At 32.5% G+C, this 288,358-nt stretch overlaps 11 protein-coding genes and 2 long non-coding RNA genes across 25 annotated transcripts; 6 read left to right on the top strand and 7 right to left on the bottom strand.

The window, feature by feature from the left end:
- Positions 1-2,511: 2,511 nt before the first annotated feature.
- LOC115887178 lies at positions 2,512-4,373 on the bottom strand. The gene is made up of 2 exons (XR_004051027.1): positions 4,147-4,373; positions 2,512-2,991 (listed from the first exon to the last, which is right to left on the bottom strand). It is a non-coding gene; the product is annotated as an uncharacterized LOC115887178 (long non-coding RNA).
- Positions 4,374-10,219: 5,846 nt separating this feature from the next.
- On the top strand, positions 10,220-24,699 carry LOC115887117 (aspartyl/asparaginyl beta-hydroxylase). Of its 3 annotated transcripts, XM_030906444.1 has the most exons (12): positions 10,220-10,435; positions 10,553-10,720; positions 11,757-12,220; positions 12,277-12,349; positions 12,479-12,553; positions 13,573-13,704; positions 13,765-14,067; positions 20,136-20,254; positions 20,564-20,798; positions 20,853-21,193; positions 22,182-22,669; positions 24,458-24,699. In XM_030906444.1, the coding sequence occupies exons 1-12, from the start codon at positions 10,390-10,392 to the stop codon at positions 24,606-24,608; spliced, it is 2,595 nt and encodes an 864-aa protein (XP_030762304.1). In that variant the 5' UTR covers positions 10,220-10,389; the 3' UTR covers positions 24,609-24,699. The 3 variants fall into 3 exon arrangements, with proteins under 3 accessions (XP_030762304.1, XP_030762305.1, XP_030762306.1); XM_030906445.1 differs by lacking the exon at positions 12,479-12,553; XM_030906446.1 differs by lacking the exons at positions 12,479-12,553; positions 13,573-13,704; positions 13,765-14,067.
- Positions 24,700-25,198: 499 nt separating this feature from the next.
- On the bottom strand, positions 25,199-25,854 carry LOC115887141 (cathepsin L-like proteinase). Its single transcript, XM_030906480.1, has 2 exons — positions 25,585-25,854; positions 25,199-25,508 (listed from the first exon to the last, which is right to left on the bottom strand). The coding sequence occupies exons 1-2, from the start codon at positions 25,690-25,692 to the stop codon at positions 25,299-25,301; spliced, it is 318 nt and encodes a 105-aa protein (XP_030762340.1). The 5' UTR covers positions 25,693-25,854; the 3' UTR covers positions 25,199-25,298.
- A 380-nt stretch (positions 25,855-26,234) lies between these two features.
- On the top strand, positions 26,235-27,826 carry LOC115887140 (transmembrane protein 199). Its single transcript, XM_030906479.1, has 5 exons — positions 26,235-26,258; positions 26,317-26,399; positions 26,460-26,648; positions 26,707-27,434; positions 27,489-27,826. Exons 4-5 carry the CDS (start codon positions 26,870-26,872, stop codon positions 27,734-27,736), a joined length of 813 nt encoding a protein of 270 aa, XP_030762339.1. The 5' UTR covers positions 26,235-26,258; positions 26,317-26,399; positions 26,460-26,648; positions 26,707-26,869; the 3' UTR covers positions 27,737-27,826.
- LOC115887171 (biogenesis of lysosome-related organelles complex 1 subunit 5-like) lies at positions 26,304-26,859 on the top strand. Its single transcript, XM_030906516.1, has 3 exons — positions 26,304-26,399; positions 26,460-26,648; positions 26,707-26,859. The coding sequence occupies exons 1-3, from the start codon at positions 26,304-26,306 to the stop codon at positions 26,857-26,859; spliced, it is 438 nt and encodes a 145-aa protein (XP_030762376.1).
- Positions 27,827-29,700: 1,874 nt separating the features above from the next.
- Positions 29,701-93,968, bottom strand: LOC115887144 (twitchin). Of its 8 annotated transcripts, XM_030906489.1 has the most exons (62): positions 93,741-93,968; positions 93,204-93,561; positions 93,113-93,134; positions 92,892-93,054; positions 91,326-91,467; positions 89,249-89,387; positions 88,503-88,706; positions 82,587-82,888; positions 82,152-82,375; positions 80,230-80,808; positions 79,992-80,171; positions 79,660-79,938; positions 79,471-79,548; positions 79,180-79,314; positions 79,048-79,104; positions 78,932-78,982; positions 78,668-78,874; positions 78,217-78,558; positions 77,969-78,004; positions 77,755-77,898; positions 77,107-77,280; positions 76,755-76,997; positions 76,494-76,538; positions 72,491-72,641; positions 68,833-68,897; positions 68,604-68,775; positions 68,399-68,535; positions 66,629-66,754; positions 65,514-66,564; positions 65,100-65,447; positions 64,879-65,046; positions 63,592-64,791; positions 62,643-63,251; positions 61,816-62,118; positions 61,479-61,760; positions 60,945-61,417; positions 58,669-58,804; positions 57,725-58,612; positions 57,087-57,668; positions 56,729-57,031; positions 54,902-56,671; positions 54,561-54,842; positions 54,199-54,504; positions 53,838-54,140; positions 53,312-53,770; positions 51,943-53,256; positions 51,158-51,875; positions 50,350-51,095; positions 49,981-50,283; positions 49,643-49,921; positions 49,487-49,592; positions 49,227-49,432; positions 48,866-49,168; positions 48,649-48,806; positions 45,196-48,592; positions 43,965-45,134; positions 42,434-43,907; positions 42,147-42,373; positions 41,798-42,088; positions 41,072-41,737; positions 34,613-34,912; positions 29,701-30,853 (listed from the first exon to the last, which is right to left on the bottom strand). In XM_030906489.1, exons 2-62 carry the CDS (start codon positions 93,514-93,516, stop codon positions 30,219-30,221), a joined length of 26,466 nt encoding a protein of 8,821 aa, XP_030762349.1. In that variant the 5' UTR covers positions 93,517-93,561; positions 93,741-93,968; the 3' UTR covers positions 29,701-30,218. The 8 variants fall into 8 exon arrangements, 7 of the variants coding, with proteins under 7 accessions (XP_030762349.1, XP_030762342.1, XP_030762345.1 ...); XR_004051015.1 differs by lacking the exons at positions 82,587-82,888; positions 88,503-88,706; positions 89,249-89,387 and adding an exon at positions 34,415-34,487 and having other exon boundaries at positions 30,722-30,853; XM_030906482.1 differs by lacking the exons at positions 82,587-82,888; positions 88,503-88,706; positions 89,249-89,387.
- Positions 93,969-110,433: 16,465 nt separating this feature from the next.
- LOC115887164 (small glutamine-rich tetratricopeptide repeat-containing protein alpha-like) lies at positions 110,434-113,964 on the bottom strand. Its single transcript, XM_030906507.1, has 5 exons — positions 113,509-113,964; positions 113,173-113,456; positions 112,994-113,111; positions 111,296-111,385; positions 110,434-111,241 (listed from the first exon to the last, which is right to left on the bottom strand). The coding sequence occupies exons 1-5, from the start codon at positions 113,811-113,813 to the stop codon at positions 111,064-111,066; spliced, it is 975 nt and encodes a 324-aa protein (XP_030762367.1). The 5' UTR covers positions 113,814-113,964; the 3' UTR covers positions 110,434-111,063.
- A 213-nt stretch (positions 113,965-114,177) lies between these two features.
- On the top strand, positions 114,178-138,362 carry LOC115887162 (plastin-2). The gene is made up of 5 exons (XM_030906505.1): positions 114,178-114,419; positions 122,538-122,968; positions 129,954-130,636; positions 135,340-135,875; positions 137,734-138,362. The coding sequence occupies exons 1-5, from the start codon at positions 114,348-114,350 to the stop codon at positions 137,905-137,907; spliced, it is 1,896 nt and encodes a 631-aa protein (XP_030762365.1). The 5' UTR covers positions 114,178-114,347; the 3' UTR covers positions 137,908-138,362.
- Positions 138,363-138,484: 122 nt separating this feature from the next.
- LOC115887166 (bifunctional arginine demethylase and lysyl-hydroxylase JMJD6-B) lies at positions 138,485-140,294 on the top strand. The gene is made up of 4 exons (XM_030906508.1): positions 138,485-139,382; positions 139,430-139,933; positions 139,984-140,113; positions 140,167-140,294. The coding sequence occupies exons 1-4, from the start codon at positions 139,179-139,181 to the stop codon at positions 140,250-140,252; spliced, it is 924 nt and encodes a 307-aa protein (XP_030762368.1). The 5' UTR covers positions 138,485-139,178; the 3' UTR covers positions 140,253-140,294.
- Positions 140,295-140,621: 327 nt separating this feature from the next.
- Positions 140,622-142,043, bottom strand: LOC115887163. Its single transcript, XM_030906506.1, has 2 exons — positions 141,923-142,043; positions 140,622-141,873 (listed from the first exon to the last, which is right to left on the bottom strand). The coding sequence occupies exon 2, from the start codon at positions 141,869-141,871 to the stop codon at positions 140,837-140,839; it is 1,035 nt and encodes a 344-aa protein (XP_030762366.1). The 5' UTR covers positions 141,872-141,873; positions 141,923-142,043; the 3' UTR covers positions 140,622-140,836.
- A 574-nt stretch (positions 142,044-142,617) lies between these two features.
- Positions 142,618-200,761, top strand: LOC115887169. Its single transcript, XR_004051026.1, has 4 exons — positions 142,618-142,784; positions 142,845-143,009; positions 187,119-187,251; positions 200,641-200,761. It is a non-coding gene; the product is annotated as an uncharacterized LOC115887169 (long non-coding RNA).
- LOC115887167 (fibulin-1-like) lies at positions 143,467-173,400 on the bottom strand. Its single transcript, XM_030906509.1, has 16 exons — positions 173,065-173,400; positions 168,804-168,978; positions 162,397-162,469; positions 160,541-160,757; positions 159,657-159,810; positions 159,471-159,580; positions 158,733-158,903; positions 158,538-158,672; positions 158,303-158,455; positions 157,806-157,994; positions 156,952-157,650; positions 155,709-155,843; positions 153,036-153,190; positions 149,957-150,302; positions 149,705-149,831; positions 143,467-144,189 (listed from the first exon to the last, which is right to left on the bottom strand). Exons 1-16 carry the CDS (start codon positions 173,150-173,152, stop codon positions 143,784-143,786), a joined length of 3,333 nt encoding a protein of 1,110 aa, XP_030762369.1. The 5' UTR covers positions 173,153-173,400; the 3' UTR covers positions 143,467-143,783.
- On the bottom strand, positions 184,033-273,073 carry LOC115887168 (neuronal acetylcholine receptor subunit alpha-7-like). 4 transcript variants are annotated; one of them, XM_030906514.1, is made up of 11 exons: positions 272,790-273,073; positions 244,170-244,309; positions 240,005-240,049; positions 228,252-228,361; positions 220,850-221,030; positions 212,837-212,912; positions 204,481-204,675; positions 203,961-204,047; positions 197,825-197,911; positions 187,150-187,259; positions 184,033-185,275 (listed from the first exon to the last, which is right to left on the bottom strand). In XM_030906514.1, the coding sequence occupies exons 1-11, from the start codon at positions 272,854-272,856 to the stop codon at positions 184,784-184,786; spliced, it is 1,590 nt and encodes a 529-aa protein (XP_030762374.1). In that variant the 5' UTR covers positions 272,857-273,073; the 3' UTR covers positions 184,033-184,783. The 4 variants fall into 4 exon arrangements, with proteins under 4 accessions (XP_030762374.1, XP_030762371.1, XP_030762370.1 ...); XM_030906511.1 differs by lacking the exon at positions 197,825-197,911; XM_030906510.1 differs by lacking the exon at positions 203,961-204,047.
- Between the last annotated feature and the right edge of the window lie 15,285 nt (positions 273,074-288,358).

Here is a 288,358-nt window from a genome sequence, read left to right as displayed (position 1 = left end):
CCTTACAGCTCCTGGACCGCCTACAAAATGCATGTTTAAGGCAAGCTCTTGGAGCTTTTTACACAAGCCCCGCAACTAGCCTATGTGCTGAAGCGGAAATAGAGCCCTTAAATATAGAAGGGGAGGAAGCTAGCGCAATCCTACCTCATTTCGGCATTGGCAAATCCTAGCCATATAGTGAGAGAAACCTGCCTATGATAATCAATGAAATCCATTACGAAAATCCTCCATGGCTAATACCTGAAACTGAAGTAATATTAGACCTGAACAAACTAAAACGTCAAGACACATCGCCTGAAATATATCAACAAAAGTTCCAGAAAATACAAGATCAGTACAACGAAAAAATTGTTATTTATACTGATGGCTCCAAAACACAAACAACCTGGTGCTGGATGTGCAATTATTACCAACGGGTCAGCTTTCCAACGGACTTTAAGACATGAAGCATCCACTTTCCTCACAGAACATTTTGCGATCTGGAAAGCCTTATCCTATGTCATTGAGGAATATAATCAATCTAGAGTTTTAATTAATGTTCCTGACTCTTTAGAGGTCGTGTCTAAAATAAATGACATATTTGTCCATGTTCCTCTGAAACAAAAAATTCAGAGGCTTATTCGAGAATGCAGCGAAAAGAGAAACAAACTCACGTTTGTATGGGTCCCAAGCCACACTAGTATACTTGGCAACACAATGGCAGATGAAGCTGCTCAGCAAGCTGCTAGAATTGATTTCCCTTGTATTAGTAAATATGATCGTAAAGTACTACTGCATAAAAGAACAGAAAGGGAATGGCAGGATGAGTGGGCAGGTAAACCTTCAAAGCTTTGCGTAATAAAACAAGATCCGTCAACCCCAGCCTTACGTCTTTTTCTAGAACGAGCTGATGGATCCAAAGTGCGTCTGCTTCGTATTGGGCATACTACGGTGACTCATGCATATCAGACTATGCACATTGGAGAAATACCTCCTATCTGCATAGTATGTGATGTAGAGTTGGCAGTAACTCACATTATATATGCATGTCCTCAATATACGGTAGAAAGAAACAGATTCGATATACGTGGTGAAATTCGTGAAAATTTAACTGAGGTGGAAAAAATTAAAATTATTTTGAAATTATGAAAGATATTAATATATACCACCAACTGTGATGCTCGCCTGTGATACTCTAATCCAACTGTGATACTGTGATGTAAATAATTACCTATTTTTCTTGTGTTGTTTTTTTTGTTTTCTCTATTTTTTGTGTTTAGTTATTTTGATCTTTTTGTCACTCAACTTGAAATGTTTATGTCAATGTAGATTTTTAAATTTTAATTGTCCTTGTAAGGGTGAACCCCTTAAGGATATTGAGATAGATCCCTGTAATTGCATCATTAACAACAACGAGTTGTATATGGCTAATGATCCTGGTGATCGATGCCTAGGAAAAAAAAAGAGCGCAGAGTGCATGTCATGCGTTGTATGCCATCATAAGGAAAAATCCTTTGGTCTGATGAACTTAATGAATGCAGAAACTAGCACGCATGTAAGAATTAAGTCCTTTTTACTTTTCTCTATACTATTTTTATTTTGTATAGAACCCTAATTTACTTTTAGCTCCATCTATGGTTACGTAAGTAAGGCAAGTTTGTTGGTTCCAGTAGGCCGCTAGTTTTATTTGGTGGTAAGATTCGTACGGTGTGTACGCCTGCCGCTAGATGGCGAGATTGTGTAGACTTTGCCATTGTGGTAGTACCTTTGGTACTCAAATGCGATTATTGCATTTTGTTTATCAGATCGAAGGATCCAGCAAAGTCAGCCTGATGATGGGGATATATCTCCGAAACCGGTCGTCGGATGGCTTTTTCCGTCGATCTGATGAACTTATTGCAGAATTTGGCACATATGTAGGAGTAAAGGCCTTTTTAATTTTCTCTAAGTATACTATTTTTATTTTATATAGAACCCTACTTTGCTTTTAGCTCCATCTATACGGTTACGTAGGTGAAGCAAGCTTGTTAAAGGTTGATTCTCACTATACCTTCCGTATCAGCTCACTTCCGTTTCCCTTCCGTTTACATAAAATATTATATCACCTAAATGAATAGGACAATGCATACTATCCGTTCCGTTTCCCTTCCGTTCCATATCCTTTCCTTTCATACATTTTCTTGGCGGACGGACTGAAGCGTATCGGAAACAGCGTTGTTAAGTTCGTACATTTGTACCAGTTCTGTTAACATTTTGCTGATATTTACTGATTCTTTTAGCTCTTAATTAAATCTATTACCTTTTTCAAAAGATACAAATTTTTAAAATAAAACTTTTTTAATAAATTGTGTAATAAATTGTACAGTAAAAAGTATGGAACTGATACGTAGCGGAAGCTTACTTATAGCGTCAATACAATAAAAAATATGGAACGGATATGGAATGGAAACGGAAGGTATAGTGAGAATCAACCTTTATACTATTTTGCTCACGATTGTTTGCTTCACAATGTAGAAAAGAATAAAACAAAGAAACGTTAAAAAATTGTCAATTTTATTTGGGTACTTGGGTACTATTATATACTAGATACGTACTACATATTTACAAATATATAGCGACCGCTAAAAAGTTTGCAACAATATGGGTATGAATAGACTGTGGTTTGTATCAAACTTTTTAAAGGTTACTGTATATGGACTACTGGTTTGTTACTATATCTACTAATTGAGAATATGGAATTATTTCATATGACTTTGACAGTTTAATATTAACATTCCTTGTCCAATTTTAAACAACACAATACTATAGAGGGTGTTAATTTATTGAACATATCTTGCATTGAAATTATAATTAATTTTAATAAATATATCACAGCGTATTTTTGAAGTTGTCCTACTGAGTTTTGAAGCCCCAATCTTGTTTGATCATGTCGGATCCCTTTTCTGCTATTAGGAATGTGGGAGCATTAGTGTGTGCGGCTGGTATTTCTGGTATCACAGATGCGTCCATTACCTATTTTATGAAATAAATTATACACATTTAATAAAATTGAAACAACTTTAATTTATTATTATATATAATTAGTTTTTATTTTTTATCTAATTTATGATTTAATGATTAGTTTTTATGTTATATTTTTCTTTCTACATTAAACGTCTGATTAGTTTTAATAGTAGGCTTATTCCCCTGTTTGATTTTTTTTAATTTTGAAAAATCGATTTTGCGTATATTTTAGAGTATATTGTCGACCTAAACGCGTCACTTTTCATCTGCATCACAGGAGCAATGAAAATCTGCCCCATAGCAGCAATGGAAGTCTTTCTAGACCCAAGACCGTCGCACATTGTCATTGGGAGATATGCCAATGCGACAAATTTAGAATGGTCATTGACGGAAACAGTACTGTGGTATAGTATAACACACACCTCACTGTAGTATTGAGCACCAAAAAGAAACGTTTGCTCTGAAGTTAAAAGACCATACCATAACCATCGGTATACTATAACGTGGTATATCAATGCTTCCAAAACTAGCAGGTACAGGGATAGTAGTATTTGGGCCGAAAACTAAATACTCCGAACCAATGGGCACCTACTCCAGCATCCAGCATCCTTCAAACAGAAATCTCGCTATCGGAAGATGCGTACAGCTTATCTTAGGAACTGTTGGAAACATGAAATAGCTATCTTATCCGAGAATGAAGTAGCCTTAAGAGCGATCAAGTCAGTAACCATCAATTCGAAGTTGGTCAAAGAATGCCTAGAGAACAAATAAGGCAAAGAAAATAAAATCCTCCTACTCTAGGTCTATGATCTAGCCACACTCTACAAATCGACCAAAACCTTTTTTTTTCTGAAGTGGAAACAAACTTAAAGCAGAACTCAAGAACCTGGAAGACTCTATCCGTAACCTGGAATGGGAATCTTCCAACGGTCTAAGACGGTTTACACCAGACACCGGAACACCTCATCACTGAGTGTGCCGAAACGATAACCATTCGTGTCGTTAACTTTGGTACAACTGATATCGGAGATGGAGAACTAACCTCTGTAAAACCGTTTCAAATACTCGCTTTTGTCAAAGCCCTGAGACTGTATGATTTCATGACACGCATGTTTAGGCATAGAAAATTATTGTTTACGTTTAGTTACTTAATTGTTTACGTACTCTAAGTCCCTGTATTCCATATACTTTTAGTCGTGGATTTACAACGGCACGTTTGTCAGTTTTCGGGCCCATTTTGCAAGTCCCACTTTGATGGTATATCGTGAAGGTAAAGTGTCTGGCCATACATTCAAAATATGCATCGCTTCCAAAAGGTCTATCAGCACACTGTGGTATTGGAATGTTGTGCAGTTTAGCGCCTGAAAATGCATTTTATGTTATATCTAGGAAAAAGGCACACAGTAAATACAAAATAACAGTTCAATACTCCGTAGCGTCTGAAAGCTTATTGCTATTTTTTGAGGTTAAGTATAAAAGAAAATATTTTAATTTTGCTGTTTCTGTTTTGTTTTCTTTTTTTTTGTAATTTTCAAATGAGGGAATCAGCGTAAATAAGGAGGTGATTCAATTTTTAAAATATAATTCCTTTTTCTAACAACTTTTAATAAATGTTACCCTCGTTAGTTATTAACAATTTCTAGTAAAAGTTGATGACAGTTCTTCTTTACAATACGCCCAATCTATATACCGGGTGCGTCTCAAAAGTGGCTCACCCCTATAACTTTTTAATTTTTTCAGATAAAAAATCGAGACTTGCTATGTTAGTTTATGATATAAATTAGGATTAATTGATTAGTTCAACAGCTTCGGTCACTTCCTGTTTCACCGGAAACAACTGCAACTTTAAACGGCACCCTCGGTGTTTTGTTACTTTATTTTATAGAAATGACATTCTTAATAGAATATCATGCTGATATATTGACAAGACATATGTCAACTTATAACATTTTCGAATATATTTCATTTTGAAAGAAATACGCAATTCATAACGACACTTGAATCATCGCTCAAAAAATGCTTTTCCATGCTAATGAGCCACCTCGTTCCATTTGAAAAATGAGATATATCAAAAATACGATTTAAAGGCTATTTTTAACCCTGTTGTATCATGGCAGACCTAAAACATTAGACGATCAAACGATCAAATCTATTTTGGCTCCTTGATTAAAAAAATAATGACAAAAAAAAAAAAAAAAAAAAAATTTGAAAATTTAGAATACACTATTTTGAACCGAAAATGTCAAGAGTTGGTATATAATTTTAATCGTCATATCTGTGAATGTCATTTATCGAATAAAGTTAAAAATAATGAGAGTGCCATTTAAAAATCAAAAGTTTGAACTATTTCCGGTGAAACAGGAAGTGGCCGAAAAGAGCAACTGAATCCAGCCACTGAGNNNNCCCGTATCAGTATGGCACCAGTAGTTCATTTATTGTTAGAAACGAAATTCACTGGAACGATGGTAAACAGCGCAATCTTTTCTTGGCACCAGTTGTTGATGCTTTTGACTCTGGCCCTTTTCCTACGGAACGGGGCATGAATATAAAATGCCATCAAAGTGCTCTAACGCAGGCAAACTTTAATAAACATTGCAATTTTTTTTCTCTGTTAATTTTCAAGAAACAGCGGTTTTTTTGAACTTGGCCCTTTCTCTACGGACCGGCAAATGGTTTTGAATATGGGGTGTCCTTGTCATCTGTACATCGTTTCAGGTGGTCTCGTTGCGGCACAACCATTAATAAATGAGCTACAATTTTTCTTCTGTTAATTTTCAAGAAAACAGCGGTTTTTGGAGCTGGCCCTTTTCCACGGACCTAAGTGATTTTGAATACGGGGTAGTGTACCCTTGTCATCTGTACATCGTTTCCAGATGGACTCGTTGCGGCACAACCCCTAATAAATGAGCTACAATTTTTTTCTGTTAATTTTCAAGAGAAACAGCGGTTTTTGAACTTGGCCCCTTTTCCTACGGACCGGCAAATGGTTTTGAAAACGGGGTGGTGTACCCTTGTTATCTGTACATCGTTTCTAGGTGGACTCGTTGCGGCACAACCCCTAATAAATGAGCTACAATTTTTTTTCTGTTAATTCTTTCAAGAAAACAGCGGTTTTTTGAACTTGGCCCTTTCCTACGGACCGGCAAATGATTTTGAATACGGGTGGTGTACCCTTGTCAACTGTATATCGTTTCCAGGTGGTCTCGTTGTGGCACAACTCTTAACAAATTGGCGGCGATTTTTTTTTTCTCTGTTCTACTTAGGTAAAATGACAGTTTTTTGATTCTGGCCTTTCCCTACGGACCGGCAAATGGGTTTGAATATGGGGTGGTGTACCCTTGTCATCTGTACATCGTTTCCAGGTGGTCTCATTGCGGCACAACCCTTAATAAATGAGCTACAATTCTTTTTCGGTTAATTTTCAAGAGAAACAGCGGTTTTGAACTTGGCCCTTCCCCTACGGACCGGCAAACGATTTTGAATACGGGTGGTAAAAAATCTTGTCATCTGTACATCGTTTCCAGATGGTCTCGCTGCGGCACAACCCTTTTTAATAAAATGAGCCAATTTTTTCTGTTAATCTTCAAGAAAAACAGCGGATTTTTTAACTTGGCCCTTTTCCTCCGGACCGGCAAATGGTTTTGAATACGGGTTGGTATACCCTTGTCATCTGTACATCGTTTCCAGATGGACCCGTTGCGGCACAACCCTTTATAAATGAGCTACAATTTTTTCTCTTAATTTTGATGGAGACCAGCGGTTTTGTACTTCATTCCTTTCCTACGGACCGCTAAACATTTTTGAATACGGGGTGGTATTCCCTTGTCATCTGTACATCGTTTCCAGATGGCCCCGTTGTGGCACAACCCTTAACAAATTGACGGCGATTTTTTGCTGTCTAATTTATGTAAAAATATCGGTTTTTGAATCTGGCCCTTCCTAAAGACCGGCAAAATGGTTTTGAGTATAGGGTAGTGTACCCTAGTCACCTATACATCTTTTCCAAAGGGTTTCGCTGTGGCACAACCTTTAATAAATTAGTATCGAATTTTGCTAAGAACTAGATAGAATTTAAATTTTTAAGAGGATTTTTAAAGCAATCTATATCTCATAAAATAATTATTCATTTTATATAAATATTAAACTCGACCATTTCTATTAACTTATTATATAATTCTTTTCTAAATCTTATTAATAATAAACAACAGAAAAGTGTCGCTGTAGATATATTTTAAATGAGGCGTTTCGACACCGAAAACCGTGGATGTGGCTGAAATCGGACGAAAAGCGTCGTTGCCATATGTTTACTATGGTTGGGATTTTTCTGAAACCGTGGATGGAAAACCGTGGCTATCTTCACGCCGGTAAAGGTTCATACTTTCATAGTTGTCGATTTTCGAAAGAAATCAGTACATATATATTATTTCGTATATTTTTAATTTTATTGATTTTATCTATGTTATAGGGCTATCCCTATAACATAGATAAAAAATATATATATTTTATATATATCCCTATAGGGCTATATATAAAAAGTCTAGGGACTGTTTTAAATACAGTTAGGTCCTGTTTGATAGATAAAAACGAAGGTTCTGAAAAGGGTTTTACTACTATTTTACGGTAAATTGTTTTTTATCGTCCTTCAGATGAAACGGAATGTTGTATCAGGTTCTCTAACTGTACCATCGAGATAGGTGCACAGATTCACCCTCTATTCTACCTGGTTTTTCGGCTGGAATCTTCTCAAATTGCTTCCGTATCATTTTTTAATACGAATTAATGATTTTTTTATTAAAAGAATATTTTTATCTGTGAAGGTAGAATAGTTTTTCGATTTTATTAGAGTTAGATTTAAGAAAATAAAGAGGACTGTATTCTTTTTATGATAAATGTCCAGTTTCGTCGAACACCTTGAGTTTGTGCTGCTGGACATTGGTGACAATCGAAACCATTATAGTTTTTACAGGGCCAGGGGTGCAGGGGGGCGGTAGGTAGCGCTAGGGCAAAGCGGAGGGCCTTATTCGAAGGGTAGAATCGTGGGAAAGGAGTATTCCAGCCCGTCACACCGCCGCCACGCGACTAAGGGCATTATATCCTTAGGCCTGTCCGTGGATTTTAATTTCGAGGAAAGACGACTAATCTTTTTTTTTCAATGAAAACTAAAGCCACGCGTCTTAGTTTTAACTTTAGCATATTTATTAACATCCCAACACCTGAAATTAATTTAATACAATTTATAGAAATTCTTTTATACGAGGTATAAAAGCAGGGTTGGCATGATTTAAATCAAGTGATTTTTTTAATTTTATCATGTGATTTAAATCAAAAAAAATAATTTTATTGAAACTTTATTATAAATCATAAAGTTATAAAAATGTGTCCTAGAAAAGAAAACTATAAAAAATATTTCTATAAAAGATATAACAGATAAATAAATCGAAAAGTAATTGCAAATGTTATAAAACTATATAAAAATATCTATTCGTCAATTTAAATGTTTTTACCGATTTTTGAAGTACAGTACGTCTGTCCGTTCTGTGGCTACGGGGTATCCGTGAGAGGGGAAACGATATTCTCTCGATGTTTTTCGTAAAAAATTAGACGACGCGTCCCATCAACAAAAATTCGACAAATTTGCAAGTAGCCAATAAAATGAGTGGGCGGAGCGATTTGCGGTGACGTACTCATCAAGTCGACGTATAAAATATATTACTGTTTATTTAAATGTTTTTTGTCCGCATTCCTTTCATAGACACAGATCCAACAGACGAACTGTAATTTCGTGTGAATCCATTAGACCGCTAAACGCAGGGATTTATTTTAAAATTTATGTATAAATGACAAAAATTTGCTGTTCGAATACATATCATTCGCAGTCTAGTGCAGAACTAGGTTCTTCTGATATAGACACTATATCTTCATTCCCGAGAATTTATAATCGTTGTCAGGAAATATGTTGTTTTATATTTTTTTGAAACGGTTGTATTTTTCCAAATTCTTACCGACATTTTGATCTGCAGTTTTTAATCAACAAAAATTAATTTTAGTTCCAACAAATCATTTTTTAATCAATTTCAAACATTGCAATTAATATAAACAGCAATCGAGCAACAATCTGTACACTCGTTAAATTTGACACTTAATATCAGTTTAATAATATATTTTTGTACTTTTGTGCTTAGGCTTTACTTTTATGCTTAGGCGTTAAAATGACAAAAATTAATACTTTTGAGACGTTTGCGAAAAAAATTTTTCCCCTATCTGCTAAAATAAAGTGGTGGAGGAAGGTTAGATCTATCTTTATTTAAGTGTTAATAACTCCAGACTGGATGATCAGAATCCAACAAACGAGGGCTCGTTTAAAAGAGCGTTTCTTACTCTATATTATAACATAAGAATAATAATAATAAGGTTTTGAACGTAGGCGCTAGGGGGCGCTTTCTTACAATTTAACAAACATAGCGAGTTTTTTCAAAAAAATTAAATATAATAGTATGTGTAATTTTAGCTGATAGTAAAGAGTAGTAAAAGCTTAAAAAGTCAGCGAAAACCGCATCTTGATATCTTCTTTCAAACCGAAGATATTAGCAAAATTATAATAAATACCAAAAAATAAGCCTGTAATTACCTTATTTTTACAACACAGTATCAGTAATGCCCATTGTAAAAAAATAAAATAAAAACAGATAGTTTATTTTAAAATCGACGAATACCATAATACCAGATGTATTAATATCTAATAATTAAGATATTAATAACAGTGAACAAGAAACGATGATTCAGTGAAGTCATGGTAGGCTTTGGAAAAAAGTTGCTTTTGACGTAATAGTATGAACGTCAAATTGTTATTAGATCAACATTTTGATAGTCTTTTATCTTTTAATTGCTTTTTCAAAATGCTAACAACTTCAACTACTTCAAATAATAAAGGCATTCTGAAAAAGCAATTAAAACATAAAAAACGCTGCTAAGACTATCAAAATGTTGATCTAATAACAATTTGACGTTTAAACTATTACGTCAAAAGCAACTTTTTTCCAAAGCCTACCATGACTTGTACCATGACACTGAATCATCGTTTCTTGTTCATTATTATTAATATCTTAATTATTAGATATTAATACATCTGCTATTATGGTATTTTGGTATTTCGTCGATTTTAAAATGAACTAACTATTTCTATCTTATTTTTTTGTTAGAATGGGCATAATCAAACATAGAAAAACATTTTTTTTAGTATTTTCCGAACACCCTGTAGAACTAAGCTACTGAAACAAATGAGCTTCGTGGAAAGTCGGCAGTGCTCGTCGAGCCGCCATTATTAAGTAACGAGCGGTGATCCGGGGCGAAAATCAAAATTGGCTTTGTTTTGATGGTGGTGTGGCACTTTTAAAAATCTTTCCCAAAATGTCGGGGGAGGTGCGAAAACGCAAAGACAAAAAGAAACGCAAAGGTGAGTCCCGTCCGATTAATATTCCACGATTTATTTTTAGTATTTTCGGCTGCGAGTTATTTTTAAGCCCCCGGCGCACATTTTCATTGTTACTTATGCCGATTTCGTTTTTTCTAGACGAGGATTTGAGTCTCGGGGCTTCGAACGAAGACCTCAATATACACGTTTATAAGGAAGGAAGTACCGGAGGGAATATCTGCGCCAAAATCGTCTTCGTCTTACTTTTTTCCGCTCTAATTGTCTTAATAGGGCTGATAGTCAAAGAAAATCAAGGCCTAAACGAACGTAAGTATACTTCAAGTTCCAAAAAAAACCTTTAGCACACGGCCACACAGAAAGCGATATTTGCGTGAAGCGTCTTTTGCCACTAAAACAAAATAACAGGATTATACAGGGTTAGTGTTAAATAAGTGGAAATAATTTTAACCTCAGGTAGTACATTTTGATCCCAGAAACACGATTATGAGGCTTTTTTCGCGAAAATTTTTTTTGGAAAATTTTTTTTGGAAAATTTGGAATTTTTTGAAAAAAAAAACCGGGAGGCACATATAGCCGCCCATACTAAAATCAACATATATAAAATGCTAATGTTTATCTGTGTCGTCTCTACTGAAGTAACGACTTGCTTTAGAAAGTTGCTTTTTTACTAAAAGATTTGCTCTTCTAAAAACTGTAGGATGCGCCAGGCTTCAACTAGTATGTTAATAAAAAGTTGGTAGGCAGTTCTTTTAGTTTCAAAGTAAAGGAATTTTTCCATTTTTTTTTATCTCAAAAACTGCAACTTTGACTGATTTTGATGTTATTAAAAGTTTTGTTGCAAATATTATTCCTAATCTTAAATTGAAAACCGCGTTTCGCTAGCTACTGTAATTTTGGAGTTACGATTTTTTAAAATTTTTATCCCCCTCCCATAACCCCTTACCTAATTAAAATTGCTAAAACAAATGGCAAACAATATTAATTATTTTTACACACGCCACTGGCACTAGCAGTAGATTGCCTTCGTCGTCGAATGTCCAACCCGTTCAACGTTCGATCCAAGCATATCTTTCATCTTCGTCTTTTTAACGCTAACCGCCCCGATCTCGCCTGTCTCTTTCTCAAAGGATTGATTGTTGAACTGGCCGGAAATTTCAAGAGCTTTTTCATTACTAATTGACAGCTTGATAGAAACTGGAGACCTGCCGCCTCTTTTGCCTAATTTTAATGGACACATATCGAGATAAAAGCTTCAAACGGTAAAATCGCAAAAGCGTTTCACACGCAAAAAACGCTTTCTGTGTGGCCGTGGCCTTAGTTATCTTATTTAACACATTTCCAGTCGAACACGTTCCAGTAGAATCTCGTTTCTCTCAAATATTCGAAGGATGGGTCGAGAAAAATTCTGGTGAACACGACGAAGACCATCAAGATTCCCATCAACTATCACACGAACACGATGACGATGATGAAGATGACCACAACGAATCCGAAGAACACCCAGCAGAAGTTTCGGAGGAAGAACAGTCTCAGGAGTACGAAGATGAATCAGTTCCTCAATCCGAAGAACGGACTGAAGAAACCGAAGAAGAACCTCAAAGCGAAGTTGAAGAAGATGATGATAATACTGTTGAGGAGGAAAATGAATCAGAAGAAAAGTCCAACAGTGTAGAGGAAGAAGAGGATGAATCTAAAAATGCCCCAGATGAAAGTACAGAGGATAATGATCAAGCTGACGCTGAAGAAGAAGAAGTTAATGAAGAGACCGCTGCAGCGGATGAAGAACCTGATTCAAGTACAGAAAAAGTGCGACGTTTGTTTTTTTAAATAAATTTCCTGCTAAATTCTATGCTTTTTTTTAGATAGAAGTAGAACAAGAAGAAGTGCCAGTAATTGAAAAAGTCGAAGATGTCAAGCCCAAAGAGAGCTCTGGCCGTAAGTGTTTTTTTTAGTTTTTTTTTACGAAATTGCGGTATATATTTAAGGCAGTCTAAACGTAAAAAAATATAATTAAGTAGTTCAAGTCAGGAAATGCAGTATTAATAAACAACTATGTTTTTACAGTGGCTACAAAAATTGGCGTAGGAGTAGCTCTCCTGACTGTAGCATACAACGTCTTCCTTAGAAAAAGACGACCCGGTCAGTAAACGCATGGCCCATATAATATAACACCAATTAATGGTTTTGCTCTGCTTTAACCTTAGAATAAGTATACTAAAAGATACAGCACACCACTACAATAACTATGCACTATTCAAGTTAGGATTGGTTTCTCATGTGTATCTTGAGGATATATTAAGCTGTATCTTTTCTATATTTAATCTAAGAATTTAACTAGCCACTAACAGTGCATTTCCTGATACCTATGATAGTCCAGGAGGCAGTGAATTTTTTTTTGTACTTGTTTTCCCAGTTGCTGAATTGAATATATTTGTACTGCCTAACACATTTTCCGCCTCAACCAAATGCAAATATTTTTAGGGCTAGTATATTTCAACCTCAGAAACACGATTATGATTTTTTTCCGCGAAAAAAATTTTTTGAATTTCGAATTTTTTGAAAGTTTGTTAAGTTTTTAGTTAAAAAACATAATATCTTGTGCACGTTGCAATATAGGTAGTAGATTAAATTTACAAGAATGAAAATTCAAAAAAGATTCAGTGGTTCTCAAAATTTAAGCAAAAACCTTTTTTTTGGAAATTTTCAAAGGAAAATAACTCTGTTATTTTGGACTTATTTGAAAAACGGTAAAGAGAAAATATGTTTCTTTTATCGAGAGCTACCAGCCCTGAAAATATTTGCACTTATTCAAGACTCACCCTGTATATCTGAAATTTGCGTAGAATGTCGTACCGAATAAAGCTATCGGTGTTTGCTGACTGGGAAAATAAGTACCGAAAATCTTCATTGCCTCCTGGACTACAAGCGTTTTTTCTTATATATAATAATATATATACGTCTGCTATTGTAACTGTATTCTCGATGTTACTCCACACTTTTGTATTTATTAGTGCTTTTATAGTTCACATAATCAGGACGCTTTTATAGCTGAAAGTTTTAAAGAAAAAAATGAAGATGTATTTTTTAGCTTCTGGTCTAATACAGTTTTATCAAGGCCAGACATTTCATCACATCGTGTTTTTTTTTATTTAATTAAGATCCTCTAGAGATAAAACCAAGCCAAGACAACGAACCCACCCCTAACATATCGCGGAGAAACACAATAATACCACCACCGACTCTTCAAGAAGTCGAGGCAGATTTGCCCGACTTAGAGTACGAGGAAGAAGGTACATAAAATTTGTTTGAGCGTTTTCGGATACTTAATTTTAACGTGCTAAATGAACTAGCCTATTCGGAACAAGAAGACGATTATAGCGATGAAGATAGTCATAGTGAGCACAGATCAGCTAGAGAAGAATACGAGGATCTTAGAGAAACGTACACCAGCTCGATGACACCGGAGGGAGAGTTTGACGCGAAGTTGAAAAAGTTCGAAAACGACGTCCTGAAGGACGAAGAAGATTTGTTGGAGGAAGAAGACTTGGAGGAAGATATAAATAATGAGGAGATTGAGTCCGAAGAAGACTATGATGATGAGGACGAGGAATTGCTGAAACGGCTTGAGGCTAAATACGGAAAATTAGGAAGAGGTAAAATTATTCGAGCGGAAGCATTGTTAGCTTTTGTGATAGTTTAGACGTTTAGACTGCTTTAGTTAGTTATAAATTACAAAGTTAATTTTCTGCTTAGTACGGTGGGTCAAAAAAATCGACTATTTTTTTTAACTTTATACTAGTAGTGGGAACTATCGAATGAATACTATCGAAACATTCGATAGTTGCAATTCATTCGAATAATTCGATAGCTAGTAAGAAAACATTCGTTGAAAACTATTCGAATAAAAATTATCGAATAGATCCGTCATCTGCCTTGAAATATTGTATTCTAGTAATTCGGCAGCAAAAACCATTCATTTATAAAATTCATTCATTTATGAAATTCATTCATTCGTCAGGATCGATTATAATAAAATATTAACTGAATTTTAGTTCTCGCCTGGCGACGTAGGTTTCTTTCCGAGAAACCCGACAGCGGTCGATGGCAATGCTGTGGCAATGCTATGAAAGAAGCCGGCATCTTTGATTTTTTGCGGAGTCAGATATAGATAAGGACACATTATTTTTTTATTGAGGTGCGAGTATTTATACAGAAAATACATTATGAAAGGCGCTGTTGCCATATTTTGGTATTAGTTGATATTAGCAAAGAATATTATTGTTTGGCTTTAGTTAATTAGGGATAGTATGTCTATATATTCTGCATTTTTTTTTATTAATATTCTGTTGTTACACTGCAATAATACTAGTTATTTTGGATGTAGGAAAATTATTTTTAATGTTTTTTAGCAAAAACTGGTTTAATAAATAATAATAACAGTAATAATTTGTTATACCTATTAACAACAAAATTTAAAATCATTTAATATAAATATTTTCTTTTAAGTAGTAGCAAAATATAAACAACAAATTAGATGTCAAAATTATTTATATTAGATCCCATTTAAAAATAATATAGTCTCTAAATTTTTGTGGCAACGTTGGTTTATTAAATAATAATAATTACAGAACTAATTTGTTATATTAACAACAAATTTTAAAATCATGAAATATAAACATTTATTAATTTTCTAAGCGTGCAGTGTAATGCAAGGAAAATATAAATAAAAATTAGAAATCAAAATTATTTATATTCGGTACTTTATATTACTATTTAATAATAATAATATTTACTTTTACTGGTATTTACTTACTAAAAAATAAATGAAATATTTCTTCGCAAAAAACTACATGTAAGAGAATTAGCATAAACAAAATACAAACATCGTTAACTTTTTTTTAAATTGGCACGTGTAAAACTTTTAATTTAATTTTCTCACCCCATAGTCTGAGTTCGATAACCATTTACTTAACCACATTAATTAATATAATTATTAAGTTCAACTAATTCATATTATTAAAACATCTAAAATACAAATATGTATTTTTAAAATTAATTGTAAGTTCATCTCATCTCTCTTAAAAATTGCTACTTCTCAAAATTTCCCATTAAAAAATAGACCATATACCATATAAAATTAAATAATTGAAAGATCGGGCTACGGAAAATCACACAAACTTTCGGAAAAATTTTGACCACCTGCACACGCACACAATCGTCAATTAAAAAAACTACTATTTTAGTATTTTAAATATTTTAATAAACGCAAAAATAGCACAGTATTTATAAGGCGAAGTTATAAAAATTTGGAAGAACTAATAATGCACTGACGCACACAAAAATCAAACGAATACTAAATTTCATTTATCAAAAACATTCGATAGTCGTGGCTCAACGATAACCATTTAGTCGCACGGCGAGGTTGTCACATATGCTTTAGTATACAAATGAATGAATGATTTTATTCGAATAAAACCATTCGATAGTTGAAATCATTCATTCATTAACCATTCGATAGTCTAATTCATTCGATAGTTCCCATCGCTACTTTATACTCTTGAAAAACACACCTCAAAAATATTCTCTCCAAGTATTAGCTCTTAAATTTAATAGGAAGGTCTTCCGCCTTTCAGTTTTCTATTTTTACCTTACTATTAGCACAGAATATAGCTAGAAAGCTAGCTAGAATAGCTAGAATATAGCTAGCTACGCAACAGAAAAATACTCGAAATGAAAGAGCTAAAATTGCACAAATAAAATACTAGATGGCGCGACAATATCATAATCAGAATATAATTGGAAATTTTCAACTTTCGGTTGTGGATCGATGTAAATCGACGGGACGTCGACGGCATTGAAGCTCGGTTAAATATGCACAGTTGCCGATTCAAAAAGACTTTAATTGGCATCCCATTCTTTTTCTGGTGTATAATAATTTCTTTCTAGTCTTCGTTTCTTGTCAGATCCACTTATATTAATTATTCGTTTGGCTTTTAAAATAGTTTTAATTTTAAGTATATTATTAGAAAAAATAATATGCTCTCAAAATACATTTTTAATATACACAACTTTATTATATTAACTAAGAAAATAACTTTAACTACCTTTAAAATTAATAATACACAGGGCGATTGATAGTGATATTTATTAATGCTGAAACGTTAGTAATGAAATATACGTTTAATAATAATGGAAATGATTTATTAAAATGCAGTACAAAAAATGTCAATTGACTAATAAAAATACTATAATAACAATTTTTTTTTGTTTGCCACGTTATTTATATAGACCTAGGTAGATTTTAAAAAGGACACAGGTACAATTAATAATAAATTAGTTCAAGCATAAACATTCAGTTTCGAAAAAAAAGTTTCGGGGAAATTTTACAAATTTTGAGTTTCTGTCGTGATTAGTGTTATAAATGCAAATATTTCCGTTGGAAATATTTCCATGGAAATGGAAATATTGGAAATTTCCAAACGTGTCTCGGAAATATTGGGAATATTGGAAATATTTTAAAAATACTTAAATCTTAAGTATTCGTCATTAACGATTCAAACCCGATGTTTAATAATATATCTTTCTATATTTTGTAACCCTATAAACATTAAACTTACTATAGAACAGTTTTTACAAACATATAATATGGTGAATATATCGAGTTTGAGGATTCATTGACGGAACGCAGTTTTAGCGTTTATAGTCATATTCATTCAAAAAATTGGGCGCTGCACAGTGTAACGAAATCCGGAAATGCAGGACATTAGCCCAAAAACAAAAAAAATAATTCATCAAGTTTTTTATATAGATGGATAAAGGACATCCCAGAGCCCCATCATGTGAGCTATTTCTTGAGTTGACCTCTCTTAGTCGGGGAGTTATGGCGAGTTAAAATTATGGTTTCCTTAATTTACCAAATTTTGTACAAAATTTCATATAATGAAATTTATTATTTTCAGAAGTTTCCCTTGTGTTGTTCAATTCCAACAATTTGTTCCGTAAAGAGAGGTCTTTTTACTAACAACAAACCCTGAAAAAATGTTCCAATTTTTTTTTCAAGTCTAGTTTCTACATGTTTATTATGACTTTCAAAAAACGCTTGTTCAGCGCAAGGTTATATACAAAATATCATAGGAGTGAACCTTCTAGTATACTCATTTTACAAGAAATTTCATCCACCTAGATCCGAACCTGGAGAAAAAAAAATTTCTTTCACGGCATAATTACGTTTTCCATTGATTCGACCGTAGTTTTATCCGTAAAGTTTTTGTGCTATAATTTCTTTATTGAAAAGCTATACGCTTGCTATGAACATACTGAATGCTATTTTTAGGGCGAGGAACCATCCTCACATTGGGGTGGGGGACAGTTTACAACAATTCAGAAAATCTCAACATTGGAGAAAAATTACTCAAGAGAATATTTTTTCAAACCGGCAAAATTTTCTTCGATGTATTTAACACTCCACCCTCAATGCTGCATCATTGTTGGAGCCAAACTATTGAAGATCTTTTGCACAACTTATTGATATATTCAGATCTTCTACTTTCACATCTGCGACCAAAGCACTCTAAAAATAAAAAAGTAGACTTGTTTCCGGAAGCGAAAGAGCTCCTGTATATGGATGGAGAAGAAATTGAGAATTATTTTTAAGCATGTTTTATGTAAGTGCCTTACATATTATGTTATTTTGAAATAATATACACCCCACATAAATTATCGCATCACTTATTAATTTGGAAAACTGCAAAGTATTCTTAAATTCTCTTGGTTAACAATAATCTGAAAAGTTATTTGCATTAATAGCAACTTGTTAAGGAATGGAAAGTATACCATAACTCAGGCAGACCTTAGATTTAAGTTTTTCACATAAAAATGTTTGAAGTGTTTCAAGAATAAATCTACGAAAAATATAAGTGTTGCGAAATTTTTTGTGAGGTGTGTATTATGGTTTCCTTTGTTGAAGTTGAATACGTTTTTTTCGCATATTATCATATTATTTAATACTGTTAAATGATATTTGCCACTTGTGTCGTTCTCTTTGAGTTTTGCAGTCTTATCTAATTTATCCCTTATTATTTGAATATTTAGGAATGTTGATTGGTTTTAATATATTAGCGGGAGATAAATGATTGTTCGACAGTAATTTGATAACGTTTTTGGTCCATAAGACTATAAACTCTTCGTAAATAAAAAATATACCTGTAAAGTCCTTTTTTATAAAACTTCGTATTTTTTGACCTTCCATTACGCCTTTTTTCTTTTAAATTTTGTTTGTAGAAAACTGTTTTCTTTTAAATTTATCGCCCTCTATTATGTAGTAGCGAAACTACCGCATCAAAATATCTGATTTGGAGACAGGCTTTAAAAGCCTGTCTCCTTTTGAGACCTACGATTTTATACATGTAACGAGGCTTCTGTTGCGTAGCTAGATATTCTGTGCTATTAGAAAGAAAAATTCATATATCGGTATCTACTATTTGGAAAAAATATCTCGTCTCATATATTTGTAGGAAATTGAATTCTCTACAAAAAAAGTCTCTTACAATTTTTTCGGAAACCTCACCGTTCGACAGTTTTTAAAGGTTGAAATTTGATTATTTTACGACGATTTTTAAAAATTTTTAACCTTCTTCCATAAATTGCTGAAAAAAATAGGAAACGGCAATTGATCAATTTTTATTTCCGATACTATTAAAGATTTTGACGAAGTAGACTGGCAAGAAGATGTTATTGAGTGTGATGCTGATGACAGAGATAAAGACATGCCTGATGCTAATGACAGCGATGAAGATATGCCTCTTGCTCGACTAGTGTGTCAAAAATATTTTTTTTTCTACAAATTTAACCTTAATTTATTTTTTTAATTTGAAGAATAACTCTTTATTTGTGTTTATGTATAAGCATTTTGTGTTCTGCGATGTTTTGTTATGATTTTTATAAATAAATATTTCAGTTTTTCTTATAAAATATTTCATATATTTCCAATATTTCCATATATTTCCAATTAAGTATTTTATCGTGAGTTTAAATTAGTGGACCCACGGAATCCGTAACAATATTATAAAAATAATAAATTTTCGAACAGAGAACTTCGATAGTAGTTACTTTCAAGACAGAAACTTAAATTTGTAAAAAATTTCCAGAAATTCATAAAATAAATTGGAATTGTTTGAATTATTAATCAAAAACTGTTAAAATTATTGTGCATTAGAGTTTGACGATGAATATCTTTTAAACGGTTAATGTATTCGACTAATCATAAGAAACCATTTTTGTAGAACAGTGAATTTCCTACAAAAGCACGAATTGCGCATATCAAAATGATTTTTTGTTAACGAGTTCACAAGAAAAAAAAAATCTGCCTTAGAATAATCAAATTTCAACCTTTAGTAACTTTCGAATGGTGAGGTTTACAAAAAAATAGTAAGAGACCTTTTTTGTAGAGAATCCAATTTCCTACAAATATATGAGACGAGATATTTTTTTCAAATAGTAGACACCGAGATACGAATTTTTTTTTAAATAATGAAAAAAACAGAAAACTGAAAGGCGGAGGAACTTCCTATTAAAATTAAGAGCTCATACTTGAAGGGAATTTTTTTGAGGTGTCTACCAACCTTTTTGTCAGAGTATAAAATGAAAAAAAAGTCGATTTTTTTGACACTCCCTAATGCTTTGTGTTTTGTATGTCCAAATTCTTTTAAAAGCATGTTTTTAGATGTGAATGTTGGCGATGAATCTGAGTCGGAAGGCGAATATGAACATTCCGACATTACAAATGTACGAGATTATGAAATAAAGAGCGATTTAGATGCAGCACAGGAGCATCTAAAGAAGGTATATTCCCTCTTTATTTATATTAAATTTTATTTTAATATTTCGCGTTTATTTCTTTTTTTAGGAGATTTAAAAAACCCTTTTTGTTGTTTTGTTTTAATTTATAGACCGCATTGCTAATTTGTTTGTTACTTTTTTTGTTTGAATGGAATGTTAATTTACTGTGACTGTAACGCATCTGAAAATATTTTGGTACAATATTTTTGCGGCTTTTTCTCGTCAATCAATTTTTATTAATATTCCGCACCTCTATTAATAAAAATTGAGTGTTTTTTACTAACACTGATTTTTTTTTTCTTATTTAAATAGAATGTTGCTTATGCTAATAAACTGTTTGAAGCCCTCCTGCAAAAATACCCTAATTCTCCGCGTTCATTGTTTGGAAAAGCCCAAGCTTTGGATATAATGGCTGAGCAACAGCAAAGGAATGACCTGCTACAGCAAGCTTTACACTATTATTCGAGAGCTCTTAAAGTCAGTGATATTCCTGATCAGTTGTTTGTAATCGCAGCCGAAAGGTACATAGATAGAGCTAGATTTCTAGGTAAGTTGAAGCTAAAAGTGAACATTGAAACAATATTTCCTTACGATTTTTTAGGACAGTATAGTAAGGCTGTTAATGTTCATTGGAAATTGATTGAAAGGTTTCCTGATAACGCTACATATTTGAATAATTTAGCTGTGACATATTTAACGGTCAATTCGGTTGATGAAGCAAGAACTGTGTTGAAAAGAGTTCTAGGAAAATGGCCGAATGATGGGTTTGCTCTAGTCCACTACGGGTTTATTTTAAAGACGACCGATAACTTGTTACAAGAATCAATTGACTATATGTCCAGAGGTTTGAAGACTAAAGCCCAAGGTGTAGTTGATGGACGATTCTACTTCCATCTTGGTGACGCCCTTTCTAGACTTAACAAGCCTGATGAGGCCATGAAAGTAAATAAATCCTTATACTGAGTGTTTCATAAACCACGTGACATCTCTCGTGGGAAGATTTCTCTAGGAAAAATAAGATTTATTTTTCATATTATTATAGGTCCGATTCGACTTTGTGTCGTAGCTACAGGGAGTTATTTTTTCGACTTATTATAGTTTTCTTCCAAGTATTTTAGCGATTCCAACGAAATTTGGAGGGTAAAAATTACTATGAGTTCGACATATTTTAATGCTAAAAAAATGTCGACATAATCACCAGGGACGTGCATATGGAATATTTTTCTAAAAAAAAATATGTGCGCCACTGACTTTTTTTCTTTTGTTTGTGTAGACCGTTAAATGCTAATTAAAAGTTGTCTCTTGGTATTTTGTCGATTTCGGGCTCCTTGATGAGATAAACTCAATTTAATTAATTTATATCTTAATCCAATAAATTTTTAATAGTAACCTTTAAAAATTTTTAATGTCATTAACTTGTCAAAATGTTAAATAAGTACTCATTGATTACTCATCAAAAATTATAAAAAAAGTTCTTTTTAACATGAGTGCATACATATAAAAAATAGAACTTTTGTATTTATCTTAAATACCATTATCTTTTTATGAATTTGCTGTAGGTAGCACTGAATATCAGTGTAATAAATTTAATACTAAATTAGATTAAATAAATAATTTATTAATAATAATTTTTTTATTATAATAAAATTGCAGTTATCTCATCGTGGAGATCACACTTTTGCGAATAAGAGGAAAAAAAGTCAGTGGCGCACATATTTTTTTTAGAAAAATATTCCAGTGATAACCCATATGCACGTCCCTGGTTAATCTGTCGACACTTTTTTAGCCTTAAAATATGTAGCACTCATAGGAACTCCTACCTAAAAATAAATCTTATTTTTACGTGAGGAATCTCCCTACGAGAGATGGCACATGTTTTTTGAAACGCCCTGTACATTTGTTTATGGAATATATTAATATTTTTTTAAAGGTATATGAAGAAGGCGTAAAAGAAAAAGTGTTTATGTCAAAATACCAAAGATCCCTGTACAACGTCCCAAGGCTTACCGCAAAACCATGGTGGAGCCTGGAGGACCTACCTTCATACAAAAACCTGTTTTCCATGTTAAAAGACAACTGGAAAAAAATCAGAGAGGAAGGACTGTCTGCTTTGAACAGCCAAGGGTATTTTGAGGACGAGGCTGAGAATCTTAAAGACACCGGGACTTGGAAACAGTTTGAACTTTTTGCCAGGAGCAGAAAACACAAGAAAAATTGTGAAAAAAGTCCTGTTACTTGCGGAATTATCCAGAGCTTTCCAGATGCAAGCAACTGCAAACGGGGCCAGACCAAATTTAGTGTCATGCATCCAAACACCCACGTTTGGCCACATTGTGGACCAACCAATTGTAGACTTAGGATTCATTTAGGATTAAAAGTTCCACCAAATACTTTCATTAGGGTTGCTGAACAAATAAGGTATAGTAATAAATAATTTTGGCTAATTTTATTCTGTTTTCCAATTAACTATAATATGCGTCAGTGTCTGTTATTATTGCATGATTGTGCCGTAGAATTATCAGAGTCTTTACAGCAAGATAGATTTTAACCAAATACTTTCATTAGGGTTGCTGAACAAATAAAGTATAGTAATCACTAATAAATAATTTTGGCTAATTTTATTCTGTTTTCCAATTAACTATAATATATGTGTCAGTGTTTGTTATTATTGCATGATTGTGCCGTGGTGTAGAATTATCAGAGTCTTTACAGCTAGATAGATTTTAACCAAATACTTTCCACCAAATACTTTCATTAGGGTTGCTGAACAAATAAAGTATAGTATTCACTAATAAATAATTTTGGCTAATTTTATTCTGTTTTCCAATTAACTATAATATGCGTCAGTGTCTGTTATTATTGCATGATTGTGCCGTAGAATTATCAGAGTCTTTACAGCAAGATAGATTTTAACCAAATACTTTCATTAGGGTTGCTGAACAAATAAAGTATAGTAATCACTAATAAATAATTTTGGCTAATTTTATTCTGTTTTCCAATTAACTATAATATATGTGTCAGTGTTTGTTATTATTGCATGATTGTGCCGTGGTGTAGAATTATCAGAGTCTTTACAGCAAGATAGATTTTAACCAAATACTTTCCACCAAATACTTTCATTAGGGTTGCTGAACAAATAAAGTATAGTAATCACAAATAAATAATTTTGGCTAATTTTATTCTGTTTTCCAATTAACTAATATATGTGTCAGTGTTTGTTATTATTGCATGATTGTGCCGTGGTGTAGAATTATCAGAGTCTTTACAGCAAGATAGATTTTAACCAAATACTTTCCACCAAATACTTTCATTAGGGTTGCTGAACAAATAAAGTATAGTAATCACTAATAAATAATTTTGGCTAATTTTATTCTGTTTTCCAATTAACTATAATATATGTGTCAGTGTCTGTTATTATTGCATGATTGTGCCGGTGTAGAATTATCAGAGTCTTTACAGCAAGATAGATTTTAACCAAATACTTTCCACCAAATACTTTCATTAGGGTTGCTGAACAAATAAAGTATAGTAATCACTAATAAATAATTTTGGCTAATTTTATTCTGTTTTCCAATTAACTATAATATATATGTCAGTGTTTGTTATTATTGCATGATTGTGCTGTGGTGTAGAATTATCAGAGTCTTTACAGCTAGATAGATTTTAACCAAATACTTTCCACCAAATACTTTCATTAGGGTTGCTGAACAAATAAAGTATAGTATTCACTAATAAATAATTTTGGCTAATTTTATTCTGTTTTCCAATTAACTATAATATGCGTCAGTGTCTGTTATTATTGCATGATTGTGCCGTAGAATTATCAGAGTCTTTACCAGTGTCTGTTATTATTGCATGATTGTGCCGTAGAATTATCAGAGTCTTTACAGCAAGATAGATTTTAACCAAATACTTTCATTAGGGTTGCTGAACAAATAAAGTATAGTAATCACTAATAAATAATTTTGGCTAATTTTATTCTGTTTTCCAATTAACTATAATATATGTGTCAGTGTCTGTTATTATTGCATGATTGTGCTGTGGTGTAGAGTTATCAAAGTCTTTACAGCAAGATAGATTTTAAAAATATTTTTTGGTTCAAAAAATGAGATAGATAAGTAAAATTATGTATTGTTATATTTCTATTTTTTTTTTAAATTCAAATAAGAGTTATTTTAGGTGCTACTATGTTTTTAACTGTTTTAGATCATGGAAAGAAGGAGATGTAATAATTTTCGACGACAGTTTTGAACACGAAGTGTGGCATAATGGGACAGATTTAAGACTTGTGTTGATTATAGACGTTTGGCACCCAGAACTAACGTCATCTGAAAAAAACAGACTCTCATATATCTAGAATGGATAATATCGTTTATTACTCTATTCCAAATATATCATTTTTACTTGTTGTTGTACATATTGTCAATATATATGTATATGAGAACGATTATTATGGTTTCTATTAATTAACTTACCCTTGTAAGCCAATCATTATCTTGTTATTAAAATGTATTATTATTAGTATATTGAGATTTTATTTATTGCGCCACTTTTACCCTACCTCCCCTAAAGTCCATTACTATTAATATATTTTAAACAAATTATTCGTTTTTAATATTAAATACAAAGCAAGATATTGTAAGCATGATGTTACTGTGTAATTATTATAATTAATATTCCTATTCTAAAGGAAAAACTGCATAAAAAATGCCAATTTACTATATAATCTTTCATCAGTAATAATAGTAAAGGATTTAATGATTACGTCGTAGGACGTAACCTTGCAAGATGTAAATAATATTCAATGCATTTTATTGATTAACTTATTCGTTTTACGGGAATTCTTTAATTTTAATATATGTAATTATTTTTGTTTACCCAAGGCTCCTCATTATGCAACCAAACATACATCAATTTTGTTTTTTCTTAAATAACTTTCTAAAGCCAGCAATTTTAACAAGTTTATTTAATTTTAGACATTCATTTAATTAGTTCTTTACTATAAAATCAGCGGTAATAAAATGTTTAACGTTAATATTAACAAAACTTAATGTCTTGGCCTTTTGAAACCTCCAGAAAACTGTTTTTTGAATTCCTCGTGAGTTAAATCCGCATATTTGTTTATTCCCAGGACAAAACTGACTTCTCCTTTTTCGTACTTCTTATTATGGTTTCTGATGAATTTCAAATTGTCTTGGAATATCTGAAATCGAAATGCCTCTTCTTCAGGTGACTGATATTCTTTGCTATGTACCAGCTAAAAAAATATATAAATAATATCATACATTTGATCATTGATTTTGTAAAACTTGTATTATATTTTAAATATATACCTTAAATTTTTCAAATTCTTCCTCGTCAGATAATAGCTCTGGAACCTTCAGTGGTGCACTCTCAAGAAGAACACAGAGTACACTGAAAATCAGTAGTTTTATAAACATTTTTAATCGGCTACTTGTAAAACAACTAAAACGAAGGATCGATGCGCTCTTAATGACAATGTTTGCCAAGAAATCTTTTTATAAATTCAATAAATAATTTGCTATTCATCTTAGTCTACCGTAGGTTACCAAAAAGTTCAAGGTGATAGCCTTCTTTCCTTTCATTTTATTCTTATAATTGAATACGTCGAATTCCAGTTTATTTTTTATTTAATTTTTTTTGTTACATTAATTTATTATTAATAGTTTGTTAGAAATATATTTTGTATTGCTTGTTGTAAATTAAATGATTCTACAAATCAACAAATAAGATTTGTAAGAAGTGTAATTAAGTTATCATATGTTTCGAATTCATGTTATATCTTATTTTTTAATTCATTATAAAAGCACAGGAACAGATACAAATTTGTATCTGTTCTGTGATAAAAGTACTGGACAGGTATGTATGGTATATTTATTTTTTTGATCAGCTCTGTATATTCCAAGATCTTCTGTGGTGGAGATGTCAAATGAAATAAATATTTTAGGTTAGAATTTTTTTAAAGCAATGTCAGATGTTTTGAAGGGTGCGGTTTTTTTAGATATTTCTTATTTAAACAATTAACCAATTAATGATTATTTTAGATATTAGTAATATTGGGAGCAGGCTCTTCGACCACAACGGCTTTTTATCAGGCGAGATCAATTTTCTGTTGAAAGAATTCGAGGTATAATTTTTGTAGGTTACACAAACAACTTCAAAAAGTGTTCAAAATTCCTGTTTTTAGGAGAAAAGAGGGGACGCAGAAGTTGATAATTTGTTTAATACTATCGAAAACATAACGGATATTAAGGATACTCACATTGATCAACTAAAAGAAACGATAAATGAGAGTCTTATTGAATCGAACCGACAATTAAGTGAAGCATTACAGTTGTGTGACCAATTTTCTACGTTACAGGAGAAAATTAGCAAGGTTTGCTTTTGATATATGTTTCAAAGTTATAATATATATAGTCAGATAATTATTTTAGGAATCGGATAAGAATTTTGAGAAGTGGAAAGAAGCCAGGACAAAATTTATGGATGAAATTCTTCCAAAATATTACGACATTAATAGAGACATAGCAGAAAAGCAGGAAGAGCTGAAGATATTTTATGGAAATTTAGAGAGAAAGTTGAATTGAAGTTCACAAAATGAGTTCCAATGTAGGTCAAATTGGAAATCCACAAATTTTTGTGATACCTTCAAACAAACTGAGAAATTATATATCTAATATCAGAGTGGGAGGTGATATGCCTGCTGGTATTAAAAATGTTGTTTTCAAAAATAAAACTAATCAGAAACCAACACAAAAACATTTTAAAATTGAGTATCTTGTAACTGAAGAAGATAAGAGATTTATAAAGGCTCTAACTGAAAATAGAGTGTTAGATTCAGTTAAAAGTAGTCAACCTGAGTTAAAAGTACAATCTGATGTTATTGATACAAATTCTAAATTGAGCCTGGAGGATCTCCACTGGCTCTATAAATATATAGCGGCCCAAAATAGGAGTAATGAGGAGAAAGTATACCTTCATGAATTGATCGAAAGCTCTGAAATACTGCTTCCTAAAAATGTAGAAATTCCAAGGAATGAAGAGCTAGAGAAACGATGTCAGAAACTTAAAGAAGAACAACAAAATCAAGAATATAAAAATATGATACGAAATGTGGACAATAACAGGAGAACATTACCTGAAGATACTATTGGATATCAGTGTAAGCTTATTATTTTTTAATGAGAGATATAAATAATAACATGCTTCTTTTTAGTACGTATGATGAACCAGCATCTCATAGCTATATTTCAGTTTATTATATCAGTTGCTGCTGCATTTGCCTTTGGTTTTGTTGGAATAGAATTGCTGACAGGCAGCTTAGACTTTGGATTTAGACTTCTGCTGGGCATAATATGCGGTCTCATTGTTGCAATAGCTGAGCTCTACTTCTTAGCAAAAAAATTAAACGAAGACTTGGAGTTTGAATATGCTTCCAAAAAAACAGATAAAAAAGTTAATTGAGTATTGTTTTTATGAGTTAGACTTTTTTTTTAGATAAGTTAGATATATGTTATTGAAAAAAAAATCAACAATAAAATTATGTTTTTGTTTCTTGTTGTTTGTTCTATTTTATTGTAAGTTTTATGTATTTAAAAAATACAAGGCGAAGTATTAGAAGGATAAAAATATTTTTGATACATGTGATGTCTTCAATTGGTAAGAAGTGGTTTAAATTTAATTAATCACATTTGGCATGCTTTAATTTATATGTTTTTACTGGAATATGTAATAAAACAATAAAAAATATGACTAATGTCTTTTATAGTACTCCTTCTAAGCCCCATTCTTTTTTCCTTCTACCATATAAACTGTTATTGATATTTTTATTAAGTACTTGATAGGTGACATAGGTATGTGATTTTTTCTACTGTTTGTTTATCTGTTTTTTGTCTATATAAGTACATTGAAAAATTATAATAGACAGAAAGTTATTTTGGTCAAGCCGCTGATCTTAATAAAATTTCAGGTATTAAGATTTTAAGATCATAAATCATTTCAAAACAAGGGTTTGAAAAATCAGATTTTTAACAAAATCAAGGCTCTTAAAAAATTTCAGCTTAATATATTTTAAATCTACATAAAATTTCCTACAAATACTGTAATTTTTAAAATTTTACCTTCGCTTTTACTCTTTTTCTAAGATCTCTGAAAATATATCAGGAATGGCCATAAATCATTTCAAAACAAGGGTTTGAAAAATCAAGTTTTTAACAAACTCGCAGCTCTTAAAAATTTTCAACTTAATATATTTTAAATCTATATAAAATTTTCTACAAATACTGTTATTTTCAAAATTTTACCTTCACTTTTACTATTTTTCTAAGATCTCTGAAAATATAGAAATGGCCATCATCTTAAATCATTTCAAAACAAAGGTTTGAAAAATCAGATTTTTAACAAAATCAAGGCTCTTAAAAAATTTCAGCTTAATATATTTTAAATCTACATAAAATTTCCTACAAATACTGTAATTTTTAAAATTTTACCTTCAATTTTACTCTTTTTCTAAGATCTCTGAAAATATATCAGGAATGGCCATCATCATAAATCATTTCAAAACAAGGGTTTGAAAAATCAAGTTTTTAACAAAATCACAGCTCTTAAAAAATTTCAGCTTAATATATTTTAAATCTACATAAAATTTCCTACAAATACTGTAATTTTTAAAATTTTACCTTCAATTTTACTCTTTTTCTAAGATCTCTGAAAATATATCAGGAATGGCCATCATCATAAATCATTTCAAAACAAGGGTTTTAAAAATCAAGTTTTTAACAAAATCAAAATGCTTAAAAAATTCCAGCTTAATATATTTTAAATCTACATAAAATTTCCTACAAATACTGTAATTTTCAAAATTTTACCTTCAATCTGACTATTTTTTTAAGATCTCTCAAATATGTCACAAATGGCCATCATCATAAATCATTTTAAAACAACGGTTTGGAAAATCAAGTTTTTAACAAAATCAAAACGCTTAAAAAATTCCAGCTTAATATATTTTAAATCTACATAAAACTTCCTACAAATACTGTAATTTTCAAAATTTTACCTTCACTTTTACTATTTTTTTAAGATCTCTGAAGATAGGTATGTCTAGGTAGTATATAGTAAGATAAGTATAGGTGAAAGTAGGTATGTATAGGTTGAATTCAAGGCGCAGAAGGCATCGAATGGAACTATGAATCTACTTTCGACCCTCAGCAACCCCTACTTAGGGGTAGTTTTTGTTCCGTTCTATAGTAAAGAACGGATTGTATTATCGATTCAGTAGAGATGTCTTATATCTAGAGGGGCAGAATGCATCGAATTGCAGTAGTTTCGATCCTTTGCAACTTCTAATTAGAGTTAGTTTTTGTTTTTAGTTAAATCAGAGAACACCAAAATAGATCTGATAGGAGTTATAATGAAATAAAACTCGATGGAAAAATAAAAATTATAGATTTATTTCTTTACAATAATATGATACAGTTTTGGTACGGCTTTGCACAAGCGACAATGCGTTTTCGTGTGATAATTTAAATACTGAACAATGATGGCTGAATGAAAATAATGGCTCAAGCACTTTCACGCTAAAATAAAGAAATCTCTTTTCATACCATTTAAACTAAATTATCGGCGATGGTTGCTCCACGTTCGAAACATGTAAATGTGCAATTTTGGCTCGGTTCCGGGAAAAATGACTCTTCAATCGAAGCAGCGCCAACGGCATCGTGATGGTATTAAAGTTGAGGATGCTGGAGATGCCACAAGCGCTTCTTCGTCAAAGAACCATCTTCCCACGGTGCTTAACGCTTTTATACAAAATCCTTACAAATAAATAAACGTTATTTATACAGTAATAATATACACAATGAATAAATGGAGCAAGTCGTTCATTAATGCGCGTCTTAAGGAAGCGCGGATCGAATCAGTAGCGTCAGTAAGTCAGAGAGAGAAAGCTTCAAAGCTGACCGGTTGGAACAACGTTGAGCGAGAATGCAGCGAATGTTTCGCCCTTTTTGCCGATGGCTTTGGCTTGGTATTGACCGATATCGTTCGAGTCGCACGAGACAATCTGCAGCGTGTATCTCTTTCCGTCTGCGGTGAATTTGTATTTTGCGCTGCTCTCCTTGATCTGTTTGCCGTCCTTCAGCCAGCTGATCTGTAAAGGTTCGTCTTCGGTTTCCGCTACGAAGGTGGCTGTTTCGCTGTCCGAAACCGTGGCGGAAATCGGGAATGTTTTGAACACAGGACTCTTGGGCTGGTCGCCCGGAACTACTACGTTCAACGTACAGCTGCTGAAGCTTTCGCCGGCGTCGTTGAAGGCCTCGCAGGTGTACACTCCCGAGTCTTCGGGGAAGATCTCTGCTATCACCAGCTTGTAGATGTTGGCTTCGTTCACGTACTGGAAGTCTTTGCTGGGCTTGATCTCTTTGTTGTTGTGCAGCCAGATCACGTCGAATTTGTCTGCTCCGATGATGCGGCAGGACACCGTCACCGGTTCACCGTCTTTCACGAAAGCCGACTCGAGATGGCTCACTATCGTTGGAGGCTTGTCTTCCGTCTTCTTTTTGCCGTTGGTTTGGTTGGTTAATACTGCAACAACAATATATTTTATTCTACAATGAAGTATACTAGATTATGCTAAATATTTACAAGACTGTGCAAGTGTTTGTCATACTAAGTCTACTTTATTTAAAATTATCTACGTCTGTATTTTAGTACTGTTATATTAGTAGCTAACTTAGAAGGCTGAATCTAAAGACACTAACTGAAATAGTTCCACACGTAAAATAACAGTCATGAGCTACATTAGGCTTAAGGTACGTCCATAGTGCACCGTCTTCCCGCTTCTCGCTTTATCTATATATAAAAAAAAAACGAAATTTGGTACGTTAGTACAGTACGTCTGTCCGTTCTGTAGCTACGGGGTATCCGTGAGAGGGGAAACGATATTCTCTCGATGTTTTTCGTAAAAAATTAGACGACCCAAGCAGCATTTGGACGTCGGGACAACGTTGTGTGACGCGACCAAACGTCGGGGCGCAACGTCGGTACAACCTCGTGCCAACCCTAGTCTGCACTAGTTTGGAGAATAATTTTTGGGTCGAAACGACGTTGGATACCGACGTTGGCTAGAAGCCTAATTTAGTACAATCTGCAACGTTGTTTAAAATCCTAATTCACAGAAATACAAAACTAATATGGCGTCTAAGTCGCGTTTTATCCCAAATTGGGATAATTATAGTAAAAATATTATTTTTATGGTTTAGTTAGAGACATATGTCAGATGGCAGTGAAGGAAAACAAAACAAAAGTATTTAAGTGTGGAGGATGTTTGAAGATCATAATTATTGAAACACTTTAACCGACTCTGTAACTCGTTACCCAAGGTAAAAAGTTAAACGCAAACAACTTTATTGATAAATGTATTGTTTCTACTTTAAAAAATACTAATGGGCCTTGAAATTAAAGAAGTTTTAAAAATTTTCTTGAATTTTTTTTTTAGTAAAATGAGAATAATTTATTCGCATTCGAAAAAATTGTTTCCGCGTATTTTTTAGGGTCAAATATTTCAAGTTAATGTATTCAAAAAGCAGGAATTGCTATTTTAAGAACGAAACATTTTCTTATTTAACAACATGGCGGCTTTAACTTTGTTGTTTTGGAGATTAAGATGGAGTAGTTCGAGTAGTCGCATACTGGACTAATAAAGTCGCAGTTCGGCCTTAACAGGTAGTATACTAGTCGCAAGATTGCCTAATTTAGTCATTCTAGAGTCTAGCTTGTGCCGCCCTCTATAATCTAAATAAACGAGGAAGTGTCGGTAATATATGTCGATGTATATTTAAATTTAGTTTTATATGTACCTTTCTTATGTCCCATTTTAATTAAGTTTTTTTTTTATAAAAACAAAAACAGCACTGAACTGTCTGACTGAACAGAACAATGAATTGAAAATTTAAGATTTAAGGTTATGGTTCAATACAGTTGCAAAAAGGTAGTGACTCGACGTCCTACCAACGTAAGAATAAGGAAATCTAAACAACGTTGGAATTAGTAAAACTGACGACGTTTGCATAACGTTGGAATAGGTCCTGAAACTGACGTCGGAAAATTCTATATTGTCCAACGTTGTAACTATGTTGTCCGAATCACCTAAAGATCACTTAAGCAAAAAAGGTTACAAGACAACGTTTATTCGACGTCGCAGAAGCTTCTACTTTGCTGTAGTACAAGTCCAACGTCGGCACAACGTTATAAAAACGTTTAAATTTATTTTAATACCTAAGGTAGGGAGCTAACTATTTTTTGTAACTAATCCAACGTTGTGTTTAGTAAACATGTGGTCGCAAGTCGTGAAAATGCTACTTGGGGACGCATCAATAAAAATTCGAGAAATTTGCAAGTAGCCAATAAAATGAGTGGGCGGAGCGATTTGCGGTGACGTACTCGACAAGTCGACGTATAAAATATATTGCTGTTTATTTAAATGTTTTTTGTCCGCATTCCTTTCGTAGACACAGATCCAGCAGACGCACTTTATATGACATTAATTATTAGGATTGATTGACGTATTCGATTGTTTTTCGTCACTTCCTGTTTCACCGGAAATTACTACAACTTTCGATTTTTAAATGGCACCCTCAGTATTTTTTACTTTATTCGATAGAAAATGACACTCTCAATAGAATGACATATCACATGTCAACTTTTGACAATTTCGCTTAAAAATAATTTGATACCACACACTTGGTATTTTGGGCCAAATTGTCGTTATGAACCGCATGTTACAATTTCAAATAAACCATATGCGAAAATGTCAAAAGTTGACATATGATGTGTCATTCTATTTGGAATGTCATTTTCTATGAAATAAAGTAAAATTATACCGAGGGTGCTATTTAAAAATCAAAAGTTGTAGTCCTTCCCGGTGAAACAAGAAGTGACGAAAAACAATCGAATACGTAAATCAATCTTAATTAATGTCATATACTAACATACCAAATGTCGTTTTTTTATCTGAAAAAATAAAAAAGTTATAGGGGGTGAGCCACTTTTGAGACGCATCCGGTATGCGGAAATATTCGTAATTTTTTTGAGGGTGAGCTATGAGTTGTGGATATATCGTAATATCAAATTGAGACCTATTAATTTCATAAACTTGGGTATTTATTTCTTGTTTCAGTTTAATATAAATACGATCACTAGCTAATAAAAGACATAATAGACTTTCAAGAAATAGTTCTATGCTGCGAAATGAGATATTCCAGCTTCTTGCAAGCGGTTGTTAATGGCTACTACCTGCTTCAATTGAGCAGGTTCGTAAAGCCGGTGCACTCTGGACATACCTTTAGACAAATATAAGTTCGTTAAGCACTATTTAAAGAGATACAACAGGCGATTGAGTCCGAAACCCCTCTAAAATATCTATTACAAAATTTCTAAATAAATATTTACTTGAAATACGTAAATTATTTTTAAATAGTGATGAGCGATCAAGTAACACAAATTGTTTTGAATGGTTCTAAGAACTGCTATATCACCAATATATGGTGATATAGCAGTTTATAAAACTCTTAAAAAACAATTTGTGTTACTTTGAAAATTAAAATATTCTTTTTAAAGTTTCTAGAGAGAATTCTGAATTATATTCTCTTAATTTTGTAATTTATATTTAAATAAGTTTTAGTGCCTTTTTTGAATAAAACAGGGTTACATGACGTAAATATCATCAATACAAACCAAAGTTTTCGTTACTTTTCAGAGAGTACACGCTATAAGGCAAGAAAGGTTTGGAAACCTGAAAAGCCGATCAAGTCGCGAACCCTTATAAAAAATATTAGCTTAACTAGTAGATTTATATTTTTTTATTTTATTCTAAGAATATATGCTAAGAAGTTTGTGAAGATCAGTATTAGTTTTCTTACTCAATATGATCTCTGTTACTTTTACTGTTTTTCACTAGTTGTTTGAAATGTCAATCCACACTTCAAATGAACCTGATGATGCTTAATCATTGTGTGATTTGACACAAAACCATTAGTGATGGGCATAATCGGATGATATTAATAATTAAAGAAAAAATAACTACGTTTGAATTGCTGAAACGACAACTAAAATAGATATCTAATTCGTGTAAATTTCTAGACTTACATTGACGCTCATTTTATAAATCCAAGGTACTTTAAAAGGGTTAAAGTTTCTTATCATTCCAATGAACCCATCACTGGCAAAAATAGAGAAAATATAATTAAAAATACGTTCGGATAGCATCGTTTTATTATATGTTGAGGGATTTTGAATTTTGTTTTAGTTTTTTCTGCTTATTCAAATACTCTCGAAGATTCTTACTTTTAATTTTCAGGTTACAAGTGGTATCAGCTGTTCCCATCGAATTTGTAGCCTTGCACACATATGCTCCCTCATCTTCAGGGTAAACTTCGTTTATGTGTAATTTGGCGATGCCATTTTTATATTTGAGATCGATTACTTCAGATGAGCTCAGTTGTTTTCCGTTCTTTGTCCATACGACTTGCGGTTCTGGATCACCCTGTACATGAGCTGTTAGGGTGAGACTATCTCCGTCATTTACAGTCAAGTCGTTCAATCCTTTCGTGAATTGAGGGGGTCCCATGGTGGAATCTGGAGGAACTACATAGAAAAATAATTTTATATTTTGATATTACAATTTTATTATAAACACCTGTTTTATTAAATTTATTAATATTTACTAGTAGTGGGAACTATCGAATGAATACTATCGAAACATTCGATAGTTGCAATTCATTCGAATAATTCGATAGTTAGTAAGAAAACATTCGTTGAAAACTATTCGAATAAAAATTATCGAATAGATCCGTCATCTGCCTTGAAATATTGTATTCTAGTAATTCGGCAGCAAAAACCATTCATTTATAAAATTCATTCATTTATGAAATTCATTTATTCGTCAGGATCGATTATAATAAAATATTAACTGAATTTTAGTTGTCGCCCGGCGATGTAGGTTTCTTTCCGAGAAACCCGACAGCGGACGGTGGCAATGCTATGAAAGAAGCCGGCATCTTTGATTTTTTGCGGAGTCAGACATAGATAAGGACACATTATTTTTTTCATTGAGGTGCTAGTATTTACACAAAAAATACATTATGAAGGGCGCTGTTGCCATATTTTGGTATTAGTTGATATTAGCGAAGAATATTATTGTTTGGCTTTAGTTAGTTAGGGATAGTATGTCTATACATATATTCTGCATTTTTTTTATTAATATTCTGTTGTTACACTGCAATAATACTTGTTATTTTGGATGTAAGAAAATGATGTTTAATGTTTTTAAGCAAAGACTGGTTTAATAAATAATAATAACAGTAATAATTTGTTATACCTATTAACAACAAAATTTAAAATGATTTAATATAAATATTTTTTTAAGTAGTAGCAAAATATAAACAACAAATTAGATGTCAAAATTATTTATATTAGATCCTATTTAAAAATAATATAGTCTCTAAATTTTTTGGCAACGTTGGTTTATTAAATAATAATAATTACAGAACTAATTTGTTATATTAACAACAAATTTTAAAATCATGAAATATAAAACATTTATTAATTTTCTAAGCATGCAGTGTAATGGAACGAAAATATAAATAAAAAATTAGAAATCAAAATTATTTATATTAGGTGCTTTATGTTACTATTTAAAAATTATATTTACTTTTACTGGCATTTACTTTAAAAAATAAATGAAATATTTCTTCGCAAAAAACTACATGTAAGAGAATTAGCATAAACAAAATACAAACATCGTTAACTTTTTTTTTAAATTGGCACGTGTAAAAGTTTCATTTTAATTTTCTCACCCCATAGTTTGAGTTCGATAACCATTTACTTAACCACATTAATTAAATATGATTATAGTTCAACTAATTCATATTATTAAAACATCTAAAATACAAATATGTATTTTTAAAATTAATTGTAAGAAGTTCATCTCATCTCTCTTAAAAATTGCTACTTCTCAAAATTTCCCATTAAAAAATAGACCATATACCATATAAAATTAAATAATTGAAAGATCGGACTACGGAAAACCACACAAATTTTCGGAAAAATTTTGACCACCTCCACATGCACACAATCGTCAATAAATAAAATTAAAAAATAACTACTATTTTAGTATTTTAACTATTTTAATAAACGCAAAAATAGCACAGTATTTATACGGCAAAGTTATAAAAATTTGGAAGAACTAATAATGCACTGACGCATACAAAAATCAAACGAATACTAAATTTCATTTATCAAAAGCATTCGATAGTCGTGGCGCAACGATAACCATTTGGTCGCACGGCGAGGTTGTCACATATGCTTTAGTATACAAATGAATGAATGATTTTATTCGAATAAAACCATTCGATAGTTGAAATCATTCATTCATTAACCATTCGATAGTCTAATTCATTCGATAGTTCCCATCGCTAATATTTACTAACGATTTGTGAATTTACAAAAGTAATTGTAATAGACTATTACAAATAGTTTGTATAAATTTACTGTAATAAAATGTTTTTATTTGTTGGTACTGTACAGGTTGTCCCAGAAATAAGTGCAAGTATTTAAGATCTCGATAAAAGAAACATATTGTCTCTTTATAGTTTTTCAAATAAGTCCAAAACTACTTTGAAAATTTCCAAAAAAATGATTTTTTGCTCAAATTTTGATAACCACTGGCCCTTTTCTGGATTTTCTTTCTTGAAAATTTAATCTACTACCTATGTTGCCATATTATCAAGAAATTATGTTTTTTAACTAGAAACTAAAAAAAATCCAAAATCCAGAATTTCCACAATTTTTTTTCACGAAAAAAAACACATATATGCGTGTTTCTGGGGTTGAACTATATACCAGTTAAAATACTTGCACCTATTTCTGGGACACCTTGTATAGTAATAGTACAAGAAGTTGGCAATTTTAAATTATAAATTTACAATGAATAAATAAATTTACTACGAGATATTTTAACCCATTTTCTAAATAAATTCACAAAGAATATTGGTCAATATAAAGATATATTATAACATATTTATATACATGCCACACAAATTAGCCATATAGCGATTTTACCACAGACTATACAGATTATAATCTTTGTTTTTTCTTTATTGTTTTTCGTGGTTCCAATTTTCGGAATCGGGCACTAGTTAGGTGACTAGTTTGCGCACATAGCACGCCCACTTATGGCCTCTAAAATTGTGCACAGCGCCTGACCGGCACAGTTATTAGAGAGATATCGGAAAACCGAATAGCGTCATGCAGTATTTACGCGTACCTTATCATGGTTACGATATGCGCGAGTCAATTTTTAACGCAAAACCCGCTAATAACGGTAAACCGCCTGACGTTATTTGCGGATCAATTACACCAAGCGCTATTTCTAAATAACGTTTAAAAATTGCTTAAATGGGCATTTTATGTTATGTTTGATTTTTTTAGGTTATGTTTGAGTTGTTTTGAATTATTACTTTAGTTTTATTAGGTAATTTGATATTTAAGTAGCTGGGATTAGTTTTAATTAAATAAATATGGCCCAAAATATGGATTCAATCTCTTCCAATATTAAAGAACCTCTAAAGAGGCTTAGGTTTACAGCAGAGGACGACTTAGCCCTTCTAAGAGAATTTGTTGCTTGTTGCCCTAAACCCACTGGCAGACGTTGAACAATAAAGCACTGGAAATAAGCACTTTAGCCCTTTAGTTATAAAATACCTAGTAAACAAAACAATTTCAAAGTTAGGTTAAGTTTAAATAGCGGACGCGACGCGAACAAAATCCTTTCCGATCCGATAACTATAAATGAAGAGAATTAATACAGGTGAATACCACCTCACGTAAAGGAAATAACACCTGGCCTTATTAACCTCCATGCACGCTATTCGGTTTAGCGATATCTCTCTATTTTTTTTGTTATTTTACGCGAGTTTATTTTTGCGCACAGGAAATTTTACTCGTTTGCACATCATCATAAAAAACAATTTTCGTACCACGAATTAGGGACAAGATTTTTATCTGTATACTTAGAGGATACCTAATCTGTGATTTTACAAACGAGTTGTAAAACTAAAAAACGGATGGTAAATCTACTACAATTATCTATGGCAAGAAATGACCCTCAATATTGTTATTAAATTCACAAATTATATATATATATATTATTATAGCAGGCGACTTGAATGGGAGAGTAGGCAGAAAAGAAAATGATAGCGTAATAGGAAGATTTGGAGAAGAAATAACCAACGATAACGGTGAAAGAGTCATAGAAATATGCGAACTAAACGACCTCAAAGTAACAAATGGGTTCTTCAGACATAAGGATATCCACAGATACACCTGGACACAAGAAACGAGAGAACTCAAATCTATAATAGATTACATTATCATACGAAGAAGATCTACAATTAAAATAAGGGACGTCCGAGTACAGCGAGGGGCAGAATGCGGAAGCGACCACAGATTATTACTAGCTAAAATGGAATTCCCTTGGATGAATAGAAAAACGAACAACATTGAAGGAACACCGATAGAAATACAAAAAAGAAAACCACTAAAAATACAATTATTACAGGATGAATCCACACGACATCTATACCAAACAAGACTTGACCAGAAACTCATAGAATTTAGATACGATGATAACATGGAAGACACATACCAGCACATCAAAGAAAGTATGCTACAGGCAGGGATGGAAGCCCTCGGAGAAGTAGAAGGAAAACAACGACCTTTCGAATACAATCTTAGTGAAACGACGATTAACGAAATTAAATGTAAAAAACAACTGTACAATAAATGGCTGAGTACCAGGAATGAAGATGACTACAAAAAATATAGAGAAAAAAACAGAGACGTTAAAGGGATGGTAAACAGAGAGAAAAACGAAAATTGGGAAAAAACCTGCCAGAACTTGGACCAATATATCGGTGGAGCTAGAAGATCAGAAGCATGGAGAGTGATTAAGGAATTGAGATCCGATAGGAAAGAAAGATCATACATATCATACATTGAACCTGAGAAGTGGAAAGATCACTACAAAGATTTACTCACGGAAACAAGACAAAAGTTTATAGAGGAAAGACAAGAAGAAGAGGGACAACCTAGAGCACAACATATACCTATAACAATAGAAGATATACGAAAGGCAATTAAAACAATAAAAAACAAAAAAGCAGGAGGACCAGGGGACATCGCACCAGAGCTCATAAAATGCGGCACAGAAAAATTATTCAGAATCATACATGGAATGTTTGGGAAAGCAATAAATGGACATAACATACCAGACGAATGGAAGGAAGCACAGCTAACATCGATTTTCAAAAAAGGAGATAGAAGACAGTGCGATAACTATCGAGGGATCAGTGTCATAGCAACCATGGGGAGGCTATATGGTAGAGTACTGAGAGACAAATTAGAACAGAACATACAAGGAAAAATCGGAGAAGAACAAGCAGGTTTTACAGCAGGGAGATCATGCATAGATCATATTTACACGATCCAACAATTATTGGAGAAAAAAAAAGCAAAGAACAAACCAGTACACTTAGCATTCATCGATTTAAAGAAGGCCTATGACACTGTACCCAGGAAAGAACTATGGAAAGCGATGGAAAGACTGGACATACCGATAACACTCACAAATGCAATGAAGACTTTATATAGGAACAACAAAATACACATAAAAGTAGGGAACAAGATAGTAAACAGCTTAACAACATCGAAGGGGCTGCTCCAGGGATGTCCAACATCGCCAACATTATTTAAAATATTTCTGGAACATGCACTGACAACCTGGAAACGCAAATGTGAAGGTATGGGAATCCCTCTAAGAAATGAACATCTTTACACGCTCTGCTTTGCAGATGACCAGGTGGTGATGGCCCAGGATGAGGAAGATCTAAGTTATATGCTCAGGAAGCTAAATGAAGAGTATGAAAAAGTAGGACTAGAAATAAACCTGAAGAAAACCATGTACATGACAACAGAGGAAGATACAGCTGATTTACAAATAGAAGACCACCTGGAAATAAAGGGAACCAATAACTTTAAATACCTGGGATTTACACTATCGAAAAACGCAACTACGGAAGAAGATATAAATGTCAGACTTGGACAGACAAGATCCTGTATACAACAACTGCACTCCGTTATCTGGGATAGAAATATCAGGAAAAAGACTAAAACATTGATATATGAAACAATTATTCAGAGTATCATGACATATGCAGCAGAAGTATGGGTCATAAACAAAAACAACCAAAGAAAAATTCTGGCCACCGAAATGATGTATTGGAGAAGATGCTGTGGACTAACCAGAAGAGACCGAGTCACGAATGAGGAAATAAGAAGAAGAATGGGGAGAAAGACCGACGTCTTAAAGTACATAGAAACGAAAAGATTGGTATGGTACGGTCATGTTAGAAGGGCGGAAAATAGATGGATTAACAGAGTGACAGAGTGGAGCCCGATTGGAAGAAGAAAGCGAGGGCGGCCAAGAAGATCATGGCGAGATGAAGTGGACGAGTCTATGCATCGGAGAGGACTACGAGAGGGAACATGGGATGATCGAGACGAATGGAGGACCCGGTTGATGGAAGGAAGGCAGCCAGAGCTGTAGAATCCTTTATATATATATTATATATATATATATATATATATATATATATATATATATATATATATATATATATATATATATATATAAATTCACAAATTAAATTTTTCAGTGAAGGATAGTATTTTTAAAATTCTACTTACGGGCAAGCTCCTTGGTAGCACTTCGAGATCTATTGGGGCTACCGGTTGAATCTAACCTACCATATTTCCTAGGACGTCTCTCACCATCACCCACGCTAAGCGTGGACGACGAGTGTGCCAAACTATTCGTGCTAGCGTTTGCCGATCTCGGTTGAATAGGATTAGGTTGCGTCACTTGTTTTTTGATCGTCACTGGAATCGGTGCAGGTTTAATCGGGTTCTCGATGTACTTCCTGTCTCCAGAATGTAATATTCTTTCCGCCATTTTCGTTTGTTCTTCAGTACTGGTCGCTCCTTCGACGATAACCACGCAAGAAGTCTCGTCTTGTCCGTGCTTGTTCGTAGCCACGCAAGTATATTTTCCAGAGTCTGACGGTCTGCAACCTTGGATCTCCATTGTAACCACACCATCGGAACTTGACATGGAGTATTCGTATTTACTGAGCTCGCGTTTGTCTTTGTACCATTTGACTGTAGGGAAGGGTTTACCGCTCAGGCAACATAAAAGCTTGCAGGTGTCTCGCTCTTGCATGACACGGGGTCTGAGTAAGAACGTGAAGCTGGGAGCGCACTCTTGTTCTTCTTGCCAGAAGGTGTACGGTAAAGGTTCTCGTCTTCGGATTACTGGGGCTTCAGGTTTGTATTCTGGGACAACTGTTGGCAGTGCTGTAATTATAGAAATATATATTAATTGTAATATGGATATAAAATAAATACTAAGCGTACGTTGAACGTTAAGGAACACAACTTCTTCTCTAGCTCCGTAGTGATTTTCTGCCCTAATAATATATTCTCCCCGGTCTGATAATTTAGCTCTGTTAATTACAAAGTAATAATCGTCACCAGCATATCGTTTCATATATTTGACACTCTGTCTTAGTTCGACATTATTGTGGTACCAACTGACTGTAGGTGCAGCAACACCAATAACTCTGCAGTAGAACTTGACGCTTTGGCCTTCGTAGCAGAATGCACTTTGAGGTTTAATAACAAATCGAGGTGCAGCTTGTCTGCGATCTGCAAGTAAAAATAGTAAAATAAAAACTGAATATTTAAAAAATTAGATTGTTCTAACCGAAATATGTGTCGTGGATTTTGTATTTTTCAATAAGCAGTTTACGCAATGAAGAGTATTCTGATAAGCGTCCAATTGGAAGGGCAAATGAGTCCCATGCATCATATTTGGCGCGGATTCTGTCTCTAAGACTCAAATATTTCGATTGGTCAATTGAACTGGTCCTGTCGCTATGGTCACCGGAAAGCCAGGCGTGTAAAAGACACTCTTGAGCTGTCATACGTTTCCTACAATAAAAATTAGTTTAAGTTTTATTTAAGAGATTGAAATAATTCATATGAACGTACTCTTTATTCTTAAGGAGTAGTCTACGAATGAAATCTTTTCCTTCCTCCGAGACATTGGAAAATGCTTCTTCATCAAAGTCCCAATCGCAAGCCTTGACGTTCTTAAGCGTTTCGATGTCGTTTTCACCAGCGAATGGTGATAAGCCACTAAGCAAAACGTAAGCCAGGACACCTACCGCCCACATGTCAGTATAGAATCCAACTGGTTCCCTTTCAACAATTTCTGGAGCAGCAAATTCAGCTGTGCCAGTTGAGATCTTAACCACTTCGTTGGGATCTAATTTCGTAGCCAGTCCAAAATCGATAAGTTTAATATTTGTGCCTTTACGTGTTTGACACATGATGTTCTCTGGCTTAATATCTAAATGAATAATATTCTTTTCGTGCATATGTTTGATGCCTTCGCAAATCTGTCTCATGTAATTAATAACTTCAGCCTCCGACATAGTGTAGCCTTCGGCAGTAATGCGTTCAAAGAGTTCACCGCCAGATAGGAATTCGTAAATAAGAACCATCTCGTCGTCATCCTCAAAGGCGTCGTGAAGATTGATCAGTTTAGGGTGATGAAGCTGGTTCATGATGTCAATTTCCTTGCGGATCAGTTCTTTTTCCATTGCGTGCGACACGGGAATGAATTTAGCGGCAAATATGTTGCCAGTCTTACGTTCACGACATCTGTGAACCACTCCGAATGCGCCTGTGCCAATTTCTTCTAAAATATCGTAATCGTCGTATACGCTGCGAGTTTTGATTTCAACGGGCTGAGGAACGAATTTAGAGTATATATCAAAGACGTAGTTGTCATAGTCTTTGATAGGTTCCTTATGAGATTCTCTAATCTTTTTGCCGGTTTCGTCCACTTCATATTTCCTTTTCTCCACCTTCTTCTTGGCAGTGTCTTTCATGGTAATCAGCGTACTAACTTCGGATGGATCAGACCGCCCGTAAATGTTTTCTGCGTAAACTCTGAATTCATATTGGTGTCCTGGAGTTAATCCGCTAACAGCCATGGTGGTTAATCGAGTATTACCGACGCGAATCCAAGTAGAAAGAGGGTGTTCCCGTCTCTCCACCATGTAATTAGTGATGTTACTACCTCCATCCCAAACAGGAGCCTTCCATGATAATGCCAGAGAATCAGTACCAATATTATCGACAGCTGGGAACCTTGGAGGGTCAGGACGATCGGCGATTTGAATTTTAATAATAGCAGTATCTTGGCCAAGCTCATTTTCCGCTGTAATTCTGTATGGCCCGCTGTCTAACTTGCTTGCGTCACGAATAGTAAGGATTGCATGCCTGTCTTTAACTTCAACGTGATAGTGACCTCCGGATTCGATAACTTCACCTTCTCTAACCCAGGTAATTTTAGGCCTGGGGAAACCAGTAAACGGAATCTTAATAATGACGTTCTCGCCTTTATCAAAGTATGCAGTGTCACGGAATCGTGGTGGAATGTTCAGTTTGGGCGCAGCTGTAAAAGAAATATCAATTTAGACAATTTGAATCATTAAAATTTTAGTAAACTTACTCATTATTAATAATTCAGCTCTAGTAGATTTAACTCCAGCCTTGTTAGCAGCTCTGCACACGTATTCGTCGGCGTCTTCTCCGAATACGTCATGGATGACAAGATGATGGACCTCTCCTTCGCTGTAGATGTGATAACGTGAACCATTAGTAATTTCTCTGGCTCCCTTGTACCACGTAATTGTAGGGGCAGGTACACCAGTTATAGTACACTCGAATTTGGCATTGTGATTTTGGATGCACTGAGCGTTCTTCAATGGTCTGATGATTTCTGGAGGCGTTGGAGCTAGTGGGTCTTTAATAACAACCGATGTCGAAGCTGATGATGGTTCAGAAAGACCAGCAATGTTCTGGGCGAAAACCCTGAATTCATATTGACGACCTTCGATAAGATTGGATATGTTGATTTGTGTAGGTAGGCAAAGCGATACGTTAACTCGTTGCCAAGCAAGTTGACCAACTTCTCGCTTGTCTATCCAGTATCCTTGTACACGAGCTCCTCCATCGTTTTCGGGTTTAGTCCATTCAAGGTTGACGAAATCTCCTCCGACTTGTGTAACGACAGGTATGCCAGGTGGTGACGGTGGGTCGAATGGTGCTTTAGCCCGAACAGGGTTAACTCCTTCTAATGGTGGTCCCATTCCATTATCGTTAACAGCCATGACTCTGAAGAGATATTCCTGTCCTTCAGTTAGACCTTGGACAGTAAATGATGTGTCTCTACATGAACTGGAAACGGTTATCCAGTGTGTGCCAGTAATGTCTTTCCTTTCTACAACGTAGTGTGTTACACGAAGTCCTCCGTCATAGCTTGGTGGTTTCCAGCTAAGCGTGCAAGTGTGTTTAGTAATATCTGTAGTTTCAAGAGGTCCATTCGGTGGTCCGGGTAAACCAGTGATGTATACAGGGAAGCTTCCAGATGCGCTTCCACTGTCATTCTTAACAGTAAGATTGTAGCTTCCAGCGTCAGATTTCTTAATGTCCTTTATAAAGATTATGATGTAATCGTCAAACACCGTAAAGCGGATGTGAGAATCATCATCAATCTTCTGGCCGTTCTTTGACAAGCTGACGTCCAAAGGCTGGTCTCCAGAATAATATATCTTGATCTTTGTATTATCACCTTCGGCCAAGTACAAATCTCCAGGTAGTCTTTCAATTCTTGGCGGATCTAAAAATAAAGTAAAATAATAATATATAATTTTTTAAAAATTAAATGAAGTTAAACTTACTTCCAATCTTAAGACGAGCTGTGGTGGTAACAGCGCCTAAGGAGTTACTTGCTTCACAAGTATAATCTCCATCATCAACGTCCAATAAATCAGATATGTGCAGCCATGCCGTTCCATTTTTACTTTCCATTCTAAATCGTCCACCTAATTGAATTTCGCGGCCATTCTTCAACCAACGGAAGGTTGGTTCAGGTTTGCCAGTAGCTTCGCACTCTAAGCTAACAGATTTGCCAAGAGGCGCCGAGGTATTTTGTAGTCTACGCACCCAATCAGGCTTCTCTCCTCCAAGAACTTCGCATACTTTAACAGGAGCAGTACATGTACTGGGTTCACCTTTACCAGCAGCGTTCACAGCTGATATCCTGAATTCATATTCGGACTGGTCGTGTAAATTAAGCACAGTGTAATTTGTATCTGTAACGTTATAGTCATTACACTTCGTCCACAATGGACTTCCAATTTCGCGTTTTTCAATGATATAGCCAGTAATTCGGGATCCCCCGTCTGAACTTGGTGGTTCCCAAGTAAGATCGACGTAGCCTTTACCGACATTGACAACCTTCGGATTGCGTGGAGGAGATGGTACGTTAAATTTACCCTTGAGTTTAAATCTGGATGATGAAGCTGAAGGTTTGCTAAAACCTGCAGCGTTTTTAGCACGAACTCTGAATTCATACTCTTGTCCGGTAACCATGTTGTACAAGTCAAAGTGAGTGTCTTTGATGAGGTAATCGCTAGCGCTCACCCAGTGCGTGTCACGAACGTCTCTGAATTCAAGTTTATATCCTTGAATACGAGATCCACCATCGTGGCTTGGACGGTCCCATACAAGATTGATGGTATTGCTATCCCAGTCGACAACACGAGGTGGTCCTGGAGGTTCGGGTATAGTGAACGGATATTTAGCAATAACAGGCTCAGCACTCTCCAATGGATCACTGATGCCATACTGATTTTCTGCTCGGATTCTAAAGCTGTATTTCTTATTCGGTTCTAGACTCATAACATCGTAATGCGTGTTGCGTACAAAACTGCTCACTTTAACCCATATGCCGTTTGTATCTAGTTTTTCAACAATGTAATTTGTTATAGGTGAACCGCCGTCATCTAGAGGAGGTCTCCATGCTAGTGAACAGTTATCAGGTGTCACATCGGAAATGTCAAGAGGACCTTGAGGTGGCTGTGGTCTGTCTACAACAAGTACTCTACAAGAAGCAGAGTCGGAACCCATTGAATTGGTAAGTTTAATTGTATAGCTTCCTGTATCAGAACGTTTGGCGGATTTGTTATAAAATATCGAAGCGATATCGGTAGTTTCCAATTTGATTCTATCATCGCCAGAAACCTCATTACCGTTAATAGTCCAGGATTCTTTCGGTTTTGGTGTTGCAACGTAAGGAACAGTGATTCTCAGTTCTTCACCCGCGATAACAATTATGTCTCTGATACTTAAATCTGATGTTATTTTTGGTGCGGATGGTGGAGCTCTAGCACAAATGGCATCTGACGCAGAACTCCATGGGCCTTGACCAGCGGCATTAACAGCCGCTACTCTGAATTCATATTCGTGATTTTCAATTAAGTTGATTACTTTAAGATCTAAATCAGGTACAAGAGCATGGGAAGCTTTAGTCCATTTGTCTTCCGTTATTAGACGTTTCTCAATAACATATCCAGTGATTGGTGAGCCGCCATCATGTCGCGGCTTCGTCCATTGAATGGTAATTGAATCTTCGCTCGAGTCAATTCCTCTAGGCGTTCCTGGGGCACCTGGTGGATCAAATGGATGTCTTGCACGAATTGGTTCTGAAGTGACAGCCGGTTCGGATTGGCCGTATTGATTTTCAGCAATGACTCTGAAGTCGTATTCCTTTCCTAGTGTCAAGTTTCTGATCCTAACAAATGGAACAGTAACGTAACTGCTAACTTTAGTCCATGTGGATGACTTAGCTTCTTTCTTTTCAACGATGTAATTGGTGATATCAGCACCACCGTTATCTTTAGGTGGTTGCCAGTATAGAGTAAGTGCATCACCGGCAAATTCATCAGCTCGTAGGTTTTCAGGTTTGCCGGGTCTGTCAAGAACTCTGACGTTAATAGTTGCAGTGTCAAATCCAGATGGATTCTTGAGTTGTAACCTGTACTGCCCAGTGTCAGAGCGTTTAGAGTTCTTCACAATGATGCTAGCGTAATCATCAGCTAATTGCGGGAATATACGATTGTCTGATTCGTCAAGAAGTTTGTCATTTGCAAACCACGCCGCGGTTGGTTTGGGGAATCCAATGTACGGAACGTGTATACTGAAATCTTCCCCAGCGCGTACTGTAATATCTCGGACACCACCCAAATCCATGCAAGGTTTGTTTGGTTGTTCTTCGATAAGGATTGGATTACTTGGTCTACTAGGTTCAGAGTTTCCTACATCGTTAACAGCAATAACCCTAAATTGGTATTCTTCTCCTTCCTTAAGCCGTGGAACGGTATAGACAGTGTCATTGATAGGTAAAGCGTTCACATCTGTCCAGTCATTAGAGCCTTTAGGACGTTGTTGTAATATGTATCCCTTAAGTCTTGAACCTCCATCGCTCTTTGGTGGTCTCCATGACAAGGTGACACTATCTTTAGTAATGCGATCGGCTTTTGGTGGTTCTGGAGCCGAAGGTTTGAATCTTTGATGTTGAGCAATTATCGGTTCAGTTGGCTTACTTGGTTCTCCAGGGCCTGCTTCATTAACAGCAGTTACACGGAATTCATACTTGTTTCCTTCACGCAAATCCTGGACAGTGTACTGTGCGTTTGGAGTTGGGTAGTTGTTAACTTTAATCCAATCACCACCACGTTCACGTTTTTCAACGATATATCCACTAATAGGCTTTCCACCGGTAGATACCGGAGGATTCCATCTGAGTGAACAGGAGTTAGGTGTGTAACCAGTAACTTCTGGCTGGCTTGGTGGGCCTGGTGGATCAAACGGACTCTTAGCTACAACTGGTTTTCCTTCGAGAGGCTCTGAAACTCCATAAATATTTTCGGCGCGCACTCTGAATACATATTTCTTGCCTTCGGTTAGACCTCTAGCGGTGAACGATGGTCTGGGACAGAACCCAGGACAGGGTCGCCATAAATCAGTGCCGTATTCAGAAATTTCTACGATGTAACCGGTGATATCTCCACCACCGTCATCTTCTGGTGGGTTCCAAGATAGAGAAACAGAGTCTTGGGTCGTTGCAGTGTACTGAAGCGGGCCTTTCGGTATTCCTGGCTTATCAACGACAATAACTTCGATATCGGCTTCGTCAGAGCCAAATTCGTTTTTAGCTCGGACCGTGTAGGTTCCTGAATCAGCCCTGTTAGATGCCTCAACACGGAATCTGGTGTGTTCACTATTAGTTTCAGTCTGTAAAATATAGTAAATTAGTCCTGGTAGAAAGAGGTTGTTGTAACTGATCTTACATATACTCTGCTGCTTTCGGGAACTTGCAATTTATTTTTAATCCATTCCACTTTTGGAGCTGGTGCACCTGAAAGTGGGATATCAATATTGATCGGTTCTCCAGCCCGGACTTTAATTTTTCTTCCAATAATTCCATCGAGCCACAACTTCGGTTTTTCTGAAAAATAAACTCATAGTTATTAACTTGAATATATCTTGGGAAATAATATAATATACCCTTCATTGGTTTAGCAATAAATGCGTTGGACGCGTCACTAGGCTTGCCGTTTCCTGCGGCATTTACTGCCGATACTCTATATTCGTACTGATGACCTTCTTGTACACGATCATCGTAATATTCTTGACTTCTTACGGGTTCTTTGTTAAGTTTCACCCATCTGCCGGTAGCTCTATCACGGCGTTCGATATCATAGCCTAGAATAGGTGAGCCACCGTTGCTTATCGGCGCAGTCCATTTAATCTTGATATGATCTTTGTCACTGTCAACCAGTTCAGGCTTGCCTGGTTTTCCGGGTACATCTGAAAAATGTTTTGATGATGAATTGCACATAATTTTTGTTGAAAGTTAATAAGATACCGTATTGATTTTTGGCTACTACTGGTTTTTCAGTTTCAAGAGGTTCTGATCTTCCTTGTAAGTTTTCAGCGAAAACTCTAAATTCATATTTAGTTCCTTCCAGTAGTCTCGGTACAATAGCGTGGTTGTATTTGGGATTAACGTAGTTAACAGCTGGTACCCAACCTCCTCCATGAGTCAAATCACGTTTTTCAATTACATATCCCCTACGATAGAGCGAAATATATTATTCAAAATATTAGAATATTATAGAAACTTACGTAATTTCACTTCCACCGTTATCTTTAGGTGGTTTCCACGAAAGAGTAACACTTTGAGCTGTTACTTCTTCATATTCCAAAGGTCCTTGAGGTGGTCCCGGCCGATCTAAACGAATTTATTAAAACCAAAACTTACCATCGTCAGCTGTAACTTACCCAGAACAGTCACTTGGAATGAACCTTCATCTATACCTGAATTATTCTTGAGCAAAATATGATACAAACCGCTATTCGATCTTTTAGCGTTTACCGTATGTATTACGGTATGATATCCAATTGAGGTTACCGTTGTGCGGTCGTCAGCAACAAGAGGATTTCCTCCAACGGTCCATGTGACTTCAGGGCATGGTTCTCCAATGAAGTCGATGTCAATGTGTAAGATAAGTCCAGCCTTAATACGGATATCGTTGAGCGGTGTTTTGATTTTCGGTGCCACTGAAATAAAATAATTGAATAGATTCGTTCTAATATGTATATGTCATTTTAAGACTCACAAAATCTGGCTTTAGCTGTTACAAGATCAGAGGGTTCAGATGGTTCACTCTGGCCAGCAGTATTTGTTGCTATAACTCTAAATTCGTATTCTTGGCCTTCTGTTAGATCAGGGACAGTGCAACCAGTCTTCCTTGCTGGCACATGGACGGCATTTGTCCAATATGGACTTCCCTTCTCTTTCTTTTGTACGATATAACCAGTGATGGGAGAACCACCGTCGTTCTTTGGTGGTGTCCATTCTAAGTCTACGTGATCTTTATCCCAGTCAGTAACTGCCGGTTTTCCAGGAGCACTAGGTTCATCTGTAACAGAAAAATGTGATATTGTAAAGACGGAATAACAAGTAATCTTAATGCTTTAAATCTTACCAAATTCGTTTTTGGCAATGATGCTTCTAGGTGTTTCGAGTGGTTCAGATTCGCCTACTGCATTTACAGCCTTAACACGGAAGTAGTATTCTTTCTTGTGAATTAATCGGGTGATATCATGGGAAGTGATTGTAGCCATTCCAGCATCAGACCAAGTTCCACGAGAAACGTCCATTTTCTCCACGATGTAATGAAGAATCGGTGAACCACCGTCGTCAAGTGGTGGTTTCCAGGAAATTCTTGCGCTGTCTTTAGTAACGCTACCCACATCTAATGGTGGTTGCGGTGGGCCTGGTTTATCTAATACTGTGACTTGTGCAGAAGCACTAAAGCTTCCCAAGTCGTTGCTGAGAGTTAACGTATATCTACCGGCATCAGCTCTCACTGCAGACGAAACGTCAAATGAGACTTTGTTGTTGTAAACAGCATGATCTACTCTATCAGAAACAGGTATTTCTTTGCCATTTACAGTCCACTTAGCTGTTGGTTTTGGAGCAGCTTCGATTGGAATCGTCCAGCCAAATCGTTGACCAACTTTGATGGTAATGTCTTCCAATAAACTCTTATTAAAGGACGGAGCCAAAAATCTGGGCTTGGCAATAACTGGAATTGAGGCCTCACTGGGTTCACTGTGACCTCCTTTGTTTACCGCTATTATCCTGAATTCATATTCTTCTCCTTCAGTTAGATTAGGAACAGTTCCCTTAGTACTGTTTCCGGGAACTCTAGCTGCTTCTTCCCATGTCCTAAAATTAAAAAAGATCAATAATATATTTACTAATAAAACTAAAAAGGTCATAGAGCTTACCCGTGTTTAGGTCTCTTTTCGATAATATACTCTGTAATAGGTGCACCGCCATCTTTTCTTGGCGGAGTCCATTCAAGATCCACATGATCTTTGTCCCAGTCTGTGGGTTTAGGAGCACCAGGTCTGTCAGGTTTACTAAATGGATCTTTTGCTGTAATACTTTCAGTGGTGGTGAGTGGAGCTGATTCCCCCTGTTTATTTACTGCTCGAACTCTGAACTGGTAATCATGTCCTTCAGTCAGATTTGGAACTCTCATTGTTGTTCCAACCGAATCACCTACAGGTACCCATCTCATGTTTTCAGTATCAAGTTTTTCAACTTGGTAATGGGAAATTTCGGAACCTCCGTCATCTTTTGGTGGTTTCCAGCTCAGAGTTAACGATGACTTAGTAACGTTATCAGCTCTAAGAGGACCTTCTGGTGGTGTAGGAACATCCAGAACTGTTACCTTTACAGTGGCTGTATCTTTTCCGTTGATATTTTTAACGGTTAAGGTGTATGGACCACTGTCTGCTCTTTGGGCATCTGTAATCTTAATGTGGGTCTTGTAATCTTCGTTAGTTATTTTAACACGGTCTGTGTTGAATAATACATTATCTTTATGTAACCATTCTTTGCTTGGTGGTGGTTCACCGATAACAGGGACGTTAAATTCGATTGACTGTCCCACTTTAACTTTAAGATCAAATAAGGCATTTCTGTCGATTTTAGGTGGAACTGAAAAGTAAGAAAGCACATATTAATTATGTAAAGTTTTTTCGACTTGTTTAATAAATAAACTTACGGTTCTTGGGTCTAGCGACATGGATCTTGGATGCGTCGCTAGGTTCGCCAGGTCCGGCTTTATTTACAGCTCTGATCCTGAATTCATATGGAGTACCTTCGATAAGGTCCTTGACCTTACCCTTGGGCACGTCTCCTTCGACTTCTGCGCATTTTTCCCAACTCGGATTAAACTTATCTCGTTTTTCGATAATATAGCCAGTGATTGGAGAGCCACCATCGTTTTCTGGCTTATCCCATTTCAGTTCGACGAAATCGCTGTCATAGTCAGTAATCTCCGGTGCGCTGGTCTTACCAGGTTCGTCGAATGGATTTTTAGCTTCGATTGCTTGGGACGTCGTCAAGGGTTCGGATTTTCCTTGACGGTTTTGGGCGCGAACTCTAAATTTGTACTTGTGGCCCGGTGTTAGACCATCGACATTTATTGATGTTTGCGGTCCCTCAGTTTCACCCACTGGAACCCACCTTCCACTAGCTTCGTCCATTTTTTCTACTACGTAATTTTCAACGGGCTGACCACCATCATCTGCTGGTGGTCTCCAACTAAGTTTACAACCTTTAGCGTGAACATCAGATACTTTTAGAGGGCCACCTGGTGGGCTAGGGACGTCGAGAACGGTAACTTCAACTTCAGCAATGTCTTTTCCGTTGGCATTTTCAGCTGTTACCGTGTACGTACCAGAATCAGCTCTGGTAGCATTACGTATAGATAGTTTTGTGTTGTAGTCTAAATGCTGAACTTTGCAGTTGGGGCCAGATTTAATTTCTTTACCCTTTAATAGCCATTTAGTAGCTGGCATTGGCTCGCCAGAAACTTTAACGTCGTACGCAAAGTTTTGACCGGCGCGAATTTTTACTTCGATTAAGTTCGTCCTGTCAATCTTCGGTGCCAAATTGCGCGCCTTAGCAATAATTGTAGGCGTTTCGTTGCTTGGGTCTCCAGGACCAGCAGCGTTGACAGCACGGACTCTGAATTGATAGGGTTGGCCTTCAATTAGATCCGGTACTGTTGCTTTAAACTTATCCGCAGGAACTTCAAGAGCTTTTTCCCAATCTCCAAATTTGTCTTTCTTTTCAATGATATATCCAGTAACTGGAGACCCACCGTCATCTTTTGGAGGTGTCCATTCTAGATCTACATGATCTTTGTCCCAATCGGTAGCTTTAAGATGTCCTGGCGGTCCAGGTTCATCGAATGGATTCTTTGCAATGATCGTTTCTTCTGCTTCTAGTGGTTTTGATTCACCTTCAGCATTCACTGCCGCTACTCTGAATTTGTATTCGTGGTTTGGAGTGAGACCGGTAACTTCAAAGTCTAAAAATTAAATACAGAGTGAGAATGGAACTATGTAAATTTAAAAAAAACTTACTAGGTTCTGTAGCTCTGCCACAGGGAACCCAACAACCAGTTTCGGGGTCCATTTTGTCGATTTGGTAATATTCTACTGGAGTGCCACCATCATCCTTTGGTCTTTTCCATTTAAGTTTGCACCCGTTCTTGTTAACGTCAGAAATTTGTAACGGTCCTTGTGGTGGTGTTGGTTTGTCAGTAACAGTGACATTAATTGTGTGACTATCCTTTCCAGAGCTATTTGTTGCTGTAACAGTATACTGACCGGTATCATCCCGGCCTACTGGACGAATAGCAATTTTAGTGTTGTAATCAACGTTGTCAATTGTCGTTCGTTTGTCATTTCTTAAAGTACTACCATTAAAACGCCATTCAACTGTTGGTGGAGGTTCACCAATAATATTAGCCTCGAATTTAAGTGGAGATCCTGCTGATATGGTAACGTCATGTAAATAGCGTCTGTCAATCTTTGGAGCCACTATAAAAATAAAAAAAATATGAGTAATATTAATCTTGAAGTTTAATAGTCAAATTATTAAACTTACAAAATCTAGGTTTGGCTACGAAGATCTTGCTAGCGTCTGAAGCAGGACTTTGGCCTGCAGCATTAACGGCGATGACTCTAAACTGATATTCATTGCCTTCAATTAAACCAGTGACTGTGGCTTTTGGTGAGGGGCTAGTAGTTTCAACTGCTTTTTCCCATAGGGGACTGTATTTGTCTTTCATTTCTATGATATATCCGGTAATAGGAGAGCCACCATCTGACACAGGCTCAGTCCATTTCAGGTCAACGTGATTTGCCGACCAGTCTTCAGGTTCTGGAGTACCGGGTTTAGCAGCGGTAGCTAAAAATAATTTATTAAATAAATTGTGGTAAGGCTATAAATCAGTGCATCAACTTACTGTATGGATCTTTAGCAGTGATCGTCCCAATAGTTTCCAGAGGTTCTGATTCACCTTCTTTGTTAACAGCTTTAACTCTGAATTTATAATCGTGTCCGGGAACTAATCCATCTACCTTCATCTCGGGTATGGCTCCATTAGTTTTACCTACAGGCAACCAAATTCCAGTTTCTGGGTCTAACTTTTCTACTACATAATTTTCTACTGGTTCACCACCGTCGTCCTTTGGTCGCTTCCACTTCAATGTACATCCATCTTTATGGATATCTGATACCTCTAAGGGTCCTTCAGGTTGTCCTGGTTTTGCTGAAATCGAACAAATTTTTGAAATGTGGAAGAATATTTTTTTATAATTAACTTACAAACTACTGTAATATCAATCTCTACTTGATCTTGACCATATTTGTTGACAGCGACGATTTTGTAAACTCCACTATCCTTGCGCTCGGGTTTATCGTTGAAGAATTTGGAGTTGTAAGGAACGTTGTCAACACGCTTGTGTGTGGAATCCGTGATAGTACGTCCTTCTTGGTACCATGTGACATCAGGAGCAGGTTCACCGCTAACTTTTACGTCTATATAAATAGGTTCTCCTTCTTTGACCGTCAGATTATGGAGATTACGACGATCAATTTTAGGAGCCACTGCAAAAAAATATTTAGAACATTAAATATAGTAAATTAAAAAGTACGAAGTAGCTTACGTCTTCTTGGTTTGGTAGTAACGGACTTAGAGGCTTGACTAGGTTCTCCTGGTCCTGCAGCATTAACAGCTCTGACCCTAAATTCATATTCGACGCCTTCGTCTAAATTGTCAGCTGTTCCTTTGGTCTCGAATGGACCGGTTTCACCAGCCTTTGTCCATTTTGGCGATCCCTTCTCCCTTTTTTCGATAATGTATCCGGTGATTGGAGATCCACCATCATTTGCTGGTGGAGTCCATCTTAAGTCAACATGATCTTTGTCCCAGTCTACTACTTCAGGAGTTCCAGGAGCTCCAGGTTCATCGAAGGGATTTTTAGCGACAATTGTTTGTTCTGCTTCGAGAGGCTCAGACTCGCCCTCGGCGTTAACTGCAGATACTCGGAATTTGTATTCTTGGCCAGGTTCTAAATTGTCAAGAGCAATTTTGGGTTCTTTGGCTCGTCCGGCAGGTACCCAGCGGCCAGTAGCTGTATCTAATTTCTCTACTTGGTAATAATCAATTGGTACACCACCATCATCTAGAGGGGCGTTCCATTTGAGAGAACATCCTTCTTTATGCACGTCACTAATTCGCAAAGGTCCTTCTGGTTTTCCAGGTTTGTCTAATACTTTAATTTCGATACTAGCTTCATCTCTTCCGGAACTATTTTCAGCTTTCAATACTAAAGTTCCTGTATGTTCTCTCTTAGCTACTCCAATAACTAATTTTGTTCTGTAATCCTCGACATCCACGTTAATATCGTCTCTGTTTTCAATACGTGCTTTATTCAAGAACCATGTTTTTGATGGTGGAGGTTCTCCAGAAACTTTAACATCCAGACGTATATGTTGTCCGGCTTTAACAGTCAGGTCTCTTAGTGTACTACGATCAATCTTGGGTGGAACAAATCTGTCTTTGGCAGTAATTGTGTCGGAAGCTTCAGAAGGTTTACTCTCACCTCCTTTGTTAACTGCCTTAACTCTAAATGAATATTTCTGTCCTTCCTGCAAGTCAGGTACCCTTGCTTCGGTTTTGTTTCCGGGTACTTCGACGGCTTTGTGCCATTTTCCTGTGATCGGATCTTTCTTTTCAATAATATATTTTTCTACAGGCGCTCCGCCGTCGTTCTTCGGTGGAGTCCATTTGAGATCTGCATGGTCTTTGGTCCAGTCTTTAAGTTCAGGTTTTCCAGGGGCGTCAGGCTCGGTGTAAGGATTTTTCGCTGTTGTAGGTTCATCAGTTACTAGTGGTTCAGATTCACCTTCAGAGTTAACAGCTTTCACGCGGAATTGATAGTCCTTGCCTTCGTTCAGGCCGGTTACGTCTGCCTCTGGAGTTTTTGTAGTAGTTACAGGAACCCATCTTCCGGTTTCAACGTCCATTCTTTCAACTACATAGCCGGTCACTGGCTCACCACCGTCGTCTTCTGGAGCTTCCCATTTAAGTTTGCAGCCTTCCGCAGATACATCTGATACTTTGAGTGGTCCTTTGGGCTTGGAAGGCTTAGTGACTACTTGTAGTTCCACTTCTACTGTATCTACTCCAGAGTCGTTCCTAGCAGTAACTACGTATGTACCAGTATCACTTCTTTGGACTTTTTGTAGCACAAAACTAGTGTGATAATCTTCATTGTCGATTTTGAGCCGGTCATTGTTTCTTAAAGTTTGTTCCTTCAAAGTCCAGGTAACTGTTGGTGGAGGTTCACCTTTAACATCAGCTTCCAGACGAAGTAGCTGACCAGGACGGAGCACTTTCTTTGTGAGATTCTTACGATCAATTTTGGGTGCCACTAAAAATTACCAAAAATTAGTATATAACAATTGATACGACTAGATATACTCATTACAGAATCGGGGTTTGGCAATAACAGGTTTCGATGGATCGCTAGGTTCGCTTGGTCCTGCTTTATTTACAGCAACAATTCTGAATTCGTATTCGTGTCCTTCTTCTACCGTGTCTACACGTCCAGCAGTTTTATCTCCAGGTACAGTAGCAGCATCAACCCAGCCTCGGCCAGCTTTGTCGTGCATTTGGATGATGTACTTCTGAATTGGAGCACCTCCATCGCTGACGGGTGCTTTCCATGCCAGTTCAACAAAGTCTTTATCCCAGTTTTTAAGATCGGGACGGCCAGGTTTACTAGGTTCATCTAAAATTTAGAATTAGTATTAATTAACGATAATTAAAAAGTTGCTAGAACTTACCAAAGGGATTTTTAGCTATTATAGACTTTTCTGTTTCAAGAGGTTCTGATTCGCCCTCTTTATTTACAGCCTTAACTCTGAATTTGTAAGGTTTGCCCTCTTGTAAGCCAGTTATATTTGCTTCTGGTTCAGTACTTCTTCCACAGGGTATCCATTGACCAGTTGTTGGATCGAGCTTTTCGATTGCGTAATGATCAATTGGAGTACCACCATCATCATCAGGTTTCTTCCATTTGAGCTTGCAACCATGTTTAGTTACATCGGTTACATCTAAAGGTCCTTTAGGAGCAGATGGCTTTCCAAGAATAGAAATTTCGATTTCAGCTTGGTCTTCGCCAACTTCATTCTTTGCAATGATAGTGTATTTTCCAGATTGGGATCTCTTGGATTTGAGAACGAAGAATTTGGTGTTATAATCGACGTTGTCGATGCGGAGTTCTTCAGTGGATTCAATTTCCTTGCCATCGTATAACCATGTTACCTTTGGTGGAGGTTCACCTTGAATATTCACGTCCAAGCTGATAGAAAGACCTGCCTTAACAGTTAATGGTTTCAGGTTGGTGCGATCGATTAAGGGCTTAACTGAAATAAATAAAACAAGATTAAAATTTCAACAAACAAACTAAAATAATGCTTACGGAATCTGGCTTTAGCTGTATGCCAGTTAGTCTGTTCTGAAGGTTCTGACGGTCCAGCCTTATTTATAGCTCGTACCCTAAATTTGTATTGATTTCCTTCCTCCAGTTTGCCAACTGTGCCTTGGCATTGTGGTCCAACTTCAGCAACTTTAACGAATTGACCGGTGAATTTATCCATGGCCTCAATAACATATCCAGTAATAGGAGTACCTCCATCTCTGACGGGTTTATCCCACTTAAGTTTTACTGAATGCTCATCCCAGTCGACGATTTCTGGTAAGCCAGGAGGTGCAGATATGTCATAAGGATTTTTGGCCAACGTAGCAGTGTCGGTTTCTAAAGGCTCTGATTCCCCTTCTTCGTTAACAGCCTTCACTCTAAAGTTGTACTTCTTGTTTGGTTCCAAGCCAGTGATTTCATGGTCAGTTTTGTCCGCATCTACAAATCCAGCGGGAACCCATCTTCCGGTTTGAGTATCTTGTTTTTCAACAACGTATCCGGTAATAGGGAGGCCACCGTCATCTTTGGGCTTGTCCCATTTTAGTTTGCAGCCTTCCTTGTGCACGTCGCTTACTTCTAGAGGCCCTTCTGGTTTACCAGGTTTGTCTAAGATTATTACTTCTACAGTAGCTTCGTCAAATCCGGAATCGTTTTCAGCCTTTAGAGTGTATGTTCCTGTATCTTTTCTCTTGGTGTCGGAGAGAGTAAGTTTAGTGTTATAGTCCTCATTTTCGATTTTAACGGTAGGGCTATTTTCTAAAGGTTTGTGGGCAAAGCTCCATGTGCATGTCGGTGGTGGTTCACCTTTGACGTCTACGTCAAACCTCACTAATTGTCCTGCACGAACTTTTACAGTATGTAGTTTTTCTCTGTTAATCATTGGGCGTACTAGAATTTAAAAAAAATGTGAGTATATGAGTGTTTAATTGTAATTTATTTCTTACAGTGCCTGGCTTTCGCAACGTGTTGACCAGTTGCATCGGATGGTTCACCAGGTCCGGCTTTGTTTACAGCTCGTACCCTGAATTGGTAAGTATTACCGTCTTTTAGTCCAGGAACTCTAGCTTCACAAGTCGGAGACTATAATGTATATAATATTAAGATCGTTATTTAAGTTATTTAAAAACAAGAAATTAGAGGTGGGAAAAGATTGAACGAGTCGTTCATTTGAACGAGTATTAAAAATGAATTATGAGATTAGATTCACTGCTTAGAATACGGTTCGTTCAATTGAATAGTGGCCAGCACGGATCCATAAATTTGAACGATGAGCCGTAGAAAAGAATCGTGAGAATTGAATCGGATCACAATGAGATCGTTCGATCAAAGAGTCGTGAGAATTGATTCATTGGTTACAATACGGTTCGTTCAATTAAATCGTGGCCAGCACGGATCCATAAGATTTGAACGATGAGCCGTAAAAAAGAATCGTGAGAATTGAATCGGATCACAATGAGATCGTTCGATCAAAGAGTCGTGAGAATTGATTCATTGGTTACAATACGGTTCGTTCAATTAAATCGTGGCCAGCACGGATCCATAAGATTTGAACGATGAGCCGTAGAAAAGAATCGTGAGAATTGAATCGGATCACAATGAGACCGTTCGATCAATGAGTCGTGAGAATTGATTCATTGGTTTACAATACGGTTCGTTCAATTAAATCGTGGCCAGCACGGATCCATAAGATTTGAACGATGAGCCGTAGAAAGAATCGTGAGAATTGAATCGGATCACAATGAGACCGTTCGATCAATGAGTCGTGAGAATTGATTCATTGGTTACAATACGGTTTCGTTCAATTAAATCGTGGCCAGCACGGATCCATAAGATTTGAACGATGAGCCGTAAAAAAGAATCGTGAGAATTGAATCGGATCACAATGAGATCGTTCGATCAAAGAGTCGTGAGAATTGATTCATTGGTTTCAATACGGTTCGTTCAATTAAATCGTGGCCAGCACGGATCCATAAGATTTGAACGATGAGCCGTAGAAAAGATTCGTGAGAATTGAATCGGATCACAATGAGATCGTTCGATCAAAGAGTCGTGAGAATTGATTCATTGGTTACAATACGGTTCGTTCAATTAAATCGTGGCCAGCACGGATCCATAAGATTTGAACGATGAGCCGTAAAAAAGAATCGTGAGAATTGAATCGGATCACAATGAGATCGTTCGATCAAAGAGTCGTGAGAATTGATTCATTGGTTTCAATACGGTTCGTTCAATTAAATCGTGGCCAGCACGGATCCATAAGATTTGAACGATGAGCCGTAAAAAAGAATCGTTAGAATTGAATCGGATCACAATGAGATCGTTCGATCAAAGAGTCGTGAGAATTGATTCATTGGTTTCAATACGGTTCGTTCAATTAAATCGTGGCCAGCACGGATCCATAAGATTTGAACGATGAGCCGTGAAAAGATTCGTGAGAATTGAATCGGATCACAATGAGATCGTTCGATCAAAGAGTCGTGAGAAATTGATTCATTGGTTACAATACGGTTCGTTCAATTAAATCGTGGCCAGCACGGATCCATAAGATTTTAACGATGAGCCGTAAAAGATTCGTGAGAATTGAATCGGATCACAATGAGATCGTTCGATCAAAGAGTCGTGAGAATTGATTCATTGGTTACAATACGGTTCGTTCAATTAAATCGTGGCCAGCGCGGATCCATAAGATTTGAACGATGAGCCGTAGAAAAGATTCGTGAGAATTGAATCGGATCACAATGAGATCGTTCGATCAAAGAGTCGTGAGAATTGATTCATTGGTTACAATACGGTTCGTTCAATTAAATCGTGGCCAGCACGGATCCATAAGATTTGAACGATGAGCCGTAAGAAAGAATCGTGAGAATTGTATCGGATCACAATGCGATCGTTCGTTTCTACGGTGCTGTAATAATATAGATTGGTAAAATAATCAATCCAATTACGCCAGTGCCATAAAGTGTTGTGAAAAACAAATGAAAGAATCGTATATTTATTTTTCTGGTCACTTAAGCAATTGTCTGACCAAATTATCGCCGGTAGTGCCAGTTACGATTCTTGTTTTTATGAAAGGTAAGTTGTGAAGGTAAAATGTGGTTCGTTCAAATGAACGAATCGTAGGACTCGATTCAATAGGAGAAATTGAATCGTGTGATTCGATTCACTAAAAAGAATCGTAATACCCATCACTATAAGAAATAATAATAATCCATTTACTTACGTCGGTGCTGAGAATCTCGTCCCACGAAGTGGAGAATTTTTCTTTTTTCTCAATAACATAGCCGGTAATCGGCGCACCTCCTGAACTTTTCGGAGCAGTCCATTTGAGATCAACCCTATCTGCATCCCAGTCTGTAATTTCTGGTGTGCCTGGTTTTCCAGGAATGTCATACGGGTTCTTAGCGATAATGGAACTGTCCGTTTCCAAAGGCTCAGATTCGCCTTCGTCATTAATGGCCTTCACTCTGAAATCGTACTCGTGGCCTTCAGTCAAACCTTTAACATCCAGTTCGGTGTCGTTAGGACCTGTACGTCCTACAGGCACCCATCTGCCGGTAGCTTTATCTAATTTCTCCACTTGGTAACCGGTTACTGGTTTGCCACCATCGTCCTCTGGCTTCTCCCACTTCAATTTGCATCCACCCTTTGTGACGTCAGACACTTTAAGTGGGCCCTTTGGTTTCCCTGGTGCCGCTGCAATAAGAACATTTTTAGTTTTCTTTTGTAAAGCTTTCTAAATGTTTTTAAAACTTACAAAGTACGGTAACTTCGACTTCAGCTTCGTCCGAACCATGTTCGTTTACTGCTTTAATTTTATAAAGACCTGTATTTTTACGGACGGCGTTAGTAATATTAAGTTTAGTATTATAGTCTACGTTAATGATTTCGATGTTGCCTTCGGATTTCAGTTCGGTATCTACTTGGAACCACGTGCAAGTTGGTGGAGGTTCGCCTCTGACATCAATGTCATATTTAATTGGTTTTCCGGCACGTACTATGATTGGTTTTAGATTGGTTCTATCGATTCTAGGTTTAACTATAACGAAGTATATTGAAGAAAAGAAAAAAAAATACCGATTTGAATTACTTACGTGATCTATGTTTGATTATTTGCATTTGGGAAGCATCAGATGGTGTGCCTGGTCCAGCTTTGTTCACGGCTATTACTCGAAATTGATACTCTCCTCGTTCTTTAAGGTCTTCAACTCTGGCTTGCAATTGATCACCGGGCACTTCAATAGCCTTTTCCCAATCAGGCTTGTAACGATCTTTCTTTTCGATAATGTATTTTTCTATTGGAGCACCTCCATCATTTGATGGGGCGGTCCATTTGAGATCGACACCCTTGTTGTCGTAATCGACGATTTCAGGCAACCCTGGTTTGCCGGGTGTGTCTGGAAAATTGCGTGAGTATATAAGCTGATATTTTTTTTAAGTGGTATAAGTTCATTTTTCCGCGTATCAAGATATTTAAGGTTTGCATTTGAGTTATTTTAAAAATATTCATAAACCTTAATCTATTCGATTGATGTTATTAACACTATATACTACTTTTTAAATTTTATGTTATGAAATAATAACTATTACAATTTTTGCAAAAAATAAAATACTTTTTTTAACTCCGAATGGACTTATACCACTTTCAAAAATAACATATTACAAGAAATAAAAACAGGAGTAACTTTAAGAAAATTGTTTTAGTTATAATTTTCAAAAATTGTGATAACATTTTATAGTCAAAATTATTTTGTTGACTTTATAAAAAATCGTACTCCATTGAATGTATGATTATAAATAGGGAAAGAATGTGTCTATATCTTACTGAAATTAGTATTAACTTATTTGTTTAAAAATTGGATTCACACCACTTTCAAAAATAACAACTCATAATGAAAACGGTCTTGTGAAGTTAACTTACCAAATGGATTCTTAGCTAAAGTCGGTCGTTCGGAAACAAGAGGCTCAGAGTCACCTTCGTTGTTAACGGCTGTGACTCTGAACTTGTACTCTGAGCCCGGGTTCAGTCCGGTAACTTCGAATTCTCCTTTTCCGTCAGGAGATAATTTATCACCCGGTACACGACCACAGCGGACCCACTTCCCTGTGGCGACGTCCATCTTTTCGATTTCGTATTCCTTGATTGGACTGCCACCATCGTCCTCTGGTTTCTTCCAGCTAATCTTGGCCTTTTCGGCAGTGACGTCGCTGACCTGGAGCGGTCCTTCTGGAGCTCCCGGTTTGCTCAGAACCGTCAATTCGACGGTTTCTTGGTCCTTTCCATTGCAATTTTCAATGATAAGCGTATATTTTCCCGTGTCTTTTCGTACTGCGTTATGTAGCGTGAAGTCTGTATGGTAATCGGAATTTTCGATTTTGATGCGTTCGGTGTTCGTAAGTGGAATGTTGTCTCTCCATACCCACTTGACTTCCGGTGGAGGCTCACCCATAAAGTCTACGGCCCATTTGTGGGTACGGCCAGCCTTAATCGTGACTGATTTGAAGGTTTCTCGGTCAATTCTTGGTTTTACTGTAAAATACAACTTGGTAAGTAAAAGTGTCTAAGACAATAATGACTGTACATGGAGTCTACGTACACAAATCTGTAGGATATGTTCGAAACGTCACAATTCCAAAAAAACAATATAGACTATATATTCAAAACTAACAATAATAAAATAAGTTATATAAGTCGGCAACTAACCAAAACCAAAAATAAAAACTTCCACACGAAAAATAGCGAAAAATAATTATATACGAAAATAAATTTCGAACCATTTCGATTGTAGTAATAAAACACCAATTAGGTAACAAAAATACTAAATAAAAAAAACTGTTAATTCTGGTTAAATCAAACAAAAAAGTCTTACAGTTCTTATGCTTGCAGAGATGGTTATCGGTAGGTTCAGAGGGAACACTAGGTCCGGCCTTATTGTGTGCTCTCACTCTAAACTGATACACCTGATTTTCTTTAAGTCCTTCTACCTTTGCTTCTGGGTTACTGTCTGAGGTTGTGGCCACTTCCTTCCAATCAGGAGAGAACTTGTCTTTCATTTCGACGGTGTAGTGAGTGATGGGCCTTCCTCCGTCGTTTTCGGGTTTGGCCCACTTCAAAGTGACGCTCTTGTTATCATAGTCGATGATTTCAGGTTTTCCCGGCGCTCCCGGTTCATCGTAAGGATTTTTCGCAAGAATAAAATCGGAAGTTTCCAGTGGTTCCGATTCGCCCTCCTTGTTCTTAGCCCTAACCCTGAACTTGTATTTCTTTTTAGGAGTGAGACCTTTGAAAGTGAATTTTGTATCTCCAGGACCAACTTCTCCCGCGGATACCCATCTTCCGGTATCCATGTCCATTTTTTCCAGGACATAACCAGTTAGCTCGGTGCCTCCGGCGTCCTCTGGTCTTTGCCACTTCACTGTTACGTGATCAGCTCTAATTTCCTCTGGTTCTAAAGGTCCCTTGGGAGCCGTTGGTTTATCCAGAACAATTACTTCGGCTTTTCCTTCGCAAGTACCGGAACTGTTAGTGAGGACAAGGCGGTATTTGCCACTGTCAGCTCGTGTAGCTCTTCTTACTGTGATGATGGTGTTCTTTTCATAGGCGTCGATTGTAACGCGTTCTTCACTATCTGGTTTAATTTCTTTTTGGTCGAGGAACCATTGAACTGTAGGCTCGGGTTCTCCACCATATTTAATATCATATTTGACGATTTGTCCTTTTTTGATAATAATACTCTTCAAGTCGTCACCGATGATAAATGGTTTAACAAATCTACATTTGGCAATAATAGGTTTTGTTGTGTCGCTAGGTTCACCAGGTCCGGCTTTATTCACTGCCCTAACTCGGAATTCGTACTGATTGTTTTCTTTTAAACCAGGGACGGTTCCAGAGAGCTGATCTCCTTCCACTTCAAGCCCTTTGGTCCATTCTTTTCCAAATTTATCTTTAACTTCGATTATATATCCAGTAATAGGCGCACCACCGTCACTTTCAGGTGCCTTCCATGTGAGATCGGCATGATCCTTGTCCCAGTCAACAACTTCGACGTTTTGGGGCTTGCTAGGCTCATCTGAAAAAAAAAAATCGTAGGATTATATATTTGTACTGGTATAAACTAAAAATTTGACATAGCGCGTAGTTATAGCATCAATCTTACCCCATGGATCTTTAGCAAGAACTGGCTTGGCAAAGAGGCCTGGCTCACTGGAGCCTAGTTTGTTTACTGCCCTTATTCTGAACTTATATTGTTTTTTAGGTATTAACCCTTCGACTTTAAAAGTCGTCGGTTGGCCTTGTTTGACTTCACCAACGCTCTCCCATTGGGCTGCAAGAGAATAACTGTTATTTGTCTCTTAACCTAAATGAGTTATTTGCTACCTTTCAAGCTCAGATCTTGGCGTTCGATAACGTAATGTAGAATAGGCGCTCCACCATCATCACTAGGAGCTTTCCAAGCAACTTTGCAGTTATCTTGGAAAACGTCAGTAACGTTGACATCTTGAGGAGGCTGAGGAACGTCCTGCATTATGATCTTGACGTCTTTCACATCTTCTCCTTGGGCATTAGATAATTTCACTTGGTACGGACCGGATTGATCTCTAGTTGGTTTCTTGATTTTGAACGTAACTTTATCGTCGGTTATGGAGACATCTACGTCTTTGATGGGAAGAACTTTTCCGTCTTTGATTAGTTTAGCTTCTAACTGACTTTGACGGGTTCCTTCGACTATGAGGGAGAAAATAAGGTGAATTATATATGTACTGAGTTAAAATCAAATACGAGATGCGTTACCTTTGTAAGGGACTTCCATTAAGATAGGCTTGCTAATAGGTGCTTCAAAGACAGATGGAAAATCAATTTTAGGGATGCTTTCACCCTTTTTCACTGATAATTTCATGGAAGATTCTAATTTTCCTGACTCTACTCTGATTTCACCGTCATCCTCCATGTCTAGTTTGTTGAAGATTAGTTGATGTTTACCTCCTCCGAGATTCTTAATTTCGATCCTGTCTGAAGGTTCAATTGGTTTTCCATTGAAGAACCACTCGGCTGGGGCAGTTTGATCTTCAAGTTCGATATCAAGGACCAGTTTTTCTCTTTCAACGGCAACTGTGTCTTTTAGTTTTTTGTTGAATCTGTTGAGATAGTTTACTACTAATTCAGCTTCGGTTTTGTCAGCATTACTGACACAGGAATACATTCCAGCATCGGTGACTTTAGCGTCTTTGATAACCAACTTGCGCTTCCTGCCATCTTTACTGATGACCAGTCTTTTGTCAGCAACGATTTCTTGGTCGCCTTTGAACCATTTGACTTCACCTCCAGCATCGTTTAATTCACACAGGAACGTGATATTTTCCTTTTCTACATGTTGCTGATGTTTTAAAACTTTTACAAACTTGTATGGATAATCAACAATGTTTACTTTAGCAGTTGTTTTATCTGTTTGCTTTTCTAATTTACAGCTGTATTCTGCGATGTCGTCGAAGGTACAGTCTTTTATAGTAAGTCGGCATACTCCGCTTAAATCCTTCGAAATTTGGTATTTAGGTCCATCATCTAGTTTGACGTCGCCTTTGTACCAACCAACAATAGCCAAGCTGTTGCTCACTGTACAAGAGAGTTCTACTTCGTGCTCAGTGTATCCATCGTACTTCTTCTTAAGGGGTTTAGTGAAAGTGTAGGATGGATCTGGTTCTTCAACGTTTAAGAAAGCTGTGCAACTGACTCCACCAATTTCAATCGAGTATTTTCCAGAGTCCTCAACCTTGGGGTTCATGATGATCAGTTGGTACATGTCGTTTTCGTTTTTGAATTTGTATTTTGCGCCTTGGAAAAGCTCCTGTAACGATTATTTACCACTGAAAATTAGTATTTTACTGAAATAAATGTTATAAAGAGCTTACATCTTTCCTAACGAGCCACTTTGGCTTGCAGTTTGGTTTGGAGAACCCTGCTTCAAACACGACTTTCTTATCTTTACCTTCCTTGGCATACTGGTCAACGAGAGGTCTCAAGAAGCTTTCTTGTTTCTGAGAAAAAGAGATAGTTTAAGTTATGACGAGAAATACATTTTGTAAGGTCAAAAATGTCAGCTGTAAAAAATAGAACACCCACAAAAATCGGCCGCTGAAAAAAAATCACTGGAGAAAAGACAATATATGTACATTTATAAAAAAAATATATATACAGGACGTGCTTTCGAGGATAACGCAGATACAACATCAAATTTTGGATGTATTAGAAGCGGCTTAGAGTGTATTAAACTGGAGTTTGAGGATGGGGACGTAGCATTGCCATGCCGTCGTGCAGTGACATCGATCATCACATTCATAGTTGAGATCTGCCTGTGTCAAACCTCCTTGCGTTCGAAATGATGCAGAGTCGGCCAATCTGGAATAAGTTCGGCTAGCGAAGGCCTTCTCGCTGACATAGGAGGCTAGAAAGAAAACTGCAACTCAGATTTTACACTAGCAAGGTAAAGCTTTCGCTTCCCGAGGGGGGTTACAAGATTCGTCGGTCAACAAACACGTCTTCAGTTTGCTAGCAAAAGGGATTTAAAGAAGGATGACAATTTAATTCATGGAAATATATTTTTATTTTTCTTCTTTGTTATGGAGATAATATAATAAATATACAGGGTGGACCATTAGTGCGAGGAAGTCCAATATTGTCGGTGTTAGGTTAGGTCAAAGATATGAAAAAAAGTTTTATACAGATGTTGCATGGCTGTAAAAGGGGCATATCCTAAAAATATTTTGTTTTATACAGGGTGTCGCAAAAAAAAAGTTATGACGAAATTTTAAGTTTTTTTAAATTGCACCCCCCGTTTTTCTGTAGATAATTGGATTCGGCATAAAATTCTGCATATAGTAGACTATTTATATTTGAAGCACTATGCGGTGTTGCCGTTCTATTTCCAAAATTTATATCCAAAAAGTGGTTTAAAACTTTAGTAAATTTAATTGGTAATTGACCTAAATACCAAGGATAACAGAATAAAGCAATATTATATCTTTGAAAACAACGACGATATTGGACTTCCTCGCTCTGACGGGCCACCCTGTATATAATAAATTTATACTGTGCGGTGGATTGACAGAAATAGTGATTATTTTTGGCAAATGCCCAACAATTCCTTACGAACTCTCTTTTACTTTAAAAGTTATGTAAATAAAATTTGCGTAGGTTTATATACGTTTTTCAGCACAGTGATTAATGACATAGGAATTCAAGCAACTAGACAGAGTTTTCTGTATATAGAGCTAATTTTAGTTTTCCCGTGTAACAATTAAAATTTTCACGGAATAGTAATAACTATAACTCTAAAAGTATTCTCTAATAACGATTATAGTATCAAATCAGTAAGTAACAAAATTCAAAATACTTAAAAACTCAAAAACTTTTGGTGAATTAGGACATTGAAGGGATATCACATGGGCAAAAAGGAGTTAAAAACTGATTTTGGAAAAGAATGCTTGTCAAAAACACATGTCAAAAAACAAAAATCATGCTGCGAGCAAACATGTAAAATGCCAATCAAATCTATCATCTAAAAAACTTTTGTATCAAACTTTTCAAAAATCAAACGCTTGTGCATCTCGTAAGATTATTGGAGATTGTCGTTTATTATTATACAGTTTCTTAACGTTTCTGTGAAATAGTATTTTTATTACCTTTTCTACTTTCTTAAGCGCTGGAACTGGTTTTTCAACTTCCTTCAAATCACCCCAATCAGGGTCACCCTTATCCTTGTCCCATTTGGCGTATTTCCTCTTCATCAACATTGATCGGAAATCAACACCAGCAGCACCTTTAAAAACAACAAAAAGATGGATCATTATTTATATCAATAATAGGAAATTAAGGTTTTTTGCATACCGGCTACGTAAAGCATCATCTCGGCAGTATCTTCGCCATGAACGTTGGAAACAACAACTTTGTACTGCCCCTCATCGTTAGGCTTGACTTTTCTGATACATAAAGTAATAGTATTCGTCTCTCCATCTGTCAGAAATTTAAATCTACCACCTTCTATGATTTCGGTTACGCCCTAAAAAATATTTTTTTGAATTAAGCGATCGGGTGGAGAAAACATCACATGTTTTACCTTGTAAAATTTGAATGTCGGGACAGGGTCACCTTCTACTTGCAGACTGATATAAGCCACTTGATCTGTAAATATTTATTTTTGATTGAATGAAAAGTACAAACTCATATAGATTGAGAAATATTCTTAAATATTTGATCGAATGATATACAGGGTTGTTCACCACATACGACACGGAGTATTGTAGCTAAACGATGAGATTTTTACAAATTGTAAGTTTGTGGTTCGTTGAAGGACTATTAGAGCTACAATTTAAAAATATTTTTACAAGATACAGAGTGTCCCAAATAAATAAAAAATATCAAAGTTGTATTTTTTTAAATGGAACACCCTGTATATTATTACATTTTTAGTTTCTACGATTAAAATAAAGGTAAATTTGATTAAGGTTTATTATACTTAAACCTTACCGTTTTGAAAATATTTTAATTTTGTGAAATTGCAGTAAAAATTTTTAAAGCTTCATTTCCTCCAAGGGTATCAATGCTTTAATACTAAATATTTAACGAAGTTTATTTATTGATCATCATTATGTTGCAATAAGAAAAATAATACACCTTTATACAGAGTGTCTAAAAATTTATTTTAAATAATTATTAGCTTCAAACGGCAATAACTTCTTTAATTTAAACGGAATGCCCTGTATATTTTAGGAGAATCAGATGCACAATTAAATTGTCTATCAAATTGTATTATGCCATTTTTTATCTATCCCTTCAAGTTTTCGTAGAAAATGCATTTTCTTATAATTTAGACTTCATTTATCAATATATCCATGGAATATTGACATTTTAGATTGTTTTTAAAGCAGCAAATGTACAAAATGTACAGACTAGTAATATTATCGTTTTTAGCAAAACGATAATATTACTAGCCCATTTGTATGCAAAAAGAAAACTATTTAAATCTTTATCAAAGAGTATACCATTAATTAAATATAACACCATTATTTCCGCCCATATACTAATTAATTACATACTTAATTGTGTTCGTTAATAAATTATTATAAATAAATGTGGATTTGAGTCAGAAATCAATATAATAATAAGTTATCAAATTAAAGTCTCTGTTGTTATAAATAAGCATTTATTAAAAAATGAAATATCATTTTTAAGGTGTTAGTTTTTATCACACTGTCTAATGCCCATACAAAATTCAGTTTTTTAGTATTTGGAGCAATTATTATTAATCAACGCAAACAGTCAGTTAATGTGGTTTGAATACTGGAATCATATTAATTGGTCCTCTTTAACAAATATTTAAACAGTTTTTTTATTTTTTAAAGAAATAAACGAATTATATCGACAATATTAGTATCTGTACTCTTTAAAAATTTGGTACATCTTTAAAAATAATCTAAAATGTCAATAGTCCATGGGTATATTGATAAATAAGTTCTAAATTACAAGAAAATGCATTTTCTACGGAAACTTAAAGAGATAGGTAAAAAATGGTATAATATTATTTGATAGACAATTAAATTGTGCATCTGATTCTCGTAAAATATACAGGGCGTTCCATTTAAATTAAACAAGTTATTGCCATTTGAAGCTAATAATTATTTAAAATAAATTTTTAGACACTCTGTATAAGGTAGTATTATTTTTATTATTGCAACACAATAACTGATCAATAAATAAACTTCAGTAATTATTTAGCATTAAAAACTTTGATACCTTTGAAGAAATGAAGCCTTAAAATTTTTACTGCAATTTCACAAAATTGAAAATATTTCAAAAACGGTAAGGTTTAAGTATCATAAACCTTAATCAAATTTACCTTTATTTTAATCGTGGAAACTAAAAATGTAATAATATACGGGTGTTCCATTAAAAAAATACAACTTTGATATTTTTTACTTATTTGGGACACTCTGTATCTTGTAAAATTATTTTTAAATTGTACCTCTAATAGTCCTTCATCGAACCCAAAACTTACAATTTGTAAAAATCTCATCGTTTAGCTACAATACTCCGTGTCGTATGTGGTGAGCAACCCTGTATAAAATAACCCCAGAGTTCCCAACTGGCAAAGGGAGACATCCCCATAGCTGTTTACAGCAACACTAGAAGAAATCTTCCGTCAACTGGACTGGACCAACAAAGGATTAAAAATATCCCGGACAAAATTATCGCACCACGGCTTATTTCTTTAAGAAAATAATACATATCAATTAAGACATTTTAATTTTGCTGATGCGAAAAACAGAACTGGACAAAAACAATGTTTAGTGCCTCTACCTAGACCTGCCCTTAATGCACGCAGATATGTGTTGGAGATCCTTGAAGAACATGTAGTTCCATTTGCGCCGTTCATAGGAGCGGATTTCTTACTAATGCATGAAAATGCTCGGCCTCATGGGGCTTTAGATGTTATTCAATACCTTAATGACGTGGGAATTACAACTTTAGACTGGGCCCGACGCAGCCCCGACATGAATCCAATAGAACATGTCTGGGACATGTCAAAAAGGCGTATTCGGCAAAGAAATCCTCCAAACTGGAACAGGCTGCGCATGAGAAGTGGGAAAACATTCCACAGGAAACTTTTCAAAATTTGATAAGAGGAATGCCACGAAGACTTCAAGCGGTTATTGCAGTTAGAGGTGGCAACACACGATACTAATAATGCATTACGGTTGTTCTTGGGGCTATTGTTTTATTTTTGTATTGAATTTGAATTTTTAATTATTAAAAATCTATTTTTTTTCCTAAAAATGCATTTAGTTAGTTAAATCTCGTTTTGTTGAATAGAATATGATTCTTTTTTGCTAATAAATAATGCACAGTTAACAATGTTAATTATTCCATTTTTTTATTTCTCTTAAAAAAGTAAATCTCTAAAAGCTAATAGTAATTACAATTGAAATCGATACAATCAACAATGAACAAAACTAAAAAACGTATGTTTAGAGCGACGAATATAGTTTTCTAAAAAAACATCAATTTTTGGATGTATTAGGTTCTTCCCTTATTATATAAGGTCTTTTAATTTCCCCCATAAAAATTCGAAAGGGGTTAAATCACAGGACCTAGCAGGCCAAGATATGGGACCCCTTTTTCCAATCCAATTCTCTCTAAATTCTTCATTTAAAAGTGCTGTTGTAACCCTGGTTTTTTAATTGTAAATGGTAATATTAATATAGAATGACCTTTTCCAAAGTCTTTAATTATGCAGATAAATAAAAATATAGAATATTCAATTGTGACAAAAAATAATTAAGCAACTAGGTCAACACAAAATTAAAGCCCGCTTCGATACCAAAATAAAAACCCTAATATTTCTCTCATTCTTAGAAACAAATACACATAACTTTATATCGTTGGAAAGGGTTAAACGCCAGCATTTTTTTAAGTCCATAGCCTACTATGTGAGGGAGGCTACACCAGAATTGAAAATAGTTGAATAAGCGGAACATGATGATTATGATATTATTCCCAATCAGCTGACTGAAAAATTTTGGCAGAACATTGCCATCAGTGTTAAAAATAAAATTTTACGTTTGTTTGTAGTTGAGCTCATAGGTATTTCGTCAAATTTTACTGGAAGTTAATTATATCTCTCAATTTTATAAATAGACGTATTCTCGTAAAATATCGTAGCGATATAATTTACACAATTGGTTGATGTTATTATCAAAATTTTCAGGTAATTTTACCTTCAACTGATGAATAATTCTCTTGGACGTCTATTATACTGGGTGGTGATCCTTTAGGTCCTGAAGGTTTAAGTGGTGTTGACGGTTTATTAATTTTATCCTCTAATTCAGCAACACTTGGTCTCCTCACTTCTGAGCTGGGTCTCCGACGCTATGTAATGTTTTAAGTAAGTTTGGTGCCACAGGAAAACAACACAGTGGAAATATACAAAGCAGAGTTTACTAAAACACTCTGTGTATATTTTTTTCTCGAGTTTATGTGATGAAACAATATTGATTTGGTTTGATTTTACTCTCGAAAATTGTTTAATCACATTGAATTTGTTAAAACATCAAAAGCGTTAAAAGCATTAAGTAGCTGTATAGTTGTTAATAAAATATTATTTTCTATTATTCAGTGTTAGTTCTAGCGAGTATATACACTATATAAAATAACATATAAAAAAAAATCTTGCCAATCAAGAAAAAAAAACAAATATTGTTGAAACTGGAAGTATTCTAGTTTGTTTCAACAAATAATTTTTTATAACTCTAAAAAAAAAATAAAACAAATAAGTTAACAAGGGGGGGGGCTAGTATTAGATACGAATCTATTCTTCTATATACAAAAAAAAATATAATTATATTATTTACATTTTAAAATATCCACATATAATGTTACAACAATTCTCAGAACTGTCTACACTAAGATATTTGTTGAATCTAGTTAGACACAGAACATATAGATATTATTGACGTGTTTTTTTTTCCTCTAAGAAAATCAACATTTAAATTTCGCGCTAACCTGTTTCTCCGAAGGAGATAATTCGCCTGGGCGCTTTGATTTCGGCTTGAAAAAGAAAATAAAAGGGAGAAATAAATAAGCAAATAAAAATCCAACCAAAAAAAATCATCAACTGTTAGGTGTAAAAATAAATAAATAATAATAGGTAACAAAATATGGCAAAACACCGAAAGGCTAGTTTTGTGTTCAATGGACACAAATCTCACCTTTGGATCTAGTACTTCTCCTGGACGCAGTTTGCCTCCCTGCGAAAATATTTTAGATACCATAAATAAAAAAAGAATGGACAGAATAATTGAAAAAGTGGACAATCACAAATCCAAAATTTCCTAAAGTAATTCTTATTTGTTAAGTTAACTAAAGATGACAGTTAATTTTGACATTTTATATATGTTGACAGGAGCCTGCTATGTTTCTATATACAAAATTTAAAAAACAACTCAATCTTTCAATGCTTGAGTAGATAAACGTGTCTAAAATTTTGTTGAGATATAAATTTACGTATGTGTTTTTTACAAATTACTTTTAGGACTTTTGGGAACTTGATATTCGAATTTTCCTTAAACCGTTGAGTGCTATACTCGATTTTATCTGCTGCAGTTTATTTTTAATTGTGCTTCTGGCTGCTAGTGCGAGGTGTGGTGTGGTTCATGCATTTCGCGTGCATGAAGTATGTGCAAAAATTCAAACAAGAAACGCCTATTCGAAAAATATTTATACGGTATAAATATCCAGAGCAGACTAACAAACGATATGTTTATTTTGGAAGCTATTTTCGGAAAATACGCGTTTCTTGTTAAAGAAATTTTTATGTTGATAGTACGATAAATAGAACGTTCTTGAAATACTCCAGAGCCTTGTAGAAAGACGTTCTGCCTTGCTTTACCTATGTCGTATTTATACAGGATGTCCCTGGATTGTCTTTGCAAGAGAAAACAACTTTTTTTATTATTGACATTTTTGCTTCTTCTAAAATGGTTTATCCAGTTTATAATTTTCTAAATTTTCATACAGTTTCAGAGAACCATTAATATTGCGAATTATATTTTATCGTCTCATAGTATATGTCTATTTAATTTTTTGATTATGTAACGATCACTTTGTTTACTCACTTGTTTCATCGAACTGCTTGAATTTATTTTTGCTTTTGATCAAATCGGTGTGAGAAACTATGAAGCAATAAAATGTTGTTTCGGGAGGGTTGAATATCCGGGAAAGTTGATTTATTGAACGTTATTGCACCCAATAACGCCCTAATTACGCTCTTCTTTACGTGTTAACATTTTTTCGGCAATTTTATTAACATTAGAAATTGTCACAACACAACACGACACCTAGTTGGAATTCTTTTTCACTTATTTTTTACTACCCGAAACAGCGTTACATCACACAATCCTCGTACCTGAGTGTTTTATAGTTTCAATAACTGCACTAGCAAAAAAACAAAATACTTAAATATTATGGCAAAACCAGGATTTCAATATTATTTTAATGCGATCAACATGATGCACAGTGCTTCGAACATATGGCTCTAGAGGACAAAAATCCAAAACTTCTCTTTTATTGTAAACAATTTATTCAAACTAGGTTTATTTGACACAAATGATGAGTACTCTCATTGTACTAAATGATGATGTTCTTAGTCCCACGTTTATGAAAAAAAAATCTTATAAATAATAATAATGTTGGAGCTGTGTTCCATCTAAGAAAATAATAAGTTATAGTATGAAAACGGTGTAAGTATTAAATAAATTCCTGTGATAAAAAAGAATTGAAATAACATTAGAACATGATTCCTACAATATAAGCCTAATATAAGATAAAAATGTTTTTCTTTAATGAAAAAGAAACATTAATGTTATATTTAATTAAAAAAAAAATTAAGATGCTATAAATTTACTTTAGGACAACAAAATGCATAGATCGTAACTACTCTGATTCAGGAGAATCACTGCTGACAGAATCTTCTAAATTTATAGTATCTAAATCACAGGTAGATGAAGTATCCTCACATATAAGATATTTCTGTACATCATTTTCTAATATGTTACTTTTTCGCGTTGTTACTGTTCATTTTGTCGGTATGAGGGGTTCGGATGTTAATAGTTACCTCTTTAATAGACCATATGCATATATTATTTTTTCCTTTTCTTGGGTATGAGATTTTATAATAAACTGAAAGATGGACACTTTTTTTATTCGACGTTTCGCTCCAACATAGTGGACTTTTTCAGGCACAAGTGGTGTCTCATTTGACTGGAAGGTTCATCAATATCTAATAAGAACATATTTTTTGAAATACTAATAATTTTGAGTTCTTGTCCTTATGATCAAGCCAAGTATTAGCCAGATCGGCATTGCTTATCAATCTTACTCCATCTGAAAAGTATTATAAAATAAAGTTCGTCGCAAGCAGACGCAGGTGAACTATACAAAAATTAAAGTGTATGAATATGGCAACAAAATATTCAATAAATACGATATGTTTTGATATGTTTTTTTTTAATGCCTTTTTGAAGTTTGAAAACGTAAAATTTTATACCCATTTAAGAATCATCTTAAAAATGAATAAAAACTAAACAATCACGAACTTGTTTAGAAATAAATTTAAAGTACATACCTTGTGTTTAACAATATCCATAGTGGCTTTCAATTAAGTACGTACCCGTTTAACTCCATAATATACAGAACTACTATGAATGTTATTCTTTTTCACTGATGAGATAATGATCGCAAAATTTATTTTTAGTGAAAATATTTGCTAACAAAAAACGCTGTTTATGAAAAATAATATACGGGATGGTTGAACATTGCTATAAGTATAAAATTACATATTCAGATATTAGTAAATTTTAACTTTTTTTTCGATTTTTGTCCATAGGACGAAGCACTGTGTGGCGGCGTAAACTATATATTAATAATTTCAGATTTTTTCCGCTGAAGCGCTGCGGTCGGAATTTGTTTAAATCAACTGAAATGCACCAAGCCTTTCTAGGAGAAGCAATTTTTTTATGAAGAATGCATTTTTTTCAAAATGTCGATAATAAAAAGTTTTCCTCTGGTAAAAACAATCCGGGCGCATACTGTAGGTACGAATAGAAAATAAAAGGAAACTTTCTATAGGACTCTAGGAGTACAGGAAATAAATATTTGTTATAAGTTAACGAATTTTAGACGCATATCCAGGTAGAATTGCAGACACCACGTCGCTGGGTTTACCTTTTTCTCTTCTAACACCTCGCCTGGCCTCAGTTTTCTATGTTCCTAAAGATATAAAAGTTAGGAATTGAAACGATATGACATGACGTACAAGAACACCACCCACAGTGAACATCACGTGGACAAAGACAGCTACAGTGTACAATATAAACAATAATAGTGGTTTTGGGTTAAAATATACTTCAATTCAAATATGCATTGTGGATGTTTCCTTTTCCAATAACGCATATTTTGAACCAGTATGATTTTTCGATACCTTACCTCGTCAGAGATGATCAAACTAGCCCTTCGGCCCATAGCTTCGGGAGGTATTAAGGAACCTCTTCTGCTACCACTGCCCTGTTGGGGTTCCAACGACTTCTTCCTCGGTTCTGGAGTTCGTTCTTTGATAACCTCGATTTTAGGTGCCTCGGGAGTTTTGATTTGAGGAACCGTCGGTACAGCCTTCTGTTCGGCTGCTAAAGTAGGCTTTTCTTTGGCTTCCGTAGCCAAGAGTGGTTTTTCCTGTTAATTTCCTCGAGTTATTTCGCGGTATAATATATTTTAGCAAGCCAATAGCGAAAAGAAGCATTTATTTCGTAGAAATTGCCAAAGCGGAAACCAGAAAGTTTACCTTGGAAAGTTTGGTTTTTTCTCTACCGGCATAGTCGACTTTCTCGTGAGGCTCGAACTTTTCTAAAACGGGCCTGTCGTAATCAGGAATATTTTCCCATGCGTTGTAGTCAAATTTTTCGTCTTTTTTGCCTTTAGACACGGCAGCCTTTTCTGATTTTTTCACTTCAGTGGACTAATCAAAGAAAAAAGATTTATTTATCCCATCTAAAGAAACTGTACCTCAATATTACTGTTAGTTATATTCAGAGAATATATTAATATTTAACTCCAACATATACTACCAAAAAATTGCCAAAAATAGTCAGTTCAATGGTACAAAAAATAAACAGTACCAAAAAAACTAAAATATATATAGGGTAATCAAAAAGTATACTCCTGGTTGTGGAGAGACTCAAAAAGGTATACGGTAATAAAAAAAAGTCCCCTATTCGTCAAAATACAAAATGATTATTTACCATAAATTGCGTGTGATTGAAAAGAAACTGTGTTGACAGATAGATATTAGGTTGTAAGTAGATTGAGAGAAAGATATAGATAAAGAGAAGATGTAGAGAGTGGAAAGAGAAGTAGAAGATAGAGAAGAAATAGAGTACACAGAAGAGACACATAGATACAGGACATTGTTTCGTACATCCTGTTGAGTTACCTTCAGGTCGGTTTCTATTTGAACATTTTCGACAGTTTTGGCTTCTTTTTTCACCGGCTTTAATTGAATGCCTAAGAAACTGCCTTTCTGAACCGGATTTTTTGGAGGAAGTTTGGGTTTGGGTTTTTGCGGTTCAGTTTCGGTCTATATAGCAATTAATCCATTTAAACTTTTGCGCGTACTTTATAAATAATCGTAACAAAAGTTTCCTTACCTTCAGTTTCGTGGCTTCTGCAGTTTTCTCCTCAACCTAACATGTACACATGACAAGGAAATTGGAGAAGGAATCCAACGAAGACATAGAAAATATGAGAATAAAGTGATTAGATGCGGAATGACTAAAAACAGTAAAAACAACTTTATTTTGTAATGTATTTAATACACAGATACAAAAAAACGCAGAGTTTTTTTTTGCATCTGAGGGTATATTGTATAGAATTTTATGTAGATGTAAGTAAGTACCTTCTTAAGACCTGTACGTGTTTTGCTTAGATTGGGAGCGGGTTCTTCGGATTTAGGTGGTTCAGCCTTCTTTTCTAAAGGAGTTTTAGCTTTTGGTTCAACCTTAGCTGGTTCGGGTTCTTTGGGTTTGGGTGTTTCCGCTGGTGGGGGTGACTTAATTTTTGATGCGGGTGTAGTAGGCTTTGGTGTTTCTTTTGTTTCAGCCGGAGGGGGTGATTTCACTTTGGAGGCTGCTTTCGGTTTAGCAGCGTCTTTTGGTGGAGGTGATTTGAGTTTTTCAGGTTCGGTTTTTTTGGCGGCGAATATGTCGTCTACATTGTTTATAGGTGTGGTTGGTGTTTTCTACATCGGATTTGTTAGAATTTAGAATATCAATATTATTGTGGCGGAACATAGGTAGGTTGTTAGGGGTTTGGAATTTTACCATATATGGATTGATGAATATACTTACCGCTTCAGGGGTGGGTTCTAATTTTTTAGCGCCCGCAGAGACTTTTTTGGTTTTGTCTTCAGCCACTGATGTGCGTCTAGTTTCAGTCTTTGATTCTTCTTCCTTGGTTACTATTGAAGATTTACGACTGGCCGATTTCTTTTCGCCGTCTTTAATTATTTTTTCTTCGGTGACTATGGAACTTCTGCGCGATTCAGTCTTTTCAACCTGATATTTGTTATTAGTTAACGAGACGACTTTAAAATTACGCATAGTATACGTTACCTTTTGAACGGAAGAACGTCTCACTGCTTTTTTCTCCTCGGTTTTTGTTTCCTACATTAAACAATACAACGAACGTTATACATAGACAGGACACCTACAATTAACAGACTACCTACCTCCTCTTTTTTCGTATCCTTTTTAGCGATATCATTTACCTTCTTTTCTTCCTCCTTCTGCATGAAATACAATGAATCAGATTAGGAATAAACGGCACAATGAAACAAAAAATGATGAGAATTTAATGTTACCTTTTGCACTACTTTGGTTTCTTCCTTTTTTTCTTCTGCCTTTTTCTCAACTTTCTTTTCTACCTTTTTCTCTTCTTTCTTTTCCTCTTTCTTTTCCTCTTTCTTTTCTACTGTCTTTTTTACTTCCTCTTCCTCCTAAAAATATTTATATAATGTAAATTACAAAAAAGTAAAAGAAAATTATATAAGAAGGTGTATATTGTAACAGAGAGGAATAGAAACAGAGTGCTCAAGAAAATAAAAACACACTCAGAGGTGAAGAAAGAAAACAAACTCTCATAGGCTTTATACCTCTGATTCCTCTACCTCTTCTTCATCCGATTCCATCTTTTTTTCTTTGATTTCTGATATTTCTTCCTCGCTTTCCTCCTTGAGTGTTTGTATGTGTATAGGTAGAGTAAAAAATTACAATATGTATTAAAAATAGTGTCTTGTTGTGCAAATATGTAAATTATTTTAATAAACCAACAGAAAAGTTACCTCTTCTTCCTCCTCCTCTTCGTCTTTCCTCTTTTTGACCGTCAATACTGCCGTGGCTTCATCCTCACCAAATTCGTTTTTAGCAATGACTCTGTATGTGGAAGAATGGGTGACTTTGCATTTGCTGATGGTAAGCCGTGTTACAGTGCCATCGAATGATATTTTTATGTCGCTAGATTCCTTTATAACTGTACTTTCCTTGTACCAAGTGATAGTGACGCTTTTGTCAGCTACTTTGAGGGAGGAAATGAAATCAGCTGTTTTTCCTTCTTCAATTGTCTGCAAAATTATTATTATGAGTTGGATTAGTTTAAATAGCTTTTGGTACTTACGATGTTAGTGAGTTTTGTAAGTTTTGGCTTCTCGCCTTTGGGCTTCTCATCGGGTGGGAGTTCGGTTACTTCGACAGTTTGTGAAGTAGCTTCTCCCTTCTCGTTTTTGGCTACTAATTTATATAAACCTTTGTCGGTTTTTTGGACGTCGGAAATTTCAAGTTTTACGGCAAATTCACCCTAAAATAAGTTATGTTGAATTTTTGTTTTAATAGAAAAAAAAATAAAGGAATCATACGTCTTTGACTTGCTCCACTTGTACTTGATGTCTGTTGTCTTCCCTAACCGCGTTATCTTCTTTAAACCAAGTGCACTCAGGTGCAAACTTGCTGAGTACTTTGCACTCGACAATAACTGTTTTCTTTTTAATTATCTTGATAACCTTCGGTTTTTCTTTAATAACTGGTATAATTTCGATGTTCAGAGTAAGGTTAGCGTTAAGCTCTCCGAAAGTGTTCTTAATGTTACATTTATAGAGACCGGAATCTTCTAGTCCGGGGTCTTTTAGTTCTAGTTTGATGTAATATACATCTTCTTCGACTTTTTCGAAACTCATCGTGATCTTGGAGGATTCGGTAACCTTGTTTCCTTCCCGGTACCAAACTATCGTCGGCGTCGGGTTAGAACGTACCTTACACTCCATAACGACCAATTTGCCTCCTTGGTGGGAGGTGATCCTTGGTTTTTCGACAAATGTGGGACCGTCACCTTCAGGCTCCGGTTCAGCCTCGATGTTCAGGTTCAGATTGGCGTTGCTTTCTCCAAATTCGTTTTTCACATGGCACCGGTAAGTACCTCCATCAGAACCCGCAGGATCCTAAAAATCAGTTTGAATTAAATGTTTGCAGTAGAGGTGGGCAAAGATTGAACGAGTCGTTCATTTGAACGACTATTTAAAATGAATCGTGAGATTCGATACACTGCTTAGAATACGGTTCGTTCAATTGAATCGTAGCCAGCACGGATTCATAACATTTGAACGATGAGCCGTAAAAAAGAATCGTGAAAATTGAATCGGATCACAATGCGATCGTTCGATCAAAGAGTCGTGAGAATTGATTCATTGGTTACAATATGGTTCGTTCAATTGAATCGTAGTCAGCACGGATCCATAACATTTAAACGATGAGCAGTAAAAAAGAGTCGTGAGAATTGAATCGGATCACAATGCGAAGGTTCGTTTAAAGAGTCGTGAGAATTGATTCATTGCTTACAACACGGTTCGTTCAATTGAATCGTGGCCAACACGGATCCATAACATTTAAACGATGACCCGTAGAAAAGAATCGTGAGAATTGAATCGGATCACAATGGGATCGTTCGACCAAATAGTCGAGAGAATTTATTCATTGGTTACAATACGGTTCGTTCAATTTAATCGTGGCCAGCACGGATCTATAAGATTGGAACGATGAGCCGTAAAAAAGAATCGTGAGAATTGAATCGGATCACAATGCGATCGTTCGTTTCTACGGCGTGGCCGTGATATAGGCATAGAGTCAGGCACCAATATTTAGAGTTGAACAAAAGCCCTAAACAAACATCATGGGTATAAAATGCAAACGATAAGAAAGTTATTTACAAGAAAAAAACTTATTTATACTGTGCTTAGTACGGGAGTATATGTAAGGCAACTCTAAATAAATATTGTTGACCTCTGCTCAATAGGGTAAAAAAACGGCGTCAGCGATGGTTATAAAATGAAGATCGCTGTCATTTTATATGTAAAATTATATGGAGAATGTCATCGATGTTCATTTCCAAGGCAACTGGACGCCATTTTTTTTTAGATCACGCGGTATTATATACTATTTATTATTAAATTGGTATTAAGAAGTTTTTAATAAATAGTATATATGAATTGGATTGATAATTTAATATTATTGGTAAAATAATCAATCCAATTACGCCAGTGTCAGAAAGTGTTGAAAAACAAATGAAAGAACTGTTTATTTCTTTTTCTGGTCCTTAAGTAATTGTCCGGCCAAATTATCGCCGGTACGATTCTTGTTTTTAGGAAACGTTAATTGTGCATGTGGTTCGTTCAAATGAACGAATCGTAGCAGTCGATTCAATATGAGAAATTGAATCGTGTGATTCGATTCACTAAAAAGAATCGTAATGCCCATCACTAGTTTGCAGTGCTTGGCTATTACATACTTTGATCTCTAGAACGAGTTCGTAAACGTCTTCTTGTACATCGACGACTCGTATGGTGATTTTGGACGATTCCTGGACGGCTGTGGTTCCCCGGAACCAAGTGACTTCAGGCTTGGGCTTGGCCTTGCACTTGCATTTCATGGTAATGAGCGTTCCGCTCTCGTTGGGTATGATTTTGGGTTTCTCGATGAAGGAGGGCGCGAAACCTGCCGCATCATCTCCGCCTGTAACACGTATCAAAACAACGTTACGAACTAAACTAGAGCGATGTTAAATCAAAAGGCCATGCTCATGCAAAATGACAATACAGAGGTTGGAGACAGAGTCGACGTCACTGGAACAAATTGGACAAGATAAGTAAACGGAATTGAGACGTTTCACAAACATATGAACTACAGATACGTGGTACGACAAGACTGCTCTGGGGCAGCCTACCTTGGAAGTTGAGCGCAATATTGGCGTTACTTTCGCCGTACACATTGAAAGCGTTACAGCGGTAGTTGCCGCCGTCGAGGCGTGTCGGGTTCGCTATCTCAAGAGTGAGAAGGTACGTGTCTTTGGTGGTGGTTTTGCGCAGCATTCGCACGCGTGGGCTGTCCGCAATGCTTTTCTCGCTTTGGAACCAGGTGATATCTGGATCCGGGTTCGCCTCTAAGAAGCACTCCATGATCAGCACGTCGCCTTCCTGGCGAATGGTCGGTTTCTTAGGGAATCTAGGTGCTTTGCCATCGGGAATTCTGAAAGAAAGATTCTGCGAGTGAACGTACGCCATACCTTAAACCATCACGATTTGACAGTGTTGAACTGGAGTAGGGTTATCAGACGTCATGTCCGGATTTTTACTACATCCGGGCGGTTTTTTCATAAGCGTCCGGATTTTAATGTTCCATTAAGAAATGTAGGAATAATGCAAAATAATATACCGATTTGGTCACTTTAGAAGTGTGGTCTGGATTTTAACGTGTAAGACAGAGAATAATATAAATGACCGGTTGACAGACAGAGAGACGAAATCAAACGCGGCATACAGTGTTGCCGGTTTTTATGCTTGTAGGAAAATTTGTGTAGAAAAAAATAAACTATTTTAAAAACTTTCATGTATACCACTGGAATGAAGATAATTATCTCTTTTTAATACATTTCATTTTTCATTAAGCTACCTGCATGTCTTACACGTTAAAATCCAGACTACACTTCTAAAATGACCAAATCGATATATTAGTAAATTCATTGTTTTACTTCTAAAGTTTTAGGTTTTAAAAGTTATAAATGTATTTTTTTTTCAACTGATTGACAACATAAAAAGTCATTTTGAACACCTCGACATAAAGCCCTTTTACGCACGAAAGTAGATTAATATATTATTAAACTGACATGAAGTGTCAAATTCAACGAGCGTAACCATAGTTTCTCGATATATAATTACTTACAAGATATTACTTTTAAATATTTTTATATTATTTGCAACGTTTGAAATTGTTTAAAAAATTATTTGTGGCGTTTAAAAAAAATAGCATGTTCTGTTCGGAGAAAAAATGATTTTTTGTGCATCGCCTTTATGTGAAACGTACCGTCTCGCAACAAAAGCATCATTTTTACTCCTAATAAAACAATATACTATTTTTGCTGTTATATCGCTAAAAAACTATGACGTCTGGATTTTGTCCAGATTTTGTTTTATATCTCGTTTTTCTAGAAATGAAAATTAATATTTAATTTTTAAAGAGAAAAAACACAAAAATAATTCGGATAAGGCGGGGTTTGTTGCAGTATGATGCAGATATTTGCATCCTAATTTGGAATGATTAGGTATGCTAATTTATTAAAATTAGGTAATTATTTGAAATGGGCAAGACGTCAGTAGCCTATGAAAAAAATGGATTTGCGGGATTCGCAACAATAATGAGAATAAAAAGCAAATATAAGTTGATAAGACGGATTTTGCTACAGTAACGTAATTTTTAGTGAATTTTATATAGAATAATCAATTTTTGCTGCAGTTTGAAACTAGGTTTATGTAGATTTTAGAGTCCACTATTGATATATGTGATTAGGCCATTTTTTTAAAAAAATGGATAAGTCGGGTTTTGCAACTTGACGCCTCATATTTTTTAATACTCTATAATTCTACTTTTAATGATCTGCTATGTTTATTTCTATATTTTCATTGAATATATATATATATACATACTTCTTCTTAATCATTTTATAAATGCAAGTTTTAATTTTAATGAATTTGTTTCAAAAAGCTCAACTGAAAATCGGCAAAGGATTCAACTTCTACCAGTGCAATTACATATTATATTGCAAGAGGGAAGTTTATTGTTAGATTTTTTTATTTATAATAACTGATAATCATTCAACCGCTTTAGTAAATATCTATTTACTCATTAAACTCTTCGTGAAGTCAAACTGAATAATCCAGTGTAAGAACTTTACCGTCCAACATACTCTGTGTGTACTTGAGTTAAAAATAGAAAATCAATGAAATAGTTATCCGTGAAATTTTTAAAAATAGATCTTTGACAGATTATTTTTGAAGCAATAAAGACGCGTGGATTTTCGTTAATCGAAAAGTATCGAATTTTCCAAAGGTCTAAATATAGAGAAGTAAAAATGAGAAAATATACATGTATTCGGGGAAGGTTATTTGCTTTTTGGCTGGAAATTTATATTAAACAGCAGTATTTTTTATACAGTTCAGTTTAGATAGACATAAAGTATGTAATACGATCGAGCCTAGTGTGCCAAGAAACCAGTTGTGTATAGGTAAAAATAGTTTCACGAACATCACAAATATTTTATTACACTGGTTCAAGCTGAATTCTTTCGAAGTTTTCCAATTTTTTAGAGAGAATAATTCAGTTATAATTACTGATTATATTAAGGCCTTATCCTATGGAAACTGTTAATAAAAGTTTCCTATTTTTGTTGGTACGAACTCGAAAGTAAACAAAAATATTTGTTTCCTTCCAGATATAAACAAAAATTGTTTACGGATTTTAAAATTGTTAACTTCCGTTTATCGTAATTTTAAATTTTCAAAATATATCTATATACAGGGTGGCACTTCGAAAAGTAGCGGAACATCAAAATACGTTTTTGAGACACTTTATAACAAAATTTTTGTCTCTAAAGGGTAAGTCAAAAAGTCTCCGTATAAAGGACATTCAATTGCTTTATACAGGGTGGGTCTTAAAAATGTGCAACTATTTTTAGAGGTAGGTAACTATGTGTCAACCCCAGAAACACGAATATGAGTTTTTTTTGGGAAAAATAAATTTGGAATTCCTTTTATATACTTTTTAGTTAAAACCCATAATTTCTTGATAATATGGTAAAAAGACCGTATTGAGGCGAGCCTCAAATGTAAATTTGAACCTTAAAAGCCGTTCGTTAAAAATATGTATCACTTCCCGATCAGCCCGAGAGATTGTAGGAGCCAGGCTGAAAATGCAGAATTGCATTATTTGGGAATTTGGCTTAGTTTGAATCACAGTTTGAATTAATTCTGCCGGTAATTACACTGTTTTGTCTCTAATTGATTAATATCTACGTTTTTTAATGTGAATTGCGTGTTTAATTGCTCTTTTTACTGATTATTGTACATATTAAGTAAATATCTAAAAAGTGGACAGTGACTTATTGTTGATAGATATGATGATTTAGAGTTTTTCGAATCATTTCTAGATAAACTGTGTATAGTCAAAAAGTAAAGTGACCTGTTACAGATTTCGTTTTGTTTTATTTTTATAGGACGGGTAGAAAAAACAAAATTTTACCATACAGAGTAAAATATAAGAGAAAATATCCTGAGGTCGCTTTGATAAAAATTTACTGTTGCAATAGCCCTATGTAATTGGTATAATACTGCGAATTATATTACATAAGGCTATTTCCGCAACTGCTAAAAATTTAGAAATATTTTAAATACAAAAATGTGCGCTTTTTAAGTCTGTAGGGTATCTAAAATACTAAAAATAATATACAGTGTGTATTGCGTTTAAAAAAAACTGAGATATAGCATTATAATATTGCAATGTTGGCTTCGCCATAAAAAAATCCCTGTGAATGTGAATTTTTCTGAGATTTCTTTCTTTATCCTACATACCTCGCTATATTATACGTACTTAAGCAATAAAATATCAATAAGTTAAATTCTCTCCAGGTTTTTACCACTTTTTAAAAGATGAAATTTTTCAAATATGAATTATCATGGAAATCCCGCATATATAGTGCTTCAAATAAATCAATAGTGTGATGTATGCTGAATTTTATGCTGAACCCAATTCTGTACAGAAAAATAGTAATGCGATTGCAATTTTAAAGAAAATATTTTTTTAGGATATGTACTTTTTAGCCGATCATACCAATAGGTATGGTAGACTATTAGGATCGGCAAAAATTGGGTCATAAATGACCTAAATACAAAGTATTTTCGTGGTGTCTGTCTGTCTGTCTGTCCGTCCGTCTGTCCGTCTGTAACACGATAACTGAAAAACCGCTGAACCGATTTTAACCAAATTTGGCACAAAAATACTATGCCACCCGAGAATCTTGCCGTTTTTTTTATTGGGATCGGGCGTTGGTATAGGGAGGGGTTAAAAATTTAAAAAATAGTAACTCCAAAGTTACAGTAGCTAGCGAAACGCGGTTTTCAATTTAAGATTAGGAATAATATTTGCAACAAAATTTGTAATAACATCAAAATCAGTCAAAGTCACAGTTTTCGAGATATTAACATATTTTAGTATGGGCGGTTATACGCGCCTCCCGGCGCCAATTTTTTTTATATAGAACTTTCTCGTACTAATGGCATGTGTCTGCATACAGGTGCCATGAGAACATGTCCAACAGCAGCAATGGAGGTCATTCTAGACCTAACACCACTGCACATTGTCGTCGGTAGTTATGCCAATGCGACAATGATTAGAATGGTTACTGACGGAAACAGTACTGGGAGAATATTCAGGTCAGGGGCTTGGAACACCCTCAAAAAGAAAATTCCACTTCTCCAACTCCCAGTGGATGACATACCAATAATTTACAACTTTGAGAAACACCTCACTGTAGTATTGAGTAATAAAAAGGATTGGAAGAAAGAAACGCTTACTCAGCATATAAAAGACCATACCATTACGTGGTATACTGATGCCTCCAAAACCAAAGCAGGGACAGGGATAGGAGTATTTGGGCCGAAAACTGAATACTCCGAACCAATGGGCACCTACCCCAGTATCCTTCAGGCTGAAATTTGCGCTATCGAAAGATGCGTACAATTTATCTTAGATAGGAACTATCGAAAACAGGAAATTGCCATCCTATCCGATAGTCAAGCAGCACTTAACGCGATCAACTCAGTAACCATCAATTCGATGTTGGTCAAAGAATGCCTAGAGAAGCTCAACAAATTAGGTAAAGAAAATAAAGTCCTCTTACTCTGGGTGCCTGCTCACCAAGGGATAGAAGGCAATGAAAAAGCAAATGATCTAGCTAGAAAAGGAGCGAACACTCCACTAACTGGACCAGAACCGTTCTGTTTTCCAAACGGGAACCAACTGAAAGCGGAACTGAAGAATTTGGAAGACTCCATCCGTAACTTGGAATGGGTGTCCTCCAACGGTCTAAGACACTCGAAAAAGTTCCTTAGAACTTATGACCGAGAAAAAATCAAAGGTTTTCCTTGATTTAAGTAAAATACAATATTTCAAGGCAGATGACGGATCTATTCGATAATTTTTATTCGAATAGTTTTCAACGAATGTTTTCTTACTAACTATCGAATTATTCGAATGAATTGCAACTATCGAATGTTTCGATAGTATTCATTCGATAGTTCCCACTACTAGATATTAACATATTTTAGTATGGGCGGTTATACGTGCCTCCCGGCGCCAATTTTTTTTTTATATAGAACTTTCTCGTACTAATGGCCACCCTATATACATACTAATAAAAATTCTCTTCTAATGTGCCTCACCATCTTCCAGTGCTCCGAGCCGCCCCTGCCTGAGACTGTATGATGAGTTATAACTCAAGAAAGGGGAACACACAATAGATCTGTAGGGTCGCGGTGATTAACTCCCCTCCTAAACATTCTACATTCTACATTTATCGAGATCTACCAGCTCGGAAAATATTTGCACTTATTTAAGATTCACCCTGTATATTTAATAAAATTAACACAGACAGACTTTATTTATGTGTTTGAAATTCAACAAAACGAACAAAAATAGTGGTTTCACGTCGGAAAATTCAGTTCAAGCCAACTTGTTTTTTTAGTCCTCTTAGCCTCATATAAATTAGGCCAATGCTTTTGGTTCCAGTCCAACACTGTCACACTTGTCTTACTTGGGTTTTTCTGGACTCTCGAAGCTCAGGTTGATGGTAGCCACGGCCGTACCGTGCCTGTTGCGTGCTACGGCCCGGTATTCACCTGAATCGTTCTTTTGTACGGCTGCGATCTCCAGTCTAGCCAGGTAGTACAGTTTCTGGTCCAGCTCCATGGACAGGACGTACCTTCCATCTTCTCGGACCTCTTCCTTGCCGTGGTACCTGTACAACGCACTCAATATCCAGGAGCATCCTCATAGAGAATGACAAACTACAGAAGGTGGCCCAATCAGTTTGATTTATTGGTTATTTCATAAATTTGCTCATTTCTGAAGAAGTTTCTTTAAAGAAGAAAATTAAGTATGGCATTGATATACTAGTAAACTTAAATAATAAACGCTGATGCAATTCGCGTTATGTTGGCATCTGGATACTTGCCATTTTTTGAAAGTGGTGATTATATTACGAATAACAATTTATTTGTCACCGGCAATTTTTAAAACGACTGTGACATCATTAGAAGTTTTCGTAATTACATATATGAATGACTATATTTTTTCTGGAATGTGAGTATTGACCTTTGATTTATCGATATCTTATTTCTGAAAATCTGAGTGACTAATAAATAAAAAATGGATTGTTATGTTGAGGGGGAGAAATTCCTATTTTAGAATTGACGAATTTTATGGTCGGACGAGAAAAGGGAGAGCTTTACGGGTGGATTGAGCCAACTTCTGCGCATAGGGTATTGTGCGCATACGTACCATTGCACTTCGGGCTTGGGAACGCCCACGCAGCGGCACTCGAAGGTGATGGTTGCGCCGTCGTCTGTCTGGCGGATGACTGGGCGCTCGGTGAAGGTCGGCTTGATGCCCTCCTGCTCGGGCACCGGTGCTTCGTCGCCTACGCAGAAACTGCCCTAAACTGGCTATCGCGACACGGACAGCCAGCAACTCGCGCAACTTACAATGCTCACCGAAAGGAAAAGCTCAGCTTTTAATCGCTACTGCTACTTTTATGTTAAAGTGAACGTCGCTAAATCAAAATATGGTGTACGACTCTGAAATACAAGTGTCACATTTTGCAAGAACATGGCCTTCGATTCGATAGGTTGTTGTTATGTTAATCAATAAAATAGTGTCGTGTGGACATCTCTGCCTCAACTGGGCAGCCTAGCTTCGTCACTCATCTAATCTAAGCGGAACTCACACAAACGAATTGGAACCTAATGTACACTGATTAGAAAATGGGATGTTAAATAACTGCAAATTAAAAGCTGAGCTTAGATTAAGCGTCGGTTAGTCCATTGTACTGTGCACGAGTGCTGACTTACTTGTCCGTCCGAGAGAAGGGACAGGGGTGCGGGGGCGGATATCGCTGTTAGAAGCAGTGTTGCCAGTTCGTTTTCGGCCGGAATGGCTCGAGGCAACGAGGTTTTAAAAAGCCGGGAATTTGCGGGTAAAGTTACTGCTTTATACACGGCAATTCAACAACAAACACAATCTTTATTTCTCTCAAGTAACAAACAGAAAATACTCTTATCTCCATGCTTCCCTATACACAAAGACCATAAACAAATACAATCATGCCTTTAACTGGTATGTAGATTAAAAAAAATGTTTTGTATTAGTTTCAAGGTCTGATGTTTTGCAGAAATCCACGAATGAGGACAAAATTAAAATCAGAATTTTTATGCAATTTTGTTTCTCTCTAATCAGATCACTTAACAAAGTATTGGAAATATACAGGGTGAGTCTTAAATAAGTATTTTCTTGATTTTTTTCTTCTCTTTATTTTAGTGGTAGATCTTTCGATAAAAGAAACATATTTTTTTCTGTACCATTTTTAAGTCCCAAATAATCGAGTTATTTAAAATAAAAAAAAATCTTTTCTAGGGTTTCCTTCTTGTAAATTTAATCAACTACCTATATTGCCATATTATAATTTTTTTTCAGAATATACCAAAATTTTTTTCAAAAAATTCCAAATTTTCAAAAAAAAATTTTCGCGAAAAAAACCTCATTGGGGTCGAATTATACTACCCCTCAAAATATTTTTACTTATTTAAGACTCACCCTGTATATAAAAATTTGTTCTAAAATTAAAGCTTCCCTCTTTGGGTAGAGTAATTTTACAAACTATGACTTTATTGGTTCTCTTCCTACATTTTATTTCAAGCAGGATCTTAATTTTTTCTAAATATTTAACTTACACAGGGAGTTAAAATATTCCTTAATAAAAAATGAGTTTTTCAGTGATTTATTCTCATTACAATTACAAATTCTCAAGGTATATTTTTTTGCTTAAATTATGACCAGGAATACTCAACGTGTTTATTTCTTTAAAGCTTTAAACGTATTCGCCTGATTATATTATTTTGTAATTACATCCGGATTTTATTCTAACAATTTCCTACGTGTTTTGAAAAGGGATTTCAGTATTTCAGAAGCATGGTCAATCTGAGTTCTTTTCTGTTCTGCAATTGAAGTAGTTTATTATTGAATTACTCTCTGCATACATCATTTGTTCCAGGTTTGAGTGAGTTTGAAAATATTTGCCAGACTTGATTAATACGTTGCAACGACATTGAGTTGCACAAAGCGTACGATCAAAAGCGCCGTTTTCAATTATTTTTGGTGGTTAATGACAACAAACATAACAAAACCATGACCGAGTGAGAACGTTCGATTATCGTGACTTTACGTTGGCAACACTGAATCGAAACAGCCCCCGCAATAGTGATCTGTTATGCGATTCGCGAGCTGGATGGAGATTAAGAATAGTGGAAGATAACGGCACTGAGGACACACAAAGCAAGGAGACACACCACATTTAACTTACTGTCAAAGTTGAGACTGATCGTCGCGTTACTCTCTCCAAGCTCGTTCTTTGCAGTCACCTTGTATTTGCCAGCATCCTCAACTGTGACATTTATTATTTCAAGGGTCGCAAAGTACGAGTGTCCATCCTTGTCTATCCTCAACTGAAAGTAAGGACGAAAACTCAGTCAAGGTCTTGGCGCACACATTTTCGTAACACTTGAAGAAATCAAACTCCAGCAAACTATAGAGAAGCTCAAAACACAGGAATAGGTCTTGGAAAGGAGGATCTATTAAACAATCACTGACACAAGGGTATCGCTTGTATACTTCTGAATGTCCCTCTCTATTTAAAAAAATATACACATCTTTTTTCTATTCTACACCAAAACACAATCATTTATTAACATTATCACCAGCAGAAGAACACTAAAGGTTGATTCTCGCTATACCTTCCATGTCAGCTCCCTTCCGTTTACATAAAATATTATATCATGTAAATGAATAGGACAGTGCACACTATCTGTTCCGTTTCCTTTCCGTTCAATATTCTTTCCTTCCATACGTCTTTTTGACGAACGGGCTGAAGCGTATCGGAAACAGCGTTGTCAAGTTTTTACATTTTGTACCAGCTCTGTTAATATTTTGCTGATATTTATTTATTCTTTTACCTCTTAATTAAATCTATTACCTTTTGCAAAAGATACAAATTTTTAAAATAAAACTTTTGTAATGATTTAAGTTGTACAATAAAAAGTATGGAACTGATACGGAACGGAAGCTTACGTATAGCGTCAATACAATTAAAAATACGGAACGGATATGGAATGGAAACGGAAAGTTAGTGAGAATCAACAAACGACAAGTCGAATATTATCAAATTCATCAGTAATCGATAATGATAACGTGGTTATAATCATCTTGGTGTATTCTAGAAAGAAAATGTTTTGTAATAAAGCATTTATCTTCTTTAATTTGCAAGTCTTACGAAAATGTATATACAAAAACCTTAACTGGGTACCGACGGGAATTTTCAAATAATTTTTACAGTGCAAGCGAATTTCTACAAAATATATTTTATACGATCCATGGTATAAATCAATATTTATCCTATTCCATGAAAAATAAGCCTCTGTTTTCACCTCCAAAAATGACCACTCTGTGGTAAAGTATGGGTTACAATCAGAATCACCTTGCGCCAAGTGAACTTGGCACTTCTATTATTAAATTGATTCATAGTTGAGTTACTAATGGAATTTTTATAAATAGTAATAAATAAACAATAAGTTGGTACCGATTCATAGGATTTATTAAGATCACCAACAAGATAGAGTAAACAAAATGGGTGAATTATTTGAGTTGTAGAGAAAGAAGGTGTGACTTAGATGCTTCTTAGTATTCTCCTAGAAGTGTCGAAGGTATTTTATAGTTTATTCAATTTGTATGACCAACTCGCTTGCACGGAATATCTTATATGTTATTGTCAATGTTTTGTTTCTCCACTGCCAGGTATATATTTAGTGGATATTAAAACAATGAGCGTTAAAAAAACTGGGAAACTAAATTTAACTGTAACTTTGTTAAGTACCTTATGACGGGGACTTTCTTTAACGGAATTGTTATTGTGGAACCAACTGACGACTGGACGAGGATCCGCTTGAATCCGACATTCGAAAAGAAGCTTTTTGCCGTCTTCTTCTTGCCGAATGGCAGGTTTCTTCGCAAAAGTTGGTGCTAGACCATCGATTTGTCTAGAAACATTAATGGAGACGTTTAGAAGTACGCCGATGGAGAAATAAGGATACTTACTTTTCTTTTGGCTCGTCCATTGCTAAAAATAGAAGGAGATTAGTTTTTTTATAAAGATATATGGAATTAGGAAGAGAAAGTTGTTACTTACGGCTGAAGTTGAGGTTGATCGACGCTGCAACTTCCCCCATGGTGTTCTTCGCTTTGACCTTGTACAGGCCTGCATCTGTCTCGATCACATCGTCTAGTTCCAACACCACCAAGTACTTGTTGGTACCGATGGGCTGGATTTTGAAATTGGTCCTTGTGTCTTCCTGAAGAAGTGTGTCGCTACGGAACCATTGTATTTCGGGCTGGGGTGATGCGAGCAGCTGGCATTCGAAGACGAGCTTGTTGCCGTCGTCCTCCTGCCTCAGCTGCGGCTTCTGGGTGAAGCTGGGAGCGAAATCCTCCGCCACTCCCATGCTAACTCTGTTCTGTTACCCTGCTATCGTGAACATGAACCCTGCCTGAAAGTCGAACGAGTCTTATGAGTGTTTGGAGCGCTATTAACTCCGCAGCGGGCGTAACTGCTGATCTAGGGGATTTTAATCGTTTATCAACGAGCACAGTTGTAGTAGGAAGATTGAATCAACTCCAGTTCACTAGATGGGCACTTACGCTCACTGGGACGAGGCACCGAACTTACTTCACGCAAGGGGTGGAGGTTGAGGTTTAGTAGAGGGTTGGTAGCCCAAACACTCTACACTGCACAACACACACTTCGCGGATCGCGGTGTACGTGGTCGTTCCCGTCGCACGCGCGTCGTCGAGTCGTTCGTCTATCCTAAAGTTTGCTTGGTGGCCTCCAAAGCACTGACTAAAGGAGTCCAATGTGTACTTCGGGTCTAATCCAGCGCGGCGAGGGTTCCCCCCCTTGCCAGGCCCCACCACCGGCGACTCTCGGCGCCGCCACAAACTCGAACGATCTCTATGTCGCGCGCTTTTCCCAATTTTCCACCTCGCACAGGTCAGGTCTTTAATTATGACTCATTGTCGGACATGCCCAAATGGAATCTTTAGTTTTTCTTTAAGTTTCAAGAATCTCATCACTTGAAGCTCTAAATAAACCCGCTTTCTGGATACCTGCATCTAATTTTCCAAATTCATCCCAGAGTATCTCCAGAATAGATAGTATGCTGATTATGACCAAATAAAAAGTTAAAAGAAACGTTTTTTGGGGATAGTTTAAAGGAGAATGTTTGTAAAATAAGTGATAAGACGGGTCCGATTGGATCGGGATGAAAAATAGTGTACGGTTCTCTCGAAATAAACGTAGGCTGGCGTGATATTTTTAGAAGGTAGCCGAGAAAAAGAGATGTGTGTAATTTTATACAGGCGCGATCCATGCCAAACCATATAGGGCGGCACGTTCGAGTGTAAACGACAATGCTCGAGCCGATGACACGAGCGTCCTGCTCGCACTGCAATCCGACTTAAGCCGATCTTGCTCCTGCCAGGTCGAAGCCTCGACTTGGCAACATTTTCACTTTTTCCGTTTAGTTTGCGAATACAAAAAAGCCTGTAATTTTTATTATCTTCTCTTCTATTACCGTCCACTCCATTTTAGTTAATTTCCTTATGGGAACATGAATTTGAACTGGGTGAGCTCCATGGAGCCTCTTTTTCCACATCTAATGGTCGATTTTGGACATACCCAGAGCTGCAAGCTCACAGAAAACTTAAAATCTTTTTTTGATTTAAATCATTTTAATGACTTAGTAGTTAGTCTATTACTTACTAGTTAGTCTATTACGCTGTACTTTCGGGTCGCTCTCAGGGGTCGGGAAAAGCGGGTTTGTGGCCGAAGGAAATACATATTATATTTCAGAAATCTGCCTAAGGCTTAGCCCAACCCTGTCGTGTTAAGCCATACCTAAAATTCCAAACACAGGTGCTTTGATTAAGGCTTGATTAAGGTTTGGTTTGATGTTGAATTTGACTTAAGACTTAAATCATTTTCATTTTAGAAATGACATAAGTCTTTTTAAAACTGACTTGTTGCAGCTCTGGACATATCATAAATTTCCATAAAAAATCCATTTTAGTATTTTCCAAATAGAGGGGTTCAAAATTATTTCATTTTTAAAGAAGTTAGAATATTTGCGTTATACGTCTTCGAATGGCTGCATAAAAGTTGCTACAAAACCTCTCAATTTCATAATTTTATGATTAAAATTAGTTGATTTTATGAACCTGAGATATGGACTAATTTGGAAAACTATTTTTCCATACGTAATGGTCATAAAATTGATCAAATTTGCCCAGGTCATCAATTTTGAAGAAACTATAGTTATGGGCAAATAATCCAATAATGTAAAACACGAACATCCATTCCATTTTTGGCATCTATACTAATACATAAAATCCTTAAGTGACTGACATACTGATTAATCACGATCCTGCTCAAACCACTCAACGTAAGAAGCTCAATTTTGGCATACAGGTTGATTCTAGGGTGTAGAGGTTCGATAGGAAGGGATTTTTCGAAATTCCAGTTCCAAGAGGGTGAAACCACCCCTCAAATATTACAATATTTTTTATTTAAAAAACGGTCAAGTTCCCGAAAAAACGCTTAAACACGTATATTTTATTTTGTTTTTTTACATATTTTAAGATTTTTTAAAAATGTATACAGGGTGTTTCGAAAAATCTGGTCATTGATTAATCACGCTTGACATAAAAAGCTGATTTTTGGAAAACAGATTGACTTTACTGTTCGATAAGAAGGGATTTTTCGAAATTCGACTTCTAAGGGGGTGAAACTATCCCTCAAATATTAAAATATTTTTTATTTTAAAACCGGTGAGTTTTTCGGAAAAACTCTTAAACACGTATATTTTATTTTGTTGTTTTACATATTTTAAGATTTTTTATAAATTTATACAGGGTGTTTCATAAAATATGACCACTGAGTAATCACGATTCTGCTTAAACTGCTTGACGTTTAAAGCTGATTTTTGGCAAACGGATTGACTGTGGGGTGTAGAGGTTCGATAAGGAGGGGTTTCTCGAATCTCAAATTCCAAGAGGGTAAAAACGCCCCTCAAATATTACAATATTTGTTATTTAAAAAACGGTTAGTCTTTCGGGAAAACGCTTGGAAAAGCATAATTTATTTGTTTTTTTTTACATATTTTGAATTTTTTTAAAAAATCATACAGGGTGTTCCAAAAAGTTGGGTAATTTCTTAACCACGATTCTGCTTAAACTGCTTGACGTAAAAAGCTTATTTTTAGCAAACGAATTTTTCGAAAATCAAATTCCAACGAGATGAAACTACCCCTCAAATATTACCAAGTTATATAATAATATCGCCATATTGCTTTTTTCTCATGCCGACATAAATGTGAGAAAATTTTATCCAGTTTGTATGTTAAAAATGGAAATTCTTGCTTTGCTTTATCATCACCATTACAAATGATTAATTCGACGCGAACGAAGTCGCTGGTACACGCTACTTATACATATATCTGGTAGAGTAGAAGTATCACAATTTTTATACATCGGTTTTTGCGATAACCAAATTAATATTTTGGTTTTCATGAAAAGTTATTTTTAAAAGACCTTCTTCACGCGTGAAGTTATTAGATAAATAGTTATAAATGCATCCAGTAATAAAATAAACACATCAAAAATTTGAAGGAGCGGTAAATTCAATAACAAACATCTGCCCCCGGCACTCGATGTAAATAGTTTTTATTCCCACATAAAATTTATTAATTTCTTTGTGCAATTCAATATTTTCTTTATTATGCTCTCTTTTTTTTCTATCGATACGAATTTTGGCTATGGAAACATCAATAATTCCGAAACGTTGCTACACAGTGACTAATATTAAGCGATCTAAGTTGCTGAAAGCTGAAAAACCTTGGCCCCAAAATACTTGTTTTCATATACGTTTTATTTTAAAAGTATTATTGCGCAAAACAAGAGCTTGTAGGCCGTTTGTACTCCATTTTTCATTTTATTATTTGCCGATCTAAAGAAGTAAACCGTTTCATTCGCCATTTTAGTTGTAATATGATTTAAAATCTGAGTTTGTGTTGCTTAAAAAAAATGTGAAGACTTATACTTTAATGCGGTGCTCTTTTTCAATTCAAAATCGGTGTGGCTTTTTCAGAATACCAATTTTTTTTAATTATAGAGATCATATATATTTGTTAATTATGTTTAAAATTTCGTGCTAACTAATAAACAAGGTGAAATAAGATGCCTAAGTGTAAAAATTAAAAAACCGTGAGTTTTCTTCAAAATATTTGGCAAAAAGTCAGTTTTTTTATTACCAGCTGTGAATATATATATTTATCTGAAACTGAAAAGCAGAATTTTGAAGGTATTGTTACATAATATTTCTCAAATAATTTTCACGAAAATAGAACCACTATTTATTTTCTGGACAACTCTCGGTTTTTATTCTCCAATTAAGATATTCTCCAGAAATTATTATATTTATACGACATCAATTTGCATCAAAAGCGTTGCCCAAACATTTATTTAGCACAATACACTAATAATAGCTCTTTTTTGTGAGAAACAAGAGCTAAATTTTTTTCACTTAAGCTATGTTTACTCGACGTAGAGTAGATTTTGATGATTCAGTATTGTGAATCAGTAAATTTTTGATTACCGTACCTATTATTGGGAAATGTAAATATCAGTATGGCTGAAAAACATCACTGAGCTTTTTTATATCACTTTTATTTGTAAATGTTTATAGAAAATCTTTAATAGTTTAAAAAATATAGGCCCAAAATAACAATTCGACAAATAACAATACAGGGTGAGTCTTACATAAGTGCAAATATTTTTAGGGGTAGGATTTCGACCCCCGAAACACGATTATGAGGTTTGTTTCGCGAAAAAAAAATCGAAAATTTGGAATTTTTTTGAAAAAAAAGCAGTGGTTTCCAGAAAAGATACAGTGGTTCTCAAAAAATTTAAGCAAAAACTCATTTTTACTGGAAATTTTCAAAGTAAAATAGCTCGTTTTTTTTGGACTTATTTGAAAAACGACAAAGAGAAAATATGTTTCTTTTATCGAGATCTACCAGCCCTGAAAATATTTGCACTTATTTAAGACTCACCCTGTATAGAGCATATACATTAGAATCACACATCATAGATTCAAACCAGAGGTATGGAAGTGGAAAGTTCTATATCTCTGATTTAAACTGTTTAATTGTACTAATATATTGCACTTACATATTCATTTACTTGGTTGATATCGTTCCAATAATTTGGAATTTTGTCGAGTGATATGCGTTCTGGATACTTTCTCTAATTTTTATGAATAATTATATTCTCCAGTGTACGTATTCTCTGACTCAGTATCCTATTAATATTTTTAGGCAATCATTATTTCTTTATTAACTACAGGAATAAATAAAAATTCTCCTAGGTAATTGTACTTCAAGTCTTTTGATTTTTTCTTTAGGTTTATACCAATATTTGTTAAATTTACATTTCTACTGTTATTTTATCAAAAGAAATGAATCATTCACAACTATATCCCGCGAAGCATTTGAAGCGTTCGAAAATAGTTTGATATCAGCATAGGATAAGTTGGCTTGGTAATTAAAAAGGTACGTGAGTATTAATCAGTGACATCTTTATGTGTAGACTCACAGTTCAATGGAACTCAAGCGTTTAGATACAGAAAAAAACGTTCTGAGTGAGAGACCAAAGAAAATTTGGCAGATGTATCAACAAGATCTTGGCCAAAACTAAAAAACAACAAATCTAATGATCGTTTATAGGTCTGAAAAAAGAATACGGTGCTTGTATTTGATGTTATTTTTAAGTTTCATCATTAATGAAAAACATGTTTTCTTAAAAACACTATTTTTTAGTTTTTGTTTTATTTTTGGATACTAATAGTAAATGATCGTTTGTACTGTATTTTAAACTCTGGATATTCTAGCTTAGACTAACTCAATTATCATTATCATTAACTTCATCATCATAATTTTCAGCTTATTCAGCCATTTCCAATTATGGTGTAGCCTCACTCACACATTTAGATACTCTTTTTGTAGTTGGGCCCATTGTTGTCTATTGTTGTCTAATGTCTTGAAATGGAAGGTGTCATAGTTTTGGACTGGCACTATCGAACACTTGTGTGACTAGCTCAAAAGAAGGGTTAGAGTTCGTCGAAACAATCCAGGAAATCTCGCACAGCTTATTGATGCAGCATTAGCAGAATGGGAAAACATACCCCAAGATAATGTGGATAATTTAATAAAAAGCATGCCAGTGCGGATAGAAACTTGCATAAGGGCTAGAGGTGGCAACAAGGAATATTAAAATTATCAATTTTCTTTTTGTTTATGCTTTTTGACCATTAAAAATTTAAATCTTAATTTCATTTCAGAAACCAAAAAAATACCATTTTGTTTATTTTGGGAATTGTTGATTTTTTTTTATTGCTATATGGATTTTATTTTTCATTAAAAGTCATTGGTAAGGACTGAGTTTTATTCATAAATACAACATTTTCAAACATCTCAAAAATTATGAAAAATAATAGATGATTCCATATAAGTTTGGTTGTGTGTATTTCGTACTATTGAGCGTTGTGCGACCTGCAGTTTCGTTATAATGTCCGTTTTAAATGTCCAGGTTTCTGACATATTGGTCGAATGTTTTTTTTCTATATTTGAATATGATTGAGTTTCTTTCAGAAATATTCCATGCTAATTTAATTCTTCTGTTGATTTCTGGTAGTAGAGATCCCGAGCTGTGTATTAGTTGTCCCAAATATACAGTCTTGTACTATTTCCAGTGTTTGGTTTGGTTTTGGTTGGTTGGTATTATTTATTAGAATGTCTTTTTTGTTTACTAGTTCGTTGTACTACGTATAATTATCTAAAAATATATCTTTATTCACCGTATGATTAGTTTATAGCATTTAAAAAATAAGGTCCTTTATTTTTATATCACTCTATTTTTATTATAAAATAAGATCATGATCACAGTACACGCACGACTAATACAATAATTAATTAAAAATAGACTCATTATAAACAAAAGGTACATAGTTTGTTTATATTGTCGAAAACCTCTTCATATTCTTTCTTCTAGTATTGTTCCAGTCTCTTTTGTGTCATCTGTGTCCCAGTTTTAGTATATCAGAGATTTTCGAAAAAAAAAAAACTTTTCCTCTATTTTTATGTCATTTTGAAAAGGAATAAAATAAAAAAAGAATCATTTTCTATTTGAAATATGTGGAATAAAATGGATTGTTGGTTTTTCGTAGTGACCGTGGGGTCCAGCCAGGCCAGGAGCGTACAAACAAAATCCAAAATACATTTTTCAGATTTCATAAGCTCCAGAAAAATATTTTTACGAAAGCAACGTTGTCAAACTGGTAACAGAGAGCGCCCAGGTTAAATATAGTATGCGTTCTAATTTAAGTATAGCATATCGTCCCACTGAAATATCTTACACACGCCCCCCTACACTGACGTCCTGTATGGGACACGTAACTCCAGATAGATATTATTGAAAAAAATCCGATTATTGGCCTAAATTCTTTGTAACATTTACACTATAAGAATTGTAGTGAAATTAATTGAACCGCAAAAAATTATTCGACAAAAAAAAATCGAAACCACTGTACAGAGTAAATTAGGTGTTAAAGATATGTGTCCCACCTATGCAGGGGCGCATATACGGGAGGGGTAATGGGGGTAATTACCCCTCCCAGAAAGAAATTAATTTATTTTAATTATTTCTTTCGAAAATCGACAACTATGAAACTATGAACCCTTCCCGGACACAAACGGTACATTGTGAGACAGGAAATTGTAGAGAGAAACAAGCCCTATAACATAGGATACAACATTTTAATGAACAGTGCTTTCCATAAAATCAATATAAAGAAAAATATACGAAATAATATACATGTACTGATTTCTTTCGAAAATCGACAACTATGAAATTATGAACCCTTCCCGGACACAAACGGTACATTGTGAAACAGGAAATTAGAGAGAGACACAAGCTCTATAACATAGGATACAACATTTTAATGAACAGTTCTTTCCATAAAATCAATAAAATGAAAAATATACGAAATAATATACATGTACTGATTTCTTTCGAAAATCGACAACTATGAAACTATGAACCCTGCTTCCCGGACCTCAAACGGTACATTGTTGGACAGGAAATTGTAGAGAGAAACTAGCCCTATAACATAGGATACAACATTTTAATGAACAATGCTTTCCATAAAATCAATAAAATAAAAAATATACGAAATAATATATATGTACTGATTTCTTTCGAAAATCGACAACTATGAAACTACGATCCCTTCCCGGACACAAACGGTACATTGTGAAACAGGAAATTAGAGAGAGACACAAGCCCTATAACATAGGATACAACATTTTAATGAACAGTTTTTTCCATAAAATCAATAAAATGAAAAATATACGAAATAATATACATGTACTGATTTCTTTCGAAAATCGACAACGATGAAACTATGAACCCTTCCCGGACACAAACGGTACATTGTGAGACAGGAAATTGTAGAGAGAAACAAGCCCTATAACATAAGATACAACATTTTAATGAACAGTGCTTTCCATGAAATCAATATAATGAAAAATATATAGGAAATAATATACATGTACTGATTTCTTTCGAAAATCGACAACTATGAAACTATGAACCCTTCCCGGACAGAAAAGGTACATTGTGAAACAGGAAATTGTAGAGAGAAACAAGCCCTATACAGGGGCGTATATACGGGAGGGGTAATAGGTGTAATTACCCCTCCCAGAAAGATATTAATTAAAAAAGATAAAATTTGGTATAAAATAAAATTGTTACAAAAAAGTTAATAATACAAATTGAAACAGAATATCCAAACCAATCGAAGTAGATTTTTTCCACAGTTACAATACCTTCCAGCAAAAATTTAATTCAAATTTAGTACTTTTTTGAATATTCACAATACCCCTCCTAGACTCAATCTCTAGATGCGCCACACTGCACCTATGTATACAGTATGTCCCCGGATTGTCTTTACAGGAGGAAACACATTTTTATTATTATTTTGGGGAAAAAAAATTATGAAGAATATAAAAAATTTTTGTTTTAAAATGGTTAATCCCGCTTATACTTTCCCAAGTAGAGATGCAAGCTCACAGAAAACTTAAGTCTTTTTTTGATTTAAGTCATTTTAATGACTTAAATCATTTGATTTTAAGTCATATTTCGAAAGCTGACTTAGTGCTTAAAATTTAAGTCAATTTCAAAATGACTTGTGATTTAAGTCTTTATTCTGAAATAGAGAAAGATTTTTAACAAAGATTTAAGTCATTAAAAAAGATTTAAATCTTTTTTTAATGACTTAAGTCATTTTAAAAAAGATTTAAATATTTTAAGATTTAAGTCTTTTATGAGATTTACAAAAGGGAAAAAAAGATTTAAGTCTTTTTTTTCATATATTTTTATCGTAAATTTTTAATAGCGGTATCAAATATGTGTTTACCATCTTTAGTTTCATAAAAAAGTAGCAACTGTGTAAACCATATCTTTGTACCGCTGCTCATAAACGAGAAACACTGTAAAACACACAAAAATGGGACAAACTGTATACATATACTGGGTACATTTCTTTCAGAAACGTTAGTGGCTTTAACTTCAAATACATAATTTATAAAAAATAGGCATTGACCCAAATACTTTAAAAAATTAGCTTTAAAATACAAGTAAATGATCTAGATATCCCGTGAAATTAGGTTATTACATTATTTGTTATGTCTGCATTCTGCATCTATATTTAAACTCCTAGAATATATTTCTAGTCGATACCAATACTTCATCACTGTATATAATTATAAAAAAGCTCAAACTGTGATTGAAGCAGAAATTGATAAAGTATATATAATAATGTAGCAATATGATAGTAATAACAAGCCAGTAAATCCATATATTGGGCTTGCTATTGCCATTTTATTGGTATATTATTAAAAACAGCTTGATTATTTTTATACTTTTATTGATATACCGACGGATTTTTATGAACAAGATATACAGGGTGGTCTCACCTAACGTAGTGGGATTTTTAAAATTTATTTTGTATGTAGAAATTTAAAGAATTTCACCTAGAGAATTAAATTAGAAATATTTTGGAAACAATTCGCTTGTTTTTAAACTTGTTTTAATTTTAACACCCGCAATTTTTGAAGTAAACACATTTATAAAACCAGGATTTACTTGTGAATTATTACTTGTTTATTACGCTATCTAAATATATTATAAGGTATTTTTGATTATTAAAAATAAGTTTTATCAAAATTCCCCTTCATTTTGTTCATGGTTGAATAATTAATAAATCAGTGATGATATGTGCTGATTAAGGAATGGTACAATAATCTTTAAATAAAAATAATACTTATGCCAATTATATTGAACGTTTTTAATTGACAAGCGGTACATATATCGCTTGAAACATGAAACAAACATTATTAATTTCCATCTGAAATCATAAGATTAATGTGTGCACTCTAAAAATGTGGAGTGAGTCAAATTTTGTTTGTATCAGAGGAAGTACCTGACTAAAGATCAGCTTACTCATTCACTTATTTTGACTAATGAATTTACTTTTGAATTGAAAATGGTTTTTATTTAAAATCCCATAGGATGTGAGTGGTTAAAAATAGTGGGCCATTAGTTAGGATATTTTTGTTGTCATAATACGAGGGTAGGCAGTGATATTCTTGTCCATGATCGTTTTAAATTTGAATCGATATATTTTTTTTAATTATATACTAGTTGTGTAACATTTTTGGAAACTGTACGTAAATCATAACACAAAACAGATAACATAATCCTATAAAATATTGCTTTTGTCATGGTACTTTCTTTTGATTTTTTTTAAATATATGTTTAGGAGTGTTATAGAGGGTATTAAACCAACATGAGAGAGTGTAATGATATATGGAGAATGTAATTATGTGAGAGAGGCTACACCATAATTGGAAATGGTTGAATAAGATGAAAATGATGATGATGAAACCCCCTGTTTAATTTCATAATAGTCCAACCTAAATATTTTTACATTTTTTGTATTAAAAATAACATTTGCATCTACAGTGGTGGCCAAAAGTATGGAAACTTTTTACTTTTTAAAATATCTCAGAAAATATTGCTATGCTTAAACTCTCAGGAATATAAATGAACAGCTTATCAGCAAATAAAAGTATTCCAAAAATTACACAGCGAAAAAAATCTGTTTAGCAGTTTTGGTAGGAGAACAATAGATTTCTTGTGGCCAAAAGTATGGAAACCATAAATAAATACATTAAAATTATTTAGTTTAAGCTGATAAACGGTACGATTTGCTTCAGATAAATATAAACATCATGCCCAAGTCTAATATTTCTCTACGGATTTAAAAAATAAAATAGTTGAATTATACAAGAGTGGTTATAAACAAATTCAAATAAGTAAAAATTTAAACATTTTAAAAGGCACCGTTTCGAAAATAATTCGTAAATTTAATAAAACAGGGAACGTTTCAACAGCTTTTAAGTCAGGAAGACCAAGAAAGTTGTGCAACAGGACAATGAAAGTAACGAAGAGAATATCAATGGGAGATCCAAGAAAAACATCCACAGACATTTCTCGAGAAATGGGTGAAAGGGGAATATCGGTGTCTGCACGCATGGTGAGAAGAAGGTTGGATGACATGGGACTTTTTGGAAGAGTCGCGGTGAAGAAACCACTAATATCAAAGAAAAATAGGATGGCCCGCTTTAAATTTGCTCAAGATCATCTCACCTGGTCTTATCAGAAATGGAATGTACTGTTTAGCGACGAAAGCAAGTTTCAACTGTTTGGTGGTGACGGGAGACGTTATATCCGAAGACCAAAAGGTACACGGTACAGCCATAAGTACCAGATGCTCACAGTAAAACATGGGGGTGGGAGTATAATGGTGTGGGGGTGTTTTTCTCGCTCAGGTGTTGGTCCTCTCGCTCAGGTTGGATAATGGACCGTTTTTTGTACAAAGACATATTGGATAATAATATGCTGCCTCATGCTGATGAAGAAATGCCACTCAGATGGTTGTTCCAGCAAGACAATGATCCCAAGCACAAATCTCAGTTTGTTCAAAATTGGTTAAATGAACATAATGTTCCACTAATGGATTGGCCCTCACAGTCTCCGGATCTTAACGCCATAGAAAATTTATGGGACCATTTGGATAGGAAAATTCGAAGCCATTCTATTTCAAATAAAAATGAATTATGGGAAGTGCTAAAAACTGAATGGGCGGCCATTTCCAGTAAAGATTGTACGAGATTGATCGATTCGATGCCACGAAGATGTAGAGAAATAATTAATTCAAAGGGATATTCCACTAAATATTAGTAATTTTTATATTATCTTGAATTTTAATAAACATTCTTCTTAAGTTTCCATACTTTTGACCAAGAAAATATTCATAATTTTTATATTTTTTTGATAGCTGTAATTTTTATTTAAATGTATTAGGTTTTGTAGGAAATTATTTGTAGGTCACGATTATATAAGTCGTTTTATTTCATATTTTAATTTCTCAGCATAAATGACAAATTAGAAAAGTTTCCATACTTTTGGCCACCACTGTATGTATTTTTTTAATAAATTAATTTTAAAAGACGACGTTTTACTTCGATTTTCATAATAAATCTACAAATATATTATAGTCATCTGACATACTCCTTTTTTTAAAGCATTATTCTAATATTATAATTATTTGAAAAAGAGCTATATTATTACAGCGACATATTTTTTCTGTTAAGAGTTGCGTGGCGTGAATTATTATAAATAAAATGTTTACAATCTGCCCTGAAGCAAGCTTGAAATGACTCCACAGTGCGAGAAATCAGACACTTGCAGATTTATTTTTGGAAAATTTGAAAACAGTGGTTAAAGCATAAAGGATTTATCTTTACGTCACTGAACTATAAATACGCGACAATTCATAAAATATCCACGAGATAAAGCTGTTTATGATTTTTTAGTAATCGTGGGTTTACATCTACCTATGCATGAATATAAAGGCTCCTAATAAATATAATCTAGGTTCTAGGGCTTTATAGGATTAAGGACAATAAAATCGTCATTTTCAGGTTATTCAACCATTTCCAATTATGGTGTAGCCTCCCTCACGTAGCGATTTTCCGAAATCAAACGTCGATTAGGGTTCACTAAAACTAGTTTTAGTTTAGTTTCTTCAATTTTATTGGGTCCGTTATTATTTGTTATTTATATTAATGATCTACTTACAATTAACACAAAAGCAGAAATTTTTAGCTACGCAGATGATACAGCGATATTTTATAAATCTAACTCTTGGTCGAATTTGAAAAGATTAGCAGAGGAAGACTTTCAGACAATTAATACCTGGTTTATCAAAAACAAATTAACATTAAACTATGACAAAACCAAATATATATCCTTCTCTATTTATAAAAATAATGAACCAGATTGGGACAGATTACAAATAACCAATAATAATGTAATACCGGAATGTGATTTTATAAAATATTTAGGGGTTACAATCGACAAACATCTTAAATGGAATATTCATATTAATAATGTAACTAAAAAATTGCGAGGATTGTTGCCGAAATTTAATTATTTGAAAAGTTTTTTGGACGTCAAACAGCTTAGAATCCTGTACTCATCCCTTGTACAATCTCATTTGACATATGGAATTCTAGGGTGGGGTGGTGCGGCTAATGTCATTTAAAGAGCTTGTATTCTGTTCAAAAATGGTTCATAAAAATTATTTACAATAAAAAGAAAACTTTCTCTTCAAACGTTCTCTTTAAGCAGGCACATCTACTGGATATACGTCAGCTATACAGCCTAGATGTTTTAAAATTCATTTATCAGGGGAAAATATCTATTGAACATGTTGACCATGAATATGAAACTAGACATAAGGCGTTTTATCCTAGTTTATGCTCTAAAACTGTTGGACAAAGATCTTCAAAGTTTTTTGTACCTCGATTATATAACATCTTACCAACCTTCCTAAAGGATGTTAAAAGTTACTCCGGGTTTAAAAAAGGGGTATGCAAATGGATGGTTGATCGAGGTAGAGATATATTTAATGACCTAGTTAACTTAAAATATACAAAATAAATTTTCATAAGTGCCAGTGAACATTATATATTGTCATAATTAAATTGTATTCCTTTTCACATACAAGTAATTCTATTACTTTGTGGTAATTCTTTTAACGTTAATTTTGATTCTTAAAATTTAAATATAGTCTTAGTTAAATTGTACTTAGATAATGTGTATTAGATATAGTAGCATATTATGTTGTATTGTACTGTACTATTTTGTATCTGTTTTAATTTCAAGAGAAAATGTTTAATAAACGTTATTATTATTATTATTAATTATTCATAAATTAATGAGCGAATTAATGATACGCCACTGTTTCATGACAAAACTGAAGAAACTAAAACTAGTTTTAGTGAACACTAATCGACATTTGATTTCGGAAAATCGACTATATTATGTATATCATACTTTACGCAAAATTGTAAAAATTCCAGGGATTTTGTGCCTAAACGGTTGACTTTGGCGAAAATTTTCATATAATCTTTTTTATAGGAAATTTTATTCTCTTTAATTTTGCTCTCTTCCAATTTTTGCGAAAACCGCATAGTTTTCGAGATATTTACAAAATACCGATTTTGGGCGCCATCTTAGCAAGATGGCGGCGCCGGCGGCAAGTCTGGGAATGTGCATTTTATGAATTTTAGTTAGGGACCCCAAAACCTGCAAAGTTTCAAAACTTCCGGACTTTTTTCCAAGCAGGCTCCTTTTTTGATCCGTAAGAAGTACTCCATGCTAACTTAATTGTTCTGTCGATTTCTGGTAGTAGAGATTTAGAATTTTTTTAGAATTTAGAATGAGTGGGAGGGGGGTTAATCACTTCGACCTTACAGATCCATTGTGTCCCCCTTTCTTGAATCATAACTCATCATACAGTCCCAGGGCTTTGACAAAAGCCAGTATCTGGGACGGTTTTATAGAGGGTAGTTCTCCATCTCCAATATCAGTCGTACCAAAATTCATGGCACGAATGGTTGTCGTCTCGGCGCACTCAGTGATGAGGTGTACTGGTGTTTCACCATCTTCCCCACAGAATCTGCATTCGCTGTTTGGATACGCACCATTAGCTTCAATCCATTGAGGTATTCATTGAGTAGCCAGTGTCCTGTTAAAAACCCCGTGACAATCCGAAGATTGTTCTTACTCAGACCCAGGAAGATCTGTGATTTTTCTTGATCATAAGCCCTCAGAAACTTCTTCGAGTGTCTTAGACCATTGCAAGATTTCCATTCCAGGTAGCGGATGGAATCTTCCAAGTCCTTGAGTTCCGCCTTGAGTTGGTTACCACTTGGAAAGCAGAACGGTTCTGGTCCAGTTAGTGGAGTGTTCGCTCCTTTCCTAGCTAGATTATTTGCTTTTTCATTGCCTTCTATCCCTTGGTGAGCAGGCACCCAGTGTAGGAGGACTTTGTTTTCTTTGCCTAATTTATTCAGCTTCTCTATGCATTCTTTGACCAATTTCGAATTGATCGATACTGAGTTGATCGCTTTTAACGCTGCTTGACTATCAGACAAGATGGCTGTTTCTTGTTTCCGATAGTTGCTATCTAAGATAAGTTGTACGCATCTTTCGATAGCGTAGATTTCTGCCTGTAGGATACTAGGGTAAGTGCCCATTGGTTCGGAGTATTTAGCTCTCGGTCCAAACACTCCGATCCCTGTTCCCGTATTGGTTTTGGAAGCATCAGTATACCAAGTTATGGTATGGTCTTTTAACTGCTGGGCAAGCGTTTCGCTCTTCCAATCATTTTTATTGTTCAATACTACATTGAGATTTTCTCAAAGTTGTACGTTCTTGGCATATCGTCCACTGGGAGTTTCAGGAGTGGTATTTCCTTTTTGAGGGTGTTCCAAGCCCCTGATCTGACAATTCTCCCAGTTCTAATTCCGTTAGTGACCATTCTAATCATTGTCGCATGGGCATCTCTACCAATGACAATGTGCAGTGGTGTTAGATCTAGAATGACCTCCATTGCTGCTGTTGGACAGGTTTTCATGGCTCCTGTGATACAAACGCATGCTAGTCTCTGGACTTTGCACAAGTTTAGCCTTGCCGTCCGTTGCTCTAGTTTTGTGAACCAGGCAACTGCTCCATAAGTAATCATGGGTCTTACTATCATGGTATACATCCAGCGCAAAGTGTTAGGGGAGCAGCCCCATCTATTTCCGGCCAGTCTTCTGCATATCATGAGAGCCTTTATGGCTTTGCTGGTAGTGTTCTTAATATGCCTGTTCCACAGGAGTTTACTGTCCAGGGTTATTCCCAGATATTTAACTTCCTGTGTTGGCAGTATTACCTTTCCATCTAGTTGAATTCTTTTCAAGTTTTTCAGACTTCGCTTTCTGGTGAATGGCACTATCGCGGTTTTGTCTGAGTTGATACTCAGCACGACAGTCCTACACCATCTCTCAGTGATACGGAGTCGTCTTTGGATAATATTACACAGGGTGCCTTTTCCCCCGAGCGATGATGACTATGTCATCTGCATACCCAATGCAGTGTATTCCCGCTAGAGTTAATTCATCTAGTAGTTCATCCACCACCAAGCTCCACAGCAAAGGGGAGGTTACTCCACCTTGTGGAGTTCCTTGCGTTGTTTTAACAGCTACAGTTTTGGTGCCCATCTGAGCCTCTGCTGTTCGTGTTGACAGCATTTCCCAAAACCAGCGAATAATAGTTCTGTTCGCCCCTCTTGTTTCTAGAGATCGCCTGACCACCTTATGTAGTAGAGATCCCTAGCTTTGTATTTGTTATCCAAAATATATATATTCTTCTAGTATTTCCAGTGTTAGGTTATTTATTAGAATGTCTTTTCTGCCTACTAGTTCGTTGTACATTACTTTAGTTTTTGCTACATTCATTTTGATACCTAGTTTATTGCTGGCTGTATTTAGTTCGATAATTTGTGCTTACAGTTCTTCAGGACTATTGGTAATTAGGACTATGTCAACAGCGAATCTTACTTGGTTAAGATATTCTCCATATCCTTATAAAAAGACATCTACTGCAAGAAAAAAAAAGAAATAGCCGCAGCTGGCAGGAGTATTCTTCTTCGACTATGAGTTCTGCAGGATATATACAGGCAACCAAGTATACACCCAAAGATTTCTGATAAAACATATTTTTTAACACACACTACTTTTAGTATCTGAGTCTAATCAACAGTATACTTAAAAATAAAAATCCTAAAAACAGTATTAATTTGAAATATTTTTATTACATTAAAACACCCAAGTATATGGTAGATACATATCTACATTAATCTGAAATGAATCTTATAAACTAAGCAATCCTTAAATAAGTAGAAAATTAATTTCTTAGATATTTGAGGAAATTTTCTTTTAGTTTATATAAAACAATAAGATTAAAAAGTATATAAAATCACATGATATAATTCCTATATACTAAAACAAGGATTGCCACTTTTGGCAAAACAGAATTAATTTTTTCTAAAGCAAATAATAACTCCTCAAGAAACTTTATAATTTTATTTACTTAGATACAGACTGGATCTAATTTTGAACAGAATCTAAATGATTGTCACAAATACAGGTAAAGTAAAAGCTAAAATTGGTTTATTCTGAGTGAGCCTGTGCAAAAAATGGCAACCCTAGATGCTAAATACCATAAAAGAACTTGTAAAAATAATAATATTCTCTCTTTAATTTATATTAGTAAGAGATAATGTTTGTAACTCATTATTTCTAAACCATTTTTCTAGTATGGGGGAACCACAAAGAATGGCTCTCTTTTCAGCTATGCTCTTGTTTAAATTCACTAATTACAGGTTAAGAAATAATGGGTCACTTTTATCTTTTTAGTCTTTTTCATGCAGAACCCTGATCTTTGTGTTCCTTTTCTGGAGGATGGTCACCAGATTCTGAAGGTGAATCGGTTGTGTTGGTGTTTTCTTGAGTACCTTGCGCGCGCCTTACATTAATATTGCTTGCAATATTGTTGTAAAAATTAGGATCCTCTGATATCACTCTGTGCAAAGCTTCCCCACTAAACAGATATTTAGATAATTAAGTTTATTTTTTTATATTATTAAATACTTACGCTTGTAGAATGGCTTGGACAGCACTGGGCTGTTCACCACTTGTATTGGCATCACCGCCAGCGCCACTCATATTTACCATTCCTGACATTCTAAAAATCAAAATTTTCTTTAATATAAAAATTACAAAATATAATATTATTGGTAAAGGTGTGGATCCGGTGGCTGACCTTGAAGCCCATATTTGCTGCATTTGATCATCGATACTACGCAAGCGCACATCGTCGATGTTGCCAAATTGCATTTTATTTTCGAATTATTTGCAGTTGAAAATTTTTTTTTGAGTGTTAATCAATAATAATACAAATTCTATAATTCATTTTATAATTTCAGATTTATCTTGATATCCAAAATTAAGGTAAGAAGGATAATGAAGATTGTGAAATGAAAGTATTATGAATATATAAAATTGTAATAACATTTATTTATATATTTACATTAGAATTAAAAATTATCATGTACGGATTTTTTCTTAATGGTTTTAAACTTATTAGAATTATTTTATTTCTTTCAAGTTATTTAATTTCTAGTTATTTACAGGCAACAATAGTTTTGATTATATGTATTGGTATGTTTTGAAATACTACCATGACGAGTCTTATAAAACAATACACGTCAATGGGAGATATTGAGGTAACATTTTACCTATAATGTTACTAATATAATATACTTTGATTATAATGTTTGTATCATAATTTCTTAAAAATATCAAGTTAGTGGATTAATGCAATTTTTCGAAGAGTGTGTTGATAAGATTAAAATAAGCTTTATGTTTTATCTTTTTCTCGTTAGAAGGGAGATGATTTGTGTCGTAGAATATACATTACTTATATTCTTTTCTTAATTTACTGTAATTTGCACGAAATTACAGTAAAACTTATTTATTACTGCAACCAAACCAAATCATATTATGCTAAGAAAAAAGAAAATCACATAAATTAGGTGTAAGAATAGAGAAATCTTAAGGTAGCAGAAAAATTAATGCAATATATGTATAAGCAGAATTAAACAAGGTAACTGTAAATGTTGCTGAAGCTGATTCTACAATTTTAATTACGGAGGCTAAAAGGCCTTTTAAGGCCTCCGTAGTTTTGATGGAATGTTAAAAAAAACTATTATGAACATGACATGGAGCTACAGTTTACAGCATTTAAAAATAAAAAAAAATAAAAAACTTGGACACATCCGTTTTAATTTCCCGAATTTTTAATAAAGCACTTTTGAAACGTAGCATAATAATCTAGAGCAATTAGATTAATTATAGGAATCTAGAGTTTTATTTCTATTTAATTTTATTGACTATGAAAATACATAATAAGCGTTCACGTGTTGTGCAAAATATTAAAATAATAATATAAATAATATACCGGCGTACTATGATTGAAAAAAATAGCGTCATCGATGATTATGAAATGAAGATCGCTGTCATTTTATGGGAAATGTTCTCAATCGTCATTTCCCAGGCAACTGGACGCCGTTTTTTCGATCATTCGGTATATATTGACAAAAAAAACCACTGAAAAGCACATATTTGTTTTCTACTGAAAATAGTTCCAAAATAACTTGCAATCTGGCAATATCGAAGATATGCGCATGCGTAGTGTCTGTGACTATATGCAGCAAAAACTCGTTTCAAGGTCAGCCACCGGATCCACACCATTACCATATTTACCATATTATTTAACAGGTATAATACTTACAAGTTAAAGAAGTTAGGATCATGCAATATTTGATTGGCTACATTTATAACATTTGGGTTGTTTAAGAATTGTGAAATGTCTGGCATTTGTCTATTTCCTGATGGCGCGCCTCCACTTTCTAGAAACAAAATTGTAATATTAAAAATAATATATATAAACATACAGTATTGCGTTCTTACCTGCATTTGCCCGCAATCTTTCTTCTGCTACCTTTAAATTCGTTTCATACATGCCATTGTTGGGATCATATTTGAGAGCGGTTTGATAGGCCTTTAAAGCCAAATCATATTTGTTTAAATTTGAATAAGCTATTCCTAGCCTTCCATAGGCTTTGCCATAGGTGGGGTCAAGTTTAATAGCCTGGTTGCAATCGACTATTGCGTCATTATCTTTGAGTAGCCTTGTATATGCTGCTGCTCGGTTGCAGTAATATACAGCATTATTTGGATTCAATTCAATTGCTCTAAAATTGTTTTTTAGTAAAAAGAAACTTATTATATTAAGGTAGGGCTTACTTGGTGTATTCTACGGCAGCTTGATCGTAATCTGAGTTTTTCATGAAGTCGTTTCCTTTGTTTTTATGTACTTCTGCTTGTATCTTGGTTTCTTCAGTTACTTCAACTTTTGGCTTGTAATTTATGAGCGACAACAGATCTACTTTTTCTTTGTGTGTTAAGTTTTCTACTTCAAAGGCCGTTTCTAAACATTGAATTGCAACTTCGATAGATTCTTTTCTTTCTTCACTCAAGTTAGGGCTGTTCAGCTCGTCATGTAAAAATCCTATTACACTGGATACTAAAATTTGTTTTGCTGGTTCCATTTTTTTAAAACAGATACTAATAAAACGATAAATAAACTTATTAAGCACTTCTCAAAAGGAAAATGTTAATTTTAAGACTTTTTCATTAATCAAAAGATTGAGGTTAAGTTTTTCTGACACATTCACAATCTTGTCCACAGAAAATATTTTATATTCACGGTGGAAAATTATTTAAACAAATCTGGGATTAAATCATTATATATTAAATGCTTTAGAGTTTTAAAATGTATTCGATACAGAAAACAACTACAAGTTTATATTAATAGAGTATTTATTCTAAGAAAGGCAGATTTAAAAAAAATTTTAAGAGTATAGGCAACCCATAATTTCAAAGATATCATATCATGTGCATCCGGCAACGATGGTGAATTCCAAATTCTTCAGACTTGCCACAGTTGTCGCTGTGTGCGCTGTGTTCATTTTCATTACAGATTACTGAGTGGTAGAGTTTGTGTTTGTGACCATAGTTTGTGACTACGTATTTAAGAGAAAAAAAACTTTTTTGAGTGGCTTACAAACAATACTTGTGCTACGATGGCTTCCACATTGGAATCACAAAGACTTACCGAAGAAGAACAACTAGAAATAAGAGAACGGCTAACTCAGGTAAGTGAAATACAGAAACTTATCGGTTTACCGATATTTTGGATCGATTTAACCTAACATGTTTATGTGCAGTCTGTTGACGTTTGACGTCCGAAATTTTGTTGTAGCAACGCCCAATTTACACTGCTTTTTAGATTATATAGCTTCTAAAAATATATATATTTTAGTTATCAAATATTCTTAAAAAATATAGGGTGCTATCATGTTTTTTTCGTTGTGAATTTCATTTACTCTTAACCCATTCTTTTGAGTTCAAGACACCTACTGTCAGTTCTTAACAGGTTTTTTATTGTATTATTTTAAAGAAGTTCCCATGGGGCCATGGGCAGTTTTAAATAAAAATCTTATGAGTCAGATTTCTTACTCATACAGCTCAACCTTCTGTGCAATATTTTTGCATCTTAATGTATTCTATATTTTATGCTCTTAAAAGGATTTTTTTATGTTTTGTTGTTTCATTGAAACAAAGGTTATTGTTGGCAAAATTGTATCTTTTCAGAGGTAATAAAAACTCTTTTTAATGTGGATTATCCCTATTTAATGTGGATTATAAGACATGGAGGCAAACCATCCTAATGTTTTGACTTAATACACTAATATTAATATTAATTATTAATCTGTAGAAAAGTTATTTATCTACATTTTTTAGTAAACATACTATTCTTTTCAGAATAATTTAAAATATAAACGGTTCCTGAAAGCACATTCTAGAGGTGCCATTCATAAATTTGTTTTTTATGGCTTTACATGTGTTTTGGGTACCACATGCTATGAATAGTGTATATTTATAAACCATTATCCCCTACCAATAAGTTATTTTGATATAACAAAGTAGTACCATAGGCTAGAATTAAAAAAGAGTTCTTCAAGTTTATATTGACATTGGCATTCAGAGAAGTTTTATTCTAAAAAGTTTTAAATTAATTTTTCTAGGTATATCTAGTATTTATTACTATGATAATGATTTCCTCAATTGTATATTCTAGTAAATATACATTATCAATCAAGATATTTTATGAGATAGTATATTTATATGATCTTTTCATTATTTCGTCTAATCTGTTAACTGGAAATTGTTTCTAATATACCTAAATGTTTTTGATGTATTTAGTTTTTGTTGTTCCAAAAAGATTAGCTTTACACTATTGATAAGTTATCAGCCCTACTATTTTTATATTTCTTTTTTCTTTACCTAAGGAAATGCATTTTTTTTAATGCTTCTTCATAAAGATATCGTTAGGCACTAAGCTTACGAAAAAAAATGATGCTAAATTATGGGTAATTCCTTCTAAAAATTGTTGTTTAAAAAGTGGTGATAAGATTTTTCTAAATGTATTTTTAATGATTGCATTTTCTAGGTTGTAAGCTTGTAGTAAGTACCCTACATAGTTTCATGGCTATTAGAAATAATGATATTTATATATATTTGTTTTTTATAAATAATACTAAATTTCTAAAACGCCTGTATTGTTTAAGGCTGAAATAATAATTGCACATATGAAAAAAGTTAGTAAGCAATGTACTTACATATACAATGATTTTGTATAATATTAATGATGAAGAAATCGTATAATTATAACATATTTTATCTCTTAAGTCTGCAGAGATGTCTGATTTTTTTATAAAGAGTTGACTCATCCATTAATCAACATAATTTCCAATTAATAATTTTTCCGATAATTTTTCTACTTACATGGGATTTCTGAACTAATAAACAATTATTAATTATACTGTTACTACTTTAATTACTAATAGAATTCTGGTATATAATAATTATTGTATATTCCTACTTTTAAAGAAGTATGTCAAATACTTAAAATCCGAGTCATACACTCTGATTTTTCTCAGAATATTTTTGTTATATTGCTTTGAATCGTTTGGTGCTGTCACTGTGTCTGTGATATTAATTTGGAAATTACCATAAGCGTAGCATGAAAATTATTTCACAGTACCCTTGGTACTTTATTGTTTTTATTTTTATCTGTAGTTTTTGATTGCTCATTGAATGTTTTTTTTTCTTTGTACTTGAAAAATGAGTCACGCCTGACTTCTAACAACTTATGTTGTTTATTCCATGGTGTTTAGCAATTATTTACGAAAAAGAACAACAGTTGTTTAAGGTAAACCGCTTGGACTTTGAGATCTGATCAAATACGTGCATGGGAACTATTAAATATATCTGAAAATATAAAATAATCTCAGTCTTATTTGTAATTACGATTTGTTGTTATCAATAGGAGATCACAGGGGCGATTATTAAATTTATTATCATACTGGGGCTTAAATATAAATTAATAAATATCTTAAGGAGTGTAAAAAGTCGTTACGTAATGACTTAATGTGTATGTACAGTACTGATTCGTTTGTAAACTTGGTTTATGGTTTGCGGTACTATAGACACACCTTTTAATTGCACATTCGTGTTTAATATTTGTTCAGAATGTATTTGGAGTGATATTAGATCATGGTAGAATTTTTTTTTTAATTTTTAGATCCCGCGATTTAAAAAAATTGATTACGCAGTCATATCATTTTGTGAATTTCAGCATTTGTAGAAAATTTTATGTGCTTTTAGATAATGTAAAAATATTATTGCTTACTTGGTTTGATTTTGAGAAAAAAAAATTTGAACCCTTATTGGTAAACGAATTTTTTTATTTGATTACATTGTCTACATCAACTAAATTTTCTATAGGGTTAAGATCCGGAGACTGTGAGGGCCAATCCATTAGTGGAACATTATGTTCATTTAATCAATTTTGAACAAACCGAGATTTGTGCTTGGGATCATTGTCTTGCTGGAACAACCATCTGAGTGGCATTTCTTCATCAGCATGAGGCAGCATATTATTCTCTAATATGTTTTTGTACAAAAAACGGTCCATTATCCCATCAATTTTAACAAGAGGACCAACACCTGAGCGAGAAAAACACCCCCATACCATTATACTCCCACCCCCATGTTTTACTGTGGGCATCTGGTACTTATGGCTGTACCGTGTACCTTTTGGTCTTCGGACATAACGTCTCCCGTCACTACCAAACAGTTGAAACTTGCTTTCGTCGCTAACCAGTACAGTATTCCATTTCTGATAAGACCAGGTGAGATGATCTTGAGCAAATTTAAAGCGGGCCATCCTATTTTTCTTTGATATTAGTGGTTTCTTCACCGCAACTCTTCCAAAAAGTCCCATGTCATCTAACCTTCTTTTCACCGTGCGTGCAGACACCGATATTCCCCTTTCACCCATTTCTCGAGAAATGTCTGTGGATGTTTTTCTTGGATCTCCCATTGATATTCTCTTCGTTACTTTCATTGTCCTGTTGCACAACTTTCTTGGTCTTCCTGACTTAAAAGCTGTTGAAACGTTTCCTGTTTTATTAAATTTACGAATTATTTTCGAAACGGTGCCTTTTAAAATGTTTAAATTTTTACTTATTTGAATTTGTTTATAACCGCTCTTGTATAATCAACTATTTTATTTTTTAAATCCGTAGAGAAATATTTAGACTTGGGCATGATGTTTATATTTATCTGAAGCAAATCGTACCGTTTATCAGCTTAAACTAAATAATTTTAATGTATTTATTTATGGTTTCCATACTTTTGGCCACAAGAAATCTATTGTTCTCCTACAAAAACTGCTAAACAGATTTTTTTCGCTGGGTAATTTTTGGAATACTTTTATTTGCTGATAAGCTGTTCATTTATATTCCTGAGAGTTTAAGCATAGCAATATTTTCTGTGATATTTTAAAAAGTAAAAAGTTTCCATACTTTTGGCCACCACTGTACCTACATTTTGCAAGTTTTGAAAAAATACACAAAAATTTGAAAAATATTTGCACCATCATAATGACGATTAATTTAAAGGGTTTGTGAACATTTTTAGAAATGCCAGAATGCTTGTAGAATGTTTACAAAACTGTTACATCGATAACAATGCGGTTCCTGTACCAGGTGCCACACGTTTTGTGCATTCAAACACAACCAGCCCACTCTGAAAGGTCAAAATTTATAGCTTTCTGGAATAATGTCTCCCACTAAGCCTAAGAATAAACCTACCACCATGAACTTGATATTCAAATTATGTACTTAGTTTACACGTCCTTTCACACGTGCAGTTTCCAGAAATTTTTTAGTGAAAGTCAAGGATGATTTTTTTAAATACTTTAAAATAACGTTAAGGCGCAAATAAATTATTTTTGCTCGGTCTATATTGGTTAATAAAATTATTTGAGAATTTTTTTTACAACTCATTGGCAGTATAATATTGCGGTAACATCTATAATTATACCAACTCCATGAAACTGCCATAATCTATCATATTTTTTTTAAGAATTTAAAATTTTTCTAGAAAGATAAATATGTATATAGAAAAAATATTATTTACGGATTATCAGTTATTATCATCTTTTCAATAACTCGTATAACGTTATGTCATATGTGTATTAGATAAAACTACATTGTCATAAAATTTATTAAATGATTTTATTGGGATTAGCCAGTAATTCCAAGATTAAAGTAAATTTGTTTCTCTATAAGTGCTGTCAGGTTTTTTTATATTTTTCATTTTTTTAGCACTCAGAAAAATACAAAAAAAACTTTGTATGAAGTGCAGGAAATCTATTGTTTGCTACTTAGATCCTTCAAAAGCTAGTTTCCTAAATTATTCCAATAATTTAGATAAATATTTTTGAAGTTTAATCTAAGTAACTTTATTTCTTGCAAATTAAACTCTTCAGAAATGTTTTAATGATGAAGCCTTCATGAGAAAAACTCTGTGTGAATTACAGAAGAATATAAAGTGGCATTGTTATTCTCAAGTTAGCGTAAAATATATTTTTTAATTGCTCTAAGATAATTACCGTAATTATGAAGATGGTGTAAATCCACTAATAAAAAAAACGCCGTTACAGTAGTCTTTGAAATTAATTTCAGACAAATCAGCATCCATAGGTAATTTTGTGTAGATATTATTGTCGTTATACCCCTACCAGTTAAGTAAGTATTATTAAGATTCATATCCTGTGATTCTCTCATAATTTGCTTTGGTATAAATCAAATTAAGTGCCACTTAGTCAGATTTAAGTAATTGGAGTAATTAATAAAAAAGATTTATCCAGGACAAAATAGTTTTTTAAGCGTTTAGTATTTGTAATTTTTTGAAAGCGGGAAAACTAGTGACTATAAACAGTAACAATTAAATTTAAATTAATTATTTATAAATAAAAACAAGAATAACCCTGATATTTATGATTTTTACCGTTGCTCTTGGAGTTAAGAAGGTCAATGTCCAAAATATTAAGTCTCACGACTTTTTCTTCTACCTAATCCTTTGCTGTAGCTATATGGTTGAAGAGATACATTTCTTTAATCAGACTAGAGTATTTCAGGTTATTTTATTTAGTATTTTTTTTAAGTATTCCGTTATTGAATTGTCAAGAATCTAAATAAAAAAAAATGTTTCGACAGCTTAAAGGACTTGGTTACTTGACAATGTCATTTTTTTATTGATTATTAATATTTCTAGAGTTTACTGAACCGTCACATAATATCTTAAAAATGTAGACTGTCTAATCTCTTTACAATGGTCAATATTAGTGATACGCCCACGCGCCTAAACAGTCCACAAACGAGTAGAAAAAATAAACTGTGTGCGTTATGAAAATTAAATTTTGCTATAAATATTTATAAATAGGTGATAGTTCGTACATACAGTGTGAGCCCCTTCAAAAGGAACGTCCTTCTTGAATTTAAACTGATAGTTTTTCATTAAACATTCTTACTTTCTCTTAATTTATTTTTTACATGTACCTAGTGCCATTTTGCAATTTTTTGAACAAAGAGAAATAACTTTTTCATCTAGTTTTGTTATTCAGTTCAGGTAATGTGATTTTAAACACCTTAACAGAAAAAATATTAATATTATGTTGAAATTCGCCATTATAGTTGATGAATTAGTTTTAAAAGACATTGAACTTCTTGGATCATCAAATTTTATTCATGTTGCGTAGGCACTAACTACTATTTAGAATTTAGTCCAAGAAAATAAGGCTTTTAAATACGAATTTTTGGTAAAAACTTTAATTTTTTGATATATGCAAGTTACTTTGAACGATCTAAAAACGAATTGTGTGAAAGATTTTTTAAAATTCAACACTGAGAAGGGGTGAAAAACATAAATAAAGTGTTTTTTTTTAATATCAGAGTTTATTTATTTCACCCCTTCTCGGGGGTGAATTTAAACAAATCTTTCAAAATTCGTTTTTAGGTCTTTCAAAGTAACTTGTATAAAACATTCAAGTTTTTGCCAAAACTTCGTATTTTGAAGGTCCATTTTCTTGGACTAAATTGTGTATTGGATTTTGGAGTTAGCTTTGTTGTTTGTTTGTCTACGTACTTACAAATTTCTAAACATTTTTTATATTTCAAATAATTTACTTGAGATGGATCTCTAAAGTCTATGAATATCATTTAAATATATTATTTCTTTTCTGAAATCTTGTTAATTTATTATTGCATCGGATCAACTGTATTTTTTACGGTAAAATCAATAAAAATCGAAAATTTTCAAGTTTTTTATTCAGTCTTATGTCAACATTTTTTTTAGAACGAGTTCTTAAAATATTTAACACTAAATTTTAAATAATAGTATAGTATACTACTTTGTATGCAGTTGTAATATTATAAATTAAAATAATTATCAAGTTCATATGGAATTTGCGTACAACAATGCAGTGTAGTACTATTTAAAATTAGGTAGGTAATTTCAACTTCCTTGTTTATGTTGGTATCACAATGAATGAAAAATATTCATTCAAATTTGGAACACCTTATATAGAGCTCATTATGCATTTTTTCGTTGACATATGTATTGCATAAAAAATTGGTCTCTCATTATCTTATTTTGGTCAAGTGGGATTAAATATATAACTTAGTATTTACTAGAACTAAATCTAAGCGTGAAAATTGACCAGCCAATGATATTAAAGCGCGTAAAGAAATAAATATTCTGTATTTTAATAGAACATTGTTTTCAAATGCACAATTCTATTGTTCTATGACAATTCTAATCTACAATTCATGTAACTCAGAAAAAAATACTTTTTGGTATTACTGCATTAATAAAAACAAGGAATTGTTTTGATTTTATGATTTTTTTTCTATTTTTTCGAGTACAAATGACATTCCATGAGCACTTGTGTGTGGTGTAAGCTAAGGTCATTGATAAACGTAATAAGAAAATTGCAGAATATGGACTAATAAGACATGACTCATTGTCTGTATAATATAATAGGTCATTCATTCCAAAAATTTGCATTAGGGTAGGTACATGCGAATATGCACCTCCCTAGAATTCATTAAAAAATGTTCTGCTATCTTGCTGTCATTATCGGGAATTTTTTTTAATTATTTAATCATGTGCTATATTCTAATATAAAAATGATGTAATTAATTTTACAACACATTCCACATTTTTTTAGAATTAAATATTAAGTTTTTTCTCTAATAAAAGTTATCATTTGATTTTGGATAATCCCAGGTATATATAAGTTTTAGATAGTAATACTTTTATGGTTGCTTAATATTCTGATATGATTATTATATATGATTCTTTTCTAATTTTATTGTAATAACAAATCAAGAAGAATTGAAAGGTTCAGTGGAAAACATGATAAGCGCCATTTTACTAATTTTACAGGAGAGCACTGGACGGCTCCGTGTATCAAGAATCCCATGTAAAGTTTAAAAATTATGAATTACGAATATGAAGTTTTTCCCATTTTATTTTACAGAAAAAATTATTTGAAATTTTTTTAAAGAACTCTTTAAAATTTTTGGTTTGAGCGAATATCATAGATCAATTTTAAAAACAAATACTGTGTTGGCGAGAGACTGCAGTTGCAATATAAATACATGAGTATAAGTGGTGCCAATGGGCGATAAATTAGCTTAATATCCATTAGATACATGGTAATTGTAAACTGTAATAAATTTATTATTTGTTACCAGAGCTGGCAACAAGCCAGTTTTAAAAAGACTTAAGTTTTAAGTCATTTCTAAAATTAAAATGATTTAAGTCTTAACTCAAATTAATATAACTTTCTTTTCCAGATTGACAAAAATGGCGATGGGCATATCGACTTAAAAGAACTTAGAGAAGCGCTAGAATTATGCGGCTTAAAAATAGCCGGCTACCAATCCCGCCTGATCGAGGAAGAGTTCAAGAATTCGAAAAAAACTAAGATAAACGGCAAATTGACGTATGATGAATTCGAAAAATTGGTCTGCGACCTCAAGGCGAACGATGTGGCCAACACATTCAGAACTGCAGTGTCAAAAAGGGAAAATCTGCAGCATTTAGGCGGTACTTCCCACGCATCCAACGATGGCACGACGCACTCTGTCAGGCTGGAAGAGCAGCTGGCCTTTTCCGATTGGATCAATTCCAATTTACAACACGATCCAGACTTAAGAAGACTATTGCCTATAGATCCGGAGGGCAAACAGCTGTACGAAAAAGTCCAGGATGGCATTTTGTTATGGTAGGTCGTAGAGTTCTTTCAAGTACACTTTTAGCTTATATTTTTTATACAGGGTGATCCGAACTGTATTCCGGAAACTTCGCCAGCAAAGTTCGTATAAATGTATGTCCTAAATTGCTTAGTTTCGGAGATACAGGGTGTAGAAGTTTCATTTTTATTTCGATTTTTTTTTCAAACAATTTATGAAGTAACGTTAATATTTCGATGAAAATTTGTGTCTGGTCCTGTCATCATTGACATAAATTAAACATGTTGACTAAATAATTATTAGACTGAAATCATAAATTTTAAATGTTTTTGTGCCAAAAGTTCAACAGAAACTGTTTTATCATCATTTTTTTCCCAAAAAAAATTATGATTAACATTAAAAAATAAAAATTTCCCAAATGTATTATTTCGGTCAAATAACTATCTACTCAACTTGTTTATTTTTTGTCTATAATGATATGTATCCATTATTTCCGATCTAAATATCTTCAGAACGGTTGCTCATAACGATTTTTACCAAGAGACATTTTTTACGTAAAAAGTCACGGAAATGTATATTTTTTCACTCTGTAGTTTTATACAGGTACGGACGAAAAGTTATTACTCTGTAAAACAGTTAAAACACATGTAGGTGGCGCCCCCTACAAATAGGAGTCATATTGACATCAAAATCAAATTTCTCATGTCAAAAAACTTCCAGACACCAATTTTCATCCAAACATTGACGTTACTTCAAAAATTATATGGAAAAAATCCTAATAAATATTAAACTTCTACACCCTGTATCTCCGAAACTAAGCATTTTAGGACATACATTTATACGAACTTTTTTACTTATTTTTATCTGCAGAATATGCTGCCCTGTATACAGGGTGTCCCAATTCCATATCTCAAAAAGAAAACTTAATAAAATTAAATGTAATGTGTTTCCTTGTTTTTTAAAATGTCCGTTTTGTTTAAATTGTATTTCAATCTCTTAATCATTATATACTAGACACTAATTATTAATATTTTTATTATCTTAGGGATGTGAGTCAACTGTATATCCGATAATTACTGTAGTATTTCGGAGAATTGCACTTCTTGTTTCTTCCTGGGTTTAATCTTTATGCCCAAAAAAAATTGTAATTAGCTAAAAGGTAACTCGAATTTTTTTTTCAAATTGACAATAATTTTTTTAACATAGTACTGTTTTGTTTTCATGGCCCTGTGAATACATTTAAAACTACTTTTTAGCTCGTGATTTTTTGCAACAATCATTAAGAAAACATTCAACTTTTCCGAGATAACGGATGATGGCTTTTGTGAGTCACTAACATCTATGTCAACACTGGTGAAGCAAATATGGTTTTGTTTAATTATCTATATCTTTTAAAATATTATTAAAATTATTAATTTCTGACGAAAATTTGTCACACATTCAGAGCTAAGCTTATTAGGAAATTTCAAACTATTTATTTGATTATTTAATCGTACTGTACAGGGTGGTCCGAATTGTATTTCTGCAGATACAAATAGGAAAACATGTTCGTATAAATGTATGTCCTAGAAGATATAGGGTGTAGAAGTTTCATTTTTATTTCGTTTTTTTCCAAATCTTGATGACATATATTGATTATTTCGATTCCAAATATCTCGAGAACCATTACTTGGTAGCGATTTTTACCAAGATAACTTTTTTACGTAAAAAAAAGGCGGAAATATATGTTATTTTATACAGGTACGGGCGAAAAGTTATTGTTCCTCAAACCAGTTAAAAAATATGTAGATGGCGCCCTCTACAAGTAGGAGTCATATTGACGTTGGTTGAGAAATTATTTGGAAAAAATCGAAATAAAAATGAAATTTCTACACCCTGTATCTCCCAAACGAAGCATTTTAGGACGACATACATTTATACGAATTTTTTTACCTATTTTTATCTGGGGAATATTATTCTGTCGAAGTTTCGCGAATTCAATTCGTAACACCCTGTATATTAAAAGTGATGACAAGTTTTCTGAATCATACCCCCATTGAATATGCATAAGGATATCGTTACAATCGTGGCCCTTATGCACTCCCTTTATTGCCGGTCAATACAAGGGTGAGTTTTGTAAAAATAACCCTTAGGGCTATCTAGTGTACTTAATTTATTTTTTTGTTTTACATATTTAGGTTTCTTGGACTGGGAGGTAATTTTTCAAGTAACGGGTACTCGTATGTGAATGATTCATTCATTCATTGAGAACAAAGATGTAATTTTAGTGTCGATATACCAATTCAATGTTTGTTTTGTGTTGTCGAACCAATGCAAATACTGACTGTACGTTGATTTCTTAATAATCTCGAACCAATTTTTAAGTAATTCCACGTATGATTCGTACATAGAAAGTACGTCTTAGTCAGCAATAATTATTCAAGTGAAAAGAATTGAATGATACGATTAAATTCAATTTGTTTTGAATTAAAAAATATATATTTTATTAATTCCCTTCATTGGCAGGTAGAGGACTTTTAGAGATTATTTTAGGTTACTTTTTTTGGTAACCAAACTGTCCTTGTATCACCATATTACGATTATTTATAGGCATGCCACATCTTATTGAATAAAACCTTATTTCCGTAAATCCTTATTGGTTGTCCTGCTCACATTCAATGACTATAGACTATTACTTCTGGAGTTAAAGTATAGTTCATTGATTTATATACAGGGTGTGTCTTAAATAAGTGCAAATATTTTCAGGGCTGGTAGATCTCGATAAAAGAAACATAATTTTCAAAAAAATGATTTTTTGCTTAACTTTTGAGAACCATTGGATCTTTTCTAGATTTTCTTTCTTGTAAATTTAATATACTACTACTTATATTGCCATATTATCAAGGAATTATGTTTTTTAACTAAAAACTAAAAAAAATTAAATTTTCAATTTTTTTCGCGAAAAAAACCTCATAATCGTGTTTCTGGAATCTAAATATACTACCTCTAAAAATATTTGCACTTATTTAAGGCTCACCCTGTATATACAGAGTGAAAAAAACTATTTTAAATCTTTTCGAATTTTGATTCTTGATAAAGTCTCTGAAATTTACTTAAACGTTTTTTTTTAACTAAACCAAACTCATACTATAATTAATAATTGTCGAGCTAACTGAATAAAAGCATATAATCAATATATTTATAGTGCTGAAATAGTTGTTTTATTGTGTCTATTGTAGAAAATTGCGACTTTATCTAAAAATATTTAATAACAAACAAGTTGTTAATTTGCATTTAGCTATTCGAATATACACTCAAATGCAAAAAAACGCAACGGTGTTATATATTTTTTATTTCTAACCTATTTTCGTGATTTTTTTAGCAAACTGTATATAAATATATGAACTTTAATTCGTATTATACAGGATTAATCGGGGTGTTGTTTTTTTACCTTAACTTTAAAACACCCTGTGCAGAAATTTCGTGGTTAAATTTTTCTAAAATGACATTTTACTATTAGAACCATGAATCCTGAGCATTTTGTTTTTTGATTCATGTCAACACATCGTCACCTAAGCTACCTCGTGATATTGATAAATAACATCAAAATTTAATGGTAATTGAAAAAATTGCAAATTGTTAGTGGCAAGTTAAAAACTAACCAGGAGACGTATTAACAAGAGCCAAAAAACAAAATGCTCAGAAAACATGGTTTTGACAGGTTCTGACCGAAAACTAATGTTTTAGGAAAAAATTGCTCACTAAATTCTTGCGCGGGGTGTTTTAAAGTTATGCTAAAAAAACACCTCTTCGATTAACCCTGTACAATAAGCTAAATACTAAAGCTTATAAAAAACTGAGTTTATAAATTAAATTACCGTATGATCGAGAAAAAACGGCGTCCAGTTGGCTTGGAAATGACGATCGATGATATTTCCCATTATAATTTATAATTTCACATATAAAATGACAGCGATCTTCATTTCATAGCCATCGCTGACGCCGTTTTTATTCTATATACGGTAGATTTATGTATATACAGTTTGCTAAAAAACTAATACAAATAGGACTGAAAATAAAAAAAAATATACAGGGTGTCATTGAAATGGTGTAAAAAAAATCAGGTGGTGAGAGTACTCCTAAAAATAGTAAAAAAAGTTCCTATAAGTATCGAGCGGAAAATGCATATTAAGGGAGTTAGGGGCACTGAAAAGGTGAATTTAAAAAACGGTTGTTTTGAAATTGTAGGCTCAAAAAACGAGATAAAATTCCTACTTCTGGGGCCACTTTGAAAGCTTTGGTTTACTCAGTGCCGATTAATACTGAAGAGCAACTACGGCAACGCATTATTGACTGTTCCAATCAAATTCGGACAAACACCAAGGATATTCCACAGGGTACGCAGATCTTGGAGCAGAAGAGCAGATGTCTGCATTGAAATGAATGGTGGTCACTTTGAACATTTACTATGAATGAATTAAGGGATGCGTTATTTTAATAAGGAATTTTGGTAATTGGTTTATTTCGTTTTTAAAGCAATAAGATGTTTTAAAAATCGTGAAATTTTGATTTTCCAATTAATTATTTAGTAACTACTTGGTTACTTTTGAACCGCCATAACTTTCATAAGTTTATGTTGAGTTAGCAACCCTTCAATTTTCTCGAAAACCATCACTCTGGGCGATGTGCAACAAGAGTACCTTTTTGTAGGAAAAAGGATGTAGTTTTCAAAAAATGAACCCACGTTTCAAAAAAAATAACCTCAAAAAAGTTATTCACAAAACAACCCCCTACCCTTGCAAAATCTACCCTTTCCGCTTTTCCAAATAATTTTTCAGTATCATCATTTGATTTAGGGTCAAAATTTATGGCAGAGCATTTTTTTCGAAATTTTATCTCGTTTTTTAAGCCTACAATTTCAAAACAACCGTTTTTTAAATTCACCCTTTCAGTGCCACTAACTCCCTTAATATGTATTTTCCGCTCTATACTTATAGGAACTTTTTTTACTATTTTTAGGAGTACCATCACCCCCCGATTTTTTTTACACCATTTCAATGACACCCTGTATAATACTTTACATTTGACGAAAAAAAAATCTCTGTTGCATTTTTTTTTCATCTGAGTGTAATAAATAATAAGATATACAGGGTTGTTCACCACATACGACACGGAGTATTGTAGCTAAACGATTATATTTTTACAAATTTCAAGTTTTGGGTTCGATGTAGGACTATTAGAGGTACAATTTAAAAATAATTTTACAAGATACAGAGTATCCCAAATAAGTAAAAAATATCAAAGTTGTATTTTTTTAAATGGAACACCCTGTATATTATTACATTTTTAGTTTCTACGATTAAAATAAAGGTAAATTTGATTAAGGTTTATTATACTTAAACCTTACCGTTTTTGAAATATTTTCAATTTTGTGAAATTGCAGTAAAAATTTTAAGGCTTATTCATTTCTCCAAGGGTATCAAAGTTTTTAATACTAAATATTTACTGAAGTTTATTTATTGATCAGTTATTGTGTTGCAATAATAAAAATAATACTACCTTGTACAGAGTGTCTAAAAATTTATTTTAAATAATTTCTAGCTTTAAACGCCAATAACTTCTTTAATTTAAATGGAATGCCCTGTATATTTTAGGAGAATCAGATGCACAATTTAATTGTCTATCAAATTGTATTATACCATTTTTACCTATCCCTACAAGTTTTCGTAGAAATGTATTTTCTTATAATTTAGACCTCATTTATCGATATACCCATGGAATATTGACATTTGAGATTGTTTTAAAGCAACAAATGTACAAAATGTACAGGCTAGTAATATTATTATCGTTTTTAGCAAAACGATAATATTACTAGCCCATTTGTATGCAAAAAGAAAACTAATTAAATCTTTATAAAAGAGTATACCATTAATTAAATATAACACCATTATTTCCGCACATATACTAATTAATTACATACTTAATTGTGTTCGTTAATAAATTATTCTAAATAAATGTGGATTTGAGTCAGAAATCGATATAATAATAAGTTATCACAATTAAAGTCTCTGTTGTTATAAATAAGCATTTATTAAAAAATGAAATATCATTTTTAAGGTGTTACTTTTTATCACACTTTCTAATACCCATACAAAATTCAGTTTTTTAGTATTTGGAGCAATTATTATTAATCAACGCAAACAGTAAGTTCATGTAGTTTGAATACTGGAATCATATTAATTGGTCCTCTTTAACAAATATTTAAACAGTTTTTTTTATTTTTTTAATGAAATAAACGAATTATATCGACAATATTAGTATCTGTACTCTTTAAAAAGTTGGTACATCTTTAAAAACAATCTCAAATGTCAATATTCCGTGGGTATATTGATAAATGAGGTCTAAATTATAAGAAAATGCATTTTCTACGAAAACTTGAAGGGATAGGTAAAAAATGGTTTAACACAATTTGATAGACAATTAAATTGTGCATCTGATTCTCCTAAAATATACAGGGCGTTCCATTTAAATTAAACAAGTTATTGCCGTTTGAAGCTAATAATTATTTAAAATAAATTTTGAGGCACTCTGTATAAGGTAGTATTATTTTTATTATTGCAACACAATAACTGATCAATAAATAAACTTCAGTAAATATTTAGTATTAAAAACTTTGATACCCTTGGAGAAATGAAGCCTTAATATTTTTACTGCAATTTCACAAAATTGAAAATATTTCAAAAACGGTAAGGTTTAAGTATCATAAACCTTAATCAAATTTACCTTTATTTTAATCGTAGAAACTAAAAATGCAATAATATACAGGGTGTTCCATTTAAAAAAATACAACTTTGATATTTTTTACTTATTTGGGACACTCTGTATCATGTAAAATTATTTTTAAATTGTACCTTTAAGAGTCCTTCATCGAACCCAAAACTTACAATTTGTAAAGATCTCATCGTTTAGCTACAATACTCCGTGTCGTATGTGGTGAACAACCCTGTATAAGAACTGATAATATATTTTTTATTCTAGCAAAATAATAAACCATTCATGTCCAGACACAATAGACGAAAGAGTAATTAACAAAGGAAAACTGACCCTATATACGAAATTAGAAAACTTGACGCTGGCTCTGAACTCTGCCTCTGGCATAGGCTGCAACGTCATTAACATAGACGCACACAGTTTGGAGAAGGGCACTCCTCACCTAGTACTTGGCCTACTCTGGCAAATCATCCGTATAGGACTGTTCAATCAAATCACCCTAGAACACTGTCCAGGCCTTACCACCCTCCTGGGAGAAGACGAAAAAATCGACGACCTCATGAAACTTTCACCTGAAGCTATTCTACTGAGATGGGTGAACTACCACCTGGAAAAAGCGGGTACTCACAGGAGAGTGACCAATTTCCAGAGTGACATTACCGATTCCGAAGTGTACACGTACTTGCTGAAGCAGATCGCTCCAACTGAGGCTGAAGTCAATATGGACGCGTTGACGGAGAGGGATCTCCATTCGAGGGCTGAAATAATGCTTCAGCAAGCTGCCAAGTTGAAGTGTCGCTCCTTTGTCACGCCGCAAGATGTCGTTAATGGAGTCTATAAGTTGAATTTGGCTTTTGTTGCTAATTTGTTCAACAACCATCCCGGATTGCATCAAACCAATGGGGCTATTGATGGCTATGAGACCATAGAAGAAACAAGGGAGGAAAGAAGTGAGTATATTTTTAAATTATGACAATTATATCACTTTTAAATAATTTAGATAGTGTACGAAAAAAAAGTCATTAAATGCTGTTTAACTATGAGGTTGATACACTTGAGATTATCTAATCAATGCACTTGCATTTTTTTAAATGTCTCTCAAATTTGATGTACTTATTTTTGCTACGATTTTTGAGTTGGACTACAAATGTTTAGTGTTACACTTTAGGAAAGACGTTTAGATATGTAAAAAATTAAATTACTTTTTATCACTGAAATTTTGTTTATCGTAGATAAAAAGTTTGATAATATATTAGTGAGATTATATGAGTATATTTAAAAATAAACCATATTTCAATCTCTTCTCAAGCGTAAAAAAGATTTTATCCTTTACTAGTACGTTTACTAAGCGTTTTCAAGGCAAGAAAATTACAGGAAAATGGCGAATGCGCCAGGTGCACTATTTCTTTACTAAACAACGGTTTTTAAAAATAAATTTATGTATTAAAATTATAATTTATAATACATATTATTTGCTTCTTATGTATGATTATTTTTTGCTATTGTTACGAGGATTTAGTCACCTACAAATCAACCAAATCGGTGACCAAGTGGTTGTTTAACAAAACGTTTGTTAAAAACATAAACAGTTTCTTAAAAAAAAAATAAACAACTATCCAGTTGTCTGTTTATTTTTTTAAAGTAATCAGTGTGTTTAAAACTAAACAGACAAGTAAATAGTTGTTTTTTTTTATGAAATTGATTACAGAGACACCAATTGACAGATGTTTTTATTGCCAGATTGATATAATCTTGCACATGACATATTCTGTTTTTATTTTTAGAAATAAATGATAAATTGTTGCAATAAATATTATATTAAGGGTCTTAAACTGAAGATTACACTTATATACTTTTAGAATTTCGAAATTTTTAATTGACAAAAAATATTTTTATATCTTATAAAAGTTTGATATATTTTATATACCAGGTGTTGCATCGTCGGACGGGACATACGAAATCCCATGTAAATTTTAATGGGGTCAATTATTGGCTTCCCTAATTATTTTAGAGAATAATTCTATTTAGGTTTATTGAAGAGCACTAAAACCCACATTCAAAAGAATAACTTTAGATATTTTTGATTAGCTCGTTTACGAGTTATCGCCGATTTCTTTTTAAATATATCTCCTTTCTTATGGCCCTGTATTTACTTATGAGCACCAGTCAAGGTAAAAGATAACTGTCAAATGAAGTTGTCATTTCAGAAATTTACCTATTTAGTGCTTTATTATTATTGAAAACTCATTCCTACATCGGAAATCTTAAAGATGTTTTTATAAATACAAATTAATATTAAATTAAAAAGTTAATTATAGTATTATTACAATATTCAGTAACTTATTAATTTAGGTACTATTAAATTGTTAGAACTTTAGGATTTAAGAAGATGTTCAAATATTCCTCCATCGACTGCTAGACAATAACCCAGACGATCATAAAATTCTCTTCTTACATTCGCTAGTTGGTAAACTGAAATTCTATTGCATTCGGCAGAAATAGAATTTTTAACTCTTCTAGATTTGGGTATTTTTTTTTATCCTTGTATATCGTGTTTTTTAAATGGCCAGAGAAAGAAGTCATTTGGCGAAATATCAGGAGACCTTGCTGGCCAATTTACTGTATGATTTAGGCCAATAACGTTTCCGTTAAAACTATTGTCTAAATATTCCCGAACAGCCAGAGTACTATGTGCCGGGCAGCCATCCATTTGGTACCAAACTTCCTGATTTTCCCTAGGGGCATCATGTAAAGCAGGTAAAATATGATTTTCGAGTAGTTCCAAATAATATTCTGCATTTAAATTTCGCGTAAGAAATAATGGCCCGATAATATTGTGTCAAAATATCCCTGCCCAAACATTTACATTCTGTGGATATTGCGTCCTTGTTTCGACAAACCTGTGTTGGTTTTCTTTGTTCCAATATCGATAATTTTGAACATTGGGTTTATTATTTAAGGTAAACGTGCATTCGTCAGTGAAACATATGTTTTTTAAAAATTCCCTATCCGTGTTTGCTCTTTCCATCATATCAAAACAAAACGCCGCCGTATTTCGTCCCCATCTCGTAGCTCTCGGTGCTTTTCATATTTGAAGGAATAGTATTTATGTCGTTTCAAAATTTCGAAACGCTGCACAGTGCTTCGAACATATGGCTCTAGAGGACAAAAAATCCAAAACTTCTCTTTATTGTAAGCAATTTATTCAAACTAGGTTTATTTGACACAAATGATGAGTGCTCTCATTGTACTAAATGATGATGTTCTTAGTCCCACGTTTATGAAAAAAAAATCTTATAAATAATAATAATGTTGGAGCTGTGTTCCATCTAAGCAAATAATAAGTTATAGTATGAAAACGGTGTATATATAATATATATAGATATAGATAAGTTATAGTATTAAATAAATTCCTGTGATAAAAAAAATTGAAATAACATTAGAACATGATTCCTATAATATAAGCCTAATATAAGATAAAAATGTTTTTCTTTAATGAAAAAGAAACATTAATGTTATATTTAATTAAAAAAAAACTTAAGATACTATAAATTTACTTTAGGACAAAAAAATGCATATATCGTAACTACTCTGATTCAGGAGAATCACTGCTGACAGAATCTTCCAAATTTATAGTATCCAAATCACAGGTAGATGAACTATCCTCACATATTAAGATATTTCTGTACATCATTTTCTAATATGTTACTTTTTCGCGTTGTTACTGTTCATTTTGTCGGTATGAGGGGTTCGGATGTTAATAGTTCCCTCTTTAATAGACCATATTCATATATTATTTTTTCCTTTTCTTGGGCATGAGATTTTATAATAAATTGAAAGATGGACACTTTTTTTATGCGACGTTTCGCTCCAACATAGTGGACTCTTTCAGGCACAAGTGGTGTCTCATTTGACTGGAAGGTTCATCTGATAAGAACATATTTTTTGAAATACAAATAATTTTGAGTTCTTGTCCTTATGATCAAGCCAAGTATTAGCCAGATCGGCATTGCTTATCAATTTTACTCCATCTGAAAAGTATTATAAAATAAAGTTCGTCGCAAGCAGACGCAGGTGAACTATACAAAAATTAAAAGTGTATGAATATGGCAACAAAAAATATTCAATAAATACGATATGTTTTGATATGTTTTTTAAATGCCTTTTGAAGTTTGAAAACGTAAAATTTTTATACCCATTTAAGAATCATCTTAAAAATAGATAAAAAACTAAACATTCACGAACTTGTTTAGAAATAAATTTAAAGTACATACCTTGTTTAACAATATCCATAGTGGCTTTCAATTAAGTACGTACCCGTTTAACTCCATAATATACAGAACTACTATGAATGCTATTCTTTTCACTGATGAGATAATGATCGCAAAATTTATTTTTAGTGAAAATATTTGCTAACAAAAACGCTGTTTATGAAAAATAATATACAGGATGGTTGAACATTGCTATAAGTATAAAATTATATATTCAGATATTAGTAAATTTTAACTTATTTTTGATTTTTGTCCATGGGCGAAGCACTGTGCGCTGTAGTGTGATCTATTCCTATTTCATCCTCAAGTTTCCTTGTGCTGATATTTCCATCGTTCTCTTCCACGCACAATAAAACTTCTAAGTCGGTATCATTTCTTGCATGTTCTCTTTGTTCCTGCCTTGCTTCACATCTGCAGTTATTTATTAGGGTACATTTGGTCTTAAATCTCTGGATGGATATTCCTTGCGATTGTAGATTTTCCAGGTATCGGTCTATTCGGATACAGAGCAGCAAACATGTCCGACACCTTTTGATAACTATTTCCTTGATAATACCATTTAATCATCAATACTTTTTCTTCGATAGTGTAATTCATGGCTAATATTTTCGATGTATGTATGAGTTTTTAATAATAATAATAAAGCACTAAATAGATAAATTTCTGAAATGACAACTTCATTTGACAGTTATCTTTTACCTTGACTGGTGCTCATAAGTAAATACAGGGCCATAAGAAAGGAGAAATATTTAAAAGAAATCGGCGATAACAAAAATATCTAAAGTTATTCTTTTGAATGTGGATTTTAGTGCTCTTCAATAAACCTAAATAGAATGATTCTTTAAAATAATTAGGGAAGCCAATAAATAATTGACCCCATTAAAATTTACATGGGATTTCCTATGTCCCGCTCGACGATGCAACACCCGGTATTGTGTTCTATGGGACCGATTTTGATGATTTTTTTAAGCAATTTATAGCTACACTAATTGACTTTTTAATATATCGTTCTAAATTAAAAATGAAAGTTTCCATCTGTCAGTTATACAAGGGAAAAGGGAAACAAAATGTTCTTTTGGTGAAAGTTCAGAAAAAAGCAAAGAACGAATTCAGAATTCATTTTATCATCTAGGTACATCTTTTCTGGATAATTTGCTTTTTGATTCATCTCAATATCTTTATTTTTATTGGATATATTCGCTTTTGAATAAGACATTAACGTTTTACAGCAATTTTAGTATAATTGACAGATGGGAACTTTCTTTTTTAATTTAGAAAGAGATTCTAAAAATTCAAATAATTTAGCTACATAATGGTTAAAAAATCATCAAAATTGTCCCAGTGGAATACAATATATAAAACTCATTTTTTTTTAATTTTAGCTTACAGAAACTGGATTAATTCAATGGGCGTGACGCCTCACGTGAACTGGCTGTACTCAGACCTAGCCGATGGCTTGATAGTCTTCCAGCTTTATGACATCATCAAGCCTGGAGTAGTGAGCTGGAACAGGGTCCATCGCAAGTTCACCAACGAGCGCAAGAAGTTCATGGAGAAACTGGAGAACTGCAATTACGCCGTGGAGCTTGGCAGGCAGATCAAATTCTCCTTGGTTGGAATTGGCGGCCAGGATATTAACGAAGGAAATGTCACGTTGACTCTAGCTCTAATCTGGCAACTGATGAGGGCGTATACCCTGTCAATTCTGTCACAACTGCACGAATCAGGAAGCCCTATTGTCGAGAAAGAAATTGTCAATTGGGTCAATGCTAAACTGACGTCCGCAGGAAAGAAGTCTTCCATTAGAAGTTTCCAAGACCCCACTATTGCGGATGGTAAGGTAGTTATTGACCTCATTGATGCTATCAGGCCCGGGGCTATTAACTATGACCTAGTCAAAACAGGAGGCACTGAAGAGGTAAGAACGAGAAAAATTATTTGCAAAAATGTTTTTTTCGTTAATATTTTATATTTTATTTGCTGTTTTGTTTAGTTCTGTTTCTTCAAAAAACAAATTTACCTAACGGACAAAAAATGGGGGCCCAAAAAAAGATATTTATTGTAAGGGTTTATTATTAAATATGTTTAAAATCTTTAGTTTTTGAGATATTTAAAGATATTTAAATTTGCATGCTACAATAGAATAGGCTATTAACACCCTGTACATTACTTTTCAGAATTAGTTCTTGTGCTGAGTTTAAAGGTAGAGAAATAAACTTTACAGAAAAATGTTATTCCTTCCTTAAATGTATACAGGGGCAACAAAAATTGCTGGTCTATTTTAAATATTTATTTTACATAAAAACTTCGTTATTTCAAATGCAACACTATGTATTTTTTTAAATAATTCGAAGGAGATTTAAATGCTCTTTCAAATTATATTAGGGTTTCCTATACCTATCTGGCTCAGATTTTGAATAAAAAGCAATTTTTCAATAAAATATGTGTTGATTATTCTATCAAGAAAAACGAAGTAGTCTTTGAATTATTTTAATATGACTTGTAGATACATGGATTTTCTATAAAATAGCCAATTACGGCAAATTCATTTTCTTCACTTCCAACGACAGGTTTCTTCTTATCAGGAAGATTCCTATTTGGATATTTTTAAGCATAAGCCCTTGAGTCCAAGAAGCAATTGTCCTCACAAAATAATATCACTAGTAACATATCTATTCGTCCCGCCAGCAGATACTGCTTTATTTTTCTTCATAAAATAATGAATACTTACTTAAATTATTGTAGGTAAATTTAAGTAAACTGTTATAAATTATAAATAATAATGTCCATAAACTAATGTCGACTTTGAAAATAGTTACTAACTGTCACTAGACAATTGCCATGGCGACGCCGGCCAACTTGATTACAATTTTATTTAAAAATCGCTTTTTATTCAAAATCCCAGCTAGATAGGTATAGGAAACCCTAATATAGTTTGAAAGAGCATTTAAATCTGCTTCGAATTATTTAAAAAAATACAGGGTGTTACATTTGAAATAACAAAGTTTTTATATAAAATATATCCTTAAAATAGATCACGAACTTTTGATAGCCCTGTATAAATTTAAGGAACCAATACCATTTTTCAGTAAAGTTTATTTCTCTACCTTTAAACTAAGCGTAAGAATTAATTTTGAAAAGTAATGTACAGGGTTTAATAGTCTATTCTATTGTAGCATGCAAATTTAAATATCTTTAAATATCTCAAAAACTAAAGATTTTAAACATAAGAAAAAATATAACTTTGGTATGGATCTTAGTTCTGAAACACCCTGTATATTTCAAAATAATTTTAAATTGTACACATTGTCTCCCCACATATACCCCTAAAATATTTTGTTTCTATATCTTTCCGTTTTCGTATAACCGAGGCGAATGAGGGGCGCTACCCTGTATATTAGCTGCATTACTCGTGTCAAGGCAATACTTTTTTATTAAAATATCTAATTTATTTATTATTATTATAAAGGGAAATAAAGGAATTCATCTTATTGCAGGATTGACGAGATTATTATCTGTTATTAATCTTTTAAGTATTCCTGAAAATATATGTGACGCAAGATTGTTATATCAGAATTTATCTCTTTAATGATGTCATTGATAAATACATAAAATGGATTGCCCTTATCGATGAATACAATATCTTTTTTCAATATCAAAAAAAAAATAATAATAGTATATGTTCTATTGGTAAATAATTTTTATTTTAAGATTGCTTTTTTGTTTTGACTATTTTTGGCTATTGTCAGTCACTTAACTATTGGTTTATGATTTAGGATAATTTGGCTAATGCAAAATACGCCATATCAATGTCACGCAAGGCTGGAGCTAGGGTCTACGCTTTGCCTGAGGATATTACAGAAGTCAAACCCAAAATGATAATGACAGTCTTCGCCTGTCTGATGGCATTGGACTACATACCCAACATGGACAGCGCCAACAGGCAATAAACAATATCATTTCCTTTTTGTATTTAATATTTTTTTTATATATATATTGTACTAAATAGAGTTTTATATTATGACATTCCAAAAAAATGTTTATGTTACTGCTAGTCCGCGAAAGTATTAGATACAAAATTTGATGACATTCCTTTTTTGGGTAACGGTGCAATAAAAAAATTTTAAATCATTTTGGCTGGTTCAAAACACTTTGACAACGGAGTACAAATAGCGCCTTTTTGTATTATCGGAAATCCATCTTAATTTTTTTTTTCATTCTTAACTTATTTTGATTTTAATTTTAATTTTTTATGGTTATAATTTATTGGCTCTACAATACCGATCTAAGTGCCATCTACATCGTAAGTGTGTAAAATAGTATTAATTAATATTTATACTTTGTATAAATTTATAACTTTTTCATGTACATCATCTTGCTTTATGGAAATAAAAAAGTGATTTTTCTTGTGTTGTTTATTCACCCTGTTTAGAGTTTAAGTGACAGGCTACAGCTGTCAATTTACATATTCTCTCAATGGACATACTATAGCTATTTTGGATGAAATTTCTTTGTATAAAATTTTCGTTTTTACAGTTAATATTTTTGAGGTGAAACTTCCTTACGCGCGCTGGGGTAAAAATTCAAGGCCGTGACACACGAACTGGCGGGACGAAAAGTGGTAACGACGCGCGCTGGGAGTAAAACTTCAAGGACGTGACACACGAACTGGCGGGACGAAAAGTGGTAACGACGCGCGCTGGGGGTAAAACGTCAAGGACATGACACACGAGCTGGCGGGACGAAAGTGGTAACGACGCGCCTGGGAGTAAAACTTCAAGGACGTGACACACGAGCTGGCGGGACGAAAAGTGGTAACGACGCGCGCTGGGCGTAAAACTTCAAGGACAAACTACATTTTTTCAAACGTCTTTCAAATTCTTCAATTTAATAACTGTTAGTACTTCAGCACTTAGCACTTCAAATATAGGCACATAGTGCACACACTTTTTTTATTTGATTGTATATGACTATATAACTCTTGCATTTAAGTAAAAAAAGTTTAATATATGTTACTAATAGTTTTCAGAATAGAAAGAATCTTTTTAAATTGATAGGAGTTGTAAAATGTATGCTGAGATCTGTCCAAATGCATCAGGTGGAACTAAATGGATCTCTTCCAAATTAGCCGCTTCATTGATCTGAACCATCTGGTGTTGCTGATAACTTTAAATTGAACTCTAAGAAGACCGATTTCGAAGGGTTTTCGTGCTAGTACGATATGGGCAAGGCAGAGGACCGCATCAGAACGATTTTTTCGAAATACGAACATTCCGATATATCAGTTTCTGAACTAAGCAAGTTGGATATTCTACCTAAAATCGGAAAAACTAGAAAGTTACCTTTAAAGTGGATTATATGCGTTCTGACTGTGGTGTCTCTCTACGTGGTCGTTAAAAACGTTAATATTTTTGACGATTCTAAGGTAATATTAAATTTATTTAGTTATTTTTTTTAAATTAATGTTTTTAGTGTCTGGTCCCAATGCCACAAGATGTAACTAAGTTATTTCGCGATCCAGAATACTGCGACCTATGCGAAGATGTTCTTCAAGTAGACAAAGTTGCAAACGTTTCCCCAACACTATTCCTGGAAAAATACATCAAACCAATGCGTCCCGTTATTGTAACAGATGGTGCCCTTAATTGGCCTGCCAGAAGAGTTTTCAGTTTCGATTTTTTCAAGAATCTCTTTTCAAAAATCGAAATAAACCGCAGCCAAGATACTGGCTGCCAGTTTTTCCCCTACCAGACGGAATTTGGTTCTTTGCAAGATGTTTTTAACATGAACGACAATAGGGCCATGTTGAAACCCGGAGAAAAGCCTTGGTACGTCGGTTGGAACAACTGTAATGACGAGGCGGGGAAGTACTTGAAAGAGTTTTACCAGAAACCTTATTTCTTGTCTAATATGACGGAAAATATTGCTTTAAGTTGGATTTTTATGGGTGGACCTGGATACGGTGCTCATATGCACGTAAGTTTATTTTTATTAAGATATTAGGTAACTTTAAAATGAGATTTTAGGTCGATAATGTCCACTATCCTTCCTGGCAAGCCCAGCTGAGTGGAAAGAAGTTGTGGAAGTTGGCTCCGCCGCCAGAATGTTATTACAAATGCAAAGATCTGGAAGTTACTGTAGCAGCTGGTGAAATAAGTAAACTGTCTCATTATTTTAATGCTTTTTGTATGATACTGTTTGATTTTTAGTTGTTCTAGACACAAATCGTTGGTATCATCAAACAACTGTTTTACCTGGGTCTATAAGTATTACCATCGGTTCAGAGTTTGATTAAAATTATGTTTAATTATAGGATGGTTGGTATTTGTAATAAAATTCACTTTAAAGTAGAAAATATATATATTTATTTCATGATACTAAATGAAACTAATTCCATCTTAACAAAATTCATCTATTAGTATACAATAAATATACTACCAATTTCAATATTAGGCTCAAAATATTTGAAATGTTGACTGTCAACCAAGAACAATAATTTCACAACAATATCCTCTTAATCTATACAAAACCATGAAAGGTGACAAAAATGTGTCTGAAAACCAAACAAAATGTAAAGTACCTACTGATTGCATTACTATAAAAATAAAATGCGAAAATCCTGTAAAATAGCAGTTTTAATTGAGTTTTAATAATGGGCTTATAATAGATTCATTATAGTTTATTTCTAGGTAACAAAAATCTATTGATTACACAGAGAAACACATAATTTAAGATAAGTAAGAAGGCAAAATCTGTTATTTCAATAGAAAATAAAGATAAATAGATTAATACTTTTAAATATTCGTTCTGTTTTTTTATATAAAAAAGAAATATAAAAATATTGACACATTTTGCTATTTCTTGAGACGTTAAGTATCCCTATTCAGGACCTTCCACTATATCAACACTTGGTAAGTTCCATTTGTATTTATCAGAAAGTAATTGATAAACATCAGAAGATGACCTATGAATTGTCGTAAAGAATTCTACATCCTCATCATTTAATTCATTTTTTTCTCCTAGAATTAAGCTTATTACAGTTAATAAGGATGGGGGTATGTCACTCCTTAAGGCATCTATTATAGATTTTCTGCTAGGTTTCTCTTCAGCAATCCTTTTCTGTTTTAACATTCTCTTTATTGAAGCAATATCTCTGCTGTGCTGCTTGATTTTACGTAAATAATTTCTTGACACCAAATTCTTCAGTGATGCCCCTGCTGTCTTTTTCTCTTCCAAGTCCGAAGATTCATTGATATTATCATCATATATTAATAAACTGACATCATCTTCCTGTTCCATGGTAGTGGGTTCACACGTTTCAGGAATTTCTTGCTTCACTAGAGGTGGTTTTGAAGGACCTGGGATACCCGGGCAAGCATTTATATTGGCTACTGGTTTTGGTTGATTCGAAAGATTTTTTACGTTTTTAGATGGAGCATTGTTGGAGTTCGTAGGGACGAGAACTCCGTTTTTAATAACATATGATTCGATTTTTGGTGAGACTGTAAACATATTTTCTGTGTCTAAAACGAAAACCGTACCGTCGTCGTTGGCAGGTACCACTTTAATATCCTTGTACTGATTCGAAGATGGGAAGAAGGGCACATTATCGGGTTCGGTTTTAGCTATTTTAGGTAAACTTTCTATGGCGTCTCCATCAAGAGTTGGTACGGCGTTCTGTAACAGTCTCTTTCTTTGGGGATTTGGGAACCACCGAGGGTCAAAATGTTGCTCGCAAACCACCTTGTTCCTTAACTGGTCCTCTTCCAAATTGTAGAATTCCTTTTTGCATGCGTTCTCGATCCATACTATACACCTGTCTCGGTGTTTAACTGGATAGTGAAAGAAGTGAATATTTTCGGTTGTTTTCGTGGTGTTCGTACAATTTTTATATGAACAACGACATCCACCCATTTCTACAAATACACATATTATTTATTTATATTAAATTTTATGTTTACTTACTAAAAGCCGCTTTTTTTATCTTGTTCTCTTGTTTAGGTATTCTCCATAGATAGATAGTGTTCTCTTGACACTTGACACTTTTGACAACGACCACAGAACATATGTCCACGACAAATTGACGACAAGCAACAGAAAAAACGATTCGAATAGTCGAAATATGTACTTTTAAAAATAATCAATTATCTTGTTATCGCTCTTGTTTAAATATAAGTTATTAAATCAGTATATCATATATTATCTTTCAGTTAAGGAAAACTATTCAAATACCAAAATAAACTTTCATATTATTTCAATTATCTGTCCTTTACTAAAGGTATAGCAATCTCGCTCACACTCATTGTACTTATCAAAGGTCTGTTCCCAGAAAAATCCCTGACTAGTCAGCACGTTTCTCATTGGTTAAAATGCGTAGAAACCTGATTGTTAGTCAGGTTTCTACGCATCTCAGCCAATAAGAAACGCGCTGACTAGTTAGGGATTCTTCTGGGAACAGACATCATGTGTATTCTATAAGGGCCACTACTTCTTCGTACTTATAGTTTCCTGATACACGGGGATGAATTTCGAACAAGTGAGTTAAGAGAAAATGCCTTATATGCGATAACGGCAGCTTGTATAAGGAAAACAGAAGAATAGAAGCGGTTACCAGTTCTGTTTTTGATCTGTGGTTCTTATATAAGTGACAGGTACTTTAAGACGCCATTGTTTAAATTATTCTAGAAACTTTACTTAGGTTCTTACAGTTTTTCTCTTAATTAATTTATAGCAATTACTCTGGCAATTAGTAAACAGTGAAATTGGTAATGGTAGCTTAATGAGAGAGACAGGAAACAACAAAATTGGACGGTGATATAATATGAAGGTGAGCGAAGATAAGAATGAATTCTTATTGAATTAACAGAAACTATTAATTTTATTTAAGCTGTTATTCTGGGGCCATTAGGCGCAAAGTTAAGATGTTTTGATGGCAGAAAAGGAAGGTAGCCACACACACACACACACACAATTTTTTCGATATGATGGGGCTTCACTACCTCTTCGCACTTTTATTTTCCTGATACACGTGGAAGAATTTTGAACAAGTGAGGTAAGCAGCGTTGCCAACTGCTTGAACCGATTATCCCCAACAAACCTAGGGTGATTCCACACAATTCCACACATGTATTTTTAGGTCGATTTTGAAACATTGACACTAATGACAGTTGACAGTCTTGAGTAGGTATTGACCATATGACCAACGTATTAAAATTGCAAAAGAGAAGAGATGTACCAGGAAAACCATTCCAAAAAAAGCTATCATGTCTATCCCACTAGGGTTCCCACATTGGTTCCCACCCTAGTCATTGGTTCCCACTCAATGTATCATTATGTGTATATTATGGGTATATTCTTACGTCTGTTAAAATGGCAACTACCTCTTCGTGTTTATGGTCTCCTGATACACGGTATTCGCCAAGCCAAACTAACCAACATTTGTATTTTTATATTGTATTTATTGAATATTGGGTTTTGAAGATCTCACTGGAAATGAAACTGGTATTTTATTCAGTAATTATTTTTATTTGGATTATTAAAAAAATACTAACAAAAAATATTAGTAAACTATACTAGAGCTAGGTTATCCATATTCTTAGTTGTACTACTATATTTCTCCTATTTACATTATAAAGCAAATAACTTTCTCTCCAGCAAACACATTATTTTTTGCCATTAAATACAGTTATCGTTTAAACAAGAACATTTTAATATCGAAAAATAGTTCTAGATTAAATAAAAAAAAATACAACTAATATTCTAATAAAAATTAAAAGATCGATAAAAAGATAATTATAAAATAACTTAAAATTATTATATATATTTTTCAAAATGTGTAATCTGATACAATAATTATTATATAGACAACTATGCTGCCAATGAGGTTTCCACCCCTATTTTGATACAGCTTCATTTCAACTTGTACCTTGATCTCTTGAGGACCCTGTATACGTTTGATGAGGTTCAGTTCCATGACATTCCCTTCGCGCTGAATTTTCTGGATATAACTGTCGTCGACTTTTGCTAGTCCCGGTGGACTGTTCACTTCCAACAATTTTAACGTAAACTCGGCCCGAGCTGCAGTCCAATTCGGTCCTTTAATTTTGATGAGGGATATACCATCTTCGGGCAGGGGTAGGTTTGATACCAAAGTCATGAATTGGTATGAATACTGTTCGGGCATGAGCAGACATTGGTTGTCTCTTGGATCGCAAGTTACTCTTTTACATCGCCTAGAAAAATATTAATAATAAATAGTAATCGTATAGTAATAATTTTTGTTTTGATTAGATATTGATTATATCTCTACAGGGGTTTGAAAAATCAGGGTTTTTTTTACAGGGGTTCTAAAAATCGTCAGGAAATGTATTTTATACTTCTTTATACTCAGGAATTTTTTAAAATTTTTTGAAGTGGTGGAACAATATGAAAAAAATTAAAAACTCATTTTTTTATGATAATCTTTATGTTTATGTATTTTTGACAAGAATGTATTTTTAATGAAAAAATATTTTCTACTGACTTTTTTAAACTAAACAAATATATAAGTAAAAAAATGAGTTTTTAATTTTTTTCATATTGTTCCACCACTTCAAAAAATTCTTAAAAAATCTTCTTTTTTTTTCTGACGATTTTTAGTGAGTGACATATTTTACAAAGGTTAAAAAAATGAAGATTTTAATTTTCTTTCCTCCGCTAAATATCGGCTTTTCGTTTAAGAATCATGATCATATTATTTTTTCATGTCTTACACTTTTTACTATGAAAATAAAAATAAAATTGAAAAAAACAGGTTTTTTTGAAAAGCTCGAAACCGTTTGAATTAAAGAGCTAAAAATTTAGGTGAATTATTTTGATTCAACACCAAATCGATCCCCTGAGTGCGAGTCAAAAAAAGCCGCGGGGGCAGATTTCCCGTATTAATCCGGCTATATCCTTTGTAGAATTTTCTATCAGTGTCTCCTATTTTTTTCGGAGCTCTGAAATCCAATTTTTTGACTTTTTTGGAGGTATATAAAATAACGTCATTTTTCTGTTGTTTTTTATTTATTTTTTTCTTATTATGCTGTTCGGGTATAACTAAGCATTCATTGTTCCACGGATCTTTCGTTATCTTTCGTAACGTTCCAAAAAAGATGAAACAATTGGGAAGCATTAATTTTGGAAGGGCTTCAATTAGGTCTTTACGTTTTCTAATTAATTTATCAACTAGTGAAGGAGAATATCCATTACACTCAGCTGCATTCCTAATGTAATCTCTTTCTATTTCATATCTTTCGTTGGAAAGTGGGAAACTAAGTAATCTATGAACTAAGAAATTTAAACTAGCCATTTTATGTTCAACACTATGATGTGATTCATTAGGAATATATCTGCGTGTGGTCGTATTTTTCCTATAGATATCAAATTCCAGGCAATTATTAGTATTTCTAATAACTAATACATCTAGAAATGGTAATCTGTCGTTGTTCTCAATTTCATGCGTAAATTTAATGGAAGGAAAAACGATTATTTAACTTAGAAATAAAATTATCTATGGTGTCTGAATGTGTGTCAAAAAACAGCAAAAATATCATCCACATACCTAAACCATACTCTTGGAAAATACTCAAACTGATTCTTAGCCTCCACTTCAAACCTGCTCATGAATTAGCCAAAAATGGAGACCATGGATTACCCATTGCTGTACCTTCCCGCTAATCAAAAAAGTTGTTATTAAATTGAAAACAATTTTGTTTCATACATAACGATGTAAGCTCAATATATTCACTCACAGTTTTGTTGTCGAGACCATTTGCGTTCAGTAATTCCTTTAAGTAGCCTAAAGTATGTGGAATTTGAACACTTGGGAACAACGAAGATACATCAAAGGAGACCAAAATTTCACCTTCATGCAATGTTATATCTTGTAATCTTAATTTTGTTAATGAATTCAATATTATTTTTAACTGAGAAAGAAGGTTCATGATCAGGTAAATTTTCGAACTCCCTTGATAACCATTTTGCCAAATTATAAGTCGGAGAACCTACAGCCGAAACAATTGGGCGCATAGACTTGTCCGGTTTATGAATTTTTGGCAAAGCATACAATTTTGGTAATGAGGGATTGGATACTTGCAATTTCCTCTTTAAAGAAAGATCAATAAGGGTGTTACATTCTTTTAGAGTTTTTTTAACGTCTGCTACCATCTTAGACAAAGGATTCTTTTTCAAATTTATGTAGGGGCCATTATCGATTAAGTTGTTAACCTTATCGTAATAGTCTTTTATCTAATATAACAACCTTATTTCCCTTATCAGCTTTTAGATAGAAACAATATTTGTTACGCAAACTCTTGACAATATTGTGCTCTTTGTTAGATTTTAATGAATTACTTGAAACGATATTTTTTTTTTTTGATAACTGATTTCTACAAGCCTCTCTTGCAAATACTTTAGAAGCCTCGGGCAAGTGCTGAATAGCAGTTTCAACACCAACGACGATTTCCTCCAAAGCGCTACTAGAGTTGGGCAATGCATACTTTAAACCTTTGTTTAATAAACTGAGCTCTTGTTTATCAAAAGTCTGCGAAGAAAGATTTTCTACTATGTTTATGTCTCTTTGGAAAACATGTTTGTTTTTAGAGCTTTTTAATTTTTTAAACTTATTATTCAAAATGGACATTAGTCGTCTAGTATTTGACCGGTATTTAATAATAATTATAAAAAACTCTTTTCTACGTTTGGGTAAATAAATGTTTGCGTAATCATTCATATGTTGTTGGGATATTATGTCAGTGCATTATTGTATGTCTGGGGTTTTAAAAATGAATTTTGTGTTAATAAATGAGAGTGCTTTTTATTGGTGGTTTGGAAATTTTTTGAGAATACTATAAGGTTTGTTTTTTATAGATTTTATGGGTTATTAATTTTTAATGGAATGTTTTACCTTTTATCGATCCGGTGTCACGCATCGCTGACCTATTCCCTCGGGATAAGGGGAAGTGATTTCCTTTGATTTGCCATAATTTTTAGTCCGGACCTGGATCGTTTGCTTTTACGCCATTTCGAAGTGAATGTTATTCAAATTCGATTTAAAAATGTATTGTTCGGTTTGTATCGATTTTTTGACCGATATTTTTTATTTATACTGTAGGAGAAATACCTTAGAGAGTATTAGGGATGTAATAAATATATCGATATATTATTTTGATACCCAATAATTATCGTTAAAATTACCCAAGTTAATATTCCCTTTTGGGAAAATTTTCGAAGTTTTAAATGATATCAGCAATTCTCCACTTTTAAACTAATAAAACTAACAACTGGAATATAATTTGGCGTCAGATGTAGAGCTGGAATTTATGATAAATTATACAGACATTCAAAAAGTTGAACGGAAACATTTAATTATTTTTGTCTCTAACTTTGTTTGAAAATTCGTCATGGAAATTTGCCGATTTTGATAAATCTACTGATATTACCCCATTTTGGTAAAAACTGCTATTTTTTTATTAATTAAAACGCATACGCTGTTCATAATTAACTAATCAATAAGCGTGGGACTTTAAAAACTATCTCAAAAGACATTTAATGTGTATGAAATATACAATGACCTAAATCTCTGTGTATTTTTACTAGAAATTTCGATGCCACGAGATCGAAACTTCTTATATTTTAACTCAAAGTGCATATTTTCTGATACATATCAAAATGCATCTCGTTTAGTAACTTTCTAAAGTTAAAATTGGAAAAGACAAGTTTCGTGTACTTTCTGGTCTCCTCAAACTTTTCTAGATTGAAAAGCCTTTTGGCTCGTTATAAGCACCTTGAGTACTGTAACAATCTTGTTTTTAGCTTTTATCTTTCGTTTTTACACAGATGCTGCATTATTATAATTTTTTTGAATGTGGTAGACAATGATTCAGTATTGAAACTAAAAGAATTTCGGACTTCCATTGTCTTTATTTACGTTTGTTTGTGCTCGCTGAGTCGTACAAATATACAACTTACGACTCACACTATAGGTATTGACTCGCACTCAAGGGATCGATTTGGTGTCGAATCAAAATATTTCACCTAAGTTTTTAGCTCTTTAACTCAAACGGTTTTCGAGATTTTCAAAAAAAACTGTTTTTTAAATTTTATTTTTATAGTAAAATTAAAAATTAATTAATGATGATTTTTTTTCTAATTCTTAGAAGACTGAGACATGAAAAAATAATATGACCATGATTCTTAAACGAAAAGCCGATTTTTAGCGGAGGAAAGAAAATTAAAATCTTATTTTTTCTAACCTTTGTGAAATATGTTACTTACTAAAAATCGTCAGAAAATGTCTTTTATACTCCTTTACACTCAGGAATTTTTTAGAATTTTTTGAAGTGGTGGAACAATATGAAAAAAAAAGAAATAAGAACTCATTTCTTTTCTCAAATCTTCTGTTTCAACTAATTCATATTTTTGTTTAGTTTAAAAAGTGCGTTAGAAAATATTTTTTCGTTAAAAATACATCCTTGTCAGAAATAAACATAAAGATTGTTATAAAAAAATGAGTTCGAGAAGATTTTAGAAAAAAATGAGTTTTTAATTTTTTTCATTTTGTTCCACCACTTCAAAAAATTTTCACTTATAATATCACAAGAGCTTAAATTATTTTCGGAAATTTTTTTGAGGGCACGAATATTTTGAAAATTATCCCGAGTCGAAGACGAGGGAAAATTTTCCTAAAATATTCGTGCCCGAAAGAAAATTTCCAGGAATAATTTAAGCTTGCGTGGTATTCGGTAAGAAAATTTCACACCTAAATTTGAAAAAAAATATTAATCCAACATGATATTTTAAAATAATTTCAATTTGTTAAGTTGGCCAAGGTATTGATGTTTTTGACATATTATGTGTTTTGTCATTTTTGTTTGCGATTCTGTCATTAAGCTATTACTAGTTTTAAAACGTCTGTACGTAGAGTAAGAAGTGTATAGCGAAATGTCGCGATTTGGAAAAGTAAACCAACAAGTCATTAAAGAAGAAATTGAAAATATAAAACCAGATAACACTCGAAAATCAAAATCAAGTGTATATCCATCATATTTCGTTAAATAGAAAAATACCAGCTTTAGTTAAATAAAGGCGGCAGAACTATATTTTTTAGAACATGGCAATTTCGAAGAAATTCATATGTAGGTATATCTAACATATTTCCTTAAATAAAAAATATTACCAACCTTAGTTACATCAAATGCTAAAACTCAAATGGGTAATATTTCAATATATAGACATTGTAGTTCATTCACATTATGATTGTAGATCTTACGTTTACCTTTTCAACTGTCAAAAAATGTCCACTAAAGTTTCGTGGCGCCTCGAAAAAATTTCCGGAAATTTTTTCAGTTGCCATGGTAACTAGTCAACATTAAAGCATGTTATTGGTTGAAAAGTAGAGGTGTGAAATTTTCAACATAATTTATTTTGTTTTTTTACATATTTTGAAATTCTTTAAAAAATCATACAGGGTGTTCCAAAAAGTTTGGTAAAATTGATTCCCCACGATTCTGCCCTAGTTTGTATGTTAATGGAAATTCTTGCTTTGCTTTAGCATTACCATTACAAATGATTTATTCGACGCGAACGAAGTTGCGGGTACATGCTAGTATAAATATAAATATGAACTGATCTCAGACACACCCTAAAACTGAAATAATGATGACGTAACAGTGAACAATGGCTGAGCGTTCTGTAATTGACTTGCGATCAAAAATATATACTTACGATGCGTTATTGGGATCTTTTGAATAATATGGCTTGCAATTGATTGGATAACATTTGTAGCCTCCTCTGGTGTTGACACAGATGTCTTCTTGATGTCCACAAACGTTTTGCTGGCATTCGTCAATATCTAACAAAAAATAAAAGTATATTGAATGAATGAATGAACACCAAACAGAATAACTCATGAATAAATACAGGGATAGTATTATAGTCCTTCCTTGATATTTTTATTCTGAGGTTTTAAACACTTACCCGTGCAAACCCTTTTATCTGATCCTAGTTTATACCCCTTTGGACATTCGCAGGTATAACTGCCTGGGATATTCTTGCATGTGCCTACGCACAATTTTCTGTCTCTAAACTTTTCGCACTCGTCAATATCTTCGCAAGTTCGTGTATCGTTTCTTAAAGAGTATCCAAGTTTACAGGCACATCGGTACGACCCCCACAAGTTAACGCAGTTCTGTTCACATAAAGACGGCGTTTGTTCACATTCGTTAATGTCTTCACATGAACTCTGATTCTGATAAAATCCGCCTTTGCACGTGCACTTGTACGATCCTACCGTATTCACACAGTCAGAATTCGATCCGCAGGGCTGCAATTTAAAATATTACGTTTACTTTTTAATGTAGTATGTTTTCAAGTACTTACTGATTTCTTTCGAAAATCGACAACTATGAAACTATGTAGGTACGAAATAATATACATGTACTGATTTCTTTCGAAAATCGACAACTATGAAACTATGATCCCTTCCCCGACACAAACGGTACATTGTGAAACAGGAAATTGTAGAGAGAAACAAGCCCTATAACATAGGATACAACATTTTAATGAACAGTGTTTTCCAGAAAATCAATAAAATGAAAAATATACGAAATAATATACTGATTTCTTTCGAAAATCGACCAACCATGAAACTATGAAACCTTCCCGGGCACAAACTGTACATTGTGAGACAGGAAATTGTAGAGAGAAACAAGCCCTATAACATATGATACAACATTTTAATGAACAGTGCTTTCCATAAAATCAATATAAAGAAAAATATACGAAATAATATACATGTACTGATTTCTTTCGAAAATCGACAACTATGAAACTATGATCCCTTCCCGGACACAAACGGTACATTGTGAGACAGGAAACTGTAGAGAGAAACAAGCCCTATAACATAGGATGCAACATTTTAATGAACAGTGCTTTCCATAAAATGAATAAAATGAAAAATATACGAAATAATCTACATGTACTGATTTCTTTCGAAAATCGACAACTATGAAACTATGAACCCTTCCTGGACACAAACGGTACATTGTGAGACAGGAAATTGTAGAGAGAAACAAGCCCTATAACATAGGATACAACATTTTAATGAACAGTGCTTTCCATAAAATCAAGAAAATCAAAAATATAGAAAATAATATACAAGTTCTGATTTCTTTCGAAAATCGACAACTATGAAACTATGAACCAATCCCGGACACAAACGGTACATTGTGAGACAGGAAACTGTAGAGAGAAACAAGCCCTATAACATAGGATGCAACATTTTAATGAACAGTGCTTTCCATAAAATGAATAAAATGAAAAATATACGAAATAATCTACATGTACTGGTTTCTTTCGAAAATCGACAACTATGAAACTATGAACCCTTCCCGGACACAAACGGTACATTGTGAGACAGGAAATTGTAGAAAGAAACAAGTCCTATAACATAGGATACAACATTTTAATGAACAGTGCTTTCCATAAAATCAATATAATGAAAAATATATACGAAATAATATACATGTACTGATTTCTTTCGAAAATCGACAACTATGAAACTATGATCCCTTCCCGGACACAAACGGTACATTGTGAGACAGGAAACTGTAGAGAGAAACAAGCCCTATAACATAGGATGCAACATTTTAATGAACAGTGCTTTCCATAAAATGAATAAAATGAAAAATATACGAAATAATCTACATGTACTGATTTCTTTCGAAAATCGACAACTATGAAACTATGAACCCTTCCTGGACACAATTTTACATTGTGAGACAGGAAATTGTAGAGAGAAACAAGCCCTATAACATAGGATACAACATTTTAATGAACAGTGCTTTCCATAAAATCAAGAAAATGAAAAATATAGAAAATAATATACAAGTTCTGATTTCTTTCGAAAATCGACAACTATGAAACTATGAACCAATCCCGGACACAAACGGTACATTGTGAGACAGGAAACTGTAGAGAGAAACAAGCCCTATAACATAGGATGCAACATTTTAATGAACAGTGCTTTCCATAAAATGAATAAAATGAAAAATATACGAAATAATCTACATGTACTGGTTTCTTTCGAAAATCGACAACTATGAAACTATGAACCCTTCCCGGACACAAACGGTACATTGTGAGACAGGAAATTGTAGAAAGAAACAAGTCCTATAACATAGGATACAACATTTTAATGAACAGTGCTTTCCATAAAATCAATATAATGAAAAATATATACGAAATAATATACATGTACTGATTTCTTTCGAAAATCGACAACTATGAAACTATGAACCCTTCCCGGACTGCAACTTATTCATATAAAAAGATAAGTACCGTGTGACCAAAAAAAAACACGGTGCCTAGTTGCCTTAGAAATGACACATTCAGTGACATTCCCTATTTATTTTTACATATAAAATGACAGCGACCTTCATTTCATAGCCATCGCTGACGCCGTTTTTTTTTCGATTATATTTTTTACTGGGTCCCGGCAATAGTGCGTCGGGCATCCTAGTTTCCTGTAGCTCCTAGTTTCCGAGATATTAATAAATAAATAAAAATAAATGTTTTTTCAGCCTTTAGAATAATTTTGAACACCCTGTATAATCTAAGATTACGATATTTATAGCAATGTAAGTACAGGGCAACTACATATAGTAAACACCTAATATAGTTTTGATTTCAGGACATTTCTAGTATTTTTAATATTTTTTTTTTTTTGGCTGGAAATTTTTTTTTTATTTATTTATTAATATCTCTGGAACTATCACAACATATTTAATAATATCTTAGGATTATGTAAAGTGATCAGATAGGAAGCCAAAAATGCATTAATTGTTCTTTAAAAAAAATCATCTCAATCCACTTACACTTTTTTGGGTCACTCTGTAGAAGTTAAAATATTTTCCTGAAATACATTTTTTTCACATACAAGTTCTTTTTATTATATATTGCCGAATCCTGTACATACTTAGTATTTAATTACCGCTGGCATACAAAGGTTGGTAATAATTAAATCTTGTATTTAAATTATATATTTTTATTTACTCACTCTGTAGTATTTGCACTCATCAATGTCTTCACACATTTGTGACTGAGTGCTCAAATGGTGTCCTGGAGGGCACTCACATGTGTAATAGCCCTCACCGTTTTTACATATCTGACTTCGATTGCATTTATGTGTGTTTCTAGCGCATTCATCCACATCTAAAAATGACGTAAGTAGCTGTCAACTCAGACAAATTCAGGCAGGGACAGCCTGTATACATCTGTTTCCTTTAAACCAGATTAGAATTAACTTGGTGAGAGAAATTGGTAATAAAGTATTAATAAAAAAGTATAGAGACTGCACTCTCAATAGAATTTCCAACAATCTTTTTCTAAAATCTTTAGTGCGGCCCAACAGAAATTTATAGTTCGAAAGTGAGGTTTTAATGCGTTGTAAAATCGACCGCTCTCGAGATCCACAGAGCTTCATAATTTATTATAGTGCGATTTATTGACCAAGACAAATTGTGAAAAATATATCTTGCCGAACACATTGAAAAGTAAATTTTTCTACACAACAGTTAAAAATAAACTTCGTTTAGCCGAATGCCTAGCAAGTTTTAATTGGACTAAGTAATCCAGGATATTATCCTAGAATTTGTGTTGTATAATGAATTATTTTGATTCCTGTGTATACATATATAGATACATAGGGTCAACTATTTACCCTTTTCAAATTTATAGTGATTATTATTGAATTATCCAAGCTTAAAATTTGATATCTATTTAACCTAATTATTATTGGTCATATTCAATAGCTTTAATATTGCGATGTGTACCGTGTTGTGCATCGGAACAAAATTGTATTAGACTTTTTTGAAGAGGTGTTAAAGTTGTACTTTTGAACAAAAAAAAGTCGTTGATATCGGTTAAGAAATGCCTCTAATATAAAATAATTAAATATTGTTAATTTAAATGGCCGGGCAAACGCTCTCTACCGCGCCTTGCCGCTCTGACGTCACCCGCCGTTCTTCTGGTTGAGTGGAGCCAGACGCGTGTTTATTTTACACAGTTTGCTTTTAAACGCTGTTGAATCCGAGTCAAAATTTTAGTTATTTATGTTAATTAATACATAATTAGTAATTAGTGATATTTATAAATAGTAATGGATGAGCGAAAACAAAAAAAATGGTCCAAGGCCATGAGAAGAGATGAAAAGAAAAACGTTAAATTATCCTCTATTTTTACGATTTATTGTTGTGAAGATCATTTTGATGTAAGTTCATATAATATTTATGTATATTGTCTTACATAGGTATATGAAATTTGAATGTACAGGGTTATCCATTATATTTTGACACCCACATACAGCCTTAACTGCAAGTTTTAGAAGAAAACATTAAATAAAAAAGTTGCATGGTTTTTCATATACTCTCTTTTAAAATTAATTCTAGTTATACAGGGTGTCTCAAAAAAGGTGGCCCAGAAAATTGTAGGTATTTTTCGCTTTTCAACTGTCAATATTTCGTAAACATTTGAAGATAGGTATAGGATATTATACATGAAATATATCTAGAATATCTAGAAATTTCCGAAGAATCCAAAAATATATAGGGTGTTTCACTAAAAAAAAGTAACTTAATTTTGGCGTTTGCTTATGGGACACCTTGTATAATATTTTCATTACTGATAAACAATTTATTTCCTATAATTTCGTAAAAAAAAACAATTTTTAAAAATAACAAGGGTAAGGGGGTGTCAATATATAAAAAAAACTTTCTTTTTCACGCTATGCTCTGGAGTTATTTTTCCACGTACTAAACAAATATTTTTGTCTCTTTTCACTTCTACATAACCTACAGCATTATCTCCATACGTCTCCCTACCTGATCTGAAAAATAAGTTTATAACATTAATATTTATAACTATATAAAAGTTCGTAACAGTAGGTACCTACTTATACTTAAATATGCCTCAGTACTACAAAGAATAAATGTTACATACCTCTCTGTTTTTTTCCTCGTAATTCAGCACCAATAAATTGGGAATTTGTATTTATAAAAGCAGCCAACATAAAAGCATCGACAAATAATAACTGCACAAAAAAGCATAAAAAGCTCCTTCGATCAACGCTAAAAGCAACAAAAATGTCTTAGTACGCCACCTAAATACGTACATAAAAGGTACACGTCTGCTGCTGCTGGCCATCGCGCGTCGACGAGAACGGCGGGTGACGTCAGACCAATAGAATATCGTTTCAATTCGCGAGGCGTCGTTTGCGTTATCCATAGTATTTTAATGGCCCGTTTTATAAAATTGTGGTACTGCTTTCAAGAAAAAAGTTTTTTTTGCATTTACACATATTTATTCTAATAATCTAAATGAACAGTTTCTGGCGAAAAATAAAATATATGCATATCCTCATTATAGTTTCTCTGGGCCGTATTATAAATTTTACTAATTTGAAGGTAAGATTTTTGCAAATAACTTTTAAACGACTATTCCAAATGAATCGAAGTTCTACACAAAAATACAACTTTGATGCCTCTTCAAAAAAGTCTCATACAAATAAATAAATAAATAAATAAATAAATTATCAATCAATTATCAATGAACATGTTACAGTTAGGCTACAAAATTTGCTTGTTGTATGCCTGGCTTTCGGATTAACGCGAACAATGCCTGTCGATATAAACAATGGTAAGCAATTATTGTTAAGTTTTGTTTAATAACTTACCCACACAGTCGTCTGCTGATTCGTTAGGCTCGTATCCGATTCTGCATTGTAAGGGCGAGCTACATTCATACCTACCGTTGAAATTCAAGCATTTTAACCCGGCGGGACAGGGGTTGCTCTCGCATTCATTTATATCTAGAATTTAATTAATACGAACACATTAGAACAGCCAGGCTCGAAGATAACAGATTTTGCTTGTTCCTAAACATTTCTTGTTTATAATTCAAATACATACATACGTATGTACAGGGTGTCCCGGAAATAAGTGCAAGTATTTTAAGTGGTCGTATAGTTCGACCCCAGAAACGCGCCAATATGTTGAAAATTTTATATTTCTCTGGACATTTTCCGGAAAATATCCAAAAACTTTTGAGTGCCGCTTCTTCGGTTTCCGAAAATTTCTTTATAGTGCTTCGCGAGAATGCAGTGTTGCCACATCCTACAATCCACATTTTTAAATTTTAAAAATACACGTATCGACGTATTTTCTATGGTAAGTTTCCGACGTAGTTTCTATGGTAAATTTCCGACGTATTTTCTATGGTGAGTTTCCGACGTAGTTTCTGTGGTAAATTTCCGACGTATTTTCTATGGTAAATTTTCGACTTAGTTTCTATGGTAAATTTTCGACGTATTTTCTATGGTAAGTTTCCGACGTAGTTTCTATGGTAAATTTCCGACGTATGTTCTATGGTGAGTTTCCGACGTAGTTTCTGTGGTAAATTTCCGACGTATTTTCTATGGTAAATTTTCGACTTAGTTTCTATGGTAAATTTCCGACGTATTTTCTATGGTAGGTTTCCGACGTAGTTTCTGTGATAAATTTCCGACGTATTTTCTATGGTAAATTTTCGACTTAGTTTCAATGGTAAATTTTCGACGTATTTTCTATGGTAAATTTCCGACGTATTTTTATGGTCAGTTTCGACGTATTTTCTATGGTAAGTTTCCGACGTATTTTCGACGTTATTTATTATCGATACGTATTTTCGACGTTATCGTATACGATTATCGATTGCTGCCGGCGGCTCTCAAATTATTGCCATAATTTTTAAAAATGTTCAAAGTTAAATAACTCGGTTATTACCAATTTATTTTAAAAATGGTATAGAAAATATGCTTCTTTTGGCCAGATCTACCACCCCTTAAAATACTTTCACTGATTTCTGGGCCGCCCTGTGTATGGTACCACCCTGTATATAATTTTTGTGATAGATAAAAGATCATAATAAATGACACTTACCTTCACAATCTCGTTTATCATTCATTTTGTATCCAGGAAGACACTTTTTCTGTACCTCAATTATAGGAGGCTCTGATACTCTTCTCTCTGTTGTCTCTATCGGTCTATAGGGTCTTAAAGAAAATGGATATTGGTAAGGAAAGTAGCTGCTGTGGAAAGTAGGAGCGGAGCTAGTGGATGTGGTAGTTTGTGGTGCAAAATTTGGTCTGAACATATGCCAGAACTGATTTGCGTAGGGCCCTTGGTATGGCGTTGTGTATGGTGTAGTTGTAGGTGGGGGAGTCGACTGATCTGTTGGATTATATCGGTTATAAGGGTTGGGGTTTATATATCCTCTATTATAGTTAAAAGATTGGGGAGATGACTTAATAGAAGTTCTATGTGTGGACGATTGTGTGGTTGATTTAGTCGTTGCTACAGACGGGGTAGTTTGTACAGGAGGTGGACGATATATAGGTCTGATGAGGTCGCATTTGTACGTGCCCATTTGATTCTTGCATCGATAGTTTGGGCCTAAATCGTTACAATTGTGCGTCCCTAGCGCACACTCGTCATCATCTTCGCATAAGTCATTGTGAGAATTCAAAGTGTATCCAGTTCCACAGGACACTGTCCTTGTACAATAAAATGATCCCATTGTGTTGTCACAACGATGCATAGCAGAACAATTGTCTAGTCTGAGTTGACATTCGTTTATATCTGAAAAAAATTAGTAACTTTATTGCTTTAGATTGTTCTTATAAAAATAATACATCATTCAGTTCGTTCCACGAATTTTATTCTTTTCGCCAAATTTATATTTTTCTATCAACTCCTTACAATGGTTGGTGTATCTAATAATAAATTTCACTTACCATCACACGTGCTTTTAGTTTCATTGTATTTGAAACCGGTAGGGCAAGGAACCTTTTTCGAAAATGGACTGTATGCTTTGTTATTTAATGATCCCTGTTCCATTTTCACACATTTATAACCACCCTCTTCGTTGATGCATTCTTCGTTATCCAGGCACACTTTTATATCATCATAGCACTCGTTTATATCTGTAATATATTTACAAGGATAATTTTTAAATCGTAGTGCATGACTTTTGCCCCTAGTCACAGTGTAATTTATTCTGTTTTTGAAGTAAACTTCTTTACGCTCGTTAGGAGTAAAAATTCAAAGCCGTGACACACGTTAGCGAGACGAAAAGTGGTAAGGATCCGCGCTGGGAGTAAAACACATGCTTAGAAATACATAAAAACATTTACGAATTTTTTGAAAGTGAATTAAATTATTTATTAATTTAGCTTTTAGTTTCACTTTAAATATGCGCACATAGTGCACACACAATTTTATGTATGCTCACCTTCACAATCGAATGATAGATTATTTTTTTTGAATCCAGGTGGACATGCTGTTCGCGAAGCTTTATCCACACAAGTGTAATTTCCTTTCGTGTTGACACAAATCTCTGAAACCTTGTCACAATCGTTTTCGTCAGTCAAACATTCATCGATATCTGAAATTTGGGTTATTATTTCTTTTTATTGTTAATTGACTTATTAAAATTTGTATAGATAGGCTGTTGTTAAAAGAAATACCTGAGCAAGTTTCTATTGATGCTTTGTATTTGAATCCTGGTGGACAATCCGGTCCTTCGCAGATAAAAGAACCAATCGTATTTTTGCAAGTTTTTGGTGGTGCACAAATTAAGTCGAATTCGCACTCGTTCACGTCTGCGTCACAAAGAGGAAATTAAATAACCTAAACATAAAATAGTAATTGTTGATTTTTACCATCACATACTGATTTTTCGGCATTAAATTTGTGACCAACAGGACACTTGGTATTTGTGGAGTCTTCTTCCGATTCCAGTTCAGTAACAAAACAAAAATAAGTTCCTTCGTCGTTTTCACATTCTTCTCCTGGCTCACAGCTGAATGTTCCCAGGGCGCATTCATCAATATCTGTCAAAAAAAAAACATTTTAAACAGTTAATTTGTTTAGTCCAACTTGATTTAAACGTAGAAACAATATATTTAGCGTCATATAGTAATGTGAATTGGTAAAATTGAGACCAAAAATAACATGGGCGTAAATTTTAGCTGTGAAATAAGTTTGGCAAAGTTTGGAAGGGCTGAATGCCAACCCTATTTGAAATTAGAAAACAAGGGAGGGAATTGTTCCTGGTCAAACGCTGAATTTCGCATAAAGTAATAAATTAACTAGAAGCCAATGCAAATCACGCCGCTGTGGGCAAAATCTTTTTAAATGAACTCAAAAAAAATCGAATGAAATATTTTTTTTTATTTCGACACGCTCTAAACTGTTCCGGAGTGATAGAATAAATTTCATTTGATTTTAGTCCAGATATTTTTGCCTTAATTCATATATAAAGTCCTTTTATTCAATATAATAATAACAAATAAAAATAATCATATACAGAAAGTTTGAGGCAGTAGTAATTGTTAATTTTTTGAAGTTTAAGGTTTGTCTGTGTAGAATTAGTCATCCTCTGTAGAAATATGTCTTACCATTGCAAGTCCTGTTGTCGATTCCTAAAGTATATCCATCTCTACATGAACAAACGATTGATGTTCCTGTATCTGTACAATCATGATCACAAGGATTATGCTGTTCACATCTAAATTATCACAAGAATAATTATTAAAAAAAATGAGTTAATGAGATGTTGCTTGCTAAATAATTTTCAAGTTTACCTGCTTCCCGTAGCATGCTTGATTGGTTTGCACGACACTCCATCTTTCATAAGTTGGTATCCAGGGAAACATCCGCATTTGAATGAAGTTCCGCTGGGCTCGCACAATTGGGCGCAAAATTCTTGCGTTTCGCACACGTGTTCTTCAGATAGTCCTGTCAATGGCCAGATAAAGGAAAATTTCTTTAAAGAATTATTTACTGTGTTTTTCACGTTTTGAATTATATTTTAGCTGTCTATTTGTTCTAGAACAAGTGCCTTAGGACTGAACAAATTTGCTCGTTGCGAACTTTCCCTAACAGGATCAGTTTTGTAACTAAAAGTACATAGAAACATGCAAGTTGGGAGAACACACTCAGTTCTTAACTACATACAAAGACTAATTATTCAAAAGACGATTCTTTACATTTAAACGGTACAGAGAATGAAACATAGATTTTTTTTTGTTAATGCTTATATTTTTGTATATAGGAAGGTTTTGATTAGCTTCGAATCCATCAGTTCAAGGTAAACTTTTTTGAGTTTTTATTTTCACGCGAATCCAATTGTGTCCAATTCGGAACGTGAAATTTTACAGCTCTGCGGTCTTAATTAAGTTTTTTAGTTTGGGTTTTCCGGTTTTCCACTGAACAATTATTAGCTTTTACCGAAACAGTGCAGTAGATTATGACGGCAGCTTAACATTTTTATATTTTAGCAACTAGAATAAATCCGTAATTAATTTTTGCTGTACTTTTACATATTGTGAGCTGCAATTAAAAGTTTTTACACAACAGTTTTCCAGCTCCAGCGCCGTGCCTGCCAATTTATGGCTTCTGTATGGGGCGATATAAAAAATTGCGCTATCCATTTGAGGAACGGGCCTCTCCAGGCCAGGGTACTTACCTGGATAAGCTCGTACGTTTTCTGTGCTCAAACTAACAGCTTTTCTCGTTGGTTTAACAGTTGTACTTGTTGGTAAAATGCTTGTTTTTTTCGGTAATGGGTTCTCACAACAGCTGATGTAGGCTTCCGCGTATGGTGATCCAAATCCAAGTGTATCCGTGCAAGGGTCTCCAGATTTTTTTGTCTCTATGCCCATTTGGCAGGCCTCGCAACAATCCTATATAGTTCTTTCGTTAAAAATATCTTTTTTTCTTTTGTAAGTAAAGCTTCATTCAATTAAACCTGGCAATTAGTGGTTTCTATTAGCGTAGAAGTTTGTTCCTTTAATTTCAATGTGACAGTTCGTTTAATTTCAATGCATTCAGAACGTCAAAATTAGTGGTAGACATTTCCAATTAATAGAAAAAGTTACGAAACTTTTAACTTTTCCACTGATTATTCTGCAAAGTTTGCAAGAAATGTCATTTTGGCCTTTGAATATCTTCCGTCAAGAGAAATTGTGGCGAGAAATCAAAAGTTGATTGTTTTATAACAGACAAAACAACTACAAGACAGAAACTTTCATGTTTTACGACAAAATTGCGACAAATCCAACACATTTCTGCGACATTTTTGTCTCATTTTTGTTTTGTTTCAAAATTCGGAGACTTTTCAATGTCCCGTCTCGAGTCGGTAAAGATCAAAGTGTTTAAGTTTTGTTCGTATATTTTAGGACAAGTTGTCGGCGCAGTGTGGACGGCGCACAGTGGTTCAGAATTCGAAAAAGCTGCTCATTGGATATTTTATTGATTAAATTGGGAATTTTTGAAGATAGTATGCAAATTTATGAATATTTACTATAATTTATTATAAAAGTAGGTATCAAAAAGGTATTTTAGCCTATACTTAACTAATTTTTATTTATACAGTGTCCGAAATTGATTGATATATTGCGATCTCGAAAACTGCTAGAGGTAAAAGAAATGGTTAAATGTCTGTTTGTAATTTATGTTTGTGTTTCTATTTCTATCACTTTTGGTTTTTGAGATATTTTGAAAAACCTCAAAAGAGGCATTTTTGAAAACATCCTGTAATTTCATTATTTATGAAAATTTTTGAAATCCATCAAAACTTTCTTAAAACAACTTTTTACGTAGAAAATATCTGTGTAATCTGACTTATGGCAAAACAACGAAACTAAGATTTTTAATAAATTTGGCAACTTGAAATACACGAAATATTATAAAACCCTTTGGAAAAAATAAAGAACTACACAACGTTTATTTTATATTTTACAAAAATGGATTTAATAGGAATAAATAAATAAACAATCATGTTCTCAAGAAAATTCATAGTAATTAAGTGCGAAATAAATTATTATGAAGTTATATATTCAATATTACAATATTGAAAAATTATATTGTATCCTCGTATTCATGGGTTTCGTTAGGCTTTTGTTTTTTGGGAAACGGATAACTCAATAAATTGTTTTTTTGCGGATGGACCAGACTCTTCAAAATCCATGAACTCTACTTCCTCTTCAATAATCGGCTGAGTTAGCCAGACATTATTTCTTGCCAAAAATTGTCCTTGCGGTGTGGACAATTTATCTCAAGTTTATCTTGTCAGAATTCCCCATTTTTTGTCGCAAGTTTGTCTTGTTTTTGTCTCAAAATCGTGCCTCAAAATCGCCTTGGTCTGGACCCAGCATTAGGCTAGCCTAAGTTGTTGCTAGGATATTCTATTAATTTTAACTGTGTTTTTTTAAACATTGTGAATGATCGTAAACCAAAAAGTATAAAGTGTAATTGAAACCACTAATTGCAAGGTTCTGAATGAAGCTTAAATATTTAGGTATTTTTTTGTTATTTTTTTACCTTTTTTTCGCCATCTTCTCTAGTACAGGTCCCTAATTTTGCATCTTCTTGTCCAGACTCACACTCTATTACTCTAATATAAAGAGAAAATAGATAAGAAGAAAAAATAGTAAATGAGTATGGTATAAGGGACAGCTATATTTATATTTTAATGATAATAATAACGAAACAAGGAATATAGATATATTTTTTTAGGGTCAAGGTTTATATATTTTCTTACTTTACAGAAAAGGGTGCATTAAATTATACAGTAATTTGTATTCTATACGGATTTTTCACTGAGAAAAAAGTACGTCCTCATATAAAATATCTTTTATGTACATTACTGCGAAGTCTCTATATAAGTTAATATACCCAAAATGATAATGGCATTCTTGACGTGTTTTTGAAATTCCTTTATGTTGGCGTGCAAATTTGAAAACTTCATTTATGGAGTTTATTTAGCCAAAGACATTTTCTTATGTGTTATATCATTTTACGATGTTCGTTGCTATTTCACGCCTAGTAAGAGCGCTAGTAAAAAATGAGTGTTTTTTGTGTTCAGCAGCCAATGCAAAGTCAAATAATTTGTCTCGATGGCTGTAGGGTACGAAATTAAATACGAATATTTTATGAAATTATACGTCTTTGTAAAGTTTGAGTAATGGACACGGTACACAGTGCTTCGAACATATGGCTCTAGAGGACAAAAATCCAAAACTTCTCTTTTATTGTAAGCAATTTATTCAAACTAGGTTTATTTGACACAAATGATGAGTACTCTCATTGTACTAAATGATGATGTTCTTAGTCCCACGTTTATGAAAAAAAAATCTTATAAATAATAATAATGTTGGAGCTGTGTTCCATCTAAGCAAATAATAAGTTATAGTGTGAAAACGGTGTAAGTATTAGATAAATTCCTGTGATAAAAAAGAATTGAAATAACATTAGAACATGATTCCTACCATATAAGGCTAATATAAGATAAAAATGTTTTTCTTTAATGAAAAAGAAATATTAATGTTATATTTAATTAAAAAAAAACTTAAGATACTATAAATTTACTTTAGGACAACAAAATGCATAGATCGTAACTACTCTGATTCAGGAGAATCACTGCTGACAGAATCTTCCAAATTTATAGTATCTAAATCACAGGTAGATGAAGTATCCTCACATATAAGATATTTCTGTACATCATTTTCTAATATGTTACTTTTTCGCGTTGTTACTGTTCATTTTGTCGGTATGAGGGGTTCGGATGTTAATAGTTACCTCTTTAATAGACCATATGCATATATTATTTTTTCCTTTTCTTGGGTATGAGATTTTATAATAAACTGAAAGATGGACACTTTTTTTATTCGACGTTTCGCTCCAACATAGTGGACTTTTTCAGGCACAAGTGGTGTCTCATTTGACTGGAAGGTTCATCAATATCTAATAAGAACATATTTTTTGAAATACTAATAATTTTGAGTTCTTGTCCTTATGATCAAGCCAAGTATTAGCCAGATCGGCATTGCTTATCAATCTTACTCCATCTGAAAAGTATTATAAAATAAAGTTCGTCGCAAGCAGACGCAGGTGAACTATACAAAAATTAAAAGTGTATGAATATGGCAACAAAATATTCAATAAATACGATATGTTTTGATATGTTTTTTTTTTTTTTAAATGCCGTTTTGAAGTTTGAAAACGTAAAATTTTTATACCCATTTAAGAATCATCTTAAAAAATAAATAAAAACTAAACAATCACGAACTTGTTTAGAAATAAATTTAAAGTACATACCTTGTTTAACAATATCCATATTGGCTTTCAATTAAGTACGTACCCGTTTAACTCCATAATATACAGAACTACTATGAATGTTATTCTTTTCACTGATGAGATAATGATCGCAAAATTTATTTTTAGTGAAAATATTTGCTAACAAAAACGCTGTTTATGAAAAATAATATACAGGATGGTTGCACATTGCTATAAGTATGAAATTATATATTCAGATATTAGTAAATTTTAACTTATTTTTTGATTTTTGTCCATGGTACGAAGCACTGTGCGGTAGGTCAATATTAACTGAACCTCCGCAAACGAGAGAACAGCAAACAAAACGTGTAATGTATGAAATACCATGTTATTTTGGCTAATTTTATTGTGGCGATGAGGTAAAATATATAAATAATAGAGGAAGTTGCTTGAGCCCGAATATACGTGGTAGTTTTAAGGTAAAATAAATTTTAATGCATCTCGATACTCGTTAGTTGTGGTTGCGGTTTCTTCAGGACACGTGCCAATTTATTTCCGCGGGGTTTCCATAGCGGGAAATCCTAGAATATACATTTGTTACGAGGAACGATAAACCAAGCGAGAACGTAATGGTTTTAAATTTTCAACTAGAGTGTTGGCCAATTCGGGCGAATTATCCGAAATTCTCGCTATTCTCTCGCATTAAGGCCTTCAAAGAAAACCTCATTAATTTAAAAAATGTCTAAATCCACGGCCACACAGAAAGCGTTTTTTGCGTTTTTAGCGTGAAGCGTCTTCAGCGACTAAAACAAAATAACAGGATTATATAGGAGTGGCCACACCAAAAGCGTCTAGCGTTCGGCGTGTCTCGCAAAAAACGCAAATGAAAACAAATCAGTTTGTTTTCTGTAGCGTCTTTAGCGTTTTCTAAGATGAGACCCCGTCATAGGCGGACGTTATATTTAATAATACAATAAAAATAAATCAAATAGTATGCATTTTTTTCATTTTAGGGTATTATCTAAAAATATTTTTATAAAGAACATCTACTGTTTAGGAAGATTCTATTAAATTCAAAAATTTGGAAGGAAATGTTTGAAAAAGTGTAGTTTGAAATGTTGAAAAAGTAATAAATTAAAGGAATATTTTCTTACGCGTAAAAAATAGTTTTTTATGCGTAAAAAGTGCTTTTTTTCTGCGTAAAAAATTTTTTTTTAACAGAAACAAATAGTTTTTGACTCGTAAAAAATAGTTTTTTACGTGTAACAAATCGTTTTTTACAGGTAAAAAATATTTTTTGGGGATAAATAAGTTTTTTACCAGAAACAATAAGTTTTTGACGCGTAAAAATTAGTTTTTTACGTGTAACAAATAGTTTTTTACACGTAAAAAATATTTTTTTTTTGCGTAAGAAAGGTTTTCTACCAGAAACAATAAGTTTGTGACGCGTAAAAAAATAGTTTTTTACGTGTAACAAATAGATTTTTTCACGTAACAAATAGTTTTATACGCGTAAAAAGTAGTTTTTTACCAGTAACAAATAGTTTTATACGCGTAAAAAATAGTTTTCTACCAGTAACAAATAGTTTTATACGCGTAAAAAGTTTTTTACGTGTAACAGTTTTATTCGCGTAAAATAATAAAACTAGTTTTTTACGTGTAACAAATGTTTTTTACACGTAATAATTTGATTCACTTTTACAAAATTTGTATTAAAATATCAATATTTTTGATAAACGCGTGGACTGCTAACAAATATACGTCGCGTCACTACGTATTACTAAGCCGTTAACACATTTCGTTACAACGAGCTCGTGTGTCAGGGCCGTCTCACTAGCTCGTATGTCACAGCCTTGAATTTTTACTCCCAGCGCGCTTAAAGAAATTTCACTCCAAAATGTTTCATAAATCATGTCCTAAAATTGCATTAGCAACTAGAAATATTTACTATTCTATTATATATATAAACTAATATTCGTAAAATAAATGGCAAATAATAATAATTATTTTTACACACACCACTGGCACTAGCAGTAGATTGTGTTTGTCGCCGAATATATGCTCCGGCCCGTCCACAATTCAATCCCAGCATCTTTTATCTTCGTCTCTCCAACGCTGACCGCGCCGATCTCGCCTATCTCTTTCTCACAGGATTGATTGTTGAACGGGCCGGGAATCCACGAGCTTGCGACGTTACTAATTGACATCTTGATAGAAACTGCAGACCTGCCGCGTTTTTTGCGTGTTTTTAATGGACACAAATCGAAAAAAAACGCTTATAATCGCCAAAAGCGCTTGAGACGCAAAAAACGCAAAACGCTAAAAACCTTTTAAGATTTTCAAGTGAGTAGGGGTGTCGCCTAAGGGGCAGGTCGGGGTGGTTCAAAAAATACGTCATATATATTCCCCCTTGATATTATAGAAACGGTATTTTTTATTTTTTTGATATCTTTTTTGGTTTGAGAATTATAGCCATTGTAAGTTTTCAGCGGCCCATCCTGTATATAAGATTCGTTAGGCAAATTTGTATATCTGTAAACCTAACTTCTGCCAAGGAGTTTCCGTTTGGGTTAACGCCAGAAGTGTTTACAAAAAGTAACTATTTTATTTTGTAGATTTTCTTGCAGTGGCGAAATACCCATATAGGATTTCTTGGACTCATTAATTTATTTATGTTAGATTTAAAAAAATTAGAAATCCAAAGAACGACAGATGCTTCAGAAAAAACTGCCAAAAATCAGACTGCTCTTTATTTGTCGTAATGTAGAAAAAGATCTGAAGTTAACTTACAGAAGATTAAAACGCCGTAGAATTTACGATTTTTTTCATTTAAATTTCCTCCAGAGATTTATGACATATATTTTATAAATTCATTTCCGTTGCGGAATAAAAAAATGTGCTTGAATAAATCCACTTAGAATTAATTAAATTAGACTGGAAGGAGATAAAAAATGTTTTTATTAGGAATAAGAACATCTTAAATTCGTATTAAACGTCCAATAATTAAATGCTTTATTAAAAAGAAAGGAAAATGCGTTTTTAAAAGAAATTTACGTCTCGAAATTTTATATAAATTATTAATCTACTTCTCTTTTGAGATTTATCTTGAAAACTTTTTATTTTGCTCAGAAAAAATTGTTTTACGTCGAAAATAAAAGCAGGGTTTTTTGTATCTTATTAGTATTTTTAGTTTCAAATCTCTATTTCAGTCTCATAAAAACGTAATTTAGGCAAAATTATAGGAAAGGATTATTAGAACATCACAATCCAATTTATCTTATTAGAAATTAAGCATTTTTAATTTTTAATAGCACTTCGTAATTTTACCCTATTTCTTCTTAGTTTTTAACAGCTTATTCTCAGCTTGAGTTATTCTATTTTTATCCTATTTAATGCAAAGGGCATATAAATAATTTTTATTCCTGTAGTTACTTTTTATTATAACAGCATTGTACATTATTATCATCGGTAAATACGACAATGATTACTAGGGTGTGTCCGTTATTTGTCAAGTTGATCATTTCTTTCACGACGCCCTCTAAATTTCTAGTTTATTGTACCATTGTAAACCCTTAATATTCACAATGAACCTTGCCCTAAAGACGATTCATTTCTCATTTAAATTAAAATGGGAATTTGCCACTTTTTGCGAATTATTTTTTTTTCTCGATCTTGTTCTCTCGCAGCCATGACAATGACAAAATATTCTGTACAGAATTAAACGCTCTACAAAAAAGGTCTATTATAATTTTTCGATAAACCTACTCCTTCAAAAGTTATTCACGGTTAAAGTTAACCACTCGATAAATTCCTAAATTCTTCGACTTTTTTGACAAATCAAAATACGCCGTAGGATTATTATCTGGGGTAAGTTTTTTTTGTTTATAAACATTCTACATTCTACTTTTTTATTTTCGCTTTAAAAAATCCTTTCAATATATCATAAAATTTATCTCTAAGTGTGCTCAGACGTGTAGAAAAATACACAAGAAATTAATAACGGGCAAGGAACATTCAGGTATAATTTTCCAAGCCTTCCATTAAAAATTTAATATCCTCTTTACTTAAGACCGATAAGAAGCTTAATTTACTTCAAAATTTCCACGTTAAAGGCTTTGAAATACCTTTTATAATTTGTTAAATCATATTTGTGGAGGAAATATCATTATATATTCATCTCAATAAAGGGCGTGATCTTAGGACTGTATTTACAGTTATTATTTATTATTTTTTCTCTTACTGAGACGAAAAAAAATCTTATAACATATATTAAATTAGTTAATTCATCATTGCATAGATGAAACGTTCGGCGTTTTGGGAGGATTGAAAGAAAATCTCGATAAAAATTGTATCCATCAAGTTTGGACGCAATAATTGAAGCCGCGCGTCATATCTGGAAAGAATAGTATGCTTTTTTTATTAAATGATGGATGAAAGACGTGAAAGTTCAGAGATAACAGTTTGATGGCAACTTTTACTAGGAACCGTTTGATTTTTAGGGCATCAATAACATTCAATCATACTTATTGCCCGAAAAAAATCACTAAAATCTGACGATTCGTTTGGCTACGCATACAGCAATGAATTCTTTGATTTAATTAATTAATCTGCTATACGTTGGTATCTGCTATATTTGAAGATGTATCAATTTATAATTAAATTATTATGTTTACCTTAACTGTTTTCTACAACATAAGTCTATGGTGCTCAAACAGTAGCTTTCATCAGGGGTAGATATACCTGGGATTGGAGGCTGATAGTCTTTACAATTGCTTCCGGTGGTTTTTACTTTAGATGAAAAATTTGTACCTATTCCACAACAGGTTTGCCTGGTTTTTAAGTTGAATTCTAAAAAATAGAAAATTAATATACAGGGTTGTTCACCACATACGACACGGAATATTGTAGCTAAACGATTAGATTTTTACAAATTGTACGTTTTGGGTTCGTTGAAGGACTATTAGAGCTACAATTTAAAAATATTTTTTCAAGATACAGAATGTCCCAAATAAATAAAAAATATCAAAGTTGTATTTTTTTAAATGGAACACCCTGTATATTATTACATTTTTAGTTTCTACGATTAAAATAAAGGTAAATTTGATTAAGGTTTATTACACTTAAACCTTACCGTTTTTGAAATATTTTCAATTTTGTGAAATTGCAGTATAAATTTTAAGGCTTCATTTCTCCGAGGGTATCATAGTTTTTAATACTAAATATTTACTGAAGTTTATTTATTGATCAGTTATTGTGTTGCAATAATAAAAATGTTACTACCTTATACAGAGTGTCTAAATATTTATTTTAAATAATTATTAACTTTAAACGGCAATAACTTTTTACCTATCTCTTCAAGTTTCCGTAGAAAATGCATTTTCTTGTAATTTAGAACTCATTTATCAAATATACCCATGGAATATTGACATTTTAGATTATTTTTAAAGATATACCAAATTTTTACAGAGCACAGACACTAATATTGTCAATATAGTTCGTTTATTTCATTAAAAAATAAAAAAAACTGTTTAAATATTTGTTACAGAGGACCAATTAATATGATTCCAGTATTCAAACTACATTAATTGACTATTTGCGTTGATTAATAATAATTGCTCCAAATACTAAAAAACTGAATTTTGTATGGGCATTAGACAGTGTGATAAAAAGTAACACCTTAAAAATGATATTTCATTTTTTAATAAATGCTTATTTATAACAACAAAGACTTTAATTTGATAACTTATTATTATATTGATTTCTGACTCAAAAATCCACATTTATTTATAATAATTTATTAACGAACACAATTAAGTATGTCATTAATTAGTATTTGGGCGGAAATACTGGTGGTATATTTAATTAATGGTATAATCTTTTATAAAGATTTAAATAGTTTTCTTTTTGCAAACAAATGGGCTAGTAATATCATCGTTTTACTAAAAACGATAATATTACTAGCCTGTACATTTTGTACATTTGTTGTTTTAAAAACAATCTAAAATGTCAATATTCCATGGGTATATTGATAAATGAGGTCTAAATTATAAGAAAATGCATTTTCTACGAAAACTTGAAGGGATAGCTAAAAAGTGGTATAATACAGTTTGATAGACAATTAAATTGTGCATCTGATTCCCATAAAATATACAGGATATTCCATTTAAATTAAACAAGTTATTGCTGTTTAAAGCTAGTAATTATTTAAAATAAATTTTTAGACACTCTGTATAAGGTAGTATAATTTTTTTTATTGTAACACAATAACTGATCAATAAATAAACTTCAGTAAATATTTAGTATTAAAAACTTTGATACCCTTGGAGAAATAAAGCCTTAAAATTTTTACTACAATTTCACAAAATTGAAAATATTTCAAAAACGGTCAGGTTTAAGGGTGATAAACCTTAATCAAATTTACCTTTATTTTAATCATAGAAACTAAAAATGCAATAATATACAGGGTGTTCCATTTAAAAAAATACAACTTTGATATTTTTTATTTATTTGGGACACTCTGTATCTTGTAAAAATATTTTTAAATTGTAGCTCTAATAGTCCTTCAACGAACCCAAAACTTACAATTTGTAAAAATCTAATTGTTTAGCTACAATACTCCGTGTCGTATGTGGTGAACAACCCTGTATATTATTAAACACACTCGACACTAAAAACAGGAAATCTTTCAGGAAATATTTCGTAAAACATTTTGCGAAGTATTTCTCGAAATACTTTCAGAAGTAAAATGATCCAGGAAACAATACCTGAAAGTATCCTTACACGGCGAAATTTTTGCTAGGGAAAAATACAATATTGATGTAATATTAAATGAATGGATTGTTAATAAACACAGTGCACAATTTTCGTTGAAAAACATTCTTCGTAGTATTTTTTCATGTTTGTTTCATACGTTGATCTATGACCCATATGTGCAATTAATTGTTTTTAACATTTCCCGGTACTTTATTATTTTTAGGGCATACAAGTAAAATACGCAAATTAATGAATTGTTATTTTTTCGTTTAATGTATGCTGTTTTGTATGGCAGACATTTGACCTCATGTGTATAGTTCGAGTTCTGTAATTCTAGACTAACCCAAATTTAGATTTTTTTAGAAATATTTATGTCAATGCCATTAGGTGATTTAATTTATAGGAATTTTAAAATATCTCTTTATACACAGGAAATTAAAAAAAAAAACAAAATCTAAAGATATCCAAAACGTTTACCTCAAAATTGATAATCGTTGTGTTTAATTATATAAAAAGGTATACGCTGCTTCCGATTATGCTGGAATTAAATTATTCATTCAAAGTGAATATTTTAGTGAATGGACATTCTGGCGCCAACTTTTTGAATAATTTGTATTAAAAATAACACAACACTTAGCAACAACTTACAATGGCAGAATTAATGCCGCCATTAATGAAATGAAATAATTGATAAATCCATCTCTACTTAATTAGATATTAGCTTATAATTATACGTATTTATATAATGCAGGCCACCCAAGCCCTATAATCAAAGTTTTTATTTTTAATTTTTATATGTTCTTTTATTCTGAAATCCGTTATTCTAATACTTAAATACGTAATGTATACACTTTTATGCACTATAGGAACTTCTTTGTAATCAAAAATAAAGATTTTGGGGCTTGGGAATATTTCACGGAATCTTTATTCTTATAGCGCTTTTGTATGTTTTCGGGCTGAAGGAAGGTGTTTTTCATGAGACGGAGATAATATTTCTTTGAAAAAGTTCTCGTTAAGATTACTTTAGATTAAGCCAGATATAATTACAGCTAATAAAAGTAATTTCGAAGAGCTTTTAGACGAGTTTTGAGATTTTACGCATTCCTAATCTGATTATTAGAATTTATTAAGCATATTATTTCGTTAAAATCATTCTTCAGTCGGTTTTTGATATGATATAAAATTCTGCATACGACAAGTATAGTTTCAGAGCTATCAAGCAGTTTCTAATATTTTTTTAAACGGTAAACAGAGGAACCTTTAATATCTTCAATTCCATGTCACCTATTTTGATAAAACTACTGTTATTTACTAATTAGAAGGTGTATAACTCAAAAATATCGGCCATTGTGGCCTGGCGTTTACAGCCCTTGATGTACGACAAGTTTTAACTATCATCAAAGTTTGATCAAAAACAAGGGTTCAAAAAATAAATTTTCTAATAAAACCATATTATTTAAGCTTAATATTTTTATATTTTCTAAAAGTACATAAAATTTCCTACAAAAACAGTAATTTTCAAAATTTTATGATCGGGTTTAATATTTTTCTAAGAGCCTCGAAAACGGGTAAAAAATTGACAATTTTTCGACTTTTTTCCATACTTATCGTCGTGAAAATTGGCGATTTCGATTAAGTCACCGGTTTTGGTAAAACTTTTATTAAAAAACTTATTAACCAATTAGAATACGAAAATATAGGCCATTCTGGTCTATCTAGTATGTAATCTATATGTTTTAACTGCTTTCAAAATTCATTTAGAAACCAGGGTTTGAAAAAAAAAAACAGAATCGGAGCATTATTTGAACTTTAAAGCATTACATTATTGAAATCTACAGAAAAATTTCTACAAATCCTGCCATTCTCATACTTTTCACACTATGGTTTCTATTATTTTTCATAAGATCTTCTTTAACTGAATTTCGAGATATTCAAAGGCAAAATTACAGAATTTGAAACATTAAAATATTTTCCCGCGTGATTTTTCCCGATGGTGAAGAAGAAAATTCCTTTAAAGGTTCGCGTTAAGATAATTTTCGTTTTAAGGTAAAATAAAATTTGATAAACGAGATTATTTTTCTTCTGATTTTTCTAATAGCCATTAGCTTAGTCTTTCTCTATAAATTTCTTCTTGATGAAAATGATAATTTTGTATCTACGAAAATATAAAACGGGACTTACCCTGAGATGGGGCAAACAGGAGGAGCACAACGAGCAAAAAAGGGCTCATACAATTGAGCGTCAACTTGACAGACTTGGAGCGATTCATTTCAAAACTGCCTATTGTGTTTTGGGGGCTCGAGTGACACGGACAATACGCTTATCGACGTTATTTACTTGGTTTTCCTCTTGCTGGGGTGTCGTGTGTATATTAGAAATTCTTATCTAAGGTCTGGGAGCAAATATTAGGCCTAGTTAGTGGTTTTACCCTTCGGCCTGCATTTTTACGCAATGGCACGTTTTTGATTAAAAAGAAATACGGAGCCACAGTGGTTACAATCCGGCCGACGCGATATTGAACTGCGCCTTATTGAAAATATTTAAATGTTCGGAATACTAAGGCAGTTTTACAATTCATGAGATTCGAATTTTGTACCTTGAATTCCGTTTTAACTTAACTATGAAAAATATATGTGTGCTGTGTGCCAGCGTAACTTTTTCCTCCTTTTGCCCTAATCGGACTTCTCTTGTATTAATTATATCTGTCGTCCGCTGCTACAACATTTTTTAATTATTTTGTCATTATTGACAAAAAATTTATTGACAAAAAATAAACGATAGTTATTTATAAATTTAGGAACTTCTATTTTTTTAAATTAATCATAAATTTTTCTTCGAATAAATGATGATAAAGATAGATAATTTTTTAGTCTAATATAAAACTTTTTTTTGATTAGATATTTTAGATTTAGAATTTTAAAGATTTTTGTTTCGGGTTATGGTGCACGTAGCGATAGAAATCAATAATCTAAATAATATCATGAATTTACTTACCTTGAAAAGTCAAATATTTTTGCAGAATCGCTGGATATTTCTCAGGATTTACATAGGGTGTAAATATCTGCCTTCTGGTTGTAGATGTTTCAGTTCTTACCCTCTGTTTTTTTTTACAAAATTCACTTCATTGTTATATTAAGATTTTTTTTATTTATTTTTTTTAACTAAGAATTTATTTTATTATTGTATATAATACAGAATCAAAGGAATAAATAATTTTTTGGCGCAATAAAGAGTTTGGTTACTTTTTCTTAAATTCTATTTATATACAGAGTTGTTCACCACATACGACACGGAGTATTGCACTAAGGCAGTTTTACAATAATTCATGAGATTCGAATTTTGTACAAGTTAATAAAATTTTATTATTTCCTTTAAATTTCACTTTTTTCAGACCATTATTAATTGTCCAGATTACATATAAAGTATATCTGTAATAACATAGATTAATTAAAATTAATACCTGCCTGCGTAATATTAATTATTGTGTGCATTTTTGAAGCTAAAAAAGATATTCATTATGTTAAAGAGCCAAAGCCGAATAGGGAACAAACTAATTTACTATGAATTAGGTCAAACTAATTAATGCAATTAAAAACTGAACCTAAACTGTAACGCAGGCCGAGTTATTTTAAATAAGCTTACCGATTTTGTGCACTAGTTCCGAAAAGGTATTTGTTCTATAAATGATGTTATATATTTCTATGAAAAGCTCGAGGAGGGTTTAAATAAATATTCGGTATTTTTTGAAGCTCCCTGTATATCAGGGACAATTACTATAATGAACGTGAAGTCCAGCCGGAGTTTATGTACAGTCAGACGTTAAGCTTGCTTGTCTTATAATAGGATGTATATGTATATCTAAAAGAAAAAAGAAAATAAAGCTAGTTATTTTTGCACGAGTTCGGATCAGCAAACGAGAGCACTAATTAGCTTTAGAATCCACGTTCTTTGCGTGGCTTTTTGCCCTTATTTTTTCTAGTTTTTGCCTTTTCTCTTTTGATTTTTCTCGAGCTATTACCGTATACAGAAAGTAGCTCAATTAAATGGATATACTATGTTGGATTGGACTTGTGTCTCCTTAATTTATTTTGCTGAAAATATAATAAATCTTAAAATTATTGACATTTTAAATCAAAGATTTTATATATTTCCTGTAAATTTTACTTTTTTCAGAACATTATTAATATTTTTAACAGACTCGTACTCTTCCGAGTTTTTGACAAAATCTCTGGAACAGCGGCTGTCTCTCCCGGGTTCTCCCTTAAAACTACTAACATTTCGGACCGATCTAAGACATATTCCAGAAAAATATAAAATTCTTCGGCAAGTATAGTTATATTACAGTTGAGGGTTGGAACCTTTGGTGTTACACAGCAAAATAAAAAACTAAATCACCACAATACACCAAAACACTTTTACTTTTACACTGGACGCGCGTTTCGCTTACCATGTTAGCATCATCAGCAGATGATTATAAACTAAGGTACAATCTACAAGTTGAGCGTTTATATACTCGCTCAGTGGGCACCGAGTGGGCGTGGCAAAATCTAGCCAACCGAGTCAGAGCCAACTGAGCGTAACAGTTAGATTTCCGCCACTAGAGTAGTAGGAACAAAGAACTTGAAGGAATTGGACCGTTGACTCTGTTCATACTATCTTTACATTCATTTATAAAATTATACTCATTTGCCTGAAATTTCAGATTTATTACCTTCAGGATTTATTAAGATAAGAAATATAAATCTGGATTATATGTTTGCAACGCAAGTCTTTTAGATCACGGTTACTCTCTATCGTATCGGTATTGAAAAATAGACGTATCTTTCTCGACTTGAGTCGAATTTTCAGAACATAAGTCTATAGCCTACGTTTTCTCATTAATTTATCTCTAGTTAGAATATCCATTGCGATTCAGCTACAGTTTTAATGTGTCTTTCTATTTCATTTATTTTGCAGAGTGGAAACCAAGCAATCCATGAACTAAGAACATCATAGTGCTGAACATAAAATGGCTAGTTTAAATTTCCTAGTTCATAGATAACTTAGTTTCCCACTTTCCAAAGAAAGATATGAAATAGAAAGAGATTACATTAGGAATGTAGCTGAGTGTAATGGATATTCTCCTTCACTAGTTGATAAATTAATTAGAAAACGTAGGTATAGGTTAATGATTTCTGAAAATTCGACTTTTCAAGTGGAGAAAGACACGTCTAAATATTTTTCGATGCCGTTTGATAGAGAGTTATCCCGTGGTCTAAAAGGAATTTTGAAGAATGTAAATTATAAACTTGTGTATAGTGCTAATAATAAATTACAACAATTATTAGGTAATCCAAAGGATAAAACACCTCCACTGGAAAGGTCGGGTATTTATGAAATTTCTTGTAAAGATTGTAATCAGAAATATGTTGGGCAAACTAGAAAATCAATATTAACTAGATTTAAAGAACATTTAGCTCAGATAAGATATGGTAAACCGGATAAATCTTGCGTTGCCGAACATATTGTTCATAAAGAACATTGTATAGATCTTAATAATTTAAAATTAATTAAACAAGTCTCAAATTACAGGCAATTAGATGCATATGAAAGCATCAGAATTAATAAATGTAAAGATAGTATGAACAGGTCAACGGTCCATTCTCCTTCAAGTTCTTTGTTCCTACTACTCGATAGTGGCGGAAATCTAACTGTTACGCTCAGTTGGCTCTGACTCGGTTGGCTAGATTTTGCCACGCCCACTCGGTGCCCACTGAGCGAGTATATAAACGCTCAACTTGTAGATTGTACTTTAGTTTATAATCATCTGCTGATGATGCTAACATGGTTAGCGAAACGCGCGTCCAGTGTAAAAGTAAAAGTGTTTTGGTGTATTGTGGTGATTTAGTGTTTTTATTTTGCTTTTTTTATTTTGAAGTATAGTTATATATTAGTTTTTTCAGACCGTTATTAATATTTTTTTAACGGTAAACAGTAAACATATGGGCTCATACTATTTGGCCAGATTTTTAGTCTAATATAAAACTTTTTTAATTAGACATTTTAGATTTAGAACTTTAAGAGAATTTTAAAGATTTTTTTTCGGGTTATGGTGCACGTAGCGATAGAAATCAATAATCTAAATAATATCATGAATTTACTTACCTTGAAAAGTCAAGTATTTTTGCAGAATCGCTGAATATTTCCCAGAGGATTTACATAGGGTGTAAATATCTTTCTTCTCTTTGTAGGTGCATCAGTAATGTAGACTTATACTTACCTTCTGTTTTTTTATTATATTTCCTGTAAAATTTTACTTTTTTCAGAACATTATTAATATTTTTAACAGACTCGTACACTTTTTCCAGTTTTTGACAAAATCTCTGGAACAGGGGCTGTCTCTCCCGGGTTCTCCCTTAAAACTACTAACATTTCGGACCGATATAAGACATATTCCAGAAAAATATAAAATTCTTCGGCAAGTATAGTTATATATTAGTTTTTTCAGACCGTTATTAATATTTTTTTTAACGGTAAACAGTAAACATATGGGCTCATACTATTTGGCCAGAGATTGAGTACAATATCTTCGCAAATAGGAACTACACTTAAACTTAATAAAATTTTAACTCCGTAATATACGAGTACCTCATATCCTTAAAAGCAACATATTTCTTTGTTTTTTAATCTAATATAAAACTTTTTTTAATTAGACATTTTAGATTTAGAACTTTAAGAGAATTTTAAAGATTTTTTTTCGGGTTATGGTGCACGTAGCGATAGAAATCAATAATCTAAATAATATCATGAATTTACTTACCTTGAAAAGTCAAATATTTTTGCAGAATCGCTGAATATTTCCCAGAGGATTTACATAGGGTGTAAATATCTTTCTTCTCTTTGTAGGTGCATCAGTAATGTAGACTTATACTTACCTTCTGTTTTTTTTACTAAATTTACTTCAGTGTTATATGAAGATTTTTTTTTAATTTTTTTAATTTATTTTTTTATTTTTTTTTACTTATTTTTTTTTAATTTAATTTTTTTAAATTAATTTTTTTTTAGACTCTTAAATTCTATTTATATAAAATCAAATTTATCTCAATATTTTTCGGAAAAGATTTTTTTTATTTTGCAACGCTTTCAGATGGAGCGGACAGTCCGCGACTTCGAGCAAGTACCATGAGTTTATATGAACAATTTCACATGGGTCGCGTATGCTCCGTCCGGATGACGGCCATATAAATAAAAAACACGCGGACGGTCCGCTTCATCTGAAAGCTCTGTTAGGAATTTTCTGTGGTGAAATAAATAAAACACAACATGTAAAACTCATCTGCATGTATATTTTTTCAATCATACAATATACATTTATTCGACAATAATGATTTGCAAGTTCAGCTGAGGAGAAATAAAACATAAATCTGACTTAGAGCAAAGGCAACGCAAGTTAGTTGAGCATACATTTGTTGGTTTGATCGAGCTAGTTCAAATCATAATATTCAAGCCAATGGTTTCTGAGTAATCGAATTTATTTCTAAAGTCGGGTACACATCTCTGCGAACACTCTAAGCTAATAAACAAATGGATATTCGGAATGGTTTCTAAATTGGTTTGTTTGGTCGTTTTATTCTGGATCGCCCTTAAGAGAGAGCCAGGCAGGGCCCTCTAGACCGTTCGATTCTGGTCGCAGTAGATCTTGACGTTATGCAAAGAAGCCCTAATCGTTATCTCTACTAAATAATAGATATGTAAGTGGTAATTTAACTCTATGTTTAGAAAATGCCCAAAAAAGTTTTATTTTTTTTTATTAAAATTGTATTAAATTCTATCATTTAATTATATTATTCTTTTTTAGATAAACAATTATTGTTATAATTTTCAGGTTTATTATTTACTTTCCTATTACCAAAACGGCTTGGTAATTAAAGTTGTGGCAATGAAAAACATTTCAATAAATATAAATCAGTAGAAATATATTGATATATTATATAAAAGTAGGATTTTAAGCGACACGTATGAAGATGAGCTAAAAATATTGAGAAAACTATTTTTTTGGTCATTTCCAAGACCTTCTGCCATATCGGATATCAATTCAGCCTTATCTGAACCCAGCGTTACCTAAATAATTAATTATTAGTTCATTATTATTATTATTAAACTACATCAATATACCATGTTACCCGATTAAATAATACAAGGAACTTAATTTATAAAACTTTCAAGGGATACCGCAAATTCAAAGACTCTACATGAAAAATCCACCCTTATTTTTCAAAAAAGGAGCCATCTCTTGATTTTTTTTTGACTGAGGTACAGGGTGGTCCGAACTGTAATCCAGAATCTTCGGCAGCATGTTCTGCAGATAAAAGTAAGTAAAAATATTCATGTTCTAAAATGCTTAGTTTCGTTTTGTTCCATTTTTATTTCGATTTTTTCCAAATAATTTATGAAGTAACGTCAATATCTGGGTGAAAATTGGTATCTGGGAGTTTTTATAATTATTATATAATTTATTATATTTGTTCACTTAGTAGTTTTATACAGGTACGGACGAAAAGTTATTACTCTTAAAAACAGTTAAAACACATGTAGGTGGCGCCCCCTATAAGTAGGAGTCGTATTGACATCAAAATCAGATTTCTCATGTCAAAAAACTTCCAGACACCAATTTTCATCCAAATATTGACGGTGTTTCAGAAATTATTTAGAAAAAATCGAAATAAAAATGAAACTTCTACACCCTGTATCTCCGAAACTAAGCTTTTTAGGGCATACATTTATACGAACTTTTTTTCTTATTTCCATCTGCAGAATATGCTGCGAAATTTCCGGAATACAGTTCGGACCACCCTGTATTTAAAGTAATATGCTGTGACTAGGACATCCGATACACAGTCCGCATCTAAGTTATTCAAAGTGAACCCCGAAAGAACCGAGAAAAGGAGAGATTAAATAAAAAACTCAGCCTCATACGTGGAGCAGCGTTCCGAAAACACGGGAGCGCGACCTGCCGATAGCAACTCTGGATTGGGAGCCTGGATTGGGAGTCCTATTTTGTCCCCAGGCCGTCGGAAGCGGGACACGATGCTTCCACCCGATCGGCCACCATCCCCAAACACTTTTTTGCCCCTTTTTCGAGTCGGGCGATTGGAATTTATCAGCGTTAAGGCATGGGGGGCCTTAAGGATTGGTCTGGGGACCAAATGGGAGCTCCGATACCGTTTTCCAGAGTTGCACAGTACCTGGTCGCTAATCTCGAATATAAAAAACAACGTTTCGGACGTAACTAGACACCGTTTTCTTTAGAGTATCCAAAAAATTGAAGTAAGGCTTTAGAGAAGATCATCTTTCTTAATAGGTTTAAAAGAGTCTTGCCTTAAAACTTTTTTCTTATTGAAATGCGATAAGTAAAACGGTCTTTAGCTGTTTGTCTATTTCATCTCCGGACGATTTTACACACCTAATACCGCTAGTTTTCCGCAAAACGAATATTTATACATGGAAAAATATTAGAATTCACCTACGATCTACCCACCGAAGTCTGGTAATCACCCTTGGAATAGCAAGGAGATTATATCAAAATAATTTATAAAAAAGTCTTGGTCAATAAATTCGTTTCAAAAAATATATATTTATTTATATTAACAACGTCTTGTTTTGGGCCTACTTCCATTTTTTTTCTTTTTTTTTTTGTTGATATATATATTTTAGTTATGTTCTAAAGTTGCTAAAATTGCCGAGAAATAATAATATACAGTATTATTAAATTCATTATTACTTGCGCTACTAAACAGAAGGGCTACAAAGTAAGTTATATTACTATCTGGGGTTCTCCTATCTAAAAATGATGTTATTGTCATTAGGGATTGTACTTCTTAAAGAAAAACAATTATTAATTAGAAAACTTTATAAATTCGTAAGAAAATATGACAGCGTGTCACATAATATTATTTGATATGATATCATTATATAAACAATACAACGGAATATTGACCTGTTTCTTCCTATCAGCATCCGAATAACTGGATAGAAGTTATAGTATAGATTTAGTAGCTCAAAAAATAACAAATCACTGTATATAGCGAGCAAACGTTGGACAAATAAAGCCATAACATTTTTAAATAGAACAAAAGGACCTTTAATTGAAACTATTACTTTAATGACCTCACTAATGGCATGAAATGAATCTTGGTAATAAAACTTTTAATAAATCAAAGTCATCTAAATGCAAGTTCTAACTAAAGATTAAATCGCATGTTTAGGAAACTAGTCTTCCATTCTTGATTCTTCGAAGTCTAAAAATCTTTTTATGACCTGCATATAATTTTTTTAATATTTCTTCTAGAAAACAATAATTCAAATCACTTTAGTTTCTGCAAACAATCAAAGCTCAGTTTATTGCTAGTTGGGTAAAAATCTTTTCACGTATAGAATTTTATATAAAAACAACAACTGACCAAAAAATATATGAGATATAGTTTATACACAGTAGAAAAAATTACCCGTGTAAGATAAATTGAGTATCGTAATATATGGAATTAAGATAACCCTGGACCCTGAAAGGTGCATTTTTCTAAAAGTAGAAAATACTAAAACTATTTGTGCAATTTGCTAAATAGAAAAAAGACGAGAATTTTTACACAGAGTATTCTAATTGCAAGCAGGGTTGGCATGATTTAAATCAAGTGATTTTTTTAATTTTAATCGTGTGGTTTAAATAAAAAAATCAGCTTTATTTTAAAACTTTATAATAAATCGAAAAATAACTGTTAAAGTTATAAAAATGTGTCCTAGAAAACTATAAAAAATATTTCTATAACAGATATACCCTATATCTATCCATCAAATAAGCTATGGTAACGTTTAAATACTTTTAATGAATCGAAAAAAATCGTAAATGTTATAAAACTATATAAAAAATGTGTATATGAACACATATAACTACTTCATATCTATTCATCAATTAAAATGTTGGACCGATTTTTGAAGTAATTTCGTGTGAATCCTTTAGACATCTAAACGGCAGGGATTTATTTTGAAATTTATGTACAAGTGACAAAAATCCGCTGTTCGAATACATTTCATTCGCAAACTTTAGTGCAGAACTAGAATTTGATCCCCCTTCTGATGTTGGACTATATCTTCATTCCTGAGAATCTATAATCGTCGTCAGAAAATATGCTCTTTTATATCTTTTTTGAAACAGCTTTATGTAAAAATACGTTTGTGACGTTTGAAAAAACAAATCCTTTTGATCTGAAATGAGCGACATTTTTGCGGAATATATTGGTGACAGATGTGGAATAGACGCGCCGCTGAATTGTTAATGTTATCGGTATCAGCAGTATCTAATTATTTGAAAATCCGATTTAAATAATGTTTTCTATAAGAATAATAAAATTTGATTTAAATAAAAAAAAAATCATGATTTTTGCCAACCCTGCTTGGAAGTTTCTTTCGAGAACGTTAGGTTTTGTTTAATCCAGGAGAGTCAGCATTCTAATTTCATGTGGCTAAATATGTTAGTCAACAAGTGCAATTTTCGCATGCCGAAAAATATTAATGTGTAAAATAGTCCGGGATCAGAATCCGTATTCACATCACGTTTACTTTACATCTATTTATTCTATCAACTCAGATTTAAGTTTAATAGTTAATTTGCGAAGTTCATCACATTAGGTTTTATACAGGTTAACACCTTTATTTTTTTTCTATCAATGGGCGAACAAAAGGCAGACACGTGTGTACCTCGAACTAATGATACTCTACCAACTAACTATATACGATCTTTTCTCTTTCATTTTGCCGACAAATATTTGTTACATTGTTAACATAGCAAGTTGTGGACACTGTCTGTGTGACTTGCGCAGTTATATGCAGCGCCTTATGATGAAGTACCAACTCGCGCAAACACCCTTACAACCCTTTATAAAAGTATTATAAAACTGCAAAGAATTATTCAAAAATTCATATAGAAAAGTTTAGGATATAATATGTATACGATGTTTTTATAAAGTTATTTTTTAAAACACCAATAAAACTTATTTTCTGCGATTCACAGTTACGAAATTCCTAAAAATTATTTAATAATTACTTAATGACTTATTTTTTTATTCATAAAAAGTTTTACAAACATTTCGTCGGTGTTTTAAAAAATAGTGCTCTGGTCGTGGTTGTGCAATAGTTTGATAGTTGTTGTGTAAAAGATTGTAAGACAGTTTGTGCTAGTTAGGGTGCACATGTGCACAGTGCCTGCCTTTTACATGGTGCTAGCTCGTGAATGTTCCACGCAGGGAAGGCACGTTTTGCACATTATCTGTGCCGTAACTGCCGACACGATGCGCTGTCTATCACAGTAAAGTTCACAATAGGGATGGCACATTTCACAAACTTACCAATCTCCTGTTACCGATATAATGCATCCAGAACACCAAAATAAATTCAATTCATTCATAAATCGCTGCGTCCCAAGTAGCCTTTTTGGACACATTTTTGGTAATGTTTCTGATAATTGTGTCTCTGTTTCTTGACACAAAATAGAAACGATATACCACAAATAGGAAACATTTTCGAAACCTATATTTTTGATATGGCTTTATTACATGTTTTTCCAATATGGTGGCACTAGCAGTTTCCTGAAATGTTTCGATGCGGAAACAAAAGTTTTAGAGGAAATGTTTCGAAACATTTTCTGCAATTTGTTTCCAAAATGTTCCCGTTTTCAGCAACCACTGTTTTTAAATCTGAAGAAACAAAATACCAAACTAAAATAGTCTTTTTGTGTGGATTTCAAAATGAAAACAATCATCAAAAATGTCGACCTCCGCCATAATTTTTATTTTTAGGTGTTCTCGCACAAAAAATGTCTGGCAAAAGCAGACTCATCGTTTAATTTAATAATGTACCTTCATATTTTTAATGTCCCTTCTATATATCATTATTTGTTGCTACAAAATATTTTTGTTTGAAATATAGATTTTTATTTTTATATCATGGTTCTAAAAATAAAAATATATAAACAATATAATTTTTATTGTTGTCGATCCAATAATATATAATGTGTTCTTTTTTTATAAATTGGATTAGGATCGAAAGAAATCAACAGAAGTCCTTTGTTTTTCGACAAATTTAAAACAAAGGACTTCTGTTGATTTCTTTCGATCCTAATCCAATTTATAAAAAAAGAACACATTATATATAAACAATGTAAGTAGAACACGTTCTTATAAGTTTAGAAGTTCAACAGCCGATAAAAACATATATTTTTAGATAAAAACGCTATCACTAGCCAACATGGCGGGATTTTAATTCATTATTTTATAAAATTGACATGGAGTCGGACACGAATCATCTACATAAGAAAAATATATCTGTATTTGTACTCACCATATATGTCCTTCTGCTTTGTTAATTACAGTACTATAAAAACTTGAAGAATGCTTAAATGCAGAAACTGCAGAACAAAATCAAAACAATAATGTTATGTTCTCATATTTGGCAGAATATCAAATAAATTATGGAAACTTTTCGGGCACAAAACGGGTACGAAATCTGTAAATGTGAGCCAGGTCTGTTTCTTGAAAGTTTCGAAAAATTTGTGATACTAAGATCTTTATTGTTATAGCTTATGTAAAAAATGTGTTTCGTAATGTTTGTTAGCAGAGATTTTGTTTCGATTTTGTGTCTAAAAATGCTACTTGGGGTTCAGCATAGGTATTGTTTCATAGATACGGATAAAATTAAAAATCCAACATTGTTTGATACTGTTTTCTTGTTTGGCTGGGTGGGTGTTATTGATGTAGGTAGCATTATATCCGGAGACGGTGAAATTTGTGAAATAAGACGTTTGAGGTACGTTTCGACGTTGCCATTCCTAGATCAGAGTCTGTCGCGTTCAAGTCCGTTTCTCCGCACGTTTTTACTGAACGATGATGTGAGGTGCGGACAGGAGCACTGCCACAGTGGCGATGATGGTGAACAGGGTGAAGATAATGAGGCAGAACCGATCCACCACCATGGCGGCAAACTTCCAGTCGCTGATCACCTCCGCCTCCTCGTCCGCCTTCTTCATGCGGTTCGTGATGAACTGCAGCTCCTTGAGGATGAGCTGCAGGTCCCTCTGGCCGGTGCTGGTGCCCGGTATGGCAGCGTCCTCGATCGTTGTGGCGTTGCGGCCGAAACCGGGTCCCAGGCTGGTGGTCATCGTCGAGCTGTTGCCCGCCACGCCGGACACATTCCGTATGTCGTCGTCGATGTCCAGCACGTTGGCCAGCAGGCTTTTCGAGGAGCGCTCCTTCAATTCCAGCTCTTTCATTCGACTGTTCATCATGATCGTTTTGCGGGTTATCTTCTTTCCGGGCCTGCTCATGCCCAGCATCCAGGGCAACCATTGGAGGAAGACTGTTTTAATCTGGAAAAGAACGCCTGTCATGGAAAATTTTCCAGATTTTCCCGCAAAAAGAGATACAAAATCAAATTAACTTAAATCTGTTTTTTAAACATTATTAAATAATCTGGATATTGTTCATAGAATCCATGTTTCAGTTTAACAAAATTAGGGTTACAAAACTTTTAGTGCCACATTTTTTTTTCGAGTTTTTTAAAATCTACAAAATACGATATAATCTAAATACCGGGTCCGTCTCAAAAGTGGCTCAGTTTTGTATTTCTTTAGATAGAAAATCAAGATTTGGTATGTTAGTATATGAAAAAATTAGGATTGATTGACGTATTCAATTGTTTTTGTCACTTCCTGTTTCACCTGAAATGACTATAACTTTTGATTTTTAAATGGCACCTTCGGTATATTTCTACTTTATTCGATAAAAAATGACACTCTGAATAAAATGACATATTTTTGCTTGAAAATGTTACAAACCACATGTTACAATTTCAAACAAACCATATGCAAATATGTCAAAACTTGACTTATAATATGTCATTGTATTCAGAGTGTAAATTTCTATCGAATAAAGTAAAAAAAATACCAAGGGTGTCATTTCAAAAGAATCAAAAGTTGTAGTCATTTCCGGTGAAACAGAAAGTGACCAAAAACAATTGAATACGTCAATTAATCCTAATTTATGTCATGTACTAAAATACCAAATCTCGTTTTATCTGAAACAATAAAAAAGTTATAGCGATGAGCCACTTTTGAGACGCACCCGGTATTGTTAAACTAAAATTATAGAAACAACAATCAAATTCAAATGTAATTTATCTTTTTTATGCTCATTAAATTGTGCGTGCGCTATTTATTTGCAGGAAACATTTAAATGCTCTGTTATAACCGAATAATTTACGATTTTGCTAAATTAATAAATTATTTATATGACTGTATGAATATACTCAAATCAAATATATAATTTATCAGCGCGATATATTTTATTAATGTAGAAAATTTAATGTCATTAAACATCACTAATGAAGATTTACTATATTATCTATTTACAGAAATAAAAAAATATATAAGTTTACTTACAGTATGACCCCGGATAGAAAAACTTTTTTATTATTGATAATAATTTGAGAAAAATGCATTCTTCATAAAAAAATTAAAATTTTGCTGCTTCTAAAATTGTTAACCCAAAATTTCCAAAATGTAGTTGAAGTCCTAAAAATCAAAAGGCGGTTCTATGGTAATATCATTCTGATTTCATACTTTGATAGATCAAATCGTGTGTTGTTATTGATAGAATTTTAATTAACGTCAAATTTTTGGCTGTTTTAAAATGTTAAAGAAAGAGTGGTAATAGTTATCGAAAAATGTGATAGTTTAACAACAGCTGAAAATATCACGTTAATCAAAATTAATAAGAACCATCTATTCAAGAATGAAATGGAAATTATATTACCATAGAAACGCCTTTTTATTTTCAGGAAAAATTCAACCTAAACAAACTTTTCCTCTAAATGTCAATAATAAAAAAGTTTTTCCTCTTGTAAAGACAATCCGGAGACATACTGTATAATTTACTAAATGGAATATCAAAAATAATTTGACGCGAAAATGCTGACTTCAAAGCATAATTGACATCTTTCAAAAAACAAATATCCATAAAAGTCTGAACGTTTATACATTTTTTAAAGGTTTTCAAAACAGCCAAACGTCTTTCATATTTAATAAGCTGTAGTAATGAGTATCCAACTTAAAGAATTTTTATTATTATCATATCGTACCCTAAAAGTTTCTACCCTTTTGAAAAAATATATCACCAATTATTTTTAATTTGTATTCTTTCTTTTTGTTACAGAGTTAAAATCAAAGATCTAAAGAAGACTTACCCACTGCGGCATTTCATGAATATCAGCTGTACGGTGGTGGTAATTGAGAACTACCACGGTCAAAACCACAGAGGAGGCAACCATGAACATGATGCAGTTGAAGTAGGTACCTGTAAAATCATCTTAATTACGACTTAATCAGAAAAGTACCGGTTCTAACGATTTTTTCCTCAAATAATAAACATCTACTTAATCAAGTAATCGACTAAATTACACAGTTAACAATGAACTACTAAAAGATAAACATAATCAGGTTGAATATAATTAAATAAAAATAATGAAAACAAAAACGGTTAATCTATACTCAGTCCAGCAAAACTCACTCTTAAGGTCTGTTAAAATGTACACGCATTCACACATTTTAAGTTTAACAAAGTTATGTACAAGACACATTGCTACTTGTTCTTCCACGCAGGCATTATTCATAATTAATTCCTATTTTAGATTATCCCAGATTAACGTTATTAAATAGTAACACGATAAAAAACTTCTTAGTTACAGTGCATCAGAACGCTATTATTTAGTTTTACATAATTTTTTATGTTCTGATGACCTAGTTATAATTCATCACATCATATAATTTAAAATGAATGTGTATACGTTATTTAAATAAAATGCTTTTTATTATTGTGTTGCTTTTAATGCATTTTTGAAATAACAACATTTTGTTTTTGAGGCACTGTAAATACGAAAAAGTTTTATTGATTAATTTGAATATACGCTGATTTTATTTTTATTTAAAAAAAAATAAGAATACTTTAATATTATTCCGAATTTAAACGAAAATATTGACTGAAGTTGTGAATGTCTTGGGCGTATTAGAAATCGTAAAACTGAAATGTTGAAGTAATCCCTTAGCTTAGTCTGACCGTGGTGGGTTTGGAATAAAGAAACGGAATTGCCGAGTATATTCAATTAATCAAGAGGAAAGAAAAGGTTAGTTTATTGATTACAGTCGGCTATCGTTAATCTTAGATAATCTGCAGATGAACTACGATCGTATCCTCCTCCAAAATGTTCACAAAACTCTAAGGCCGAGGTGACACGACAGCGTGGAGACCGTCCATTCCGTGTTTTATTCTCTCAATGATCGTTTTCGGGGTCCCAACACTGTCGCACTGATTCCGTTTTACGCTCTCTATGGCTTGATTATTAATAGTTTGCAATTAGATGGTTTATTTTGGTTTTTATCATCGGGTTTTTGAGATGTGGGACAAAAAGCTATAGAGCAAGATCAGAGGAAACTGCGAAGCATCTATTGATGTATGAAACGTCGTCGTGGAGTGATAGACGAACTGACTTCGTAAAACATTCACAAGATCTCGAAAATTGTCACTACGCTTCTTCAAAGAGAAAGAATTGTTATCTCGAGAATTAAAGAACTGACTATCGTAATCTGACAAGATTATGTAGTAAGTTTTATATTTTCCAATTTACGTGTTCCATGACCAAATATTCTACTCAGTTTCTGTTAAGGTTAATTTGAAGAATAGTTTTTAAACGCAGTGATAGTTTTGAGAAAAATGGTAAATGTAATATGCGGTCAGTCCGAATGTGATGTTCCACCAAGTAACGGCTAGTTCGGTTATTAATGACTTAAGTTGCGTTTTAGAGGCGTTTTTTATTGGTTTAAAAGTGTGCATGGTTACCTGGCGAAAGGCGTAGAGATGGCGTGGCATCGACAATGTTGGCCCGATCCATCAAACGTGTTTAGCGCCTTAGAATTTGTCTCCACCGATCGCCAATCTATGCACCACAAAAACCATAACTTTAAACAAACGTAGAGTTTGTACGGTTAGTTTCTTGTTTATTTGAAACAAGCAGAGGTGCGCATAGCGCGTTTAGCATTATCATTTAAACTGTGTTGTAGTTAGCGTGTGCTATTAATGGCTTTAATTAAACAAGCTGTTATAAATTTGCACTACTTTGACGAGGAGGTAACGAATCATTAAAAAACATATTAACAATAGATCAAAAAAGTAAAAGAAAATAATCGCAAAGATAAAAGACGAACAGTAAAACAGAAAACAGTAAAGGAAAACGTAAAACATATCAACAGCAAAACATACAGATTGATACTCCTAGTGGGACAGAGCCATTTGATACTTGGAGGTTGAGAAGGTCTTTGGCAAGAGCAGAGCGCACCCTTTTAATGTCTGCCCGAACACAGATGAGGGGTCTTGCCAATACAGAGGGACCAGGCTAAATCTGAGGAGGGGTCGGGGACATATCTTTAGTTTATGATACATTTAGTAAATCTGTAAATTTTATACCTAGATTATTAGTCGACTTGGATGCTCGAATAGAGAGCATCGCTTGGCCTTCGCGCTGCCAAACCTTAAGCTGGCTCCGGACATTCCATATTCGCCAAATACGTCAGTGTTGCCAGAATTAAAGAATTTCCTTCGATATAAAGGTTTTTACAGTCAAATTTTGTCGATTGAGTGAAATATACAGGGTGGTCCGAACTGTATTCCGTAAACTTCGGAAGCATATTCTGCAGATAAAAATAAGTAAAAAATTCGTATAAATATACGTCCTAAAATGATTAGTTTCGGAGATATAGTCTATAAAATGAATAACTTTGAATTTTGACCGTTATTTTTTACCAACATGGCAAATATAAAAGCCCTCTATCCAAAAAGTTACTGATATTCTTTAAAATGAGTGCCTGATCGAATCAGATAGGTAACTCTTTTTACTTTCGTAAAATAGAAAAGGAAAATAATAAAACAGGTGACAGTTCTTCCTTTCTTGCAAAATCAACGCAAAATGTCATAATTGACAAAAGTAAAATGTCATCAGCCTTTTGACATTTCTAAATATCACACCAATGCCGTCTCTAATAGAACAGCCTCGGGCAGGAGATTTATGACGTCACGCGAGTTAGATACCACGGATAATAAATATGTTGTAGAATACACGGAAAACATAATTATTCCTCGTACTTTTGGTTTGTATTTTAAAAATGATATAGTTTACATGAAATATACATAATATACAGTTAATAAATACAATATATATACCTATTTATAGTAATAAATACATTGACAAATAAACTATGAACCATACAAATGCATCAAATGCTTTACAATATACAAATAATGAATAGGTACATAAGATACTGGGTAATATGTAAAATATATTTTAAATTTTGGTTTTTGAAAATCGATCTAATTTAACAAAAATATTCAATATCTAATACTATAATAGTGATGTATTATTATTTGGCATTCACAAAATTTATATGTATATTTTGCAAGCATCAATGTTCGAAAAATTATATTTGCAAATAATACAATATCATAGAAAAAAAGGCGTCAGCGATGGCTATGAAATAAAGATCGCTGTCATTTTATATGTAAAATTATTCTAAAATTTTTTGTTATAGCTAACGTTTATAGCCTTCATCAGTGTTATGTCATATGAAAAAAATAGTGTCGAATATAATCCTAAAAATTACATATACGAGGAATAATTATGTTTTCCATCATTCTACAACATATTTATTAATCCGTAGTATCTAACTAGCGTGACGTCATAAATCTCGCTCCGGGGCTGTTCTATTAGAGACGGCATCAGCATGGCCGCAAGTTGCTAACCTAATAAAATTAACACTAGAAAAGCCCGCGGGAACTGTCAAATTCAAAGTTATTCGTTTCACAGACTATACAGGGTATAAAAGTTTCATTTTTGTTTCGATTTTTTCCAAAATAATTTATGAAGTAACGTCAATATTTGGATGAACATTGGTGTCTGAGAGTTTTTTGACTTGAGAAATTTGATTTTGATGTCAATAAGACTCCTACTTGGAGAGGGCGCCACCTACATATCGTTTAACTGGTTTGAAGAGTAATAATTTTTTGTCCATCCTGTATAAAACTACTGAGTAAAAAAATATACATTTACGAAGTTTTTCACGTAAAAAAGTTCTCTTGGTGAATATCGCTACGAGTAATGGTTCTCGAGATATCTGCAATCGAAATTAACCTGTTAATAACATGTTGACTAAATAGTTATTAGACTGAAACCGTAAATTTGAAATGTTTTTGTGCCAAAAGTTCAACAAAAACTTTTTTATCGCCATTTTTTCGTAGAGAAATTTATGATTAATTTAACACGAAATTTGGTGATTTCCCTCAAGATCTGAAATTTTTTGTGACGTTGAAGGTATATGAAAAATCAGTTCAACAAAAACTTTTTTATCACCATTTTTTCGTAGAGAAATTTATGATTAATTTAACACGAAATTTGGTGATTTTCCTCAAGATCTGAAATTTTTTGTGACGTTGAAGGAATATGAAAAAAAATCAGTTCAACAAAAAACTTTTTATCACCATTTTTTCGTAGAGAAATTTATGATTAATTTAACACGAAATTTGATGATTTTCCTCAAGATCTGAAATTTTTTGTGACGTTGAAGGAATGTGAAAAATCAGTTCAACAAAACTTTTTATCACCATTTTTTCGTAGAGAATTTATGATTAATTTAACACGAAATTTGGTGATTTCCCTCAAGATCTGAAATTTTTGTGACGTTGAAGGTATATGAAAATCAGTTCAACAAAACTTTTTTATCACCATTTTTCGTAGAGAAATTTATGATTAATTTAACACGAAATTTGGTGATTTTCCTCAAGATCTGAAATTTTTTGTGACGTTGAAGGAATATGAAAATCAGTTCAACAAAAACTTTTTATCACCATTTTTCGTAGAGAAATTTATGATTAATTTAACACGAAATTTGGTGGATTTTCCTCAAGATCTGAAATTTTTTGTGACGTTGAAGGTATATGAAAAATCAGTTCAACAAAAACTTTTATCGCCATTTTTCGTGAAGAGAAATTTATGATTAATTTAACACGAAATTTGGTGATTTTCCTCAAGATCTGAAATTTTTGTGACGTTGAAGGTATATATGAAAAATCAGTTCAACAAAACTTTTTTTATCACCATTTTTCGTAGAGAAATTATGATTAATTTAACACGAAATTTGGTGATTTTCCTCAAGATCTGAAATTTTTTGTGACGTTGAAGGAATATGAAAAATCAGTTCAACAAAAACTTTTTTATCACCATTTTTTCGTAGAGAAATTTATGATTATTTAACACGAAATTTGGTGATTTTCCTCAAGATCTGAAATTTTTTGTGATGTTGAAGGAATATGAAAAATCAGTTCAACAAAAACTTTTTTATCACCATTTTTTCGTAGAGAAATTTATGATTAATTTAACACGAAATTTGGTGATTTTCCTCAAGATCTGAAATTTTTTGTGACGTTGAAGGAATATGAAAAATCAGTTCAACAAAAACTTTTTTATCACCATATTTTCGTAGAGAAATGTATGATTAATTTAACACGAAATTTGGTGATTTTCCTCAAGATCTGAAATTTTTTGTGACGTTGAAGGTATATGAAAAATCAGTTCAACAAAAACTTTTTTATCACCATTTTTTCGTAGAGAAATTTATGATTAATTTAACACGAAATTTGGTGATTTTCCTCAAGATCTGAAATTTTTTGTGACGTTGAAGGAATATGAAAAATCAGTTCAACAAAAACTTTTTATCACCATATTTTCGTAAGAGAAATGTATGATTAATTTAACACGAAATTTGGTGATTTTCCTCAAGATCTGAAATTTTTTGTGACGTTGAAGGTATATGAAAAATCAGTTCAACAAAAACTTTTTTATCACCATTTTTTCGTAGAGAAATTTATGATTAATTTAACACGAAATTTGGTGATTTCCCTCAAGATCTGAAATTTTTTGTGACGTTGAAGGAATATGAAAAATTAGCTGGAAAATCTCTGGCAACACTGCAATATTCACCATTCGCCGAACATCAAACGTGGAGCCAGCTTAATGAAGTTAGGTCAAGCGAGAGGGACAAGCAGTCATTGTTAACCTCGGTAGCCAACCATTCACCCGTTACACAGTAAGAGAAGCTCAGCCGATGGCTGGTTGTGTGTTGCTGTGGTTGGGCGAAGTGCTGTGTGTTTTGCAAATAAAAGAAACTAGTAGCGGAGATATCAGACGGAGCTAGCACGCGTTTTGGATAGATACAGCTCTAGAATACATCTTTTATAGACAGTAAAAAATTGTTCATAATACATTTCATGTTCATAATAAGATAGTGCTTGAAGTCTGGTCTTAAAGTTATTTTTAAGATTTATCTTTGCTTTAAATCACACTGCCTGAAGAAAAATCGAATATATAAATTATTTATGCTGTGATTTCTTTTAATATCGATCTCGCTTTAAATAAAATAATTTTAAGTTAAAAGACCGCGATTTTTGATAATTCTTGTCACCGTCTACTATCTCCGACTAAGTAGTAGTAGTAGTAGTATTAGTAGTAGTATTAATAGTAGTATTTGAACCGAGACTCTAACCTATCAGAGGCACAGCGTCGGACGTCTGGGTGATCACGTGAGCTACCAGCAGCGAGAACACAGTCTGTGACAACAGAATGGTCACACCTGCAACAGACAGTGTGTCACGCGAGGCGTCTGACTTGTGAACACCGTATGCGGCCCTTCTGTCCAAGTATCCGGCTCACCCCCAATTGGGTAGGGGAGATCGGTGCTGGTTGGTACCAAAATAACACTAATTCTCCACTAGTTCAGATCACTAAATCACCTCTAAAATTTATCCATTCGACCCATTGACAGCTCTTTAGTTTCGCTACAGAGCTTTATTGATAGTTATTTCAAAATGTATTGCCATATTTTGCATTTCTGTAAGTATATAGGGTGTTTCAAAAAACCTGTGCCATCTTTCGTGAAAATAAGATTTATTTTTCATATCCACATGGGTCCGATTCTGCTTCGTTTCATAATAGTTAGGAGGTAAAAATCTATTTTTTTTTCGATTTATTAAAATTTTCTTCCAAGTGCTTGTGGACTTTTTTTCCTCTTAGTAGCAAATTTGGGTAGGCAATTTAATGCCTGTTAAAAGTTATATCTTGATATTTTGTCTGTCATCTCGATCTACTAGATGAGATAAACGCAATTTTATTGATCACAAGAAAATTAAAATCAAAATAAAATTAATAAATTATTTATTTAATGTAATATCTAAATAATGGTATTTAAGATGATTACGAAAGGCCTATTTTTTAAAAGTTTTAACATCCTGCAACTTTAAAACTATGCATTTCCGCAATCATCATTATAGGAACTTTTTTTCATACTTTTTGATGAGGAATCAATGAGTACTTATTTAACATTTTGGCAAGTTAGTGACATTAAAATTTTTTATAGGTACTATTAAATTAGATTAAGACAAATTTAATTATATTGCGTTTATCTCATCAAGTAGACCAAAATTGACAAAATATCAAGAGATAACTTTTAATCGGCATTTAACGTTTTACACAATTTTGTTAACAATAGCAAAAAGTCAGTAGCGCACATATTTTTTTTAGAAGAATATTTCGGTGATACCCATATGCACGTCCTTGGTGTCGACACTTTTTTTGCATTAAAATATGTAGCACTCATAATAACTTTTACCCTCCAAATTTCATTCAAATCGCTAAAAGTATTTGGAAGAAAATTATAATAAATCGAAAAAAGATGAAGACTTTCACCCCCTGTAGCTACGAAACAAAACAGAATTGGGCCTATGTTAATATAAAAAATAAATCATATTTTTATGAGAGGAATTTCCCCACGAGAGATGGCACATATTTTTTAAAACACCCTGTATAGTCTTGGATTTTAAAGAAAAATATTATTTATTTCTCAGTCAATATTCAGTACGGCAAAACCTCTGGTACTGGACAAAATTATGTTTAATCTAAGTTATGATTCATTATTTCATAGTGATTTTGATAATATTCTATCCCTTTGTGTAAGTTTTACTGTTTAGTTACTATATCAAAAGTATCTATTGGAGAACTCTAGTAAAAAAATTAAGATTATCATCCAACTTATAATAACGTACTTTGTTTCACGTCAAAATTGAATAAAATAGTGACATTTCTTGTTAGTTAATGTGACAATGACAACAACATCGTATAAAAGTGGCAAGATCATGCTTTACTAACACTAAATGTAACTACTTTATGTAAAAACTGTAATGTGCTGAAAATGTGTTTGTACGTTATTAATTCCGTTTCTAAGTGAATTATCTATCTAATTACAAGCCAATTATTAGTGCTAATTAATGTTTGAATCAAAATATTCGTTTTTCTAATTGTTGATGAAACTTACCCCCTGTGTCCAACCAGCTCCGATTTCCCCTACGACTCAAAGAGGAAATGTTTACGGCGTTTATGTATTCCCCCCAACCCAAAATTGTACAGCACTTCGCTCAGCCCCGGCTGCAGCCCGAAACATTTCATCTTTGATCGCATTTAGACAACCAGAATTGCCAGGTACCAAGTTAATCATGATTGTTTTTGCTGAGGAGAAGCGAAAAACTAAAATTATGATAACATTAATGTGCTTTACATGATAATAGTGAAGCCCTATGGTGTCCGCATTTCTATCAAAAAATAAAAGTATTTCTACAACATATTTCAGATAGTAAAGGAGATATAATCATCACAACCATGCTGATAATTATTGGGTAAATTAGTTTTTGATAGAATTGTGGAGGAGTTAAAACACTCCTTTAATGAGAAATGAGATTTCTGGAGGATTGGTTTGGTTTAGGTCAAGAACGGTAAACGAATTAAGGCGGACTCGCACGACTCGTGTACTTGTACAAACATTTGTTATCCGTTTCCTTGTGCAAAAAATGTAGTTTAAGGCGGATTCTCACGACTGGCGTACTTGACAAACATTTGTTATTGGAATATACTTGCCATGTCGTGAGAACGGGTTCCTTGGTCACTTGTCGCGTCCCCACTCTCTGCCGGTAAATATAGCCCGAGTCAAACGATTAATCGTACACTTGCCAAGTATACTTGGCCAGCCTTGTTTACACTAACGACTGCGCAAATAATTTTACTGTTATAGCGTATGTCCTATTTATTTCCGGATCGTAGTGTTTTTCGAGTTAATTGCGGATAATTTAAAACGTTAAAACAATAATAGATTATGTAATATCAAATTTACATTAATAACTTCAATATTGGCGACATACCTAAATCGTTTTCACAGGGATAAATGGAGTGGACAAATGAAGACTACACGGGAAAAAACAGATATGTCACATTTTCATAGAAATTAAGATAGCGATACAAATTTATAGACAAATGTTAACGTCATTCGAAAAAAGAAAGCAATAATACGCTTAGTCCCAGAGATATTACAGCTTGGTTATTTCGCCCTACAAAAGAAAAACCACAGTAGTCCACGCGTAAATGGCAAAAACCAGAGATGTACTTACGCATGGGCGACAAGCATGCATCTTGCAATTAGTATTATATTATTAAAACAAGGGATATTACAGAAAATAAACGTCGAAAATCAAAAACACAAACAAATTTATTCCGCTCGAAACTTGCCGAAGCTTACAATAAACAACAATAATCTCGACTGACCGAAAAACATAGATGAATCAACAAATCTCTCAAAAACATCATCTGACACGATCGATAGAAAAATATTATCCTTATGTAACAATCTTAAAGGTATACACATACGTAATTAATTTATGTACGCATATACGGAATATTTTTTTCGTTATCAATATGGTTATAAATTTATGTATGGTAATAAAAACCTACTTAAATATAAATTTTCAACAAAAAAAATAATAGTTTAGATTTAGGTTTTATACAACCTTTAATTAATTGAACATCTCTGGTTTTCTGCTGTTTTGTTTTGCATTTTGACTATTTTTTTTAGATTATCTATTTAGATTTTTATTTCAATATTTCAGAATATGGCGATAATTCACAATATTAATAATTCAGAATTGGTAGTAATATAAATATTTTTCTAATTATTCAACCGAAAATAACATATTTCCTTAAAAACACTAAATTGCATTTTTCTCGGCTCCAATTAAAACGGACAAAACTGGGTTTTCCCGTGTAGTCTTCAAATGATGTTGTTTTGGAATTTATGGATTTATACGAAAATGAGCCCTTCATATGGATGGCCAAACATAAAGAACATAGAAATCGTATTGCAGTGTACAGTAAAAGAACTTAAAAAGAAAAAAGAATCACTAGCAACGACAATTTCCGGACGACCAGTATCCATCGAGCGACTATACTGTTTACTTGGCAAGGATTGTAGGGGTACTTGGCAAATACGCAAATATTGGCGTACTTGCCAAGTACACTTGCCAATGTAGTACAAAGTGGGGATTGGTGGGGATACTTGCCAAGTACGCAAATATTGGCGTACTTGTCAAGTACGCCAGTCGTGAGAATCCGCCTTTACAGAAATAGCATACTTGCCAAGTACGCAAATATTGGCGTACTTGCCAAGTAAGCAACTATTGACGTACTTGCCAAGTACAGGAGTCTTCAGAATCCGCCTTTATGTTAACTGTTCTTGAGTTTAGGTGAGGTTTGGTAATTTTTTTAATAAGAGGGGGGAACCTGGCAACGCTGTAAACAACCATCAAGCTGACTGGCACATCCGGCCGCGCGTCACACCAATCTCACACGTACACAAAAAATGTAACAAATATATATGTCAATATCAAAATATCAGGCAGCACTGAGGAGTAGCCAGCACAGGCAGGTCAGACAAAACGGTTGGTACCTAACAAGGGAATGGCGTCAGATACTTGGGGCAAGGTTTCAGCCACGAGGTTCAGGAACACAGTCAGCGATAGCAAGATGGTCACTCCTGTAACAGAACACATGTCGATTATGGCACGCGGTGGTGGGGTCGGAGGGGCACAGCTTTCTTGTGCCCTTTATCGTCGCTACCGACTCTTCACCGTACTTACCCTTGTTTCTACTCAACTGGCATCTACTCGCAAGGATTACGAAGCTAGGGAAAGGTACAGCGTGTGATAGCATGCTACAACTATATTCCTTTATCAACTGACAGTACTTGTTAACCACGCACTTAGACCTCCTTCTGGCACAGTAAATTTACCAACTATTACTTTGTAGAAGCTCCTAGGACTGAGTATAGGCATTTTTATTAAAGAGTTTTTTAATAAAATAAAAAAAAATTGTTATAGTTTTCTTAAGCACAGATAATTTAAGAAACAACTAAATTATTGTGTTGTCGTGACAAATTCTTTATCTTAGGAACAGTTCTCTATATTATGTAGCTAATCTTTGAATGTTTTTGAGCCAGGGTCCAAACCGTAGATTGAGAATTTAATTCTCTATTGAATGCCCTAATGGCATTTCAATAAGTTAATTAGTCTTGGTATAATTAATTAATTTCAGATCTACTCTAGCTCTTCGAATTTAATGATCGATATTTGTTATAAACAATTAATTCAGGCAACCAGTAAAACAACTCTTTTAAAATTTAAAATAATTTATTAAGGATTAGGATTTTATTAGGATTAGAATTTTTATTAGGATTAGGATTATTCGAAGTAATAAAATAGAATTAGTGGTGGTTTTTCAATGTACTCTAACTCCATACAGAAGAAATACATTATATACAGGGTGAGTCTTAAATAAGTGCAAATATTTTTAGGGCTAGTAGATCTCGATCAAAGAAACATATTTTCTCTTTATCGTTTGTCAAATATGTCCAAAATAACCGAGTTATTTTATTTTGAACATTAAAAAAAATATTTTTTGAGAACCACAGGATCTTTTCTGGGTTTTCTTTCTTGTAAATTTAATCTACTACCTATGTTGCCATATTATGAAGAAATTATGATTTTTAGCAAAAAACTAAAAAAAAAATCGCGAAAAAAACTCAATCATGTTTCTTTCATTGACATTTACCAGCCCTGAAAATATTTGTACTTATTTGAGACTCACCTTGTATATAATAAAAATGTATGTGCAGAAAACATTAAACATTGTTCGAGCAAAATATTGTTCTAAACTGTGGAAACTTTTTGGCGGTAATTTTAGTTTCTATTTTGTTGTAAATTAATAACTTCACCGGTTAACGGAAAAGCTATTATATTACAGCGTTTTGTTGGTCCATATTCTAGTATGAATAGCATGAAATTTAATTAGTCCATGTGAAAATTCATCATCTTAAAGCACTGAATTCGAGAATCCAGAAATAGGAATTTATTTTAAACGGATTAGGAACAATTTTTCTTATTTCTTTCCATCTATTTTATGTAAGACTATTTATATAATTCAGTTACTTAAATTATTTACCAAGTTATTATATTGAGAACTAAAGGAAACCTTTCTATACCTTCAAATCTTTCTAAGCTGATATGAAAACATTATATCCTATTGAAAATAAAACTTTTACCCAACAGAAATATAACTAAGTTAACTATAATGTTAATCAACAAAGAAATTGCTTATTAAACGAAATAACTGATTATAAAGTTAAGAAACTTGCCGGCTTTTCAATTTCGAAGTATTCGAGGTTTCCAGAAAACTTAATAATTAAACAAGCTTTGCTTCTACTTCTTGAAATTACCGAGGGTACAGAAAAATAAGAAAACCATTAAGTATTTAGCACAGATGGGGTATTATTAAATTTATTATAGAAATAGGTCTTCGATTTTGTCTAGAGGTCTTTGTTCGAGGTCTATTGACCTCCTAAGGGAGTATAATCCACAGAGACTGTAGCATTTAGGTTCCATTGGACGCCTTGTGGATCCTACTCCTGAAGACAGAAAGTTCCTGTCAGACATTCAGGAGGCTACAGCCAGATTAATTTTAACACGTTTTGATCATACGGAAGAAAAATAAAGCCATCTCAATTAGAAAATGTTTTAATCATACGGTAGTAGAGGTAGAATAATTGAAATCAGCTTAATTATAAAAGGGTTTAATCATACACGGAATATTAGAGGGAGAACATATTAATATCAGCTCACTTATAAAACATACATACCTTATTAAATACATTTTGATCATATTAGAGTATTAGAAGGGGAAAAGTAAAGTCAGCAGAGTATCAGAGAGGATAGTATTATAGGAAAAATAATTAAATCCCGTTCGATTATATGATATTTCGATCATATCTACAATAATAACGGGGATATAATAGTAAATCAAGCTCGATTATAAAATATTTTTATCATATTTACCTTATTAGAGGGACGATATTTAAAGCCAGCTTAAGTATAACACGTTTTGATCATACATACGATGTTAGAGGGAGAATTAATAAAGTCATCTCAATTAGAAAATGTTTTAATCATACGGTATTAGTGGTAGGACCTGGTAGGATAATTAAAACTAGCTTGATTATAAAATATTTTGATCATATATACGATATTAGAATGTAGAATATAATTAAAGCTAGTTCGACTATAAAACCTTTTAATCATATGTAGAGTATTGATATATTTAATCTACTGTTTTTTTTTAAATAGTTCCTCCAAAAGACTACACAATTTTGAACAAAACCCTTTGAATATGCCTGTGTATATATCTATTTCATATTTTAATTCTTTGTTTCAGATTGCTCCAGAGTTCCACAGCCCACTTGAGCAGAGAACCAACTATAGGCCTTATTCCGATCTCCGAACGTTGTATTTGTAAAACTTAAATATATACCTAATGTAGTTATACTTATTTTCACGAATAAATAAATCTATTATATATATACAAATGTCTTTTATTTTCCACCCTATATCAAAAAATATTAAGCTTAAGTAATTAAAAGAATTTGTAAAGCCTAAAATACCTAAACAATATAGTCTTTCGAAAATCAAAGTGAATTCCAGTTGGTCTAAAACCGAGGCAAGCACGAAAAAGGCTTTAATAAGTACAACAGTACCATCATTGTCCATATAAAACACACGAAAATGGGATACCCTGTATATAAAATTTATTTTAAAATGGTCTAAAATGATGCTACCAAATTTACACAGCAAAAATAATTCGGATTTTCTTGACAAAATGGTGAAGGAATTTTTTTAAAAAATATATTTTTCTAAAATAATTAATTAAAATACATGACCAACGAGCTCGAAGAGTTAGATTTTTTTTGAAAAACGCAAATATCTCAAAAACTAAGAAAAAAATACCTACATTTTTTTCGGCCATTCGATAGAGAATTAAAAGCTCTATCTCTATGCAAAATTGCAGCTCTATCGGAGATACTTTAATTTTTAGAGCAAAATTTAGCAAAGGGGTTAGCCTTACCTTTTCTAGAGCCGAAAAATTTAAGTATCTCCGATAGAGCTGCAATTTTGCATAGAGATAGAGCTTTTAATTCTCTATCGAATGGCCGAAAAAAAAGTAGGTATTTTTTTCTTAGAAAAAAAGTTATTAAGGGTTAAAGTTTGCCAACGAGGTCAAATCGTTAGAGATAGCACATTTTGCGGAATAAAAATTCGCAGCGTGAATTTGCTCAATTTCTACCACCATTTATCACTACGGGCATCACTTTAGACTGTTTTAAAATAAATTTAGTGTACAGCATACAGGACATTTTCGTGTATTTTATGGGGAATTTTTTCCGTTCATGAGTTGAGATAAAAATATGCGGTTTTCACATTACTGTGCCACTTTTTTATGAAACTAATAAAACTACACACAGATTTTTCCTAGGCTTCTTAGTTCATTATACAGGGCGAATTTAAAATTGTAACATTTTTCGACCCCCTTTGTACCTCGGTTATCTTTTAACTTATCGAAAAGGTGAAAATTGTGTCCCGTAGAGTTTTTCACGTAGAATGCAGGGACTTAAGTAGTTTTTCGTTGACAGCTGTCATTTTCGAAATATGACTCAAACTTGTGTTTTTTTAATGGGATACCCTATACACGATTTTTTATTTTATTTGTCTTGTTATGAGCTATCTAAAAATATAATATACCGATACTTATTTCAATAAAAAATGCATTTTTTGACTGTTTAACATAAATAAAAACTTAAAGAGTGTATTATTATTTTATTTTATTTCAACAGATAATTTTGCTTTACATCGTTTTATCTTAATAAAGTGTGTGTTAAGTCACTAATGAACCTATTGTATTTTATTCAATTTATTTTTGTATATTTAAGGGGGTTTTAGTAGTTTTGTTTTTATTAATAAATAAATAAATTAAAATATGGTCACAAGTGTTTTACTGGTTGCCTCAATACTAAAACTTTACAACGCTCTCACCATTTTCTCAAAAATTCAAAATATCTCAAATTAAAACGTATTTTTTTGTACTGAGTGACTTTTTGAATGAAATTTGTATTACTATATAAGGAAATGCGGAAGTTGTTGTAGTAATGTTTAACTTTACTACAATCACTGATTAATATTATGAATGAAGTTTAAAATGGCTCTTATAGTGAAATCGTTTTTTCAGGATATCTCAGGAACGGATGTAGCTATCGGCCTGGTTGAGGACGCGTTGGATTCGGGGGCGCAAAAGGCATCGAGTGAATGTAGTGTCATCCCTCTACAACCCTTATTTTAAGGGTAGTTTATGTTTTTAATGTATTTTTGGAATAAATCTGGAATGGCTAAGTCTATCGATTCAATTAAAATGTCGCTGGATTCAGGGGTGCAAAAGGCATCGAATAACTCTAGTTTCATCCCTCTATCGCAACTATTTTCGGGGTAGTTTTAGTTTTTAATAGTTTTTTGGAGATAAATTAGTAACATATGGGACTATCGACAGTATCAAATTGTCGTTGGATTCGGGGGTACAAAAGGCATCAAATAACACTAGTTTCATCCCCTTCTCGCCCTTATTTTCGGGGTGGTTTTTGCTTTTATTATTTTTTTTTGGAAAGAAATCGTGAACAGACGGAACTATCGACTGTACGAAGTTGTTAGATTCAGGGATGCAAAAGGCATCGTATAACACTAGTTTCATCCCTCTGTCACCCGGGGTAGTTTTAGTTTTTAATAGTTTTTTGGAATAAATCTGGAACGGATAGTACTATCGACTCAGTTGAAGTATCGCTGGCTTCAGGGGCGTAAAACTCATTGAATGGCAGTAGTTTTACCCCTCTGTAGCCATTACTTAACGGTGGTTTTTGTTATTAATAGTATTTTTGAAATAAATCGGGAAGGGATGAAGCTATCGATTCAATCGAAGTGTCTCTGGCTTCAGAATCTGGCGTAAAAATCATCGAATGTCAGTAGTTTTAATCCTTTATAGCCATTATTTGAAAATTACAATATGAAATATTTTCCCAGAAATTATTTTACTTCTAGAAAAAGAAATCTTTAAGTTTATTTATATGTTTAGTAAAGGGGAGTTATATAAGCTTTTTTACCTAAAAATTGATAAATATCGATACTATAAGTGTTTTACTGGTTGCATAAAATATTTTTTAATTTTTTCTAAAGATTTAGATGGGTATAATTGAGTATGATCTAAGAATTAGGGTTCATTTTGAAATTAATTAATTAGGCTAAAACTAATTAATATATAGAAATCATCATTGTTAGTCAGCATTTCGGATTTGAAGCATAGATGCCTAGATATTCTTGGAGAAGAATTTTTTTCAAAACTTACTTTATGTACTTCAATTACTTAAGCATCTTGAGTTCTTAATACTGTTAGCAGTGTGATGAAATAAAGCTTTTTACATATATAATGTGTTGTTTAGTGATTAGACATGTATCCCATACGTAAAATGTTTTATTAAAAAGGGGGTAATAAAATATCTCGATGTCAGTACTGGCAGTTGATATAGAAAAAAGTTTAAAAGAACAAACGACTGAAAATTTGGACTCAATGTTGAGTCTCTGGTGGGCCCTCCAAGTATCAACCGGCATTCCAACATGAGGGCGGCAAACACATGATGCTCCACTTGATGCCTATCATACCTATCAACGGAACTGCGTCTGACGTGGTCGGTATCTTTTCAGCTACTAGGTTGAGAAATACTGTCAATGAAAGAAGAATGGTCACACCTGAAATTAAGATTTTGAGTTGTGAACGTGTTAGGTGTGGTGAACAGACAGCCGTCGAACCAGGGAACTATATTTTAGAACTATAACGATCACGTGGACATACATAAATGCCAGACATATCTCCCAGCACAAGAAAACATCTCCTACACAAACATTATTTCAGCAAATATTTTCATATTAATCTTTAACACAACACACGATTGTGAGTAATATTTAAATTCTAGATCTTAGAAGTAAGTAACAAGGAAAATTCTGTAAGAATAATATGTAAAGTTTTGCAGAAAATAATGAATTAGTTTGGGGAACATTCCCTGTGCGCCGAGAGAACTTAGGCAACCTGTGCGTAATCTATGTGTGCATGTCGAGTCGTGGTGTGATGGTAGCTTTCTGCGCAAACTCGCAATGCCGTCACTCTATGGACTACGGGATGTACCTAGGGTGAGTTTCTCTCCCGAGTCGGGTGGGAGAGTGAATCCCAGAAGAGCCATCGACGAGATGAGCACGCAGGGCACGATCAGGTTGAAGAAATAGTAGAGGGTTCTTCGCCTGATCTGGATGGTGAACGTGACGTCCACGTACGGCTCTGGACAGCACGCGTACACGATGGTGTTCTTCTTTCCAGGCATTCCTGCAAGCAATGACTACCCTTACTACCGACCACCACGTTTCGGACTAAACAATCCTATAATTAGTCATCCAGTTTGATGGATTTAATCCGTAACTCAGATATTATAAAAATTCTACTGTGCTAAAAAAGCGCGACTCAAAAAACCGAGACATATTCTATCATTAATTTTAAAATATAATTCAGAATATAAAATGTTGTTTTTTTTCCTTTTGAATTACAGCGGACAAGATTTGTTTTTGAGATCCATTGTTTTTCAACACAAAGGGCAGAATCAAACCAATGCCCATAAATTTCAAGTAAATGAATTTTATTTCGTGGAAATTAAACGAACAATTAGGTTTAAATTACTCAATATAAATGAAAATCTTTTTAGTCAAAAATAAATACATATATAGGTTTTTTCGTAATATAGTTCAAGAATTAACATTATTTTTTCAGATAAAAAAACGAGATTTGGTATTTTAATAAAATGTAATAATTATATTATGTCATAACATAAATTAGGATTGATTGACAAATTCCTGTTTCTTCCGGAAATTACTACAACTTTTGATTTTTAAATGGCACCCTCGGTATTCTTTTACTTTATTCGATAGAAAATGACACTCTGAATAGCATGACATAATATCATATCTCAACTTTTGACATTTTCGCTTAAATACAAATCGTATTTTAAATTTCAATCTAGAGTACCATGACTGCATTAAAAACACTAACAACGCTTTATTGTACAAAAAGCCAAAACAGCTTCATCGACAAAGCACTCACAAACAACAAAATCACAAAAAAAAAATACAAACAACAAAAAATACACAATACAAATAATACAATTTAAAAAAATTTAAGTCTTTAAAATTACAAAAAGAATATACATGGACAATTTTAGAACAGTACGCAGTAAATAGATATAATTTTAAAGTTATAGAATATTAAATACTTGACCTTTGACCAGTGTGTAAGATGATTTAGAATTTAGAATTTTAGAATGAGTGGGAGGGGGGTTAATCACTTCGACCTTACAGATCCATTGTGTCCCCCTTTCTTGAATCATAACTCATCATACAGTCCCAGGGCTTTGACAAAAGCCAGTATCTGGGACGGTTTTATAGAGGGTAGTTCTCCATCTCCAATATCAGTCGTACCAAACTTCATGGCACGAATGGTTGTCGTCTCAGCGCACTCAGTGATGAGGTGTACTGGTGTTTCACCATCTTCCCACAGAATCTGCATTCGCCGTTTCTTCTTAGTTTCAATCTACTGAGGTGTTCATTGAGGAGACAGTGTCCTGTTAAAACCCCGTGACAATCCGAAGATTGTTCTTACTCAGACCCAGGAAGATCTGTGATTTTTTCTTGATCATAAGCCCTCAGAAACTTCTTCGAGTGTCTTAGACCATTGCAAAGATTTCCATTCCAGGTTGCGGATGGAATCTTCCAAGTTCTTGAGTTCCGCCTTGAGTTGGTTACCACTTGGAAAGCAGAACGGTTCTGGTCCAGTTAGTGGAGTGTTCGCTCCTTTCCTAGCTAGATTATTTGCTTTTCATTGCCTTCTATCCCTTTGGTGAGCAGGCACCCAGTGTAGGAGGACTTTGTTTTCTTTGCCTAATCTATTCAGCTTCTCTATGCATTCTTTGACCAATTTCGAATTGATTGATACTGAGTTGATCGCCTTTAACGCTGCTTGACTATCAGATAAGATGGCTATTTCTTGTTTCCGATAGTTCCTATCTAAGATAAGTTGTACGCATCTCTCGATAGCGTAGATTTCTGCCTGTAGGATACTAGGGTAAGTGCCCATTGGTTCGGAGTAATGTAATGTAAGTAATGTAATGTAAGATGATAAAAATTTTAAAATTCAAAATTGTTCATAATTAAACATCAACAAAAAAGTCGTTTACCGCATATAGGGCTCTCTCCAGTAGGTATGATTTTAGAGCCTTGCGAAATGCGGGAAAGAATGAAAGCGATTTGATATTCAAAGGCAGATGATTGTACATTTTTTTGGCATTGTACAGTATTGAACCCTTAACTAGTTCTGAGCTCGGGGTTGGCAGATAAAGATCGTGCTCTGCATTCCTAAGTGGATAGTTATGAGATGGCCTTTCGGGAATAGCAGATATGTGCTTGCGGATTAAGCAAACGGATTCAAAAATGAATAAAGAAGGAAGAGTCAGTATTTTCAAATTTTTAAAGAAATTCTGGCAGAGAGTTCTACTGTTCAGTCCCAATAAATATCGAACTGCTCTCTTCTGAAGTATGAAAACACGATCAAATTTTGTTGCGCTAATTTTTAATCGAGGAGCCTTGGAAAAAATCACAAATCCAATTTTTAATCATATCTCAATTTTTTCAAAAGGTGGCTCATTAGCATAATTGGAAAAAGCATTTTTTTACAAATAATTTGGTACCACACACTTGGTATTTCGAGTCAAATTGTTGTTATGAATAGCATGTTACAATTTCAAATAAGCTATATGAAAAAATGTCAAAAGTTGACATATGATGTCATTCTATTCAAAGTGAAATTTTCTATCGAATAAAGATAGAAAAACCGAGGGTGTCATTTAAAAATTAAAAGTTGTAGTCATTTCCGGTGAAACAGGAAGTGACCAAAAACAATTGAATATATACGTCAATCAATCCTAATTTATGTCATATACTGAAATATCAAATCAAGTTTTGTTATCTGCAAAAACAAAAAAGTTATAGGGGTGAGCCACTTTTGAGACGCACCCGGTATATGCTAATAGAATAAAAAATAGGCGTCAGAAGGCGAAGAATTAAAGATTCATCGACAACTTCTGGCGCTACCACGTAAATTTATATATAAATGGAGTCTGCCAATGGCGAACTAATTTATTTAACGCAACAGAATACTTAACTAACGTTGTCCTGCCAGACAGATAACAAAATAAAAGAGCCTCGTTTGCTAAGTACCTCCTAAAAGATGAAAACTTCAACTAAAGAATTTAAAGTTTCAGCCAGCTCAAGTTCATAACCGCATTTCAAACTTTCAGAGAAACACTCTCCACAACGTTTGTATTTTTTATCCTTGGAAAGCTACCGTTTTATTTTAATATGAATTTTATTATCCCAAACACGGCTTTAGTTAATGTAGCTTTCGTCTGGTCTTTATACAAAACTTCAGCTGTCAGCAGATAAATTGTAAAAATTGTTGCACAGTTTCTTTTTTTTGTTTATAGGTAAAGGAAGCAAATTTTTTTAAATGAAGGTTAACACTGAGCTATCCAGGGTGGTCCGAACTCTATTCCGGAAACTTTGGCAGCATATTCTGCAGATAAAAATAAGTAAAAAAGTTCGTATAAATGTATGTCCTAAAATGCTTAGTTTCGAAAATACAGGGTGTAGAAGTTTCATTTTTATTTCGATTTTTTCCAAGAATTTCTGAAGTAACGTTAATATTTGGATGAAAATTGGTGACTGGAAGTTTATTGACATGAGAAATTTGATTTTGATGTCACAATGTCTCGTACTTGTAGAGGGCGCCACCGACATCTTTTTAACTGGTTTAAGAGTAATAACTTTCTGTCCGTACCTGTATAAAACAACTGAGTAAAAAAATATGCATTTACGACGTTTTCTACGTAAAAAAAGTCTCTTGGTAAAAATCGCATAATGGTTTTCGAGATATTTAGAATGAAAATTATCAATACCTGTCATCATTGACGTAAATTAAACATATTGACTAAATAGTCAATTATTGTCAGAAAGCATAAAAAATACAAAAGGCCTCAAGCAGGAATGTTGCATATCTCCTACACTATATTGAAAATATACCTGCAACAAGCACTAAAAAAATGGATGCTTAAATGTAGAGGAATGGGAATCCCCCTAATAAATGAGGACACCCTATACACACTATTTTTTGGGGACGACCAGATAGTCCTAGCCCAATATCACGACGACCTTGAATATATGGCAAGGAAGCTGATAGAGGAGTATAAGAAATGGGGGTTGGAGGTAAATATCACCAAAACTGAATGTATGACTGTAGAGGGGCCACAAGAGAACATAGTCTTAGAGGATGGAAGCGTGATAAAAAACTGTGACAAATATAAATATCTTGGATTGAAAATAACTAACGATGGAAAACTCGATGAGGGTATAAAAGATCGAATAATGCAAGGCAGGAGGGCAATATCTATATTGAATGGTGTACTGTGGGATCAAGGAATCTCTAAAGCTAATAAGAAGAACATATATAATACGGTACTGAAAAGCATAATAACTTACGGAAGCGAAGTAAGTTGAAGCAGTTGAAAAGCAGAACAGAAAACATGCTATTGGCGACCGAAATGGATTACTGGAGGAGATCTGCTGGAAAATCGAAAAGAGAACAAATAACCAACGACAGAGTAAGAGAGATTATGGGAGCAAAACACACAATTATTGTGGACGACATAAGAACAAAACAACTCATATAGTTTGGTCATGTGCAACGAATGCCCGATCACAGAATACCAAAACAAATTTTACTGTGGACACCTCGAGGCAGAAATAAAAGAGGAAGGCCGCGACGAAGCTGGAGGGTGGGTGTGGATAAAAAACTAGAAAATAGAGAAATACCTGATGATCTCTGGCTAAATAGAGAAAAGTGGAGGTTAGGTGTCGGAAAACGTCGTAGAACGTTCTGAACCGACTTCTTTTCTTGCCTTTAGCTGTGTATTTTTTCTAATTTCGAAAAATCGAAAGTAGAGAAAAAATTAAAAATTATTATTTATTAATATACACTAAAGCTGTAAGAATTTTGTTCATTTCATATATTTGAGCGGGCCGAAAAACGCTCTTTACCATCTTTTGACGGGAGATGCACTAATATCTCACCGACACTTTGCGACATCGTCTGTTGATATAGAAGAAGTTTTGCTTGCCGTATCGGTGAGAACCAGCCCCTGGACAGCCCACCTGATGAAGGGTAGGCCCAGAAACCGGTTGTGGGAGTGGAGCTTGGTTCCCCCCTTTACGACAAGCAAAACAATTTTCTTTTTACTTTTTATTTTTTTTTTTAATTTTTTCTCTACTTTCGATTTTTCGAAATTAGAAAAATACCCAGCTAAAGGCAAGAAAATATTATTTATTTATATATATATATATATATATATATATATATATATATATATATATATATATATATATATATATATATATATATATATATATATATATATATATATATATATATACTAAATAATTATTATAGACTGAAATCATAAATTTGAAATGTTTTTGTGCCAAAAGTTCAACAGAAACTGTTTTTTCATCATTTTTTGCAGACAAATTTATGATTAATAAAAAAGTTCTCAAATTAATCATTTCAGTCAAATAACTATCAACTCAACATATATGTTTATTTTTTGTCAATAATGACATATATTGACTATTTCCATTCTAAATATCTTGAGAACGGTTGTTCGAAGAGATTTTTACTAAGAGACATTTTTTACGTAAAAAATCACGGAAATGGATGTTTTTTCACTCAGTAGTTTTATACAGGTACGGACGAAATGTTATTACTCTTCATAACAGTTAAAATACATATAGGTGACGCCCCTTACAAAGCGCAGTCATATTGACATCAAAATCAAATTTCTCACGTGAAAAAACTCCTAGACACTAATTTTCATCCAAATATTAACGTTACTTCCGAAATTATTTGAAAAAAATCGAAATAAAAATTAAACTTCTACACCCTGTCTGTCTGAAACTAAGCATTTTAGGACTTACAGTTCGGACCACCCGGTATACTTCGTTATTTTGTCCTTGAACTTCATCGACGGAAAATGATCCTTGAAAATTTCATTACATCTACTGGCAGACCTTTTAAAAAGTTAAGTCAATTTATAACAAAGTTATCAGAGGCATTGAAATGCTGTAATTAAACTATGAGCATCGCTATTAACAAAGCAGAATTTTAAAGGCAATTAGCCCGCTCGAGATATAAAGCAAAATTTCACGGATCTATAACAATTTATAACATCAAGAACTATGTTTCGTAAGTCTATTGATATTGCCCTCGAGGAACGGGCTTTGTTAACCACAAATATACAAGGTGCATCATTAAAATAGTACCAAACCTCTTTTATAATTTTCTGTGAAAAATATATTTTGTTTTGATATTATTTTCTGAGACCAAGGAGTAATTTTATCAAGATTACTGTTTGACCAGCGGATCTGAAGCTACGGAAGGAATGCGAGAAAAAAAAATCGACATTGCCACGTTTATCTATAAAATTAAAACTATAAATTTAATATATTTTTATTATATATAATGTGTTTAGCATATATTTCTGACGTATATTGACCTGAATTTTAACGTAGTTTATATTGTTCGATATGTTTTATTTAATAACTTTTTTCTTTCATTCTGTATAATCATCTTCAACTTTCATAATAAGCATATTATGAAAGTTGAAGATTTTTCAACGATATCATTGGCAAACCGGCATCGCCGCGCATGGCCGCCTATTCATCGAACATGATTGGCGAGAGTACGTCACAGGATTTGTTACCACGCGGTTGCCATGGCTTTTACGCCTTTCCTATTCGCTTGCTTTATTCCTAACTTCACGGTCTCTTCTGAAAAGAGTAGGAATATTGAATACTATTGAAATATCCAGTGGCGGTGTCATTTTTTTGATCATTATTACTTTATTTCATTATTTTATACCGGTTATCCTAAACTTTATTCCTATATTTTTCGTATATTTGATAGTTAGTATGTTGTGTTTTATTGTTTTGTTATCTTGTTATAATGTTTTTCGTTCGTAGTTTTTAATTATTAATATCAAGTTTGATCGTATATTTGTTAAGGGTAAGAAATAATAGCTAATTTATATAGGTAAGTTAATAATAACGTGGATAAAATCTCATTTGGTTTATTTCCTTGTGTTGATTAGGGTTTGCGATGAAGAAGCTACAGAGAGTTCGCTTAAGTTGCCGCTTAAACGTAAACTTGAGCGGATATTTCTTTATACCGGAATTAGCGTATCGGCTATAAAAATATTCACACAGAAGATAAAAAAAGGCTGAAAACTAACCCCGATAAAATGATATCCAGCTCTGGAAAGAAACGACCACGTGAGACTGCTGTCGAAAAGCTCGACGACTTTTTCGAAGTCATCGAAGGTCAGGAATTTGATAAATAGATTTTATCTCGAATTCAAACTCGTCCCCACAATTAGAAAGCTTTTGCAAAAATTGCAGGAAGAATCGAATTTTCCTTTTGCAGGGAAACGCTTAGGGGGTTATTAAAATCAAATGAATTTTTTTGGCGTAAATGTCAACATAACAGATAAATATTAATGGAGCGGCCCATTATATTGCAGAGAGAGATATAAATATATACGCGAAATTCGAAAATATAGCCAAGTATTATCTATTTGGATGAAACATATGGGTAGACAATGACCTAACCTTTAAAAACTACTGGCGGAGCGATACCATATCTGGTGTAATAGGCAATATTGGATCTACTGGTGAGTAAAATTATGTTTTGTTTGCGCTTCCAAAGTTAACTATTTTCAAGTTTTTTTTGCTGGAAATAGTTATATCTAAAATTATGTATTATAGAAAAAAATATAGTTAGTACAGATATATAAATAAATATACCTCAAGACTCAGTCTTGATCATCTGCTGATGACAGACATGGTTAGCGAAACGTGCGTCCAGTGTAAAATTAAAAGTGTTTTGGTGTATTGTACTGATTTAGTGTTTTATTTTGCTGTGTAACACTAAAGGTTCCAACCCTCAGCTGTAATTATTTCTTCTATTATATTAACAACACAATAATAAAATGATTCAAAATATTTAAGGGAGCTTTAATAAAAGCTTTTAGTGTTTATCTGCTAACTCAACAGTAACGATTCAAACAGCATAAAGTTTTTTGAAAAAAAAAATTAATCTGAGTATTATATTTCTGATACACATTATTTTCATATAACATCGTACGCCCATGCCTATTTTATGAATGAAATTGGGCGTGTTTTGTTTACAACTGCGTTCCCCTGCCGATACCCCGTAGCTGCAGATCCGTTGGTTACACTATATATGTCTAGTTCTCTATATATGCTTGATGTAATGGTATAGCATTTTCTATCTAAGTCTAACGGGATGAGAAATAAGGAATAAACTACGGACTTACCAATCAAATACCATTCTCCATTGGTGATAAAGTCTGACAGGTCCCCTCCCGTATCCGAATTCAATATGAGGTCAAGCTGCAGAAAATGTTTGGCCATATAAATGTTCATCTAAAGGTAACGCTAAGTTCTACCAAAAAAAATCCGAGTAGTGCCTGCATAACTTAATAAATGCGCTAGCTTAGATCATAATTTTAGACATTATTAGTGAAAACTTTCATAATTAGGATGAAGTTTGTAAGAGCTTAATGATCTTAAAGCGTCAGAAAGTATAACGAGTATTAATAACGATGTTTTAAAGCGGGTATTTCCAGAGAGCCAAAATAATATAAAAGTTTTTTAGAAATCGACTTTTTCAATTACTTAATATTGTGTAGACACTACGAACAGAATCAAAGTGTTTACAAAAAAATATAAAGTAAAAAACACCAAATAATTCATCTATTTACGCTCAAAAATGTCGTTATTGGCTCACCGATATAAAAATTATTAAATTAGAGCAGCATGTCTCAATTTACCACTGTAACACATGATTTTGTGTTAAAACTCTTTTATATTTTATAGTCATTTGAGATAATAACAACGTATCAGTTAAATACAACTACTTAATAGTGTTTATAGTGTTCTCTATCGAGTTCATTGGGAAAACAGACAATTAATATATCATATTACATTAACACAAGCCAAATTAATGTATCACTACCAAACATACGATAAAAAAATTAGTTAAAATAATTATAATAATTTTTTAAAATGTTTTTCTGAGACAGGCTGCTTTCTATCTATCAAATATTATTTCTAATTCAAATCACGTGTTATATATATTCTACTACCCCTTCAGAGGAATCTATTTACCTCACCTAATCATCAATAGATGAAGCGGGCGCATTTAAATTACGATTTTTTTTAAATCCTCAAATTTTCTGGAGACTTTCCTCTTCCTGAGAAAATCTGGAAAATATCTGGACTACGTACATGTAACAACAGCAATGGATTAAGTAAGGAACAAATTGTAATCGAAATGATATCGAGTGTTGCATATGTGTTTAAATTTATTATAGAGAAAATAAAAAGAAAGGACTATTAAAAAGTTAATTTTTTCACAATGTCAAAAAAACTCAAAGCGCTTCTTAATTGTTTTAAAATGAATTAAAATTAGAAAATGAAATAATTTATTGAAACTTATACCATTATTAACACTACATCCCAGTAAATAACAAAAACATTTAAATATAAATTATATATTATATACACCTATGCAACACTATTTACATTTCATTAATACATATAATTTCAGTGTATTAAGGCACAGAAGTGCACAATTTCGTCAACATGCACACAGAGCATGAAAGTAGTAAAGAACTTTAACAGTAATATAATTGAACAAACAAAATAAGGAAATATTATGGTCATGCAGAAACGTTTACCATGCCTTATTTTTTAATTGATTTTGTTAAAAAACATGTTAGTTATGCAGCTGTTACACTTACACCCTAAGTAAAATAAGTACAAATCGATTAGAACAAAAAAAGTATCTTTTAAAAAGTCTTAAAGTAACTCAATTTATAATATTTTTAGTTATATACAGTATGTCTCCGAACAGGAAAAACTTTTTATTATTGACATTGTGAGAAAAGTGCATACTTTCCAAATTTCTATACCGTTGTAGAGAAAATTAAAAAAAAACATGAATATATTAGTTAAAAGTCCTAAAAATCAAAAGGCGTTTCTATGGTAATAGTATTTCGATTCTTTAGACTATAATTTAAAAGTTTTAATCACTTTTTTGATTAACTGCAGTCAATTTTAGAACAAGCATTTTTTTTATGAAGAATGTATTTTTCTTAAAATGTCAATAATAAAGAAGCTTTTCCTCTTTGAACATACTGTATATGACAATAGAATTAAATAAAATTTGTTACTCTAACACATAAAAAAGTTTTCATCATACATAAATTTAATTTGCAGTTCTTTAGACTATAATTTAAAAGTTTTAATCATTTTTTTGATGACTATTATAGGAGAATTTCTTACAGGAATATTGAAATTCCTGAGGACGGAAACAACCTACCGAAGGAGTTTCGTGTTGGTGAGCTTAAACGTACACAAGTTAACATCCCCACCAGTTCAAAGAGCAACCCCTCTGCTAAGAACTTTACGAAATGAGATGGGCTAATGGAGATTGTGTGGGTGTTGGTTTAACTAGGGAGTACGCTGGAGAGGTTAAACGGAACCTTACTGCTTAAGAAAAAAGAATATTTCTTCGAACAGATACTTAAGATCGAGCCTCAGGAGCCCACGTTATGCAAATCAGAATTTTATCAAAATTGTATTGGATCTATAAAACAAACAGAAGCATTTATACAGGCTGTGGAGAGAGAGAGAACGTAATGGTCCTATAAAACCTCAAAGGTTTCTACCACATTCTACATTACCTAATCTACTTAGTACATTTAATATTCATGTATTCGCCAATGCTCTAAATTTTCGTCAAGTTGAAAGTGTTATTATATTATTTTTACTTTTAGTCTAATTTTTGTGATTTTTTTAGCAAACTGTATACAGTGTGACCCACTAAAGACCTGGCACCCTCCATAAAATCTGTGTTTATAGTCCGATTTTGATGATTTTTTTTTTCAAATATAAAGTTTCAAAAAATGTACTTTAGGGCTCAATGTCATGTTATTTCACAAAAAACAAGGTCTACTTAATAAAGTTTTTGTGGTGAAAAATTTGCAAAATCATATTAGCGATTTTTTTTCAAAAAATTTGAGTACACCCCTACATTCGGCATCCCCCAAAACAGTTCTGTACCAAATTTCGTTTAAAAATATTAATTATTAATAATTCTGCAGTTAAATTAAATAATTCCCTATTTTTGCCAATTTAACGATGAGTTATCACGTAACCCTTGAAAAAAACAATCCACAACAATGGGTTTTATTAGCTGTCAATTCTTGCAGCGTAGAATTGAATATTAATTTAATAGCACGCAGAAAAGTGTTGTATCAAGAAATATTATTTGCATTATGGAACAATTAAATATTAGGGATAAAATTGAAATTATTCGTTTAGTGGGTGATAACTATCTTCAAGCAGGAGAAGCTGCCAGAGAATTTAACAACAGACATCCCGACAGACCTGCAGTAAGTAGAAGCACGGTTCAACGAATAAATAGAGTTTTTAATGAAACTGGTTGTGTGTCAAAATACTTACTAAAAAACAGAAGGCCGGAACATCGAATAAATAGGCGGAATGAGGAAATATTAGAATATTTTCGTAACAATCCTCGTGCAAGCATTAGAGGCGCCAGTGTTGATTTGGATATACCAAGGGAAAATATTAGGAGATGTTTGCGAACTAATAAAGTTAAACCCTTTAAACCAAAGATTTTACACACTTTGGAAAACGGAGATGATGTTAGACGATTAGAATTCTGCTTATGGGCTCAAGCAGAGTATTTAAATAATAGAAATTTCTTAAAAGAAATTTTATTTAGTGATGAGGCAACATTTAGTACAAACGGAGTAGTATCCTCTCAAAATTCGCGATTCTGGGCAGTCGAAAACCCTGAATGGGTGATCAATACAAGAAGACAGTATTCTCAGAAATTAAATGTGTGGTGTGGCATACTTGATGATAGAATCATTGGTCCATATTTTTTTGAGAGAAATTTGAATAGTCCAACGTTTTTGAATTTTCTGATTAATGACTTTTGGGATGCAATACATAATTTACCATGCCAAACCCGTTTGAATTTAAAATTTCAATTGGACGGATCACCTGTGCATAACGCGGCAGTTGTCAGGGAATGGTTAAATGAAAATTTTGAAAATAAGTGGATAGGTCGAAATAGCCCGCTAATTGAGTGGCCACCGAGATCCCCGGACCTAACACCCTTGATTTCTTTCTTTGGGGTTTCTTAAAGCAACAAGTTTACAAGTCTAGACCTCAATCTGTAGATGAATTACGTATTAGAATTACAGAGGCTTCTGCAAATATTACACCACAGCAGCTTAGGAATGTAACTGTTAATCTAAGAAAAAGATGCGACAAATGTATTGAACTGAATGGAGGGCTGGTAGAAGCAACTAGAATTATTTGAATATGTTTAACTTATTATTCGGTTATTGTGTTGCTTGTAGTATTTTTATCATTGTTTGTAATAAAACTCGTTGTCGTGGATTGTTTTTTCAAGGGGTTACTTGATAACTCATCGTTAAATTGGCAAAAATAGGGAATTATTTAATTTAACTGCAGAATTATTAATAATTAATATTTTTAAACGAAATTTGGTACAGAACTGTTTTGGGGGATGCCGAATGTAGGGGTGTACCCAAATTTTTTGAAAAAAAATCGCTAATATGATTTTGCAAATTTTTCACCACAAAAACTTTATTAAGTAGGCCTTGTTTTTTGTGAAATAACATGACATTGAGCCCTAAAGTACATTTTTTTAAACTTTATATTTGAAAAAAAACATCATCAAAATCGGACTATAAACACAGATTTTATGGAGGGTGCCCGGTCTTGAGTGGGTCACACTGTATATATCTATCAACTTTAATTCGTAAACTCAGTTTATTATATACTTTAGTATTTGACTTATTATACAGGGTTAATCGAAGAGTTGTTTTTCACCTTATCTTTAAAACACCCTGTGCAATAATTTCGTGAGAAAATTTTCATAAAACATTATTTTTCTGTCAGAACCATGTGTGATGAATATTTTGTTTTTTTTGACTAATGTTAACACAACATGCCTTAGTTAATTTTTAAAAGCAAATAAACTTGCCACAAACATTTTGCAATTTATTCAATTATCGTTACTTTTTGATGTTATTCTTCATAATGACGAGGTGGCTTTGGTGACTGTTGTTGTGTACGAATCAATATGGTTTTTAGTGTCGAAGCTTGTGCAAAAGTCATTGGTCTTGTTGAAGATGACCGAAATTATGAATATTCTCTTAATTCTTGAAGAAGAATGGAAATTAAAAATTAAACAATTAACCCTGTATAATCAGCCAAATACTAAAGTTTATAAAAAGCTGAGTTAACGAATTAAAGTTGATAGATATAGAGTTTGCTAAAAAAAATCATGAAAACAGGGCTAAAAATTACAAAAATATAACAATTTAAAAACTTGACGAAAAAAAATTTCTGTTGCGTTTTTTTTGAGCTTACTTTTTTCAGATTTCCCTTAAAAGTAAAATAATAAAAAACAACAAAATATGGTACATGACTTTTATTTATTAAAACACAAGCTTATAGTAAAAAAAATAAGTTATATTTGTTTCTAATAAAAATTTATTGGTAGAGCTTCGCAGAGAAGAACTTGTCAGTGGAATGTTATCTATTTTTAAACAAAGAATCTATTTGATGTATGTCGTTCGTTCGTTGAGACAAGAAAAATACTAAGTTTAGCTTTTAAAAGTCACTATGAACGGGAATAGACTGAGAGAATTTCTGCAAAAAATTCACGTATTTCTTTTGTAAAATTCGTAATTTCAATGTCATCTCAAATTGACTGAAGGAAAAGAAAGATTACCTCTAGGGACATCAAAAGATTTTTTGTTCGCTTGCGAAAAATTTTATTACACATTTCTCGCGCACTACAGCAAAACACTTTTTACTTTTTATTTTCTATCACGCTAGAAACTTATTAATAATGCTAACATGGTTAAAAGAACGTGTATCGTAATCTTTTAGATTATGTAGATAACCTGACTAGTTGTTATTTGAGTTATTGGCTGCTCACCAACCTGTATAAACACCATAATATTACAGATACATATCATTGTATATTATATAAAAATATATTTAGATGTTTAAATAACTTTTGTTAAATTATTTTTTTATTACGTGTTTTGTTAAAAAGTTTGTTTCTTTATAAACCTTTATAAGCAAATAGAAAAAGAACTACTTACCTAAATTTAAAGTTATATGTACTTAATAAAAATATGTTAAAATTGTCGTGAAATTACAGGTGAGAAGGTTAAAAATTACGGGTGGTAAAGTAGGTAGCAGAGAAATTGATGATATTGTGCTCCATGCAAAATAGTTACCCTAATGACATGGTTCCCTAATGAAGGGGTCTTTGGTTTTGCGCTACTGACACAGCTATTAGTTATTCTAATAAGCCATTTATTTCATTACGGATATTTCGAGTCCAGGAACTTTGTACATTACATCCTCAGGTTTACCAATATTTATCTTTATTACAGCGTTTTGCCAGCGCTAATATTTACGTATAAAACTCAGCAATCTGTGAAGCTTTACACGGTACGTATGTGAGAAGTTTTATGCTGCTACTCAAATAAAACAAATATTAAAAGAGCAAGAAGTTTTAATGGGCCGGGTGAAATATAGTAAAATGTAAAAAGGAAAAGTTTACAACTTTCACTACAGAATCGATAAAAAATATTTTATAACACTGAAAAAATTAAAACTCAATTATATCAGAGTCAGAGCTGAAATACTGCCGATGATAGGTCAAATTAGGGTTGCTTAATAACCGACTAGACGGTAATTTGCTGGCAATCTATTCCTACAAAAAATAATTGGTATACCGTGGTGCTGTATGACGGACTAAATTTATGAAAATTGTGACCCAAATATCCGTAATATTTAATATCGAAAAATAGGTTGCCTATTAAAATAGCTAATGTAGATGTCAGCAGGAAAACTAGCTCTAAGTATACGTCATTCGCGCCCGCGGTTTTCTATAAACTGGAAAACAAAATACGAAAAACACGACTAGCCTAGCAGCTAAAACGTGCAACTAGGGCTATAGGTTGACGATCGCAATCAACTAGCGATATTTTTGTGGTTTTGAGAGTTTTGTGTGTTAGAACCAGTGCTGGCAACAGGCTCCATTATCCCTATTTAATGACATGTCCACTAGAACTTGCTAGTTAACGGAGAGTTGATTTATTTCCTCCACAATTTTATAATTAATCTGAAGCAATTAGGGATATAAGGGCTAAAAAAGCGGCTGACAGCACTGACATAGTTCTATAGACAAAGTATATTAATAAAAATACAGTGACATACTAATTTTGAAAACAAGTAACTTCTTAACTTCATTTGTTAACAGACGCAAAAAAAGTTCAAACCACGATAAATCTATTAAATTTAATTTTAACATATCAATAATAAGTTTTATTTCAATTAAAATGTGAACAAAATACACAATTAATAACAAACATTAGTTTTTTATACAACTGCTTTATTTGCTCTGTATGCTTATCAGTTCAATCCAGAAATATGGTGTATAAACATTGGGGTTTATTTATTTTTGGTTTTATTACGGACGAAATGGTTTCCATCGTTATTTAATTTAATTATTAACGATACTAATTTCGATAATATGTATAGAAATTTATTATTTTAATAATTTCGAAATACAAATATATTTTTATTTTACTCTTGTTAATTTTAGTGGTTAAATAATCTGAAAACCCTAATGTTTTTATAACAAAATATCTATTAGTTTACAAAATCATACGTCAAAGTATTTTTATTAAAACACCCTTGTATATGTTTCGGTGAGCCATAACTGCATTAGGCTTACGCTGCTCTTTATGAAATGAAGGTATTCATTCCTTCCTTATAAAAACAAATTAAAAAATAATAAGAAATATTGTGTAATTATTAGATATTAGCGAGAATTTTATATTACTAGGTTATCTAAAAACTAAAAAAGGCGCATTCTACCTTTTTTTATGTGTATGGGATGTACACTGACTCAATAATTGACATCAGGCAGCTCACAATGTAGGGTGTCATGATATACCCTTTGTAATTCGAAAACTACGATACTTTTTATTGCATATATATTAGTGGCTTGATGATAAACTTGAGTTAGTGCACAGCAGTGATTGAAATAAAAAATGGAATGCCTTTATTTGACTTTGAATCGTTTAATCTTTGAGTTTGGCTGTGTGTTTGTACGTGAAAACTAAAACTGTGTTGTTATGTGTGAAAACTAAGACATGAAAATATTGCAGCAATACCTGGTTGCCGTCATGGGTCCAGCTACCAAACTTCATGTCACAGTGCTGGTCATCAAAGGGGAACCACGTAATGTCTATCTTGCATGTGCTCTTGAAGATACCCGGAGGGATGTACAAGCAGCTGCCGTTATGTTTGACCACAACATTTGTTTGGAAAGTCCCATCGAAACCCTCATCAGCACTTTACAACAACACAAAGTGTTAAAATCAGCCCTCTAAGTACTTAGTGTTGCTGATGTCTGTTATCGTCGGTATCAACGATTCGCACAATGTTCGAATGTACACCAATTTATACAATATGTACATCATCGTCATGTTAATTTTGTTTTGCTCGAATAGTAAAAGCGACTTGTATAAGGGTTTGTCATAATATTTCAGTACGATTTTAATTAAAATATTTAGAAGAGAACTTCGTTTTTTTGCTAAAGGAATTTATAGGTTCGAAAAGTACTATACCTGATGCGTCTCAAAAGTGGCTCACCCCTATAACTTTTTTATCTTTTCAGATAAAAAAACGAGATTTGGTATGTCAGTATATGACATATTCAATTGTTTTTTGGTCACTTCCTGGTTCACCAGAAATTACCACAACTTTTGATTTTTAAATTGTAACCCGGTATATTTTTACTATATAAAAAAAATCGTATTTTAAATCATATCTCAATTTTTTCAAATGGAACAAGGGTGGCTCATAAGAATATTCGGAAAAAGATTTTTTTTTGCGAATAATTTGATACCACACACCTGCTATTTAGAGTCAAACTGTCGTTATGAACCGCATTTTACAATTTCAAATAAACCATATGCGAAAATGTCAAAAGTGAACATATGATATATCATTCTATTCAGACTGACATTTTATATCGAATAAAGCAAAAAAAAAATTCCAAGGGTGTAATTTAACAATCAAAAGTTGTATTCACTTCCTGTGAAACAGGAAGTGACCAAAAACAATTGAATACGTCTATCAATCCTAATTTATGTGAAAAAATAAAAAAGTTATAGGGGTGAGCTACTACTAATATTTCATATTTTTCTAAGACCGAAAAAAATCATCAAAAATTGATCAATTTTCAATATTTTTCCATGCATATAGCCATGAAAATAATCAATCCTGATGATCATTCCATCTATTTTACTAACTTGAAAGCTTATAAAACGAAAATCTAGACCGTTCTAGGTAAAGGAGAACATTTTAAACAGCTCATTCTTTATTCAAAACGAATAAGTAAAATAAAACTGGATATATTTTAAAATACTCTCGATGGTTAAACTGGAAAGTTTATTTTACTTTTAATAACAAAAATCTAAAATATATTCTTGCAGGATGTTGTAGAGACTATTTATATTAGAACGGTATTAGCAAGAAAAAACAACTTTAGTTAAGAATTATAGTTCTCGAAGTCGGAATATTACCGATATTTTATTTCTTTAGAGTTGACAAAGGTATTGTAAATCAAGAGCTTAGTGTCTGGAAACTACGTCCTTTTTCGATAAAAGGATTTTTAACTTAGAGGAAAACGAAAAGTGAATTTTAAATAAAGTTCCTGCATATCAGCGATATTGTGGTTAAGACTTTTGACGGAAGAAAAATAGAAAACACGTAGCCCTTGTGACTACTTCTTTACGACCACATCTTACTACATTTCAGCGGCTTGACAATCGAATAAAAATGTAAATAAGATTCTTTATATAGGGTGGTATCAGTTTTACAGTCACATATATTTTTCTATAAATTTTTTAGTTGACAATTCTTCCAACATCAGATACGATATTAAAATTGTAAAAGGGAATAAATGTTGGAGCATGAAAACTTTAATAAGAACGCCAAAGGGCTTTTGCTGACAATATTGGTTGTTTAAAAGTAATCCCGTTGAAATTCCTTTAGCAAAACAACCGCGATGTTTAAAGCGATTTCCAAGTTAGAAGAAACTTAATAAATATGGTAAAAACACTTTTGCGGACTTATTTCTTGTGTGGCTTTTGTCATTAAATGCTGTTAGTTTATGCTGTAATTTTTCTTTCTCTACGAGGCTGAGTTAACACATAGTTAACATGCATAATAACACATCAACACTGAGTCATTTACCATCATCATCGAATATATCTAATTTTGACATTGACAGATAATAACATCGAACACATATAAGCAATGTTACATTGAATTGGTGAGATACAGCCACTGCAGTAATCAAAGCTGTTTTATCGGTACTTCTCGTACCAATTTCATGGTTTTATTTATACAGTGCCGATGTAAGTACTAAGTTAAAATTTTGGTTCTTAACAAAACAAAGGTGAAATAATTTTAACTCTACTTAAACTCGACAATGTATAAAATTTAATTATTTATATTAAGTTTAGGTCTTTATATTTTATTTATCTACATTTTTATTATTACTCACTTAGTAGTTTTTTAGGTTAATTGATTTTATTGGTTTAATTTTTAGAGGGTTATTTACTTGTCGTGCTGTTATAAGGTGTTTTCAGGGATGCCCCAACCCAGATAGAGTCGCATACTGAGCTGCTACTAAATCTCTCCATTTTTGAATAATTTAAAAGCTCGCCGTCAAAATAATGCCTCGGTTTCAACAGTTATTGCAATTCCGCGATGTACTGTTCAACCGCCGAAACCAACTATGCACATTAAATGAAACTTACAACAATTATTCCCGCACAAATACAGAAATACCCTTTAGAAAATGAATTTAGTACGCATCTGCACGATTTATTTGCATTATTCCGAGCTACGAGTCATTATTTTCCGTTTTTTCGAGTGTTTTTTTTTTATTTTTAAGCGCTTAAATAGAATAAATTATTACAACAAATTAATTCTTTTGTAATGCATTTAAAAATGTGTGGGAATGAATTTGGTGTTAGTTTAGAGTAAAAAATTGAACATTGGTAAGTATCAACTCAATTGTATTCGACTCTAGAGGATTGGGGCTAGCTGTGGCCCACAGCAACGGCAGGCCGTGTCATACGCCCCCACCCATTTGTTTAATTTTAAATTCACACACCCATTTGCATCTTAGCTCTATAAAAACTCGCAATGAAACCACTCTACACAGAGCCCTCATTCATTTATTATTATTTACATAAATCAAATAATAGCAGAGAAAAAGAGAAAACGTTCTCAGATAGAAGTAAATATTTTTTTCCTGAAAATATTTTTATCTCTGACAAACTAGATTATATTTCAAACTGTTTTAAAGTTTTAAAGAGTTTTTAATCTGCTTCGTTTTTGTCGCTTCAACTATTCAATAAAAATATCATTTAATAAAATTTTGTGTTTTTGAAATGAAACTTCTTTGCGCGCGTTGAGAGTAAAAAATCAAGGCTGTGGCAACACTGCTTAACGATCTGTCATATGCGGTATTCTACCAACCTTGTATTCTAGGAAGTAAATTTACATGAATATTTTCCTCGATAGGTTTGTAGCTTCTGAATAACAGTCAACATTTTTACTGGATGAGATATTTATTTCAAACCAATAATCAACGAGAATATTCGTATAATTTAATAAAGTTACTGTAAATCACTATAAATAATAAATTGTTTGTAATTGAACTGTAATTTCTGTTTTATTAATCCGGTAAATGATGGAGATAAACAATTGTGATTGATTAAAATTTTATTTCAAGATGAAACTTTTGTTAACAACATTCTGAGAATTCGAATAATGAATTGAATAATGACAAGACAAATGACATCTGTCTAAAAAAGATGTAAAATTTACAGTAACACTTTTGATTATGCAAAAGAAATACATATTCTATGCGTTTGTCTAACGATTAACATTGATTTAAAAATAAATCCCCAACATGAATAATGAAGAAAACATTTAAACAAAAACAGACCACACAAAACAAATTGTTGGTAAGTAGCAGTTAGTAGTAGTCAATGATAAAGATGTAGTAGTATTTTGGTTTAATGGCCACAGCTGCCAGGCTATCCGGCCGAGTGATAGAATTATCGTTTTTTAATAAAAATTAAAAAAAAACTCTAAAAAAATATTAACTCTATTTTTTTGAAGTTTATCAAAAGCATTTATAAAAAAATATATATCCTTCAAATCTTTCAATTTAATAGATGTCAGTAAGAAGTTTCAGTTCAAAAAAGCGCACATAGTGCACACCCAATTTTGTTTATCTTCAAATCGTATTATCGCTCAAATTCTGCGAGTGTCAAATAATAAATAAAAAATGAGAGCTCCTTTCACTTGTTTCAATTTCTATTCAGCATGGTTCAACTCTTGACCTACCTGTCTCCTATATTATCGTCATCTAGTAGTGATCCCCATTTTATAACCTATAGTTTATTGGCAATATATCTCAATGAAAACAGCTGACTTTTTTGCCCGGGAAATTTCGCCCTTTTTCACGATTTATGTCTAAGTTGAATGCTGTATAAGCATGCGATTCTGGTACTTTGGTGCAAAAGCGTTCAACAAAATTATTTATCTACTAATTAAGTCGATTCAGTAAGTATAAATGGTCTATATAGATAATATTTTTTTTAATAATAAGAAATAGTAATACAAGATGAGTGTTTTTATTTTTTTAATGATAGTGTTTTTCAAAAAGTAAAATTTAAAAATAAAATGAAGACTGCAGAATGACCCATATTGATATGAAAAATAAATCCTATTTTTACGTGAGGAATCTTCCCACCTTTGAACATTTAAACGTTTAATCAAATTTTCTTCAATACTGTTTCTATGCTTTACAGAAATAATAGAAAATTCTTTGGCGTAAAATATAAACTATAAAAAATAAATAAAAAAAAGCTTAAAAAGTCTAATCGAAATTCGAATCATAATTTACTTACTCCTTTTAATGTCGAAGAAAAGAGTTTTCTTAATATTCGCCATCAATATTTTATATTAGAATGATAAATTAATTTCGGATTTAAGTCCCTGATGGATGGTGACAAGTTTTTGGAAGAAAGTTACATTCAATTTCGTTAATTTATGTCTAAGAGACCTTTCAGGCACTTGATTGATTTTATTGACATTTGAAGTGTTTCTCTATGGAAATGCTACGCTTCCATGAATCAATCACTTTAAAATTGCTACAAGAGATTAAAAAAAATCATAAAGATGAAAAAAGTTTAGTATTAGTCACGTTTAAGTCCTTTTTGTATATTTTTGAAAAGCGTAAACATATGATCAAACGAAAATGGAGTGTAATCAGTATTCAGGGCGTGTAGAACATTAAAAAGTATACAGGAAGCATATATCGAGGTAAAGTGAGCAAATCAAATAAGAAAAGGATCCTTCTTCCTATTCCTTCTTAAAGTTTACAGTTCCATTAAAGCGAAAAGCCCTGGATTTTGTAATAGATACTGATTAGTAGTTTGAAAACAAATTGATGAAATAAAAGCTCCTCCCAAGTTTGCAAGATAAACTAGTTCGTAAAATAGAGATAGCTTGTTTTATTTGTAAAACTTTTGTTACATCGAATTAAGAATAAAATTAGTTATTTGGTTTAAATATTAAAATCTTCTCTATAATTGAAAAATATATTTTTACCCCAAAACTGAGAATATTTTAAATAAAAAAAAACGTTCTTCTTTCATATACAAAATCTACATAGAATAAAAAATAACGCCGATTATATGACACAAACATAAAAAATCATTTGAATCTTGCTATGACCTATTGTTAACAGATTCATAAAACGGTTATTCTATTGTGGTGCCCCTTGATAAAAAGAGAATAATGTAACAGTCTAATCTTTTGTGAAAATATGTCAAACAGTCAAACCGCCAATTTTGGTTTCATCTCTTTTAGAAAATAGTTAAGAAATATAAAATTTGAACCATTTTTCTTCCGAAAACCTTGTCACTATTTTTTTTATTATGTCCGTCTTAAATTTAAAGTGATATACAGGGTGGTCCGAACTGTATTCCGGAAACTTCGGCAGCATATTCTGCAGTTAAAAATAAGTAAAAAAGTTCTTAGTTTCGGAGATACAGGGTGTAGAAGTTTCATTTTTATTACGATTTTTTCAAATAATTTCTGAAGTAACGTCAATATTTCGATGAAAATTGGTGTCTGGGGGTTTTTTGATATGATAAATTTGATTTTGATATCATTTTGGCTCCTACTTGTAGAGGGCGCTACCTACATATTTTTTAACTGGTTTGAAGAGTAATAACTTTTCGTCTGTACCTGTATAAAACTAGTGAGTAAAAAATATTCATTTACGACGTTTTCTACATAAAAAAAGTCTCTTGGTAAAAGTCGCAACGAGTAATGGTTCTCCAGATATTTGGAATCGGAATTATCAATACCTGTCATCAGTGACATAAATTTAACATGTTTACTAATGGCATGTATTGACTCTTTCCATTCTAAATATCTTAAAAACGGTTGCTCGTAGCGAGTTTTACCATGAGATATTTTTTACGTAAAAAGTCACGGAATTGTATATTTTTTCACTGAGTAGATTTATACAGGTACGGACAAAAAGTTATTATTCTTCAAAACAATTAAAACACATGTAGGTGGAGCCCCCTGCAAATAGGAGTCATATTAACATCAAAATTAAATTTTTCACGTCAAAAAATTCCCAGACATCAATTTTCTATACTTCAGAAATTATTTGAAAAAAATCGAAATAAAAATGAAACTTCTACACCCTGTATCTCCAAAACTAAGCATTTTAGGACATTATTACATTTATACGAACTTTTTTACTTATTTTTATCTGCAGAATATGCTTTTGAAGTTTCCGGAATACACTTCGAACCACCCTGTATAAGGATCGCCGTTATTCCGAAATTATTTGTCACCAATTTAAGAATAGTTGTACTAAAAATCTATAAGATTCACATGGTTGAGATAAAAACATAATCGAAATAGAGTGAAATGATCTATTAGAATCAAACATCTAAAAAACGATTTTTTTCTTCAAATACTACAGGGTATAAATGGTAGGATCTACTGGATATTGCAAGAATATAGGCAACAATACAACTCATTCGTTCATGAAGATGATTAAGCTTAGTTACATTGCAAATACCGCACCACTTTTCGTGGTCTCCAATGCCAAAACTAGTATTTAGTGAACCAAAACATTTAACAAAACACCACAAACATAACAAAACAACAACATCTATTTTTGTATAGAAATTTTCTTTTTTTACCAGTAATGTTTTATACAATTACCACAAATAATTTTTTTTTCATGTCAAACAAAAAAAAAAGAAAACTTCGTTTTAAATTTCTTTATTGATAATTTATTTGAAAAGCCTAGATAATAGAATTTTCATCAGGTTGAATAGGGAAAACAACGACTTAACAGCATGCCCTTAAATTACTGCGATGTACCTAAAATTCTATGTAAATGTTACTAGAGGTTATCAAAAGATAAAGCGGGTTCAAAACTATACTTGTTACCTGTTATACATAAGGACATCAGGTTTCCATAGTTTATTAGGTGTTATCCTTAAATCCTTCACGCCGCCATATTCGGTTTCGTTCCAGCGAAGGTTGTAATCCGTCCATTCCTGCAATAAGGAAATAACGCTGTCTTAAAATTATGCACTTTGACGAATAAAGCTGAACATTACAATCTACAGGGTGAGTCTTAAATAAGTGCAAATATTTTTTTTGTGAATTTGGAATTTTTTGAAAAAACTTTTGAATTTTTTGAATTTAACTTTTTACGCGCGTTGGAAGTAGATTGGGCTAGATCTACCCCGATGAAAAATATACTTGCGGCAACACTGGTATACTAATATATAAAATCCTTAAGTGACTGACATACTGATTAATCACGATCCTGGTCAAACCACTCAACGTAAGAAGCTCAATTTTGGCATACAGATTTATTCTAGAGGTTCGATAAGAAGGGATTTTCGAAATTCCAGTTCCAAGGGGGTAAAACCACCCCTCAAATATTACAATATTTTTTATTTAAAAAACGGTAAAGTTTCACACGTATATTTTATTTCGTTTTTTTACATATTTTAAGATTTTTTAAAGATGTATACAGGGTGTTTCGAAAAATATAGTCATTGATTAATCACGATCCTGCTTAAAGCTTTTCACGTAAAAAGCTGATTTTTGGAAAACGGATTGACTTTAGGGTGTAGAGATTCGATAAGAAGGGATTTATCGAAACTCGAATTCTAAGGGGGTGAAACCACCCCTCAAATATTCGAATATTGTTTATTGAAAAACCGGTGAGTTTTTCGGAAAAACTCTTAAATGCGTATATTTTGTTTTGTTGTTTTACATGTTTTAAGATTTTTTAAAAAATTATACAGGGTGTTTCATAAAATATGACCACTGAGTAATCATAATTATTCTGCTTAAACTGCTTGACGTTTAAAGCTGATTTTTGGCAAACGGTTTGACTGTGGGGTGTAGAGGTTCGATAAGGAGGGGTTTCTCGAATCTCAAATTCCAAGAGGGTTAAAACGCCCCTCCAATATTACAATCTTTGTCATTTAAAAAATGGTTAGTCTTTCGGGAAAACGCTTGGACACGCATAATTTATTTTGTTTTTTACATATTTTGAAATTTTTTAAAAAATCATACATGGTGTTCCAAAAAGTTGGGTAATTGATTAACCACGATTCTGCTTAAACTGCTTGACGTAAAAAGACTATTTTTGGCAAACGGATTTTTCGAAAGTCAAATTCCAACGAGATGAAACTACCTCTCAAATATTACCAAGTTATATAATAATATCGCCATATTGTTTTTTCTCATGCTGACATAAATGTGAGAAAATTTTATCCAGTTTGTATGTTAATGGAAATTCTTGCTTTGCTTTATCATCACCATTACAAATGATTAATTCGACGCGAACGAAGTCGCGGGTTTACACGCTAGTAAATAAATAAATGCCTTTACTGTCAAAAAATTTTACAATTTGTAGACAAAGGTAAACTAAACAAACAAAGTAAACAAACAAGGTAAACAAACAAACAAACAAAAGCGAATACAAAACATTATACAAATAACATTGTCAGACTTATTGTTTAAAATAAACATTTATAAATGTTTACAATGTCAAAGGATAAAAGAAAAAAAAAATATATTTTTTTTTAAATAAAAACTAAAAAAATTTCCAAAAAAATTTTCAAAAAATTCCGAATTTTCAAAATTTTTTTTTTCGCAAAAAAAACCTCATAGGCGTGTTTCTGGGGTTGAACTATACTACCAGTTAATATACTTGCACTTATTTCTAGGACATCCTGTATAGATGTAGTAGTATTTTGGTTTAATGGCTACACCTGCCAGGTCTATCCGGCCGGGTGATAGAATTATTGTTTGAAAAAAAAACATTATACAATTATAAAGGTAACTCTAATTTTTTTGAAGTGTATAAAAAGCATTCATAAAAAAATATGTATCCTCCAATCCCTTCAGCTTAATAGCTGTTAGTAAGAAGTTTCACTTCACACGTGCACACACAATTTATTTTTAATTTTTAGTTAAAAAACTTAATATCTTCATAATATGCCAACATAGGCAGTAGATTAAATTTACAAGAAAGAAAACCCAGAAAAGATCCAGCGGATTTTTTTGAAATTTTCAAAGTAAAATATCTCGGTTATTTTGGATTGAAAAACGGTAAAGAGAAAATATGTTTCTTTTATCGAGATCTACCAGCCCTGAAAATACTTGCACTTATTTATGACTCACCCTGTATCTATCGTAGCATGCAAAATTGTGATTTAATCGAAAAAAACTAAGCTCATTACAAATTAAATCTGTTTAGCACGTCAAATAGTCGTATTTTCAAAATTAAATACCTTCGGAATTAATTTGTTCAAAAAAAAACGGGCTCTCGGTAAAGACCCCTGACATAGAACTTGACAATGAATGCAGTTGAAAGTGCAGAGAGTATAAATCAAAGGGTTTATTGAAATTTCCGAATAAATGCTTTTCGAACGTCCTTAATTAGAATTTTTTCGAAAAAAAGCTTGAATGAACGACCTTGTCCGGTGTGACCTTTACGATTGGCGGAATTATGGGCATTAACACTTTTTTACTCCAGTCATTCGAAAACAGCTTTTCATTTTACAATTTTTCAAAGATCGAATCGCGTCGGAGTGGAACAATGGGGCGCGTTTCACAGAGGCTTTTATTGGCGTTTTGCAATTAATAAATTTCTACATTGGGGTGTTTCAAAATATTTTATATTTTTTTTAATGGTGTTGAAAGTACATTTAAAAACAAAAATTTTGGGTTGTAGAACCCTTAATATCAGGGTTAGCATGATTTAAATCAAATGATTTAAATCATGATTTAAATGATGATTTAATAATGATTTAAATCACTATTTTATAACACCCTATTCTACATGATAATAAAAGTATGAAGTGTTATGTCGCGCAGTTTGCCAAATGCGTATCAATTTTTAACAGTATTTATATCGCCCTGTCACAGCGTCAAGCATTTAATGGCTGAATATTTTCAACACGAACATAATAGTTGCAGTGATTTGATAGAGTGAAAATCATATTGACGTTTATACATGGCAACGGGCTCCCTTTGTTCTAAATTCGCACTCCGAAACATCAGTTTGCAGTTAATTCAAAATCAAATAATTGAACACTTTTTTTAAATATTAATAATAGCGATGGCTATGAAATAAAAATCCCTGTCAATTTTATATGTAAAATTATATGGGGATCGTCATCTCCAAGCCAACTGGACGCCGCAATTTTTCTGATCATACGGTATAATAAAAATATAATAAATTTTATGTACTTTTAAAATTTATTAGGCTTAAAAGGTTTAACTGCTTTGATATTATAAAAAATATTCAACCCTAGTTTTGAAATGATTTATTATGTTAGTCATTTTTGACATATTTTCAAAGATCTTAGAAAAATAGTAAAAGTGAAGGTAAAATTTTGAAAATTACAGTATTTGTAGGAAATTTTATGTAGATTTAGAATATATTAAGCTGAAAATTTTTAAGAGCTTTGATTTTGTTAAAAACTTGATTTTTACAGCCCTTGTTAGGAAATGATTTATTATGTTGGTCATTTTTGACATATTTTCAAAGATCTTAGAAAAATAGTAAAAGTGAAGGTAAAATTTTGAAAATTACAGTATTTGTAGGAAATTTTATGTAGATTTAGAATATATTAAGCTGAAAATTTTTAAGAGCTTTGATTTTGTTAAAAACTTGATTTTTACAGCCCTTGTTATGAAATGATTTATTATGTTGGTCATTTTTTACATATCTTCAAAGATCTTAGAGAAATAGTAAAAGTGAAGGTAAAATTTTGAAAATTACAGTATTTGTAGGAAATTTTACGTAGATTTAAAATATATTAAGCTGAACATTTTTCAGAATTTTGATTTTGTTAAAAACTTGATTTTTACAACGCTTGCTTTGAAATGATTTATTATGCTGGTCATTTTTTACATATTTTCAAAGATCTTAGAAAAATAGTAAAAGTGAAGGTAAAATTTTGAAAATTCCAGTATTTGTAGCAAATTTTAAGTAGATTCAAAATATATTAAGCTGAAAATTTTTAAGCGCTTTGATTTTGGAAAAAACTTCATTTTTCAAACCTTTGTTTTGAAATAATTTATGATGATGACTATTTTTGACATATGTATCTTCAGAGATCTTAGAAAAATAGTAAAAGTGAAGGCAAAATTATGAAAATTACAGTATTTGTAGGAAATTTTATGTAGATTTAAAATATATTAAGCTGAAAATTTTTAAGTGCTTTGATTTTGGGAAAACTGGATTTTTCAAACCCTTGTTTTGAAATGATTTATGATGATGGCCATTTTTGCCATATTTTCAGAGATCTTAGAGAAATAGTAAAAATGAAGGTAAAATTTTGAAAATTAAAACATTTGTAGGAAATTTTATGTGGATTTAAAATATATTAAGCTGAAAATCTTTAAGGGCTTTAATTTTATTAAAAACTTCATTTTTCAAACCTTTGTTTTGAAATAATTTATGATGATGTCTATTTTTGATATATTTTCAGAGATCTTAGAAAAATAGTAAAAGTGAAGGTAAAATTTTGAAAATCAAAGTATTTGTAGGAAATTTTATGTATATTTAAAATATATTAAGCTGAAAATTTTTAAGGGCTTTCATTTTGGGAAAAACTGGATTTTTAACCATTTTTGTGAAACGATTTATGATGATGATAGTAAAAGTGAAGGCAAAACTTTGAAAATTACAGTATTTGTTCAAAATTTTATGTATATATATGACGAATAAAAAGATTTGTATGTACTTCAACAGACATTAATAACTAATTCACTTTCACCCTCAAAACAAAATTGTTGCCATTTTCCCAATCATCTGGAAAATTGTAATTATCTGATATGAAATTCTGCAAATTCTCGATCGCCAGCTATTAATATAGGGCTTACCACGCAACGTATCGATTTCCCAGTCGAATTTCAACGGAAACTTTATGATCATTTCTGCGATGGCGAACCGATTCCAAAAACTATTCATTCTGTCATCCGTCTTTCTTTATTTGAACTTTGCGAAAAGTGGAGCCAGGAATAAAGCCAGCACCGCCTGTTTCTGACAATTTTGCGCCACGCCAGCTAGCTAGGCTCCTTGTTCAGCTCGATGAGATTTTAACACAATAAATTATATTTAACTTGTATAACTTTAGGTATACAGCGCGAACTATTATGCTTTTAGATCCGTATTGTTGCCCGGCCAATTATAACCGTACTTATTATCTACGATGACTCCAGTTTTATCTCTTACGTTTTGATTGTTCAATATTCTCGATCTTTTAGGTTCAAAAATAGAATAACCGAAATCATTTTAATTCAATAATACAAAAAATGTTTGTATCTTTTTTGCCATGTCTCCCCTGAAGAAAATGGCTATTAAACTATTTTTAGTTTATTTAGTATATTATTTTTATCAGCAGAATAATGCTGCCGAAGTTTCCGGAATACAGTTCGGACCACCCTGTATATTATTAATCATATTATAAATTTATATAATTTATAATACGATTTTAAGAGTAAAATGAAAGTGACACAAACTCGAATTGTATTACCAAGTATTAGGAGATCGTCGAGGTGATTTTAAGGATATTCAACTTTGTAAAGAGCCTTTAATGAGCCCTCAATTTCAAAATAAAGGCGTTTCAGTCAGAAAAGCATAATATTGGAAAAACAAATGAAGTAATTACTCACTTATACGCTAAAACTCGTAAGTAAAAATAGAGATAAAAAACATTGTAACAAACAACAAGGCAACTACTTGTGTAGCTCATTCCAAAACTCATTTGCATTTTGCTGTGCAGCCGTTTGTCTTTGTTGCAGCTGGAGTGCACGAGAAATTTACAGGAAAAACTATTTTCAAGCGCCGAATAGTTATGAAATGGATCGTTGCTTAATGAGAAACAAAGCTGCGATTGAGTTCCACGAATTTATGCATTGTGGTGTAATATAAAAATAATAAAATTATTGTTTTAATATTTTCCCTTAAAATAATTATTGGAACTCAACAAAAATTAATAGTATTAACTAACTGAATGCACAGATTAACAATCAAACATTTAAGCAAAATTTTATATGTGTAAAAGTCCTAAATTTACATAAATTTTCCGAATTTTATGACCATGAAAAATATTTTTCTAAGAGCCTAAAAAAATGGGCAATATTTCGATTTTTTCCATACATACATACATATTTTATTTTTATTTTTACAGTAAAATTCCAAATTAATTAATGATTATTTTTTTTCTAATTTTTAGAAATCTAAGACATGAAAAAATAATATTATCATGATTCATAAACGAAAAGCCGATTTTTAGCGGAGGAAAAAAAATTAAAATCTTCATTTTTTTAACCTTTGTGAAATATTCCACTCACTAAAAATCGTCAGAAAATGTCTTTTATAGTTTTTTACACTCAGGAATTTTTTAGAATTTTTTGTAGTGGTGGAACAATATGAAAAAAATTAAAAACTTATTTTTTTTTCTAAAATCTTCTGTTTTAACTAACTTATATTTTTGTTCAGTTTAAAAAAGTGAGTAGAAAATATTTTTTCATTAAAAATACATCCTTGCTAGAAATAAACATAAAGATTATTATAACAAAATGAGTCCAAGGAAAAAAATTAGTTTTTAATTTTTTTCATATTGTTCCACCACTTCAAAAAATTCTAAAAAATTCCTGAGTGTAAAGAAGTATAAAAGACATTTTCTGACAATTTTTAGTGAGTGGCATATTTCACAAAGGTTAAAAAAATAAAGATTTTAATTTTCTTTCCTCCGCTAAAAATCGGCTTTTCGTTTAAGAATCATGATCATATTATTTTTTCATATCTCAGACTTCTAAGAATTAGCAAAAAAATCATCATTAATTAATTTCGAATTTTACTATAAAAATAGAAATAAAATTTAAAAAAAAGTTTTTTTGAAAGTCTCGAAAACCGTTCGAGTTAAAGAGCTAAAAATTTAGGTGAATTATTTTGATTCGAGACCAAATCGATCCCCTGAGTGCGAGCCGAGGGGGCAGACTTCCTATATTAATCCCGCCTATTGATTTTTACTTCAATTTCGTTTAGATGTCTATGTTGATCTGTGTGTTAAACCCCGAAGAAGAATTGAAAACCAATCTATTCCATACAAATAGAAATAAACAAGGGTTGTTATTGAAAGAACACTTATTTGAATTAAAAAAAGAGAGGCAAAGTAAAATGAGCATCGAATTTCTTCCCCCGCTGCTTTTAACAACAAATTACACTTTGTTTTACACCACTTTATCTTCTTTAAAACATCGTTCCAGCGACGTTCTAGAAAATAATTTTAATGCACCAGTTAATAATGAAATAGGTCCGCCTTTAGACAAAAACAACACCAACATGGAGTTGGTTGAATTTATGGGTTGCCGCAAACAAATGTGCACCCTACTTAGCCAAAAACTTTGTTTTCCATTTTTAGAGAGAAGCTCACAAGAATATATACGCAGCATAATATAGTTATTTTGAACTGATGCAAAATAAAATAAGATTTCTTTCACAGAAAATCTGAAAAAAATCTAATTAAAAAGCAATTACTGAAGTCAGAAGATTATTAAATTAAAAGATGAAAACTTGGTTTGATAAAGAGAGAAAACAAATTTCAATGAGCTGTTTAAATATCACAATTTTGCATTTTCTAGAAAGTAAACATTTTCAATATTAATGGAGAAAAATCATTTTAAAGCAATAAATTTGCCTTTAAATGGGAATAATAGAAAAAAAAACTAATAATTGATAGTTATTATTTCTATACAGGGTTGTTCACCACATACGACACGGAGTATTGTAGCTAAACGATTAGATTTTCACAAATTGTAAGTTTTGGGTTCGTTGAAGGTCAATTAGAGCTACAATCTAAAAATATTTTTACAAGATACAGAGTATTGTCCCAAATAAGTAAAAAATATTATAGTTATATTTTTTTAAATGGAACACCCTGTATATTATTCTATTTTTGGATTCTACGATTGAAATAAAGGTAAATTTAATTAAGGTTTATCACACTTAAACCTTACCGTTTTTGAAATATTTTCAATTTTATGAAATTGCAGTAAAAATTTTAAGGCTTTATTTCTCCCAGGGTATCAAACTTTTTAATACCAAATATTTACTGAAGATTATTTATTGATCAGATATCGTGTTGCAATAATAAAAATTTTACTACCTTATACAGAGTGTCCAAAAATTTATATTAAATAATTACTAGCTTTAAACGGCAATAACTTGTTTAATTTAAATGGAACACCCTATATATTTTACGTAAATCAGATGCACAATGTAATTGTCTATCAAATTTTATTATACCATTTTTACCCATCTCTTCAATTTTGGTAGAAAATGCATTTTTATAATTTAGGCCTCATTTATCACTATACCCATGGAATATTGACATTACAGATTTTTTTATAGCACCATAATATGTACAAAATGTACAGGTGGTAAATATTGCAAGCCCATTGGCATACGAAATAAACTATTTAAATATTTATAAAAGAGTATACCAATTAAATATACCATCATTATTTCCTACCAAAAACACCAAAAATTAGTTAATTACATACTTATAAATTGTTTTAATTAAAAAATTATTCTAAGTAAATGTGGATTTGGCTCAGAAATCAATATAATAATAAGTTATAAAAATGAATGTATGTGTTTTTATAAATAAGCATTCGTTAATAAATGAAGTAAAATCTATAAGGTGTTGCTTTTTACCACACTGTCTAATACACACACAAAATTCAGTTTTTTAGTACTACAACGTAAACAGTCAAATAATGTAGTTTGAATACTGGGATCATATTAATTGGTCCTCTTTAACAAAAAATATTTAAACAGTTTTTTTATTTTTTAATTAAATAAGCGAACTAGATATATCGACAATATTAGTATCTGTACCCTTTGAAAATTTGTTATATCTTTAAAAATAAGCTAAAATGTCAATATTCCATGGGTATAGCGATAAATGAGGTCTAAATTATAAGAAAATGCATTTTCTATGAAAACTTGAAGAGCTGGGTAAAAAATGGAACAATACAATTTGATAGACAATTACTTTGTGCATCTGATTCACGTAAAATATATAGGGTGTTCTATTTAAATTAAACAAGTTATTGCCGTTTAAAGCTAGTAATTATTTAATATAAATTTTTGGACACTCTGTATAAGGTAGTAAAATTTTTTATTATTGCAACACGATATCTGATCAATAAATAATCTTCAGTAAATATTTGGTATTAAAAAGTTTGATACCCTGGGAGAAATAAAGCCTTAAAATTTTTACTGCAATTTCATAAAATTGAAAATATTTCAAAAACGGTAAGGTTTAGGTGTGATAAACCTTAATCAAATTTACCTTTATTTCAATCGTAGAATCTAAAAATAGAATAATATACAGGGTGTTCTCTTTAAAAAAATACAACTATAATATTTTTTACCTATTTGGGACACTCTGTATCTTGTAAAAATATTTTTAAATTGTAGCTCTAATAGTCCTTCAACGAACCCAAAACTTACAATTTGTAATAATCTAATCGTTTAGTTACAATACTCCGTGTCGTATGTGGTGAACAACCCTATATAAAGAAAAATTATATGTTTCTAACACACACTTCACTGAATTTTATTATATTCAATTAAACGTTCACCTAATTGAAATCAATTAGAAATTTCCAACACACACACTATTTTATAAAAAATTAATTATTAACTTTATAATAATGTATTTTATATAATATAAATTTTTATTGAAATCGATATATTAAGTAGCGTTATAACGCATATTTTTGATATCATATTTTCATCAATGAATTTGAACTTTAATTAAATATCTCTCGATAATTAATACAATTTATGGAACAGATATTTCGATACCGTTTTATATAATGTAAAACAAAGATTAATTTTATATAACGTGTTAATAAAAATCTCATTTACAATTTTCACGAGCCAAAATATTGTTCATGTTTGTTTTATTTCGGATATAATTTTATTTTGATAGAGATTAGTAAGTCTTATTAGGTTTGATTTTAATATAGATATTAGAGTGTCCGTTATTTACAAAGTTGATCATTTCTCTCACGACGCCCTCTAAATTTTTAGTTTATTGTCTAAAAAAATAACAGACCATTGTAAACTCTTAATATTCACAATAAACCTTGCCCGAAAGACGATTCATTTTCTATTTAAATTACATGGGAATTTGCCACTTTTTGCAAATATTTTTTTTCTCTCGGTCTTGTCCTCTAGCAGTCATGACAATCACATATTCTTATACAGAATTGAACGCTGTACAAAAAAGGTCTCTTACAATTTTTCGATAAACCTTAATAAGACCTTTTTTGTAGAGAGTTCAATTCTGTACAAGAATATGTGATTGTCATGGCTACTATCGAGAGAAAAAAAATTATTTGCAAAAAGTGGTAAATTCCCATGTAATTTAAATGAATTGGAAATGAGTCGCCTTTGGGGCATGGTTTATTGTGAATATTAAGGGTTTACATTGGTCTGTTATTTTTTTAGATAATAAACTAAAAATTTAGAGGGCGTCGTGAGAGAAATGATCAACTTTGTAAATAACGGACACCCCTAATAGATATGTCAATATTTCTTATACATAGTTCGGTTTCTTTTAAAAATTCTGATTTGAAAAACTTTTTGAAATTAAACGCGACAACTGAAAGAACTTTCCTGGTCGTAATATAAAAGGAAGAAGTAGATATATTATATGGCGAGCTACAATAGAAAAGAGTAAAAATATATAATGAAGAGTTTGCGTTTTAATGTTCCCTTTAGGATTATCTTTAGATCCTTTCTAAACTTGCCAAGGGATTAAAAATATCGATTTCGTTTGGTTTTCACGTTATTATCCTTGATAGTACTAAAAACGTCCATGCTCGCATTAGTGTATATTTCAATCAACAAAAAACCTGAATGGTTTATTAAAAAAACTTGTGTGTACTATGTGCGCATATTTGTTAAACTTCTTACTAACAGCTATAAAAATCCTTCAAGGATTTGAAGGACATTTTTAAAAAAGTGTAGTTTGAAATGTTGAAAAAGTAATAAACTAAAAACATAGTTTTGACTTGTAAAAAATATTTTTTTACGTGAAACAAATAGTTTTTTACACGTAATAATTTGATTCACTTTCACAAATTAATATTTTTGATAAACACGTGGACTGTTCACAAATACACGTCGTGTCAATGCGTATTTCTAATGCCGGGACCCCATTTATTACACGCCACGCCACGCCACACAACACCACGCCACGCCACGCCACGCCATGCCATGCCATGCCACCCCACGTCATGAAGATCTGTAAGTTTGTTTTTCCATTTAATTTCATTATTGCGTACACACTAGGCAACACGCCACCTCACGTCACGCCACCCACGCTATCACACGTGTGATGAGCGATTCGTCTGCCCCAAATCTCATGTGTACACTCTCTCCCACGTCGCAACACGTGGGATAGCGTGGCGTTGCATGGCGTGTGGCATAATGGGATCCCGTATTTATGGGCTTACGTATTTTCTTTTCGTTACCACTAGCTCGTGTGTTATGGCCTTGAATTTTTACTCCCAGAGCGCGTAAAGAAGTTTCACTTCAAAAATAAGTAATTATATAAAAAAATAATTAATGAACAACTTACCAAGTTGAGCCATGCGTTTGTCGTAAGGATCTGATTCTTCTCATCCTAAAACAAATAAAAAAATAATAAAATAAACGGTTTATATATTTATTTTCGAAAGGCAACGATCAAAAAAGGATTTTTGCAAATGTTTTGAGTACAAAACTAGTATTTCTCCATATATAACATGTCAGACAAGCTTCAGTTTACGTTTTTGGCGCGTATCCAAATTATTGCGAGCAATCGAACCTATTCCGACAATTTCCATCAAAGTTATTTGTCGTTTTGCTCGTGTAATTTCTTTTTTATATCGGCAAAATAAAAATATTTTTCTCCTATATCAACCAGACAAATAAGTGTGATTCTTGTCCAAATGAGCTGTTATTTTTGAATTGTTTTGCATTTGAATTAATTTAAAAATATTCCTAAACCTTAATTTTTTTGAGTGGAATAAAGTTTTTATTATGAAATAATAACTATTCAAAACAACAATACTATTCAAAATAACAATTCTTACAAAAAATAAACCATCTTTTTAACTCCAAATGGACTTAACCGGTTAAAAATAAACATATTACAAGAAATAAAAACAGGAGTATATTTAAGTCCATATTTTTATAGACATTAGCTTTACTGAAATTATTTTTTTATGTAAAAAGTAATAATTAAACTGAAAATAATTAAATACACGAATAACCAAGATTATTAAAATTAATTCAGTTATATTAAAAATATAAAAATGAAAATTACTTTGTTAAGATCGTTAAATAAAATAAATGATATTATAAACTTATTTTTCTTTTTTTCTTTTACAGTTGGCATATTAAAGTACCGTATGATCGAAAAAAAAAACGGCTTCCAGTTGGCTTGTAAATGACCATCGATGACATTCCCCATATAATGTTACATACAAAATGAGAGCGAGCTTCATTTCAAAGCCATCCCTGACGCCGTTTTTTTTTCGATCATATTATTTATGGTGAATAACTGGTGTATAAGGTAATTAACTTATCATACCGTTATATTTTTCTCTTGAAGTTTTATAATGTGGTTGACATATTAATTTTGCTGAGGTTTGTTGGTGTTCCAACTAAAAAAATTGTTTTAAATGGAGCATTTTTTTTCCATACTAATTTTATAACAAATTTTGAGATTCATTCCTTTTAAACCCCATCAAACATATTTTAAGCAAGTTTAGAGTTTTTCCGTGCAAATTTTTTCCTGTTTAATTTACCTCTTCTGGAGATTTAGTTGAGACAAAGTCTTCTCCTTTCATTTCATACAAAATGAAGTTATTTTTTTCGGCAAATCTTTATTACCTTATAATAGTTTAGAGCAGCGTATACACTGAAGTAGCAATAATCAATAATTATTGTAACAAGAAAATTGTTTTAATTATAATTATTAGGAATAAGTCCATTCCATTTTCAAAAAAAAATATATTTGTGATTTTTGTTGATTTTATTAAAAAATTGTATTCCATTGAATGTATAGTTTTAAATATGAAAAGAATGTGTCTATATTATACTGACATGTTACTGACATTATCATTAACTCATTTTTTAAAAATTGGACTGTTACCACTTTCAAAACTAACAGCTGAAATAAAGTAAAATCTTGAAAAAATGCTGTGCCATTAATATAAATAAAGCAGAGTTCCTTTTTACTGCTTAAACTGCGATTTTACCCTAGAACCTTGTATTTATCATCTTAAAATACGCGTATTAAAAATTTAAAATCCATCTTATGGGTTTAGTCGGCTGGTGGAAAACTCTCAAGCTTAAAAGCCAAAATTTATTGGCGATAAATTTTCCGGATAAGGTCAATTAAAGGTAATTTAGGTATAAAAATTCAAGCCGCAAATAGGTGTCAAAGAATGTAAAATGCTAATTGAATAATTGAGTGAGTCCTCGAGTAATTTTCCCATTTAGAAGGAGAATTAATTTCCAAACCAGTAAGCAAAAACATTTTCGGGAAAAATCCTTTTTCAGGAGAATTTGTCACGAAATATTTCAGCATCGAGATTACAATAATTGGGTTAATGTATACAGGGTGCTACAAATTCGAGGTCCGAGCGTTGGTATCTCGGTATATAACCGTAAAAGATACGAACATGGTTAAATTAGAACAAAGTTGCGCTTTGGGATGTTCACCAAGATGAGAAAATTGATTGAGAAAAACGGATTTTTTTTAAATCAATTTTATTTTTACCTGTCGTTACTTTTTAGAAAATCAAAAAACTAATTGCACATTATAGCCACTTTATTAGCTATAATTAGCTGATAATTTGTGAGATACAGACGCTAACTTATTTTTTTTAAATACAGACCTGCATTTTTTATTTTAGAATAATTAATAGAATATTTTTAACAAAAATAAACATACATTATGTCTCACTAAACAGTTATTAGACTGAAATCATAAAGAAATTATTTGGAAAAAATCGAAATAAAAATGAAACTTTTACACCCTGTATCTCCGAAACTAAGCATTATAGAACATACATCTATACGAACTTTTTTACTTATTTTTATTTACAGAATACGCTGCGAAGTTTCCGGAATACAGTTCGGACCATCCTGTATATACAGGGTGTCCCAGAAAAAAAGGTGTTTTCAAAAAAAAAATTTTTTTGGAAATTTTCAAAGTAAAATAACTCTGTTATTTTGGACTTATTTGAAAAACGATAAAGAGAAAATATGTTTCTTTTATCGAGATTTACCACCCCTTAAAATACTTGCACTTATTTCTGGGACACCCTGTATAATTGTCATTTATTTTAAACTACTCTAACAAAATGTGACTATATTTAGAAATCCTTTAAAAAAGGGAATGAAAATCTATTATATAGAAGAAAAAAGGCCAAATGGCCTTTGTAGACTACCAAAAAGTCTTTGACAGCATCGAAACCTGGTCATTTCTAGCTGCAATGGAGGACGCGAGAATTGATTCCAGATATTATTCCATTATTAAAAATATCTATGATAGTGCAACCTTCCAAGTTAAATTAGATGATGACCTCAAAACAGAAAAAAATACTACTCGGCAAGGGCGTGAGACAAGGAGATACAATCTCTCCCAAGTTATTTACACTGGCACTGGAAAATGTCTTCAAGAAATTAGAATGGGAAAATAGAGGTCTAAACATCGATGGGGTACACCTTAGCCATCCGAGGTTCGCAGACGATATTGTCTTGCTGAGCACCGACATTCAAGAACTAAACACCATGCTAAATGAGCTAAATGAGCAATCCCAGAAAATTGGCCTTAAAATGAACTTGAAGAAGACCAAGATAATGAGCAACAATATCCGTGGACAACGTTATTATTGAAAACGTAGACCATTATATATATTTAGGTCATAAAATCAAGCTGGGCAAGGAAAACCAAAATACGGAGATCAAACGCAGGATCCATTTGGCATGGGTAGCATTTGGAAATATGAGCGATATTTTCAAGGATAAAAAGGTGCCCATGAACCTAAAGAAAAAGGCTTACGACAGCTGCATTCTACCTGTGCTTACGTATGGCTTAGAGACTATGGCAATTACTCGAAAAACAGCAGAACAACTACGAGTAGCACAAAGAGCCATGGAAAGAATCATGTTGGGAGTCACCATTAGGGTGTGGGCCGACCAAAAAAGAGATGGGTCGATGACGTCAGGGCAGTGGCGGGAAGACAATGGATAAGATTGGCTAGAGATCGCGAAGCATGGAAAAACCTAGAAGAGGCCTATATCCAACACTGGATGGAACCAGGCTGAGAAAGAAGAGAAGAAAAAAAGAATTTAAATAAGTAATATATGAAATACTGTTAAACAACAAACAATAATAAACGGGTCGTATTATTGCCTGAAGCCCGAGGCAGGAGAATCAGTCAACCGAAAACACCTCCTGAATACACTTCTCCGCCTTGTTTCAAAGAATAAATTTTCGGAGCAAACTAAATATTTGGAGGAGAACTTCAGGCTGAGAGCGTATTTTTGATTAGTATTTGCCAATAAATGATTAAACACGCCAATTAAAATTATTTTATAGCCAAGCAAAATTTTCACTGATCCTCTATTTTGTAATATATTTATAAAATCAAAATTTCTCTCTAATAAATTTAAAAAAATGTTTAATAAATAAATGAAGATGGTTTAATAAAAGTACAGAAGGCCAGTTCTAATAAAATAATCCTTACCACATCAATGATTTGCTGCAAAGTTAGGCCGAACTTAACTTCTAAAGGTTCTGACTCGTTGGCGACTGGTCTCTCTAAAACATTATAACTTTCCAACAAGATGGTGAGCAACCGCTTCTCGTGAGGTCCTTGTAGAGACCCTGAAAAAATAAAAGAAAAACCATTTTAGAACTTGTTCCTAAGCAGCATGTTGTTTTAGAATATTTTTGCAAAAATAATTAATATCTAATTAATTATTAAGCAATAACTGAAACTAACTTTTGTTTAAAACAAGTTTGCCAACTAACTTAATAGAAAACAAGGCGTGCGATGTACTAATTAAATTAAATTAATATTTATTTTAATTAATACCATTTTACTTCACAAAATTACCATCGATTTTGGCTGTTTTTTAGATGTTTTCGCGTTAAAATTATGAAAATTTCTGAACTTGTAGCAAATTTTATGTACTTCTAGAATATATAAACTTTTATGGGCTAAAAAGCTGTGATTATGACAAGTAATATTTTTATAGCACGATTTTTGATTATGGTAAAATACACGTTTTCAAGACACTCAGAAAAATAGTAACCATAGCGATAAAAATATAAAAATTTTGGCAATTGTAGCAAATTTAACGCAGATTTAAAATATATAAACCACTAAAGACTTACAATTTTTTATTTTATGATTAAATCAATCGTTTTGGACCCTTGCAAAATTTAACAGCTTTCGAGACACTCTTTTCTCACAAAATACTAAACACAGCGATAAAATTATGAAAATTTCTGAACTTGCAGAAAATTTTATGTACTTCTGGAATATATAAACTTTTATGGGCTAAAATGCTGATATTGTAACTGTGACAATCATTTTTTTAAGACAAGCACGATTTTTGATTATGTTTAAATACCGGTTTTCAAGATGCTCAGAAAAATAGTAAACATAGCGTTAAAATTATGAAAACTTGGAGTATTGTAGAAAATTTAATGTAGATTTGAAATATATAAACCATTAAAGGCTTAATTTTTTTTCTTTTATGAATAAATCAATTTTTTTGAACCCTTAAAATTTAGGTGTCGCGCACCAAAAAATGGTTAAACAGTATACGTCAGACAGTTTCAAACACTTTCTACTAGTTTATCACATATTAAATATGTTAAATGATCTAAATATTATATATTTTTACACATACATGACATATCTAGATGTATTACTCAAGTTTATAAGTGTAAGATACCAAAAATCTGGTCGATACCGAAATATGCTATGTCTTCCTAAAGTTTTTTTTTAATAAAATTAATTTAACTTATATTAAAATTATATTTGAAAATAATACTTCAATATTTACTTTAAATTTAAAATTATATATACGACGCCCCATATTAACAAATAATATTTTATAACAAATATATGCAAACGAGTGTGACAATCGGATTAGTTTTACATATACGCAGACAAATAATTCAAAATTAACATCGTGTACATTCATATTACAAACAAAAATATAAATAGATTGTTAACAATCCATTTTATTCCTAAAAACTAATTTAACATATTTGCTCTCAATAAAAATATTAATTTATGCATTAAATTCTAGATTGCATTGCTTTTGTTACAAGTACAACAGATTAAGGTTATATATTTGATAGGCAACGAAGCCAAATAACTCAGTTTTAAATAAATTTTCATTAAAATATAAAAAATTCGGGTAGCAAACGAAAGGTGAACTTCAAATTCAGCAGGCATTTATTAGTATAACTTTTATTATTCATTTTGTAACTCTGCATAACTCAAATTTAATTCCCGAAATTATTAACAGAAAAAGGTACGAAATCCTATCGTACTTTAATTTAAATGTTATTTAAATTATTACATGTACGAATACATATTTCATTTTTAATAAAATAAATTTAATGTTGTATTTATAGATGTAGAAATATTTTTCATTTTATTAATATTATATATTTTATTTATTTCTAAGTATTATGAAAAATACTAAAAACAACGTAAAATTACGAAAATTTCTGCAAATTGTATGTACTCCTGGAATATATAAACTTTTATGGGCTAAAATGCTGTGATTGTGACATGTAGCATTCCGCATTCCGGAATTCATGTCAATTTCTGAGAGAAAAAATTGGCGCCTATTTTAGTTTCAAAGTGGGAATTCTCAAGGAATTTTTTCAATTTTTTTTTATTTCAAAAACTGCGACTTTGACTGATTTTGATGTTATTATAAATTTTGTTGCAAATATTATTCTTAATCTTAAATTGAAAACCGCGTTTCGCTAGCTACTGTAATTTTGGAGTTACGATTTTTTAAAATTTTTAACCCCTTCCCATACCCCCTTACCAACCCCCCACCCCCACCAAAAACTAATGGCCAGATTCTCGGGTGCCACAGTATTTTTGTGCCAAATTTGATTAAAATCGGTTTAGCGATTTTTGAGTTATCGTGTTACAGACGGACAGACACCATTAAAATATTTTGTATTTAGGTCATTTATGATCCAAATAACTCATTTTGGGTGAAATTAAAAAACCTTTTTTTTTGCCGATCTTCAATTTCTATTAGTATAGTCGGCTAAAAAATATGCGAGTATCTTTTTTCAGGAGAAATATAAAAATAAAATACTTTGAAATCGACATAAATATAGAGAAATCTTGTAACAGTCGAATAAAAATAAATGAATCTGACAAACGAGCTTATTTCGGATTGTTAAAATATAAAAAAACGGATTTCTAAAAAAATATGTTGTTTTTTGAATATTTTCCCTTCCGTTAATTTTAATATAACTGCAAAAAATATACCTGTTATGAAAATTGGGGAATTTAAACCACGTTACCTACTGAAGGGTTAGAAAACTAAAATTAAAAGAACGTAAATAGCTTTCAGCTAAAGAGATAGCTGCCTGTCCTAATATTTCCATCAAGTTCTAGAAATGGAAATTTATGGTGTATTTGCATTATTATCGGATATATCAAACACAACGGATATTTCGCGATTTGCTCAAAGGAATTTCAGCCCTGACGGTTAAAGAGTCGGAATTTACGGTTGACATTTAACCAACGACCAGTCTTTGATAAAAGCTTTTCATTTTATCTCTAGCCTCGCGATGGTTTTAAAGGAACGAGCATTTTAATTGATAGAATACAAAATTCGTATTATTTAAATGCGCCAGTTTGGAAACAATGGCCAACCAGAAAATATGTCTCGAGAAAATCCTTGAAGAATAAAAAAAAATATTTTGAGAAAGTTATTTAATTTCCTGCAGAAAAAAATGTTTTTAATTTCTTTTCTGTTTTCAACGGTCTTGTTACAATAGAATATTCTTTTGTTTATTTATAGCGGGAGCAAATAAATGTCTTGGATCAATAAATACAGACTGACCATAAAGCTTGTAGTTTCCTCTTAACTAAAAAAATGAAATACATTTTGGCAATGTGTAATAGGGTATCGGTTATGTACAAAGTTGATCATTTCTCTCACGACGCCCTCTATATATTTTTTGATAAAATAATCATAATTTTGTCAAAAAAGTTGAAGAATTTAGGAATTTACCGAGTGGTTGACTTTAACCGTGAATAACTTTTGAAGGAGAAGGTTTAGCGAAAAATTGTAAGAAACCTTTTTTGTACAGCGTTCAATTCTGTATAAGAATATGTGATTGTCATGGCTGCTAGAGAACAAGACCGAGAGAAAAAAAAGATTTGCAAAAAGAGAAAATGTATATAATTGTAAAAATTTAGAGGGCGTCGTGAGAAAAAAAAAATGATCAACATTGTAAATAACGGACACCCTAGTGTGTAAGATAAAAATACGTAAATATAAGCTTAAAAGAAATGTGATTTATTTTACTCCTTTATCGCCAAAGATATGAAATCGGTTTAATTAAACTAAAACAGAATTAAAACGTGTTAAACAAACGTTATGCTAATGTAGGAAATCTAAAGTGTTTGCTTAAAAGATACAATCAGCAAACATAATAATTTTAATGCTGTACAAATGAACAAAATTTGCCTGAAGATTATTAAATAGACACATATTTCTGTTACCGTAACTTGAATTAATTAAACTTACAAATATCTAAATAATGCTAATGACTTCAAGAGAAGTTCGTGCAAACAGAAACAAAGAAAATTACGAAGATGTCTGAAACTTTACAGAAAGTAAAAATTAATTTTAGTTTTAGTATGAATACCAAGAAGTTAGACAAGACCTTGTTTGCATGCTGTATATTAAGTTTAAAACAACCAAATAAACGTCGAAAGAATATAAAGAAGAAATTACTAAATGGAACATCTTCGATATACTCCTTAGATGCACTGAAAACAATATAAGTAATTTTACAAAAAAAAACTGATACATTATAGTATTTTTAAAAAGAAACTTGTTTCACAAAAAAATGTAATTTTACGAAACAGTTTATTAACATTAAATAATTATTATTAAACGATATGACAAGAAATAACCCTCAATATTGTTATTACATTCACAAATTAATTCTTTCGGTGTGTTATAATTTACTAATGTATGGGACACATTTACCTTAAAATGTTGAAATTTTAAATTAACCAAAAACTGAAAATTCTTTCATTACATAAAACACCTTATACTGCTTACAACTTAATACTGTTTCTGTTAGACTTAAGTCCTAACACAAAATATAAATCTCTTGTTATTACCTAGCGAACATAAATAACACTAAAGGTAGTGGAGTAATAAGCACATCTTTAGATCGCCAATAATGATATATGGTAGCCCCTGGCTTCAAAATAGACAGTGTAAATTAAGAAACCGTCTTCAAAAGCAGAACAGTTCTATTGCTGGCCAGTATTGAGAGGTTACCTCCCGAAATCCCTTACAATCAGCAATAAATTTTTATAAAACCTCAAATTACTGGTTAAGTCTTTTTTATATTAGTGTGAAATATATTTTGCACGTTTTATATATAACAAGAATAATTAATATTTGGTTACCTTTTAGTGAGAGTTCGATTTAACATCACAATTATCCGAAATTAGATAATGCTTCAGCAGAATTTATTGAAATTGAATCTATTTTAATTTAAATTTAATTATTATTTAGTGATTTTCGTTAGCTGGATAATGTTTTTCGTAGGCTGAATTTATTTTATGGTGTGCAGAGAGTTTTGACTTAATTTTACCAAATTAAATATGCACTGTTTTGTATAATAGGCAAACAAATCTCTAGAATGGCTAACACCTTTGAGAATGAGAAGTTGACCACAATAGATCTTAAAAATCTAATTTAAATAATACAGTGATTGATAATGATTACATATTGAAAAAGAAGAGGAAATACTTTTATATTATTGACATTTTGAGAAAAATGCATTCATTACAAATTTTGCTTTTTCTAAAATGGATAATCCCGTTTGTACTATTCCAAAATTCTATACGGTTTTAGAGAAAATAAAAAAAAACATGAAAATTCAGTTGATTTTTTTTTCCTAAAAATCAAAACGCGTTTGTATGGTAATATAATTTCGTTTTCATTCTTTGATAGGTTGTTACTGATAGAATTTTAATTAACGACAAATTTTTGATATTTCAACAATTTAAAGAAGCACAACATTTATTTAGTTCAATGCTACGGAAAGGGTGATAATAGTTATCAAAAAATGTGATACTTTAGTAACAATGACGTTAATCAAAACCAATAATAACCATTAGTCGGGGAGTTGGCGACATATTTAAAGAATATATTTTAGGCAAGTTAAAATAAAAAAAATATATTTTATTATTTAACTAACTTATATTTTTGTTTAGTTTAAAAAAGTGAGTTAGAAAATATTTTTTCATTAAAATTACATCCTTGCCAGAAATAAACATAAAGATTATTATAAAAAAACGAGTCCGAGAAGATTTTAGAAAAAAAATGAGTTTTTAATTTTTTTCATATTGTTCCACCACTTCAAAAATTCTAAAAAATTCGAGTGTAAAGAAGTATAAAAGACATTTTCTGACAATTTTTAGTGAGTGACATATTTCACAAAAGTTAAAAAAATAAAGATTTTAATTTTCTTTCCTCCGTTAAAAATCGGATTTTCGTTTAAGAATCATGATCATATTATTTTTTCATGTCTAAGACTTCTAAGAATTAGAAAAAAATCGTCATTAATTAATTTTGAAATTTACTATAAAAATAAAAATAAAATTGAAAGAAACAGTTTTTTTAAAGAGCTAAAAATTTAGCTGAATTAGTTTGATTCGACACCAAACCGATCGCTTGAGTGCGAGTCAAAAAAGCCGCGGGGGCAGATTTTCCATATTAACCCGGCTATACCCTTTTGAAAAAGTGTGAACGGGATTAGCCATTTTACACCAAACAAATTTTTTTATAAAGAATGCATTTTTCAAACAATGTGAATAATAGAAAAGTTTTTTTTTCCTCTTGTAAAGACAATCCGGGGACATATTGTATATTAATAGTTTATATTAACTGGTTACAGTAAAAAATAACGTTCAAAGTAACATTAAAAATATGTATTTATATAAAATATAAAAATAATAAAATCTCTAAAAAAGATCAAAGACGTTTAGGTATGGAGTTATTTACAACGGAGCACTTTGCATACGTCGCGCCGCGGCGTGCGTTTTGTATTAGATTGAATACTTGCGCCGTAACAATTTTATAAATGGACCTTTTGCCATTTCCGAGAAACAACGTGTTCTAGAAAATTCGAAAACGGCAATTTGGCTGCGTGTACGTAACGGCCTTACGCGAATATCTAGCATTGCAACGGAAAATATAACCTTTACAATTTGAAATAATAAAACGAATTACTGGAATATTTTCGTTGCATACTGAGGGCATAAAACGATATGCAAATATTTCCGAATATCAAGAAACCCCGCCGAAACACGTGAAATGGGAAATATGTGAATATTGCCTTTGCCTTGAAGCATAGATTGGAGCTAAAACGAGTTATTAAATTTGTAACAGGCCAGTGCAAACCCATTTCCATGCGGGTAAAATTTTTGGATCGCTTATCTATCGGGAAAATTCTCGCCAGAAAAAACATGTACACGGATTAATAAAAAAAAGTAAATATTGAGTTATCGAATAACATACTCGTGATTTAAACACACACATGCACGTTAAAAAAATAAAAACATATTGATTTATGATCCTGATTTTCATCAGGCATATACATCGTCGCTATTTTATGTTCCTGATCAAAACAGAAAAATTCGAGGTAAAATACTGATTAAAAATTTACATTATTACAAATTTCATGAGTGAAAAAATGCCCATTGTTACTCATTTTCAGAGATCTTAGAAAAATAGTAAACATAGTACTAAAATTGTTAAAATATCAAGATTTGTAGGAAATTTTATGTAGATACCATAGTTTTGTAAGAAAATTATTTTTTTGGAAAGGAAGCCAAAAATGCAATAATATACAGGGTGTTCCATTTAAAAAAAATCATCCCCATCCACTCACACTTTTTTGAGCCACCCAATAGAAGTTAAAATATTTTCCTGAAATACATCCTATATTACATACTTTAAGCTTGCACTTGAATAAAATTCCTAAGTTTTTATTCTAGATGCTACAGATGCCCGACGCACTATTGCCGGACCCTGTACATGTACTGATTTCTTTGAAACTTCTTTCTGAAACTATGATCCCAAACGGTACATTGTGAGACAGGAAATTGTAGAGAGAAACAAGCCCTATAACATAGGATACAACATTTTAATGAACAGTGCTTTCCATAAAATCAATAAAATGAAAAATATACGAAATAATATACATGTACTGATTTCTTTCAAAAAAACTATGAACCCTTCCCGGACACAAACGGTACATTGTGAGACAGGAAATTGTAGAGAGAAACAAGCCCTATAACATAGGATACAACATTTTAATGAACAGTGCTTTCCATAAAATCAATAAAATGAAAAATATACGAAATAATCTACATGTACTGATTTCTTTCGAAAATCGGCAACTATGAAACTATGAACCCTTCCCGGTCACAAACGGTACATTGTGAGACAGGAAATTGTAGAGAGAAACAAGCCCTATAACATAGGATACAACATTTTAATGAACAGTGCTTTCCATAAAATCAATAAAATGAAAAATATACGAAATAATCTACATGTACTGATTTCTTTCGAAAATCGACAACTATGAAACTATGATCCCTTCCCCGACACAAACGGTACATTGTGAGACAGGAAATTGTAGAGAGAAACAAGCCCTATAATATAGGATACAACATTTTAATGAACAGTGCTTTCCATAAAATCAATAAAATGAAAAATATACGAAATAATATATACATGTACTGATTTCTTTCGAAAATCGACAACTATGAAACTATGAACCCTTCCCGGGCACAAACGGTACATTCTGAGACAGGAAATTGTAGAGAGAAACAAGCCCTATAACATAGGATACAACATTTTAATGAACAGTGCTTTCCATAAAATCAATAAAATGAAAAATATACGAAATAATATACATGTACTGATTTTTTCGAAAAAATGACAATTTTTGGCAATTTTTTACTCATTTTCATAGGTCTTAGAAAGATAGCAGACATAGTCCTGAAATTATGAAAATATCAGGATTTGTAGAAAATTTTACGTAGATTCAGAATATATACGCCTTTAAAGGCTTAGATATCCTGACTTTGTCAGAAAATTAATTATTTGGACCCTTGGTTTCAGCTATTTTTGATGAAGATTTAAACGTCCCCTACATCTATTACAGTTCTAGTAGGACTACAATGGCCTATATTTTCTTATTCTACACCTTTTAATTAGTAAATAACAGCAGTTTTAAGAAAATCGGTGACAGGACCTAAATCGCCAATAATTTTCATGACAGATTATTTTTTACACATTTTTAAAGGTCTTAAAAAATACTAAAATGATGAAAATATCAGTGTTTGTACGAAATTTTATGTAGATTCAAAATAAATAGACCTGTAAAGGATTACACGCTCTGGTTTCGTGAGAAAACTGATTTTTTTAAATATATTTTTTTTTGGATTTTCATCAGTAATATAAATAAAAGAGCGATGGTAAAATACTGAATAAAAATTTATAAATCATTAGTAAAATTATAATTCGGCACAGTGCACTGACAGCGAATATAAAAGTATCTCTGCGCTGTTTAAACAACGAGAAAAATAAATTTTATATATCTCAAAGTCCATTTATTACTGCCACTTTTCTTTTACTAACCTACTATTAATTTTCAAGATAACCCAGCAAAAATATTCATATATACTACGAATATACGTACCATCGACAAGCACAAACAAAGGATCCTTTTTACGTCAAGATAAGTGTCAATCTATTATCTAACTTATAAATCCCACCCCTTTCAAAAGATAATTATTTTCCAGTGGAGTGCCTTTCGTCTGAAATAATAGTTCCAGACAAATATTGTGTTATATCTAGTGGCTTTGCTGTGAAAATCCTGGCTTAAGACGCAGCATTTATAGAAGACATTGTTGTCATTTATCATAAATATAATTACAACACACTTTCTCTTCTTTCTTTCTTTTGAAATAGATATTTTTGTATATGTTCTTTGCCCAAGTAGCATTTTTATATGTATAAAATCGAAAAAAAAACTCAGCTGAGAAACATTGCGAAACAGTTTCGTCACATTTTTGATACATATGTTTCGTAACATATATCACTTTTTGTTTCGAAACATTTGTGTCACAAATTTTTCGAAACTTTTAAGAAACAGATGTGGCTGGTATTTACAAAGATTTTGTACCCGTTTTGTGCCTATAACTCGATAATTTTTCGAAGAAAACATATTATAGCTTATATCGCTGAAAAGCTTAAAAATGGCACTTTTTATAAAGTCATGGCCAACTATGGTTTCCATTTAAAAAAACATATGTTTGTGTCAAATGTCAAAAATGACAGGCTTTAGAAAAAAACGGAGGACACAATCTCATTAAGGATGTGATTATCTACAACTTTTATCTGAAAACTTTTTGTCTAAAATAGCTTATAATAGAATTAGGGACAATTTTTAAAATAGCCCAAATTTGTTTTTTTCTAAATATCTAGTAAGCCATGAACTTTTTCAAAAATCTGAAAGGCACATATTTATGACCCTACAAAACTGCAATTCTTTCCCCGTTTAACCGACTCTCTCCAGTAGTTTCCGAGATACCCATAGAGAACATCGTAGGAAACTCACCCTGTATATTTCAAACAAAAATATTTTTTAGCAAGAAATAATGATATATAGAAGAGGCATTAAAAATATGAAAGTACATTATTATTAAATTAAACGATGAATTTGCTTTTGCTAGGCATTTCTTGTGCGAGAAAACTTAAAAACAAAGATCTTAAGACAAAAAAAATATGGCGGAGGTCGATATTGTTGATGGTTGTTTTCATTTTGAAATCCACACACAGACAAAGATTTTAGTTTAGTATTTTGTTTCTTCACATTTAGAAACAGTGGCTGCTGAAAACGGGAACATCTTGGACACAAATTGCAGAAAATGTTTCGAAGCATTTCCGCTAAAAGTTTTGATTCGGCATCGAAACATTTCAGAAAACGGCTAGTGCCGCCACATTGGAAATACACGTAATAAAGCCATATAAAATAATTAGGTTTCGAAAATGTTTCCTATTTGTGGTATACCGTTTCCATTTTGTATCAAGAAACAGACACGATTATTAGAAACATTACCAAAAATGTGTCCAAAAATGCTACTAGGGTGATACTGAAATAATTGAAAACTGATCTTTTATTTTAAACCGTTATAAAATATGGCTGACTAAAGTGAGCCTCTTCGTGCCCAAAGGAATATACATTTTGCCCCAGGTTTTTACGAGCAACTCTAAAGCAATTTAACTCTCGCATGGACCTGCATCTACATTGTCCAAATTGCTTTTATGAAGCTAAAAATCCCTCAAGAATATTTCCTCCATTTTACGGGTTGTATCCAATTAAAAAAAATAATGAGGTTTTGTTTAGGTGGGCAGTGATCCCCTGACATATTCAATAACAGCGAGTATTCGGTTTATTTTCTAAATATTTTCAGTTTAATCCTATAAACTTGGTAACAGGCGAATAATATTGCTTCTAGAACTGTTTACACTATAACTATATGTTGATCAACAAGCTGGAAAATGTTTACAAGGAAAACTACTCCTAGGACGTTTTGCAAATTTGTATAATGGACGAAATTTCCTCGGGCTGCCATTACGGTTTAATGAAACAGAAAAGGATAACACAGTGATAATTCGAACAGAGCACTGAAACATAATATCGTTAGAGCCAAAGTGAAAGTCTGAGGAAACTCCTATACAGCTTTTTTTTCTTGTTCTATTTTTAGTCCACCCTAATTCTTTACACAAGTATACAATGTCATATTAAATTTTCTTATAGTTAAAGAAGAAAAAATCTTGTAGATAAAAATTGAGCAGTACTAATTATTTTCTACTTTGATCAAATTGACTTCAAAAATTCATAAACTAGCACTTTTTTTGTGCAACATTTTTCAAAAAGTTAACAATTCAATGTGAGAAAACATTACTTAACTTACATCCAATGTAAGAAAAAAGAGTTAAGTTCATTTTGATTATCTCTGTTAGTTCTCTACTCAGAAATATGCCCATATCAAGAAAATCAAATATTGTTTTTCGAGAAACTCGCATCCTATGCGAAATGATCGAAAATATACAGGATATGTTAACGATTTTAGAAAATATCATCCGAGCCGTAAATTTGGTGCACTAAATAAAAAGAAATAAACGTCACAGAATATATAAAGAAATATTTGTCACACGAAATTTGCATAGAAAATGCTTAAACGACAATTATTACCTATATGAAACACAGCGAACTCAGTGTCACCAATGCTCACTGGTCGAATATTCAACCGCTTACGTTAACTTTTCGCGCCAATTCGGCCAACGTAGATATGGTTGATTAAATGGCCAAAGCGCGCATAGAAAGCATAGTAAACCTACTGGGCGATAATACACTTCCACGCGACTGATTAGTTGGTTAAATTAAAGTGGTCGATTTAGCGACCATCAATCTATGAAGGGTTAAAAACTAAAACGTTTCATGAGGGAATAAAATTCATAAAGTTATAGTTGTTAAAAATCCCCTCTAAATTCAAAAAGTTTTTATATCCTTCATTATTTTTTCCCACCGATATTAAGGAAGGAGGAAGGTAACACACTTTGCAACCTAAAATATTCTCAATATGTTCGAAAAACGTTTCTAACATTAGGAAGTCTATTAAGTTTTTCACTTAAAACTTTGCTCATTATCAACTTCTAGATCAAACAAAAAGTATGGTAAGTGCGCTTAACAAATATGCAGCCTGCAATTTGTTCCAAAAAGAAAACATAAAATAGTCAGGTCTGGGGCAGTAATAAATAATATGCAATACCAACAAAATATTTTTAGCCAAAGGCAGATAAAATATAAATAAATATAAAGGACGTGATATTGAGGGAATACGGAATCCGATTACATATAAAATATGTATGGGTTTTATCAATGCCCATGCAAACCTACTACAGAATTCAAAAAAATCAAAAGGAGAATTATTTCCGACAGTAAAAAAAAGCTCAAAGCTCCTTTGGAGAAAGGAATAAATACACAAACAAATAGGCTTTTGAGATTGGCCCAATAACAGAATTACACTCTCTAATCTTTAAAGATTCAGCAATACACAAAGATATAATACATCTATAGACCTGTTTTATATGTATATACATTAAAAAATAATTTTTATATCTCGAGGAAAAGAGTTGGAAATTACTTTTCGTAAAAGTATAAAAATAAAATTTGCGAAAAATACTTCCTAATAATTAAAATTAAATAAAAGTTAAACGAAGGGAAGGCTTCGATTGGTAGAAGCGCCTTCAGAGCTTAGTTTTATTTTTGTAAAAAAAGATTTTAAATTCTTTTCGTTGGTCGTTACCAGCGGTGTCTAAGGAACAATTTGGAAGCTCCATTATTATAGTTCTTTTTTTTAAGAAAGTGTGCATCGTAATGAACCAAATTGTGAAGTCGTTAAATATTTGTTCGTTAAAATTACCATTTTTATACGTATACTGGGTGCGTCTAAAAAGTGGCTCACCCCTATAACTTTTTTATTTTTTCAGATAAGAAAAATGAGGTTTCGTATGATAGTATATGACATAAATTAGGATTGATTGATGTATTGCATTGTTTTTGGTCACTTCTTGTTTCACCAGAAATGACTACAACTTTTGATTGTTAAATGGTACCCTCGAGATATTTTTATTTTATTCAATAGAAATTGACAATCTGAATAGAATGACATATCATATCAACATTTGACATTTTCGCTTAAAAAATCATATTTTAAATTTCAATCTAGACTGCCATGGCTGTGTTAAAAACACTAATTTTTATCAAGAAGCCTTGGAAAAATAAATTTGATCGTCCAATATTTTTCATGTCTAGTCTTGGCCGGTTAAAAGAGACCCTAATCATATTTTTAATCATATCTCATTTTTTCAAATAGAATAAAGGTGGCTCATTAGCATATTTGGAAAAAGCTTTGTTTTACGAATAATTTGGTACCACACACTTGGTATTTCAAGTCAAATTGTCGTTATGAACTGCATGTTACAAATAAACCATATGCGAAAATGTCAAAAGTTCATTTCCGTTAAAACAGGAAGTGACCAAAAACAATTGAATATGTCAATCAATCCTAATTTATGTCACATACCAAATCTCGTTTTTTTACCTGAAAAAATAAAAAAGTTATAGAAGTGAGCCACTTTTGAGACGCACCCGGTATATTATAGTTATAAAAATAAATTTAAATATGTTAACTAGGTTAGTACATTTTTTATAGACGAAGAAATAAATACGAGATATTAAATCGCTTTATTTTTAACACTCTACTAAAGTGTCCTATCATGAAACCTCAGAATAAAAAGAAATATTGGAAATATTTTTTTATTACGTTGGTACACACGAGCCTACACATCTGTTGTGTCCATATGGCAATAAACTTTATTTAAGCCTTGCCCGTTAAAGCGCCAATAAAATTGGAAACGGGACTTCTGTGCTATGTAATCGTAAATTCAAAGCTAAGCAAGAAGAAATGATCATAGGGCATTTAACTTAGATTGTGAACTCCACTTTTATGTCTCTATTTATAACTTTACCAATGTACCGTACGTTTATACCCACACATAAATATATTATTGGTTTTCTTCCTTTGCTAATCCGACTGAAAAAGGCAATCCAAATAAATCGTTTACATTTTCCTAAGTATTAATTATTTTTAAAAATTAGCTATAATTTCGTTCAGAAGAGTTATTAAAGCAATATCACGTAGAAAAAGCAAAGACTTTTATTAATTATATCTTATATTGATTTTATTCTCTTCTAATCTGCTAAAATAATAGATCTTTCGAAAGGTTTATTTTAACTCCTGCTTTATTAAAAGTTATAAGATTTTTTTATACGTTCTGTTAGACTCTAACGTGTTTTACAAACAAATGTGTATCATAAGCTGGTCTGTTATAACCGAGAGAGTAGAGAATTTCAAAAAAAAATTAACAGAGAATAAAATATTGATTTTGATATTTTTTTTGATAAATTCAATTCATTTTTTCTCTCTCGATCTTGTTCTTTCGCAGCCATGACAATTACATATTCTTATACAGAATTGAACGCTCTACAAAAAAGGTCTATTACAATTTTTCGATAAACCTACTCGTTCAAAAGTTATTCACGGTTAAAATTAACCACTCGGTAAAATTCCTAAATTCTTCAACTTTTTTGACAAAATTATGATTATTTTTAAAAAATTTAATCTATTACTGTAAAAATATACGATTCTGATGGTGTTAAGGTTAGGAATTAAGAAATCTTCAAGTCTAATGAAGTTTAAACTATTTAAGTATAGCTGATTTATTTTAATAAACATTCTTTAGTTGGATTTTGATATTTCTTAATAATAATAAATAACGGACACCCTGTTGTATACTCTCTAATGATTTTAAAATATGTACCATAACTTTCCCTTTAATTTTTATATTTAACATTTTTTAATATACCCCCAAACAAATGAAATAATGGACTTTACTCTATCGTTGACTCTCAATTTTATTGTGGCAAAACATTACTCTTTGCAATTTACCAGGAATCGATAATAAATTCTAGGGCCAACTCTGCAGATAAATATTTAATAAACTCCAACAAACGGGCAAAGTTGATTTGATTCGGGCTTATTTCCAACTGTTGTTTATTTCGCAACACTTCACAAAAAATAATTGATAAGGTTTTTGTTTATTTCGCTTTCAATTCGTTTTTCTTCGATCTTCGAACGTTTAATTGTGTTTTGTTAATTTGTTACTTTCGATTGAACAGTAATAGCATTAAACCTTCAAATTAGAAACATTTCGACTATACAGGGTGAGTCAACGATAGAGTAAAGTCCATTATCTCATTTGTTTCAAGGTTTACAAAAAAATGTTTAATATAAAAGTTATAGGGATGGTTAAGATACACATTTTAAAATTATTATAGAGTATACAGGGTGCTTCAAAAAAGTGTGGCGAATATAACATATGTTTTTTTAAATGCAACACCCTATTTTTTATTTTATTTTTAGATTCTGCGTAAAATTCCATAACTTTTTTATATATAATATTACATACCTAAAATTATTAGTTTTTGTAATATTTCAATTTATTTAAACAAATATTAAATTGCAGTGTGGTAAAAAATTGTCAGTGGTGCCATTGTTTCTGAAGTTGGAGTACTAAAATTCGGTAGGAGAGTTTTATAGAGATGAAAAAAAAGATATATGTAAAGATATTTTAGTTAAATGATACATGAAGATGTTTTCTAGATAATATACATCTATCCTTATAGTAGTTAGCAAAGTACTATATAATAAATAGTACTGAACCAAAAAATGTGGTTTTCTAAGCTTGTCCGTGTATATCATTCACATTGACTAATTCATTTCAAGAAAATCTGTTATCTCTACCATTTATACTTATTACAACAAATTAAACTAAAATTCAAATTTTAAACTTAACTTGCTTAACAGACATGAAATTGTCATAATTATTACTTTTGTCATGGCAACTATGATGTTATAGCGCAATTGTATAAAAATATGGGTAAAAATAGAAAAATTGGAATTAATCGCAAACTAATAAAAATAGGTATATGACATTCTTAACAAAAGTTGAAGAGTTTGGTAAAATCTATCAGAAAAAATGATAATATATAGGGTGTACCATTTAAAAAAATTGAAATTCCTTAATTTTAATTAGCTGAAATTCCTAAATATATTTTGAACACCCTGTAACATCTAACTAAAATATCTTTACATAGGTCTTTTTCTATATCTCTATAAAATTCTCCTACCAAATTTTAGTTGTTCAACTTCAGAATCAATGCCATCATTGACAATTTTTTAACCCACTGCAATCTAACATTTGTTTAAACAAATTTAAATATAACAAAAACTATTAATTTTAGCTATATAACATTACATATAAAAAAGAAAAAAGTAATGGAATTTTACGCAGAATCTAAAAATAAAATAAAAAATAGGGTGTTGCATTTAAAAAAACATATGTTATATTCGCCACACTTTTTTGAAGCACCCTGTATACTGTATAATAATTTTAAAATGTGTATCTTAACCATCTCTATAACTTTTATATTTAATATTTTTTTGTAAACCTCGAAACAAATGAGATAATGGACTTTACTCTATCGTTGACTCACCCTGTACATTTTAGTCTCTTTACATACATACATACATACTGCCATTACTCGTTGACGAGTATTCGACACGCATCAGAAGATGGTCACCCAAAGCGTTTTCTTTCATGAGCTTTTCTGCGACTGAAAAGCACAATCTCAGAGGCAACAATCTCATCGCTTCATGACTCATTGCAATTCGTTTTTGTGCTCAAGCCATGATTGTAGATGTTGTGTCTTTTAATTTCCAGAATGCTCTTGAGGCGCTGCTAATCCTGTGCTGAATTTCAGAGTCGATATTGACCTTTTCCGAAATCAAACTGCCGAGGTAATTGAATTGCGCTACATATTCCAATAGTTCTTCTCCGATTTTTATAGCATTGCTGTGATCTTCCGGGGGAGTGCAAATGATTTTAGTTTTGTCGATGTTTAGCTTAAGGCCCAAAACCTCCTATGCCCAGGTATATGTGTTGAGCATTTCCTGTAATCGCTGTAACGTTTTTGCAATTTGAGCGCAGTCATCAGCGTATTGAAGTTCTGCGATGAATTTTATACATGTAAAAACTTGGTTAAAACTGCTTTATGCAAAAAACATGTTTTTTTTTTATTTCAGACCGTTTTGCTGCATCACTTATAAACTACATGTTTAAAAATATATCTTTCCTATAATGTTTATATTTAAATATCAATAATATATAGTCACAAATCCAAAAAAATTAAAATATTTTGTTCTGTGGGAAACTATTAATGAATATCGATATACAGGGTGGTCCGAACTGTATTCCGGAAACTTCAGCAGCATATTCTGCAGATAGAAATAAGTAAAAAAGTTCGTATAAATGTATGTCCTAAAATACTTAGTTTCGGAGATACAGGGTGTAGAAGTTTCATTTTTATTTCGTTTTTTTTCCAAATAATTTCTAAAGTACCATCAATATTTGGATAAAAATTGGTGTCTGGGAGTTTTTCGACATGAGAAACTTGATTTTGATGTCAATATGACTCCTACTAGTAGATGGCGCCACCTACATATTTTTTAATTAGTTTGAAGAGTAATAACTTTTCGTCCGTACCTGTATGAAACTACTGAGTAGAAAAATATACATTTACGACGTTTTTTACGTAAAAAAGATCTCTTGGTAAAAATCGCTACGAGTAATGGTTTTCGAGATATTTGGAATAGCTATTTGACTGAAATCATAAATTTGAAATGTTTTTGTGGCAAAAGTTCAACAGAAACTGTTTTATAATCATTTTTTTGCAGAAAAAGTTATGATTAGTTTAAAAAAATAAAAATTTCCCAAATTTATCATTTCAGTCAAAAAACTATCTACTCAACATGCTTATTTTTGGTCAATAATTACATGTATTGACTGTTTCCATTCTAAATATCTTGAGAACGGTTGCTCGTAGCGATTTTTACAAAGAGATATTTTTTACGTAAAAAGATCCAGAGATGTATATTTTTTCCCTTGGTAGTTTTATACAGGTACGGACAAAAAGTTATTACTCTTCAAAACAGTTAAAACACATGTAGGTGGCGCCCTATATTAGTAGGAGCCATATTGACATCAAAATCAAATTTTTCATGTCAAAAAACTCCCAGACACCAATTTTAATCCAAATATTGACGTTACTTCCGAAATTATTTGGAAAAAATCGAAATAAAAATGAAACTTCTACGCCCTGTATCTCTGAAACTAAGCATTATAGGACATACATTTATACGAACTTTTTTGTTTATTTTTATCTGCAGAACATGCTGCCGAAGTTTCCGGAATACAGTTCGGACCACCCTGTATATTGAGTAAAGACCCGTCTATACGCGCGTTGTCACTATAAAGTTTCAGCCTTCAGAAATCACTTTGAGTGACAACATTTTTTTTTACAGCGCGTTTGAGGTACCTCTGACGCTTTGTGTCCCCATACTGCTCTGTCTGAAAGCAAATGACAAGTTTTTTTAACTAATAATAAACATAATCCTTCAAATTTATTAAAATGGAAAATCCTCTGTTGTCCTAGTCTTTTGTATTTTAAAGTAAAGTCGACTCAAGAAAAATTGAAAATGGATCTAGGTCAACGGGTTATACAAGGTGCGGCAGTAACACAACCTAGCTAAAATATTAGAAAAGTTTTAGAGATTTCCTTAAATTTTATGAGCCAGTGCAACTCCAAAGATTTCGCTGAAGTTTTGCCATTATAATATTTTTAATAATTTATTTACCGGAATAATATATAAGTGATGTCTTTAACTTTAAAAAAGATCTGTTAATATTTACATTGAATTATTCAATGTGTTAAATTCCAGTCAATTACTTTATTAAAAAGCGAGATTATTTAGATTATAGTTGTAATCATCGAAAATTCTGTTAAAGCAAATGCGTTTTAGTTACTTAAAATAACAGCCAGTAAAATTACCTTTAAAAGCATCGAAAAAGGATTTTGTTGATCAGTCATTTTGTGTAAATATTTTATGACTATGTGTATGGAAAAATATTTAAAAAAATGAGTTTCTGGACAATTTTTATTCATTTTTATTGACAGAGAGAAATTTTATATACCGTATTATGCATCGGCAAATTTTTGCTGAAAATTGCTCTACATCCAAACACATTCACATGATGAGAAGTTGAGGACAAGTCACCTTGACCAGCTTTTTTTATTGCTATAACTCAAAAACTAAGGGAGATACAAAATAAAGTCAAGAGATCGATTTTGTAGAGAATTTAATTTCCTACCATAAATATTTGACATTTATTAATACAACTTTCTTGTATCTCTGATTGTTACAAAGTTATTGGCGAATGAAATTTTTGGATGACGGACGGATGGACTAAAACCTTGTTTTTTGGATTCCTGGATTTTTCGAAGAAAAATTTATGATTAAAAAAATAAAAAGTTCCCAAATTTATCATTTCAGTAAAATAACTATCTACTCAGCATGTTTATTTTTTGTCAATAATGACAAGATTTCTATTCTAAATATCTTGAGAACGGTTGCTCGCAGCAATTTTTGCTAAGAGACATTTTTAACGTAAAAAATCACGGAGATGTATATTTTTTCACTCAGTAGTTTTATACAGGTACGAACGAAAAGTTCTTACTCTTCAAAACAGTTAAAAGACATGTAAGTGGCGCCCACTATAAATAGGAGTCATATTGACATCAAAATCAAATTTCTCATGTCAAAAAACTCCTAGACACCAATTTTCATCCAAATATTAACGTTACTTCAGAAATTATTTGGAAAAAATCGAAATAAAAATGAAACTTCTACACCCTGTATCTTTCTTCTACACCCTACTTATTTCTATCTGCAGAATATGCTGCCGAAGTTTCCGGAATACAGTTCGGACCACCCTGTATATAAAATTCAAGTTTGCTGACTGGGAAAATAAGTACCGAAAATCTTCACTCCCTCCTGGACTATAAGGGATTCTTGATGATGGTGAGATGAATGAATATTTCAACAAAACAACGAACATGCTGCAAGGGTTATAAAATCAATTTTATCGCCCTTTAGCTCCAGCAAAGCCATTTTGTTAATCGAAAATCGATCTAAAATGCAGGACCCTTGACGTGGACATTAAATCATCGGACATTAATAAAGGAAAAAATCAAAGCTCGCCAGGTCGCCGGCAGGCTCTTGTATTATAAACTGCTCTTAACCAAATTGAAAATGTATCTGTGCCAAAGCCATACATTACTTTGTACTCTGTGGTGCATAAAATGTAATGTAAGTGAACGGCAAGGCCCTGCCAGCCGGCATTTGGGAGAGTTTCAATGGATAAACAACAAAAGATTTATATAGCGTACACGTTAAAAGGCTTTTAGTTTGGGCAGGTTCAATTTTCGATTGGAGAACAACCTTCATGCCAGTCTTAATAAGTTTAAGCTCAGAGGAGCTAAATGAGCCTTTCTGTTTAAAGGATTATTCAAATTAAGTACAATTTGTAGAGTATTATATGAGTGAGTGCTATGAAACAATAAACAAAAAAATTGGTCAAGTGAGCAGTTGAAATTTTTACAGATAATGTATCTATGTTGCCGCTATAAGAACAAATACTAAAAACAGAATTAAATAAATGTTTATAAATAAAAAAGTACTTTCACTAAATAATATCTGTTAAGTAAGAATTTTACATGGAATCTTTCAAGTCCTCGGTGGCCGCGTGGTTAAAGACCAATTTTTTTATTAGAACTGCTTGACAGTTAAACGGTTCCTTTATCTACATCATAACGAAGTCCTTTTTTAGGGCCTAAGTTTCTTTTATCCTAAAAATGAAGTCTATTCGTTCGCGAACCCAATTTCCTGCCTACCCCCCTTCCCTAAAAACTTTTTTTACAATTTGAGGACTTTATTGTCATTTGGGGATATGTCTAACCCACTTACCATTCGTTCGGCGTTTCCTGTCGCTCGCAGGACAATCAAACATTAATCATTCGAGAGCGATGATTTTTCGCCAAAAAACTCGTTTAATTAAATATAAAAACTGTCGTCCGAGCGTCAACATGAAAATGGATAACTTAATTGATAACTTTTTATCAACACCGCGTCACATCTGGGGCTCTGTTAGGCTAGTACAATGTTCTCCATTAAATTATAAACGAAAGAGTGCGTTAGATGGTCATTTTTGATATTAAAATGACTGATCGCCATGTATATTAGGGTGTACGTTAATTAAAAAGTTGATCATTTCTCTCACAACGCCCTCTAAATTTTTAGTTTATTGTCTAAAAAAAAACAGACCATTGTAAACCCTTAATATTCACAATAAACCTTTCCCCAAAGACGATTTAAATTACATGGGAATTTGTTACTTTTTGCAAATATATTTTTCTCTTGATCTTGTTCTCTTGCAGCCATGACAATCATATATTCTTGTACAGAATTGAACTCTATAGTAACAAATGTGAATTTAAAATCATCCTGATAAAAATAAAGCGTTTAGAAACATCGAACTCTTCATCATTATTCACTTTTAAAGCTTCAACCATTTTCAACAAATCTATCGCATTCAATAGTTTTTCAGCATTCAAAATTGTTTATCATGGTATCACGAAAATTACTTTTTTTCAAATAATAGACTAAATTTTTCAAAAATAATCATAATTTTGTCAAAAAAGTTGAAAAATTTAGGAATTTACCGAGTGGTTAACTTTAATCGTGAATAACTTTTGAAGGAGTAGGTTTATCGAAAAATTGTAAGAGACCTTTTTTGTAGAGTGTTCAATTTTGTATACGAATGTGTAATTGTCATGGCTACGAGAGAACAAGATCGAGAGAAAAAAATTATTTGCCAAAAGTGGCAAATTACTTATTAGTCTTTGGGGCAAGGTTTATTGTGAATATTAAAGATTTACAAAGGACTGTTATTTTTTTAAGACAATAAACTAAACATTTAGGGAGCGTCGTGAGAGAAATGATGAACTTTGTAAATAACAGACTCCCTAATGTATATCGCCATTATATTTTTTTTTAATTCTATATTTAGAGGTTGTAGAGTTCTTCAATAAAAATATCATGAATAATGCAAGTGGGCTAAATCAAACTGCATTCGTATACAAATTTTCTAAAAATGTCTATTAATGCTTGTGGCAAAAGGGAGCTTTACCACCTACACAGTTTAATAATAGAATTTAATTACAAGTTCGCAATACATTTACAAGCATCCTAACAAGCATTATGTACAGAAACTAATCATTTTTTGCGATCGAGACAGGCATAATTGGAAATATAGGTAACTAATTTAACTACCAAAACCTCTAAAAACATTTCAATTTTCGTAGCATGTCAGAAACACCTAATAAGTCGGTATTTTAATACCGGATCAGACTTATAAAAAAATTAATCTATTTTTTATGTCCAAAAAAAAATATGTTCTTACAATCATTTAATGAATAACAATAAATGTCGTGTATATTGCTGTCAGTAAGGAACTTTAATAGATATCAGTTGACGTGAGAGAGTCTCCAGCTATAGTTAACAAAGTTCAAACATCCCGGATTCTCTTAATAAGATAGGTTGAGGAAGCGTCAAACAATGAAAATTTTGATTGAGTTAAGGTAATACTGAAACTTTGTCAGGTCTCGCAATGATTGTCTCGGTATATTACAAGAATTGTGATTAACTCAATTTCAACGAATTGTAAGTACATTAAATATTCCGTACAGAGATGCAAACTCACGGAAAACTTAAGTCTTTTTTTGATTTAAATCATTTTAATGACTTTCAGTAATTTGACTTTAAATCATTTTTAAAATGATTGGTGATTTAAGTCTTTATTCCGAAATTTAAAAAGTTTTAGGTCATTTCGCTTAATCTTTTAAAATATTTAAGTTTAAATTTTAGAAAAGATTTAAGCCAGAGTTTTTTTTGTTCTTGATGCGTCTATTTTTTTATTGTTTGTAGATGTTGTGAAAATAAATCGTTTTATTTTAAGTGATTTTATTCTCATATCTACTTACAATAAATTAATAACATCCAGATAATAAGAAAATCGGTAATACAACAAAATTAATCTTAATATTTAAAATAAATTCTGGTTGTCTTTACTTGGGGGTAATTGTATTGATTTAAGTTATTTTACTGACTTAACTTGAAGATAACCATGATTTAAGTCAAAAATATAAACTTAAATCATAAAAACAACTTAAACAACGTTAAACTGATTTAAGACTTTACAAAAATTACTTGAAATAAAATGATTTAAATCAAAAATTAAATCATTTGAACTTTATGTTGACATTGACTTAAGATTTAACTTATTTTGATTTTAGAAATGACTTGAGACTTAAAATTTAAGTCTTTTAAAACTGACTTGATGCAGCTCCGATTCTAGCCTAGTTTTGAAACAAAAAATACATACAGTATGTCCCCGGATTGATTTTGCAAGAGGAAAACCCTTTTTATTATTGACATTTTGAAAAAAATCCACTCTTTATAAAAAATTTTGCTTGTTCTAATCTGGTTAATCCCGTTTATACTTTTCCAAATTTCCATACCGTTTTAGAGAAAATTAACAAAATATGATAATATGATTGAATTTTTTTTCCTAAAAAAATTAAATTTTCTCTAAAACGGTATGGAAATTTGGAAAAGTTTAAACGGGATTAACCATTTTAGCACAAGCAAAGATTTTTATGAAGAAAGCATTTTTCTCAAAATATCAATAATAAAAAAGTTGTTCCTCTTGTAAAGACAATACGGGGACATACTGTATATTATGTACATTGTACATCTATATTTGTATTTTAACAAATCTCAAGTTTATATTGTTCTCATGAGAGCCGTTTCTGAAGCAATCAAATATCGCGAGTCTGGCTTTCCCATTCTATACAGCTTTATAGCAGCTACATCGAAACAATGACGACACCTGTGGCACTGCCTGAGTACTAGCCCGGTATATGGACCACAAAACCGTAAACCGGCTTGAATATATCGAAAAGTTTTTTTTATCGAATATAAAATCTTTTTTTCATTAGAACGGAATTTTACAGAGTTGAAATAAGAAAAGATTATTTAAAAGCAGCACACTTCCGGGACTACTGGAGTAAAAAAAATCAAAGTGACAGCTAGAAGAGCTTACAAAGTTGACATGCGTATCAAACGCTAACAAAGGACAATGGTGTTCTCTGAAATGCACGTTTAAAATTGTCTGAACAATATCGCATTTTTAAAGAAGAGAGAAATTACGATCAAGTCGCTATAAAAGAAAATAAAAATGTCTTTGCTTCTTTTTCTCCCCGAACATCACATCTTAAAGAAGTTTATAAATCAATAAATAATTTCGAATATATTTAGTAGTTTTAAATTTTAACGTAAAATCATTAAAATCACTTAGAGTTAATGAAATGTTGTGTAAAACAATATTAAACTCAATAAATTAACTTATAATTAGGTTATACAATATTACACTTTTAAATTATCTGGTTTATTATGATAAACGAGCTGTCGAAAATGATGGGTAATGGTTAGTTTGAACTTGGAAGGGTATTTTAATAAAATTATGCTAAAATATACAGAATAATCTGTTTAGATTATGCGTAAGCGTTAACTTTAATCGTACGCAATATTAAAAAAAAATGTGTGTGCACTTTGTGCGCATAGTTGAAGTGAAATTTCTTACTAACAGGTTTCAAATTGAAGGATTTGAAGGACATGCTTGAAAAACTGTAGTTTGAAACGTCACGTCACTACGTATTTCAACACGTAGGATGGATTTAAATTAACAAAATGCCTGCACAAATTTAATTCATGTAATTTTTCGTGTAGAATGCTGAAACTTAGTTTTTCGGCCCGCTCAAATATCGTATCGGTAAGAACCAGCCCCTGGACAGCCCACCTGATGAAGGGGAGGCCCAGAAACCGGTTGTGGGAGTGGAGCTTGGTTCCCCCCTTTACGACAAGCAAAACAATTTTCTTTTTACTTTTTATTTTTTTTTCTCTACTTTCGATTTTTCGAAATTAGAAAAAAATACACAGCTAAAGGCAAGAAAATATTATTTATTAATATACACTAAAGCTGTAAGAATTTTGTTCATTTCATATATGTTTGAGCGTGCCGAAAAACGCTCTTTACCATCTTTTGACGGGAGATGCACTAATATCTCACCGACACTTTACGACATCGTCTGTTGATATAGAAGAAGTTTTACTTGCCGTATCGGTGAAAACCAGCCCCTGGACAGCCCACCTGATGAAGGGTAGGCCCAGAAACGGGTTGTGGGAGTGGAGCTTGGTTCCCCCCTTTACGACAAGCAAAACAATTTTCTTTTTACTTTTTTTTTTCTCAACTTTCGATTTTTCGAAATTAGAAAAAAATACACAGCTAAAGGCAAGAAAGTATTATTTATTAATATACACTAAAGCTGTAAGAATTTTGTTCATTTCATAAAAAAAATAGGTACGTTTGCAAATTCCAACTCCGAATTTTTTATTGTTCCAATTTTCTACTTCTTCTGTTCTCGCGTAACTATGTGTGAGTATATAATAATATTCGCCAAGGATAACTAATAATATATCTCATTACATAGAGCCCTATGATATTTCCAGAGGTTTTAACATAACAGAGGACGTAATGAATGCAAATGTGACGTTTTGTTTGGCGAGGCAGGAACAAATTTTCAGCATCGAAATAAAAAACCCGTTTCAAAAATTAAAGCCATTGTCGAGTTTAATGTGTTAATTTAAATAAAAAATGCCTGCACAAATTTAATCGACGTAATGTTGCATAAAGGATGCAAAAACTTATATTAATATGCAGTTTGATGAATTATTTCTGCATAATTTATAAAGATACGGCGCACCAAACCTTATACACGTCAAAAACTTAATTAAAGCTATTAAAGTGCAAAAGAAGACCTCCATTAATCTAGCAAAGTAAAAGGTCGGTAAAAATATACTGACTGCCGTACATTTAGACTTTTCGGGTCTTTTAAAAATGAAATACCGCCCCAAATAATTACTTAAAAAGCTTTTAGATACACTTCGTCAAACAAATTTAATATTGGCCTGAAATAGCCTGAAAACAACGCAGGCTGAAAGTTTGCTGTCAGAAATGTGCAGCCTTTTTGCATCCAAACTAATTGCTTCGACTCAGGTACGAAACGAAGCTTCAAAAACAACGTTTATGCAGTTTTTAGCTTACTCGACGAGTTCTATGACGTTTCAAGTAGAACTTTGGTATTTTACAGCCATAATAATTGCTTTGATTCAAAACACAGCCGTTTATGTTAAGTAAAAATGATGCTTGTACCGCAAGATTTTATTTTTATTAAATTCAAAATGCGCCATTTCTTTTAATATACCGATTCAATAATAAAATTAAATGAACAGTTCAGAACGACATAAAATATATTTATAGTTAATTTCCTTTATTGAATATATAATTTTATAGTTAATAAAAGTGATTTTATGTGGAGTGTTTCGAGAAGCATTAAATATAAATCGAAAAATTATATTAAATCTCTGACACTGAAGGGTTTTGAGCATTAAAAAAATATACATAATAAGCGTCAATTCTCTATTAATTTAACTTCATCTTGAATTAATTAACTTCATGTTTAGTAAAAACTTTTATAGTAAATTCAAGGAAGTTCTTTTTACGAACTTCTCCAAACAATTTCTTTAACTACAGAAGGAATTCAAAACGTCTTCTTAAAATAAGCAAAAACACACGCAAGTATTTCGACTTGAAAAGGCAAGATTATACCTTTGAAAACATTGTTTTTATTATCGGACATAGGGCCCTATATTTTCTATGAAAATATCTGTTATTTACTTCGAATATGTCGAATTCTGAAGTTTTTTCGTAAAATATATATTTTTTGCATTTGAAATAAGATCAAAAGGACACGTAAAAATATGAGGCTTAAAAAAATGTAAAGATATAATAGTTAAGGTAAGAAGGACGCAAAATTATTATAAAATTCTGCGCTTTGCGCAGTAGCCTCACGCAGCTGGTGATTGCCACACCTTAGACTCCTCCCCAACCAATCGAGAATGAATATAAACTAATCTGCGCAAATAACATTAAACAAAAAGAAAACAACATAATACATAAGTAATAAAATTATACTTAGATAATAAGTATATTTTTAATTAAATTTATTTAAATAATTACACACAATAAAATATTTGTCCACAATTATTGCAAATTCAATTAAATAAAGGTTATACGTAAATGCCAAGTGATAAAAGCCCAATATCAGTATTTCCACACCTGTGGAAATTAATATTTTACACCATGAACCTTTTAGCACGTTGGGTAAATTCATTAATTTATTATTATGCATTGTGGTTGAGGTGTGTTAATTATTTAATTAAATTTTTGTTCTTGTTCTTGTGACCAAATAAATCTTTCACAAGAGTTCTTCTGAATATTATATAAAATATATTAATTTAAATTTTTAATTTATATACCAAAAAAGGCAAGGAATTTTATAAAAGCTTTGGATATTATGAAATCTTTCGTTGGCTTCAAATCGAGATACCAATTCAGATAGGTTCATTTTCTAACAGAAACAATCAACTGGTCAATTTCACTTTAATATTCCGTCTAACTGTGAATTCGTTAGTTGAAAAATCGATCGCTTTAATAGAAGGTAGTTATGTGATAATATTCGAACACTTCCCAATCAGAAATCAGTTTAAATTGGTATATTGACATGGAAGATAAAGGAATTGTACCTAATTTCTTGTTTTATTACAGAAGATTAGTATCCTAGTATAAATAAAAAAAAACTAAAATGCAAATGTCTGCTCCTAAAGTGCAGTAGGACATGAAATCAATTTTAATAGACCAGTTGCAATGATGAGAATTCATTCTTTAAATTCTTTCCTGGCAAATAGAACCGTATAATAGACAGGCAGGATGATTTAACAGAGTTAATTTTCATAATATTATAAACTGCAACTCTTACTGCAATCCAGAAGAAAAGATACAAGCAATAGAAGAAAGAAACTGTCACAAACTAACTTAATAAGGTTTATAAAATACAAAAAAATACTCCAATTCGATTTATAACAATAGAAACAAATAAAAAATTCAATTTCCAATGAGTTTGTATCTTGATAACAAGCAACTGGTATCTAAATTTATCTTTCACAAAAAAAGCGTCTCTGACAGACAAACAAAAGCTAAAGTAAAAATGAAAAAAAAACGTAGAAGTGAGAATTGGTTAGATAAAAAATCGATCCATTTCAAAGAGGGTTGTTTATGTGCCGAACACGCTTGAACTGATCAAAACAGTGAATGAATTTGAGTTTGTCAATAAAAACTCAACTGGTTTCCGGAGTTTTTCGTGCGAATTTAAGTGACAATGCGGAGGATGCAGTTCAAAAAAAGTTTGACAAAGTTGACAAAAGTTGAAAATTTTATACCTGGTACGACGATGAGAAGTAGAGCTGCGGCGAGCAGCTGCCGCAAAAAGTGTTTTCTTCGCACCATCTCAAGCGACTGCTTGTTCGGGTTCGAGCGGTGGGTACGCCATGCCAGCGCTCACCTCACTCACTAAGCACGGCAGGACCAGCACTAACTAACTGGCGAGCGTGGCAGTGTCCGCTACTGGAACATCCATGACTGGAGCGAGAGCTGCGCTCCTCTGCACTGGACCGCGCGCTGCCACACGCACGCTGCTACGGACGCGACGTGTGGCCTCTATAGCGGTCCGCTCTGGATGCCAGAGATGCAAGAGGATCAATAGGAGGAGTGCGCGCGCTGTGCTCCGCTCCGCTCTGCTCTATGCCACAAGCTCTACAATTCTCGGATGTCGTCCTCTTCTCCAGACTTTGGGATGTGGATGCGAGCGCGGAATGTGATGGTCGTGGAGGTGCTGGGCCCCTCTGGAACCAGTCCCGACCGACTATCGGCGGAAATAAATGACACGGTCGCGGCTATTTTCCTATTTATAAGCGGCGCTTCGATCACGCGCTATTTTGCTCGCCGTCCCCTACGCTGCGCCTCTTGCTGCTACTCATTTATCAACAATATCTCACTCACTACCTCCAGAAGATCTCTCCAATTATATACATTTATTCTTTGTTCAAATATCGTTTTATCACAATACATATAATTTGATTTAAGTAAGAACAACCTTCGGATTATCGGTATACAGGGTGGTACGAACTGTATTCCGGAAACTTCGGCAGCGTATTCTGCAGATAAAAATAAGTAAAAAAGTTCGTATAAATGTATGTCCTAAAATACTTAGTTTCGGAGAACAAATTAGAAATCGCTGGAAAGAACATTACAGCCATATCCTTAACCAAGAAAACAACCCCAATATGGAAGCATTAAACACAATACCTCAGTATAACAGCCTCGATGTATTAGACATCCCAATAACAGAACATGAAATAAAGACCTCCATAAAACAGCTTAAAAACAACAAATCAGCTGGCTGTGACGATATTCCGGCGGAAATCTATAAGTGTGCAAGTAAAGAACTTATTGGTCATCTTAAGGCTCTCTTTGATGTCGTATGGGAAAGCGGAGAGGTACCTCAGGATTTTCGCAATGCGAATATAGTGAATATATTTAAGAACAAAGGAAGTGCATCAGACTGCGGAAATTACCGGGAATTTCGCTATTGGCTATCGGCGGAAAAATTCTTGCAAAAATAATGTCAAACCGCCTGCACCCACATATAGAAAAAATTCTTCCAGAATCGCAAACGGGTTTTCGTACCAACCGCGGCACCGTCGATTCCATATTTTCCATCCGTCAACTACAGGAAAAAGTAAAAGAGCAGCAGTCTAAACTTTATGTTGCATTCATCGATCTAACAAAGCCTTCGACTCTGTGAACAGAGATGCGCTTTGGGCAATTATGGAAAAGTTCGGTGTACCCAACAAATTTCTTACAGTGTGTAAAAGCCTCCATAACAACAACAAGTCAAAGAGTGTCACATCATGGATCACTGAGCGACCCATTCCTAACAAATACAGGAGTTAGGCAGGGATGTGTCTTAGCGCCTCTCCTATTCAACATATTCATGGCAGCGCTCTCCATTATAGTGGACAGCAAACTGCAGGAGAGAGGATTGGGCATTAGATACAGATATGACGGGGTCTGTTCAACATAAAAAGACTCAGGGCAAAAACACGTACAAAATTTATCACAGAACTTCAATACGCTGACGACTGCGCTCTAGTTGCAAACACGGTACAACAATTACAAGAAATGTTGAACACATATACCTGGGCATACGAGGCTTTGGGCCTTAAGCTGAACATCGGCAAAACTAAAATCATGTGCACTCCCCCGGAAGATCACAACAATGCTATAAAAATCGGAGAAGAACTATTCGAATATGTGGCGGAATTCAATTACCTTGGCAGTTTGATTTCGGAAAAGGCCAATATTGACTCTGAAATTCAGCACAGGATTAGTAGCGCCTCAAGAGCATTCTGGAAATTAAAAGACAGGGTTTTCTACAATCATGACTTGAGTACAAAAACAAAACTTGCAGTATACCGAGCAATTATAATCCCCACCATGATATATGGGAGCGAAACCTGGGTGCCTTACCGCCGACACATGAACGCATTGAACAAGTTGCAACAGAGACACCTTAGACAACTCTTAAGAGTCCGGTGGTTCCATCATGTCTCAAACGTATCGGTCCTTGAAAAATCTAACTGCGAGAGTATTGAAGTCATGGTCACAAAATCCCGCTTAAGATGGGCTGGTCACGTATGCAGAATGCAAGAAAACCGCATACCAAAATCTCTGCTTTACGGTGAGCTTGTGGACGGTAAGAGGAGGCCGGGTGGACAACTGAAAAGATACAAGGACATTTTCCACGAAAATTTAAAGGGAATTAACATGCAGAATGAGTGGGAAAAAGCAGCTCACAATAGAACTCAATGGAGAAGGGTTGTAAACTCAGTTAACAGCGGCAACCAAAAAGTAGAGAGGCAACAAAGCAATGAGATTTTTGAATGTCCGGAGTGCGGTAGGCAGATAACATCACGTATCGGGCTTTTCAGTCACAGAAAAGCTCATGAAAGAAAACGCCTTGCGTGACCATTTTCTTTATGTGTGTCGAATACTCGTCAGCGAGTAACGGCTGTATGTATGTATGTATGTAGTTTCGGAGATACAGGGTGTAGAAGTTTCATTTTTATTTCGTTTTTTTTCCAAATAATTTCTAAAGTACCATCAATATTTGGATAAAAATTGGTGTCTGGGAGTTTTTCGACATGAGAAACTTGATTTTGATGTCAATATGACTCCTACTAGTAGAGGGCGCCACCTACATATTTTTTAATTAGTTTGAAGAGTAATAACTTTTCGTCCGTACCTGTATGAAACTACTGAGTAGAAAAATATACATTTACGACGTTTTTTACGTAAAAAAGATCTCTTGGTAAAAATCGCTACGAGTAATGGTTTTCGAGATATTTGGAATATCTATTTGACTGAAATCATAAATTTGAAATGTTTTTGTGCCAAAAGTTCAACAGAAACTGTTTTATCATCATTTTTTTGCAGAAAAAGTTATGATTAGTTTAAAAAAATAAAAACTTCCCAAATTTATCATTTCAGTCAAAGAACTATCTACTCAACATGCTTATTTTTCGTCAATAATTACATGTATTGACTATTTCCATTCTAAATATCTTGAGAACGGTTGCTCGTAGCGATTTTTACAAAGAGATATTTTTTACCTAAAAAGTCACAGAGATGTATATTTTTTCCCTTGGTAGTTTTATACAGGTACGGACAAAAAGTTATTACTCTTCAAAACAGTTAAAACACATGTAGTTGGCGCCCTATATTAGTAGGAGCCATATTGACATCAAAATCAAATTTTTCATGTCAAAAAACTCCCAGACACCAATTTTAATCCAAATATTGACGTTACTTCAGAAATTATTTGGAAAAAATCGAAATAAAAATGAAACTTCTACGCCCTGTATCTCTGAAACTAAGCATTATAGGACATACATTTATTCGAACTTTTTTGTTTATTTTTATCTGCAGAACATGCTGCCGAAGTTTCCGGAATACAGTTCGGACCACCCTGTATATTGAGTAAAGACCCGTCTATACGCGCGTTGTCACTATAAAGTTTCAGCCTCCAGAAATCACTTTGAGTGACAACATTTTTTTTACAGCGCGTTTGAGGTACCTCTGACGCTTTGTGTCCCCATACTGCTTTGTCTGAAACTTCGGCAGCATGTTCTGCAGATAAAAATAAACAAAAAAGTTCGAATAAATGTATGTCCTAAAATGGCTTAATTTCGGAAATACAGGGTGTAGAAGTTTCATTTATATTTCGATTTCTGAAGTAACGTCAATAATTGGATGAAAATTGGTGTCTGGGATTTTTAGGGGTGGATGGTGTCCCCTATTTGTAGGGGGCGCCACCTACATATGTTTTAAAGAGTAATAACTTTTCGTCCGTACCTGTATAAAACTACTGAGTGAAAAAATATACATTTCCGTAACTTTATACGTAAAAAATGTTTCTTGGTAAAAATCGCTACGACCAACCGTTCTCAAGATATTTAGAATAAAAATAGTCAATACATGTCATTATTGACAAAAAATAAACACGTTGAATAGATAGTTATTTCACTAAAATAATAAGTTGGGGAAATTTTTATTTTTTTAAATTAATCATAATTTTTTCTGTGACAAAATGATGATAACTGAACTTTTTTGAAGTTTCTGTTGAACTTTTGGTAAAAAAACATTTCAAATTTATTATTTCAGTCTAATAATGATTTAGTCAACATGTTTAATTTATGTCAATGATGACAGGTACTGAATATTTTTATTCTAAATTTCTTGAGAACGGTTGCTCGTAGTATCGATTCCAAATACCTCGAGAAACACTACTCGTAGCGATTTTTACCAAGAGGGACCTTTCTTACATAAAAAATGTCGTAAATATATATTTTTTTACTCGGTAGTTTTATACAGGTACGGACGAAAAGTTATTACTCTTCAAGTTAAAAAAAATATGTAGGTGGCGCCCTCTACAAGTAGCCCTCTACAAGACATCAAAATAAAATTTCTCATGTCAAAAACCTCCCAGACACCAATTTTTATCCAAATATTGACGTTACTTCAGAAATTATTTGGAAAAAATCGAAATAAAAGTGAAACTTCTACACCCTGTATCTCCGTACTAAGCATTTTAAGACATACATTTAAACGAACTTTTTTACTTATTCTTATCTCCAGAATATGCTGCCGAAATTTTCGGAATACAGTTCGGACCACCCTGTATATTCGGTTTTTAACAGGACACTGTCTCCTCAATGAACACCTCAATAGATTGAAGCTAAGAAATAACGGCGAATGCCGATTCTATGGAGAAAATGGGGAAACACTAGAACATCTCATCACCTGATCATCAGACTGATATCGCAGATGCAGAACTAACCTCTGTAAACCCGTCTCAGATAGTCACTTTTGTGAGAAAATCTCAGAATTTATGTAGATTTAGAATATATAAGCATTAAAAGACGAAGAAGTGCTTTGACTTTGTGAGAAAATTGATTTTTTGAGCTCTTGAAGCATTTTCATGATGTGTAGTTAATAACAACAGCTATTTTTAGTGTTTCTAGAGCTCTCAAAAAACATTAAACATATGTAGAAAATTTTATGTAAATTTATGTGATATTTTATATCCCTATAATGTATATATAAAATAACAAACACATTGGTGATGAATAGATTTTAATATGGCAACAGAAAACCGAATTATTGATTTAATAATGGAGCATTCTATTCCATTATCTTTAATACAGCAACAGTGGATAGACAGCCAGGCTCAAAAATAGAATTTCATATCATAATTATTGACTGATTTGTTGAAACGTATATGAAATTGCAAATTAATTCGAAATACAGACCTATGTATATTAGTTCTATATGCATAGGGTATTACCTAACTGTCGAGGACAAAATTATTTTGGCGAGCATAGGCAAATGGATGAATACATTAAGGATAACTAAACTAAGAGGGCCGTGGCAAACTTCAATTTTAAATTTCGTAGAGAATTTATTTCTAGAAAATTCGTGTAGAGCAAGCTATTGTTTTAAGATGAAGGGTTCTCTCTATTATCGTGAGTGTTAAGGGTTACTGAATCGTACAAGCATTGTTGTAGCTTGTTCATCTGAAGTCCTAATCTTTTGTTACATTATATTAAATAACATAATAATTCAGTATTTTACCTCATTACTCAAAATGTTTCGAAAAATTGTCCATTTTTCGACTATTTCTTGCAAGTTTTCAAGGCACTCGGAAAAATAGTAAACATAGCTACAAAATTATGAAAATTTTAGGATTCGTAAGAAATTTTATGTAGATTCAGAATATATCCACCCTAAAGGGCTTAGATACATTGATTTTGTGAGAAAATTACTTTCATGAACCCTTGTTTTTGGGTTAAATTTGATAATACTTAAAACGTCCCTTACATCCATTACTGTTCTCATAAGACTACAATGATCTATATTTTCTTATTCTACGCCTTTTAATTAGTAAATAACAGCAATTTTAACAAAATCGGTGACATGACGAAAATCGCTAATTTTCATGACTATATGTATGGAAAAAAGTCGAAAAATGCAATTTTTTTTCTCATTTTGAAATATCTTAAAAAAATAGTAAACATAGTCCTAAAAATATGAAAATATCAGTATTTGTAGGAAATTTTATGTAGACTCAGAAAATATACACCTTTGCAGGCTTCGGTATCTTGGCTTTGTGAGAAAATTAATTTTTAGAACCCTTGTTTTTCAGCCATTTTTGATACAGGTTAAAACGTCCCCTATAATCTATTTATTGTTCTCGTAAGACTACAATGGCCTACATTTTCTTATCCTACGCCTTTTAATTAGTAAATAACAGCTGTTTTAACAAAATCGGTGACATGACGAGAATCGCTAATTTTCATGACTATATGTATGGAAAAAAGTCGAAAAATGCCATTTTTTTTCTCATTTTGAAATATCTTAAAAAAATAGTAAACATAGTCCTAAAAATATGAAAATATCAGTATTTGTAGGAAATTTTATGTAGACTCAGAAAATATACACCTTTGCAAGCTTCGGTATCTTGGCTTTGTGAGAAAATTAATTTTTAGAACCCTTGTTTTTCAGCCATTTTTGATACAGATTAAAACGTCCCCTATAATCTATTTATTGTTCTCGTAAGACTACAATGGCCTACATTTTCTTAGCCTACGCCTTTTAATTAGTAAATAACAGCAGTTTTAACAAAATCGGTGACATGACAAAAATCGCTAATTTTCATGACTAATATGTATCGGAAAAAGTCGAAAAAATGACTATTTTTGGCCTATTTTTTTTTCATTTTGAAATATCTTAAAAAAATAGTAAACATAGTCCAAAAAATATGAAAATATCAGTATTTGTAGGAAATTTTATGCAGATTCAGAAAATATACACCTTTGCAGGCTTAGGTATATTGGCTTTGCGAGAAAATTAATTTTTAGAACCCTTGTTTTTCAGCCATTTTTTGATAAAGGTTAAAACGTCCCCTATATCAATTACTGTTCTCGTAAGACTACAATGGCATATGTGTTCTTATTCTACACGATTTAGTTAGTAAATAACAGCAGTTTTAACAAAATCGAAAAAAAAAGAGACGTATGGAAAAAGTCGAAAAAATGCCCATTTTTGGCCTATTTTTTCCCCATTTTGAACTATCTTAAAAAAATAGTAAACATAGTCCTAAAAATATTAAAATATCAGCATTTGTAGAAAATTTTATGTAGATTCAGAATATATAGGCTATTATATAATTAAAAGCTTTGGTTGTGTGAGAAAACTAATTTTTTGAACCCTTGTTTTCGCATTATTTTTGAACATAAAAAACAATCATCAGGAATATCCAGTACAATCCAATTAAATCAAGAAGAAGAAAAAAACAGTTTACTTTTTAAGGAAAACAAAGCCTTTAAAGTAAGAAAACAGAATTATCATAAAAAGATAATAAAAAATAGAAATCTAATAAATGAAAGGTGAGAAAGGTCTCAAAAACAATAGCGTCTCTTACATCATCTCGTTTATCATTTTGTCGAGGTCTGTACGAGTGAATTTCTGGAAATACTGAACCTCCTCTGCTCCCAAAATACCCTAATAAGTTACTTTAAATGACAAACTGTTTATTTGCGGTTATATATAGCTTTTGCTGATTAATGAAAAGGATTTTGTTTCATTTTCCCTCATATTTTACAAAGACTAAATCAGGATTTTCTGTAGCAAAAGGTCTTAAATAATAAAACAGAGTGCAGTTAATTACTAATTCAATTTTTTAAATTTTAATTAACTAATTGCTTTTCGAAAACAAAACATTTCTCTAGCCGGAGGCTGTACGACATAATATTTTATTTAGCTTCAACGCGTCCCCATATTTCATTAGTATTACGTATATACATATTTAGAAACAAAAGGGCTTGTTAGAAGAATGAAAACCAGGCAGAGGCAAAAGAGTTCCGGATCCGTTCGCGGTTATATAGAGTTTAAAACTGAGATTTATGCAACTTTAGTTTTAATGAGTTTCTAGTAAATATTTTGGGTGCACAGTTGACCAAAAATATTATACAACCCCTACACTATGTGGAAAACAGTTCGAAGCAGGTCAAGCTCGTCTCGGCTTATCTCCGTTTGTCTTGACCTACTTTCATTACTTCAAAACGGCTCAACACTACTCGTGAAATTGCGATAGAGGTATTTTTTTGTCAAGTTTCGGTTGTTTCCTTTTGTCTCGTTCAATTTCGTTTTGTCTCGAGCTACTTCCACGACGTCTGGGCTTCTATACCCGAAACAAAGAACTTTTTTTCATAAATTTCAGTGAAATAAGCAAACCTATATGTTTCTAAAATACCTCTTGTTACAATGAACATTTCATTAGTTAGATCTAGTCTTATGTTGATATACAGGGTGGTCCGAATTGTATTTCGGAAACTTCGGCAGTATATTCTGCAGATAATATATTTGATTATTTTGAACGACGTAAACACAGTTCATTGTTCGAATAATTCATTCATGAATTATTTCAAAAATTGCACTATACAGGGTGGTCCGAACTGTATTCCGGAAAGTTCGGCAGCATATTCTGCAGATAAAAATAAGTAAAAAAGTTCGTATAAATGTATGTCCTAAAATGCTTAGTTTCGGAGATACAGGGTGTAAAAGTTTCATTTTTATTTCGATTTTTTCCAAATAATTTCTGAAATAATTCAATATTTGGATAAAAATTGATATCTGGGAGTTTTTTGACAAGAGAAATTTGATTTTGATGTCAATATGACTCCTACTGGTTTGAAGACTAATAACTTTTCGTCCGTACCTGTATAAAACTACTGAGTAAAAAATATACATTTACCACATTTTTCACATAAAAAAGGTCTCTTGAGAAAAATAGGTACGAGTAATAGTTCTCGAGATATTTGGAATCGAAATGATTAGGACTTGTCATCATTGACATAAATTGACTACAAATAGGAGTCATTTTGACTACAAAATAAAATTTCTCATTTCAAAAAACTCCCAGACACCAATTTTCATCGAAATATTGACGTTACTTCTGAAATTATTTGGAAAAAATAGAAATAAAATTGAAACTTCTACACCCTGTATTTCCGAAACTAAGCGTTATAGCACATACATTTATACGAACTTTTTTACTTATTTTTATCTGCAGAATATGCTGCCGAAGTTTCCCCTGTATAATATTAGACAATGATTAAGACGAAATATGCTTGAGTAACCTTAGAGGAACAGCCAATTTAATCTACCATCAGTAACTGTTTTCTAAATGCACTGTTTTTGATTTTTTATATCAGTTTAATACAGGGTGTCCCAGAAATAAGTGCAAATATTTTAACTGGTAGTATAGTTCAACCCCAGAAACACGCCTATGAGGTTTTTTCCGCAAAAAAAAATTTGAAAATTCGAAATTTTTTGGAAATTTTTTTAGTTTTTAGTTAAAAAACATAATTTCTTGATAATATTGCAACACAGGTATTAGATTAAATTTACAATAAGAAAATCCAGAAAAGATAGAGTGGTTCTCAAAATTTCAGCAAAAAATCATTTTTTTTTGGAAATTTTCAAAGTAAAATAACTCCGTTATTTTGGACTTCTTTGAAAAACGGTAAAGAGAAAAAATGTTTCTTTTATCGAGATCTATCACCTCTTAAAATATTTGCACTTATTTCTGGGACACCCTGTATAGTGGTACTACATTACACTCCATTATAAACTAATGATATTTATTCATACTTCATGTTTACTTATTTTTCTGAAATGTTCCACAATGTTTGACCTTGATTGTTTGTCGAAACTGATCGAAACGTTTCTCAAAATATTTCCCGAGACAAGTACAACATAAGAAAAGCATTGAAAGTATTTCGAGAAATGCTTCACGAAATTTTTTAAAGAAAAAAAAATTAAAGGATCTAAGATTGAGATTGTGAGATTATTTTTACCACAATATAAAACAATATGGTCCTGGCCTGGCTTAACACATAAGAGAAAACATACCAAATTAGAATCTCGCAATGTTTATCAAGAGGACAAAACTAAGCTTGTTGTCAGAGACCTGATAAGCTTTAATCTCTAGACCTACTAGGAGGCGACCACGACATAATCCCAATCGACCACATGTTCAAGGGGAGAGACATCACATTGTGTAGAGGTGTGATGTACCGAGTCCGAAATTAGAACAAAGCCAAATTGAGTTTAATTAAAATGTATATGCTTTTAAATAAAACCATAATCAACATAGGTGTGTGTCATGTTTCAAAAATAATCATAATTATGTCAAAAAAGTTGGAGAATTTAGGAATTTACCGATTGGTTAACTTTAACCGTGAATAACTTTTGAAGGAGTAGGTTTATGGGAAAATTGTAAGAGGCCTTTTTTGTAGAGTGTTCAATTCTGTACAAGAATATGTGATTGTCGTGGCTGCTAGAGAACAAGACCGAGAGAAAAAAAATTATTTGCAAAAAGTGACAAATTCCGTGTAATTTAAATGGGATCATGATCTGAAAAATCTTAAATGAGATGCATCGTCTTTGGGGCAAGGTTTATTGTGAATATTAAGGCTTTACAATGGTCTGTTATTTTTTTTAGACAATAACCTAAAAGTTTTAGAGGGGGTCGTGAGAAAAATGATCAACTTTGTAGATCGGACACCATAGTAAACATAAAAATATGTTTTAATACAGAAAAAATCACAAAAATTATGTCGATTTATTTTACTGCAAAGTAGAAGAAAGTTTATATTTGAATTTTCGGCCCAATTAAAACCAATTTTCCTTATAACTTTCTTTATTACTTCTCCAAATAAAGATACTTTTGCATTTTTTTAAATGTACGTTTGGGCTGGAATCGTTTAAAGCTACTAAAGCTCTGTAATTTTGGCTCGCATTATTAATGATGTTGCGAAAAGTTGGGCGAAGAAACATCATGGAGAATATTACAACTTTATTTTTTGAATTCGACTTAATTATTCAAAAGAAATTCTTCAAGGAGCGGATGAATTTTGCTAATATCCAGAGAAATTGCTGGTATAAATAAAAATATTTTAATCAAATTTCCGTATTTTTATAGTACTTCATTCAAACGTACATTTCTTATAAATATTCTTCCTTCTTCAAAGGACTTTAAAGGGGTGTAAAATAAAAATATTTAAGCTAATTCAGTTCAAAATATATAAAAATACAAATTATTAATATTGGTCTCCTTTTTACGCGTCTTCAAAGCTCTTAGAAAATTTGTAAGCATAAAAATTACATTCTGAAAATTTCAGCATTTATAGGAAATTTTTATTTAGATTTAGAAAATATAAGCATTAGAAGACTTAAATGGTTTGGTTTTGAGTTGAAATAGATTTTTCGAACCCTTGTTTCTGAGCCATTTTTCAAGATCGTTAAAAATTGACCTACATCTATTAGTGTAGTCGCTAGGTCAAAATAAATAACAGCAATTTCAAAAAGATCGGCAATTTTCATGACATGTATGGAAAAAAGTACCCTGTACATGTACTGATTTCCTTGAAACTTCTTTCTGAAACTATGATCCCAAACGGTACATTGTGAGACAGGAAATAGTAGAGAGAAACAAGCCCTATAACATAGGATACAACATTTTAATGAACAGTGCTTTCCATAAAATCAATAAAATGAAAAATATACGGAATAATATACCTTACTGATTTCTTTCGAAAATCGACATCTATGAAACCATGAACCCTTCCTGGACACAAACGGTACATTGTGAGACAGGAAATTGTAGAGAGAAACAAGCCCTATAACATAGGATACAACATTTTAATGAACAGTGCTTTCCATAAAATCAATAAAATGAAAAATATACGAAATAATATAATGGAAAAAAGTCGAAAAAATGACCATTTTTGGCAATTTTTTACTCATTCTCATAGGGCTTAGAAAAATAGCAGACATAGTCCTAAAATTATGAAAATATCAGGATTTGTAGAAAATTTTACGTAGTCAGAAAATTAATTTTTTGGACTCTTGTTTTTCAGCTATTTTTGATGAAGATTTAAAAGTCTCCTACATCTATTACAGTTCTCGTAGGACTACAATGGCCTATAATTTCTTATTCTACCATTAATAAGTAAACAATAGCAGTTTTATCAAAATCGGTGACATGACGAAAATCATGGCAATTTTCATTGGAAAAAAGTCGAAAAATGTCAATTTTTGGCTATTTTTTACTAATTTTCACAGATCTTAGAAAGAGAGTAAACATAATATTAAAAATATGAAAATTTTAGTATTTGTAGGAAATTTTATGTAGATTCAGAATATACTGACGTTTAAATGATTAGGCGCTTTATTTTCGTGAGAAAACTGATTTTTTTAATTGTTGTTTTCGCACCATTTTTGAACATATCCACGCTTGTTTAGTTTTATTTGAAGACTGAAAATGAATTCGTATAAACCGCTTTCACAATAACGAAGGCCCTGAATTTGTTATATTTAAATTATTTCTCTGCCATACAATTGGATATACATATTAGAGTGGAAATAACCAAAATAATTAACAAGGAATATTTGGAAAATGCCTTTCCTCTAATTAATGTCGAGGCATATTTTCAACAAGTTTATTTCCAAATATTTAGCCACCGAACTGAGGTCGAAGCCTGGATTTCATCGAATGTTCGCATTCTTTATATACTTTCGTACCGAAAAAAATAAGGGTTGAAATTGGGTAGCAGAAATATTAAAATTATCAGCTTTCAACAAAAAATCGGAGAGGATAATTTCCATCAGGATCACTGAGAATTTTCATAAAAAATATAATACCCAAAAAATATACTTGGATTGACCTTGTTATTTTTGTATTAAAAGAATCGCCCTTTTTAATATAACTTCACAAAAAAACTGTTATTTAAAATTAGGAATTTTCAGTAAACATTTCATAGGAAGGAGGGATTAATCACTGCTTAAAAATCGATTGTCAGTCTATAACTCATCATACATGGGGATTTTGCTGTTGTAGGGAGGACTGGGTATTTCCCATCCTCCTCTGACAACCTACGAGTGGATATCTACCTCCTCCTCGCATGTCCTAGAGGAAGGAACGAATACTTTAATAGCATTAATTCAAAAATATTAAGAGAATAATGGAAATACTAATTGAATACTACATAATTAAATACTTATATGTTGCGTACAACTTATCTTAGATAGGAACTATCGGAAACAAGAAATAGCCATCTTATCTGATAGTCAAGCAGCGTTAAAGGCGATCAACTCAGTATCAATCAATTCGAAATTGGTCAAAGAATGCATAGAGAAGCTGAATAAATTAGGCAAAGAAAACAAAGTCCTCCTACACTGGGTGCCTGCTCACCAAGGGATAGAAGGCAATGAAAAAGGAAATAATCTAGCTAGGAAAGGAGCGAACACTCCACTAACTGGACCAGAACCGTTCTGCTTTCCAAGTGGTAACCAACTCAAGGCGGAACTCAAGAACTTGGAAGATTCCATCCGCAACCTGGAATGGAAATCTTGCAACGGTCTAAGACACTCGAAGAAGTTTCTGGGGGCTTATGATCAAGAAAAATCACAGATCTTCCTGGGTTTAAGTAAGAACAACCTTTGGATTGTGACGGGGTTTTTAACAGGACACTGTCTCCTCAATGAACACCTCAGTAGATTGAAACTAAGAAGAAACGGCGAATGCAGATTCTGTGGGGAAGATGGGAAAACACCACTACACCTCATCACTAAGTGCGCCGAGACGACAACCATTCGTGCCATGAATTTTGGTACGACTGATATTGGAGATGGAGAACTACCCTCTATAAAACCGTCCCAGATACTGGCTTTTGTCAAAGCCCTGGGACTGTATGATGAGTTATGATTCAAGAAAGGGGGACACAATGGATCTGTAAGGTCGAAGTGATTAACCCCCCTCCCACTCATTCTAAATTCTAAAATTCTAAATACTTGTTTCTCTCTTCTATAGAATATTTTATTGTATTGTCCCAGCCTTTTCCAGCAAATTAATGTGTATACGGTTAGTGATTCTGTTTGTGAATTATGTTCTAAAAGAGTTTCTTTATTTACAATAAATAATAAATTGTATATATTTTATGTGTTAATATTAGGTGTTCTTAGTTCATGAGCTACAAAATGAACCCCAATTTATTTTAAAGCATAATTTTGAAAAATACCAGCGGAAAATGTTGTGGAAATACCAGATATGTGTAGTCTATCGGGTCTAAGCGTGTGGCTAAGTATCTTCGTGAAGCGATAAGTGAAGATGTTGCAAATTCAACGATTGATTGATGGGAATTTAATGATTGATAAGTTCGTTCCGCTTAAGCAGATTTTAAGCCGCTTCTTGAGGTCTTCGCCGTTTATTTTCAAGTTGTGATTCCTAGCAGCTTGGCCCTTTTTTGAATTAACATTTAATGGCTTATTAATTAGGGGCGATAAATATTAAAGAAACTCCCGAAATAATGAAATCAATCCGGATATATTATCGCTCTCATTGATTTTTTAATTACTTAATTCTCTTAAGTTCATTTTCAGTTAAGATTTCACAAATTAAAATAATTTTTTTTGAGATGTCCTGGAGATAAAAATAAGTAAAAAATTTCGGGTAAATTTGTGTCCTAAAATGGCTTCGTTTCGGAGATACAGGGTGAATTAGAAATTTCATTATAATTTCATTTTTTTTCCAAATAATTTTTGAACCAACATCGATATTTGGATGAAAATTGGTTTCTGGGAGTTTTTTGACATGATAAATTTGTTTCTGATGTCATTATGACTCCTACTTGTAGAGGGAGCTGCCTACATATTTTTTGTCTGCCTGTCCGTCTGTAACACGATAACTCAAAAACCGCTGAACCGATTTTAACCAAATTTGGCACAAAAATACTGTGGCACCCGAGAATCTGGCCATTAGTTTTTGGTGGGGGTGGGGGGTTGGTAAGGGGGTATGGGAGGGAGTTAAAAATTTTAAAAAATCGTAACTCCAAAATTAGAGTAGCTAGCGAAACGCGGTTTTCAATTTAAGATTAGGAATATTATTTGCAACAAAATTTGTAATAACATCAAAATCAGTCAAAGTCGCAGTTTTTGATATAAAAAAAAATTGGAAAAATTCCTTTACTTTGAAACTAAAAGAACTGCCTACCAACTTGTGCGTCCCGGCGCCAATTTTTTGACAATAATGGCATTTACTTTAATTCCAAAATTATTTAGAAAAAATCGAAATAAAAATGAAAGAACAATATTTAATATGCTGCCGAAGTTTCCTGAGTACAATTTGGACCACCTTGTATAATATTATACCGTATGATCGAAAAAGATGGCGTCAGGACAAAAAATAGCGAAAAAAGTATGGAAAAAATTGGGAAAATAAAGAATTTTCTATTTTTGGTACCCTTTTTAGGCGTTTTCAGAACTCTCA

The sequence above is a fragment of the Sitophilus oryzae genome, unplaced genomic scaffold (assembly GCF_002938485.1).
Source record: "Sitophilus oryzae breed Bouriz unplaced genomic scaffold, Soryzae_2.0 scaffold_552_pilon_pilon, whole genome shotgun sequence".
Classification (NCBI taxonomy): Eukaryota; Metazoa; Arthropoda; class Insecta; order Coleoptera; family Curculionidae; genus Sitophilus; species Sitophilus oryzae.
Note: the sequence above shows the minus strand (reverse complement) of the source record. Positions and strands in the feature narration are given on the sequence as shown.

Coding starts and splice junctions, on each gene's coding strand:
- LOC115887163 (XM_030906506.1), bottom strand. CDS start 141,871: ATGGGTGGATGTCGTTGTTCATATAAAAATTGTACGAACACCACGAAA.
- LOC115887144 (XM_030906489.1), bottom strand. CDS start 93,516: ATGGGAGTGGCGGAGGATTTCGCTCCCAGCTTCACCCAGAAGCCGCAG. Junction 72,642..76,493: donor AGGTGTTAGAAGAGAAAAAG/GTAAACCCAGCG, acceptor AACATTACATAG/CGTCGGAGACCCAGCTCAGA. Junction 50,284..50,349: donor CATTGCCAAAAACGAATTTG/GTAAGATTTAAA, acceptor TTTCTGTTACAG/ATGAACCTAGTGCTCCTGGA.
- LOC115887117 (XM_030906444.1), top strand. CDS start 10,390: ATGTCGGGGGAGGTGCGAAAACGCAAAGACAAAAAGAAACGCAAAG. Junction 21,194..22,181: donor AGCCTGATGAGGCCATGAAA/GTAAATAAATCC, acceptor ATTTTTTTAAAG/GTATATGAAGAAGGCGTAAA. Junction 22,670..24,457: donor AGGGTTGCTGAACAAATAAG/GTATAGTAATAA, acceptor TAACTGTTTTAG/ATCATGGAAAGAAGGAGATG.
- LOC115887164 (XM_030906507.1), bottom strand. CDS start 113,813: ATGGAACCAGCAAAACAAATTTTAGTATCCAGTGTAATAGGATTTTTA. Junction 113,112..113,172: donor AAGATTGCGGGCAAATGCAG/GTAAGAACGCAA, acceptor TTTTGTTTCTAG/AAAGTGGAGGCGCGCCATCA. Junction 111,242..111,295: donor GTCCAAGCCATTCTACAAGC/GTAAGTATTTAA, acceptor ATATCTGTTTAG/TGGGGAAGCTTTGCACAGAG.
- LOC115887171 (XM_030906516.1), top strand. CDS start 26,304: ATGATTATTTTAGATATTAGTAATATTGGGAGCAGGCTCTTCGACCAC. Junction 26,400..26,459: donor TTCTGTTGAAAGAATTCGAG/GTATAATTTTTG, acceptor TCCTGTTTTTAG/GAGAAAAGAGGGGACGCAGA. Junction 26,649..26,706: donor TACAGGAGAAAATTAGCAAG/GTTTGCTTTTGA, acceptor TAATTATTTTAG/GAATCGGATAAGAATTTTGA.
- LOC115887167 (XM_030906509.1), bottom strand. CDS start 173,152: ATGAATCGCTCCAAGTCTGTCAAGTTGACGCTCAATTGTATGAGCCCT. Junction 162,470..168,803: donor TGTTGTAGAAAACAGTTAAG/GTAAACATAATA, acceptor TCTTTATATTAG/AGTAATAGAGTGTGAGTCTG. Junction 150,303..153,035: donor ATGAGTGCAAATACTACAGA/GTGAGTAAATAA, acceptor TTTAAATTGCAG/CCCTGCGGATCGAATTCTGA.
- LOC115887141 (XM_030906480.1), bottom strand. CDS start 25,692: ATGTTTATAAAACTACTGATTTTCAGTGTACTCTGTGTTCTTCTTGAG. Junction 25,509..25,584: donor AAGAATTTGAAAAATTTAAG/GTATATATTTAA, acceptor ATATTTTTTTAG/CTGGTACATAGCAAAGAATA.
- LOC115887166 (XM_030906508.1), top strand. CDS start 139,179: ATGGGCAAGGCAGAGGACCGCATCAGAACGATTTTTTCGAAATACGAA. Junction 139,934..139,983: donor GATACGGTGCTCATATGCAC/GTAAGTTTATTT, acceptor ATGAGATTTTAG/GTCGATAATGTCCACTATCC. Junction 140,114..140,166: donor TGTAGCAGCTGGTGAAATAA/GTAAACTGTCTC, acceptor TTTGATTTTTAG/TTGTTCTAGACACAAATCGT.
- LOC115887140 (XM_030906479.1), top strand. CDS start 26,870: ATGAGTTCCAATGTAGGTCAAATTGGAAATCCACAAATTTTTGTGATA. Junction 27,435..27,488: donor AGATACTATTGGATATCAGT/GTAAGCTTATTA, acceptor GCTTCTTTTTAG/TACGTATGATGAACCAGCAT.
- LOC115887162 (XM_030906505.1), top strand. CDS start 114,348: ATGGCTTCCACATTGGAATCACAAAGACTTACCGAAGAAGAACAACTA. Junction 114,420..122,537: donor TAAGAGAACGGCTAACTCAG/GTAAGTGAAATA, acceptor TTTCTTTTCCAG/ATTGACAAAAATGGCGATGG. Junction 122,969..129,953: donor CAGGATGGCATTTTGTTATG/GTAGGTCGTAGA, acceptor TTTTTATTCTAG/CAAAATAATAAACCATTCAT.
- LOC115887168 (XM_030906514.1), bottom strand. CDS start 272,856: ATGGTGCGAAGAAAACACTTTTTGCGGCAGCTGCTCGCCGCAGCTCTA. Junction 204,676..212,836: donor TGGAGAATGGTATTTGATTG/GTAAGTCCGTAG, acceptor CATTGCTTGCAG/GAATGCCTGGAAAGAAGAAC. Junction 204,048..204,480: donor GGGAGAGAAACTCACCCTAG/GTACATCCCGTA, acceptor TCTTAATTTCAG/GTGTGACCATTCTTCTTTCA.